At 40.0% G+C, this 288,358-nt stretch overlaps 11 protein-coding genes, 2 long non-coding RNA genes, 1 other non-coding gene and 3 pseudogenes across 28 annotated transcripts in view; 8 read left to right on the plus strand and 9 right to left on the minus strand.

Moving 5' to 3' along the window:
- The first annotated feature begins 14,885 nt into the window (after positions 1-14,885).
- si:dkey-196h17.9 (tumor necrosis factor alpha-induced protein 2) lies at positions 14,886-54,115 on the plus strand. 4 transcript variants are annotated; one of them, XR_004101718.2, is made up of 12 exons: positions 14,900-15,203; positions 17,017-17,428; positions 17,780-17,897; positions 20,257-20,343; positions 20,609-20,709; positions 20,813-20,914; positions 21,091-21,235; positions 21,348-21,461; positions 21,666-21,821; positions 21,930-22,051; positions 22,500-22,972; positions 23,320-24,221. XR_004101718.2 is itself a non-coding variant. In XM_031280450.2 (11 exons), the coding sequence occupies exons 1-11, from the start codon at positions 14,978-14,980 to the stop codon at positions 53,950-53,952; spliced, it is 1,683 nt and encodes a 560-aa protein (XP_031136310.1). In that variant the 5' UTR covers positions 14,886-14,977; the 3' UTR covers positions 53,953-54,115. The 4 variants fall into 4 exon arrangements, 3 of the variants coding, with proteins under 3 accessions (XP_031136310.1, XP_035850261.1, XP_031136308.1); XM_031280450.2 differs by lacking the exons at positions 20,257-20,343; positions 20,609-20,709; positions 20,813-20,914; ... (4 more) ...; positions 22,500-22,972; positions 23,320-24,221 and adding exons at positions 42,587-42,673; positions 43,758-43,858; positions 43,962-44,063; ... (3 more) ...; positions 53,141-53,262; positions 53,853-54,115 and having other exon boundaries at positions 14,886-15,203; XM_035994368.1 differs by lacking the exons at positions 21,930-22,051; positions 22,500-22,972; positions 23,320-24,221 and adding exons at positions 53,141-53,262; positions 53,853-54,115 and having other exon boundaries at positions 14,890-15,203.
- On the minus strand, positions 33,590-58,502 carry LOC118493689. The gene is made up of 3 exons (XR_004895642.1): positions 58,410-58,502; positions 47,713-47,716; positions 33,590-33,603 (listed from the first exon to the last, which is right to left on the minus strand). It is a non-coding gene; the product is annotated as an uncharacterized LOC118493689 (long non-coding RNA).
- A 4,996-nt stretch (positions 58,503-63,498) lies between these two features.
- LOC116036793 (tumor necrosis factor alpha-induced protein 2) lies at positions 63,499-78,163 on the minus strand. Of its 2 annotated transcripts, XM_031280446.2 has the most exons (13): positions 78,040-78,163; positions 74,328-74,516; positions 71,359-71,995; positions 69,921-70,032; positions 68,991-69,113; positions 67,914-68,008; positions 67,694-67,786; positions 67,442-67,568; positions 66,611-66,730; positions 65,435-65,590; positions 65,098-65,219; positions 63,777-64,249; positions 63,499-63,680 (listed from the first exon to the last, which is right to left on the minus strand). In XM_031280446.2, exons 1-12 carry the CDS (start codon positions 78,089-78,091, stop codon positions 64,099-64,101), a joined length of 1,977 nt encoding a protein of 658 aa, XP_031136306.1. In that variant the 5' UTR covers positions 78,092-78,163; the 3' UTR covers positions 63,499-63,680; positions 63,777-64,098. The 2 variants fall into 2 exon arrangements, with proteins under 2 accessions (XP_031136306.1, XP_031136307.1); XM_031280447.2 differs by lacking the exons at positions 63,499-63,680; positions 78,040-78,163 and adding an exon at positions 75,311-75,393 and having other exon boundaries at positions 63,922-64,249.
- A 2,858-nt stretch (positions 78,164-81,021) lies between these two features.
- On the plus strand, positions 81,022-81,218 carry LOC116036839 (annotated as a pseudogene).
- A 3,961-nt stretch (positions 81,219-85,179) lies between these two features.
- Positions 85,180-85,369, plus strand: LOC116036842 (annotated as a pseudogene).
- Positions 85,370-90,035: 4,666 nt separating this feature from the next.
- Positions 90,036-137,559, minus strand: exoc3l4 (exocyst complex component 3-like 4). 4 transcript variants are annotated; one of them, XR_004895643.1, is made up of 14 exons: positions 132,907-133,290; positions 130,217-130,342; positions 129,309-129,533; positions 127,255-127,873; positions 124,017-124,134; positions 122,569-122,694; positions 118,493-118,593; positions 115,235-115,333; positions 101,584-101,707; positions 99,949-100,071; positions 99,133-99,285; positions 96,322-96,443; positions 91,946-92,251; positions 90,036-91,913 (listed from the first exon to the last, which is right to left on the minus strand). XR_004895643.1 is itself a non-coding variant. In XM_031280443.2 (14 exons), exons 2-14 carry the CDS (start codon positions 133,130-133,132, stop codon positions 92,032-92,034), a joined length of 2,382 nt encoding a protein of 793 aa, XP_031136303.1. In that variant the 5' UTR covers positions 133,133-133,167; positions 137,330-137,559; the 3' UTR covers positions 90,036-92,031. The 4 variants fall into 4 exon arrangements, 3 of the variants coding, with proteins under 3 accessions (XP_031136303.1, XP_031136305.1, XP_035850272.1); XM_031280443.2 differs by adding an exon at positions 137,330-137,559 and having other exon boundaries at positions 90,036-92,251; positions 132,907-133,167; XM_031280445.2 differs by lacking the exon at positions 132,907-133,290 and adding an exon at positions 137,330-137,557 and having other exon boundaries at positions 90,036-92,251.
- Positions 93,342-93,542, minus strand: LOC116036840 (annotated as a pseudogene).
- On the plus strand, positions 93,933-94,139 carry LOC116036838. The gene has a single exon (XR_004101736.1). It is a non-coding gene; the product is annotated as a small nucleolar RNA U3 (small nucleolar RNA).
- Positions 133,935-145,766, plus strand: LOC116036805. Its single transcript, XR_004101720.2, has 3 exons — positions 133,935-134,062; positions 141,720-141,722; positions 145,754-145,766. It is a non-coding gene; the product is annotated as an uncharacterized LOC116036805 (long non-coding RNA).
- Positions 145,767-173,840: 28,074 nt separating this feature from the next.
- On the minus strand, positions 173,841-183,310 carry si:ch73-49p17.1 (protein LBH). Of its 2 annotated transcripts, XR_004895645.1 has the most exons (5): positions 183,065-183,310; positions 178,635-178,713; positions 176,901-177,129; positions 174,671-174,972; positions 173,841-174,553 (listed from the first exon to the last, which is right to left on the minus strand). XR_004895645.1 is itself a non-coding variant. In XM_031280467.2 (4 exons), the coding sequence occupies exons 2-4, from the start codon at positions 178,710-178,712 to the stop codon at positions 174,905-174,907; spliced, it is 375 nt and encodes a 124-aa protein (XP_031136327.1). In that variant the 5' UTR covers position 178,713; positions 183,065-183,310; the 3' UTR covers positions 173,841-174,904. The 2 variants fall into 2 exon arrangements, 1 of the variants encoding a protein (XP_031136327.1); XM_031280467.2 differs by having other exon boundaries at positions 173,841-174,972.
- On the minus strand, positions 178,905-211,843 carry LOC116036736 (neuroblast differentiation-associated protein AHNAK). Its single transcript, XM_035994932.1, has 9 exons — positions 211,466-211,843; positions 202,879-202,925; positions 201,713-201,823; positions 200,895-201,008; positions 200,626-200,779; positions 200,137-200,297; positions 185,415-200,048; positions 179,888-179,895; positions 178,905-178,915 (listed from the first exon to the last, which is right to left on the minus strand). The coding sequence occupies exons 1-7, from the start codon at positions 211,521-211,523 to the stop codon at positions 185,904-185,906; spliced, it is 14,790 nt and encodes a 4,929-aa protein (XP_035850825.1). The 5' UTR covers positions 211,524-211,843; the 3' UTR covers positions 178,905-178,915; positions 179,888-179,895; positions 185,415-185,903.
- Positions 211,844-229,498: 17,655 nt separating this feature from the next.
- On the minus strand, positions 229,499-234,670 carry si:dkey-177p2.6 (uncharacterized protein LOC568712 homolog). Its single transcript, XM_031280456.2, has 2 exons — positions 234,410-234,670; positions 229,499-233,006 (listed from the first exon to the last, which is right to left on the minus strand). Exon 2 carries the CDS (start codon positions 233,000-233,002, stop codon positions 232,247-232,249), a length of 756 nt encoding a protein of 251 aa, XP_031136316.1. The 5' UTR covers positions 233,003-233,006; positions 234,410-234,670; the 3' UTR covers positions 229,499-232,246.
- A 4,468-nt stretch (positions 234,671-239,138) lies between these two features.
- cdca4 (cell division cycle associated 4) lies at positions 239,139-245,995 on the minus strand. Of its 2 annotated transcripts, XM_031280455.2 has the most exons (3): positions 245,722-245,995; positions 242,088-242,225; positions 239,139-241,746 (listed from the first exon to the last, which is right to left on the minus strand). In XM_031280455.2, the coding sequence occupies exon 3, from the start codon at positions 241,735-241,737 to the stop codon at positions 240,811-240,813; it is 927 nt and encodes a 308-aa protein (XP_031136315.1). In that variant the 5' UTR covers positions 241,738-241,746; positions 242,088-242,225; positions 245,722-245,995; the 3' UTR covers positions 239,139-240,810. The 2 variants fall into 2 exon arrangements, with proteins under 2 accessions (XP_031136315.1, XP_031136314.1); XM_031280454.2 differs by lacking the exon at positions 242,088-242,225 and having other exon boundaries at positions 245,722-245,969.
- Positions 245,996-252,336: 6,341 nt separating this feature from the next.
- Positions 252,337-260,507, plus strand: LOC116036796 (activator of 90 kDa heat shock protein ATPase homolog 1-like). Its single transcript, XM_031280453.2, has 9 exons — positions 252,337-252,603; positions 254,223-254,413; positions 257,169-257,251; positions 257,348-257,465; positions 258,171-258,262; positions 258,446-258,574; positions 259,240-259,341; positions 259,473-259,524; positions 260,053-260,507. Exons 1-9 carry the CDS (start codon positions 252,524-252,526, stop codon positions 260,223-260,225), a joined length of 1,020 nt encoding a protein of 339 aa, XP_031136313.1. The 5' UTR covers positions 252,337-252,523; the 3' UTR covers positions 260,226-260,507.
- Positions 260,508-260,688: 181 nt separating this feature from the next.
- LOC116036801 (dr1-associated corepressor) lies at positions 260,689-266,625 on the minus strand. Of its 4 annotated transcripts, none has more exons than XM_031280464.2 (6): positions 266,601-266,625; positions 265,807-265,879; positions 264,361-264,454; positions 262,894-263,010; positions 262,312-262,408; positions 260,689-261,895 (listed from the first exon to the last, which is right to left on the minus strand). In XM_031280464.2, the coding sequence occupies exons 2-6, from the start codon at positions 265,859-265,861 to the stop codon at positions 261,869-261,871; spliced, it is 390 nt and encodes a 129-aa protein (XP_031136324.1). In that variant the 5' UTR covers positions 265,862-265,879; positions 266,601-266,625; the 3' UTR covers positions 260,689-261,868. The 4 variants fall into 4 exon arrangements, with proteins under 4 accessions (XP_031136324.1, XP_031136322.1, XP_031136325.1 ...); XM_031280462.2 differs by having other exon boundaries at positions 266,480-266,619; XM_031280465.2 differs by lacking the exon at positions 264,361-264,454 and having other exon boundaries at positions 265,844-265,879; positions 266,480-266,619.
- Positions 266,626-268,405: 1,780 nt separating this feature from the next.
- LOC118493691 (phospholipase B1, membrane-associated-like) lies at positions 268,406-273,818 on the plus strand. 2 transcript variants are annotated; one of them, XM_035994383.1, is made up of 5 exons: positions 268,406-268,479; positions 268,702-268,760; positions 272,868-272,935; positions 273,222-273,265; positions 273,623-273,818. In XM_035994383.1, exons 1-5 carry the CDS (start codon positions 268,449-268,451, stop codon positions 273,745-273,747), a joined length of 327 nt encoding a protein of 108 aa, XP_035850276.1. In that variant the 5' UTR covers positions 268,406-268,448; the 3' UTR covers positions 273,748-273,818. The 2 variants fall into 2 exon arrangements, with proteins under 2 accessions (XP_035850276.1, XP_035850277.1); XM_035994384.1 differs by lacking the exon at positions 272,868-272,935.
- A 6,082-nt stretch (positions 273,819-279,900) lies between these two features.
- LOC118493690 (phospholipase B1, membrane-associated-like) overlaps positions 279,901-288,358 on the plus strand; it is a 9,926-nt gene continuing 1,468 nt past the window's right edge. Inside the window, exons 1-6 of one of the 2 annotated variants that reach the window (XM_035994381.1) lie at positions 279,908-280,031; positions 280,126-280,206; positions 282,219-282,284; positions 284,083-284,174; positions 285,370-285,451; positions 288,079-288,180. In XM_035994381.1, the coding sequence (XP_035850274.1) occupies positions 280,005-280,031; positions 280,126-280,206; positions 282,219-282,284; positions 284,083-284,174; positions 285,370-285,451; positions 288,079-288,180 (450 nt within the window). In that variant the 5' untranslated portion in view covers positions 279,908-280,004. Of the gene's footprint in view, positions 280,032-280,125; positions 280,207-282,218; positions 282,285-284,082; positions 284,175-285,369; positions 285,452-288,078; positions 288,181-288,358 lie in introns of both variants that reach the window. The other variant, XM_035994382.1, reaches the window with a different exon arrangement.

A 288,358-nucleotide genomic window follows, 5' to 3' on the forward strand; every position in this document is an offset into this window, starting at 1 on the left:
ATGAATGTGAGAAAGTGCCATCATTCCATTCTCCTGCAGAGAGTGAACTTCACTCAGAGAATCATCCAGTCCTTCCTCCTCCTCCTCCTCCTCCTCCTCCTCTTCCTCCAACAGCTTGATCCTGGCTCCTGGCAACAAAAACAAAAACACATAACCAGCTAAACATGGATGGTTTTAAATACATTAAATACTTATATTTATTTGATTAGATGGACCCTAAAATTTCTGGTACAAAAAGATAATTATTGTAGATGTAATTAACATTTTACAGAAACTTGTCCATAAAATGACTTTAAAATGACAACAAAAAAGAAATAGACTACATATTTGAAGCAGAGATTTAAAGGAACATGCTGACTTATTGGGACTTATTCCCCGTATCCCCCAGAGTTAGATAAGATAGTCCATACATACTCTTCTCATCTCCATGCGTGTTGTAACTCTGTCTGACGCCCCCAGCGCTAGCTAAGCCTAGCACAGATCCTGGAGGTAACCGGTTCCAACTAGCCTACAGCTCCGAATAAGTGACAAAATAACGCCAACATGTTCCTGTTTCAACCCATGGGCCCACCACCTGTGGGAGGAACCGCTGGGGTCGGGTGCGCTGCCACATGGTGGCAGTGAAGGTCAGGGGCCTCGACGGACCAGACCCGGGCAGCAGACGCTGGCTCTGGGGACGTGGAACAGTCTCTGGACAGACCTGGTAAGCCCAAACGGGTAGTGCGGGTAAATTGGGAACATCTGGAGGAGGCCCCTGTCCGACAGACTTTCAACTCACACCTCCGGCGGAGCTTTTCGTGCATCCCTGTGGAGGCTGGGGGCATTGAACCCGAGTGGACAATGTTCAAAGTTTCCATTGCTGAAGCTGCGGCAGGGAGCTGTGGTGTTAGGGTCTTAGGTGCCTCAAGGGGCGGTAACCCACGAACACCGTGGTGGACACCGGTGGTCAGGGAAGCCGTCCGACTGAAGAAGGAGTCTTTCCGGGATATGTTATCCCAGAGGACTCCGGAGGCAGTTGCAAGGTACCGAAGGGCCCGAAGGGCTGCAGCCTCTGCCGTGAAAGAGGCAAAGCAGCGGGTGTGGGAAAAGTTCGGAGAAGACATGGAAAACCGTTCGCCACCTCAGGAGGGGGAAGCGGGGAACCATCCAAGCTGTGTACAGTAAGGATGGGACGCTGTTGACCTCAACTGAGGAGGTAATAGGGCGGTGGAAGGAGCACTTTGAGGAACTCCTAAATCCGACTAATACGCCCTCTATGGTAGAGGCAGAGCTGGAGGATGATGGGGGATTGTCATCAATTTCCCTGGTGGAAGTTGCTGAGGTAGTTAAACAACTCCACGGTGGCAAAGCCCCAGGGATTGATGAGATCCGTCCAGAAATGCTTAAAGCTCTGGGTGTGGAGGGGTTGTCTTGGTTGACACGCCTCTTCAACATTGCGTGGAAGTTGGGGACGGTGCCTAAGGAGTGGCAGACCGGGGTGGTGGTTCCCCTTTTCAAAAAGGGGGACCAGAGGGTGTGTGCCAATTACAGGGGTATCACACTTCTCAGCCTCCCCGGTAAAGTCTACTCCAAGGTGCTGGAAAGGAGGGTTCGGTCGATAGTCGAACCTCAGGTTGCAGAGGAACAATGCGGATTCCGTCCTGGTCGTGGAACAACGGACCAGATCTTTACTCTCGCAAGGATCCTGGAGGGAGCCTGGGAGTATGCCCAACCGGTCTACATGTGCTTTGTGGATCTGGAGAAGGCGTATGACCGGGTCCCCCGGGAGATACTGTGGGAGGTGCTGCGGGAGTATGGGGTGAGGGGGTCCCTGCTCAGGGCCATCCAATCTCTGTACGACCAAAGCGAGAGCTGTGTCCGGGTTCTCGGCAGTAAGTCGGACTCGTTTCAGGTGAGAGTTGGCCTCCGCCAGGGCTGCGCTTTGTCACCAATCATGTTTGTAGTATTTATGGACAGGATATCGAGGCGTAGTCGGGGTGGAGAGGGGTTGCAGTTTGGTGAGCTGGGGATCTCATCGCTGCTTTTTGCGGATGATGTGGTCCTGATGGCATCATCGGCCTGTGACCTTCAGCACTCACTGGATCGGTTCGCAGCCGAGTGTGAAGCGGCTGGGATGAGGATCAGCACCTCTAAATCTGAGGCCATGGTTCTCAGCAGGAAACCGATGGAGTGCCTTCTCCAGGTAGGGAATGAGTCTTTACCCCAAGTGAAGGAGTTCAAGTACCTTGGGGTATTGTTCGCGAGTGAGGGGACAGAGCGGGAGATTGGTCAGAGAATCGGCGCAGCGGGTGCGGTATTACACTCAATTTATCGCACCATTGTGACGAAAAGAGAGCTGAGCCAGAAGGCAAAGCTCTCAATCTACCGGTCAGTTTTCGTTCCTACCCTCACCTATGGTCATGAAGGCTGGGTCATGACCGAAAGAACGAGATCCAGGGTACAAGCGGCCGAAATGGGTTTCCTCAGGAGGGTGGCGGGCGTCTCCCTTAGAGATAGGGTGAGAAGCTCAGTCATCCGTGAGGAGCTCGGAGTAGAGCCGCTGCTCCTTCGCGTCGAAAGGAGCCAGTTGAGGTGGTTCGGGCATCTGGTAAGGATGCCCCCTGGGCGCCTCCCTAGGGAGGTGTTCCAGGCACGTCCAGCTGGGAGGAGGCCTCGGGGAAGACCCAGGACTAGGTGGAGGGATTATATCTCCAACCTGGCCTGGGAACGCCTCGGGATCCCCCAGTCGGAGCTGGTTAATGTGGCTCGGGAAAGGGAAGTTTGGGGTCCCCTGCTGGAGCTGCTACCCCCGCGACCCGTTACCGGATAAGCGGAAGAAGATGGATGGATGGATGGATGTTCCTGTTTACATGTTGTGATTTGTATAGTCACAGCGTGTACAAATAACAAGGTCACTATGCTTTTACTATCTAGTAATTGTTGACTCTATTACTCCAACTCTGAGTGAACTCCAGGCGAACTCTCTGCTCCTCACCACAGGGCTTCAGGTGCTGCTAGCAAATCACTCCGCCCAAGTAGCAGAAGTAGCAGTGCTTCGCCTTTCTGAGAATATAGTTCCCAGTATGTATATGGTTAGAAGATGGCTGTGTCTCATGTGACCTTGTTATTTGTACACCCTGTGACTATACAAATCACAACATGTAAACAGGAACATGTTGGCGTTATTTTGTCACTTATTCGGAGCAGTAGGCTAGTTGGAACCGGTTACCTCCAGGATCTGTGCTAGGCTTAGCTAGCGCTGGGGCGTCAGACAGAGTTACAACACGCATGGAGATGAGAAGGGTATGTATGGACTTATCTAACTCTGGGGGATACTGTGAATAAGCTAAAGTCCCAATAAGTCGGCGTGTTCCTTTAAACCTGTGATCTTCAACAGGGGGTCCAGGAGGGGGTCCTCAGAGTCACTGCAGGGGGGCCTCCAAATTATTGTTCATTTTTGAGAGTTTTTTCAAAAATTAAAATGTCTTAACATGAATCCAACATATTATTAGCAAATATAAAACCCCACTGATGATAGGCTTACTGGTCTTGGTTGGTAGTCACTAAGATAGCCATCCACAGATACAGTTAATAAGGATTCACTGTGACACATGTATGTTTAACATTAAGAGATGATTTATAAAATCATGCCAACAATTATTATTTTGATAGCTTAGTATTCTGTGCAAAAAAGGTATATGTATATGATGACCTGTATATGCTTTATATCATTTGTCATAATCTGTATATGATTTCTGGAATAAAGTGAAGTTCAAAAATATGCAACTTCATTTTATACATACATACATATATAGTAGGGGGTCCCTGCTCCATCTCACTCTCAGTTAAGGGGTCCTCTACTGAGGAACAAACTAATCCCAAACATTTCTCTGACTTACTTCTTGGACTTTTCCTTCTGAGTGGGGGTGATGTTTACATATGTTCTGCTACTTTAATGGCATAACTTTCAACTATAAATACAAGCAATTATAGAATAGTGATTAATTTATCTTTTGCTCCAAATTAATGGGTAATCGCCATGAAAACACATCTTCATAATCTTCTTTTAAATTGTGTTTTTGTGAATAAATGAAAAAAAAAGTGTGTCCCACCTGGCTCGTCTGTTTGGGATTTTTGGAAGGAAAGATTTCCCAGTATTCCTTGCACTAGTTTTGATCTTATCCTTGTGCCTCGCCCTGGTAGGAACCTCTGAGCAAGGTTCATCAGTCTTATCAGTCCCCAGTGAGATAACAGAACACACAGGGTTGTAGCCTACGAACAGAGGCACGAGTAAAATAGTGTTAAAACTTTTGTGACAACATAAAGCATATTTTTGATAAATTCCTGAAATAAAAAAACAACATATTGTGCAATTGCAAAGTAGCTTGGAACTCAGTGCATTTATCAGTAATTTCAGTAATTTATTAAAAGTGCATTCTCACACAAAAGTTTCTCAACATGTTTTACAAAAGGCAATTAAACTGAGTGGACTGGTTGCTGAGGGAGGTGCCAGTCAACCTTCTGGGTACCGAACCCCTAGTCTTGCATTGCCAGACCTTCCTCCACAGCGCTGTGGAGGAGGGTCTGGCTAGTCCCCACAGCATTCTGAGATGGGAGAAAAATGTGCTCTGGTTTATTGGCAATTCTTTAAACCAATCACAATCGTCTTGGGCGCCGCTAAGCACCGGACGCAGCCCCGGTGTCGCTGCAAAATAGCCTCAGGAAGGAACTTGTTTTGGTGGTTTGTTTTAGTCGTGCAACAGAAAACTCAGATTGGACAGATGGTCTAGCTAGCTGTCTGGATTTACCCTGCAGAGATCTGAGGAGCAGTTAACCATAGTCCTCAGAAATCCACCGGAGTTTAGAACGCCAACACAAAGAAAGAGGAAGGTGATGGACATCTGGCTGAAAAGAGGGACATGTGGCGGAATATCCGGCGGCAACGGAGCAATCCCGGAAGTGGAACGTTGTGGATATAGACTACCGAACCCCCAACTGTTCGGGGCGCCTCCATGTACATTGTGCATGTATTGGTCCTGGGTATGTGTCATGTAATTTCCCCTTGCGGGATCAATAAAATATGTCTTCTTCTTCAGTTGCACTTTCCTTTAAAGACTTGTGTTGTTAAAAAAAGGACCAATGAAGCTTGGACAAACCTGTTTGTTTTCTTTTTCCTTACCTGCCCGTGTGCACCTGTGCAGCACGTTCATGTAGTGTTGGGTGATGAGGTGACGCACGTGTGTGGTGCTGTAGGAAGCTGCCATGGTGTACAGATACTCCTTCTGAGCTGGTGTGAGTGCTGCGTGCTGAGAGATGAACACAGGTCAGGTTTCCCTTCATGGATTCACACTCACACATCCTGCTGTATTGTACTCTCACAACCTTTCACTGGTTTGGAACATAGGATGAACCACTGCTGGCTAAAACAGGTGTAGAGGTTTAACATCAAGTCAAAGGCAGTGGTGGAAGAATACTCATATCCTAAAGTAAAAGTACTAATAGCTCTGGAGAGCTTATTCCCCGGAGTCCTTTTTTTTTTGCCCAGCAGTTTTCCTTGGATTAGGGTGGCACCTAAATCATGGTTGCAGCTGTTGCCGTGGCCCTGCTCCGCACCCTGCTGTGCCCTGCTACGCTCTGCAGTGCCCTGCTACGCTCTGCTATGCTCTGCAGTGCCCTGCTACGACCCGCTACGCCCTGCTATGACCTATTACGCCATTAACTACTGCTACTACTATTTCTAGTCATAGTTCCATTATCTTTATTGTGACTATTATTGCCACTATTCATCACACCACCAACCGGCACTGTCAGACACCATCTACCAAGAGCCTGGGTCTGTCCGTGGTTTCTCCCTAAGAGGAAGTTTTCCTCACCACCCGAGGTTTCTCCCTAAAAGGGAGTTTTTCCTCGCCACTGTCGCACTAAAGTCTTGCTCTTGGGGGAATTACTGGAATTGTTGGGTCTTTGTAAATTATAGAGTGTGGTCTAGACCTACTCTATCTGTAAAGTATCTCGAGATAACTCTTGTTATGATTTGATACTATAAATAAAATTCAGTGGTGGAAGAAGTATTCAGATACTTAATTAAAAGTACTAATACCACACTGTGGAAATAATCCACTCCTACTGAAAGTCCTGTTTTCAAAACCTCATGGAAGTAAAAGTAGCCTATGTAAGTATTATCAGCAAAAAGTTCTTAAAGTAAAAGTACTCATTGTGCAGTCAAATGTTCCCAGTGTTTTCCCCTTGTATATCTGATGTTTCTGGAGTCATATTCCTGCTGCATTAATGTCTACAGTATGTTGCATTTTCCTGCTGTAGATATTTAAGTGTGTGCTCATTTTTAACTCCTTTATATACTGTTGGCTAGTTTAATCTACAGCAATGCATCATGGTCTATAAGATCATTATAAGTTTGTAGCGTCGCTGTCCGGTGAGAACCCCGTATCTTCTTATGGTGTCTGAAAAACAGCCCTGTTTTCAGCTTTGTGATGATGCATTTTCCAGCTGATCCAAGAGGCTTTTTTCTTTTTTAAGATTATTTTTTGGGCATTTTTAGGCCTTTATTGACAGGACAGCAGAAGAAATGAAAGGGGAGAGAGAGAGGGGGGGGGGAATGACATGCAGCAAAGGGCTGAGGTCGGAGTCGAACCCAGGCCCGCTGCATCGAGGAGTAAACCTCTATATATGGGCGCCTGCTCTACCAACTAAGCTATCTGGGCGCTCCCGAGAGGCTTTTTAAAGACTTTATTTAGCTTAAGAAGGAGGAGAATTTCTAAATACATAAAGGAACACTTCATCCCTCAGTTTATCACAAACATTCAACATCTGGAGATACATGGTTTTCACTGGACAGGAAGGGGAGGAAAAACTGTCATCTGAAAAGTACCTAAGGCTGTCAGACAAATGTAGTGGAGTAAAAAGTATAACGTTGCATAAAATGGGAATACAAGTAAATACAATTACCTGAAATTTGTATTTAAGGACAGTACTTGAATAAATGTACATACGTTACAGGTTAGATATTCAACAACCTTCATGAACAGACTCTTGGACACCAGTTGATCACAGACAGCATCAAAATGGACATTGAAGTGAAGGAAAATGTTTTAGATCATGATGACTAGTTATACCTTCAGGAACGGGGCTGCGGTAATGGTTTTGGGGATTTGTATGGTCGTCACGTGTTGGAGTTGTGGTTCACATCTTGCAGCTGACAGCCTGCTGAACTTTAAACCATTGTTGAAGTTCACACCGGCATCTTTTAATGCTGTTAGGGGAAGAGAAAACAGACATTTGTGACACATTTTTGCCTCAGTTGAGAGTGTTTGCTGAGAGGCAGGACACTTTGAACTGATGGTCTGCTCAACACCGGGCTCAAAGGTGGAGAGAAACGCCTGCTGTTAAAGAGAAGGGCAATACGCATACGTGCGTCAGTACACAGTAAAATTTACAGAAATAGTTGTGTCAGTACACAGGGAAATTGTCAGTGTCAGTACACAGGAAAATTTACAGAAATAAATTCAAGCCCTGCCAACTTTCACACCTCTGCACACGTGATTATTTGCCACTTGAAGTGGAAAGTTTGAAGCATACTGATCCTTTATGGCAGTGGTTCTCAAGCTTTTTTCAATAATGTTCCCCCTTTGAACAGTTTTTTTAAGCCATGTACCCCCTAACCAGCATGAATAAGTTTTGGTAAAAAAAAAACGAGTTTATATAAAGAGGAAGAATACAGCGATGTCTGCGATAGTTTTACTAAACAACAGCCTTGGACCTGGAAAACATTTAAATGCTGATGGAAAAAGGCGTCAAAAACCTAAAAAAAACCCCCGACAAAACCTTGGAAAAAGACGGTAGAAAGAAGGAAGTAAGGCAAGAATAGGTCAAAAATAGCAATAAAAACTTCGAAAAATAACACAGTAGAAAAAAGTGACAAAAACGTTGAAAAAAGCAGAAAAAAAACTTTGAAAAAAGAGACAAAAACTTTGAAGAAAAAAAGACAGTAGAAAAAAGGGCAATAATAGGTCAAAAGAAACGACAAAACCTTCAAAAAAAGGTGACAAACTTCAAAATCAACGACAAACGGAGAAAAAAAAAGACAGTAGAAGTAACTACAGCCTTGTAACTGAAAAACATTTAGCAAAAAATGTCACGTACCCCCTGCAGTCCTCCAAAAAAAAAAACAAGGGTACACGTACCCCCCTTGGAGAAATACTGCTTTATAGTATGACAGTGACGGCAACAAACCTGAATTCAAATGAACTGCTTGTCAGATTGTCTAAAAGTGTAACTTTTAAAACATATTATAACATATATAAAATGTTTTATAACTTTCCCAAATAGACAATTAGACGATTGAGCTCACTACAAACCACTTCAAAAGTTTAGGTTTAAATGTAAGTCTACTCTAAGATGTCATATTTGGCTTGTGAAGTAGTCAAAGTGTTTTGTGTATTTTGGTACATGTGGCTTGTATGTGGCTTAGTTAAACAGCTTCTAATTAGTAAACAGCACAAGTGAGCTTTCTTTCTGTTACACATCAGGCGTGACCCAGGTCGGGTGTAGGTGTAGCATTTCCTCTCTTTTCCACTGATCTCCTGATGCGCCGTGTCCCCGATAGGAAACCTGACTCTCAGGTTTCAAAGCAGACAGGATCCTGGACACGTTTTGTTTATTTAGCGAGGAAATCTGAACCAACGGAAGACAGTGAAGTAGACAGAAAAGACTGGATTTAATATGCTTAATACAAAGATGAGACATTATTTGGTTTTCCTTTTATTTTTGCTTCTTTACTGCGGCCTATTTTTAATTTAACCCTTGTGTTGTCTTGGCGTCGACCATGAACTTTTTTGTTGTTGTTGTTTTTTTGACCATTTTTGTCGCTTTTTCTATGCTTTTGATGCTTTTTAAACGTTTTTGTCACTTTTTTCAACATTTTGTTTAATTCATGGTCAATTAACCTAATTTATATCACATTATACTTAATTTTTGAGTTAAAAAAAATCAGAAATTGTGAATTATCGACTAATAGTTAAGATCAGAGGATGTTGAGTGGATCACAGACTGGTACATGTCAAAGTTTAGTCAGGATACTGTTTTGAAACCATTTAAAGTATTATTTTTGGGCAAGAAACCCATATTTCTGATATAAAAAAACCATTGAAAATGGGTCAAATTTGACCCGAGGAAAATACAAGGGTTAAAAACTTAAACTTTTAGGAGTTACACTTACCCATCTTTGATTCGTTCATCGCAGTACTCCTGCAACAGAAAGAACAACATTATAGTGTTGTCTCAGTGACATTAACACAAACTATATATATATATATATATATATATATATATATATATATATATATCTCATAAGAATAGAATATTTGTTGCAGGCATGCACTAAAAGGAAATCATTACTTTACCTTTGCATAGCCTCAGCGTGATGGAGCCTGTGGATCGTCTGATTTTCTGCAAATGTCACTTGTTTTTTCATGTTAGGAAACAAAGACACAGTCAAGTATCCTCTGGCAGCAGAAGCAGCAGCAGCAGCCAGTTCAACTGTTTAAAAATATATCCGTACACACTGAGGTCAGTCCACATAATTAAAGTAAAGAAGTTGTCTGGTCTCACTCAGGACCTTGAAGGCCAGTGGGTGGGTCCTTTCCTGCAGCTTATTTGTTGAAACAAAAGAGATATAAATAGATTGAAAAATAAGTTGAATGAAGTTATAGTGGGCCTTGCAGTAAAATGTCCTGGATTCAACACTCCAACACAAAAATGGTAGACAATGATAAACAATGATATAAAAACAGCTTAAAAGTATACAACACTGAGAAAAGGAAGCTAAACATCAATAAAAGAGAATAAGGAGCTCGCTAGTCTGATCTCCTCAGGGAGGTTGTTCCAGAGAGTGTGTGTGTGTGTGTATGTGTGTGTATGTGTGTGTGTGTGTGTGTGTGTGTGTGTGTGTATCAGGCAGGTGTCAGAAGATCTGAGATGTACTTAGGTGTCCAGAGCGGGGTTAAAAAGTTATTAAAAAAAGAGCAGGTATGAAAAATGAAAGAATAAATGTTTCTGTCTGGAAATAAACCCATTTTATTTAGTAACCTGGTTCTTTGTCAGTATTAAGGCGCTGAGACACCAAGTTGATAATCGGCTGTTGGACAGTCTGGCGAGGTCAGTGACTCGAGTCTGTTCGGTGTGTTCCGTGCCGTCGTCCGTCCAAGGGGCCGTCGGCCTTCATTTTGGCCGATTTGACATGTATAATCGGCGGGGCGGGCACTGCCGGCAGTCGGACTCAAATGACCAATCTGATTGGTAAAGTGCTAACCTGGAAACAAGGAGCGGAATAAGCGTGACTAGAGTCTCTCAAAATCTGACGAAAATCTTTTAAACTGACCTTTGTTGATCTGAAATGAAGACAGATTCAGCAACTGCACGGCCTATTTCTCGCTTCAAATGTTTTCAGAAACACGTTTCGGTGAACTATTTTAGTACAATATGAGATCGTATTCTGAACAAGCCGCCATGACAGTCTGTCATTGAATTTCTGGAGAAACCAGACCCACGTGACGCGTTCGTCCAATCAGCTGCCGGTTTTCACTTTTGGGCGACAATACAGATTAGCGCCGCCTGCTGTTATGGAGACGTATTACGTCTTGTCGCTTTTTTGACCAACTTGGGGACACTGATCAGTCCAACTGCCTTTTCTGCCGACTGGTCTGTGTGTCTGCAGCTTAAGATCTGTTTTTCAAATTCATATAGGAGCTTGCAATTGTTCAAATAGATTTGGTTTCCTGAAATAAAATTTTAACTTTAAATAAAGCTTAAATGTTGTGGCTGTGTTAAATAACGCTAATTTCTGAGGTTAGGACTAACTCTATGGTTTTATTTTATTTTTTTAAACGGTTAATTTGTCAGCATGGATTTTCAGTTTTATATATTTACGATTTACCAAGAAATTAGCACATTCATTATCCCCACAGGATGAATCGTACATAATACCTTTGGTGGTACTTTTCACTTTTCCTTCTGCACCATCATCAGCCACAGCTGTATTTTGTGCGAGTTAGCAAACGTTAGCATGCTAACACACTTAAGTAACATTACAAGTCAATTTGATTTATACAGCCCAATGTCACAAATATGCTTCAAGAGGCTTTACAATATGTACACCATATGACATCCTCCACCCTTGATTTGGATAAGGTAAAACTCATTACATCATATAAAAAAACATGCACCCCATTTTATACCTGATAAACATCATTACTGTACCATTACCATTACGAGCATGCTGTTGTTAGCATTTAGCCCAAAGCACAGCCTCACAGAAAAACTAGCATGGCTGTAGACTAGTCTTATTATATTTTAACATCACAACTCACTATGTTTATCTACAACAGTATTTTCATTTTTATATTGTGATATCAACAGGTTTATTATTAATGTGTCATTCTCTTTATTCAAGTGCTTCCTCTCTTGATTTGATATTATATATTTATGTGGTACTTTTACATTGCTTATTCTGGATGACTCAGCTCCTCATTTTAGATGCTGCTGCTGTGAAAAGGTATTTTCAAACTGGACTGTGTTGTGCATTACACCCCCCCTCCCTCCCCTCCCTCCCTAACCACATAACATTTAAATGCACCAGCCAGTGGTTAAGAAGCATTTTGGCTTCTTTTGAACTCAACCAATGAGATTCATTCTACCTCTTCCTGCATCAAACCAAAATGTGAAAACCATAGTTGGGTAATACTTTGTTGGGATTAAAGGGAATATCCAGCTCTCTTGAACATAGATAATAGATATTCCCCGTGCTCTCTGTGTGTATGAGAGGGGGAATATCCCTAATAATCTCTTAATGGCTCTCTCTCCCTTTTTCAGACACACCCACAGAAATTTGCAACTGTGCACTGATCAATACTTCAGACATGCTTTACACTGTTAATAATTAGGAACATTATCAACATGATGGATCATTCTGTGTTTAATCTTGAACATCACAGTAAATGATCTAAACACAATAAATGTTACTCAGTCATGGAGAAGGACTTAAAAAAGAAAATATGAAAATGGGAATATAATAATAAATAAATCCACAACAGTTTCACATTCATATTAGCTTTGGATGTCTTTCATTCCCCTAACAATCTGCCAGTATGAGAAAGTGTACGTACACAAGTGAAGGTTTTTCCATTTGCAAACACCTTTCCACCCATGATTCATACAGCCTGCTTGCTACTAACAATACACACATACCTGCAGGCAACATGTAAACAATGACTCCCACTTCCTTCTGCTGTTTCTTTCCTCCATTCAGGTTAAGCAAACAAGCCAAGGAATTAATATTTGCCTTCATTTTAACCTTGATATCAATCATATTTAAGGTGATTAAACGTCCCGGGAAAGGGATCTAACACCCATTGTGGGAAAAATTGAGAGATGAATGAAATTATAGAATGTGGTCTAGACCTACTCTATCTGTAAAGTGTCTTGAGATAACTCTTGTTATGAATTGATACTATAAATAAAATTTAATTGAATTAAATTGAGCGAGCCAGAGAGAGAGGAGCTCATGACACTCAAAACACACAAGCACTATTAGTTTTTTACATGGTAAATAGTTATATATTTAATCAGCAACTGTATATTCAAACTGAAAACGTGCTGTTTGCAAAATCCCATCCTTTTTGTCTGAGACAGAGACAACACTGAGTAAAAATGCGGTCGATTTTGTGATGAGACTGAGTACTACAACACTGACGGGGGCTACCAGCCTGGCTCCGCCGACCGGAAGTGCTCACAGACATTTGAGACTGTAATGGCATGTGTCAGCGTCATTTCCACGCTTCCCATTCATTTCTTCGGGAGTGTCACGGGTACTTTGGAGAAGCGCGGCGCCGAGTTGCCCGCTCCTCATTTGCATACAGTTAAATCCAGGCAACTTCATTGAAACGAGGAGCGGCCGGCTCGGCATCCTCTCAAAAGCAGACGGAAATCTTTTAAACCGACTGCACAACCTATTTCTCGCTTTAAATGTTTTCAGAAACACCAGGCGCTACTATGGTGTGTTTAGAAATCTGGGAGCATACAGCCCCACGTGACGTGTTTGTCCAATCAGGTGCAGCCATTGCGGTTGTATGAGGTTGTAGCCTATTTTCGTTGCTTGTCAGTGGTCAATGAAGAGAAACTGGTGGAAAGCCCACTAGCGTGCAATGCTGGGAAGCGGGGCGATCCCTGTCTTTAAACAACGCCTATATGGAAACGTACAATAAGCAAAGTGGGAGGAAGAGAGGAGGGCTGACGTTAGGCTAAGGCTAACTCCTTATCGGCTATCGCCACGCAGCAATTTTCCTCGCCAATGTAAGGTCTTTAGTAAACAAAATGGAAGAACTTTGGCTGCGGATCATCACTCATAAATGAATTATTTGCAACAGCATGTGCATGTTTCGCCATGGCTGACTTTTATGGACGATGAGTGCGACACCACGAGAGCGAAACAAACGAGTGTAGATGACACACAGGGGTGTCGGACTGGGGGTGGAAATGAGACTGAGTACCAAGGGCCCTCATGTGAGGAGGCCCCAAAAAGATGCTGGAATGAATAGCTGTGGATGTGGGGAGGGCCCCATAGAGAATGCCTTTCTACAAGGACCGGAATTTTGTGCTAAGCCCCTGCTCACACATGTTGGCCAACTCTGGCATACTCGCTCACTCCTGGTTATTCAACATGAAATTGAAAAAAAAAAAGTCAAATTTGCAGGTTGCACGTGTTAGAAGTTGTAAAAAATACTCGCATTGTCTCAAAAAATGCGGTCGCAGTCTGGAGCCCTGACTTTATCTACATCCACTGGGAGACGTTGTGAGAAGCAATAGAAAAAGCTAATAACTGGACTTTGAGTTAATCTAAGAATAATCATTTGAAACGTTAAAGCAGCACGTCAGATATCATATGAAAACGTATGTGTACCAATTTGTATGATATCTTACGGAATTAGGCAACCGCCGGCTGGACAGTTACGTTTAGCGGTCTTTACAGTTAAATCTAACCGACAAAAGGTTACTGGGAGCCAGCTACCGAGCACTGTGGGCTGTCGGTCTTTTCAGGGGACGTGGAAGTTGAGTTTAGCCGACAAAAAGTGAGCATCACACGGTGACGTTAGTTAAGTTTAGCCACCAACACGACTAGTTAAGATTAAAAAAAAGATCTTGGTTTGGAATAAAACACTCCCAGGACACAAACACGCATTTTCTGGGAGAAAGTCTTGTGTTTTCCCCAGGCCGCAATCTCCGCTCCCGGGCTTGAAAAAGCACTGTGTTTTATGAGCTGCCAATCCACCCCGACTTCCTCCCTGCGCAGACCAGAGCGTTCTTATACAGGGCAATACATACGTGGAATACATACGAATAACAGTGCTTTACTTTTCATAGCTATATGTACGAATGGTTTATAAGAACAACCTGTATATTATCAACAAATCGTTCTGCATTTAAACTGGGTTTTACAGGGCAGTAATAATGTAACAACATTCCCAGCAGCAGACATTTTGACTTGTCATAGTAGGAAAAGCATAGGTGTGGGCCAGCATGCATCCTGAAACTGAAAACAGCTGAATGGAATGCAGCCATCTTTTTTTGGAGGGATTATTTACATCTGTGCTTTTCCTACTGTCAGCCAAAATGTCTTCTCATGACAAAGTTTTATGCAGATTGTATGGAATGCATTTCATTTCACACAATTTGTAGTAAATGAGCTTCCAAAAACACTGGTGAGTGTCCTCTCCTCCAAGATGATCCCACATAATCAGAACGTCACATGTTCAATTCCAGTCAGGGACTTTTGTTTCAATTTCACTTATTCAATTATTATTATTATGTCATACTATCATAGTAGTAGTAGAAGTAGCAGCACCCAAAGTATTTGTATGTTATTATTGTGACTGATGCAACAGCTTTCACCAGCTTTCACAGTCCTGATGGAAAACGAAAGTACAGTATGGGTGATGTTATGGGAAACCCCTTTACTGCCGTTATAAGGGATGAAAGAGCTGCTGACTCACAAATGAAAGCAGCCCTGAGCAGAAACGTGCAGCACTCCAAAGACACAGCAGCTTGTGTGAAACCTTTCAAACTGGAGATGAAACCGTGGAAGACAAAATTTAGGAGGAGGGACAGCAGGAGACCTTTACTAGAGAATAACAACAACAACAACAACAACGATGGTAAGACTCTTTTATGATTATGAGTTGTCTTTGTTTGCATAGCTGAAAGCACGAGTGAGCTTCTTTTTACATAGACTATTATTATTATCCTATAATTACTACCGTCTCTCTTCTTAGTGTAGAGCTATACTTCAATACAGCTTGAAAAGGTTGGTTAAATATAATTGTAAATACAATGTTATGTAAATGTGTGAATTGTACAGCATACAAAACTAAGTTATGAAGTGTTAAATTAACAAAACAATTGAGAAAAAATACAGATGGCACAGAAAAACAGAAAAAACAAACAAACAGGTGCAGAAATGATGATTTAAAAAAGTAAAACTGCCACAAAAAAAAAACCCTGTAGGCTATACTTTCACTGGGACTTCTCTTCTGATTCACCCCTCTAAAAACAGGTTTATTGAAGTGTGTCTCAAGATGAGATTTAAAAGAAAAAGACAGATATAAAACGTAAAAACTGTTACCAATGGGGGAGCCAGATCAAAGGGTTGGAGCAATATTTGAGAACTGTGATAGTGCCGTTCAAACCAGACCTGTCAGGGGAATTCCTGTGTACCTGAACAAATGTGTGACCTAAATTACCCTTGAGGTGTGTCGGCATGCAGAACACACACTATTTTTGTGCTTGAAGAACAAGCAAGTCAAATATTTAACTCATACTGTAAACTTGTCATTAGTTTTATTTTATCCTCTGCTTCATGACTGAGTATAAAATCAATGCATGGCAGCCAAGACCTGGATGAACCAGAAATCAGGAGTAAACTTGAGCATAGATTAAAGGTGCTGTAGGTAGGATTGGGAAGATCCAGGACTTAGCCAAAAAATTTGAACATCAACTTCTCAGTCCCTCCCCCTTTCCGCTAAAGCCCAAAACGGTCTCCTAAGCCCCTATCCCCACAAGGGAGAATGAATGCGTGTGCATGAGCAGTGATTGACACGCAGTTAGACACCCCCCCCTGGCCCTGATTGGTGCATCTGAACAGGGAGCGGTGGGTTTTTGCAAATCGCACTACAGGCTGTAGGTGGTGCCAGAGGAGCCGGATTTTTTTTTATTACCTGCCTAATGTAGTTCTACTGGAACATAGGGTCAGTTTCAGCAAATATGACAGAAAGTTAGTTTTATAAGTCTTACCTACTGCACCTTTAATAGTGTGCATATTTTTTTAAATTCTGTGTATGCCCATACATAAAACAAGACTAGCATGTTAACATTTTTATAATTAGGACTAAACACAGGACTAAGTACAGCTGAGGCTAATAAGAATATTATTAGTTTTGCAGGTATTTGGTCATTAACCAAAGAATTTGACAAAGTGAAAGTTTAGCCTGATGATGGCGCTAGATGAAAGGTCAGAGGACCACCAAAGTTTTTACAATTAATTATCTGTGGTCAGTGTCTGTACCAAATTCCATGGCAAATATCCATTATGGATTATCGATAATCGAATGATTATTTTCTCCATCAATGGATGGATTGTTTTTTTTGTAAAAATTCTGAAAATAGTGAGAAATGTTCATCACAGTTACCTAGAGCCCAAAGTGACACCTTCATTTATGTTTTGTCCAAGCAACAGCCCAAACCTCAACATTATTACTAATACATTAACAGTATTAAAAGAATAAGCAAATCTTTTGGAACCATGATTTTTTTTTTTACATGAAAAACGATCAAATTGATTATCAAAATAGTTGACAACTAGAATTGTCCAATAATTTCCAACATACATGTATAATGTATTTGTATTTTAAAGTAATATTTACAGTGTTCTAAACTATAACAAGTCTTTTTTTTTTATTTATTTTTTTATAGAAAACCAACAGGATGGTACCTGTTGTGACAGCGTTGTGGCTCAGAACAATTCCAATAGGAACGAGGAACGACACCTGCAGAGTGAAAAACAGCTCAACGGTCAGCCGCTAGCTGAACTTCTGGGTGTGGCCCCCGATGCCGACAGCATACAAAGATATGTGTCCCTGCACTTCCCAAAGCCACCAGTAGATGTGGACCAGAACCTCCCTCAGCACCTGTTAAATGTGCAGGAAACTGTGCACAAAGAGCTTGTAAAGCTGGGTCCCCTGTTGAAACCAATGGGGTTGATGGAATGTCTGATTGAAAGCTACCATCGTCAGACATTTGAACACCTCGATGATCTACTCAACAAAATCAACTCCTCCAAGAATTGCTTTGCGCTGATGATGTGGCTCCGAGATACATATCTGAGGTATCTATCTCTGCATGTTTACCTACTGTATCTTTCTTCACCTCAACTGCAGAGGGTACTAGGCCTTTATTTTAAGCAGGCTTATAATAGAGACAAGCCTTTATATCTAATTCACCCTGTTCAGGCTGTTCTCATGAACCATTTGTACATATAGCTCAAAAAGTAAAGCGCTGTTATTCTTATATGTTCCATGTATTTATCGCTGTATGCACCACAGTAACTGCTGCTGTATAAGAACACCGTGGATATTTGTGGATAACTCTTATTATTTCTGAATAATAAAATATTTGATACAGATGTGACACATGCAGCTGCCCAGTTCTAATTGTGAAATTTGTGGTACTTTCCCAGTCAGGAGCCATGTGATCAGTCTGACCTGCATGAAATGGATCCCATTAAAATAGTTGACATGCTGCTGTTCACAGAGTGTGCAGCAAAAGCAAAGGACAAACTGCTGGAACATGTAAAGGTAAGAATACTACCTACCTCTTATAGTGTTTGGGCTGCTTATGCTTTTATTTGGTAGCGCAATTCAAACAGCTCAACTTATTTGTTTTAGCCTTCTACATAGGGCTGCACAATTAATCGCAATTGTATTGAAATCGCAATATCGACTAGTGCAATATCCAAATCGCAGGGGGGGGGGGGGGGGCGCAATATTTGTTAATGGCAAAATATGTGTCAAACCATTCTGAATGAAGTATTGTGGTGCTGCAGAGATGTCCCAGCCTACACATCCTATCCTACAGACTACTGTAAAGAAAAAAATCTTCGTTTGGTACAGATCCTCGCAAAAATCACACTATAATCATTTTAATTTCTTTCAATGTTAATAATTTTCAATGAAAATGAGAATAATGATACAAAAATGATCATTCCCTCCAATATCGTGAATCATATCGCAATATCAGTCAAAATAATCGCAATTAGATATTTTCCTCATATCGTGCAGCCCTACATCTACACCTTTTATGAGGTATTTATTACCTTTATGGTAATATTTATGTTAATTCCCAGAACACAACAAATCACTGTGGTGACAATATTGTGGTTACTTGGTAACGGGGCATCTACGTGAGGAACATGAAATTAAAAGATGAAAATAAAATAAATGAAAGCAGCTGTGACAAGGAACCCCCAGAAATCTCAGCATTTGTCCAAGTAAACACTTGGTTATAGCCACTTTGTGTTTTGAGGCTGTAAAAACCTATTAAATTAACATTTAAAGGAGCTTTCTGGTATTTCAGGAAATCTAACCTCCAAAAAAATATTTTATTAACACATTACTTCACTGAATACTGTTAGCTATCAAGCTAAAACACCAATAAGTTGAGGGGACTCATGGGCTTTTAGAATTGCTTCTATGCTAACTGCTCCAAATTCACAAAGTCACATTTTTAGCTTTGAGTCTGTATACATAAATTAAAAAGTATAAATTTGTATGAGTTTTTTTCTATTTTTGATGGAGCTAAGCAGTTTCCACCAGCTTCTAGCGCTTGTGCTAAGCTAACTTCAACTATTTTAGGTAGATAAAAATGGTGGAGCAAGAACTACTTTGGACAGATGCACAACCAGAAAATTACACAATTTGACATCATTTGCTATTTCACATTTCTAGCACTGTTAAACACAGGTGATAGCCGACTGGGCACATACCTCCACTTGCTGCTCAGTTCCTGGTTTGTGCTGTGATTTTGGGTAGCCATGTTTGCCCAATTTTGTTATGTTATCCTGCTGCTTGCATGTTTGGTAATCCTCCCAGAAAGATGCTTGATTTTCTGAAAGCCTGTTGTTGACCAGACCAGCTAGCAGTTAGCCATTTAACCACTCCACGTTAAATGTGAATATTTTTAACATATGAATGCTTTAAAAACAATATCCCGTGGAGAAAAACCAGGGATGTATTAACTGTGTCCTATAGTGAAAGACAATCCACATCGTCTATGGTGACAGCAGACTTTCTTTTTTAAAAGAGAAATGGGCCAATGACAATACCGGTACTTGACAAACAGCCAATCAAATTGCTGTTTCATAACCAACGGCTTTCATTATCAACGGCCATTAAAACACATTAAAGGTCCTGTGACTTGCTGCTTTTTGGATGCTTTTATATAGGCCTTAGTGGTCCCCTAATACTGTATCTGAAGTCTCTTTCCCGAAATTCAGCCTTGGTGCAGAATTACAGCCACTAGAGCCAGTCCCACAATGAGCTTTCCTTAGGATGTGCCATTTCTGTGTCTGTAGGTTTAAATTCTATTGAGGAGGAGAGGGGGGGGGGCAAGGTGGAGGGTGGGGGTGTGGCCTTGACCAACTGCCATACTTCGCTTTTTTGCAAGCCATGATGTCTCTCTCTTTCTCATTGGCAGGCCAAATTCTCTGGGCGGGAAAAGCAGAGAAAGGGGAGGTAACCTTTCTCCTTGTGATGTCATAAAGGGAAGATTCCAGATTGGCCCATCTGAGCTTTCATTTTCTGAAAGGCAGAGCAGGATACCCAGGGCTCGGTTTACACCTATCGCCATTTCTAGCCACTGGGGGACCATAGGCAGGCTGGGGGAACTCATATTAATGTTAAAAAACCTCATAAAGTGAAATTTTCATGCCATGGGACCTTTAAAACACATTTTAAAACTATTCTCTCAGCCACCTTAAATTGTAGAATAATGATCAAATAACATCAGCGACCGACGATTTTTGTTTATGTCATGCATTCATCCAGAATGATATTAATTTTTAAATTACTATGTACCACTAAAACCACACTTTTTTCTGCTGCTAATTTGTATTTGTACTACTTCTAATTGATTTATATGTGTCTTTTTGGTCCACAGAAGGAGGTCAGAGGGATACTCGAGGGAATCCTGCAGCATGAGAGAAGCACAGAAGCTTACGATGAACTTTATCTGGACATTATTCAGGTACTTATTAAACCAGATACACATATTATAAGGAGTGTAAGTTGTTACTGTGAGACGATAGGGAATGATTTGTATGTTTGCATATATTTGTTTATTATTACTCTATTTTCCTATAAATTGATTTGTTTGGTAGTTTTCATGTATTTCTATTTGATTTGATAATAAAGTATCTTTTTGAAATTATAATTTCTTTGCTTTTTATAATTGTTTTGTTTGTTTATTGGTTGTATAATAATGTTTCTTGTTGTTGTTGTTTCTCTTTAAGTGCATTGATGCCATGCACAGAGCAGCACAAAAAATCAGCCAAAAACTATCTGACTACGTGCAGGAGGTTTGTTTCCTAGAGCTGGGGATGTTTCTGGAGAGGTGAGAATAAGCTACAGATTTCTACAGCAGACTTAACATAACTATCACCAATTAAAGGCAGTATGTTGCATTGCTAACACTGCATATTTTCTGTGGTTTGTAGCTACACCACTGTGCACTGTGAGATTCTTGAAAAGAAAGCAAAAATGGACAAACCAGAAACAAAACACTTCTTTAAGACTTTGAACAACTGTAATAAACTCAAGTAAGTATTTGCCAAATATTAATTCAATTCAAACTTGTTTCTTAAAACATTGCAATGCAATATAGAAATGCAGTTAAAACACATGAATCAGGAATGTAGGTATATTAAAGACTTGACGTAAGAAAATAAATATGATGATGATAAGTGATGATGTTGTTTATGATATTTCTTCCCAGGCAGTATGTCCAGACCAAAGCTAAAGGCACCCTTCTCAAGGAAACCAAAGACCATAGCATCTTTGAGGAAACCGTGGCAATGCTTGAAGACATGGAGGATTCGACTTTGAAACTTCTGATGACAATCGTAGCTAACACTGCAAAGGTAGCTGTTCAACTTAGTCACAAATGTAGGCCTGTTGTTTTCTTATTTCAAAAGGGGCATATATTTCTATTGAGAAATGTCTAACTAATTTTAATGTTTTGTTAAATCATAGAGCCACCTTAACAGATACTTCAAATCAGACAACAAGGAATTCTTCCTCCTAATCGAGGAAGTAAAGAGTCTTTTCTCTGAGCTGTCATGCTGTCAGGATATAGGCCTACAAAAGGTATGTACAAATCTGAGATGGGGGGGGGGGGGGGTATCAACTATATTACAATCAGAAAATATATGATCTCTGAATAAATTGTAAAGACTTTGCATTATTTGCAGCATTCTTTCCATATCTTTTTGTCTAAATGCTTTTATGTTGCTCTGTTCTTACTAATATTTGACAAAAACTAAACAGTCTCTCTCTCTTTGTGTCTCTCAGAGAGTGATAGACGAGGCCTACAAGCTCATCGCTCACTTTTACCTGAAACATCTTATCCAAAGCAAACAGAGCAAATTGAGAAAGTGCTGGAGTCCAAATGTTGGACAAACAGTCGCTGAAGATGCAGAGATTCTTCACGACACCTTCTCTGTCCTGGTGAGATCAACAGACTGCTTGTTAATGACATTCATTCATCAGCTGCTGGATCAGATCTTCACTGGTTTCAACATAAATTCCTGACCTGTGTGTGTTGTGTTGCATCAGGCTCCTGGTGTCCGACAGTGGAACCTCATGCTGCTGAAAGTCAAAGACCTGTTGGAGTGTGAAAGCAGCGACACAACAAAGCTGGTGGTTGGAAGCATGCAGATAGACTGTTGCACATGGAGGTAAGTCATTCTTAAGAGTTTGTGTTTACTACATAGACTGTGACAAAAAATTATGGATGGAGCTTCCGGGTCTGAAAAGTGAAGCCAATACTAAAGTGCCTTAAATCTGCATTACTTTTAAATTTTAAAATAAATGGGACCATAATTTACAAAATAAACATCACGCTGTATTGAAGAAGACTTGAAACTAGCGATTAAGACCATGAACTCATTATGAAAATGTTTACAAAGGTACTAAGGAATTTTCCAAGTGTGGGATTAATAAAGTCTATCTCTTATCTTAAATCAGGTGAGAAGTAGGCTAATTTCCCCATAGACTTCTATAGAAACTGACTTCTTTTTGCAACCGCATGTGTCGCCCCATGCTGGCCATTAGAAAGAATGCAGATTTAAGGCACTTCCTTAAGTTAGTGCATCTCACTGACTCTTCCTGGTGTTTTGTCTGCAGCGAGGACCTGGAGCTCCTGCCCAAACTGCTGCAATGGAAAGGTCTCTCTGGACGGGAGGTTAGGGAGGTGCTGAAGGTCCTGGAGGACCTCCCTGGATATCAACCCACACCCAGACCCAGATCTGTTTTCTGGTTCGGTTGTCTTACTGGCTAGTAAAGGCCGAGCTGCTCTATGAAGAAGATCAACTGCAACAAGCAAAGAGGTTCGGGAGTTATGAACATTTTCAGATTATCTGAATCCTGTTCAGCCCACTCTGTTACTGGTGTCACTTCTCAAATCGAATCTGTAGATAGAGAAGCAGACTTGTTACACAAGGTTTTTATATGCTTTGACACAAAAAGGATTACGTCTGTGTACAAGTGGCAGCTCGTGTATGAGTTTGCCTAAATGTCACTGATTTCCTTTCAAGTGTTTTCGTTTCAGGAAACTAGATAATATTTTAATGCAAAACGAGAAAATCAACACATACTGTGTTCCAATGCTGTGGAAATGCTAATATGCTAACCAATGCAGTGATGTGTTTTTTTTTTTTATATTTATAAATCTATTTATTTTATAGATTGTTTAAGTTGTTTACGTTCTAAATAATAGTGCACTTACTGCCTTGAAAATGTGCCTGTTGGTAACAGCCTGGCTGTTTGGCTTATGGAATTGTTGCTTTCTGGAGAGCCGCTCATCCAAACAGCTTCACACTCGACACTGCTTCCTAGGGTCCTTAGCAATAGCTAGCATAGCTGCGTCCCTGAGCAATGCTAGAGTATAAGTGTCATATGCTAACAGCTAGCTATTTGGGACCAGGCTATTTCCGGGAAACAAAAGCATTCATTCTGAAAGTTACATTGCTGATTCTTGAAATGTTTGAGTTTGCCACAATGTAACACTCTGCTCTCTCTTTCTTCATCTGTTCTTGAATGTACTGTAGCGAGCGATGGAGAGCGGGCTGTACCCAGCATGCCGTTCAGCACTGTCACAGTTAATAGGGGTACCTTTTTAACACGCTACACAGTGTGTACATAACACACTACTAATACGTAGGTCCCGTAGATCTCAGGAGCTTGTTCTCGACACTGCACTTTCTCGGGTTCTAAGCAATTCCCTTCGCCAAGTGTGAAGCTGATCGGATAAACGCTTGTGGGGAAAAGGACAGACAGAGAGTCCTTTCGTTTTAGTTAGATAAAGGTGGATTATATTTGAAGGAAAATTTACATATTTCTGAATGTTTTCACACCGTTAACAGGGACATTTGGTTTTGTTTGCCTTTAACTTTAGGAGATAAATATTTTATAAAAGGGAAAAAATGTTAAGCTCTGAAAATCAAAAGATAAGAACAAATAATTCAAGTCAGTAAAGTGAAATGTTTTTTGGCCTGCTATGCAGTTACAAAATGACTCTTCTTTTGTTTCAAACCCTTAATGTTCTGGTACTTTCATTTGCTTTTTGTGCTGGAGGTAGGCTACTAAACGTCAAAGAAATGGAACTACACTGATAAAGATGCTCTGTCTAAACACTTATTATTTATTATATACTGAATTTGACTTGAATAACTTGTGCCGAGTACTTGTTGATCTATTTATCTTCTAAATCAAGGTATATCTGTGGGTTTTACTGCATGTTAAACTTTATAATAATGCATTCCAATGAAACTACTGTGTTGGTTTACGGGTTTTAATTCTCTCTTTATTCCTAGTGCAAAGTCGTGTTTTCTGCTTTAATGTAAACAGTTAATGCAAAGCAATCAATAAAATGATTCAACCAAAAGTCAGATTTTGGCTACATGTTCATTATACCATCACTACATGGAGACTAACATCAATTTAACAAATTGGGACTTGATGGAAAATTGTTGCTCCACAACACTAACACCACTGACTCCTACACAAAACAGATCCCAGAACAGTGGTTCTCAATCAGTCTGAAAGGGTCACAAGATTAAATGTATAAGAGTTATAAGCTTTTTAATCTGTCCAATCTACATCCAATTCCTTACAAACTTTTTTTTACTTATTTATTAAACACTAAATATTACATTTAAATAATAATATCTAATTAATAAATAAGCAGCTTTTCAAAATAACAGTTGCAATGTGCAATTTTAACAAACACCATACAAACTATACAACATTATAACAAAAATGTTTTCTTTTTTTTTCTTTTCCCCGGATAAAGAATGTTGTAGAATGTTTGGCGAACGATGATAGACAGCGCGATGACATTCAACCTACAGATGCCGCTGTTCGGACGCATCGCGCGATTCAGACTGTTGTAAAATGGTGCTGCGGCTCCTTTAAGAGAGCTCCGTGCGTGTGTGTGTGTGTGTGTGTGTGTGTGTGTGTGTGTGTGTGGGAAGTGGGCAGAAGAGGGATAGAGAAAGAGAAAGCAGACGTGTAGATGTGACTGGATTTGGAGCAGAGTTGGTGGAATAAGTTTAAGTTTTGTACACGGTGTATGCGATGTCCTAAATAAACTCCAGACTAAAAGCCAAGCTCATTCATTTGCTCACTAGAAACAGGATTTTAACCCAGACGTTATTTATTTTATAACGTGGGCCCTGGAGGTAACCCAGTAAGCACACATACGTCGCCGCGATATATTGGCGATACAATCAAAATGCGGCGGGAATACATAGGATATTGCTCGTTAGCTCACAGGGACGTCGCTGCTCGACGTTTCAGCAACATGTAGCTGCTCTCTCCGCAACATGTAGCTGCTCTCTTCCATTATCGACTGTGGCACGAATATGTTGCTGGGCAGAATTCAGATTCACTGTCCATTACATCAACAGTCTGTGTAAAGTAAAGACATCCATACGTTCAATAAACGATGCTTTGAAATAACCCGTGAACAACTGAGGAACTTGTAATACATCTAACCGACATAGTTAAGACGTTGCTGCGATGTATAGATTTCCATCATAATAAGACATCCAGACGCTCATTAAACAATGCTTCCAAATGACCCGCGGACAACTGAGGAACTTGTAATACATTTAACCGACGTAGTTAAGACGTTGCTGCGATGTATAGATTTCCATCATAATAAGATGTCCAGACGCTCAATAAACGCGTTGTGTGTGCTTACTGGGAACTTTATCAACCTCACAGGCCAACATGTCATGTCTGAGGCTGTACTCAATGTAACATTTTAGTTTAATTTATCTCGGTTTTTACAGTTTTCATGCGTTCACAGCTAAAATCTTGCCTCCCCGTCCACAATGAGTGTCAAATTGAGTTATGGCTCCATGTCAATAAACTGTTTCACCCCCTCCCATCACTGCTGGAACCAATTCAATTCAATTCACTTCAATTTTATTTATAGTATCAAATCATAACAAGAGTTATCTCAGGACACTTTACAGGTAGAGTAGGTCTAATGACAATTATAGTCACAATAAAGATAATGGAACAATAACCATAAATAGTAGTTGTAGTAGTTCAAGGCATAGCAGGGCACTGCAGGGCATTACAGGACGTAGCAGGGCACAGCAGAGCATGGCAGGGCTTAGCAGGACGCAGCAGGGCGTAGCAGGATGCAGCAGGACGTAGCAGGGCACTGCAGAGCATAGCAAGGTGTAACAGGGCATAGCAGGGTGTGGAGCAGGACCACTGGGACAGCTGCAGCCATGATTAAGGTGCCACGCTAATCCAAGGAAACATGCTGGGCGAAAAAAAAAACATAAGAACTCCGGGGAATAAGAACTCAAATTTAAAGACTGTACTGCCTAAATTCCATAAAAATGTATCATGCCCCACAAGAGGAGAACAGATTTTAGACCAAGTTTTCACTAATGTAGCTAATGCATACAAAGCAGCTCCCCTCCCCCATCTAGGACACTCAGACCACCTCTCATTGTTTCTACTGCCCAAGTACTTAGCACTCATCAAACATGTGAAACCAACAGTAAGGTTGGTCAAAGTGTGGCCAGAGGGCGCTGACTCTGCACTTCAGCAGCGTTTTGAAAACACTGACTGGAGAGTGTTCGCAACTCAGGCCACCCAGGACTCCCACACGGACATTGACTCATATGCCTCCTCCGTTCTGGACTGTATCAACTCTCACATCAATAGTATACCCTCTGTAACTGGATGCTGGACTTCCTAACCAACAGACCTCAGTCTGTTAGGTTAGATGATCACACCTCAACAATCACCGTGATTGGGATGTGTGCTGAGCCCTCTCCTCTACTCCCTCTTCACCTACGACTGCACACCTGTACATGGCTCTAACACAATTGTAAAGTTTGCAGACGACACTACGGTGATTGGTCTCATCAGCAACAACGATGAGAAAGCCTACAGAGAGGAGGTCCAGCACCTATCCTCGTGGTGCACTGATAATATCCTGGCTCTCAAGTGATGCTTGTGCAAGGCGCGCAGCATCATCAAAGACTATTCTCACCCCAACCACAGCCTGTTCACCCCACTCCCGTTCGGGAGGCGTCTCAGGTCTCTCTGCATCCGTACCAGCAGGTTCAGAGGAAGCTTCTTTCCTGCGGCTGTCACCCTACTGAACTCTAACTCTGCATCCTAGTGATAATTAACCCACTAAGCACCCCCTCACAATTTGCACTACCCTAACCCCACCCATACAGTTCTTTTTATTTATTTACAGATGTACATACTGTAATTACACCTATACATAGCCATATTCTACTGCTCTTCATACTATTCATCCTGCATATACACTTATTCTTACTATTCTTATAATGTTACCACATTGCACATAGCTGTACATACTGTACATATCTGTCTATATGGTTCATTCTGTTATTCTGTTTTTCTTATTATATATTCTGTTAATACAATGCATATATCTATATCTATATTATTCTTACTACTAGTATAATGTCACTGCAACTATATTGCACATATACGTGTTGTTCATACACTGTTCATATTACATAGCCATATTTATTCTGCTCTTATAACACTGCAATATATTTCTTGTCCTGCCTATGCACCACCTGTCTATACTTGAATATCACATTGCACTTGCACTTTTTTTTCTGCTTCTGGTTGGACGCAAACTGCATTTCACTGTCTTTGTACTTGTACACTGCACTAATCTAATCTAATTAGGCTGATCAATGAGACTGAAAGGAAGAGAGAGGAAGAAGAGGAGGAGAAGTAGAATGGAGAAGAGGGGAGGGGGCAGCTCCTATGATTACGTTAGCGTGCTGCGCTGGAGGTCTATGTTCATGGGGCAGGCGAGGGAGTTTCCTTCACTCAGCGGACAGCTCTGAGCTCAGAGAAGGCAGCAGACAGCTCTCTCACTCTCTCTTCTCTCTCTGGTTATTTCTGCAACTCATCCCTCGCTGCGCTGCGACTAGCAACCTGCACACACACACACACAGGCTGATCCAGGACGAGCCGGGGGGTGGAGCAGCAGCACCACCACCTGCATAACCCTCCACCACCACCCTCCCTCCATCTAAACGGCCCAGGACCTTATCTCTGCTGCTGTTGCTACCACCAGTTGCCATCATGTGCGACTGTTTCCACCTGGTCTTTTCCAACTGGCACGCCGCCTCCTCGGGGACGGGTGAGCATCGGTCTCTCTGCTCTCTCTGTTCTCTCTGTTCTCTCTACTCTCTCTGTTCTCTTTTCCCTCTCTATGCCTTTGTCTGTGCTGTTTTCCCCTGATAACTTTCCCTGATTCAGCAGCAGAGTTCAGTAGTGCGGTGGAAGAGATTATGTTTGTGTGTGTTTTGGTGATGATAAGCGCAAGTGAGTGAGCGTGAGGCAGGGCTGTAGTACTCAAGTCCGGTCTTGGACTCCGAGACGGTTTTTCAATGGTCTCGGACTTGTCTCGGACTCGCTGGTATTTGGACTTGGACTTGTTTCGGTCTCTGCCACTGGTCTTGCCAAATATGGCTTTTGGGTTCGACCAAGCCCAGGTGTCTTTATTAGGGCCTGAGTGCCGACAGCGGCGAAGAACTGAAAGAATTATTATTTTCTGCAAATTAATTGGCTTTTTGAGGGGCTTAACATATTCAAAAACTCACCAAAATTGGCGGGCGCATCAAGTCTGTTGAAAATGTACGTATTTTAAGGGTTTCGGGAATAGGCGCACAAAAATGGCTCGCTAGCGCCCCCTACAAAACTTAAAAAAATTGAGCCCCTGCAGTGCGTTTATCGTAGACTCACGAAACTTGGTACACATATGTAGCATGTAAAGACGTATAACAAACGTCATTAGAGCCATACCCTGAACCCAACAGGAAGTCTGCCATTTTGATTTCAAAGTTCGAAATTAGTGCGATTTTGGCCATTTCCACATGTCGTACTTTAACGAACTCCTCCTAGAGATTTCATCCGATGGACTTCAAATTTGGTCTGTGCCATCTCAACACCTTAAAGATGAAAAGTTATTAAAAGAAAAACTTTTCGTCAAACAGTGTGGGCGTGGCGTGGCGGCCATTTTGAGTGTTTAGCGATGAACAAAAAAGTTGTTGTAACTTGAGTGTACGTTGTCGTATCTGCCCGAAATTTCTCACGATAGACAGGGTCCAGGCCTGAGGACATCTACAGGCCAAAATTGACTTTTTGTCATAGCGCCCCCCGCTGGTAACAGGAAATGTGCCTTATATGACAAACATCATCCGATTTACATGAAACTTATAATGTGTGGTCTACATGTGATACTGAGCCGCCCCCCCTATACTTTAACCACGCCCCCTTTCTCAGGTCACGCCCCCTTCATAACATTTGAACCGTTTAAGGTAGAGTACTAATGTAGACCAGGGGTCTCAAACTCAATTTACCTGGGGGCCGCTCGAGGTAGAGTGTGGGTCAGGCTGGGCCGCATCAAGTATTCAACAAAAGTATTCTTTGTTTGCTTTCTTAAATAAATCTTGTTGCCTCAATAGACATTTTAAGATTGGCGACCCGGTTCTTTCTCTCATCTCCCTGGTATTTTGTATACTGCTCAGCATGTCTAGTTGAGTAATGATGTCTGATGTTATATTCCTTGTACACCACAACTTTCTCTGTTCATATGAGACATATATGGGTGCCCCTGTGCTCGATAGAAAAAAGTCTCCCACTTTCACTGAAATTGCCTGTGCTCGTCACCAACCTTTCTCTTCACGGCACGTTTTGAGAGAGACATGACTGGAACTGGGTGATGGCATATATTTTCCGTCACCCAGGAACACGTTTCAACCAAGTGACTAACGTTGATACTTCCCCAGGTACTTCACGGTTGGCTAGCTTGACAACCGTTGACAACAAATGCCACAGGAAGCTGTTACGAGACTAGCTATGGTAGCCCGTAAGTGAAAAAATAAAATAAAAGCGTGGCAAGCGCGGCACACGCAACGACTCAGCAAAAAGGTGCGTTTCAGAACAACATAAACTAAACTTTGATGTCAAGTAGGGGGGGCCACAAAATATCATCCCGCGGGCCTCAATTGGCCCCCGGGCCGCGAGTTTGAGACCCCTGATGTAGACCCTTGTGTGAGGTATCATTGAACTCAGCAAAGAGTTCCTTCTTCATTGGTGATGGTTTGACCCGCCCCCTATGCTTTAGCCACGCCCCTTTTTACTCCAGACAACAAGTAGTAAGTGCAAATACATTAGCTTTAAATAGGCAAAGCTACAAAGAGACATATGAAAGTGCAGGTTCAAGAATTGTTTTTTTTTTTAGTTTTTTTTTTTATTTATTCTTTTTTTTATCCGAGGTGTAGTCGGAAGAGATGTGTTTTTAGCCTTCGGCGGAAGATATGTAGGCTTTCGGCCATCCTGATATCGATGGGGAGCTCGTTCCACCATTTGGGAGCCAGGACAGTGAACAGTCGGGATTTCGTTGAGTGATTAGTTCTCCCTCGCTGTGAGGGGGCAGCAAGCAGTTTGGCTGATGCAGAACGAAGTGGGCGGGTTGGGGTATATGGGTTGACCATGTCCTGGATGTAAGCTGGGGCTGATCGTTCGTGGCCCTGTACGTAAGTACTAGTGTCTTGAAGCGGATGCGGGCCGCAATTGGTAACCAGCGAAGAGAGTGGAGGAGCGGTGTAGTGTGAGAGAACTTGGGGAGGTTGAAGACAAGCCGAGCTGCTGTGTTCTGAATGAGCTGCAGGGGTTGGATGGCACATGCAGGCAGGCCAATCAGGAGGGAGTTGCAGTAGTCTAGACGTGAGATGACTAGAGCCTGAACCAGAACCTGAGCCGCCTTCTGCGTTAAAAGGGGACGTATCCTTCTGATGTTATGCAGCATGTATCTACACGATCGGGTGGTTGCAGCAATGTTAGCAGTGAAGGAGAGTTGGTCATCAAGTGTTACACCCAGGTTTCTAGCAGTCTTGGTGGGGACTACCACAGAGTTGTCAATTGTTATAGTCAGGTCTTGGGTAGGAGAGCCCTTCCCTGGAAGGAAAAGGAGCTCAGTCTTGTCGAGGTTGAGTTTCAGATGGTGTGTAGACATCCAAGAAGAGATGTCAGTCAGACAGGCCGATACACGTGCTGCTACTTGAGTTTCAGACTCAGGAAAGGAGAGAATTAGTTGGGTGTCATCTGCGTAGCTGTGATAAGAAAAGCCGTGCGACTGAATGACAGACCCGAGAGAGTTGGTGTACAGAGAAAAGAGGAGGGGACCCAGGACTGATCCCTGAGGAACGCCAGTTTTGAGTGGGCAAGGTTCTGAGCTAGATCCTCTCCAGGTTACCTGGTAGGTTCGGTTGGCCAGGTAAGATGTGAACAATGAGAGCGCAGAGCCTGAGACACCCAGATTTCGGAGTGTCGAAATGAGGATCTGGTGGTTCACTGTGTCAAAGGCAGCAGAAAGATCCAGAAGGATGATGATGGAAGAGAGAGAGGTTGTTCTAGCGATGTGAAGCTGCTCAGTGACAGCAAGGAGGGCAGTTTCTGTAGAGTGACCAGCCTTGAAGCCAGACTGGTAGGGATCAAGAAGAGTGTTCTGGTGGAGATAGGTAGAGAGTTGATTATAAATGGCACGCTCAAGAGTTTTAGATAGAAATGGAAGAAGGGAGACGGGTCTATAGTTATTTACATCAGAGGAGTCGAGTGTTGGTTTTTTGAGCAGTGGGGTCACTCTTGCCTTTTTGAGGGCATCGGGGAAACAGCCAGTTGACAAGGAGATGTTAATGAGATGGGTGAGGAAAGGAAGGAGGTCAGGAGCAATGGACTGGAGAAGGTGAGAAGGGATAGGCTCCAGGGGCAGGTGGTTGGGCGGGCAGATGTAATCAAAGTAAGAATTTGGTTTGGAGATAAAGGGGTGAAAGAGGAAAGAGTACTGGATGTGATGGATGGTAAGGTGATTTTAGAAGGTGTGTTGGAGAATGAAGAGCGTCATGTCATCTATCTTTTTTACAAAATAGTTGACAAAGTGGGTTGGTAGCCTTTTCACAGCTAATGAACTGTATGACGTACAGTCTTGTGTGAGGTATCGTTTAACTCAGCAGGGAGTTCCCTTTTCATTGTTGACGATTTGCTGCGTCTGAGTGTTGCACAAATGCACGGTCGCAAGGAGCGGCGTCCACCATTAACTCCGACACACGCAGAGGCGCGAGGGCCCATCCATCGCTGCTTGCAGCTTTATAATTTTATAAATTTATAATAATGTTGGAGGAAAAGTGAAATACAGCTTGGACGGTGATGTTGTTCGGCTTTTCACAAGTTTAGACAGCTAGCTAACGCTACACTGACGTGTTAGCCTAGCCTGCTAGGTAAATATTACGACGATTTTCTGTATCTGCGTCCGCGTTGTCAACATAAGACCTGTGCCGTTAGTGCTCCTTTTGTACCATAATTTTATTGAATAAAATATTAAGCTTCGCTCCTACGAGATGGGTGGGGTTTTGTTACATTACACACAAAGCTAACTGGCTATAGTTAGCCTGTACGTATGCTAGCGGACATTAGCTAATGTTGCCGAGCCAGCCAGCAACTTCGGCAGTAGAGTTTCGGCGAGCTAACCACGACAGTATTGTCGGCCACAATCAACCTCTGCTGCTAAAAGCAGTCAACCTGCAGTGATGTTTGAAATGGAGACACACATATCGTGCCTTTTCCCGGAGATCCTGGCCATTATTTTGTTTCTGTCCTGGACTCGGTCTTGACTCGGACTCAAACCTTTTTGGACTCGTTCTTGTCTTGGACTCTAACCTCTTTGGACTTGGTTTTGACTTGGTCTCGACTAGTCCTGGTCTTGGACTTGACTTGGACTCGACAAAGGTTGTCTTGACTACAGCCCTGGCGTGAGGCGGCTGGTGCTGATGCTGTGTTGTGTCGCTGACCTGCAGTGAGCGCTGGGTGTGTCTGCAGGGTAGTGTGTGACAGGCAGCTCTGCACGCAGCTCTGTGGCTGATTATTTTCTCCATCAATGGATTTATTGTTTGTTTTGTAAAAATTCTGAAAATAGTGGGAAATGTTTGTCACAGTTACTTAGAGCCCAAAGTGACACCTTCATTTATGTTTTGTCCAACCAACAGTCCAAACCTCAACATTATTACTAATACATTAACATTATTAAAAGAATAAGCAAATCTTTTGGAAACATGATTTTTTTTAAATGAAAAACAATCTAAATGATTATCAAAATAGATAACAAGTAGAGTTGTCAAATAATTGCCATAGATAATTGCAAAGTAAAAAGTGCATGGTGCTAAATCTCGTAAGTATTTGCAACTTGTAAAACACAATTCACAAATGAAAGGCACAGACATAATTCTGCCCATTTCCATGTAGTTACATAGTCACTGATATGGTCATAACCACTACAGTGCTCAATTACCTATTTTTGAGGGGGAAATAAACTACAGTTCATCGCTGCGAAGGCATGAACGGCTTTCTGAAGGACATGCACCAGACCAGCGGGCGCTCGTTGGATTGTTGTTGGCCGCGGCAAGCGAGGAGGGCGGGGAGGAAGTAGAAGTAAGGACGCCGGCCGGGCCTGCTAGCTAGCACTGATCGCCGCTGAATAGCCTCCTACTCACCAACACCAGATGGATCACACACAAAATGGATATATGTGCTACAAATAAACACAAGGATCTCCTGCGTGACGATCATTAGCGAAGCCTGGCTGAACACACTCACTCATGCCAGATAGCAACTAAGAGCTAACAGGTTAGGTGAATTTAAACAATGTCTGAGTTGAAAACAAATCTTGTTGTCATGTAAGGGCCCTGTTCATGTTGCACAGACATTTTAATTGCATTTTGTGTCTGTTAAGAGGCACAAATGATGTCTTTATATTATGCCCCCATAACTGCAGTTTTAGCAATGTGAGCTCTGGGCATTAGCTGCAGCAGCTCCGTGATGCTAGCACCGATTTGGCTCATTTATTTTTTGCAATTGACAGTACTCACGTACGTATAGCGATCAAGATTAACGTAAAAATTGCCCGGAGTTCTCCTTTAACTTAGTATTTTTAAATGTAAATGAATGTGTAAATATCCTTCTATTTGTGTGGGTACTTTTGAGACTGTTTTTCCACGCTGTTGTTGCCACAAACAATTCGTGTCTCAAGTGACGATCCCAGCGCTCTCCAGTAGATGGCGGTAATGCAACACTAATGAATACCAACCGCTGTTAAACTACATGAAGACTACGAAGAAGCCTTGTCAAATGTTTCAGAGACGGTTGGTAGAATCTACTTGACGTTCCTCTGGGTAAGTTGATATTATTAGGACTTTGTCGTCAAATAAATTACATTTATGTTTTCAGCATCATTGTTGCAGTACATTTGCAATTTGCTATATGTTGTTATAGCAGTAGTGACAGTTTGCTACTTTTTGGAGCATGCTAACGTTCACGTTCTTGTACAGCTTGAACAGCGATGCTAACTTAGCTCGTTAAAGTCAGCCCTGTAACATGGGCTTTGCCTGGTCTTTGTATGGAATTGGCAGTCTGAAATTTTATTAAGCTCTGCTTAAACTGTTAGTGGGCCCAGTTGTAAATCTAGTGAATATATTTGGTATCATGAAACTAGATGATCTAAGGAATCAGTCGATGATGTTGCAAGTTAAACTATAAAGAATTTAAATTTAACATTTGCTCGACATATTGTAACCATGTTTATTAGTACAGTAATTGCCACGCACCAGGTTAAATACATGTTGCTCCTTTATTCAAGACTAAATGTATTTTGAAGTTGTACACTGTGATAAAAAATTATAGCCTAGTTTAATCTAACACTGAATCTGCAGTGTTTTACAGACTGATAAGGTGTACTTGGACCCACCAGACTCTCCTCACAGTATGAGAAACCATCAGGAGGAAGTTATTGCTGTCATACTTCTTAACTGCTCAGTAACCAAAGTATCAACAGCTAGTGTGATGACTGTACTGTGTACATAGACATTGATCAGGCTGTGTGAAAGGGACTCTTGTTTCACAAAGTAACTTATAGATATTCACTTTATGTTTTTATCCGTCCGATATATCTATGCTGTGAAATGTTTTTCAAGCTGCAGATTAGACTTAATACCCTTTCAAAATACTTTCGTTTTATTCATATTCTCATCTGTCAAAACAATAAAGTTTAACTGTTAAACAAATGGTTTGTGTTGCTTACTGACACTATTACCTGTCGTTAAGGATTACAGTTTCATAGTCAGGATGTTAAATGGACTCAGTGTTTACCTTAGTGACCATTCTATATGCATTAAATTAGACATATCACCTGTATAAACAGTGCAATTACAGTCTTTGTGAAAAAACATGTTATATAACACTTAAGGAGCCTTACTACTGAACTTAAAAATGACCAAACCCTGATTAGAAATAAAGCACTTTATTCATAGTCAATGAAATGGAAATATAATGTAAACTGTGTATAATGCACAGAGTAGCAGATGTTAACTGTCCAGATCATGTCCTCCACCAGTCTAAAGGGTTTCTTTTCTAATGAAGATGTGTCAGCTGGTAATGTAGGCTCTCAGGTCACAGAAGTCATCCTGTGGATACTGAATCTTTCCTGATGCTGCTGTGTTGTCTTCAGACCTTTGCTTGGCAGAAGTATGACACCTGTCCCACAATACCTTCATACTGTGAGGAGAGTCTTGTGGGTCCAGGTAAACCTCGTCAAACAGGTGTTCAGGACAGCATCGGACCAGTCAGATCTGTAAAACATGGCAGATTCAGTGATTAAACTATACTACTTTTTTTGTCAGGGTGTACAACTGCAGATACATTTTGTCTTACAGGAGAAGCATGTATTTAACCCGGTGCATGGCAATTACTGTACTAATAATAAACATGGTTACAATATGTCGAGCAAATGTTAAATTTGTATTCTTTATAGTTTAACTTGCAACATCATCTGAAATATGTAGTTATGGCATCAGCTATAGTGTAAAACATGATAAATCAATTTTTATTCTGATTTCTTGAGGTGAGAGAGACTCCTTGGCTTAACTTTGGAACCTTATTTTATATATCCCTGTTATGGACAAGCATGACATGGTTGGTATCAATGGATTCCTTAGATCGCCTAGTTTCTATGATACCAAATATATTCACTAGCTCGCCAACGGGTTTGAGCAGCGCTTAATAACATTTGAGACTGCCAATTCCAAAAAAAAAAACTGCACGTATACCAGGCACAAAGTTACCATACAAAGGTATACGTGCAGTTTAGTGTCACAAATTCCCCATACAATGTCCTACGTGCAGTTTAGTGTCCCAAATTCCCCATACAATGTCCTTAATTAATTATGAACCTGCTAAACCACCTGTGCTACCCTAACCCTACTTCTACCCCTAACCTTAACCCTAACCTTAACATGTCTCAAATAAGACCCTCATCCTTTGGGACACTCAATTTTTGGAAAATAATTTGTGACACTAATCTGCACGTAAGCCCCAGGCAAAGCCCATGTTACAGGGCTGACTTTAACGAGCTAAGTTAGCATCGCTGTTCATGCTGTACAAGAACGTGATCGTTAGCACGCTCCAAAAAGTAGCAACCTGTCACTGCCGCCATAACAACAGCAAAGCAAATTGTAAATGCACTGCAACAATGATGCTGAAAACATAAATGTAATTTATTTGACGACAAAGTCCTAATAATATCAACTTACCCAGAGGAACGTCAAGTAGATTCTACCAACCGTCTCTGAAACATTTGACAAGGCTTCTTCGTAGTCTTCATGTAGTTTAACAGCGGTTGGCATCCATAAGTGTTGCATTACCGCCATCTACTGGAGAGCGCTGGGATTGTCAGTTGAGACACAAATTGTTTGTGGCAACAACACCGCGAAAAAAAAGTCTCAAAAGTACCCACTCAAATAGAAGGATATTTACACATATATTTACGTTGAAAAATATTAAGTTAATTTACAAATGATGAAATATAAGTTACAAATTAGACACACAGACACAGATTCGCATTTGCGGATACAAATCGCTCTGCATTCATTTGTGAATTGTGTTTGCAGATACAAATTGCTCTGCATTCATTTATGCATTGTGTTTCACAAGTTGCAAATACTTATGAGACTGTTTTAGCACCATATATTTACAGTGTTCTAACCTATACCAAGTTTACATTTGACTTTTTTAATAGAAAAGCAACAGGCCGGTACCCGTTGTGACAGCGTTGTGGCTCAGAACAATTCCAACAGGAACGAGGAACAACACCTGCAGAGTGAAGAACAGATCCGTCAGCAACTAACTGAACTTCTAGGTGTGGCCCCTGATGCCGACAGCATACAAAGATATGTGTCCCTGCACTTCCCAAAGCCACCAGTAGATGTGGACCAGAACCTCCCTCAGCACCTGTTAAATGTGCAGGAAACTGTGCACAAAGAGCATGTGAAGCTGGGTCCCCTGTTGAAACCAATGGGGTTGATGGAATGTCTGATTGAAAGCTACCATCGTCAGACATTTGAACACCTCGATGATCTACTCAACAAAATCAACTCCTCCAAGAATTGCTTTACGCTGATGATGTGGCTCCGAGATACATTTCTGAGGTATCTATCTCTGCATGTTTACCTACTGTATCTTTCTTCACCTCAACTGCAGAGGGTACTAGGCCTTTATTTTAAGCAGGCTTACAATTGAGCCTTTATATCTAATTCACCCTGTTCAGGATGTTCTCATGAACTATTTGTACATATAGCTCAAACAGTAAAGCACTGTTATTCTTATATGTTCCACGTATTTATCGCTGTATGCACCACAGTAACTGCTGCTGTATAAGAACACTGTGGATATTTGTGGGTAACTCTTATTATTTCTGAATAATAAAATATTGTGAAAATTAGCATTTATGCTATAACCTGGCTCATTTACATTCTGTACAGAAATGTTAGATTGTTCATTAATGTGCACTGTCCCGAATAAATAAATAAATAAATAAATAAATAAATAAAATATTTGATACAGATGTGACACATGCAGCTGCCCAGTTCTGATTTTGGTATTTGTGGTACTTTCCCAGACAGGAGCCATGTGATCAGTCTGACCAGCATGAAATGGATCCCATGAAAATAGTTGACATGTTGCTGTTCATAGAGTGTGCAGCAAAAGCAAAGGACAAACTGCTGGAACATGTAAAGGTAAGAATACTACCTACTTCTTATAGTGTTTTGGCTGCTTATGCTTTTATTTGGTAGCACAATTCAAACAGCTCAACTTATTTGTTTTAGCCTTCTGGCATCCCATTCTTCGACCAGCATTTGTCGCAAGTCAGCAAACGTGGTTGTGTTGGTCACTCTGGCACGAACAGCACGCCCAAGCTGATCCCACAAGTGTTCAATAGGGTTGAGGTCAGGACTGCTGGTTGAAGAATGGGATGCCATCCCACAGCAGTGTGTGACCAGGCTGGTGACCAGCATGAGGAGGAGGTGCCAGGCTGTTGTGGCTGTATGTGGTTCTTCCACACACTACTGAGGCTCCTGTTTGTGAAATGAATAAATTGTTAAATTGCCAATATGCCAATAAACAATGTCTTGTTTCTTCAAACTTCAATCATCCAATCCACCAAACACTAAATGAGTCAATGGCAGAATAAGCCCTTTGGCATTGGCAAATTTTTCATGGGCGCAACCCACATACTCAGCGCTGCTGCTCATCCCACAAATGCATGTTCCTTACAAATGGGGCACCATTTGAAAGGGAACTAAACATGCTTTCCAACAGTATAAAATTTATTGCAAAAGCATTGGTACCACAGAGAAATAATCTACCAAACACAAAATTCCTTAACGTTTTGTGCTAAGTTTAGTTTCATAGTTGTCCTGGACAGCTCGCTGTAGGGATGCGTATATAGTGATGCCCAAATATGTAATTTTGCTTTGGGTTGGTATTGTAACACTAATGGTTGATGCCACATGCCTGTTGTTCAATAAAAGATTAGATTTATTCCAGTTAATTTTATAGTCGGAGATTGAGCCAAATTCGTTGAAAATCTTAAGAATTTTTGGAATAGAGTCCTCAAGATCAGCAATGTACAACAAAATATTGTCTGCAAATAATGATATTTAGCTGCTACTGGATTTAATCTGGATATTACAGATTTTATTTTGCCTTATGAGATTGAGAGATTGCAAATAGCATGGGGGAGAGTGGGCATCCCTGTCGCGAGCCCCGCTTAATGGGAAACGGCTTAGAGTGCAATCCATTGGTTGAGACTATGGCCGTGGGATTCACATATAAAGTATGCACCATGTCAATGAATTTGGCCCCCAAACCAAGCCTCTCCATTATTTGCTACAAGTAGTTCCACTCTAAGCAGTCAAAAGCCTTTTCCGCATCCACTGATAAAACTGCTGCCATTGTTGGAAGGTTTTTGGCTTCTTCTATTACATGAAATAGTCTGCGTACAATGTCTGCAGCATGATGCTTGGGTAGAAAACCTGATTGGTCGGGATGGACTAGCTTCTCGATAAAGCACTCTAAGCGGAGAGCCAGGACTTTGGAATAAAGCTTAATATCAGTCCCGATGAGGCTGATGGGCCTGAAATTTGAGCAAATCTTTGCCCGTTTTGGGCATAACGGAATTCAGCGCTGTGTTGGTTTGTTGGTGGAAAGTACCCTTCTCTATAGCTGAAGTTAAAGCTTGTAAAATGGTAGGTCCTAATATGTCAAAATACTGTAGAATAAGTTCTGATGGAATTCCATCCAACCCTGGTGTTTTCCCTTTTTTAACTGTTTTTAATGCTGATTTAAGTTCCTCTAAGGTTATCGGTTGACCTCTTGCCTCTTCTAGGTCAAGAAGAGGCAGGTTTAGTTCTTTTAGGAACTTCTGGCACTGTGTTGGATCTGGGTTGCAGGAGGACTCGTACAACTTTGAGTAAAAGGATTGAAAAGTGGCGCTGATATCCTTAGAATTTGTTGAGATACCTCGGTCTGTGCGGATGCTGTTGATAGTAGCTCTGGATTTGCTTTGTTTTAATTTCAGAGCAAGCAATTTGCTTGGTTTACAGCCGTTAAAATAGTAATTTTGCCTCACTCTGTGCATTATGAACTCAGCTCTCTTTCTTAGCAGATCATTCAGCTTTGTTCGACTTGTGACTAGAAGAGTTTGTGTAGATTTAGAAAAACAAGTCTTAAGAGATTTACAGCGTTCTTCCAATTCCACTATCCTTGCCTCTCTTTTCCTCTTCAAATTGATCGCGAAAGAGGATGTAAAATCTCTAATAAATCCTTTAGTTGCTTGCCATGTATATGCAGGGTCAGAAACTGAGTCGGTATTAATTGATATAAATTCAGCCAGTTTGGTTCTAAATTCTGTATCAGAAGCTGTGTTCTGCAGAAGGGAATTATTAAATTGCCATCTCCTAGATCTTTCTCCTAACATATCACAACGGAATGTGGTTATCAGCGCATTGTGGTCAGACAGAATTGCTGGTTCCATTGCTATCGTGTGGAACATTGTCTTAAGCTCACTGGAGCACAACATATAATCAATGCGGGAGTGGGTGAGGTGGCGTGTGGAACTAGTAGAATTGTGCATCCTCCATATATCTGTAAGATGGTGGGATTCCACAACTACTTTAAACATGTCCGATATGCGTTTTTGGGCTTTCGTGTGATTGACCCCTGATCTATCCTGATTTAAATCAAGTACTGCATTCATGTCTCCCCCTATGATTAGTGAATATTCGTTGAGAGAGAGCAATATTTTTTATCATCATTTAACATAAACAACATATGCCAAGAGTTTGTGGGGCCCAGTGATACCAGGAAAAATACATTTGGTACTTTCGTTTAGTGCCTATGTCGTCTTGTCAGACATGTATAAAGTACTAGAGACCCAGACTTGAGTAAAAGTACAAGTGCTCTAATAAAAAAGTGACTTGAGTAGAATTTGAAGTTTTCTTTAGGCACCACACTTAAAGGAGAATTCCGGCCAATTTTTACGTAAATCTTGATCGCTATAGCTATGCGAGTACTTTCGATAGAAAAAACCCCGACCCAAATCAGTGCAGCCAACACGCAGAAGGTGCAGCTACATGTACAAGCATCCCCTGAGCTAAAACGGCAGTTGTCGGGGCAAGTTTTAGAGTGCCTTTGTGCCACAAAATGCAATTAATATGTCTGTGCCACATGAACAGAGCCCTTACGTGTCAACAAGATGTGTTTTCAACTCAGACATTGTTTAAATTCACCTACACTGGTCCCTGTCTCGATCCTGCCGGTAGCTAGCTTGCCCTGCTAGCTTATAGCCGTTAGTTGTTAGGTGCTCGCTGCCGTCCGGTGAGTGTATTCAGCCAGGCTTCTGGGATAATCATCCCGATAACAATCCACAGAGCGGCGGTGGTGTTGCTATGTCCTAGTTGCCTGCACTGATTCGGGTCAGGGTTTTGCCTTTCGAAAGTACTTACGTAGCTATAGCGATCATAGATTAACGTAAAAATTGGCTGGAATTCTCCTTTAAGTAGAAGTACTAAAGTATTCAACATTTTTTGTAATTAAGTATTGCAAGTAGTTTATTGTGTTATGTAGTTATTAAAGAAAGCAGTCAAAAGTTTGAATATCATGTTGTTTATATTATTTCAAATGTTTAGCCTAAAGGACACTTACAATTCCTTTGGCTGTAGCAGCAGTACAAGGACAGGAATGTACAACACCGCAGCGTGTCATGAATGATAATGTTGGTTTGGATTGATTCGTAACATTTTTATAATTGTAACGAGTAACGATGCAGCAGATAAAAAATGTATCGGAGTAAAAGTATTAAACTCATCGAAAATATGTACTGAAGTAAAAGTGGAAGTAGGAGAAAAGAATAATACTCCAGTAGAGTACAGATACAGCTTTTTTTTATTTCTACTTCTACAACAGTGACTATAACCTAATACATTTATTTGTTACAAAAGCATTATATTTCTTTTATATGGGGACACCTTTTCAAAATAAGTAAATATGTTTTAAGGTATTTTTGTGGCTTGATTATAAACAACTTAAAAAATAAATAAATGGTTTTAAAGAAGAATATTTTGGTCAATTTAGTCATCTTTTTCATTTAATCAAGAGAAACACTGAAAAGAAGGATAACAGTACAGTCTCCATGCCACACTAATGATAGTATCAAGGCTTTCCTCTGTGTACACATATCCTCTACAAGTATAATTGTGGCTGTACTATTTGTGTCCCCTTCAAAAATTGCTCTTCAGAAATGTTGTTTATTGTCTGTTAGATAAGATTTACGCCCATGGTTGTTGACCAGACCAGCTAGCAGTTAGCCATTTAACCACTCCACGTTAAATGTGAATATTTTTAACATATGAATGCTTTAAAAACGATATCCCGACTTTATAATGTGTGCTGTAGTGAAAGACAATCCACATCCTCTATGGTGATAGCAGACTTTCTTCTTTAAAAGAGACACTATGCTGCCAGCTATGGGCCAATGACAACACCGGTACTTGACAAACAGCCAATCAAATTGCCGTTTCATAACCAACGGCTTTCATTATCAACGGTCTCTCAGCCACCTTACATTGTAGAATAATGATAAATATCATCAGCGACTGTCGATTTTTGTTTATGTCATGCATTCATCCAGAATTATATTAATCTTTAAATTACTATGTACCACTAAAACCACACTTTTTTCTGCTGCTAATGTGTATTTCTACTACTTCTAATGGATTTATATGTGTCTTTTTGGTCCACAGAAGGAGGTCAGAGGGATCCTCGAGGGAATCCTGCAGCATGAGAGAAGCACAGAAGCTTACGATGAACTTAATCTGGACACTATTCAGGTACTTATTAAACCATATACACATATTATAAGGAGTGTAAGTTGTTACTGTGAGACGATAGGGAATGATTTGTGTGTTTGTGATGGTCCTCCACGTGACAGTCTCACTAGGTTGTGTATATGGAGCTGCATCTGCACCCGGGGAAACCAGGCCGAATCGCAGACAGAGACATAAATAGCCCACAGCAGTTATCAGGAGTTCTGCTCTCTTTTACTAAACTCGTTTAACTGTGATCGTATAGTGGAAGTGATTGTTTTTAATAAAAGTATAGCAATACATGTTTTACAATGCACTGTATATTTCACAGTAAAATGTAAAATAAAATAAATAAAATAAAATCCCCAGCTTCCAATCCATACAACAGTTTATGAAACAGCACAGGGTCTTTGACACCGAAATATAGCTCCTACAGTAACACTATACATTTTTCACATAACAAAAGTCAACATAAAATTCAATAACAGTTACCTGCACACGGGGAAACCAGGCCGAATCAAGACATCGCAGACAGAGACATAACCCTACACAACGCACAGTAAGTCAGACGGAGAAATAGCATTAGAAGCAATGCAAAATAAGCTACATTTAGCATTCAGCTCTGAGCCCAGAATTAACGACTCACTCGACGCCAAACAAACGGCATTCGCCTCTAAACTACATCACAACAAAAATACAGTAAGATAAAACATTGTGTGGTGGGCTTTAAAGCATTTTGGCTAATATTATCTCTGCAGCGTTTAACATCCGACTTACCACAGCAGTTATCAGTTCTGCTGTGGATTACCCATAATACGCTACTTTTAGCGCTGCGGCACAATGTGAAAGTGACGCCAGCAGACGGCGCTGTCCCCATTTGTGCAGGAATTTAACAGAACCTATATACAACCCGTTACATTTGCATATATTTGTTTATTATTACTCTATTTTCCTATAAATTGATTTGTTTGGTAGTTTTTATGTATTTTTATTTTATTTGATAAAAAAAGTCTCTTTTTGAAATTATAATTTCTTTGCTTTTTATAATTTTTTTGTTTGTTTATTGGTTGTATAATAATGTTTCTTGTTGTTGTTGTTTCTCTTTAAGTGCATTGATGCCATGCACAGAGCAGCACGAACAATCAGCCAAAAACTCTCTGACTACGTGCAGGAGGTTTGTTTCCTAGAGCTGGGGATGTTTCTGGAGAGGTGAGAATAAGCTACAGATTTCTACAGCAGACTTAACATAACTATCACCAATTAAAGGCAGTATGTTGCATTGCTAACACTGCATATTTTCTGTGGTTTGTAGCTACACCACTGTGCACTGTGAGATTCTTGAAAAGAAAGCAAAAATGGACAAACCAGAAACAAAACACTTCTTTAAGACTTTGAACAACTGTAATAAACTCAAGTAAGTATTTGCCAAATATTAATTCAATTCAAACTTGTTTCTTAAAACATTGCAATGCAATATAGAAATGCAGTTAAAACACATGAATCAGGAATGTAGGTATATTAAAGACTTGACGTAAGAAAATAAATATGATGATGATAAGTGATGATGTTGTTTATGATATTTCTTCCCAGGCAGTATGTCCAGACCAAAGCTAAAGGCACCCTTCTCAAGGAAACCAAAGACCATAGCATCTTTGAGGAAACCGTGGCAATGCTTGAAGACATGGAGGATTCGACTTTGAAACTTCTGATGACAATCGTAGCTAACACTGCAAAGGTAGCTGTTCAACTTAGTCACAAATGTAGGCCTGTTGTTTTCTTATTTCAAAAGGGGCATATATTTCTATAGAGAAATGTCTAACTAATTTTAATGTTTTGTTAAATCATAGAGCCACCTTAAGAGATACTTCAATTCAGACAGCAAGGAATTCTTCCTCCTAATCGAGGAAGTAAAGAGTCTTTTCTCTGAGCTGTCATGCTGTCAGGATATAGGCCTACAAAAGGTATGTACAAATCTGAGATGGGGGGGGGTATCAACTATATTACAATCAGACAATATATGATCTCTGAATAAATTGTAAAGACTTTGCATTATTTTCAGCATTCTTTCCATATATTTTTTTTTTTAGATCAACCACCCCCCACCCTCTGCGGTCTCGAGGAAAGCAAAACAAACAAATAAACAAAAAAACTAAAATCACACCTCACTCTCCTCTAATTCATCTGATGCTGAGGTCATTAGGCCTGATAATTGTGCTGCTGCACTTTTCCATAGGTCTATAGTCGATGATTTGGCTTTGTTAATCCTTGCTGTAGAGAGCTCAAGCATAGATAGATAGATGATAAATAGATAGATACTTTATTTATCCCCAAGGGGAAATTCAAGGTCCCAGTAATCAAGAAAATCAGCAAACCATTTAATGACTGGGTGCGTTTCCCCATGGCACTCCATAACATTTTAGTGCTGATCTTAAGCGCAGATACAAGAAGAAGGATGTCCTGGGGACCTCAAAACTAGCTCTCAGGTCTTCAAAACTCAACACACCTTTCTCATTGAATAGCTGGTTTACAGTATAAATGCCTCTGTCACTCCACTGCTTACAAGCAAAGGGTTTGTTACCAGACATTAAGTGTGTATTGTGCCAAATTAGGGTGTTCAAATGCCACTTATTGGTGTAGTGCAGTTGCTCCTCCACCTGTTTAAAGTTGGTCAATGTGCTGGTAATAATAGGGCCATAGGCTAGCATACACTTTTTTGGATGCACACCTGCAAAGTCAAGGTCTTGCAGTCTTACTTCCAGTGAGATTTTGCTCTATTTCTCTCCATGGAACTGTAGATGAGGGGTCCATCCACACTCTGAGGGCCTGTAGCTGAAAGGCTCTGTGATACACTTTAAGGTTGGGGAGGGCCAGGCCTCCCGTGTTTGTGGTATGTTGAAGGGTAGAGTATTTTAGCCTAGGTTGTTTATTATTCCAAATATACTGCCGAATTAAGGTATCAAGTTTCTTCCTGAAATGTATCGGTGGGGGTAAGGGGATCATTGTACTTAAGAAATTCACACAAGGAACTATGTTCATTTTAACAACAGCAATCCTGGAGCGTAGCGATGCAGGCAACGCAGACCAATTAGTCAGATCCCTTTGAACACTACTTAATATAGTTTCATAGTTGTCCTGGACATTTCGCTGTAGGGATGCGTGTATGGTGATGCCCAAATATGTTATATATATATATATATATATTTTGCTTTGGGTTGGTATTGTAACACACTGAAAAAAAAAAAAACTTGGATCAACTTGAAAAAATTGAAGTAATCAATCACACGAAATAGTTGACATTGATTCAAAGTAAATAATTTAATTTAGTTTAACCTGAAAAGTTTAACTCCAAGCAACCACTTTTTAAAGGTTGGGTCAAACTAATTATTTATACATCCGAGTAAATTAATTATTTTAGGTTGTCTCAAATAAAAAACTAACAGTTGTCATTATTTCAAACGTATAGTAAATCAAATTTGAAAAAAACTGATTTTAATACATTTTGATCAATGACTAATCAGAACACTTTAGAACACATTTATATTTATTGTTTAATAAATTGATAACACTGAACATCTGTTTCAAATGTTTGAAGAGAAACAGTCTGCTCCAGCTTAACACCCAAAACGAGACTATTGATGTCATCAGAAGACAAATCATGGAGCTGTGAATAGTAGCACAACTCCTAAGACATCATGCAGTACCCATGGTGAATTTACCGGGACATACATTTTATAACTCAGGTGTGAGCCTTACGGTAAAGATCCATTTGTCCGACACGACTAAAGCGCGGTGTCGCGACGTCATACATCCATGGTTGATGCGCCACGCCCCTGACCGGCAGCTGATTGGACGAACGCGTGTCGTGGGTTTGGCTTCTCGAGAATTTCAACAGATCTAATAAAAATGCTCTGATCAAATGAATAAATTCAGTTTAATGTCCCGCTGCCAATTTATATTGTATCCATATAAAGAAAATGGATTCAACCATAAACATAAACTAGAACGTTTACTTTAAATGAAAAAACTAATAATTTTCAGCTATTTCAACGAGAAAATACACATTAAACGAACAACAGCAATGTTAGACTTTTTTCAGTGCACTAATGGCTGATGCCACATGCCTATGCCCACATTCTATTATTGTCGTTCAATAAAAGAAGATTAGATTTATTCCAGTTAATTTTATAGCCGGAGATTGAGCCAAATTCGTTGAAGATCTTAAGAATCTTTGGAATAGAGTCCTGCTATTGGATTTAATCTGGACATTACAGATTTTATTCTGCCTTATGGCTTGGGCTAACGGTTCAAGAGAGATTGCAAACAGCATGGGGGAGAGCGGGCATTCCTGTCGTGAGCCCCGCTCGATGGGAAATGGCTGAGAGTGCAAGCCATTGGTTTAGACTATGGTCGTGGGATTCACATATAAAGTACGCACCATCAATGTATTTGGCCCCCAAACCAAGCCTCTCCATTACATGCCACAAGTAGTTCCACTCTAGGCAGTCAAAAGCCTTTTCCGCGTCCACTGATAGCACTGCTGCCGTTGTTGGAAGGTTTTTGGCTTCTTCTATTACATGAAATAGTCTGCGTACATTGTCTGCAGCATGATGCTTGGGTAGAAAACCTGATTGGTCGGGGTGGACTAGCTTCTCGATAAAGTGCTCTAGGCAGAGAGCCAAGACTTTGGAATAAAGCTTAATATCAGCCCCGATGAGGTAGCCTGGTCCTACCAGACTCTCGTACATTTCATTTGTACAGAGAGTCTGGCCTCTCTCCATTGACAAGTGTTAACTTCCTTGAAGGTGGGTACTCTGTTGAAACTATTGGATCTGCCCAGAGCCACTCTGGATGTGCCATAACCAATCGCTAACGTTTGGTCGTGACGTATGTCTTGCGCATGTGCAACAAGAGGGGAGACCGACAACAACTATCGGCTTCTATTTAGCATTAGCATCGATAGCGTTAGCATTAGCCAACTCCTTCACCACTAACGGAGCGAGCTGGAAAATCAAACTTTTTCCGAACCCCGTGGGGAGGAGGGCCACAAAATCATGGCCACCAACACAACTCAGCAAAGATTGTTCTTGCTCGGGCTTTAACTTCTGGATATTCGGCAGCATTACTGCCAGAACGGCGGATGCTGTTTATAGTAGCTCTGGATTCGCTTTGTTTTAATTTCAGAGCAAGCAATTTGCTTGGTTTACAGCCATTAAAATAGTAATTTTGCCTCACTCTGTGAGTCAACTGCTCTAAACATGTCTGATATATGTTTCTGGGCTTTTGTGTGATTGACCCATGATATATCCTGATTTAAATCTAGTACTGAATTCATGTCTCTCCCTATAATTAGTGAATATTCATTGAGAGAGAGCAATTCATTGGTTAGGCGCGGGAAAAAAACTCATCATATGTAGAGGGTGCTTATACCGAAGCATTGGCTATTTTCCTACTCCTTATTGTGGTACATATATAAGATATCCTGCCTGATAAGTCTTTACAGCTTTTTAATTGAAACAGGTCTAGTGAATTCTTATGTTAAACATGAACAATGTTATAAACACCTTAGAACTAGGTCTTAACCAGCTATTAGGTTCTGAATTAGGTGTGAAAATCAATTCCTGGAATAAGCTATGTGAAAAACACACCAATCTAGTTGGAGCAACATGCAGACTATGAGCTGAACAGTCCGCATCCCTCATGTTCTTTCAGTCTGGCTAATTGTTAACAAACATAGACTGTAAACTGACCAGCCAATATTTATCAGTCTGGTTAAGTGTCCCTTTATAGCTTGGCTCCGAAACTTACATACCGTGTCCTTAGGATTTATCATGTTCTTTTCAGCCTGGTTAAATTTCCACAAAACATAGACTGTAGACTGAGTAGCCAGCATTCATCATTTCTTACAGTCTGGTTAAATGTTCCTTCAAAGGTTGGTTCCAAAACCTACGTCCTCCACTCAAATTCGGTTCAGTAGCCTAGATGCTGTTAGTACACAGGTGCTGAGTCCTCCAGTCTCGGCCCCCGCACCGAACGCGAAGTCCCACCGCCGCCCTCCGGTTCCTCTGTCGGCAACAGTCTTGCGGCGCGGGGCGGCCTGTACATGTGTCGCGTCGTCCTCCACATCCAATTCCAGACAGAAAACGCCTGGCTCTGCGGCTGCAGTGAAGGCTAACTCTCTCCCTCCGTGGATCGCTCCCAGGGCGGCCAGGAGGACAAATGAGTCCGAGTTGCGTTCAGTGTGCAGCTCGTGTTGTGTCCCTTCAAGCGCCCGAAGCCGCTGGATCGTGAATGTGACGCAGTCAGATTGCTCCAGCTCACATACCATACTTTCCTGCATCTCAGGTTCTGCCCCGATGTGTTGCTGCGAGGCATTAATTTCCGCTAACACTCCCTTCACTGCATTGTAGATCACTGATTCAAGCATACTTAGTTGCTTTTCCAAGACCTGAGCGATTAAGTCCTCCATGTTATGGATTGCGTTAACATCAGTTGCTACGTTAGCTACCGCTCCATTAGCCGCCACCATGCTAGCAGATTTCTCTGAACGAGTAGATAGTTTAGGCCAAGGTTATTATAGTTTTGCATTTTTTATTAGTTTTTATTTAGATTTCGTTTTGACTTTTTGTTTTCAAATTCAGTTTAGTTTTAATTAGTTTTTAAAGCGGGTTTGCTAGTTTAGTTTTTATTTTTTGAAAATGCTTAGTTTAAGTTTAGTTTTTATTAGTTTCAGTGTTAGTTTTAGTCTTTTTTGTAATATGGGTTATATGTCGGGGGCAGCAAGATTAAAAAAGGTCAGAAAAAAGAATTGTGTATAGCGGCCGAAATGGGTTTCCTCAGGAGAGTGGCTGGCGTCTCCCTTAGAGATAGGGTGAGAAGCTCAGTCATCTGTGAGGAACTCTGAGTAGAGCCGCTGCTCCTTCGCGTCGAAAGGAGCCAGTTGAGGTGGTTCGGACATCTGGTAAGGATGCCCCCTGGGTGCCTCCCTAGGGAGGTGTTCCAGGCACGTCCAGCTGGGAGGAGGCCTCGGTTAAGACTATTATTTAGTATTTACTAACCAGCAGCTATTGGGTCGCTGGTGACAGCCCTCCTGTAGTGTTCTCTGTCCTGCTGTTGTCTCCGTCATGCTGCTTGGCCCTGTACCCATACATCCATGCCCTGTACTAGGGTTAGCTTCTGTTTAGGGGGCTTTGCGTTCTCCTTTACCTTGTTAAGGAAAGCTAGGTTAGCGTCCTTGTGCACGCTTCTCAAATGTACTTTGAAACTCGTGGGATTTTTCCCTTTAATAAATTGTCTACATATTTTACCACGAAATATAAACAACTAATCAGCTGTCCGACTCGTGGAGGAAACGTACTGGATCATTTTTATTCTGTTCACAAAGCAGCATATCGTTCACTTCCCCGTGCCCCCCTAGGGAACTCTGATCACTGTTTAATTCAGATGGTCCCCACCTAAAACTAGCCAAACCAGTTCAGCACACATCTAAAAGATGGAGGCAATTGGGATGTTACAAGACTGTCTAAACACCACTGATTGGGAATCCATGCGTGCCGCTTGTGACTCCATGGACTCATACACAGATACTGTGTGTTCATATATTTCCTTTTGTGAGCAAACCTGTATTCCCACCAAAACAGTGGTGAAATATAATAACAACAAACCCTGGTTCACAAAATCCTTAAGGCTACTTAGGAAGATCAAAGAGCAGGCCTACAGGGAGGGGAATGGAGATGAATACAGGCTTGCCAGACAAAAGCTAAATAAAGCCATTAGGAAAGCAAAAGCTGCCTACAAAGTGAGGATGGAGGAACAATTTGGCACTAATGACTCCTCTTCAGCCTGGAGGTCATTGAAGAACTTGACAGGTTATAAAAATAAAATACAACAAGCCACCCCATCTGCTAAACTGGCCAATGATTTTAATGTATTTTATACCAGATTTGAAAGATCTCCTTGCCCTTCCCCCTCCCCTTCCCCTTCCAGGTGGGATCTGGGTGTCATTCCCACACTGCCTCATAATCATGGAGTCCCATTCAGGGAGGGGGAGAACACCACCTCTCAAAACCAAACCCCCTTTGATATTGAGGAGAAGGACGTGCACCAGCTAGAATGTAAGGAAAGCAGGTGGCCCCGATGGGATATCGCCTGCCACCCTGAAGCACTGCGCCAGTCAGCTCGCTCCAGTTTTTACAGACATTTTTAATCAGTCGATTGTCTTATGCAAGGTTCCGGCTTGTTTTAAGTCGTCAACCATTATTCCAGTACCGAAGAAGAACAGCGCTGTGGGTCTGAATGACTACAGACCGGTGGCCCTTACATCAGTGGTCATGAAATGTCTTGAGCGGTTGGTTTTGTTTCATCTTAAACCCATCACAGCTCCCCATCTTGATCCACTGCAGTTTGCTTACAGGGCAAACCGCTCAGTGGATGATGCAGTTAACTTAGACCTGCATTATGCTCTGGACCACCTAAACTCTCCTGGCTCCTATGTAAGGATGCTGTTTGTGGATTTCAGTGCCGCCTTTAACACCATCCTACCTGAGCGGCTACGGTGGAAGCTGTCACTGATGGGGGTGGAACCCTCTATCTGCCTCTGGATAATGGATTTTTTTAGCAATAGACAACAGCAGGTGCGGCTTGGCCAGCACATGTCTGATCCCCAGTATACCAACATTGGAGCACCTCAGGGGTGTGTGCTGTCACCATTTCTTTACTCACTGTACACCAATGATTGCACTTCCAACAGCAGTTCCATCAAGTTGATTAAATTTGCAGACGATACCACCTTGGTCGGCCTTATTAAGGACAATGACGAGTCTGCTTATAGGCAGGAAGTGTCTCATTTGGTTGGATGGTGTGACAATAACAATCTGGAGCTTAACCAACAAAAGACAGTGGAAATTTTGATAGACTTCTGCAGATCCCCCTCCTCTCTCTCACCCCTAACCATCAAGAGCTCTGTTGTGAAGGAGGTGGAGTCATTTAAATTCTTAGGCACTATCATCACAAACAACCTGAAATGGGAGGAAAACAGTTCCTCTATTATTAAGAGGGCTCACAGTGGAATGTTTTTCCTAAGGCAGTTAACCAAACTGAACGTTTCCAGCTCTGTTCGGTCTAGGTTTTACAGAACCACTGTGGAAAGCCTTCTGTCAACATCCATTTCTGTATGGTTTGCATCAGCATCGGCCCAGGCGAAGAACAGACTGCAGCGCATTGTGCGCACAGCAGAGAGGCTGACTGGACAGAGGCAGCTGTCAATCAGTGAACTGTATGAGGCCAGAGCCTCATGAGCCGATGAGGACAAGCACCTCACGCCACCTCAATAGCTTTTTTCCAAGAGCCATTTCCCTTTTGAATAGCTGATCAATGTGCCCCCCCCCCCCCTCCAACGTTACTATTTTATCTTTGGACTATTTTTTATTGATTGTTTTTAAGCATGTCCATGCAGCTATGCGTATATATTGTTTGTCAAGCTCTGTGTTACTGATTGCCATGTCAAATTCCTGTGTGTCTGCTGATGCATTTGGCGAATAAAGTGATTCTGATTCTGATTTCGGTACAGCCATGATGCCAGGCGAGGGGCACGGACAGACGGACTATGTTGTGTTCAATTTAACATGTCGGAATTTCTGGGTTCCTAGTCGGAAACTATACATGTCTACGACATAGACTGAATAAAACCAACAGGTCTATGGTCGGAAATGTCATGGTCGGAAAGATATATGTTATTTGCTCTATGAAAGACATTGACAAAGACGAAAACTAAGGACATTTACTCGATAATTTTATTTTATTTTAGTTAGTTTTGCAAACAGACATTACAGTTTTAGTTAGTTATCGTTTTTTTGTAATGCCTCGTTTTTATTTTTATTTCAGTTAACGACAATGTTTTTTCCCACCTAGTTTTCGTTATTTTGTTCGTTTTCGTTAACGATTATAACCTTGGTTTAGGCGACAACGAGACCTGCTTTTTCGTGCCTGCAGGCGTTCACCGTGATAACAGACAAAACGATTTGGCGTCGAAGAAAAAGTAATAGACCTGGTTATTTAATGAAATGCGGAGGTGAGTGCAGTGCAGGAGCTCTAGTCTCTTGCGACCATAGCGGTGGCTGGTCACGTGATCCCCTTCTTTCCTTATCTTTGTTTCTAAATGCTTTCATGTTGCTCTGTTATTGCTAATATTTGACAAAAACTAAACAGTCTCTCTCTCTTTGTGTCTCTCAGAGAGTGATAGACGAGGCCTACAAGCTCATCGCTCACGTTTACCTGAAATATCTTATCAAAAGCAAACAGAGCAAATTGAGAAAGTGCTGGAGTCCAAATGTTGGACAAACAGTCGCTAAGGATGCAAAGATTCTTCACGACACCTTCTCTGTCCTGGTGAGATCAACAGACTGCTTGTTAATGACATTCATTCATCAGCTGCTGGATCAGATCTTCACTGGTTTCAACATAAATTCCTAACCTGTGTGTGTTGTGTTGCATCAGGCTCCTGGTGTCCGACAGTGGAACCTCATGCTGCTGAAAGTCAAAGACCTGTTGGAGTGTGAAAGCAGTGACACGACAAAGCTGATGGTTGGAAGCATGCAGATAGACTGTTGCACATGGAGGTAAGTCATTCTGACATTTCTTACAAAAGTTTGTGTCCAATCTTCCAATGGTATTGCTTTGGCTGTCTGTATTTGTTTGGAAGAACAACCCTATAATCAATAACACCCACAGACATCTGTTTGTTTAAATCACTGAAACACAAATTGTATAAATGTAAGGGAGCATTTTAAAACTCAAGAGTTTGTGTTTACTACATAGGCTGTACATAGGTCTGAAAAGTGAAGCCAATACTAAAGTACCTTAAACCTGCATTACTTTTAAAATTTTAAAATAAATGGGACCATAATTTACAAAATAAACATCACGCTGTATTGAGAATAATTGAAACTAGCGATTAAGACCATGAACTCATTATGAAAATGTTTACAAAGGTACTAAGGAATTTTCCCACTGTGGGATTAATAAAGTCTATCTCTTATCTTAAATCAGGTGAGAAGTAGGCTAATTTCCCCATAGACTTCTATAGAAACTGACTTCTTTTTGCAACCGCATGTGTCGCCCCATGGAGGGCCATTAGAAAGAATGCAGATTTAAGGCACTTCCTTAAGTTAGTGCATCTCACTGACTCTTCCTGGTGTTTTGTCTGCAGTGAGGACCTGGAGCTCCTGCCCAAACTGCTGCAATGGAAAGGTCTCTCTCAACAGGAGGTTAAGGAGGTGCTGAAGGTCCTGGAGGACCTCCCTAGATAAGTTATGAAGTTATGAACTAATGGATCTACACTCACCTGAAGGATTATTAGGAACACCTGTAACATTTCACGTTGATGAAATTATCTAATCGACCAATCACATGGAAGCTGCTTCAATGCATTTAGGGGTGTTGTCCAGGTCTAGACAATCTTCTGAATTCCAAACTGAATGTCAGAATGGGAAAGAAAGGTGATCTAAGCAACTTTGAGCAAGACATGGTTGTTGGTGCCAGACGGGCTGGTCTGAGTTACTGGGGGTGAAAATGCCTTGTTGATGCTAGCGGTCAGAGGAGAATGGGCCGAGTGATTCAAGCTGATAGAAGATCAACTTTGACTCAAATAACCACCCGTTACAACCAAGGTATGCAGTAAAGCATTTGTGAAGCCACAACACACACAACCTTGAGGCGGATGGGCTACACCAGCAGAAGACCCCACCGGGTACCACTCATCTCCACTAAAAATAGGAAAATGAGGTTACAATTTGCACGAGCGCAACAAAATTGGACAGTTGAAGACTGGAAAATTGTTGTTGCCTGGTCTGATGAGTCTCAATTTCTGTTGAGACATTCAGATGGTAGAGTCAGAATTTGGCGTAAACAGAATGAGAACATGGATCCGTCATGCCTTGTTACCACTGTGCAGGTTGGTGGTGGTGGTGGTGGTGTAATGGTGTGGGAGATCCCTTTCACCTTCAGAACTGCCTTAATTCTTTGTGTCATTGATTCAACAAGGTGCTGGAAGCATTCTTTAGAAATGTTGGCCCATATTGATAGGATAGGGTCAAACACTGTATTAGTATGCTGTTCCTAATAATCCTTTATGTGAGTGTATGAGACTGAACGATGACCACCACGGTCACCACAGTCTTACCTTGAATGATGCAATCCTTCAACCCAGGGACGTGCACAGACATTTGGAGGGGCCCCACACACACACACACACACACACACACACACACACTCACTCACTCCATTCAACCTTCAAAGATGGAGATGTCTACAAAGGAAACATTATAATTCTGAATAAGTTCTACAGTTTTTGCTGGACGATAAATTGTCCCAGAAATGATTGCGATAAATGATAATATTGTCGTTCTGAAACCATTTTCATCTAATATAATGATAATCGCATAATAATGCAGGTACACCTTTTCAAAGATCAATAAACTTTTATTTCCTAAGAATATTTAACACTGGGACTGGAAGACATTTTAAATATCCACAATAGATGAACAAAACAACCAAAAACAATAAATAAAATGGATGAAAACAAACAAGCATGCAAATGGAAAATTATTATTAAAAATTATCGAGCTCATTTTTATTTATCATGCGATTGATTGATTTATTGCATATTGCGACAGGCCTATCTACAGTATAATGTACCTTTAAAGTTACAAATATTATTGGCCACAGCATCTATCTTTTTCCTTAACACGCTTTTACTGACATGGAACTTTTGATAAACATAAAATAATAACTAATTCACTACGGCACAGACACAATTTACTGTGCATTTATTATTTTATTTGTTTTTGTTTTAATGAGATATTAGCCTATTCCAACTTAAAGAAAACGCTTTTGATAAAATAGGCCAACTTCACATTAATTGAATAATGTAGGATGGTTGCTTGACATTATCAAATTCTTCTCTCACAGCTGGCCTGCTGGCAGTTTTAATCCAGTTCTGCAAAGTTGCAGATCTTTTAGCTGCTTCATTGTGCTTTTTTCTCTCTCTCTCGTCTTTGTTGTGAAGGCATACTTAAGCACACAAAACTAACAATAGGTTATACATTTTTTTTTCATTCATTACATTTACCAATTGGGACATTAATTTATCATCTAATCACAAAATAAGGCGACTTGCACTTTCACTAACGTCGCATCTGATTGTTGGTTACTTACGTAAACAACATATAACCTAGCATGATTCAAGAGCCCAAACCATCACATCCCTGAGCCTCTCTCTTCTCTACAGAACGCAAACTCATGTAACGGACGTAACGTAACGTAGCTATGTTAGCCTGCTGCTGCAAGGCTGTCATTAGCTTTCGTTGATAACGTAGCATTTTACCTTAATATAAGGCAATGCTGCACGACGTGATGCAAACGTTAAAAGCTGAAGCTGCGCTTTATACAAAGCTTAAGTGGATTTTTTGGTTACTATTCACAGGGCGTTTGTCATAATCTCCATAACTTTAAAAACTCACGTGAAGGCTGAAGGGCTTGGCTTTCCCTCTTTCATTTGCGGTGCTCCGTGTGTGAGAAGATGAACAAAGTCATGTGACTGGGGGCAGAGGGCATCGCTGAGGGCAAGATTGGAAGATATAGCGATTTAATTTGATTTAACTTTAGTAATAATTGGCGTATTATTGTATTAATGCAGCCACAACAGCAAAAAAATAAAAATAAATAAATAAAAAAAGAAAAGTTTAGTTAGGCAGCTAAGCCAATCAGGGCAAACGGGCAGTTGCCCTGATTGGCATTATTATGTCAACAAAGTCATGTGACTGACCTTAGGAGGCTTGGCCACCGTCCATAAGAGCATCCAGTTGGCCACGCCTCTTCCTCTTGCCTGAAACGCCTCAGCCCGTTCTGAGTGACAAGAGATGGTGACGGTCATCGTTCGGTCTCATAGACCCATAGTTATAGTTATAACTTACAATCTATTTTTGACCTCACTTGGATGACAAGTACCATCAGGGTCACGAGGAACAGAGGACTTCACCCCGTCACAACCGCTCCCCGCCCCCGAGAGAAGAACAGCGGAACGGTGCAGGGGATGCCACATTCACTCTGTGGAACCTGGAAAAGTACAGGGAGCAGTCCATGTTGCTGCTGCACAGATTTCTGAAAGAGGAACTCCTCTAAGAGCAGCCCAGGAAGCAGCCATGCCTCTGGTCGAGTGGGCCACCAGATTAGCTGGGACTGGGAGATTCTACCCAGAATAGGCTGCAGAGACAGTGTTCACAATCCAGTGGGATGAAGTGATAAAGGGAGCCCCAACGTTTTGCCATCAAAACAAACAGAGCTGGGTGTAAGAGCTTCTCAGAGCCTGAGTGCGTGCAAGATAAGCTCTTAGTGCCCTCACTGGACATAAAGTAAGCAGGCTCACATCCCCCTGCGGAAGAGCTGGATCAAGCTGAAAGGAGCTGATCTCAATCACCTGGTTAATAGTCTGAGGGTTAACCACCTTAGGCAAAAAAGAGGGATTCGGCCAGAGAGACACGCCAGTGTTTTCAGCCTTCCATCTCAAACATTCCTCACTAATGGATAAAAAATGGAGGAAAAGCCAGCCACTCTCGAGACAGTGCATCCAGACCCAGGGGACCTCCCTGACAGAGCAGAGAGAACCACATCCTGCAGTGGGTAGTCTCCGCTGATGCAAACAGATCGGTCCGTGCCATGCCGAATCGAGTCCAGAGGAGGGCTACAACTTCTGGATGGAGTCTCCACTCTCCTGGGGGAGGACCAGTCCTGGACAGGAGGTCCGCTGTCCCTGGTGATTCACGTGATACACAGTGGAGGAACTGTCTGTTCTCACCAGGACATGCCTGTCCCGAATAAAAGGGAGGAGAGGAAAGGTAAACCGCCCTCAACTCCAGAACATTGATGTGTGCTCCCCCCCCAAGGGGGTTCCCACATACCTTGCACCAACCTGCCTTCCCAGACTGCTCCCCAACCAGTCAGGGAGGCATCTGTCGTCACCATAGCCTGTCGTGAAGGAATGTTCCCGAGGGGGACTCCTTGGAGCAAAAGCACCCGGTCCTGCCACGGACGCAGAGCTCAAATGCATGTACGCGACACACGAAGCTTCACTCTCTCTGCAGCGGCCGAGCCCTGAGAAGGCCCAAGGGAACAACAGCCACTGCAGCCGAAATCATGCCCAGCAGCCTCTGAAACTGAACCAACCACACCTGTCTGCCCAGCTGGAATCGGTCCAGGATGGACAGCACCCTCTGAGCAGTGAGAGATGCCGACATTGTGACAGAATTTAGACAAAGACCCACAAAGACTGCCTGCTGCCTCGGTTCGAGGTTGCTTTTCTTGACATTCACTGTGAAACCCAGGGACTGGACGTGTGAGACAAGTGGCACAGTCGGGACATCAAGACCCAGAATTAAAAAAACGGCACGAGTGTGACGTCATCACTATCTTATTTGCAGTTTTTGCAAACAAAAACCAAACAAATATCAGAGCCCATCAGCTACGGATAGCCGTAAAAAAAGAGTAACAAATAACACGGCCGCTCCCCAAAACTGGCCTACTACTTAAAAGTAATGCAGAAAAGAAATGCAACACACTTCTCAACAGCAAAAAAGGGGGGAGGAAATCAGGTACCCAGACACTGCGAACTGTCTCGGATGAGGCGAAGAGAAAAGCAAAGAGAAAGAGGCGTGGCCATCTGGATTCTCTTATGGACGGCAGCCAAGCCTCCTAAGGTCAGTCACATGACTTTGTTGACATAATGTCTCGAGGATAGGTTGAAGGATTGCATCATTCAAGGTAAGACCGTGGTGACAGTCTGAGTGAGGTCGAAATAGATCAACCCACACCCAGACCCAGATCTGTTTTTTGGTTCTGTTGTCTTACTGGCTAGTAAAGGCCGAGCTGCTCTTCATTCTGAAAGTTACATTGCTGATTCTTGAAATGTTTGAGTTTGCCACAATGTATATCTATCGTATCTATATGTAATCTCTCTTTCTTCATCTGTTCTTGAATGTACTGTAGCGAGCGATGGAGAGCAGGCTGTACCCAGCATGCCATTCAGCTGTGTCACAGTTAACAGGGGTACCTTTTTAACACGCTACACAGTGTGTACATAACACACTACTAATACGTAGGTCCCGTCGATCTCCGGAGCTTGTTCTCGACACTGCACTTTCTTGGGTTCTAAGTAATTCACCCGCAAAGTGTGAAGCTGATCGGATAAACGCTTGTGGGTAAAATCAAAAGAAAAAAAAAAAAGAGTCCTTTCATTTTAGTTAGATAAAGGTGAATTACGGTTTAAGAAAAAATGACATATTTGAACTGCATGAACTACATGAACTGCACTGATAAAGATGCTCTGTCTAAACACTTCTGAATTTTACTTTACTTATATATATATATATATATATATATATATATATATATATATATGATTTCTGCATGCTAAGCTTCTTACCAATGCCTCGGGAATGGCAGTAGCTCAGTCCGTAGGGAGTTGGTTTAGTAGCCGGAGGGTCGCTGGTTCAAGTTTCCGTATCCCCTCCATTATTGTGTTTAGCATGTATAGGTCCTGAGCATGTTTGTAATTCAGGTGTTTAATGTGCGTGCAACTGTACTAGTGAAAATTGTGAATCACCCCGAGGGATAAATAAAGGCATTCAACAGGTTTTAATTCCCTCTTTATTCCTAGTGCAATGTCGTGTTTTCTGCTTTAATGTAAACAGTTAATGGTTTTAAATTTTATGAATGTTATAAACGGTATTCTTCTGTGGTGGGGTTTTATTTTTTGGAAGCTTATAGACCGTGTTAAGGGGACACAGCAAAGCAATCAATAAAATGATTCAACCAAAAGTCAGATTTTGGCTGCATGTTCATTATACCATCACTAGATGGAGACTAACATCAATTTAACAAATTGGGACTTGATGGGAAATTGTTGCTCCACAACACTAACACCACTGACTCCTACACAAAACAGATCCCAGAACAGTGGTTCTCAATCAGTCTGAAAGGGTCACAAGATTAAATGTATAAGAGTTATAAGCTTTTTAATCTGTCCAATCTACATCCAATTTCTTACAAACTCCAGACTGTTTTAGGCCGTTCAGGTTCTTTTTCAAGTTAGCTGTCATTTTCTTGACTAACAAGTCATTTTAATTAATTATTTAAAGTAAAAATAAAAAAATAAAAAATTTTTTATTACCTAACCAGCTAGACTTTATGCTTTTGTAACAAAACATGGTTAGATAATAGCCAGGGGCGGGGTTAGAAGGGAGACACCCTGTGCCCCCCTCCCCCCAAAATATGATTGCCAATATGATTGCCACCCCCCCTGAAGTAAAAGCATACACCCTCGCATCAAAAGATGCTTTTGCAATGTTTATATTAATATCTCCAATTCAATACAGTGTAGAGACTTATTTTTTGTTTTGTTTAGAAGCAGAGAAGTCGGCCGTTTCAACAAGGTCCTCTGACAATTGTAGCCCATCCAGAAGCTTTTTTAATCCATCATGGAATTACAGTATCTTTGTAACATAAATATGTATGAATCCAAAAATCCCATACGTACCTTCATTTTGCTTTGCAAGCTTTGAACCCATCGTCTTGCCGTAGATGTAACCCTTTAGCCGGCAGCTTTAAAAAGAGTCCTCAGGTTTTATGCACTTTGTACGAGTAATTTCAGAGTCATACATCCACGGTGTAACGGCTATTTATTCATCATTGTGTATGAAAATAAAATATTCTACCGATCCCGATGTAGGCCAGTTGCAGTACCAAGACTGACAGGTCTATTGACCAATCACATACAGTTTTGTCGGAGGAAAAAGTGTCAATAGGATAAGCCTAGCAGGAGGGACTTTCTAGTCAGTGTTGGAAGACAAATAGAGAGAGGACAGGAGGCCCCCATATCAGCGGAGCAATAACATGCACAGCAGACTATATTACAACTCTCCAAATCTCGGAGAACACAGATGGGAGGATTTATATTTTGAATGTGCACAAAGTTTTAAACATGAGCAGAAATCTGGCTGAAACACATCTGAGCTATTGAAGTCCAGGGGTTTATAAATTAATTAAAACAAATTAATGCATGATTCAGATGAATAAGTGCCACTTGCACATTTAAAGAGGTTACTTCCCCAACAAAAGATGCAAAAGAGGAGGGAAGAGTAAATTAGGCCTACATGTGTGTTGACTCAGCAGAGATCACATTAAATTAGAAAAAGTTGATCTACAAGAGAATAGTTGAAAGTAATACAGAATGGCTGAGGGCCTTATTTTTCTATATTTTCAATTGTTTCCAGCATCAATTGATGTAGAAAGGGTTGAAATAAGTGCATAAAAATTCAGTGTTTAATGCTCAAAATTATATGTCTCCTCACAAAATCTGGAAACAAAACCTATGCCATTGGGTTGCCAGGCCAGCTGTGACTGGTCCAGATGTTTGTGCCAGCTCACCAGGGGGAGCTGGCAGTTTACCATACTGGGAAACTTTGGGCCACTATTGTGCTTCTCTAACCTCTGTGCATCTCTAAATGTAACACGTAATAATTCATTAGATGTTTCATAAAATGAACAAATAGTCTTTCTTTTCCCCAAAAAATGTCTAAGTGGGGCACTGAGGATGAGGGCCAAACATTACTGGGCCTTGGCACAAAAAACGTTTGAGAAAGGCTGTGATATAACACATGCACAAAATGAGCCATGCTGTGTCTTTTGTCTTGCTCTTGGTATTTTTCAGTCTATTTTCTGCTGGACCTTGTGGTGGGAAAAGGCCTGGATTGAAAAAATAATTTCCCTCACTGCCTAATCTAATGAGGTTTGGTCTTTGGCCCTGGTGTCCAAAACTTGTTATTTCTATTTATTTAGTTTTGAAGGATTAGAATTTATTTAAATCAGTGCTTCTCATTCTTTAGAATTTCAGTGGTCCTAGTAGATCCCTTTGGTAGACCAATATTAATTTAACTTTGGGACCCTGGTCCCTACACTTAGAACCACTGGTGTGTGTGTGTGTGATGCTGAATGAGCCAAAAAAAAAAATGTTTTGTAAAATTTTGGTTGGCCCCACCAAAACTCACTCCAAGGTTTTTTGAAAAGTTGGCAGCCCTGGACCAATGTCAGGTTGGGAAATCCCAACTGTTTTGCCTAGACACTTTGGCAGCGGTCCTAATTACTGAATACTAAAACAGCAGCGTTATTTGGGTTATTGTCTAACAGCAGAATTTCCACCAAGGTCAGCCTCCTTACAACCACCAGTGGCTTCAATGAGCTTATCTTCCTTCGATCCCTCTCACCCCCTCACATCCTTCCACTTACACCAATATACAAACAGGCAGACTTTCAGGAAACTACTCACTGACAGTAATGTGCCTCAGACTTGTATCCTTCCTCTGCTTTTACTCAGAAATAATAAACTGAAACACCTCAGCTCAGTGTGTGTACAGTCTCTATTCCCACACAAGAGGCTCAATGATTTCCCGGCATTGTTCAGGTCCGATCTGGCTGCTTATGATGTTGTCGTCATTTAATGGTCTTGGCCTGGTGAAGATTACGAGCCCTGACCTCTGACCTCCCTGTGGAAATGTTTTTTCTAAAAGGTTCCTTAAGAGCTTGAAATGTGTATTTTTGAGTAAAATGTCTCAACAACTGTTGGATGGATTACATTTAGTACTAACATTCAGGCTCCCCATCAGGATGAATTGTAATAACTTTGGTGGTCTGGAAGGGTTTACGATTTTGTAGCCTTCCCCAGATCTGTGCCTTAACACAGTGCTGTATCATTGAGATCTGCAGGCAGTTCCTTCTATACGTCCTCATGGCTTGATTTTTCTTTTGGGTGCATTACAACCACCAACTGGACTACAAGTCAATTGTCTTGTCCTTCTATCTGGTCTGGCTTGGTTTTTGTCAGCTGTGAGAGCTGATAAAAACAGGTGTGTGCTTTTCTAAATCATGTCCAATCAGTTGAATTTACCTCAAGTGGACTCCAATCAAGGCGTAGAAACATCTCAAATATGATCAAGAGCAATGAGAGGCACCTGAGCTAAAATTCAAGTGTCAATTTCAGTTCTTTCTTTTTAAAGGTGCTCTAAGCGATGTCACACGTTTTTTAGACTACACCATTTTTTGTCACATACAGCAAACATCTCCTCACTATCCGCAAGCTGCCTGTCCCCTGAACACACTGTAAAAAAAACGCGGTCTCTGTAGACAGCCCAGGCTCCACAAACAGCAACAAAAACAAACTGTGCCAACCTGCACCACCAAACATAACAAACAGTGTTTCAGCGTTCCAGCCAATAACCAACAAGGATTTGGGGGTGGGGGTTGGGGGTTAGTGCGCGGAAGGGAGGGAGAGGGGACGGAATGAGGAGGAGGGAGGGGCGAGCTAGTCTCGTTTTGTTTGAAAATACTTTGAACGTCAACGAGAAGTGCCGTCACCCAACATGGCTTAGAGCACCTTTAATAACTTTGCACACAAAAATCTCTGTTTTTTCTTTCTTTGTCATCACAGGATAGTGATAGTGATAGTAATGAGGGAAATATTAATTTAAATCATTTTAGCATAAGGCTGCAACATAACAAAATGGGAAAAACGTGAAGGGGTCTAAACACTGAATATTATAGTATATTGTTTGTTCCTGCACTTAATGTTTTCAGACTGTAGTTTGTGCTCGTGAATTAAGAGTAAGTGTATGTTCACATGAATTTGCAGTAAAACCTAGAAGTCTATGTTTATATATACAAAGGTGATTTTGTCGCTGATGTAAATGAACGAAGGTAAAAATGTACTGCACTCAATGTACTCTTTTTTAAAAAAGAAATTTACATCTAATCACTTAGAGGTTTCACCAAATTTATTTTTAAACTTAAGTTACATTCAACACTTTCTCTAACAATATTCTGTACTATCAGATGAAATAAAAATGAAAAACTATAAAAATGATAGCTTGACCTCTCTCTTTATTGCACATTTTAGGAAAAATATACACACTATGAGAATAACAAACTAACACTGATTTGATATTAAAAAAGTAATCAGAGGATCTCAGAATTACACTTGCAAACACTGATCCCAATTTTCCAATTTCCCAAACACACACACACACACAACACACACACACACACACACACACACACACACACACACACACACACACACACACTTCTCAGAAGTAAAAAGCACCATATTTACCAGCACATGCACCATGTGAACTGTAGCCTATACATAACTAAAACACTCATTTCATCTTTTTAAAGTCTGCAGATAATATTCTTTCCAGCATACGTGATATTTGAAACAAACTGTGTCCAACTTCATATCATATTTTCACACACACAAACGCTATAATACACGATACTTTACAACCCGATACTATACAACCCGAATTTTAGTCAGCTTTAAAACGAGAAGAACTGAATGCAGTTTCAACTCATTTGACCTGAACTCCAGAGAAAAACGGACGAGAAAGGTCGGTGCTTCCCGTTTCCCTCAAAGTGTCTGACAGAGTCTCTTTGACGATTTTCCTGTCGGCTCTGGAGAGGTTGGTCTTGAGCTTGAGCAGAGCCGAAACATGTTTCTCACTGTGGGTGAAAGAAGGGAAGGACAGGTTAAAAAAAATAATGTTTTAATCCTGTGAATTTATGATTCCAATTAAGAGACACCTGAACCCGATTGTAGAATGAAAGATGTTGCATCAGATACGGTGATCTAATCAGGTCAGGAAATGCTACGAATATCTTTTCACTGTTTCATCTACAGTGTCTACTATGTTAGTAGTGAGTGATGAATCCGGTCCCACAGACCTTATTTTAGCCTTATTTTAGCTGACCCGAATGCTTCAACCGTTCCCATGGTAGTCAACATCCAAATCAATAATCGAATGTTTCGTTTTTTTAAGTGTTCCAATCAGAGACGTTTTACAACGAGACACCCCGACTCAGAGTAATTCCCAGTAACTGTGTCACTTGGCCCTGCCTCTTTAGGAGACTAGCGGCAGGGTTAGCCGCTAGTCTAACCCTGCCGCCTAACCCTAAACCCTAACCCTAACCCTAAACCCTAACCCTAACCCTATTTTACAGAATTTTATAAACCGACATACCACAACTAAGCTTTACCAGCTCAAACCTCCTTATTTCACTGGAGTGCCTGTGTTTCAGTGTACCACAGCACTCTCACTGACACACTGGCTACTCCAGAGGAAAATTGAGTTGTAGCATGTCTGCATTTAGCTCATAACAGCATCCTGCTGCCAGGAAACAGCTGGATACATTTCAGCTTTCCTGTTTCTCTCTCAGCTCTGTCTGAAAAGTGGTATGTTTATCCTCAACCACTAAGATCATGAGGCTATAATATCCTTATGAGGTCTGTTAACACTTGAGAGCTATATTACACCAGTGCGCTGTATATGTTTTGAGAGAGCAAAGGTTACCTGAGGTCAGGATAAGCAGTTCCCAGTGATACTACTTGCATCTGTATGGCGGGGAGGTCTTGGAGTTTCAGCACTTCTGCAATCTTGGTCAGGATTTCCTTACACCAATCCTCCTCTGATCCCTGTGAGGAAAGAGCAGTCATAGTTTAGTCTAATCTACACGCTTCTTGTTTTGGGGATTTTATCTTCTGTAATCACTGTGGATTCTCCCTGGATCACTTGTTAATCACGCTCTGTGGTCAGTTCCAGTGACGTATTACATGGAACTACAACCAAAATTGAATGTTTTGTCAAGATCTAAAACTTAGTTTCAAGCGATTTTGTGCTCGATTCTCACCATTTTGTCAAATAAATGGTGCAAACTCTCTGCGTTGTCCTTTACAATTCCGTAGGCCTTCAGCTGCCGCTCCTTGTCCTTCAATTTGACTCGTCCTTTCAGGAGCCGCTTCACATATTCTTTTGCGACTTCCTGGTGCAGCTGGCCAATCAGTTTCTGAAATGAATCCAATCATGAAATCAGAAATAAAGTTTCAGATTAAAATGCAACACATTTCAAATAGTTTGAAGAACCAACAAAGACGCTGACCTGAGAGAGTTAATTTCCATTTGATCTTTCTAAGTGAGTTTATTGAACAATGCCAGTGATTTTACATATTTTAGTCTATTTGCTATAAAAGTCACATTATTTCGGAATGTTTTACAAACCAAAACAAAAGTGTTTCAGAATTTTAAATTTCATTTTTCTCACATACAGGCAGCCATTGGTTTCCATTCATTTTTTTATGGTTTGAAAATCAGTGTGTTGACCGTAGAAACTTGCTCGAGTTGTTTTCATCCATCACAGTAATCATGATTAATTTTCATATGATATGTTAATAAATTGAAACCAATGGCTCCCTGAATGGAAAAATACGTTTAAGACATCTAAACCAGGGGTGATTTTAGCCCTTTTTAGGGGTGCTGAAGCACCCCTAAACTTGATCCCGGCACCCCTAAAAAATAATTGCTTAAAAGTCTGTGGTACTCTATTGTGAGCTAAGTTCTGCTCTAGGGATATCACAACATCGTGAAACTAAACCCAAAATCTAGCTGCCTAGATCATTCAGAAAAGCATTCTGAGCCATTTTCAGGAAATAGTGCTTGTCAGCCATTAGTCAAAATTGCATAAATCTCAAATTTTCAAAAGTTATTGATGCTGCATTTTGGAAATGTCGGCTTCTCCATGGATCTGACTCAATTTGTAAAACCACATGACCTTTGTAGTAATGGCCCTGTGGCTCAGCATTAAAGTTAAAAAGTTTTCTAAGAATTGTTGGTGTCTTTCTAGTTAAATAATTCAGTTTTTTAAAATGCACAGTTATCACAGTAGAATAATGTTTAAAAAAATGCTAAAGCTTTGATCCTAGAATCACCCCTGATCTAAAGTACAGCGTGCTTTGGATGGGATGTAACATGATTTGTAGTCAAACCCAGCAGCTCCTCCTTTAGATTGAATTGAAGAGTGTGTTTCTACCTGGTGACAGGATTCACGGGAACCATGAAGATCCTGAATCTTTTTTTCAATGCTGTCCAGCAGCTTATCAAACACGGCCTCATGCAGCCAGTTGTTGGTTCCCAGCATGCGGTACTGTGGCTGTGTGACGTACAAATATGATGCGTTAGACAGGTAACACTTTCATGCACAGTAGTAGAGAATTTGCAACAGAAAGGACATTTCAGATAATGAAAATATCCTGATTTGAAAAACTGTATGGATCTATATATGTGTTGTTCTTCAGAGCTACTGTACAATTCAACATACCATTTCCCTTGCTTTAATTAAGATTTTTCCTTTCTATTTCTGTTTCAATGAATTTTATTTTGTTGCTCTAGTGTTTCTTACTATCATGCCTTTGTTTGAAAAACATCCATATATAAAATATTCTATGTTTGGTCCAGATATACAAATTAAACAGTCTCTAAAAAAAAAAAAAAGCCTCAGTAATTCCCTAAATACTATATTTTTTATCAGACATTACTCAAACAGGAAGAAAAAAGTGCATTTGTTGGGGACTATTTCCGGCGGCGAATTAATCCACATTTGGTGCTCTAATGAGTTTTCTGTGGCAGCAGGACGGTGTACAATATGTGGGATTGGGTCAAAATAAACTACAGTGTGTGTGTTCATTCTAATGAAGGAACATTTGATCCAGTGCAGCAGTGAGGCTCAGTGATGTGTTTTTAACAACGGAGCTCTATGACACACACTCTATGAGTTGGTAGATACATTCAGTTTTGTTTTGGTCTTTTCCTGAGATTTGTTGACAAGAAAAAGAAAAAAAAGATTTGTTGTAAAAAAACTCACCTTGAGGACATCGTGCACAGGTTTTAATAAATATGCGTGGGCAGACTGTTTCATGTCAGTCAGAACATGCAGTGAACTTTCTCGCACATCCTCTGTGAACAACTCTTTATTCTTATCGAGGACGTCCCTGCAGACGGAGCACAGAAGTCACGTTAGCCCATATTTTCTTTTGTGGGATCAAGCAGAATTCAATCTTAATAACGCTAGACATCTGTCTAATCACGCCACAATGGCTAAATGTCAGAAACACACCTGAACTGCTCCATACTGCCGAGGTGCGCCTTGATAATCGGCTGGCTGTTTGGTTTGTTTTGCTTCATGACGTCATTTTGGAAGATCTTGTACCTGCAGGAGTTTGGATTTAAATGAAAACAGTTGTTTTTTCACTTCAACAGTGCTGTTCTTCTTAGATACAACACAAAAATACATTTTAAAATGACACTATTTTACAGAAAATCCTCAGTCTTCTTACCTCTGCATTAAATCTTTCAGAGGGCACGTTATGCTCTGGGCCTTGTGCAGATCTCCCACAATTTTTGCAGCCGATGTCACCGTACTATTTATAAGCTAAAGACAGATGGAGGACACAGATCAATGACAGCAAATAAAAATCACTGTAAAGCACTGAGACTGAGACACAGCCATGTACGTCCAGCATTTTCCCAAAAAGTCAAACTAGCACCAGAAACTGAAGCCATTACGTCGGCAGTGTAAGTGCCTTGTGGATTTATCAGGCTGCAGGAGCATGGCTGCTTCTGCACACTGGGACCTTGGTCTGACAATGAATGACTTTCTATCAATACATAAACACTGTCTTCCTTGTTGGTTAGGTTTGGACAGCTCGTTTTTGCTCCAGTTTTGGCTTTAGTGCTTTATGTTGGAAAAAAGCCTGACAGGCCTCAACTTACTTGTCTCCTTCCTGGTCTAAACGGCAGAGCAGAGGACACTGGTACCATTATGTTTTACATTTTGTTCTCTTATGATCACATGAAGCAAAAAAAACAACTTCATATTGGGATTGGGATCAAAAGCAAACAAGACATGAAAACATGTCGAGGCTTGATCTAAACCTGCAATAACAAGCTGTGTGAATTCCCTTTAATAAGTTTTAAGCTTACAGCAGCTGATTTCCACATCCAGCAGTTGCAGAGCAACGTGATCATTTATTAGGAGACACCTTTCACGTTGCCGTGATACATCATTATAAAGATATCGATTACAGCATCAGTTCAGTTCAGTTCAGTTCAATACTTTATTGCCATGTCAACACAGTTGATTGGAATTTGTATTGGTGCCAGTCAGTTTAAAAAAGGCAATACATACAGCACATAAAAGACAATCACATATACAATCATTCAAACCAGTAAAAAGCTGTAAAGACCTTGTGCTATTGCAACTTCCCATAAAGTCTCTTGTGCAGTCTATAAAGTGCATTTGAATAAGGTGCATTTAGTACAGGTTTACTCTGCAAGGTGCCTGAGCAGTAAGGAGCCTAATAGTGGCAGGGTAAGTACTGTTACAAAAGCGGGATGTCTTATTGAAACTGTACCTGAATGATGTCGTAGGCCACAGTACTGACGAAGCAGCCGTCCCTTCTCGTCGGCTCCACTCCATTTTTCCACTTCTGCTCCTCTCCCTCCAGGATGCGCTCGATGAACGTTGTCAGATCATCCTGAACGCACAACAACATGCCGCTGTCACTTTTAACACACAAGCTGTATGCTACAGTTTATGTTTTTGGATACAGAACATTTAATTATATATTAATCCCATCACACATTACATAGCACAAGCATATATGAGATTCATGTAATGAATTTTCCGTAACTCTAAAGTTGCAATGGCGACTACAGAGTTCTTTGAAACCCACAATAAGTGTTGAAACAATCATATTGATAATTGAGCTATGCCCAGTGGTGTAGTCTATGTGATACGCAGGTATACACAGTCTATCCACTAAGAAAGCTCCAGGATTTCCATATACCCACTTAGAAATGTGCAATGGCATGTATCAACATATAATACAATACAATAAAGGTATTTCTACCGTAAATTGGTGCATAAAAGTGTGTTAGAATGCAGAAAACGAAATAACGAACAAACTTTTCAAAACTGTTTTCTTGAAAGAATGTCATAATATAGACAAAATGAAAAGGGATTATTCTCTGGAGAGCATGAACAATCTCAGCAATCTACCCTTTAGATTTCTTATTTATAATTGAAAAATGTGGCGTGGTGCTGTTGATTGAGATTAAGTCAGGAGACCCCCCCCCACAAAAAAAAAAAAATTAGGATTCATCCACTGAATATGGAATAAACATGAATATCCACAACTTCCAAACTAGACCTAAAAACTAAATAAAGGTTAGGTAAAAGGTTAAGTAAAGCTGCCTAACCCAACAAATCGAAAATGAAAAACAGCCAAACATAACTAAGATCTAACTGAAAAAACTCAAATTAAGCAGGCAGCTTGGGTTACCTGTTGTTTCCTCAGGTATTGCTCCTCCAGATTTTTCAACAAGTCTTCAGGCAGCAGTTTTCCCAGAGCTTCAAAATCAATTTCACTGGCCAGCTCCGGCTTTTGAAGGATTCTGACACAGAAAGCAGATATCACAACTTTCATTAGAAAACTAGTACTGCTAGTACTACTACTACTAAATTAGAGAACTTTGCACACTTTTAGATGACAGAAAATCATTATAACAGATACTTGTACATTGTTTTATTGTACATCATCTGATTTCCCTCGATGCCTTATCTTCTACTTCAGTTTCAAAATTTCAAAACAAGAACTCGCAGCAACTTAATAATAAAAGATGTGTGATGAACTGGTTTGTGAACATCAGGGAGTGACTGTAAAAACGACTCAAAGCAAACTGTAAAACCCAACTCAATTTGTCTTTTTTGCTGCATTACATTCTGGGGTATTATGTAATGCACTATGCGTGCAGAGCTGCAGGATGTGTGCCACTCCTGGAATGCTTTCACTGCTACACTATTACACAACTTTAAGACAAGCTGCTTTGTTTCTCAATCAACATGAACAGTCAAGGGTGGATCTGGTGCTTCCGTCATTACACTGATCACACAATCACAAAGGACAGATTTAGATAAGAGATGATGATTAAAGAAACTATTTCAACTACACAGTGAGAAATTCATAATATTTTGAAAATGTGTGCATTTCTACATAACATCATATTGTCTCCAGCAGGCATTCAGCACAAGACAAAATGTCTAATTTAACCATGACTGTTGTGACCTCTTAAAACTAATCAATGTCTACTTGAAACCCCTCACGACCGGTTGCATACGTCTACTGGTTGTGATCGCTTTTATGATTTTCTTTCTTTAGTTTGAATATTTTTTCCTGAGAAGTAAAATTATCTAGTGATTCACAAAAAGCAAAGAGTAGAGGAAAAGTCAGTAAAAATAAGCTCTAAAGAATGAAATGTTCATTCCACTGTCTGCAAGGACAAAGAGTAAAAAGTTCAAAGTACGTATTACAGCTACGGTAGCCTTCACTTTTTTTTTTTTTTAGGGAATCGTTTGGAAAATTTGGTTCAGAATCTGATCATTGGTTCCAAATTTAACACAAATAACTAAGTTTTGGTTTCCACCATACTTCCAGACACTTGTTGTGTTGCAGCCATGGAGCACAGTAAGCGGCGCTCTTAAGTGTGGCTTTATTTTATGTTGAAAAAGACAGCTAAAACTGTAAATCACCATTGAATCAAAATAAAATGTTCCTCTTGTCATCTTATCTGTGAAATAAGCATGTGATCCGCTTCAACTCCACCTCTCAAAGAATTGGAATCGAGAATGTTAAAGAACCAGAATCAGAAAGGAAGAATCGCAGTTGGCATCACAGTATAGAAATATAAGTACTTCAAACATAAACTGAAGTCATGACTTACAGTGGGTAAAACTCATTGACCCAGTGCAGGAGGACAGTGCAGTCCTTGTCCTCCAGACCAAAGTCTGCGATCTTCCTGAGTCTGGCGCTGAAGGCTTTGTGGTACAACCTGGCATAAAAATGACTGATGTTCCACTCGGGCGGGTAGCAACTCTTGACCTCGTCCACCACAGACAGCAGGTCCTCCTTCAGTTGCCAGCCCATGCTGCAGACGTCCGCCTCGATAGCAGACATGTTCCCCTTGTCAGCAGGGGGCATCGCAGGGTTGTCTAAGCGCTCCTCCACCAGGCTGTGAAGCGTGGAGTCGTGGAGCTTCTTCCATCCACTGGGCCTCCAGTCCGGAAGGGTCCAAGCCCTCTGAGTCCACTGCTGGTCCTGGTCCTCATCCTGGTTCACGGCCTTCACCGCAGACGTCAGAGCCTCCGAACTGACCTCCCCCAGGCTGAGAGATAGAGTCTTCAGTACAAGTCCTTGCAGGACCTGGTGATCTGCAGCAAGCTTGTTTACTTCTTCCTCATGATGTGTAAGTGCCTCTGCATCGTTTATCTCCCCGAACAGACGATCCTCTCTCTCTATCAGCAGCTGGCCAGCCTCACACAACTGTTGGGCCTCAAGTCTCTGCTCAAAAGTGAGGGTCACTGAGGGAGAAAAGTTACAGATGTTGTTTAGCATAAAATAATGGATAAAAGAAATACAGATTATATTTAAGGCTGTAGCTAATGAGTATTAACGACTAATCCGCTAGGTACTATCTTGCTTAATCATTTGATCACAGTTTCACAGTTTACTACAACCCAATGTGCCATCTTCAAATAGTTTTTTATTTGTAAGACGCACAGTGCAAAACTCAAACATATGTAGTTTACCATCATGTAACAGAAGAAAGGGAGCAAATCATCACATCTGGGAGGCTTGGACTATCAAAATGTTTGGCTTTTTTTTCCTTGATAAAACACTCAAATGATGAATCCATTAACAAAATAACCATTTACGCTGTCATAAAACTCATACTTAGGTGTTAGGATTTGAGCCTTTCAGTGTTTTTCTTCCGAAAGTATTTCAATTTCTTCCTGTTTATATTTTTTTCTATAGGGAAGTGATACGATGGTCTTCAGTTTGTGTTCTGCTTTAAGTGATTTCTCTTCTTCTCTAAGTTCTGTCTAATAATAATTCATTACATTTATATAGTGCTTTATCATTGACAGTCAAAGCGTGGTAGCTTGGTAGAAAGACTATTTGTCCAAATTGTTCAGAAAATTACTTTAAAGACTATATCTATTTTTGAATCTGCAAAGTAAATATTATTGCCATATAAATGTAGTAAAGTAAAAAGTACAATATTTGGTAGTATTAAATGGAAATACTTAAGTAAAATACAAGCAGTGGTGGAATGTAACTAAGTACATTTATTCAAGTACAAATGTTGAGGTACTTGTACTTCACTTGAGTCTTTTCTTTTCATGCCACTTTCTACTTCTACTCCGCTATATTTCAGAGAGAAATATTGTACTTTTTACTCCACTACATTCATCTGACAGCTTTAGTTACTAGTTACTTTACACATTAAGATTTTTGCACACAAAACACATGTAGTTTATAAAACATGATGTTTTATTATAAATCAAACTACCCAACAATATAACGGCCTAAAGTCCAGCTGAGATGATTAGACCATTAAACACTTAGTTGATTGACAGAACTGTTTGGATCGTTTCCAGTTTTTAAAATGTGAGATTTTTTTCTGCATTGAGCACTTTAATACTTGAAGTACATTTTCCTGATGATACATACTTTTACTTTAATAACATTTTCAATGCAGGACAACTTGTTACAGAGTATTTTTACAGTGTGGTAGGCTATTAGTACTTTTACTTAAGTAAAGGATCATACTTCTTCCACCACTGAATACAAGTAGGCTAGGCCTACCTAAGAATATGTTAAACACTTAAGTAGTGTTGAGTTTTAAAAAGTTAAAACAATGCTGATCTTTGATATCAATGTACTTTTATGTTTTGATGTATTCACAATGCACACTGCAGCTGAGTCAGGCAGGACAATTGCATCCCAATCAACATGCTGCCCTCTGCAGCTTATTGTGCTAATTAGTTCATCTGTCGCTTAGCATACAGGAGGAAGTTCTTTGGCTGGGGGGGGGGCCGTCTGTTGTTTAGATTAAGGAAATAACGCCTTCTTTTGGGCAATGACAGACCAATGGAAAAAGTTTCCATCCAAGGAACAGCCCACAACTTCAAGGGACTATACTGGTGAAAGTGAGAAATGTTAGGGACTGTAAAATGTAGAACTACGAGGGGAATACATCTTGCAGTCCGCTGCAGCGTAATATCCTGTTCTGTCATGTCATTTCGTTATTAAATCTTGTTGTTAATCTTTATTGGACAAAGACTCTCCTTTCTCAAATTCAAGAAAACGCAACATTAGCTTACAGTAACCAGTGGGGATTTTAGACCCTTTTTAGGGGGGCTCAAGGTCAAATCAATTTTAGTGCTTCAAGTTAGAGTTTGCAAACGTGTCTGTTAGTGACAGAGGACAAACAATTACAGGTTCAAAGAAACATAATATCCTGTGTCGCTGTCGCCAATGCTATGCACCAGTAACCCAGTCAAGTAAACACTTTTGCAAGGCACTGTATCCATGTCACATGAGCCCCCCTAAAGGTCTGATACCTGACAGTAACGTTGCTTGAGTAGTAACGTTAACGTTAACGTTAAATTACATTCCACCACCGGGTATTCCTATAATATTCCTGCAATAATCGTATTTTCAACACCATATAAATTAGACTATAAGTGATTTGAGTTGACAGCAACAGCTTAACGTTAACTTTATCTCGGTTCCTAAAGCATTTTTGTTACTGTTATCTTTCTACAGTGGGCTGCAGTCCCATTAGACCATGCTAGCTTAATATCAAATGGTCATTATGTAACAGCCTTTTGATGGAACTTAACTGACCGATTTGGGTCTTCTCATCACCGGGTGAGCTGTGTCCATCAGTCGTGGAGGGGTTTTTGACAACGGCCTGACCTCTGGGGCTCCTCCCGAAGGTAAACCAACCATTCAGCGGCAGCCTGAGTCCGTCTGTGACTGTCTCGGTCCGCATCGTTATCCGAGAGGAGACACTGGTCCGACGGTCTGATAAATCTATGGGAGACAAAAATTTTTTTAAAGAAAGTACTTAAGTGTTTCACTTGGCTATTTTTTTTAATGTCAATTAGATGTCAATTGTCAACGTCTGTCTTTGCCTTTTAAATTATAATGGTATTTGTTTTATAGTTTATAATAGTTTAAAAGTTATCTTAACAATTCACTAACGCCTCCTAACACTTGCTTCCTGTGTTATTTCCAAAATAAAAGTATAAGGAACAGTTTTTTGAGAATGGTATCAAAGAATTTTTGCTAATTTTTTCCAATCAATCAATCAATCAATCAATCAATCAATCAATCAATCAATCAATCAATCAATCAAACAAACAAACAATCAAACAATTAAATCACAAAATACAATTACACAATTTAACAGCCTAGTGTCCAGTAGAACCATATCATCAGTATTCTCATCACAGTGTATTTATAAAAGCTAAGCATCTCCAAAAATCTGTGTATTCATGAATAATACAAAGTGAAAGAAGCCTACATACAAATAAAAAAGCAGAATAACAAATACAAATACTAACTTTCAATAATAACATTCACTTCTTGTCTTCATTAATGAATAACTTTTAAAACTGATCCTAGAGATGTTACACAACTTTTTAAATCAGACTGAACAAATAAGTAAGTGAAAAGGCTCAGCCTGTCCACACAGCACATTTAACAGTCATGGTAAAGTGATTAAAGTTGCTCACTTTCTTAAGAGTGAAATGCACTATGAACCAGTCCAGACATGCAGATGAAATCTGTAATAAAAAACGTTCAGCCCTCACTCAGTTACTCACCCTGATCTCACAGTCTCTGCTCTGTTAGGAACTGTACAGCTGCACTGAGCTGGGGGGGGGGCTTTAAACCACCAGCAGGCTCCTCCTACTGAGGATGTTGTATGTGAAAAATAACTCCCCTGAGTGGTGGAAAGTCCACACACACACACACACACACACACACACACACACACACACACACACACACACACACACACACACACACACACACACACACACACACACACACACACTCACAAACACACAGACACACAGACACACATAGCGCTGAGGTAATGTCGGCCACTCTTCTTTAGTTAAGAGGGAAATATCACTATGTAATGCACTTCTGTACAGACATTTATGGTCCACAGTGTACAGACTTTGGGGATCCCCTTACTTCTCCTCCAGCGCCACCAAAAACATAATTTGTCCAGCACCAATTGAGGACTAGATACCCCAAAAAGTAATGAGTCAGAGATTGATGTCAACATACTTGCATGCAAAAAATGGCAATTTTTTCACCCATCAAACAATGTTGTGTCCATACGTGTAGGGCTGCAACTAACGATTATTTTCAGTAATGGAATGCAACTAAGTACTTTCACTCATTCAGCCCTACTGTACTTAAGGATAGATGGGAGTAACATCATCGGCTGGATTTCAAACAATGGTGAGACTTCATAATGAGAGGAATTTCCCTATCTTGTTGACACAACTACGTGTCTACATCAATGGAGCTAGGGTGGAGAAAGTGAACAGTTTGAGGTTCCTGGGAATCTGCATCACAGAGCACCTCTGTGGAGATAGGTCTGGCAATGCGAGACTACAGAGCAGCTGAAATGGTCATCATCACGCATCTCCACCATGGTAAGGCAAGCTCTGAAACGGCTGTATTTCTTAAAGAAACTTAAGAAGAAATGTTTCCCGTGCCAAGTTCTTTGCAATTGAAAGCATGGTTTGTGCGCGGTCCAGGACAAGAGGGCTCTGCAGCGGATGACTAAAACCACCCAGAACATCATTGGTACCTAGCTATCTACAGTGCATCAGTGGTATTGGTGAGGTGAGGTGCCTGCGCACAGCCCAGAGGAAACTAAAAAAGACAATACCCATCCCAGCAACAGCCTGTTCACCCTGCTGCCGTCTGCCATACAGAAGTATCCGCTCCTACCACCAGAATACAGAGCAGATTTTCCCTCTGGCTGTGGGCCTCATCATCTCATCCTCTGTACTTTACAATAAACCAGTCACCCCTAACCGGTCGAGCCAGATGACCTTCCCCCTAGGCCAGGTTCTGCTTTTGGGGGGGAAATGTTAGGTCTCTGTAAATTATGGAGTATGGTCTAGACCTACTCTATCTATAAAGTGTCTGAGATAACTTAACTGTTATGATTTGACGTTATGAGTAACCGGGGTGGCTGTGGCTCAGAGGTAGAGCAGGATGTCCTTTAACCATAAGGTTTATGGTTCGATCCCCTGTCTGCATGTCAAAGTATCCTTGAGCAAGACACTGCACCCCAAGTTGCTCCTGATGGCAGGCCACCATCGGGGTATGAATGTGTGTGCAAATGGGTGAATGAGACGCAAATTGTCTGGTAAGGGAGAAATGCGCTATATAAATGCAGGTCATTGAGACTTAAATAAAATTGAATAATAAATTATACGTCATGCTGGTTTTGCACATTACCATTCTACACTACCCTCATTCCCAACGAACCAAAGTCTCTAGAGATATATATGTATATATAAGGATTGAGTAAGTGTACATATAGTTTTATTCTATTCTTATTTAAACATGTGTTTATATGTTCTATGTGTGTGTAGCATGAAGGGGCTACAGCTAACATTTTACTATGATAAAGAATTGAACCTTGTACAGTACCTTGTAATATGTCTATTCATTATTTTACATTTACATTACATTTTGTATTTAGGGTCTTCAGAAAGCAATTACTGTAGACCCTTGACTTTTTTTTCACATTTTGTGTTTTACCCTTTTTGCCACCAAAAGTAAATAAAACAAAACAGGACTTTAGACATGCATGTGCAGTGGTGCAAAAAGTGGGTATGCACAATATGCGGCGCATAGGGGTGCAGCACCTTGGGGGGCGCCAAAGCGATGGTAAAATTTTTTTGCTGCATAACCCTCTGACACTGGGTAGTTACGCCCCTGTGTGTGTGTGTGTGTGTGTGTGTGTGTGTTTGTGTGCGTGTGTGTGTGTGTGTGTGTGTGTGTGTGTGTGTGTGTGTGTGTGTGGTTACACAGAAACAAACACCACGACCACCACGGTATGTTTCTTTCTGTGCAGGTGTCATAAAACAAACATCAGTCAGTGATCCATTTTCACTCTGATTTTTTTCACAATCTCATTTATGTAAATCCCCAAAAACTAAATTGTTTGATTCTGAGATGGAAAATTAGAAATGTAATATCTGTTCTGGAGCTTTTGGTTGTTTCACATAATCTTCATCAGCAGATGGAGTCTGTCAAAGATAAGACTTCTCCTCAGTCAGGTCACGTTGTTTGGTCTAAGGGACTCTCTGAATGTGTTATCTGTTCCTGCTGCTGCTGATTCATCCAGATAACCCATGTTTCACTTCTTAAAAGTTATATGGTAAATGTTCCAACACCACATCAAAACCACAGCAGATCACATCAGCGTTGTGGGTAATACTAACACTTGACATGCATAAACCCTGTTGCTAACTTTACACCTGGACAATGCTATGTTGTAAGCAGTTTTTCTTACCTTCTGATCTGCAGGATCTGCAGGGGAAACAGCAGCGGAGCGTCAAACACATCCTTCCTAAATGGCAGCCCGACTCACAGGTGTGTGGCGTTCATCTGTCTCAGCAGATCGATTCAACACTGAACTGAGAATGAGGTGCAAGTCACATTTGATGTCAGGATGTTGGTTAAGTCATGCATTGAGAAAGTGCGCTTTTTCCGTTTCTGCGCCTATGCATGTTTCCTCTGAGAGCTCACACGTTTGATGTGAGGATGAACACATAAGTGGTTTTAAATGATATGTGTACAGTTTAAAATGCCCACAAAACACTGTTGATTCTTAAATACAGGAACATCATTTATCAGGGCAGAATACTCCTAGTTCTGTTTTTTCAAATCAACTTCAGCTTCAGAGTTTTATATCAAACCATGAAAACATTTATTATCCTCGTTAAATCCAGTTATAACTTCCTATATTCAACTTCCAATCACACAAAATCCGGACAAAATACACAGATCAAAAAAACTATAAAAACTACTATAAAAATATTTAAGAAAAAACGTTTACTTTTCACAGCATCTCACAATATAGTGCTTATCACAAATTGACCTCAAACAATAAAAATAAATATTAGGTAAAGTTTTCACTTCCTTAGAAAACAGCGAAGTCCAAAGCAAGTTTAGGTTTAATTAGTTTTATCTGCTCTGGCCAGAGAGAACTTTTATGTTTAATTATGTTTAGGTGAAACAACAGTAGCACACACCTCGCTGATTTATAAATAAGCAGCGTGGTTTCTAACACAGCTTAGTTAAATGTAAAGCTATCGTTACTCACTCAAACAGGTGCAATAGGATTATGCTGCACCAAATTATGATCTGATCTCATAGGTGTGTGTCAAAATATGTAACTTAAAGTAATAGTTTATTACTTTTTTTAAAATAACTTTATTATGTCCTAGAATAAGATGAGAGGATAACCCCTGGTCGGTGACTCGAGTCTGTTCGGTGTGTTCCCTGCTGTCGTCAGTCGGAAGAGCCGTCGACATCCATTTCGGATGATTTGACTTGTTGAATCGGCCAGCGGGCAGTCGGACTCAATGACCAATCTGATTGGTGGAGTGCTAGCCCTTGACTAGCGAATCAGTGCTTCTTCCACAAGAAGAAGCCCGAGAGCTGACAAAGCCAGTATCTTCTTACTACTAGCCATTGTATTTTCTTCTGTTCGGCGTCGCTTTGGTGTGTTCCGAGGCATTTTTTTGAGAGACGGGAGCCGACTGATCAGTCCGACTGCCTTTTCTGCTGACGGTCAGCCGTCGGGTTGGTGTGTCAGAGCCTTTACTGTTCAAGTACAGAGCTTAGCATAAAGTCTGGAAGTAGAAGGAAACTGGCACATGTGCGAAAAGTTTGAAAATACAGCCACCAACACCTCTAAAGCTCACTTATTAACACAACGTAACATATTGGGTTTGTTTTCTGAGATCTGAAGTTGATGCATTTGAAAGCTCAGGAAAAGCTAGCCAGTGGAGGCTGAGTTGAGATTATTTTCATACACTTTGATCCCAACTTTCATGTGGTCCAAAGGGTCCATCTAGGGATGTGCATTGCAAGTTAGCTTAGGCAACAAATGCTGTGGTGTGTGGCAAAGGTCTATGTTACATACCTGTCCCTATACAAATAAACATTAAATAAATAAATAAATGTTTAAGACAGTTTTTGTCTTTTGGAGGATTTATGAAGTGGAACTGTTTCGGGATGGACAAAAGTTTCTCCATCCACCCAGAACCTTTGTCTCAGGCTACATGCAAGTTGCCAGATATTCTGGGTGTGGGTGTGAGCAAGTTTTGGCCATGCTTACAATGATAATGCCAGCATGTTGATGTTCATGTTTCCCATGTTGGTTTTGCATGTCAGCATGTAAACACTTGCTACTTAGCACGTATGCTGCATTCATCTGGCACATTTAGTAGAAAAAGATTTGAATTATTTGACAGTTTTTTTTAAGCTGACAAAAAGAGGAAGTGTGTTTTCTGTCAAAGATAACAGTTCACTGAAACTTTTTTTTTTATCCATATTTAACATAATTTCTTTCCACAATGACACAAGGTGCGTTTTGGTCGACTTGACATGCAATGAAAGTGTTAGCACATGGAGACTTTTGCAAAACATAAGCCAAATGAAAAATGAAAGTATCCAAAATGATGCTGCTCAGACTTGCCTCAGCACCAGCCGACACCACAACTACCACAGGTAGAACAAGTGGAAACATGTATAGCTATGTACATATGGCATTTAGGGAAATAGAGCATTTATAGGAAATGTTTTTGTTTTCAGTATCACGGCGGGGAAGTTCAGCTTTACACACATGAAACATGAGACTGAAACGTCCACCGAAGAGCTGAAAACATTCAATCTGTGTGGCGCGATGAGGAGGCTGTAACCTTCCTCACATGAGGAACACATGAAACAAACAGAAATGTCATATTTACATCATGTTTTCCACCATTTTAAGTGTAGAGAATTATTACCTCTGTTTATCTCAAGGTGCAAAATCCATAATATTCGCATAACAGTGGATGGCAATGCACATCCATTTCTTTTTTTCCTGCAGATTTTCAACTTGTGCTAGTAAGATACAGTGAATCTCATAACACTTAAATTCCCTCCTCGACTCCTCCACTTGCAAACGTACATGTGCGTACAAAATTTGATTTTAACTGTGTCGGGCTCGGACATAAATATCTTAATGCCTGTCGGGCTCGGGCTTGGTTCGGTTACTGCTCCGTCGGACGCGGGCCAGGCTCGGACAGAAAAATGCATCCCGATCCGCATTCTAATCAGATAAGGGTTATGAGATGCAGCCATAGTGTTAATGCTGCTGTCAGCCTGTCTGTCTCTGATGACACTGTGAGTGTAGGAGGAGTGTCTTAGTGAGTGTCAGGAGTTGACCAGGAGTAGAAGTGCTTGTCTCCACACATAAGATCCTGAGAAACATCCAGAACAAACTAAGATGACACTTTTGGGCATCATTTCTTTAGTTGTTGACTTCAGAAATGTATTTCTGAAGAGTTTGGTCTTGCTGCTTACAATGAAGAGTTGAAATGTTTCCTTCAGAGCAGGAAACTGGTGGGAAGACTTTGTTTCTTCTCTGTTGTTGAAGACTGTTCAGAAAGACTCTGAAGAAGGACACATGGTCTGAGTGGAGCTTGTTGTGAAATTTTAGTTACAAGACTGTTTCTTAATCACAGTATTTCTGAGGTCTGACTTTGCAATGACCTTTCAAAAACAAAAAGTAAACGTGTAGGAAGTTATGAATCAGAATGAAATGAAATGGCTCTGGTTCCCAGCAGGAACTTTTCCTGTTATTTCTTTAATATTTCATGTGTCGATGTGGTTACTGTTCCAGTTGTTGTTGGTGCTGAAGTTTGAGCTTCAGAGTTACAGTGCAGTTCTGTTTTCTAATAACATCTCTAGTGTTCACATTTCTCAGAGCATTGAGGCTTTTACCACAAACTGATCTCGCCAGACTTATCTTCACGGCGCTGTAGAGTAAGGCCTGCCTACACCACAGATGGATTCTGAGATAGGAGAAAAAAACACTCTAGGTTGTTTGCATTTCTTTAAACCACTCTCAATCGTCTTGGGCAGCGAGCGTGCCTCTGCAAAATCTCCTCAGGAAGGAACTTGTTTTGGTGGAACATTTGCACCTCGCAAAAAAAACTGCAACATACAATATTAAAGGATGTTAACTGTTCACACAATACAGTAACGTGAGCTATTTAAATTAGCTGGATTCATTGTTAAATGTAATTTGTTCTTAACAGTGTATCGCCGTGTGTACTGCAGCAATCCCACCAATCGGTCCCAAAACGTCCCAGTTAGAGAGTAAATGCTATAAAGATGTTCTTTGTCAATCATTCCCTGAAAGAATCAAGCATGTCTTTCTGCATCTTTGTCTGCAGTAGTGTTCTCTGAGTAGAAATGACTGGTATGTAGCCGTCCGCTTGAGGCTGTCAGCCACTCTTTCCAGCCAGAAGCAATCTCCTCAAATCATCCCTTCTGATCTCTGCCGATCTGGGTTATCAGCATCACACAAACACGCCCCCTCATGTCAGCATTAACCCTATCAACTACCTACTCCAAAGACCTGTTGTAACACTATGCGTTGATTAGTTTGATGTTAGAAGATCATTCTTGTTTAGAGAGCCATCCTCACTTCTTAATCACCGTATTAGTATGGGAAAGACACTATTGTCTCTTAAGTTCTTGAACAGGATACGATTTGCTCTGGACTCAGTCTTGACTTGGTCTCAGTTAAGTTTATCTTGACTACAGCCCTTTCACACAGATCTCAGCTGTGATTGGTTTCTGTCTCTTCCAGGTTACAGTTCATTTATTTGAACTTTTACTCCTGGTGTCCTGAGTTTAACAAAGACGCATTTCCTCCTGATGGTGAATGAGTGCCATGGAGACTGTGACTTATTAAAGTTAAATGAAGGGGACGAATGATTCAAATGAAATGTTTTGGGAGTTTACACGTCTGTCTGGCCTCATGTGACATTAAACCTGTAGTAACAGAAAACAGATGCCAAATGCCAAAGAAACTGTTCTTTTACTTGTAATATGTTCTGACAAGCAAATAAATGAATCTGTTACTGAGTGTAGGAGGAGTGTCTTAGGCCGGTTACCAGAGGTGTGGACTCGAGTCATGTGACTTGGACTCGAGTCAGACTCGAGTCATGAATTTGATGACTTCAGACTCGACTTGACAAAATGTACAAAGACTTGCAACTCGACTTGGACTTTAACATCAATGACTCGTGACTTCACTTGGACTTGCACCTTTTGACTCGAGAAGACTTGAGAGACTCGAGAAGACTTCCCCAGTGGGAAGTATCCCACTGGGGAAGAAAATGTTCACACGGCCGCGCCGCTCTCAGTTTATCTGCATCTGTGAAAAAAATATGCACCACCTGTATGCATGCAGAGAGCACACGCGCTGCCTGCACGACATCCAATCACTGTAGCCCCACGTTGTTTTGATTCGACAGCATCTAAGCAGGCACATTGCAAGACAACCAATGAAGCACAAGCAACAACGCGCCAGTTGGCAAAATGATACCGAAGATAGTTTCGTTTGGCTATAAAAATTACGAGGTAGTCGACAAAAAAAGAGTTGCAATTTGCAAAACATGCGGGTTACAAGATTACAGACGGAGCTGCCACAACGTCCAACTTTGTTCGACACCTGAAGTTGCACAAAGAAAGGTAAGTTTTGAACGAATGCTAAGCACCTTATCGGATGTATGTACCGTAACATACTAGCTGCTGCATATTTACTGTCTCAACGAGACAGTAAACGCACGTCTCCCTTGCTGGTTCATGCTTACAAAAATAGGGATTTTTGAACCCTGATTATATGAGGTACATGAGTGTAGCACACTCAGATGGAAAACCTCGCCAACATCATGTCAACGTCCGTTTTAAAGTAACGTTACCATAACACAGTCACAGTAGATCCACCATTAGCCTTCCCTTTTCATATCAGGGGTTGTATTCGCTATAACTACCGCCTCGCTATACATTATCCCGCTTATTACATGGCTACCTACCAAATAAATACTTTGACACAAAATATTGATTTAAAAACGATTGTATTGCTTCCGCTAAACCGAACTGCGTCCATAGCAACGCTCTGTTTTTCATGGCAACGGTCTGTTATCAAGAAATAACAGACCGCATTCTACATTGGAATTCAACCAAGCCATGTAATAAAATAAAATAATAACGATTATAGTAGTAATGTTCAGAGATGCAATAGATTATTATAGTTATAGTGTATAGTACAGTTCTTAACTAATGGGAATATTGTTTAGCTTATTTTTGGTTTAATTTGGTTTACTTTAGTTATTTAATTTATTCAATTATTTTGTTTTGCTATACTTTTCATGCCAACTTGCAATGGCCCCCCTAGCACCCCCTCGCGGCACTCAGGGGTCCCTGTCCCCACTTTGAAAACCACTGCTATAAAGCATATGACTTCAGTTTCTTAAGAGAAAGGGCTTTCTTATGACTTTTGAAGCAGTGAAAATATTCTTAATATTGCATACACTGAAACTGAAATGACTTGAAATGACTCGAAACTAAAATGGTAGGACTTTGGACTCGACTTGAGACTTGTTGGCTTTGACTTGTGACTCGACTCGGGACTTGCCTCATCTTTGACTCGACTTGACTCGGGACTCGAGGGCAAAGACTTGAGACTTACTTGTGACTTGCATAACAATGACTTTGTCCCACCTCTGCCGGTTACACACTGGATGCGTCAGCGTGTCAGCCGCGTGGCGTGTCCGTTTTTATTTCGGCTCCCATGTTAACGGGTTAGAGCTTACACACTGCCTGCGTGAGACGCGCATCTAGAGCAGCGCCTGAGACACGAGCCTGCTAGAAATAGAACCGATGCCTATTTTTCACGCGAGACGCGAGCGTGTTGGAAGCGTTTCCAGGCAAAATAGAATAGGAAAATATGTTTATATGTTATTTAGACACAAATGCATATTAATAAATGACATCTTGATGTTTGAAAGTCTCGAGGTTTTGACATCAATGTAGATATAAATGTAATAAAAAAATTCAGAGAAAAGATTTTCAAATATAGCACCTGTCATACAGAACAAAATATTCTGTAACATATTTTGCAGTCAATACTGCCGACGTTGTCTTACTTTAATGAAATCAGTAGGCTATATATTTATTTTAAGTTTAACAACTCTCTCCCCATACGTCGAACAAGCCTATATATAAAGGGTAGAATAGGCTACAATAACAATGTAGTGTGTGTTCTGAGTGACAGTCCAGCTACACAAAGTTGTTATAAACAGACAGCCCACTTACCCAGTTTTCAGACTTTGAATGTGTCGGCGCTATGTCCCGAGATCAGCCCTCCCTGTACCTAGCAGCAGGAGCAGCGCCGCGTCACACACGCTTCTGGTGTGTAGGACACAGAAAAATCCACGCAGCCGCCACGCTTCTGAGACGCAACAGAAACACCACGATCGCGCGACGCATCCAGTGTGTAACCGGCCTTAGTGAGTGTCAGGAGTTGACCAGGAGTAGAAGTGCTTGTCTCCACACATAAGATCCTGAGAAACATCCAGAACAAACCAAGACTATACTTCTTCTTTAGTTGTTGAGTTGTGTTTGTAAAGAGTTTGGTTTTGCTACCCACGATGAAGAGTTGAGCTGTTTCCTTCAGAGCAAGAAACTGGTGGGAAGATTTTGTTTCTTCTCCACTGTTGAAGACTGTTGAGAGTTTTTCAGAGAGGCTCTGAAGGAGGAGACGTGATCTGAGTGGAGCTTGTTTTGTCTAAAACCAAGTTTTTATCTGTAAGGTGGCTGCTTTTTTTCCATGTGGGTAGTTTTCCTTGTTAGAACATGTGTGTTTTAACATTATAATTATAACTTTATCTCCACTGTTGAAGACTGTTCAGAGTTTCTCAGAGAGACTCTGACAGAGGAAACATGTCTGAGTGGATTATCGTGTAGCTGTAAAAACTAAATTTCAACTCATGTAATTAATAACTTTAATTAGTTTTCTAGCAACATGAATTGATAATCTACATGCTCTACAATTCTACATGTTTCTGCAAATTGTTGCAGCATGATATTTTTAAAATAGATATTAAGGAGGTGAAAGTCCACAACTGAACCACAATTTATGATTAACATGTAAACTTAATCAAATAAAAAAATTGCACCCATGAAAAATTTCCCAAATCTTCTCTGCCAATGCCAAACAACTTATTCTGCCATTGACTTGTTTGGTGTTTGGTGGACTGGAAGAGATAACTCTTGTTATGATTTGATACTATAAATAAAATTGAATTGAATTGGATTGGATGATTGAAGTTTGAAGAAACAAGACATATTGGCAATTTAACAATTTATTCATTTCACAAACAGGAGCCTCAGTAGCGTGTGGAAGAACCATACACAACCACAACAGCCTGGCACCTCCTCCTCATGCTGGTCATCAGCCTGGTCACACACTGCTGGGGGATGGCATCCCATTCTTCAACCAGCATTTGTCACAAGTCAGCCAAAGTGGTCACTCTGGCACGAACCAAGCTGATCCCACAAGTGTTCAATGGGGTTGAGGTCAGGACTGTGTGGGATGCCATTAAAGGAAGCACTGTATCTCAAAAAGCTTTCCATGACTAATACTGAAATACAGTGTGTGGTGGATGGTTGTTGTTCGACAGACACACACACCCCAAAAGTGCGTATTAAAAGGCCCGTCAGCAATTTATTGACATTCATTTAGAAAGTGATGGCATCTTCCAGGCTTGTGTTTTGATTTTAAATGTTTCTCACTTCTCACTTTGTGTCTCTTTTCACAGAAGAACAAGAAGTAGATTGTAATGTTCACATTACCTTTTAAAATGTGGCCTATATCAGATTCCAGTGTGAACTGTTTGCGGTTTCGAACTGACCCACATGCGCAAAATAACAATAAAAATGACATTAGACGCAGCACGCTGTTGAACTAAAGTTAGGGAGGTTATGGAGTAAGTCAGCATTTTCGCTTTTATTTCAAAATGTTTGTGTAATGGCAGCCGTAACATTAATGGGCAGGTGCTGAGGAGTACAATGAAGAGAAAGAGCCAAATTGGCTATTTGATAACCCTATTATAACCCTTTAACACTGCAGCCACGTTCTCCTGTGTCCCCGTTCTTCCATTTCGTTTGCTATTTTTTTTTAAACGGAGCGGTTACGGTATGATCCTTCTAGTTTTGATTGAATTGAAGTATCTCCCCATACACTAATTAGGTCTAGCACCTCACTCTCCCTTCATTGACTTGCTCCATCACTGTTCTCCATTTTGTAGGCCTAGTCAAGTTTTTCATTTTACTGTCTGCGTCTAGGGCTAACTCCCGCCGGCGCATAATTGTGACAAATGTCGATTTAGATCGACGTAAAAGTCGCATCAAATCCGCCTTGGTTGTTCACACTGCGGCCGCATTGAAAAAAATCAGACCTGAGTCTGATTCAGGACCACATATGGAAGTGGTCTAAATCTGATTTGAAAAAATCTGATCTGGGCAAGATTTTTGTGTTGTGATATTTGAGTGTTCATACTACTTCTGAAGAAGTCTGACCTGGTCACTTGACCCCAAGAAAATCAGGTTTGGGCCACTTTTGCCTGCAGTCTGAACATAGCCTGAATAGATTAATTTGGACTGCAGGGGATTTTGACACCAATGTTCCCCTCACACAATGTCACCAGAGTCGACTGATGGATTCGATTTTCACTTCCTGTCTTGTTTACAGCAGCTTTACATTTTTGTTAAAAGCCTCAATGCTCTGAGAAATGTGAACACTAGAGATGTTATTAGAAAACAGAACTGTACTGTAACTGCCAGGCTCAAACAGTAACCACATCGACACATGTCTGAATCTGACGCTTTACAGGAAACAAGCTATTTATTACTTTTTGTAATGCACTAATGTTGGCAGTGCACCATTTTGGCACTCAGAATATGAAAAATTAAAGGAATAACAGGAAACTGGATAAATGTCTGACTGATAGCCAGAGGTTAAACAGTATTTTTATTCTGATTCATGACTTTCTACACATTTACTTTTTCGTTTCTGAGTTGTCGCTGCAGCCTTCACACCACTACATTGTTTTGATACTTTTTGCAGCTGTGAGTAGCTACTTTTACTATGTTGTGCATTGCAGTGTGGGACAGCAGTGTCCAACATCACACTCAGTTTCAGAGATACTGATTTGGAGCAACAGTTCTGTTTTTACAGCTATCAGTCCACTTAGACCATGTTCCACTCAGACCATTACAACCCAGACACTCCTGAGTAGATGTCTAATTAGGCCACATAAGTGAAGACACATCTGCAGGTGCATCATGGGTGTGCATGGGGCTTTGAAGAAGCCAGTCTTTTGACCATAGGTGCATCTCACTTCCCTCTTTCGATAGCTCCTCGCTCCGCCATGGAACCGGAAGATGTTCTGGCCCTCCTTCTCAAAGCCCTTATTTCTACCCCGAGGAGTGAGGATACATCAGAGCAGCCTTCCCGGAAGCCGTGCAGCTGAACGAAGCCACCTCTGGCCATACAGCTGACGAATTAACATGACGCTTCAGAGGAAAGGAGGTCTCATCTCTCTAAAAGACTTTTCTACTTCTTCACTGTTGGAAGACATGGTCCAAGTGGACTGTGTGTATTGTTAAAAGAACAAGACTTTAACTAAGCTCCTCACATTATGGCTGATTAATTGATATCTGCTCAGGTTGAAGTTGGGCATAACTGGGAATTAACTTGTAGTCCTTCAACTCTGAGATCTAATAAAAATGATAAAAGTTGTCCTGCTTTAACAAGTGCAAAAAAACTAACAAGAGAGGGAAGGAGCAGTCTGCACATGCTCTAGACTAGAGGAGCTTTTATCTGGCAGAATTGAAAACACCTGTGTGGGTCTTTACATGTGTTTGCAGTTATTCTGGTTGAATAGACCTCTGCAGTGCAAGAAGTTGGACTCACTGGTGACGGTGGCAGAGAGGAGGACACTGGACAAACTGCTGGACATTACTGACAATGCCAGCCACCCCCTGCACACCGTCATCAGCAACCAGAGGAGCCTGTTCAGTGGAAGGCTGCTCCTTCCCAAGTGTAGGACCAACAGACTCAAGAACTCCTTTGTCCCTCATGCCATCATACAACTCCTCACTCGGGGGGAGGAGGAAATAGAATAAATAGGGTAAAGAGGACAGAACAGAACAGTAAGGAAGGGAAGGAGTGGTAGCCACTCACTCATTCACTGTGCAATAAATTAATAATCTACTCATACCTGGACACTCTAACTGCTCTTAACTGCTAATTTATGCGAAATGTCATTTATTTATTAACTGTACAATAACACAATACCATACACATACACAGTCCTATATATCTATAAATGTATCTTTATTTATCTGTAGTTTATTGTTGTTTACTGTTTGTTTACTTTTTGTAAAAAATATTTAGCTAAAGGTTTATTGTTATTGTTATTCTTATACTGTATTTTTTCTATACTGTATTTTTTATACCTTTTTATTTAAAGAGTGTTTTGTAAGCTGCTAAAATCTGCTGCTGGATATCTAATATCCTTGCGGGAGTCATCCCAAAAGGATCAATAAAGAGAAGTCTAAGTCTAAGTTGTTTTTCATGTAATGTAACCCTTTAACTGGAATGGAGAAGTTAAAATTGCCCCGTGTGGTTATTTATTAACAGACTCCCATTGTTCCTTTTCTTACTTAAAGTTGAACCTGGACAGTTTTTGAACGTTTACATCTTTGCATCACAAAATACTCAAAGCAAGAAATATTTCTTAATTTTCTGCTGCTACAAAGCTTTGCCATCGACGTGAAGCTACATTTCCCAACATTACTAAAGGCCACTCTGTTTGACTTTTGACTAACAAACTGATATCTGAGCTTTGTGAGTTGCAGTCATACAGACAGACAAAAGATCCAATTCTTGAGGGAGTAAGACTAAGATGTTAGATTCCCTGAGGAGGATTGGGAAGACATTTTTCAGTGCCCATTCACCTTTCACTGTGACAAACATGAAATCATCCAATGACCAAATATGAGATTGTTGCCTCTTTACTGTAACACTCTCTGCTTTTGTCCATTATTACACAACATCTATACCAATTTATTATCAACAGTTTTTATCAAAGGGCTTAAATATGTTGCAACACTTTCTCCCCACCGATTAGTCTTCCAACTTTTCAACATTTCTGACAGTTTGGGCCCTTTTTTTTAAAAGATATTTTTTGATATGTTATCCTTGAAGGTCTCTAACAAGAGTATGGTAGCCTTGTGGTACATGAGATAAGATGAATACGATTGTCTGTTTCTTCAGTTTTCCAGTCGATCCAATCAAGGTGAAAATGCCCCAAAATAATCTTAAAAAGGAGAAGTGAATGAGTGGATATCAAAGACTATTTTAAGGTTTTTTAAGGGTTTTTTTAAGGTCAGTGACAATATATTTAAAGTGAATCCACAGATAGCCAACATTTCAAGATTTTACATTTGACCATTGACATAAAAAATGACGTTGAAGTTTTTAATGTTACTTATGAGGGTTGAAACGCTTCCTGCTGTCTATCTGGGTTTCTAAACATGCAGATGGAGTCGTGGGAGATTCATGAGGCTAAATGTGTTTCATGTGTTTTATTAAAAAAAAAAGATTAAATAGGTTCTAGGTTATATTTTCTCTCTAATCCATTCAGCCTTCTTTTACACTGATGGGAAAATCTAACAGAAGCATTACATATTTAAATTCATAAGAACCTTGGTACCTAACCAGGTGTCACAGGTCACAAACAGTTTAAAAACCCTGATGCTGAGATACTCAACTCTTCACCCGTCTCCCAGTTGACAATCACTTACATAAACTATTTACAAACACAAAACAGATTTATGATTAAATTAATAGATAAAATGTGCAAAGAAAAATCACATTAAGCTTAGACAATAGGAGCAATAGCAACATATTTCACTAAAGAAAATCTTCATATTAAAGCCATATGGAGACAATTTGGAGTGCTCATACATGATAAATGTCCCGTACACAGTCTGGTACCATCCGCTACAGTAGCTTGCAGCACACGACACATTCACATTCAAAGAGTTTCCTACAGTTTTTATCAGTTGATCTGACTCAAACAAAGGTCCAACACAGCCGTCAAAAAAGACAACAGCACTGTATAATTGTTGAAGTTGTTGAAACCTGAGTTTTATTTGTTCCTTCTGCTCAGATATTCACATTCCTTCACTCACGAAGCTTACACAACCTTTGTGAGTGAATATTATCTGGATTAGTTGGTGAAAAGTTTTCCTCAGTTGCTCACAATGCTGGAAACACTTACTGTAATGTGAGTAACACACTACATGCGTCACATTTAATATGCTTTGTAAGTAGTAACATGTGGAATTTCTATTTGTCAGTGTGTGAGAGGAGACATCTTTTTTGCTTTTAGAAGAAAAGAAGTTCCCTCGTCATTAGTGTAAAAACAGTGGCCATGTGTTATTAGATTCATTTTTAAGTAAGTTAAGAAAGTCACAGTTTTACCACAAACTGACTTTCTTGACTAGCTAAATTATCTTTTAAATTGACGAACATCATATGTGCATTGTGCAATTCATGGCACAATTCAAACAGGATTAAAACAATGATTTGTCCCTCACTGTTTACAGCCATACATATTTTTTCCAAAAAAAAGGTCCCATGGTGGCCTAGTGGAAGGGGAGGGACTTTGCCTCTCTATATAAGGGTGCTTTCACACCTCTAGTTCAGTAGCCTCGGTACAATTTGGGGTTGAAGTTGCAACATTGTTGCATTTTTCATTTGGTTGGGTTAATGTTCACGCTGCACTTTGTCAAACACAAAACATTACAAACAAATGTCCCGCGTTGGAAACGCCCGCTGGTCTGTTTGACAGAATATCAGAGTGAAACAACATTTCTGGTCTCAGAAATAATGGAGCAACACAAAATGTATAACGTCTTGTGTTTTCTGGTTTTTAAGTGTTCCTAACATTTTAGAAGGAGGCGAACAATGTGAGCAGCTTACAGACAGCGAGTGAAAGAGAGAGAGAGATGATGATGATGTCACACAGATGACCAGCTATGTGTGCTCAGAATAAGTTACACATTTGAAAGTTATCATCCTTTAAATCATATGTAAGTCTGTGAATTATGTGCAAGGTTGAATTATATATAAATCTACTGTCAACGAGGTAGTGATGAGTAGATTGTGAAGTATTCGCCTGAGAAACATGGAATATACCTAATTCTGTGCCAAAGCTGCAGTTTGTTTGAGTTTAGATGGCTGTGTTTGAGAGCAAGGACCTTAATTTGTGTCAACCAGCTTAAAAAACTGTAACTTTTTCTGTCACAAGTCCACCTCTGGAGCTTTTGGTTTTCCTCCACTCAGCGACTCGTCCTCCACGCTGCACTAGTTGTCGGGCAGCAGGAAGCTGAGGCAGGAGAAAGGCAGATTGGAGAAGCAGTCTGTGTTGACGGTGACCTGCATGTCATAGAATAAAACTCGGTTCTTGTCGCCGCCGCCGCTGCCCAGTTTCTTTTTGAGCTCCGTGAACTGTTGGAGAATGAGCTGGTGTTCGCGGCCTCTCAGTAGACCTCTGAAGTACAGGACAGCAACCAGGTGCTTCCTGCTGCAGGGGGAGAAGAGGAAAACGCAACATATTCAGTGATTTTATTGATCAGTACAATTTTACCCAATTTGTCACTGAGTGTAGGAGGAGTTGTAAAGTTTAAATTAAAGAAGCATTCAAGACAGATTGAAATCCTATTTCTCAAGAAACAGGTTTGAGACGGTGTTGAAAAGGTGTAAATGCATCCGTCGCTCCAGTGGACATACGTAATCTTTACTCCTCCCACAGCAGAACTGTGTCGGTATGCAGTCGCTGACTGATGTTCTTAAAGTGCTCATATAAGTGCTCATATTATGCTTTTTGGCTTTTTCCCTTTCCTTTATTGTGTTATATATCTGTTTGTGCATGTTATAGATTTACAAAGTGAAAAAGCCCAAAGTCCACCCCAAAGGGACTTACCATCTCTGACAGAAAACACTGTTCACAAACTGCTCCAAACAGCTCTATTGTAGTCCAGCCTTTACTTCAGAGACAAACGTTTGTAACACACGTTATAATGCTCGCCTAGCTGCTAGCGTGGCACTCCCTTATACTCTGCAACTGACTAGCTAGCAGTACTTATTGTGCATGTGTGACTCCCAACAAAGATGGAACAGAAGTGAGATGCCTCACTCTGTAGCTAAAACAGAGAGCTCAACACACAGGGTGAAAATAGGAACTGCAGCAATGTGTAGTACAACAAAAATATGGGGTTTTCTGAAAAATAAACCACATAAACCGATTCTGGTACAACCTCTAAATACAATTATGAACCTGAAAATTAGCATAATATGAGCACTTTAAAACTTTCATGGTCTGTCTTCTGTCTTTGTGATAACGGCAGCTAAAGTAACACTGAAATTAGCCTTTCATTCTCTGTCCTATTAGAGCAGCAAGTAAAAACACATTGTTAAATATATAACTATGTAAAATAAGAGCAAACATTCTCCAACATCTGCACACAATGGGTTGTTTTAGGTGCAGAAAAGTGAGCATGTCACATCCCAAAATATTAACTCAAAGTCTAAATAATTAGCCAAAACTCTACTATACTGTTGTATACTGATATGTGGTACATTTTAATTATTGTTTTTGCAGTTACACAACAAGCTCCACTCAGACCATGTTGACTCCATCAGAGTCTCTCTGAGAAACTCTGGACAACAGTGGAGAAGAAACAAAGTCTTCCCATCAGTTTCATGCTTTGAAAGAAAGATCACAACTCTTCATCATGGGTAGCGAGACCAAACTCTTCAGAAAGACATTTCTCAAGTCAACAACTAAAAAAAATTATCCCTGAAAGTATAGTCTTGGTTTGTTCTGGATGTTTCTCAGGCTCTTATGTGTGGAGACGAGTACTTCTACTCCTGGTCAACTCCTGACACTCACTAGGACACTCCTCCTACATTCACAGCGTCATCACAGATACAGTATATTTATTTATTTTAGTAAATCATCAGTGACACTACGTCAATGTTCAGAAAAGCTTACTTGCTTTGATGTGTGACAGCAGAGGATTAATTTCTGTAGGCAATGAAAATATGTTAATGCATTCGTTCTTTTACTTGTAATATGTTCTGACAAGCAAATAAATGAATGTTACTCAGAGTAGGAGGAGTGTCTTAGTGAGTGTCAGGAGTTGACCAAGAGTAGAAGTACTCGTCTCCACACATAAGATCCTGAGAAACATCAGGAACAAACCAAGACTACACTTTCAGGGATCATTTCTTTAGTTCTTGACTTGAGAAATATCTTTCTAAAGAGTTTGGTCTCGCTGCCCGTAATGAAGAGTTGAGATGTTTCTTTCAGAGCAGGAAACTGGTGGGAAAACTTTGTTTCTTCTATTCTGTTGAAGACTGTTCAGGGTTTTTCAGAGAGACTCTGAAGGAGTAAACATGGTCTGAGTGGAGCTTGTTCTGTCTAAAACCAAGATTTTATCTATAAGGTGGCTGCTTGTTTCCCATGTGGGTCCAGGAGCATCCAAGTGTTCCTTACGTTTACTTGTTTTTAATAAGAACATGTATGTTTTAACATTATACATAACAAAGTAACTTTTAAGTCAACAATCCCAGAAGTAAAAAATCATCTGAATAAATCTCAGAGATCTCAGGTCAAACATTTCATTGTTTGGTTCATTTGCATGTTTGGTTGACTCATCCACTCACATGTTTGCAGTTTGGTTAAGTGCCACTCAGCTGATGATTTCAGAGCAGATGTCAAAATCGTCTCAATGTTAATACAGTATTCCATGTGAACTTTCTAGTTTATTGGGGTTAAAGTTTTAGCACTGGGGCCGGGTCCTTTTCCATCCGTCAGAACAAGAACGTGACGTTTCCTTTGTGTAGTGTACGTGTACGTGACAGCAGGGGTTTAATGTGAAAACTGAAGGCAGCCAAATGGTCTCTGCTCTCTGTTTTGTGGCTAATAAGTAAACATACTTTCCGCTTAATTTCATTAGCCCTTTCCCCTCTTATTTTATCATCACTTCCTCATTCTTCTATCTATTTTGAGTACATTTGGGCATGTTTCAGGTTAAAATGGAGGGATTTGGGGGCGACCTCTAGCTCACCCAGTAGAGTGTGCGCCCCTTGCAGGCTGAGTCCTTGGCAGCAGCCGCGGGTTCGAATCCGAACCATGGCCCTTTGCTGCATGTCGTCTCCCCTCTCTCTCTGTTGTCCTGTCAATAAAGGCCATAAAAGCCCCCAAAAATATCTAAAAAATAAATGAGGGGGATTTCTGCACAGCTTTAAATTGTTGACCTCTCCATCTCCTCCATGCAAAATAGAAGCACCTTGGTCAAATACTTCCTCAATTACAAGAAGGGGAAACTTTGGCGCTTTTCAAGCATTTAAAATAGAAGTTAAAATCAGGATGTTTGTTAAATTTCATCACTCTGTGCTTTTTGTGGCAACATAGCTGCTGCTTTTCAACACAGAGATTACACGCAGCCCTCTGGTAACCTCCATGCATGCTTCACTTTAACAAACCTGCCTGGGTTATAGGAAACTGACTGGTAGTGCGACAGGAAAACCCCCATCTTCAACAAACTGCTGCGTCAAAACAACCTTCTGCTGTGACGGTAAAAGCTGACGTTAGTCTCGTAAGCCTGGCTGCTCAGCGTCATGCTCACGCAACCCGTTCTCATTCCGAACTTGTAAAATAAGGACGTTTGGCCAGTGGCTGTCAGTGGCTGTCAGTGGCTGTCAGTGGCTGTCAGCGTCTGATGCGACGAAAAAGGCGTCTTTCAGCGTGTTTGTGTAACGCACCAGGGAGAGCAGCAATTAGATATTATATAATTTCTATGTAAGGAGGGTGGTGGATGGGTCAAACACAGGGCTTTCACCCAGGAGAGTGGGGGTTGCGTCCAAACCCCACACTTATTAACAAAGCCTTAATGAAGGTTTATACCATTTTATAACATCTGAGAGATCATGCCCTGAGATAAACATGTATGATCTCTTTTGTGTTTTAACCAGAGGGGGAATGTAACTTAGTAAATGTACTTAAGTAACCCGTACTTAAGTACAGTAAATTTTCCCTGTGCTTTGAGTATTTCCATTTTGTGGTATATTATACTTCTACTTCACTACATCTCAGAGGGATATACATCTCAAAAATTGTACTTTTTACTCCGCTATAGTTGATAGTTGTTTGCAGATTAATTTGACGTGATGCTATTTCACGTTTTGTCCAGTGACAATTTCAATAAAGTTTACTCAAACAAAATGGCTGCATGCTCAACAATGTTGACAAAAAGAGAGAAAGGCTGCATTACTTTGTGCAGTTCTATAATGATCAGAAGGTCAGTAGGAACAACGATAAAAATGGAGCTGCAGTTAATATGGTCTGTCCGTTGAGTCTCAGTGACGACCACAGTTTCAGCCACTACATGTACAAAAAATACCTCACTGATAATTCGGGGCTAAAGCAAGGCTTAATCCAAACGGTGTCTGCCTGGTTTGATAGGATACAGTAACTGGCTTTAGCCAATGGTAAGATTGCACTTGGATTTGTAAGGCTTTCTGCAGTGAATTCTGCTGGTGAGCCAGGTTTATTCCTACAGAAGGATTGAGCGAGTTAGAAATGCTTACCTGAAGTCGGGGTAATGCTCCACCAAAGGCTGCAGATGGAGCTTTATGTCTGCCTTGTTTTTCTGTATGATGATGTTGCTCAGGTCGTCTCCTACAGCGTAGAGCCACTCATGAGTCGACTTCTACCAGAGAAAAAAAGAACAAACCATTTACAAATATGAGTTTATTTAACCTTTATTTATCCAGGTAAGTCGATTGAGAACAACTTATCATTTGCAACAATGACCTGTCACATTCATACAGTTCCACATTCATACCTGGAAGCTGCCCGGTACAACCACAGTCTGATCTGCTGGCCACTGAGCAGCTCCACTGGAGCGGTTGGGGTTAAGGGCCTTGCTCAAGGGCAACTCAGTGGTGGTAATAAGGGAGAAACAAGCGCTGCTCTTTCACTTTCCCCAGCCAGATTTTATCCTGCCGGTCTGGGGATTGAACCGGCGACCCAAGCTCACTTCTTAAGCTCTAGGCCACCACTGCACCACTGTTTGAACTGTAAGTGTTGTGATTTTCACCCGAGCAACCTAAAACAAATTAGGATTCGGTGATGCTTATGCATTGTGTGATTTTTTGAGTTGATTCTTAGCAAAACCACCTTTGTTCTTTCACAAATATGTGCTCATTCATGTGTAATTACTTCCACCAACTAATCAAAGTATTATCGTACGCGCAGAATACATACGAGCGAGTTGCTCGAATGGCGGCAGCCATGTTGCGCCTCCATCTTTAAAATACATTAGCCCAAGAGGGACATACCTCCGCCTTTCGCACTTTTACACTCAGTGGCACCGTGACGAATGCCAGGGGGAGATTACTCGCAACTGCCGGCAGATTTGAAAGCCTGTTGAAGATGGAGGATCAAACCTATTCTCGAGGACATGTAACGGAGTCGCCAAGGAAGTTAAAAAACGTAAACGATGGAGATACTAAGAGCTAATTTCGGGTTCGGCCACCGTAGGAGTTAAAACGTGCTCGGAATAGGAGGGGCTAGAAAGTAATATTCAGTTGGTTGTCATATACAATTTCACCGCTAGATAGGAGAAATTCTTACACAATGTAGCTTTAAGCCAATTACAATTATCCACCTTTCAAGTAAATTATATATTTAACCCTCTATGATTAAACACATAATTTAAATATAATGTAAATATCTCTTGAATATACACTGCACATACACTGTTGGTAAGCAACCTGTTATATTAATAATTCTTTATTTATTACAGCACATTTGCACTTCTGCATTGCCCTATTGTCTTACTGTTTACGATCCTCATAGAGCTGTTTGTTTACGTGTGTGAATGTACATATGTGTATGAATATGTATGTGTATATATTTGTACATAGTAGTCAAATGTTTATGTTCATGTCCTTGTTTTTAGCTGTATGTCAAATTATGTATACATACTTCAAGAGCAACGAAAAGCCGGAGTCAAATTCCTTGTATGTGTTTGCTAAAAATTCATTCTGATTACCCGCAGACTTAACCACACGTCCTTCATACAAGTACGGGAAGTTACTGTCTTCCCTCCCAGGAGTTTTTCCTTCTAACTGCTCTTCAGCCTTTACATTAATGATTTGCCAGATGTATGTCCAGATATAGGTCTACAGATGTATGCAGATGACACAGTGGTGTATGCATCTGGTAATACCTGTACTTCTGTGGCTGACAAACTAAATGTCAACTTAGATAAAATATCATCTTGGCTGGCTTCATCTTGTTTAACTTTAAACACAAAAAAAACAAACTGTCAGCTTTTCCATTAAAAAACTACCTCTAACACAGCTCTTGAATGTACAAATTAATGGGGAGCTTATTGAACAAGTACCTGAAGTGAAGTATCTGGGAATAATTATAGACTAGCAGTTGAACTTTAAAAGTCATATCAAGAAAGTCTATAAAATCGTTAAGGCCAACTTTGGCTGCTTTAGGATGATAAGAAACTGCCTGACTCTTGACTGGGCTTTTATTTTTTTAAATTCTATGACTCTCTCACACATATCGTATGGCTTGACCACATGCTCCCAAGCTCACCAGACATCAGTTAAGACCATAGAGTGTCTATATAACCGTGCTTTGAAAGTCCTAGACAAGAAGAGAATAAGGTATCATCACTGCCAAATTTTAAGCAAACATAAGATTTTGCTGCATTTTGTTAAATTGGTCTTCAAATGCCTAAATAACGCTGCTCCCCTTCCCCTTTGCAGAACAATAATAAAACAGCAAAGTGGTACCAGAACCATCACCCGAGCAGCGTTAAAAGGCAATTGTAGCATCCCTTTCCGTAGAACATCATTTGCCCAAACTGCATTTTCAGTAAAAGCGGCAAAATTATTGAACTTTCTGCCAGACCACTTGAAATGTATCCCAACATTAGCCACTTTTAAAAAAAAAAAAAATACCAAATTGTGGCTAATTCGGGAACAATCTTGTGTTTTAGAGCAATTCTACATGACTTGGATACCAGCACATCTGGCTGTAGATGTTTTGAATGTTTCAAATATTTTGATATCTTATAATCTGTTCTTCTGTCTAGATTTTAGTTTGTTATTTTTGTTTCATGTCTGAAAACCGTGTTAAGTGTGCTGCTGCCAGTTTTAGCCGGGACACTCATGAAAAAGAGATTTTTAGTCTTATTCCTTGTGAAATTAAGGGTGAATAAAAAAATTATAATAATAAAAAATGACTCCAATAAGTAAGAGTGCCGGAGTATTATCAAGACCTTTTTTTCTTGAACATGACTTGAATATCTTACTATCACCAGGTAACAGAAGAGATGCTGTTGATGTTGATAAGGAAGTTAAAGAGTTTATTACCATGTCCTCAAACAGATCTCTGAGTCTTCCCCACTGCACATGGATCTTACTCGCCGCCTTCTCGTGTTTCCGGTTCTTGCACGAGTAGTTATTCTTCATCAGCTGGCCGACGTACTCCCTCACCACGTGGTAGTGCAGTCGGCTCGCTAACTCCTGTCACAGGGGAAAAAGGAGCACACACACAGAGGCAGTGATGTGGCAGAATAACAGGAAAAGGGGAAAATATAAGTGTGGTTGTCTTTATTTGTCCATCACATGACCAGCTGCCATCAGATCATCATCACCTCCACTTCCACCTATTCATTGGTGCCAGCGTTCAGGATTTATTCCTTCTTGCTTCACCACTCTGCTGTCGCAGCATCCGGCCGAAAACAATGGTGCCTAAATTAGTTCACTTGGAACTTCCAAGAGGGTCAATAAAAAAGCAAATACGGATTTCCTCTCCTGACCTCCAAAGAGATAACAAATGAGTGTAAAAAAAAAAATATATATTTTTTAGCTGATATCTGCATCTGTTGTCCTCATTAAAGCAGTTATAAAAAATGTTAGGCCCGTTGGTTCCCGGTTACATGTACATGGGGGTTTTCTAATCAAGATGGGACAAATGCCAGTAAAAGCCCTAACTGGGAACTTTATTATATCATACCCGGCACGTTGGCAGGGAAGCGATCGTTAGGTGGGAGTTGGGAGGTGGGAGTCTTTCCTGAAAGTCAAAATATTACCCTGGTACGTTAAGATAATAAAGTGGTTGGTAAATGTTGGAAATTCCCCTGATGCATTCTTCCAGCCCATCCCCCCCCCCTTCCCCCCCATTACCTGGACATGTGGAGGCCTCATCAGAGCGCAGTGTTCAGAAAGCAGCTCCGTCAGACTGTAAAGCTGCTTAAAGTCTTCGTCGTTGGTGAGCCACTTCCTCGTCATCATTCTTCTCAGGTACGGCTGGAAAGCAGGTTCAAAGTGGAGGAAATAAATGAGTTTTAGGGCCCTATCTTGCACCCGGCGCAGCGCAATGTCTTTGCTAGTTTAAGACAGACGCAGTTGTCAATTTCCCGTCCAGCGCCTGCGTCGTTTAAATAGCAAATGCACCTGCGCTCATCTGTGCGCCCATGGGCGTGCTGGTCTTACAGGGAGGTGTGTTCAGGTGCATTCTGGGCGTATTGCTATCTTGAGGCAGTGGGAAGTGATCGTGCCATTGACCAACAAAAAGCTGGTCTAAAGTCAATAGTGCAGCATTTCATTGTTATTTCATTTACTAGCAAAAGTGGATTTGGACACGCCCTAAACGCACCTGCGCCAGGCACTTCACGCCGTGCGCTTAGATCGTTGAAATAGGGCCCATCATGCTTTTACGGTTTTAATTTTCACAGGTTTGACGGATGTCATCAAGTCTTTTATCTGCTCATTCATCATCATGTGCTTATAGATAAAAATGACTCTCATATGGGCAGCAGATTAGATTTGAATAAGTCCTTCAAATTAAATGACATAATACATCATTTGCACTGTAACTGCTCTTTAGAACGACACATCTCAATATTTTCTAACCTGACGCTCAATTGGCAGGACAAAGCTATAGTTAAAGCAGCTATACTCAACATTTTTATAATAAGAATCTATCAAATGACAATGAATCTGCAGCTCGTCCAGCTTCACAGAGCTTTATAGTGAGTTCCAGCTCATTGTTTAGCTGCCCGGCTCTTTACTGTTTTGCTTCACTCTCACCGCTCTCATAGTGGCAGGCAGCTGCTTTCAGTGTAAAAACGGTCGAAACATAATGTACTCTACCTGCTCAGCAGCAAACAGCAGACAGACACAGTTAGGGACTAGCTGGTGAACAGAGTGGAGTATTTAGCAGCTAAAGAGCTGTTGTTCAAACACTTAAAATGCCCTCTTGGTTGTGTGAATAATGACTGTTGCTGCTCAGAAATACAAGTGGAAGTAGTGTAGAATTTTTATCGTGATTTTGGCTCCTAACAATCACAAAAAATGTAATCAAGAAAAACTATTATTTTGTACTATGTTTTGCATATAAACTCTTATTTTGTCTTGTGTTCTGAATGAAAAACAAAGTTCAACAGGAAAGCACATGTAAGGGAAATTTTGCAGAATTTGCAAAATATATGAAAATGAAAAAATGTCCGCTGGTCTTTTAGTAAGTCACAAATGACCTGTTGTCTTTTAGATTGGACATCTTAGATTGGGTATTTTACAATTCGTACATCCCGTTTTCACATCCCTGCACCAAATCTCTTGTGAACATTTACTGGAAGTGACCTGCTTGAATGCTTGAAAGCATCTCTGCATTGTGTGTGAGTAGAGGTTTAGGAAAGGAGTATCCCTTCTTTCGTTTCTCCTTTTAGAAACCACAACTGCTCTCAGAGTGAGGAAATTAATATATGAAAAAAAAACAGAACTGGGATTTCACCTCAAATAACTGCAGTGTGATTGTACCTTGACGTCGTCTTTGTACTGGTCCTCCAGCACCTGTATGAGCCTGATAATCAGCCACTTGGCCTCCTTCCTGAAGCCTTCCACTTCTCTATCACAGGTGTCCTGGTACCCGTCCATGTGCTGCCTGCAGGAGGACAAACAGCATCACTGTCTGAGCTTATAACACCATATTTGACTCTAGTAAAGTATTTCAGTGAGAACAAAAACTGCACTGGTGAAGTATATCTGCCTTACTGTTAGTCCAATTACACTTGTTATGCAATGCAGTATTTCCATGTTACTCCACTCTATTTTAACTAGACCACTAAATAACTTAACCACTAGATTTCACTCTGAAATATTATACTTTGAGACTGTTCTCCTCCTAAAAAAACTCAAAGGTTGTTTGTTCAAGCAGCAGTCTTGCATTGCCAGACCTTCCTCCACAGCGCTGCGGGGGAGGGTCTGGCTAGTCCACACAGCATTCTGGGATGGGAGAAAAACGTGCTCTGGTTTATTGGCATTTCTTTAAACCAATCACAATTGTCTTGGGTGGCGCTAAGCACCGGACGGAGCAACGATGTCGCTGCAAAATAGCCTGGGGAAGGAACTTGTTTTTGTGGAACGTGTACGTTCAAAAGTTGTTTTAGTCAAACTATATTAAGTGGTGTTCAAAAGGATCTGACTAATTGGTCTGCGTTGCCTGCATCGCTACGGTCCACAATTGCTGTTGTTAAAATGAACATAGTTCCTCGTGTGAATTTCTTAAGTACAATGATCTTCTTACCCCCACCAATACATTTCTGGAAGAAACTTGATGCCGTAATCCGGCAGTATATTTGGAATAATAAACAACCTAGGTTAAAATACTCTACTTTGCAATGTACCACAAACACAGGAGGCCTGGCCCTCCCCAACCTTAAAGTGTACCACAGAGCCTTTCAGCTACGGGCCCTCAGAGTGTGGATGGACCCCTCATCTACAGTTCCATGGAGAGAAATAGAGCAAAACCTCACTGGAAGTCTAAGACTGCAAGACCTCGCCTTTACAGGTGTGTGTCCAAAAAAGTATATGCTAGCCTATGGCCCTATTATCACCAACACATTGACCAACTTTAAACAGGTGAAGGAGCAACTACACTGTAAAAAAAAAAATCGTAAAAAAACGGTAAAAAGTCTGGCAGCAATGTTGCCAAACACTTACCGTCAAATTACAGTAAAAAACCTTACATTATTTTACAGAAAAATTCTTTTTTTAAATACAGAAATTTCCTGTAAATATTTTCTGTATTTTTACAGTCTAACTATTGTAGAATTAAAACAAATTCTTGTTATAAAACATTTCTAGAATGTTAAACAACTGTATAAATCTTTATCAAAACTAAGAAATATTGCAGAAATACCTTAAAATTACATAATTTAAATGAAAACTGCTGTTTTCATACGGTTTTCTTTGGTAAATTCACAAGATTATTCAATCCATCCACAAGAACTCCCTGTTAAAGTACAGATTTTTGGATGTAAAACACATAAAAATTATGTAAAATGACTTTCAAATACCCTCCTTTAGGCATTTATTTTATGATTATCCAATCTATTTACGGTAAATTCCTGTTTAATACTGTTTTTTTACTGTACAAAAAAGAGAAGATAATGGGATAATACTTTCCAGAAACATTGTAATAATAGTCATTACTTTATATAAACAATATTTGAGAGTATTTACAAGCAACTCTCCAATATATCTACATACTTTTACCATTAATGTATGTTGTTTACTTTAAATAAACATTCATTTATAGTTATAAAAGGCAACTCTCCAATATATTTACATACCTTTACCATTAATATACGAGGTTTACTTTATATATACAAGCAAATATCCGATATATACACATAGTTTTACCATTATTGTATGGGTGTTCACTTTATATAAACATTATTTGCCCGTAATAACAAGCAACTATCCAGTATATCTACAGACTGTACCTCATTATTGTATGGGGGCTTACTTTATATAAACTGTTCTTTATAGTAATTACAAACAACTATCCAATATATATATATACTTTTACCATTATTGTACGGGGTTTACTTTATATAAACATAGTTTTATAGTAATTTAGAAGCAACTCTCCAATATATCTACATACCTTTACTATTAATATATGAGGTTACTTTATATAAACATTGTTTTATAGTAACTTAAAAGCAACTGTCTGGTATATCTACAGACTTTTCCTCATTGAAGTAGGGGGTTTACTTTATATAAACATTATTTGACAGTAATAACAAGCAACTCTCCATTATATGTACATACATGTTTATTTTATATAAACTTCATTTGACAGTAATAACAAGCAACACCAATATATCTACAGACTTTTCTTATAAGTGCATGGGATTTACTTCATAAACATTATTTGACAGTAATTACTATTACTAACCAATATATGTTCACAACTCCCTCATTAGTAAATGGGGTTTTGAATGTACAAAAACCAAAAGGGCTATGTAAAAGTGCAATTGCATCAACTACTTTTACACGCAATAAATATATAATTTTTTCTGCTGACATTCTACGGCATTGTCCAATCCATTCACTGCAGATCCCTATTTGAGATGTATGAGATTTTAAGATGTATCATAACCAGAAAGTATTATAGAATGACCATTTACTGCATGCTTTACAAAGAAATGCACTATTTAAACAGTGCTATCCTTAAAGTTCACATATGAATAAACTTATGGGAGCAAAAACTGTCTGGTACATTGAATTAGAGCAAAAGGGGAACTATGGGCAATTTGGGAATTCATACATGTGTGTTAAAAATGTCAGTAAACATGAACAACTCTCTCCAAAATCTAAAAACTCAAATTTGTGATGTCATCTGATATAATGTCTGGAGCTTTTCCAAAAACAATGAATTGAGAAATATTTTAAAGATGACACTGAGATCACCCAGGGGGATGTTCAGAGGTAACGGGTAGATTTTCTGTTTCAGAAATAAAATGCTAACATAGAATAAAGCTCATTTGGGGTTTTTTTTATTCTACAAAATTAGTTTCACATTCATTGTCTATGAAGCAGCTTAGTAACCTGATGACATCATAGTTTGAGTCTTACATTTCTGGTTTGTGGCTTCGCCAGAGACAGTGACTCTTAATCAAAAATATCAGAGGTGAGATTAAAGACCATTGCACACCAGGGACGATTATTTCGCATGTCAATATATTTTTTCGAACTGTTGTTTTTGTCACAAGTAGTGTTTACTTATGAGGATCACCAAACAACAACACGGAGGCTGCTGTCCCAACTACAGACTGTACGTCAGCAAACTTTATTACTCCTTTCAACCTTTACAATGGCAGCGTAGGCCAGAAACATTCTTTCCGTTTTTACCTTTCACAATAAGCCCGAGACATATGCTACACTGTTTTGCAGAGGGAATTCAATTGAATTGTATACTCAATTAGAGTTAGAGGAAACTCAATAAATAGCTTACAGTAGCTTAGTGTTACAGCTTTTCCTGGGACGTATCCGAAGCTAACCCCCATCCCTCCACTCAGCAGCCTGGAAACCAGACAGGACACCTTTTGGTGCTTTTGAGGAGCTGCTGCATTTATTTGTTGTCAAACTGCAGAATCTAGCTGCTGTACAATCACTTCATATCTTCACCACTAAACGTTAACTCTCCTCTGCTCCGACTGCTCTCTCTTTCTCGTCCGCTCACACCACATCTTCCGTCACTTTCTCGCTCTCTTCAGCATCTGTCCTACTGACATTGTAGATGAGCTGGCGTGTATATCCAAACCTTTTATTGAAAACTGTCACAAATTTGCATCGCTGCCGGTGTGAATAGTTTTGATGTGAAATATTCACAGGCGATTATTTTGCATATTGGCGTCGCTTATTCGTCACGCCCCCAGTGTGTAACGGTCTTAAGTCACACATGTGCAAGTCACAAATCTTAACCTTCACCGTCTTGAACAAGTCCCAAGTCACTGTGTTTAGACTCAAGTAAGGCTGTACCAACAAAAAGGGGTGTAACAATGTTACAAATCCAAATCCGGTTCGTTTTATTTACAAGCACAGACCAGGTAAAGCAACCGTTAACAATGCAGGGGCCCATTTCAGGAAGGAGGTTTAACAAACTCTGAGTGTAACCCTGATATCTGAGTTGATTTACCCTGAGATGGGAAACTCTGAGTTTTCATTTTCATGCAGCATGAATGGAGCCATGATACTACGATTCACCATGGTAACAACCACAAACAAACTGGTGGGCAGAAATACTGCACATACAGCGAGTTTGAACATGTATTTAGTTAAAAAAGCAACACAGCGGCTGCTTTAAAAGAGAGAATTTGCGTGGGAGAAAATTGCTGCTAGAGTAAATGCGTTAGTTCCAATATAGTGTATATCATATTTAATCATAAGTATAATATTACTGGTGAAATGGTATTGAACCTATAATCTATAAAAGTCCTAGGCCTACTAATCCCATTCTGAGGCTGCAGCACCATCATCAACAGAACTATAATTCATAATCTTATATTTCAAAGGGTTTACATCATTCACCTGCAATACTGTGGAACTCTTTTTTAATGGCTCTTACTGGTTTGTGTCCAGGGAACACTACACAAACGTTTAAAAAACGTTTCAGAGTGAGTCACACTCTTCTGACGGCGCTTTGCTACAGTAGCTTTACCAATATGCTCCGCATCACCAATGTTGTAAAGAAAACTGTTGTTTGCAAAAAAATGTAATGTGACACAAATAATGTGCTGGGATGTAGAGCATGTCCACGATGGGTGACGTTAGTGATATGAGGATGATAAGGTTATGTAGGCTACATAACTGATAGACTGGGAAGAAAAAACGGTACCGCTCAAATAGGTATTTATCTGGAAATTAAAATGCGTCGGGGCCTCAATATCATCTCCTGACGTATGTTTAACTCCCTGCAAAGTAATACAGCTTCTACATCACCGGGATCGTCGACAAAAAGACATTGCATGTTTTGAGAAAAAAAAACGTTTTAACATGGTTAATAAACCAACCCTGTTTTTTTATTCATGCCGATAACAAACTGCACTAAAATGCGCCTGATACAGACTGCAATTATGAATGATGAAATGAAAGAGAGCTGTGTCAGAGGGAGGAGACTGAAAGAAGAAAACCTGTTCCCGACTAGGTTAGGTTCACAGAGTCCGAGGTTAGGTTACCTCTCTTTCTGAAACGGAAAACCCAGAATTACCCTCATCTCAGGGTTAACAAACTCAGAGTTTTCACTAAACCTGCTTTCTGAAATGGACCTGTCATTCGGTACCTCCATTAGCTGTATGTGTGTTTGTGAACTCCTTTGCTGCCTCCTTCTTAGCCTCTGCTGGGCTCCCTCTTGCTCTGGGCTATCCTTTTCTCAGCCATCTGATGCACGAGTCTTCAACTTCACCCAGGCTATTCAGACCGTAAAGCAGGTTCTCAGGCTGGCTGTGGGAGAGCTGTCTGGTCTGTTGATCCTTGTCAAACTGAACACAGAATGAAAGCCATAACATGGGTGAGAAAGATGTGGTAAGGTACAGATGATAACGTGTGATACTGTAGGGTGAACATCTATTTACTTTAGCTTTCTTTATCTTCTTGATCTTCTTATCTTGGTATTCTTTCTTCCATCTTGCCTAAACAAGGATTAAAGAATTAGGGTGAGATTTGAACATTACTGTAACAGTAGTATACATAGCTCCGTTAAATGTCAAGTTGTAACTTGTTGTTGTTACAACGTGTGGTTCACTGTTCATAAAGTAGAACCAACGTAAAGTTAGTCAGCTGAGATAGCTTATGTAAACTTGAGGCATAACCTAGCTAGGTGGTAACGTTAAACGGCGGGTTACCGGTTAGTTAACAGTAATGTTAACTACTAGCGTTAGGAGCAACGGAGCATTATAACGTTTCTTTAATTACTAGTATTAGCTAGTACCCAGCAAATCAAGCTGACCTGCTAAACTGTCTAACTGTCTAGTTAACTGTTATATATTTAGCTAGCTAGCTAAAATTACGATTGGTGCATGGTTCACATTCAAGGCTAACATTACATAAGGACAGTCTTAATGTAACGTTAGCTAACGCCAGACACACTTTGATAAGGCACATAAACGGCAAATGCTAACGTTATCCCTGCTGACATTTTAAAATTGTGAAACGTATGCAAGTGTTATCTTAACTCGTGTCCAGTTGATATCTCGTGAGGAAACTGCATGTACATAAAAAGAAAAGTATTACTTTACCTTAAGTGAAAGCTGAATGTGAATCATCGTGGAGAAGTCCTGACTCCTGCGTTACATTATTATCCACACTGTCTCTGCGTCGAGATGAGTTTGACGTTAGCACAGCCCCCCATGAAGTCAAACAATATCATTGGTCAAGATCGTCTCTGCCCGGCATGATTCATCCAATGATTGTGCAACATTCAATTATTTGAATCTGCGCGCACTTTCCTGAAGCACATAGCCTAGACTAAAGAGACCATTTCTGTTTTTTCAACCATTTTAAGGTCTTACATCGCTTCACGCCCTGATTATCAATGTTCACGTTGATGCTAGAAGCCTTGGTTGAACTGTTGAGCCCTAGCATCCCTTCCCAGTCTTTCACACATTGCATGTATTGCTAAATTGAAAAAAAATATATTGCACACCAATGTAAAGCTTTATTCATACTGTGTCCTCCCTGTCTTTATTCACCGTATATTACCTCAGCCCATGAAAAACTCTTTGTTCCCTTTGACCTGTAGAAAGTGGGGAGAGGTAAAATGATTTGAGGGAGCAGTAGACTGCACAATGACCTTGCATTTTGTTGAACACTGTGACTCACTTTGGGTCTTAATATTAAGAAAAATTGTTTTAACAACAATTTTAACTTCATAAGGAAAAGAACGTGTATGCTACATATACATAAGTACACCAAATACATTAAAAAGAGGTCTGTCCCGCATGCATATTAGTTTCTGACTGTGGGGAATTGGGAAAAACAGTAAAAACGTCCCCAAATTTCTGAATTGCTTATTTTCATAACATTCACTGAGCCTTGCCTAAAACAGTTTGGAGTTTGTATTGGAAGACTCCAACGTTTTTAAAGTGGATTAACAGCCTTTTATGAAAAGCCTACTCCTTCAGTTTTGAAATGAAATCACAGATAATTTCTCAAATAAGCATAATGTTGCAGATGTCATCAGCAAAGTAAGCAGTCAATGGAAAAAGATGTTGGGCCATGAATCTGAAATAGGCCCATGGCCTCCACGGAAGTGAAATGAGGCAAGAACATCAGATGCCCCCTAAAATATTAGGATGGTGAAGATGTAGGCTTACCCAGGCTGCAGGCTGCCTGGCTCTCTGTGTACTGTATCGTCATCCTGTAGGCCTATAGGGTTGTGGGCCTATGTGATGTGAACTGTGGCTGCACGATTCTTTTGTCAACTAATTTGCCAGACCAAAACATGATTATATAGTGATGAGCATATCACAGACTTGGACTAAAATAGACATCATGTACATCCAAGGCCTGTAGTTTAGGTTGACTCTTGTCTCTTATGCATTCCCATAACTGAAGCTATGGCTTTGTTTCCACAAATATTTAGGTGAAAGAATGTTTATTTTTACAAAGACAGATCTAAATACAGCATCTTTGTCACCAGTGGTGATTTGGTGCAGTAGTCCTATAGCTTTTTAAGCTTGTGTGCTGCCAAGTTGTTTTACTGTTTGTATTACCATAAATATGCTTGCAAAATATTACAGTAGTGTAGTTTCTAATATAATTACATTGATCCAACTATAATTGAGAACAATTGCTTGTGGGTTTTTGCTGTGGAGTTGTTGAGGCCATGCAGTGAGGGTTCATGTCAGCCTCATTCAATGCATTAAACGGGTATGGCTGGTCCTACCTGTCTCAGTACCTCTGTTAACCCCTCTTCAAATAACTGCAAAGCTAAATACAAGTCCTACTCTATTGCTAGAATTTAGTAGACTTGCATTAAGAGACACTGGCCAGGATGAAGTTTGACAGCGATTAAAAAACACTAACACACAGTATTAGACCACATTGAATAAGCTAAAATGGACCCCTATACAGTATACCAATATTTACCCTCTGAAGAGTCTCTGATGCATATATTGGATAGTTAATTGTAAATATTGTCAAATATTTTTACAAAGTAAACACACAGTACATTAATGGGATAAGTCTGTAGATATATTGAATAGTTGCTTTTAATCACTATAAAGTATTGTTTGTATGAAGTAAACCTGATATATTAATGATTAAAGTACAGTATATTAGTTTCTTTTTAACACTATACAATACTGTTTATATAAAGTAAACCCTTATACATTTATGGGGAAAAGCCTGTAGACATAATGAAGAGTTGATTGTAACGTTTATATAAGGTAATGACTATAAAATAATGGTTCTGCAAGTTATTATCACATATTGTTTTTTGTACAGTAGAAAACCAGTATTAAACAGGAATTTACTGTAAATTGATTGGATAATCATGTAAAATAAATGCCTAAAGCTTTTAAGATACTATTAATGGGCTGTCAAATAGGGTAATTTTACATTAATTTGACATGTAAATAACTATAAATGAATGTTTATTTAAAGTAAACAACATACATTAATGGTAAAAGTATGTAGATATATTGGAGAGTTGCTTGTAAATACTCTCAAATATTGTTTATATAAAGTAATGACTATTATTACAATGTTTCTGGAAGGTATTATCCCATTATCTTCTCTTTTTTGTACAGTAAAAACACAGTATTAAACAGGAATTTACCGTAAATAGATTGGATAATCATAAAATAAACGCCTAAAGGAGGGTATTTGAAAGTCATTTTACATAATTTTTATGTGTTTTACATCCAGGAATCTGTACTTTAACAGGGAGTTCTTGTGGATGGATTGAATAATCTTGTGAATTTACCAAAGAAAACCGTATGAAAACAGCAGTTTTCATTTAAATTATGTAATTTTAAGGTATTTTGCAATATTTTTCAGTGTTTGTACAGATTTATACATTTGTTTAACATTCTAAATATGTTTTTTGATTACAATTCTTTTTAAATCTACAGTAGTTGGACTGTGAAAATACAGAAAATGTACAGTAGATATCTGTATTTTAAAAATAAATTCTTTGTAGAAAAACATAAGGTTTTTTACTGTCATTTCACGGTAAGTGTTTGGCAACTTTTGCTGCCAGACTTTTTACCGTTTTTTCACGGTTGTTTTTTAACGTTTCTTTACATTAAATTTAAGGTTTAACAGTAAAAAACCAGAAAGAGGCCTCAATTTTACACACCGTAAAATTATGGGTTTTTTTTTGTCTTTTTACATAAAATTCAATGTAATTTGACTTTCAAGACCGTTCAGCAATGGAATTATCCTGTTAAACAACTATATTATCTCATTATATCAATTTACAGACTAAAACCTTAATTTAATGGGTTTTTTTTAAAATAAAAGTATTTTTCTGTATTTTTCTGGCATTAACACTTAATGTAGAAAAAACGGAAAAAATCCGTAAAATTATACAGTGAATTCCAGTGAAATAACTTTTTTTTTTACAGTGTACGCTACACCAAAAAGTGGCATTTGAGCACCCCAATTTGGCACAACATGCACTTAATGTCTGGTAACGAACCCTTTGTTTATAACCAATGGAGTGACAGAGGTATTTATACTACTATGTTACAACCCCAAATCAGAAAAAGTTGGGACAGTATGGAAAACACAAATAAAAAAAGAAAGTAGTGATTTCTAAATGTACTTTGACTTGTATTTCATTGCAGACAATATGAACACAAAATATTTCATGTTTTGTCTGGTCAACTTAATTTCATTTGTAAATATACATCCTTTCCTGTCATTCAGACCTGCAACACATTCCAAAAAAGGTTGGGACAGGAGCAATTTAGGGCTAGTAATCAGGTAAATTGGTTAAATAATGATGTGATTTGAAACAGGTGATGTCAACAGGTGATTGTAATTATGATTTGGTACAAAAGCAGCATCCAAGAAAGGTCTAGTCCTTTAGGAGCAAAGATGGGCCGAGGATCGCCAGTTTGCCAACAAATACGTGAGAAAATTATTGAAATGTTTAAAAACAATGTTCCTCAAAGAAAGATAGGAAGACATTTGCTTATTTCACCTTCAACAGTGCATAACATAATTTCAGTGTGTAAAGGACAAAGGCGCTAGCCTAAGCTGAACAACCGTGATCTCCGATCCCTCAGGCGTCACTGCATCAAGAATCGTCATTCATCTATAAGCAATATCACCACATGGGCTCAGGACTACTTTGGCTAACCTTTGTCAAGTACCACAATACGTAGTTACATCCACAAATGCCAGTGAAAACTGTACTGTGCCAAAAGGAAGCCCTATGTTAACAGTGTCCAGAAGCGCCGTCAACTTCTCTGGGCTCGGAGGCATCTGGGATGGACCATCACACAGTGGAAACGTGTACTGTGGTCAGATGAATCAGTATTTCAGGTATTTTTTGGGAGAAATGGACGCCGTGTGCTCCGGACCAAAGAAGAAAAGGATCATCCAGACTGTTACCAGCAACAAGTCCAAAAGCCAGGTTCTGTCATGGTATGGGGTTGTGTCAGTGCCCTTGGCAAAGGTAACTTGCACTTCTGTGATGGCACCATTAATGCTGAAAAGTACATAGAGATTTTGGAGCACAGTATGCTGCCTTCAAGAAGACATCTTTTCCAGGGACGTCCATGCATATTTCAACAAGATAATGCAAAACCACATTCTGCACACATTACAAAGTCCTTGCTGCGGAGGAAGAGGATACGGGTACTTGACTGGCCTGCCTGCAGTCCCGACCTGTCTCCAATAGAGAATGTGTGGCGCATTTTGAAGCGCAAAATGCGACAACGAAGACCCCGTACTGTTGCCCACCTTAAGACTTGTTTGCAAAATTACACCTGAAACACTTCATCACTTGGTGTCTTCAGTCCCTAAACGTCTTTTAAGTGTTGTGAAAAGGAATGGCAACATTACAAAGTGGTAAATGCTTTACTGTTCCAACTTTTTTTGAAATGTGTTGCAAGAACCAAAATAGGAATTTTGTTTTTTTGAAAAAAAAACCCCAATAGAAATCATGAGGAACACATTAAATTATGTGCTGTTGTATTGTCTGCAATGAAATACAAGTCAAAGTACATTTAGAAATCACTACTTTCTTTTTTTATTTGTGTTTTCCATACGTCCCAACTTTTTCTGATTTGGGGTTGTACGTTTTGAAGACCTGAGAGCTAGCTTTGAGGTCCCTAGGACATCCTTCTTCCTTTATCTTCGCTTAAGGTCAGCCCTAAAAGGTTATGGAGTAACATGGGGAAACAGTCTTGAGACCCACACAATCATTAAATGGCTTGTTGATTTTCCTGCTAGATGATTAGTGTCCGGGATTTATGCTAAACTGTTGCAAGTATCCGTAGGAGAACTCCCAATAGTAAAGAAATGGGAGCGGGAGCTGAGCCCGGAGGGGAACGTAATTAATTGGGAGACAGTTTGGGACAACATTTCCCACTGTTCCAAGAACAGCAGATCCACTTCAACATATGTCATAGGACATATTGGACTCCTCAGAAGAGATACGTCTCTAAAGGCATTCCTACTCCCTATTGCACGTTCTGTCAACCTGAACAAACTGGAACTTTCCTGCACATGGTCTGGGAGTGTGAACAGGTGCATGAGTTGGCTGGAATAAAACAACATCAATAATATCTGATGTGATAGGATGTCGAATTCCTGCTGACCCAATTGTTTTGTTACTTAATGATGACTCTAAATTACACCTGCTTGGGAGACAGAAGAAAATTTGGTTAGCCGGCTCAACCGCGACCAAGAAAATGATAGCTCAACGCTGGCTACCCCCCCCCAGATCTAGACAGATAGTCTAGCTAGCTGTCTGGATTTACCCTGCAGAGATCTGAGGAGCAGTTAACCATAGTCATTCAAACACAAAGAAAGAGTAAGGTAACGGACATCCGGCCGAAATGAAGGACATCCGGCGGAATTTTCAGCGGCACCTCAACAATCCCGGAAGTGGAACGTTGTGGATAAAGACTACTCAGGCAGCGATTACGACCTATATTTAAGTTTATAGTGGTGATGCCCTCTAGTGGCAGTTGTAATCATGACGGGAGCAAAGCTGGAAATAAGGTGAGGAAGTATACGTGCCCAATATCCTCGTAAGGAGGCAGGTTGGGGTAGTGGATGGGTCAAACAACACAGGACTTCCCCCTGGTACAGTGAGGTTCGAGTCCCTTTTGAAAAGAAACATTGGGCGCCCAGATAGCTCAGTTGGTAGACTGGGCGCCCATATATAGAGCTTTACTCCTCGAAGCAGCGGGCCTGGGTTCGACTCCGACCTGTGGCCCTTTGCTGCATGTCATTCCTCCCTCTCTCCCCCCTTTCATGTCTTCAGCTGTCCTGTCAAATAAAGGCCTAAAATGGCCAAAAAATTATCTTTTAAAAAAAGAAGAAAAGAAACATTTGAATCTTTACCGAACAAACGGAGCTACATCACGTTCAGCGTCATGTGCGTAACCTTCGGCAAGTGAAGTAATCTCTGATTTTAACCCAAACCGCCATCTTTTTCTAAACTTAACTAAGTAGTTTTAAACCTAACCAAACTGCGACCATTTCAGGTTATACACAGGTTTAAAACCATGACCGTTACAGTCTCTGGTATAGAGATAAGGACAGAAAGCACTCCTGTGGGTCGTAAACCTCAGAGACATGCAGCTACGCCTGTAGCTAGACCTGCATGAATGTCCTTAAACAACCCGCAGCAAAGCCACATCTGCTTCTGTTGTGAGTGGAAGAAGCAGCTGGGGTGGTTTAGAGGTTCAGCAGGCTGTATTCTGAGTGCTTTCTCTTTCCCCCCACTTAACACAGCAGAGTTTCTCACTCGCAGCCCTGATTCCCCGAAATCACGTGGGGCAGCACTCTCTCCAAGACTGGCACATTTCCCTTGGCAGCCACACTGAGCCTCTGCTTTGCATGTTAAAGAGACAGTCTCCTAAACAACTCAGAGCCTATCAACAGAATGTGGTCTGTCGCTCTAAGAAAAGACTCATGCTTGAATCTCATAAATAGCGTGAGCACAGTTGCTGGGAATCTCCCAGAAAAGCCTAAAATAGTTCAGAGATGAATCATCCACAGAACGCCTTTCTAACTCTCAGAACCTGAACCAGAATCTTCCCGAATCTGTGTGCTTTTAACTGCTTGTTTCTGCATTAGAGTTTGTTTATGAGGATACAGAAACAATAATACAATGAATTAATTATATTACATTAATTATACAATGGTTAAAATCATTAGTTTAAAGACATGGAAACCAAAATATAAAAGCAGTTTTTTCTTTTATTCTGGTAGTTTAGCATGCTTCTAAACCAGCTGCACTTCAGATTGTACTCTCTAAATTCTCTTTACATTTAAACAGCTGTGCTTCTGTCCTTCTAAAACTGGAAGTCCTCACTGAATGAATCTGGTGACAGATTCCCCCCTGGGGGCGTGCTGCCCCATGTCTGGTTTTGTCAGAGGATGCTAGTTCAATCGCAGTGCCTCATGGGTAATTTCAGGAAGTCATGTGCCTTACTGTAAAGCAGAGAAGCTGTTGATGTATGTAATGTGGTACTCGGTCCAAAGAGGCTGCGGTCTGAGAGCGCCGCAGTGACGACTGAACTCCACCTCAAATCTGTCAAGAGAAGAGAGGAGAGATGGAGAGATGGATAGGACAAGTCAACTTTACAGAGGACAAGCCTTCAGAGGGTGGACAAAATAACAAGACACATAGTGTTTTTTTTATATATATATATATATATATATATATATACACATTTCACATGTTTTGTAGTCTGTATTTAATTACATCTGTAACAATAAATCCATACATGTCATCAATACTTTCTCACTTTGACTTGTACTTGATATGCTGAGAGAGTCTGCACTCAGCGGTGGAATGTAACTAACGAGTATTTCCACTCTTATTTAGATTTGACAGCTTAAATTTCATTACAGATTTTGATTATTAAAACAAAATACAAAGCAACAAACAAAAAAAGATGCTGTAATATAGATTAAACTAATGTGATGTGAGCGGATCGTGGGTATTTTCGCTCCTCGAGCGATCTCCGAGGAGCTATGAGCGAGAATACATGAGAGCAGCCTTTCTGGAAGCCATGCAGCTGAAAGCTAACTCAGCTCAAACAGCTGACGGATTCATGTGACACTTCAGAGGAAAGGACGTCTCATCTCTCTAACACACATTTATCTCGTTTCCGCTCTCCTCCCATTACTTCTTCCATCTCTCCCATGCTTCCTGGGACAGACTTGGGTGGGACAGACTTAGACGTGAGAAAGGAAAGCAAGTGGCAGAGCCAGGGATGCAATTTAAGGGAAGTGAGATACAGCCTGAGTGGCAGAGGTGTGGCACGCCTCCTGATTGGCCTGCTGGTTGTTGCTCTCTCTGTCCTCACAGCCAGCACGTTTTTTTTTGTTTTTGTTTTAGGTTTTGTTGTCTTTTAAGTTTTGTTAGCTTTGTTTTCCACACCCTACACCCATGCACTCACTACACCACTGATAATGCTGAAATACACATTTCGTCAAGTATTGTTTTGAATGGGGTAAAAACTTGGTTTCAATGTAATCCTTAATTATGTGGGGTCTCCCTTTTTGTCTGAACTTTGAGCTGGTTCATGCTACGAACCAGCAGTGTATAAAGTTATTAAAATGAGCTCCACCTTTACGAGCTGCAACATTGAAGGGACGAACACATGAATGCATCAATAATTAAAATCCAATAATATACTGTTACAATCTGAAATGGGACATTCTGCATAATGAGTATTTTTACATTTCATACTTTAGGTATATTTTGATGCTAATACTTTTGTACTTGTATATAGATTGAATGCAGGGCTTCTTCCATGACTTTACTTAACAGCTCTTCTTCATTACCTTGCAGTTTCTGGTGTTTTATGGAGTTTCTATTTCTACAGTATCTTTATGTTTCTGTTTACTTCGTTTCCTGCCACATTTGCTGCTGTAAAGATACAACAGACGCAATCTTTCTGTGTTTTTAAGACAAAGGATAAACTGTATCACAGTAAACAGTTAAAAACAGTATTAGTCATAAATCAGGCAGAGTAAATATTCTCACATTGCTCAATAGAGTAGTTATTGCACAGTACCGAGGGCAGGATCCTGTTTTTGGGTTTGTTTTTGGTTTGTTTCGTTATAGGGTGGCTTCACTGTTGCATGTGCATTGTTCAAAAACAATGCACATTCATGTAGTTAATGGTGCAGGACAAAAAAGTAAATGTTCAAAGAAGGTAAAGTCCACACAGCAGCTTAATGCTCCAGAAAAATACTTTAATAGTTCAAATAAGGCACACAACGTTTCGGCCCACAATTTGGCCTTCCTCAGGTGTGTTTGATTGCAGTGACCCATGACCCTTATCGGTTTTTATCACATCACATGGTCACTTATGTTATGGGAATGTGTTACTGTTCAAATGTTTTGGGTTGAAGTTTTCTGAAAATTTGTGATGTTACAAAAAATGTATTTAACCTGACCATGTCCTCTGTATAATAGGGGTTCTATCAAGATTGCCTAATCAACAACATAATAAGTGGATGTCTGTAGCCTTTGCTGTTGCTAAAAACAGTTTTTTTGTAAATGGAGAGAAAGCAGTGCCCCACACATTCAAGATTGGATAGATGTGATGTTGAAAATAGCTAAATTTAAAGAGTAATCTTCATGAATGTACTGTAGACTCTAGATGAATATAATTTAACATGGTCACATTCCTTAGCAGCCATGTCCTAAAGAAAACAGACGATATAGTTAACAAATCAAAGTTTTGTTTCTCAATGAAAAATTTAGTTTTTACTAATGTGCATCACCACTTTCTACAGCATAGCAAGCTTAAGACCAGAATAGACTAAACCAACCCCCTATTTATTTTTCTATAAAAAAAAAAAAGTCTCTCTCCCTAACTGATGTCATTGTCATTTTATTTATTTATATATGTGTATATGTATTGAAATTAATCTTTGGGTCGATGCATCGCGATGCGGACCTAGGTGATTCTGCATCGATGCAGTGACAGACCATAATCGATTATTGCCTAATGATGTTACTTGTGCTTTTTTTGTTTTTAACGTTTTGCCGTCTTCTGTGTTCAGAATCCGCTACATTCAGGAAGTGTCTTTTTTAAGAGCAGATTCAATAAAAAGGGGAGTTCATATATATCTGACTGCTTAAATGTGTTGATGGAAACTATGTGTAGCGATATATAATAATATTGAGTAGGCGACACATGGGATGCATCGTAATATCGAATCGAAGACAGGATCATCGTAATTTATTTGAATCGTGAGACCAGTGAAGATTCACACATCCTAATATGTATGTGTATATATGTATATGTATGTATATTGGTATATTTTTTTCTTTCTTTCTCATTGTTATATGTTTTTTTTTTAGCATTGTTGCTTGCATCTTGGTTTGTTTGATTGGTTCTTTGGAATTGCCTGATAAGTTGCCTGTATAACATGCAAACTATTGCTGCTCTGTCTGATTTTTGTTTGAAAAGAAAAAAAGAATAATAAAAACTAAAAGAAAAGATGACAAAAACACTGGCCTCACTGCTGCACTACAGACAACTGAAGTGTCAAAGATGAAGAATAGTTACAATTAAAATCAAATACACCAGAGGAAGGCCAAATTGTGGGCCGAAACGTTGTGTGCCTTATTTGCACTATTAAAGTATGTTTTTCCGGCGCATTAAGCTGTTTTGGGGACTTTACCTTCTTTGGGTTCACACTTGTACCTCCATCTTTACCATCATACCTCTTGGGGAACTCTTTCAACGCTTGGAGGCAGGAGGAGATCACTTCCTGTTCTAGCTGAGCATCAATCCGTCGAGAGTTTATAGCATTCCCCTTCACATTCTGCAGAGAGAAAACATACCAGCACACTGTATAATAAGGATACATATACAGAATAAGACAGAAGTTAATATGAAGCTCTCTGCTGCCCCCACATGGTCGAATTACTGCGTCCCATCATGGATGGATGATGGGAGAAAATTCCACTACTGTCAGTTAGACTTTTAGATATTTCCATTGTTTGTTTTTTTAGACAAAAGTACAAAAGAAAAAACAAAGTAATGAAAACACAAAAACAACACAATTAATTGAATAAAATTGAACACAGAAAACAAACAAAATCACACAAAACTAGACAAAAACATAAACTCGAGTCTATTGAGCCACATACTTTGAAACAAATATTACATTTATTAATATGTAAATAATTCCTTTATTTGTTTTTAATCATTAAAAAAAAAGTCGAAAGTGTCAAGGGTTAGTTCAGTTGGTAGAGCAGGCGCACATATATAGAGGTGTGTGCTTCGACGCAGAAGGTCCAGGGTTCGAGTCCGACCTGTGACCAGGCTTCCAGCTCTACAGAGCGGACAGAGACACGGAACTCTCCGGCAAAACTAAAGGTGGAGGAATCTGTTTCTACATCAACAGCGGTTGGTGCAACGACGTGACAGTGACCCAGCAGCACTGTTCTCCTGACCTGGCCTTTTTATTCACCCCGTGAGTTTGCTTCATTCATTCTGGTCAGTGTTTACATCCCGCCGCAGGCCAACGTGCAGGTCGCACAGCTCATGCTTGCCAACCAGATACTGTGTGTGGAGCGGTCCAACCCGGACTCCCTAGTTATTGTCCTTGGTGACTTTAACAAGGGAAACCTCTAGAGGTCTGAATCTTCACTGATCTCCCGATTCGATTCGATTACGATTATCATGTCAGCGATTCCATTCGATATCTCGATGCATCACGATGCTTCACGATGCGTCAAATACATTTTTCTATTAAAGCTTTTCAAGCTTCAAAAACAAAACATTCTGCAGTGCTCTAATACTAAATAAATTGGATACATAAAACTACAGCACTGAGCACATGGCACTTCCTGAATGTGCAAAACATAACAGAATATGTAAACAGAAATGTGGTTAGGCATACATTAAATTATAAACAGAAATAATCAATTATGGCCCGGCCGATTATCAATGCAGCATCGTCCACGATTCGATGCATTGATTATTTGATTAATTTCAACACCTCTAGAAACCTCACTCACGTACTCCCTCAATACAGACAGCATATTAAATGCCCGACCAGAGAAGAGAACATTCTGGATCACTGTTACACCACAGTCAGGGATGCTTATCACGGCGTCCCCCGTGCTGCACTGGGACACTCTGACCATGTCATGGTCCACCTGATCCCCGTGTACAGGCAGAAACTTAAGCTCTGCAAACCTGTAGTGAGGACATCAAGGGAGTGGACCAGTGAGGCTGTGGAGGATCTCCAGATGTGTTTGGACTCTACTGACTGGGACATGTTCAGGACTGCTACCAACAGTGTGGATGAGTACACAGAGGCTGTGATGTAATACATCAGCTTCTGTGAGGACTGCTGTGTTCCATCATGCACCAGGGTGAGTTACAACAATGACAAACCCTGGTTCACAGCCAAACTCAGAAAGTTAAGGTTGGATAAGGAATAGGCCTTCAGGAGTGGGGACAAAGACAGACTTAAAGAGGCGAAGTACAAGTTTAGCAAGTCGGTGAAAAAGGCTAAACGGCGGTACTCTGAGAAACTCCAACACCAGTTCTCAGCCAACGACTCTGCGTCTGTCTGGAAAGGACTCAGGCAGATCACCAACTACAAGCCCAAAGCCCCCCACTCCATCAACGACCAACACCTAGCCAACGACCTGAACGAGTTCTACAGCCGCTTTGAAAGACAAAGGGACAGTCCTGTAACCATCCCCCACAACACCTCCCAACAGCTCCAGCTACAGTGCATCACCTCCACCTCAGCAGGGGCCTGGGCCCCTCCACCACAGCCCACCTTAAAGGTCCCACCCTCCAACACCACCCCCCCACCCACCTCGGTAACGACTCTTTCCATCCACGAAAGAGACGTCAACAAACTCAGGAGACAGAACCCTGGGAAAGCTGCTGGACCAGATGCTGTCTCCCCATCCAGCTTGAAGCACTGCGCTGACCAGCTGTCTCCAGTGTTCACAGACATTTTCAACACCTCACTGAAGACATGTCACGTGCCAGCCTGTTTCAAGTCCTCTACAATCATCCCTGTTCCCAAGAAGCCAAGGACCACAGGACTTAACGACTTCAGACCCATCGCCCTGACCTCTGTAGTTATGAAGTCCTTTGAGTGCCTTGTGCTTTCACACCTCAAAGCCATCACCGACCCCCTCCTGGACCCCCTGCAGTTTGCCTACAGAGCCAATAGGTCTATAGACGATGCAATCAACCTGGCCCTCCACTACATCCTCCGGCACCTGGACTCTGCAGGAACCTACGCCAGGATCCTGTTTGTGGATTTCAGCTCTGCCTTTAACACCATCATCCCGGCTCTGCTCCCGGAGAAGCTCTCCCAGCTAGGTGTGCCTGACTCCACCTGCAGGTGGATCACTGACTTCCTGTCTGACAGGAAGCAGCATGTGAAGCTGGGGAAACACGTCTCCGACTCAAAGACCATCAGCACCGGATCCCCCCAGGGCTGTGTTCTTTCTCCTCTGCTCTTCTCCCTGTACACCAACAGCTGCACCTCCAGTCACCAGTCTGTCAAGCTTCTGAAGTTCGCAGACGACACCTCCCTCATCGGACTCGTCTCCGATGGAGACGAGCTCAATGCTCTAAAGACAGTGGAGATGGTTGTGGACTTCAGGAGGAACTCAGCCTCACCAGCCCCCATCACCCTCTGTGACTCCACAATTGACACTGTGGAGTCTTTCCGCTTCCTGGGAACTATCATCTCCCAAGATCTCAAATGGGAGCTGAACATCAACTCCCTCATCAAGAAGGCACAACAGAGGATGTACTTCCTGCAGCAGCTGAAGAAATTCAACCTGCCAAAGACAACGATGGTGCAGTTCTACACAGCCATCATCGAGTCCATCCTCACATCCTCCATCACCATCTGGTACGCTGCTATCATTGCCAAGGACAAGGGCAGACTGCAGCGTGTCATTCGGGCAGCTGAGAAGGTGATTGGCTGCAATCTGCCGCCGCTCCAGGACCTATACGTCACCAGGACTGAGGAGGAGGAGCGTGCTGGAAAGATTGCGGCTGATCCCTCCCACCCCGGCCACAAACTCTTTGAGTCACTCCCCTCTGGCAGGAGGCTTAGGTCCATCAGGACCAAAACCTCACGCCACAAGAACAGTTTTTCCCCTCCGCCGCTAGCCTTATCAACAAGGCCCGGAACCCACCCTGACGCTCTCCACACCCCACCTCTGGCTCTACAGGCCACTGTACTTACTCTGCTGTACTGCTCTTTCTAGTTTTATTTTTAATACATACTGTGTATATATATTTATACTTATATTGTTTATATTCTAATACTTGATTTTCTTAACCTTCTTTATTTAGAGAATGTGTGACATGCACCTACAACACCAAAACAAATTCCTTGTATGTGTAAAAAACGTACTTGGCAATAAAGCTTCTCTGATTCCCATTCTGATTTCCTGCATATTTTCCCCCTCTCTCTTCCTGCTCTCTTCCCCTTTCATATCTATCTGTCCTATCCATTAAAGGCCGAAATGCCCCAAAAAATAATCTTAAAAAAAAGAAGATATAGTGGTATATTTTTCTATGTTTAAATGGGTTCGGGTTAGTATGACTTTCTTCTGATATGAGACTATATCTGCTGTGTGTTTTAGGTATTTATGTGATTGACGGTTTTGGTGGTAAAACACTTCTTTTTAGCATACAAGTTTTCCGAGATTGACAATACACTAAAGCATGCCTATGATATTTAAAGAAACATTCAGTTTTATTTTGACATGAAAGGTGAATAAAACATCTCATTGTGCCGTACCGTCCAGATGTCCATGTGAAATGGAGAATTGAGGAAGTCCTCCTCCTTCTTGGGGGACCTTCTGTCCTTCCAAACTTCCTCATTTTCAAGTTCAATGACTCTGTCCAGGGAAGACTTCATGTCCTCCTGCAGTCACAAACACAGACAGGCGGAAGGTGGAAGAGTTTGTAAAAAAAACTCCATCACATCTTGGTAAGATCCCATCTTGAATTTGCTAGCTCAGTCTCCATATAAATTAAAACACATAGAAACGATTGAAAAGGTCCAGAGAAGAGCTACAAAATTAATCCCAGTAATGAAACATATTTCATATGAAGAAAGAGAAAATGAAGTTTACAGACTCTTGTATAATGGATACGATTCAGGTGTATAAGCTTGTACAGGGAATGTGTGATGCAACCGTTGAGCCTATCTTTCAGTTTTGGAGCAATAGGTATGAGATACGAGGGAATTCTTTAAAACTTTACCCTAGAACATGCCTGTCTGAAAAAAGAAAGAATTTCTTCACACTTGGTGCGGTGAAAGCATGGAACGAGCTTCCAGAAGAAGTGGTGCGTTTCAGTCAACTCTCTCAAGAATAGGTTGGATACACATATGTCTGTCAAAAGATGTAATGTACAAAGCTGCAAAGCTGGTGTGTAATTTATGTAACTAATTTATGAAATGGAAGTCATTTTTAATTATGAATGTGATTTATGAAATTAATCTGCTTTCAAATTTGTTTATATCATTTTTGTTTTTGTGTTGTTTGAGTCTGGAATAGAGGATTTTATATCCTGTACCAGAAAATGGTCAATACATTTCAATAAAAGGAATTATTTTAACTTATCTTCTCTCGGCGACTGTAAACATGTAATAACTGGTAATAATATACATTTAGTGATCCAGTTCTTATAATCAATGGCAAAATATATATATATATATATATATATATATATATATATATATATATTGCCATGTCCATTGATTCAGCCATAATAGGAGACATTGGTTTATATTGTCTTACAGAATTCACTTCAATCAGAGGCATTGTGCTTTTATTTTGTAGGTCAAATGCATGATATTGGTTTTACATCTTTGTTTACCAACGTTCTTGCACACCAGAACGTTTCTTATAGGCAAGTGTGAAAACTTACAAAAATCCTTCATCAGGTAAAATAAAATAAAAAAAATAAATCCATCTTGAATTTAACCTGATGAAGGTCTGAGGCCAAGGGATCGATAGTGTGCAGGATTTTTTTGTTCTCTTACCTATAAAATAAACATTTTATTTCCCAATATGAAGGACTAAAGGGCCTGTTTACTTTAACTCTTGTGGCGAAATTCTGAATCCTGATAAAAAAAAAACTGGATCTAGAGAACCAAAGTATTTATTAACCCTGCAAGGTATGCCCAGATTCCCAGACAAATGACAATATGCCTTGAGTAACCTGAGTGGTGCTCCTCACCTTCACTTTGCAGCAGTACTTGACTTTCAGCTGCTTCAGCAGGCCGTCCTGCAGCTGCAGATCAGCGCTCTCATCCTTCATGTCCGGCTGTAGGGAGGGACTTCCCATGATCCTCTCGCTGTCGGGGTGAAACAAGATACATTCAACAATTTGCTGCGATCTGTATGCACTAAAGAATGCTGAAGACATGTTGCTTCATGTCGAGGGAAAGCAGAAAATCCGGTTAAAAGATCTGCAGATTTCAATAAAAAGCTTTGTGATGATGGGAAATATAATCTTTGAATAGGTAAGTACAGTGCAGTATACCATTCCCCAGAAATGCTGCAGCTGAGTAACAGGATGCATTATTCTTATAATTATTATCTATAATATCTTATAATGATTTCATTTTCATAGGAGATTTGTACTAATTTGTATGAAGAGTTGTGTTGCAGTATATGTGTTATATACTGTATGAAGTCTTTTTTAGGATGCTACTTTACATAATCTGGGGGAAAACATGACCTGATTTAAGTTTTTCCATTTTAGCCTCCAGAGAGTGTTGTGCCTCAGTTTATTTTTGGTCTGCCAAATGTGTCGAGCACAGCACAGTTTTTGGCGTGGCCTGATTCAACAAATAATGTCAGCAGTGCTATCTGCTTCCCTGACTCAGCTCACCCTGGTGTTGTGCTGGGGTGTTAGGGATCCTTTCAACAACATATCTGTCTGCACCATCTGTGAAGCCATCTCCGCTGTCTGTAGGCAGTCGAGATGTGTTTTCAGATCAGTGAATGGAGGCAAAAATGCATGCACTGATTCTGTGGACGTTGTTTAGCCTAAGCAAACGGCTGTATGTGCAGATGCCTAAATAAGCAACCACTACATCACAGTGTAGTTTACAACCTGTTTGATTGTCTGGCCACTTGTGTTTTCGTCCTACAAGGCGTTATCCACGTAGGTAGTGTATACACAGAAAAGGTCGATTTCCAACTAGGCCTCAAAAGCCGCAGGTTCACAGCATGTTAATTGGTTAGTATTTTAATTAATTGCACATTTGTTTGGGATTTTGCATCACTAATGCAAGTACAGTATCAACTAAGGTGGGTCCTGTGTTATTACGGTAGATTATTTTAAAGGTCCAATGTGGAATTTCTCCCATCTAGCGTTGAGATCATATATCGCAATCAACTCTCTCGCGCCACGCTGTTCAAAGTACGTATTACAGCTACGGTAGCCTTCACGCTGTTTTCTGATGACGCCGGTCTCTTGCTCTTTTCAATATCCTTTTTCTTTTTCTGGGCGAAGAAGAAGACTCCTGTTTCTGAAATTTGAATTTTGAATACGTGTGGTCCTCCATGTTTCCTTCTTCAAACTTGCCGACGATACCCATTAGCAGCATTAGCAGCACATGTGAGTTTATCATGTGACAGAGAAAACGCGAAAGGCGGAGCAGTATGTCCTGTATGTCCCTTACCGGCTAACATATTTCAAGATGGCACATGAATATGGAGCGTCTACCCCAGTTCATGCAAACACAAATGTAAAATTTCAAGCTAATAGGAATACTGGGAATTGATGGTGGTGGTAAATATTCATGAAAAAGGACAAGTTTGTGAACGAGCAACACAGATTTTGATAATGAACAACTAAACACATTACACACTGGACCTTTAAGGGCATGTCTTGTGTGTTAAAATTGAGTCTTAAGAGCTTTTTTTACCACAAAGAAAGTATTATTCCAGCATAGAAGTACTGGCTGCATTGAATATTATGTGAACTTGGAGTTGACAGGGTACACACATTGGCCCTCATTTATGAAACGTGCGTACGGCCTAAAACAGGCGTAGGATGGGCGTACCACGATTCCTACGCAGAGCAAGGCATTTATCAATTTGAACGTGAGCGTAGGCTGCGATAAAATCTCACGTCTGGTCTGAACTTGTGTACGCAAGTTTTCGAGTCAGTGTGGACTTGCTGTGCAGTTTAACATGAGATGGAGAAGTCATCAGTTTATCACTTATCAGCAATGGCAGATCTGGCTCTTATAGAGGACCTCTATATGCGCCGGTAACAGTACACGCCACAGGCCACGGTGGAGCGCTCCATCAGATTGATTAAGGGCAGATGGCTCTGTCTTGCATCAGCGATATCACCCATACACGGCAGAAAAAGTCTGCAACATTGTTTTAGCCTGTGGGGTTCTGGAGCCAGATGCCCCGATGCCCAGAGAGCAGTGTCCAGCACAGCCCCAACTGGGGCTATACCAAGGGGACAGGATATTATTCCTCGCTTTTAAAAGGTATAGTGTTATGTTTGGCAATGATACTCAATACAGAAAACATGACGATGCACAACATTTTTATTTATTCTTCAGGTTTTTGTTTCTCTTTTAAAGTGTCGTTAATGGCCACAAGTGAACGATTTATTTCTGCCATTGACCGAGTTATTTCGGCTTGTTTTTCCAGCCCCTCTGCTGTCAGGAGACGGGGTCGGGGTGGTGGTCCAGCACGGGGGGCGGAGGACACGCGCTCTCCCTCACAGCTGTTGCCTGGCTCTGACTCATGAAAAAAACACGAGTAAAATAAAAGACACTGCATAAACTCCGGTACTGTGTGTTTATTTAAATATACGTATACCATGTAGGCCTAAGGGATTGCAATATAAGCCTGTATATTACTATTAGGACTATACTGTACATATGTCAAGGATGTATAAATTAAATAAACTTCAGCTGGAGTCCGATTTACTACGGCAACACTGTTGACTGCATAAGTGATCTCTTTCCATTCCGCATTCTTTCTACAGCCTTAAATACCAGTTTTCAGGCTGCCAAATAGTACACACATTAGTGCAAATGAACCTGAGATATCAGGGATTCAATCTCCACCTCTGAAAAGTGACGCTTCTCAGCCGGATTACGTCTCGCCATGTCGTAAATTGTAGGGGCGAGGCCTCAAAACCCAGAATATATTGGGGCGTGATATTTAAATTACGATCGTTTCCAGCCGCTGCATTTATCAATGTACGACCATTCTTACGCTCCGATTGGTGTGATACGAACGTTTCATGAATCACACGTGAAGCCTGTCGTAAGATGATTTCTGCACTCATATTTGCGCTATGTTAGGTTGATAAATCAGGGCCAGGAAAAGAAGATTGCAATACTTGTTAATAGATACATGAATTGTTGGTTTTGGTATTTTAATAGGGTTTGTTGTGAAGAAAACAGATTTTATTCACAGATTTTACGTCCACTGACCTCTTGTAGTGGTTGATGATCCAGTCCAGCAGAGCGTACAGGTCCTTCAGCTCCGTCACCTGCGGCTCCAGCTTCTTCAGGTGCTGCCCGACCACTCGGTGATAACTCCTCACGTAGGTGCTGAAGACTTGAAAGCTGGGTGGGTACGACCATCGCAGCTCTTTCTTCACCTTCTCCAAATCCTCCACGATGCTCTTACCCAGCAGGGCCAGATGGACTGCCAGCCAGGAAGGGTTCTGCTCCCTGGTCTCCAGGTGAGCGCTCTGCACCTTCAACTGCACTCCCTCCCCCACCGCCTCCCTCCAGGCCTCCAGCCAGCCGCCCTGCAGCCCGCCGGGTTCCCCCGCTCGCCTGTCCTCCTCTTGGATGATGCGTGCCACGGGTACCAGCAGCCCCTTGTTCCTGGAGGGAAGGGAGTTGGAGTCGCGCACAATGTTGTTTACTTTGTCCCTCAGGTTTCCGTAAAGGAGGTTGAGGTCTTTTTCCTTCTTGGCCAGCTCCAAAGGGGAGTCCTCGCCACACCGCTCCCGTTCCTGCTGGAACTCCTGGCGCAGGGCGAGCAGGTTCAGGTGAGCCTCCTCCAGCACCTCCGTCTCTATCAGGTTATTGATCTGCATCACTGGAAGAGAACAAAAGAGAAGATGGCCAGTCACATCAACTGCAGAGCTTACATGTTACAGAAACAAAGAAGTGAGAGCGAGGCAAGGGAGCGCACACACTGTTACTCTTTCTTTGTGCATTTGTCCTGTAAAACAATGTTACTCTCAGCAGACACATTCTCAATAAATCAGGAAGAAAGAACAGCACGGAAAGTCTTAAAACCGGAAGAGAAATCATTTGGGATTGTCAATACAACAGAGATGAATCCTTTTTGAGGCAGGATTTAGACAGTGATTGTCCACAGACAAACTGAACCCCTGTGTATTGACACCAGAAATAAGATGCCTATCACTGGCTGCTTTTGTGGCCAAAACAAAGAAAGATAAGTTGAATGTACAGACAGAGGAAGAGACAGGAAAGGTGTTTGGGAACATTATGAGAAAAGGTTGCAATCATGACTAGCAGCAACGAATGTCTTTAAACACTTACTAGGTTGACAGCCCATTTCATTTGATGTTAACTGAAGAACACTCATGCAAATATAAGCAAATGGAAATCAAATCACAATATACCTAAAATGGTCAATGGTTCCTCTAAGTTAAAAGCTTCAACCAGGAAAAATGTGCAAAACAATTGTGTAATTTGTGGACTTATTTTGCCAGAACTAGTGTTCTCAAAATTTGAAATTAAATCATTAAAGCGGCTATAATTTATATGCTTTGAATAAAATGTGAATACAATATGGCAATGCTCCATAATGTCTGTGTAAGTAGGTCAGGAGGTGGGGCCCATCAATCACCTGAGAGTTGCCACTCTTCTCACGCAGCTGCTCATCATCTACTCATCCACTGTTTCTACACTTCACCGTTGCCAGATCGTCTCCCATTGTTTAGCTGTCTGACTGTAACTTTACTGTTCTGGTTCACTCTCACCACTCTTATAGCGTCGTTTTCAGAGAAAAAGCTGTATAAAGCCACTGTAGACTACCTGCTCAGCAGCAAACAGCAGACAGACATAGTTAAAGACTAGCTCCTTTCTTTTATATATTTTTATAGTGAATTTTAGAGGCTCTTTTATATTTATTTATTCACCTGTTTTGCACTTTTTCAGATGTTTTGCACTGACAGGACTGCATCCAATTTGGTTGTACATGTACAGTGACAATAAAGACTATTCGTCTTCTAAAAAGACAGATATTTCCCTCAGGAGTTGTTGGAGACCAAAAACAGCTAAAAGAGAGATAATATAGCTTACATTCATCAGGTGGACATAAACTACCTGCTGGATGTGTAACTAAGCAACCGCTTGCTTACATGTTTACCATATCAACTTAAAGGTGACGATATGTCAGTGTTGTGTTCCCAGCTTGTTTCTGCTGCCCCCAAGTGGCCATAAAAAATAATGGAATGCTGAAACATTACTAAATGGGGTTATAAAAACATGTTAGACTGTACCTGACAGTGGTGTGTGGGGTATTTCTGGCAGCGTGTACGACTCCTCTAACTCTTCCCACACCTCCTCCTCCTCCTCCTCCTCTTGCTCCTCCTTCCTCTCCTCCAGCGAGCCTTCAGAGACGAGCACGGCTGCCTCCAGTTTGCTGGGTTTCTTGAATTTCAGGCTTCGGCGAAATGACACTCCTTTTTTCATGAGAGAGTCCCCGAACCCGGCCATGTTTGGATCTGATTGGATGGAAAACACAGTTTACATGTATGATGACCAGTTTACTGACCCATATGAATGTCTTCTCAATGTCAACGTGTTGACAGGTTGAAAAGCTATGTTTCCACGGGAATTTTGGCAAATGGCGACAGTAATACCAGTACTAGGGTTTTTACTTTCAGTATCTTATCTTCATGTGTCCATTTCTTGACAGATGACAGGTGTTGTGGGGAAATCAGAGTGGAGGTCACCACTGCTTCAAGGGAGAAAAGCTGCATACGGTACCTTTAAAATACGTGATATGGCCAAAAGTATGTGCACACCTTTCTCCATTAAATTTGTTGTACTTTTGGTCTGGGGCTGTTTTTTTTTTGTTTTTTTTTACATGGTTTATTCCAAATTAAGGGAAATCTCAGTGCTACAGCGTACAATTATTTTGAGATTGAACGTTTATTCTTGGCTCTGCAGTGAAAACAATCTCAAAGTCTATTAGTTGTCAACTTTTAAACTGACCTGAATAAGAAGCCTGCGTAACTTTTGTGTCTACATACTTTATTTGGGTATCTGCATGCTTTTGGCAATTATGTATGTACAGTAATGGTGAACCAAAAAAACAAAACAAAAAAAGATCTAATATCAGCAGCCAGCCCAGGAGACCTATTGATATGAAAAAAGTGGTTTCAGTATTAAATGATTGCTTTACCTGTCTTTGAGCGTGTCAGACCTTTGCCTTTTTGTGCAGCGCCGTCACTGTCGTCTTCCTCTTTTTTGTAGAAAAGGCCTCCGATGTTCTTCAGAGGAGACGTGACCGGAGAGACAGCACTTAGACCTGACAGAGAGGAACGTTTCTCAGCAAACCGACTCCAAAGTTTGTTTTGTTTCACTATCTGATCTCTGTCGCGTTAGTAAGAAAAGAAATCAAACTTGGTGTTGTATTTTGATTTCAGTTCACTTGTTTACATTTATATGTGGGTGCATGATTTGCAGTGTTTTGTCCTCGCAGTGACCTACAACTAAACCAACTGAGGAATGCACAGATTAAGTCTTGATGAAAAGTGACAGGTCAGTTTGGCTCAGCTCCACCGGCTCCAACTTTTAAAAGCGAAAGTCACTGGAGAGTTTGTTCTTATTTCTGCTGACAGAGATACAGATTTTTTTCAAAAGCCACAGGACTTACTATAACACATACAACTAAAATGGACTAATGTAACCTTGCTGAATGCTGCAGAAATTTTCAAAATGTAAGGACTTGCAAATAAAAACACTTCTCATTTTGCTGAAGCGTTGTGTCGCTGCATTAAAGGGGAAACAAAACCTAAAACACTTTAAAACAGTTATTAAAAAACTGCTCATGGTGCTTTCTAGCCACCATCTGTTTTTCTTTTTACTGCAAGACTCCAGTCTAGAAAACATGTGCTTTAAAATAAATTGGTCCAATCAGGCAAGATTAAGACGATGATGTGACTCTCTCTCTCTGTATCTGGGGTCACTTCTAGCCATTGCCTCATTTTAAAGTGTAACAAGCCCACAGGGACTGAACAAACCAAACATAATGGCTTCTTCCACCAACTTGCACATATTTTTTTTGTCTTGAAAGCCAGAAAGGAGCACACGCTAAAAAATAACACACAATGGTCGATAGGAGCGCCTCTGCTAACACAGGAGTAAATTATTACATTTTTATGACATATCATGTTTTTATAATGGAAAAACAAGCAGTGGTGCTTCATCACACATTAAAGGCCACATATTTAATGAGTGAGGTGATTGTTTAAATGTTTTTTTTTTTTTTTTGTTCTGGGGAAATCCAGGCATGAGCTTCCTGATGAGGTGGATTACAAAATCCTAACCCCTGTGTTCCTCGCAGCCCATCACACTAGTTTGCTGTTTATTATTATCTTGGGGATTTTTGATGTTTTTGGTACTTTATCTCCCCGCTGTTTACACCAACTGAAGCAGAACATAGAGATTGGCATGGGGTACTTTCCATAAAATCATCTCTCAATGCAAATCAAACCAGCTATTAGGCTAACTGAAATAAAACCATGCCAATCTCTAGGTATGGTGAAGGGTATGTGATGATGTGGGGCTATTCTAATTCCAAAGGCCAAGGGAACTTTATCAGGATGCATAGTATCCTGGATCCATGAAATAACTGGCCTTTAAAAATAAACATCTGCCTGCCTCTATGGGAATTTAACATAGGGGTGTGTATACTTATGCCAACTGTATTTTAAGGAAGAACATTTATTTATTTACGATACATTATTCAATCACAAAGAAAATTGGTGTCCTTAAAGGTTGGATTTTTCCTAATGTTTTTAATTAAGGTATTAAGATCAATTTCCAAAAGATTTTTTTTTTTTTTTATTCCTTTTTTTAGTCAACTTTAGCATGGGTTATAAACTTATGAGTGCCACTGTATGTATGTATGTCCCAAATAAAACGCAGCGAGACAGGTTTTGTTTTTAGTGAAGATTAATATTGCTCGTCTTTTTTTTCTCCTTAACTAGAAAAACTTGCTTTCTTGCTCTTTCTGCACTATATTCCCACACTGTTGCTCTTTCCACCTGCACATGCAGTATCACCCACACCTAAATGGAAAGAGGTCACGCAGGTGTTAAAGGAAATTCTGGGAAATGAAGGCAATCACTAATTTAAAGAAAATCACAGAAGAGGTTGAGGAAAAAAAATAGGTAATTCAGTACAAAACCCTACGTATCTTACATTAACGTATATTTCCAGTACGAACTTATCTCCTGCTCAGTGGATAAGAAGGCTGAAACATGTCATTACATCCTGGAACTGTGCTTCACAAACAAGCTGCAAACATACAGCTACAACTAAATTTTTAGGCCAGATAAGCCGGCACGCACAAAAACCAAATGCTTCTGACCCTGAGAGGACATAGGACTGTGCCTGCTAGGGCTGCACAATATATCAGGGTTTTTTTTATCGTCATCGCGACTGGCGCAATAAACACATTGCGAAAGGCTGCGATATACCGCAAAAGACATAGTCAGACATTGTTTTTTTTGAGTTGGTTGAAAGAAAATATCCGTAGGAAACTGCACTTTAAAATGTAACAGTCATTCTTTTTTTTAGTGGGGCCTTTTATATCCAATTCAATGTTCAGTTTGTTCAATGAAAGAATGTGGGAAATTATTTCCTTTCGTTTGTTTTAAATCCAACAAACAAAATGTTGTCTTTTGGCAGAATACTGAAAGCAGCTGAAAGGCAGAACTGAGTAGACATTAATATCTGTTTATTTACCCCAAGTAATATCGTTATCGCGATATTCAACAACGTTATCTCGTATTTTCCTCAGATCGTGCAGCCCTAGTACCTGCCTGCCTGCCAGAAGATTTCATGACAGCCAAAGACGGTACTCACTGGGAGACGGAGGTGGTTGTGACCCTGACTCGGTGCCAGTGGTGATCTTTGCCCACTTTCCTCCGGACGACAGCGGGCTCTTCTCGGCCGCCCGCCGGATGCTCCTCCTGAACGACTGAAGCCTGCCCAGCGTCTCCTTTGTGCCCCCATTGCTCGCCGTGTTCCCGTTGCTCTTGAGGGACACTCTGTCCTCCTCGTCTGGGTTTTCAGTAGACTTGTCCATCATTTGTGACTTCTCGTACCGTTAAATATGACATCCACCTGTGAGGAAACACCATCAAATGGAAGCTTACAGTCGGCCTGCACTCAGCTGTACGGAGGAGTGTGAAACAGCAGTTTAAGGTGTGTTGCGGGTTATTGTGGTTTTGAGTCAGCTGGGACAGGCGGAGTGGTTTTGTTTACAGATAACATCCCCACCTAGCAGGGCAGTTCAGTTCAACACGGAGAGTGAATGACATGGACTATGTTGTAACAGCAGTTACATGCTGTAGGCTACTCAAGGACTCAAGGGCATAATGTCCCAGAATGCTTTTTTGTCGCCCTCACTTTTATAGTTTCAGGTTGATTTTCTTTAATGAAATCTCCCGACACAGTGTCCTCATCGTCTCATCTAATAGAGGAGTTTATTCAAATGTTGATACATTTGTCTTAAAGTCCCCTTCTCTTTTAACAGTGCGCTCAGACCTGTGAACTTAAGCAAACTTCAACTTACAGTAAACTTAAAGGGCCAGTTCAGATCTTTTGCAGTGTGGTTGTATGCAGACTAATCTCATGAAGTGGCGTATGTATGACACGCCAAATCGTATGCCATTTTGGCGTGTTATCAAGACGCATAATCACTTTTTAGTGTGTTTATGTTACGTGCGAAAATCCGCGTAGGGAGGTTGGTCGGATGGGTGGGTCAATCACCCAGGAGACCGGGGATCGTCCCGCGTGTCACATTTCCATCATGTCCCGCGTGTCACATTTCCTAAACCCAACAGTTGCTTTCTTCTTTTACTAAAGCCAACCCCGTTCTTCTTTTCCTAAACTCAACCCCGTTCTTCTTTTCCTAAACCCAACCATGCCGTTGTTGTTACGCGTCCCGTTATTGTTTTCCTAAATCCAACCGTCCCGTTCTTCTTTTGATAAACCCAACCCGAGCTCCAAATGCAACGTCCCGTTCTGGCGTAAACATACACGTGGATAGCTCCAAATGCAACGTCCCGTTCTGGCATAAACATACACGTGGATAGCTCCAAATGCAACATCCTATTCTTCTGCGTAGACGCTGATAGCTCATAATGCGTACAGATAACACGCGCCACTTGGCTTTAGAAAGTGGCGTGTATGTTTACGCCAAGTCATGATATCACGTTGTTGTATGAGCTTCTTCTCTATAGTCAGTGCGTTAAGTTACAGTAGATGGCAGTCGGCACGGCAACAGTTTGGAGAAGCAGGCAGGCGTACCAACACGGAAGATAAGCAATGTCCTGCTGTGGACACAGGAGTTGCTGCTCTACCGCTGCCTCCATTGGTCAGTTAGTTTGTGTTATTGTGTGACTTTAGTGAATCCCAACTAACCCCTTAAAACACAAATACTACAGTAATAGGTTTAATTTATTTTAAAGGAAAGTCCACTAACTTCTGTAGTTATTATTATTAGCCCAATAACATCCACGTCTTTTTATTTCCACTTATACAGAACTAAAGTCTGAAAAATCATTATTTTCCACACAGAATCAGATAGATTATGTACTAACTTGTTCTAGATCTTCATGAAATATGATGAACAAACTTTTTGCTACTTTGTTTTTGTTTCAATTTATAACTACTTACTGTACTTGCCATATTCAACATTTGTATATCTGTGTAAATATTTAGTTTCTCCTGTATAAATAAAGGTTTTATTCAGTCGGTCAGTATTTTCCAATTCCCCCGGTCTGCTGGTATCCAGTCACGTAGATACTTTTCAGTTTTATTTTATTTTGGAGATATCAAGCAAAAACTATATCTGTGTTGACCATCTTATCAGTCAAAGTTTCTTTGTTTGGTCGATACGCTGTGCTGTAAAAGTAAACAAGGATAAGCAATCCAACAAAAGTGAAAGTGAAAAAGCATCTCTTTACTGTCAGTATCCTCCACCACAGTCATTACAGTGCAGCTACAATTGACATGTAAGTCATTCATTAATTTGACTAGGGCTGCATCTAGCCATTACTTTCACAGTTGATTAATCTGTTGATTATCAATGAGTTGTTTGCTCTATAAAATGGGGAAAAATGTGTCAGTGTTTCCCAAAGCCCAATATGACGTCTTCAAATGTCTTGTTTTGTCCACAAACTCAAAGATATTCAGTTTACTGTCACAGATATGTGAAGAAACTAGAAAATATTCACATTTAACAAGCTGGAATCAGAGAAGATTCAGTTTTTTTGCAATAGAAAATTACTTTAGCCGATTCATCGATTAATCTTTGCACCGCTAAATTTAAACCTTTAAGCAAAGACGGAAAGAAGTACAGCAGTATTTTGCACAGAAGTGTCTGTTAAATGGGGCCAGCCCTATGTTCCCATGCACAGCCCAATGGTCCCACAGCCCTATGTTCCCACAGCCCAATGGTCCCACAGCCCTATGTTCCCACAGCCCAATGGTCCCACAGCCCTATGTTCCCACAGCCCAATGGTCCCACAGCCCTATGTTCCCACACCCAATGGTCCCACAGCCCTATGTTCCCACAGCCCAATGGTCCCACAGCCCTATGTTCCCACACCCAATGGTCCCACAGCCCGATGGTCCCACAACCCTATGTTCCCACAGCACAATGGTCCCACAGCCCTATGTTCCCACAGCACAATGGTCCCACAGCCCTATGTTCCCACAGCCGTATGGTCCCACAGCCCAATGGTCCCACAGCACTATGTTCCCACAGCACAATGGTCCCACAGCCCTATGTTCCCACAGCCCGATGGTCCCACAGCCCAATGGTCCCACAGCACTATTTTCCCACAGCCCAATGGTCCCACAGCCCTATGTTCCCACAGCCCAATGGTCCCACAGCCCTATGTTCCCACAGCCCAATGGTCCCACAGCCCTATGTTCCCACAGCCCAATGGTCCCACAGCCCTATGTTCCCACAGCACAATGGTCCCACAGCACAGCACAATGGTCCCACAGCCCTATGTTCCCACAGACCTATGTTCCTATATTTCGAGGACATTTTCAAAATTAGGTCTTGTGTTCCTACATTTCCCTTCAAGGGTTAGGGTTAGGGTGGGTTAGGGGTTAGGCGAACATAGGGCCTAATTTTGAAAAAAATCTTTGAAATGTGGTAACATAGGGCTGTGGGAACATAGGCACACTCCCTGTTAAATATCAATAGTAAGCCTTATGAAAAAATAAAGCAAACGAGGACATCATTAAATAACTTAGTCAGCTGTAGGGGAGACTGGGATAGTTGTAACATTTTTTGACATTTCGGTCTGTATTTTGGGAATCTTTAAGCCAGCACATTCAAAATGTGATACAAACTAGTTACATGTGTCTGCTATTAAATGGTGTAGCTGTTATCTCTGCAACCTCTGTCCCTCTTTCTTTTCCAAAACCTAAATTTAAAGAACATAAATACAACCAAAATTTTGCTTGGGGTAGGTTGTATCATTTTGTAACCCAGACTCTTGTTACAACTAACCCAGACTATGGTCGCCATGAACTAGCGTAATTTACAGCTAACGGCTAAAACATTAGCACCAACAACCTGCATGAAAGATATCCATATAAACACACAATAAGCATGATTTAAGTTTGTTGAGTTTAGCTACAAAGTCGGTAATGCTATCACAAAAAGAAATGAGGTAAACAAAAAAAAAAAAGAAATACTTTTTTACCTAAATATTGTTTATGTTTTTTTCTTTCTAAAATGTGCAGTGTCTGTCACAGGGGGCTGATTCTTCACACGTGTATTAAGGACTTAACAGAGCATGCACATGTTTAGAGTGAATCAGGTGATTTGGACGTGTAACAACTATCTCCCCTACTCCTTAGCTAAACATTTTAGGAACATTTTACTGTTGATTTAAAGTTATAAACATTTAAAAAAAAAAAAAAAAAAAAGATACAGATTTCTTAATTTTTTTGTAAGAGAATTGAAAATAAAAGATGGAGATTAACCATTATTAGCCAAGCCATATGATTTTATAGGTATAATAATATGATTCACATTAAACGTCTTATTCATTTCTGAGAAATGACTAACATAATGGACTCTGGTCATTATGCAACACACAACAACGGTGTAAATATCTGCAGATATGTCATTATTAAATGACATGTCACTTTAAACTCTGAAAGATGTGAATGATGCATACAAACTGTGCACTAAATGAAAAAGTTACAGGCTCATACTGTATGTTGAGAGAGAGCGAGGGAAAGTAAAGCTGCTTACCTGCGTAGCTCAGGACTCTGGCAGCTCTCAGCTTCCGCTCTTTTATGTCCTTCACTCTGAAACTTTATGCTTTCACTTTCTCTACCTTTACTGTAAAGCCGGTTTGGGAATTTACCTGGAGGAGCCTGTCCTGGGTTTGAAAAGAAAGCTTTAAAAGAAGGGCTGCCAGTTTCAAGAAAAGCAAGCAAATCACATGACAAGAGCTCCCTGCCTCTGCTGTGATTAGCTAGTGTTTGGGAAAAAAACAAAGGATGAGTTAATGATTAAACAGATATCAACTGAAGAAGGAGTGTCGCTCACAGCAGTCATCTGCTGCCTACAAGTTGTTTTACTGACAGGATTTGTGTTCGTAGTAAACATTGTTGTACTTAAAATACAAAAAAGATTACAGTTTATAGGTACTTCACAGTGTGTGTGTGTGTGTGTGTGGGGGGGGGGGGGGGGGTAGGTCAGGTGATGCGAGGCTTATTTACAGGTAGATTCGATTTCTTACCTGGAATGTGGCATTAAAGCATGCGCCATGCTGCATTTAAGAGCCCCCGTAAATTCCTGTTTCCAGGTCGTGAGTCATAAATTAGGCCTAATAATTACTTAAGTAAAAGTACCAGTACAACAATGTAAAAGTACTCCATTGCAAGTTCAAGTTATCCATTAAAATTGTTCCTAAGAATCAGAAATCAGAATCAGAAAATGATTTATTGCCAAGGAAGTAACACTTACAAGGAATCTGCCTTGGTGGTTGGTATACATACATAAATGTATCAAGAGGAAATAAACAATACATGTAAATGAAACGATAACATAGATAAACAAATACGTACAATATAGCTGTTTTAACAATAAGAAATGAAGGCTGGTGCAGGATGTGCAAAATGTTTTTATCAGAAAATTAGGTATCAAAATGACCCATTCTGCAGAATATATGACTGTATAATATTAGATGGTCAGTGGTGGAAAGCAAGTAAATACATTTACTTATTTACCGTACAATTTCGAGGTACTTGTATCAGTGTCTAGTTGAGGTCCCTTGTCAAGTTTCAGATGTAGAATAATCTAATGATATCTGATACTCGGACTCACAGGGGCCATTTTTTATGCAGAATGAGTACTTTAACTTTCCATATTTTAAGTACATGTTGCTGATATTAAGTCTGAAATTTTAAAAGGGGTTTTAAATGCAGGACTTCTACTTGTAATAGAGTATTATTACATTGTTGTAATGTTACATAAGCAAAGGACCTGAGCACTTCTTCCACCATTGTAGATCATTAATACCGGTGCATTAATATGTTGCTGCTCTAGGTGGAGCGAGTTATAACTACTTTATTTACAGCTAGCTAGTTTAGTCCTGTGGTTCCCAACCTAGGGGTCGGGCCCCTCCAAAGGATCACCCGATAATTCTAAGGGGCCGTGAGATGATTAATGGGAAGAGAGAAAATAGTTCTGATAGGCTACACAAATCAGTTTTCATTGTTTTGGACACAAATACATAATGTGTTAATATTGAAGTCTTGAACTGTTATTTCTATATCTGAGAAGTTTAGATACATACTCTGCTAACAACTCATAGACATCTGAAACATGACATGGGGCCCCAGTTAGACATTGTGTTTTTTGTAAGGGGCCACAAGCCATGACTATTTAGAACCGCTGGTTTAATCTTTAACAATGTGTTGTATGTTATAAGCTTATTTTTCATGTAAAGTATCTCCTTGTCAGATGAATGTAATGAGTAAAAAGTACAATATTTCCATTCATGAAATGTAGTGAAGTAGAAGTATAAAGTAGCAGAAAATGGAAATACTAAAGTGAAGTACAAGTAGCCTTCATTCAAATTAACTACAGTAATTGAGGAAATGTACTTTCCACCACTGCAATTTACATTTTGGTAACAAGGTTGTAAAGACGGGGACAGAAAACACCTAGCAGAAAGCTCATCGAAAAATACAAAAAGAACCAAATTAACAAAAATACAAATTTGATGAAATATTCAAAAACAAATAATTGTGGTGCATTCGGGATCTCTTGAGTGGTGATAACAACTAAATGAACCGGTGTCATAAAACTCGATTGGTCATCGACTGCAGTTGTTCCCAACTTTCACAATCAAAACAAAGCAAATCAGATTCTATACTCAGATTGCTCCATTATCAGGATTTGAGAGGTAAAAGTATTCCAAAATTCTCAAGAAAAAAAGCTCAAATTAGAATTATAAACATGATTTTGCTTAACAGGATTCTTGACTTTCATATTCATTTAAGCATCACTAGATCACAGATCTGTATACAAACCTAAAAAAAACCTTCAGTTGTTGATAATGCCTCCCTGCTTTCACTTGCACTTTGCCAGGTCATGTCAAAGTGTGCCAAAGTTGTAATGACACAAAATACAACATGATGAATGTCATGCAGTTTACCTCCACTGGAGGGTGATATGTGACATGTTTATTTCTGGGGATGAGCCAGAAAATTTTTTTTGCGCAGTCGTGGAGGAGCCACTGTCCTCATCTTCATTTTTTTTTATTGCAGGAGATAGAAGTTAAATGAAGTATGTGGACAGAAACATTGATATTTGTATTTAGCTGCTGTTTAAAACAAGGTCAGACATCTGCTGCAGCTCCATGGCCCAGAAAAGGTCAGCAGTGAACATTTCCGGGCACAGATGAGTGGCATCGTGACCAACTGCTCCATCTTGTGTGTGTGTGTGTGTGTGTGTGTGTGTGTGTGTGTGTGTGTGTGTGTGTGTGTGTGTGTGTGTGTGTGTGTGTGTGTGTGTGTGACATACAGTACAGTGACAGATTTATAGAGACACAGGAGTGAAACGGTTACTGAGCTGCTATCTAAAGTGTCAGCTACAGCTTAACACAACACATCTATCCATATATCCATCATGCCGTATTTTCTTTGTCTTCTTTTTCTCCAGACCTAAATCAGTCCCAAAAGTCTTTAGTGAAAATTGTAGGTGAAACCTTACAGTACAAAAGGATAACACATTAGATTGGAAATTCTTGTTTTCACAATTGCAATACAATTTTTACATGTATATGTAATCATTTAGAACAATCTATCACTTCAATAAGACTAAAGGCGTTTTTACATACCAAGTCCATATTTTTTTGTCTGAAATTGTTAAAAAATAAATATGACCTCATGTTGTGTCAATCACATATAGACACCGACTTCAAAGCTTTCGCATGTCATTAAAGTTTGTCAGAACAGGTTCGATTTTCTGTCTTTTTTTCCGCAGCCTGAAGAGTTGTTTGACCACCACATCATTATCCAAAATGGCATCTGATAAGCTGACTCACTTCGCCACCTAGCACAAAGCTCTTTATGACAAACAAAGTAAAGAATACAGAGATGTGGACTTTAAAGACAGATTGTGGCAGGTGATCGCACAACAGCTTGAAATCAGAGATGGTACTGATCGCAAAACAAAGGATGTACGAAAGATTGGACAGCAGCGATTGTGCTCTAATGCTCCTATGCTAACATGCGGATGTTTAGCAGGTATAATGGTTGCCATGTTTGCCATCTTAGCTTTGCCTGTTAACATGCTAATATTAGCCAATTAACACGAAACACAAAGTACAGCTGAGGCTGATGGGAATGAACCAAAGTACTGGATAAATTAGAATGTTTTAGCCTAGAAATCTAGACGCACCCTAGCGGCAGCAAATGTAATTTGCAGCCAGGGTTAACTCTCCGTTGGCTTGCGAGCTGGAAAAACCAAACTCTAGTCAGGCCAACCACAATGTGTATAGAGTCGGTGGGCGGGCTTAACATAATGACGGCAGAGTTGTGACGGTTCCACGTGAATTCCCTGCTACTTGAAAACAAAGAAGATGGCTGCTGCTGCTGGCGAACAGCGGTCTTTCGAATCGGCTTTGGCTGCGACTCTGGAAGACTTGGAGTTAAGCTTTTCTTTGAGAAAAGAACAAAGAACGACACTGAAGTCATTGTTAAAAAAGGAAGATGTCACCTTCTTCGTTGCTCTGGTTGGTTGTAGCGCTATCCTATTGCGTGCAGTTTATCCTGCCCCTCGGATTGAGCCGTGCCAATGGTGAGTTCCCAGACCCAACATCTTGATGTGGGTCTGGCTTGTCAGGCTAAGAATGTTTACCTCATGGTAGCACTAGATGAAAAGTCAACATATCACCAAAGTTACAATTCATCCTGAGGGGAACATGGATGTGTCTAGTAAATTGCATGCCAATCCATCCAACAGTTGTCGAGACATTTTACCAAAAACAAATGTGTCAACCTGATGGTAGCGCTAGAGAAAAAGTCAGGGGATCATCAAAGCCATTAGGATTTATTAGTTTATTTATTATTTATTAGTCACTGTTGAGATATTTTCAATCATCTGTTGTTCTAAATGTCTTTAACAGACTGTAGCACATGGTTAGCTGGACCTGCACTTACTAGATTTTACCATCCTGTGCGTTAGTTAAAATCCATTCATCTATTTATCCTTTCATTTCTATTGTTCTATTATTCTTCATTATAGCTGTGTCAGTATCATTATTCTCTTTAACCATCTACTTCCTTCTTTTGGATGATGGTACAGCATGACTGGTTTTGCCAAGATTCCAGGGCTTTCCACCGTGCTGCTTAACTCAGCAGCAGCTCCGCCACACAACGGCTGCTTTCGAGCCCAGGCTTTCAGATTTGTGTTGCATAATGAAAAGGAAAACTGTGGCGTGTGAATGGTGTGTGTGCACCCAGATGTCCATGAGCTTAGACCATGTTGAATGTCCAATTATCCTGCAGTGTTATAAAACCCTTTTTTGTTAAGCTGAGGAAATGAACTGAGATTATCTGATAGTGTCCATTGTGTTGTTGTATTGTGTGGAGAAGAAGCAAATTAATGTTATCCCCAACCTCAGTCAGATATTTACTCCGTTTTTTTTTTTTAATTATTTCATTCAGACAGCAGTGTAAAAATGTACTAATGTTATTTATTCAATACATTTACCCCCCTGAACACACTGTGAAAAATTCCAGTCTCGGGAGACAACACAGGGGTCATAAACGTCCAACAAGCACTAGAGGCACAGGCTAGGCACCAAAATACAACAAACACGTTCCAGCCAATCACCGACAAGACGGTTGGGGGAGGGGGTGGGGGTTAGTGACAGTTAGTCAGTTAGTCATGACAGTCAAACATGGGGGGAGGGGAGAGCTTGCTCTGTTTTGTTTTGAATTTACTTGGAACGTCAACAGAAGTGACGTCATGCAGGAACTCATGGTGCACCTTTAAGCTAGGTATACTATCACTTAGGCTATCATTTGCTCTACTGTGTTATGCTCACACACACACACACACACACACACAGACACACCACCACCACGTCATTGCAGTGTCACCTTGTACCCATAGCCCTGGAGTAAAGAGGAATCGTGGTGCTGGTATTTCTCATTTAAATGCACAGACACTGACCAGGGCCGATTATCTGTCTATCCCTACATTTATATTTTTGTAACCTTTTTTTATTTACATTTATATTTTCGTATACAAATTTGACCACTATACGATCACAATATGAGAGAAAACGTAGTACTGTGGTTCGAGAGAGAGCGGACGTCTGACCAACTTTCCATTAAAGTGCTCATTTTATGCTCATTGTATTTAGAGGTTGTACCAGAATAGATTTACATGGTTTAATTTTCAAAAAACACCATATTTTTGTTGTACTGCACATTGCTGCAGCTCCTCTTTTCACCCTGTGTGTTGAGCTCTCTGTTTTAGCTACAGAGTGAGACATCTCACTTCTGTTCCATCTTTGTTGGGAGTCGCACATGTACAGTAGTTAGGTAATGACTACTAGCCAGTCAGAAGCAGAGTATGAGGGCGTGCCCTGACAGTACCTAGGTAAGGACTACTAGCCAGTCAGAAGCAGAGTATGAAGGCGTGGCACGCTAGCAGCTAGGCGAGCATTATAACGTGTGTTACGAAGTGACCCACGTTTGTCTCTGAAGTAAAGGCTGGACTGTAGTCCAAATCTCATGCCCTCCCCGCAGTGTGCATTCGTTCCTAGAGTATCTTGACAAATGTTTGCCACAATACGTTCAATACGCTCGCTGTATGATAGGAAGAGGCGTAAGTGTCACTTTCCTTTCTTTTCTCCCTCGTCTGCATCCCCTATGTCTTCATAGATTGTGTTTAAATTCACACTGGGTGTTCTCTGGCTGTCTACCACCAGTATTATAGTATAGTATTATATTCTTTTCCCTAGAATGCTCTGAGAAAAAAATACCCCACCACCTTCTCACTAACTTGTCCAGGGTGAATTTCCATTCTGTTTGAGCTGTCAGTCTGTCTGTCAGGGTTTCTGCTGTTTATCCTTTCATTATCTGTCACAGCGACTGAGTCTAGGTTGTTATGCAGCATGCTAGCCAAAATGTTGTCTAGGGTTGAGGGGTTATTTTCGTGGAAACAAAAAAATATATATAAAACACAAAACTAACTCACCGGCTCAATTTAATGAATTTATAAACACAGGTTTGGGGGATTAGGAACATTTCAGTTCTTGCTCCCAAAACAAATGAGTAAGTTTCAAAAAACAGAAACTCTTAAAGCTATATCGTGCAACAATTTTATATTAATGTCCGTTACATTTGAGCCACTGCCAAATGAGTTGATACAAAGCTAATAGAGTCGATCAGCTCCACAAAACTCTCTCTGTATTTCTCAGTATGGCTATGTTCACAAACTGGTGTCGCACGGGAAGTATGGGTGCTGGAGGTGCTGCAGCACTCCCTCTTTGCAAAGTGCGATGACAATAAAATGATCGCTTAGTCCACACAGCAATCCGGGATGGGAGAAACTTGGAAGGAACTTGTTTTTGTGGAACATGTGTACGTTCAAAAGTAGTTTTAGTCGTGCAACAGAAAACTCAGATTGGACAGATAGTCTAGCTAGCTGTCTGGATTTACCCTGCAGAGATCTGAGGAGCAGTTAACCATAGTCCTCAGAAATCCACCGGAGTTTAGAACGCCAACACAAAGAAAGAGGAAGGTAACGGACATCCGGCCGAAAAAAAGGACATCAGGCGGAATTTCCAGCGGCATCGGAACAATCCCGGAAGTGGAATGTTGTGGATATAGACTAGACAGAGGTAAACAGTAAACAGAGACAAAATCTCATTTTTACCTGGTGACCATCAATTTTGTCGACTATGACAACTGTGGCTAGCAGATTTCATCAGCTGGCTAGCTATTTACTGTAAGTTACCTATATAAATTGGTGAAAAACGTTGCCTCCAGTTGACTTTTTTAATGCCCATATACATTATATTGTGCTACAAGACTAGAGCTAACGCTAAGAAGTTCCAGGCAAAAAGTGCATTCTTACCAGTTACTGTACATAGAAGACTTGTATTGCAGTATCTATACTACAAAAGGACTAACTAGCTCTAGCTAGTTAGTCCTTTTGTATTATAAGTTTGAAAAATGTAAGATCAGACATTATTTCGTTCTTTTCTTCTTAGCTTATTATTTGAGTTTACACCATTTGCTACCACTTCTTCACTTTGTAATGTACTATGTTATTCAACTGGAAGTTAATATGACACAGTCTCATCTCAGATCATGTTTAAAAAAAAATGTTAAGTGTTGAAGTGGGATTTTTGACATTAAAAGCATTTGGGAAGCACTAGCTGTGTCAAACGATAAAATATGGAAGAACAAAAAGAAAGTCAACAGGCAGATGGCAGGAAAGTGTCAGCTACACAAGCAAAGTAGACGCTGAGTGACTTTTCTTTGTCTTTATCTTTCTGGTTAGATTTCTGCTCCGTGACTCATTCTCTTTTTTAAGTTTTCTCTGCTCAGGGGAGAGCAGAGAAGAAGAAAAAATAACAGGTGAGGTGAGTTTTTAAACTTGTGCTGTCAGAGACGGGTTCATGAAAATGGATTTTGGGGAGGAAGTAGGAAAAGAAGAGACAAAAGATGAAGACAGACAGATAGAGAAGATGAGCTTCAGAGGAAGAGAGGCTGACAGAGAAAAAGAGAGGGGGAGTAAAAAAAATGAAGGCATGAGATGAGGAGAGAGAGGAAAGTTTAGTAGAGGAACATGTAGAGGAGATATGGTTATATTTATGAAAATTGGGTTATAGGGAGAGTTGGGAGAGAGCAAACTTCTTTTTTTCGTGCAAATGTGTCATTCACACCTGAATCTGACACCATTTTGTTCCAGTTCCCTAATGTCCTACACACAGTGAATATATAATATAGAGTCATGTATAATATAATAAGTAAAAACGTACCACTGCTTTTGGGAACTAGACAAATGTGTGTAATCAGGAAAATCAGAAGTCAGGATTTAGTCGAACGCGGGCAATGCTAAAGAATCAAAAAATGTTGAAGGGGCTTGCAAACAAATAAAAATCCTTAATTAGGAGAACAGATCACAGGTATGACATAGTCATAGTTCAACTTGTGCTCGACCCAAATAGATTCAATTAGTGAGAGAACATCACCGTTGGCAGCAGCATGATATGTCAACTATTAAAGGCTGAAACATGCTTCACCAGGCTGCACGTAGGCAAATGTGCAAGTGGCTCTACGTTTTTACATCAACTTAGGGCGCTTTCACACCTGCCTTCTCTAGTTCAGTTGATTCACCCTAGAGTTGGTTTGCCCCGCTGGTGTGGTTCGTTTGGGCAGGTGACAACGCGGCAATCGCACTCGGGAGCGCACCAAAAGCGGACCAAACAAGCGATTTGCAATTACATTGATCCTAAGCAAGAGCCAAATAAGACGATAAGTCATATACATTTGTTTAATCAGTCAAGCATTGGAGTCACAATACACAGATCTGTGGGATCACAAAGCACGCAGAGACTAAGTTTCCCTAGCAACAGACAAAAATCCAGAGCCGGTCCACGTATCTCTACACTGTCAGACCCTTGTGAGCCCCGATCTATTCTTCCCCTCATCTCTTATATTTTCTTTCTTGGGCCCACTCATTTTTCCAGCACAGGGATTGTTATCTTCACACAACACACGCCAGGGTGGGGCCACTGTGCTGTGTCTCGTCCTCATTTGCTCTAACGCGAAGCGTTACATTCTGCTCCTGTTTCACTTATTATTACTCAATGTACTTTGCTCGAGGCCACTGTGACCCTAACTATCTTATAGTTATGGCTTACAATAAGCATATACCAAAACACACTTGGTCTCTTATTGAAACCTTTTACATTCTTATTATATTTATCTGCAAATAGTAAGAACATTATTCTACAGAGGCTAGGAACAACCTAAATGGTTTTGTGGTTTGGAGGACTTGTTGGTGTGAAAGCGCCATTAGCTAGGTTTGTTGCAAGGGAAAGGGAAGGGAAAGATAGAGTGAAAGGAACTGGAGGGACAGTTTGTGGCGATAAACAGTTCCTGTGCTGCTCACCATGTTGTCAAAAGAGTTTTCACACATACACACACACACACACACACACACACACACACACACACACACACACACAATAACGCCCACAGAATCCCGAGCTGTGGGCTACTAATGCCCCGATCACAAAAACATCAACCTCTAGCTTCATCGCCACAATTACATCCTCCCTCAACACACAAACACACACACACACAAAAACATGCACGCACACGGACATGCACACACACGCACACACACAGCATCAGCTGCCTTATTCAGAGAATAAATCAACCTTAAGGAGCTTTGTCGTGTTGTTCCCGAGTTGCAGCATAAAGTGTTGTCAGTAAAACAGACTTACATGGAAGCACGAGGCAAATGAATAAGGGTTAGGGTTACATAATGTAATACATTAGCAAGTTGTCAGTCACTCGTTTGTTTAATAATGTCCGATGTGTGTTTATCAGATGTGAGGCAAAAGAAAAGTTAAGATAAACTGTTACTTGTTATGAGTGTATTAAAGTACATTTACTCAAGTACTGTACTTAAGCACAATTACAACATACTTTACTTGAGCATTTCCATTCTATACTAATTTCTTTTCTAATCCACTACATTTCAGAGAGAAATATTGTATGTTTTACTCCACTACATTTATTTGACACTTATAATTACTAGTTACTTTTTACATACATATACTGTACATATTACATATGCTTACCGGTATATGATGTGATGCAGATTACTGGCTTGTACAGTAGGAGGCAGTGAAATACACTGATGTATAAAGGTGCTTTGCTAATATTTACCAAACAGTTCCCTACTTTCACACTGCTTATTGACATTATTTAGAGTCAGTCCCACACCGTACTGCTGCCAGTAACTCAATAGAGCACCAGCATGTATTAATCCATCGCTGAAAATAGTCCCCATCAAATCAATTATTTGCTGAGCAACGTTTGCTTAAAACTAAAGAGACCAGCTGTTGTAGGAAATTACTGAGCCTTTTAAAAAAAAATTGTGAGATGTTTTAAAAGATTTAGGCTCTAGGCAGTAACAAATCAGCTTTAGAAAGTCTTAAAAGACTCATGGGATTTGTTGACAAAACAGAATATTGCCAGCTTTGTCCTTTAAGAATTCTGTTATGCCTAAAGGACTACCAAAATATCCACGTATGACAGACTAAAAATAACACCAAGTGTCACATTTAGACACCTTTATCCATCAGAAATGAAACCTCTGGGACCTGCCGGGCTCAGTAGGAGAGAGACGTCTAAGCTAAGATCCAGAACGGCTCAGGAATACAGGAAATCTGACATCATGTTTATGTCGTGGCTCAACCCAATTTGCACAACCTATATAATGTCACAGCTGTGATAATGAAAACCTTTAATAGGTGAAATCACCAAGGGACTTTGGCTTTTCCACCTGTTAAATCTATTAGATTGAAAAAGCGTCTTGTCTGCGAGCAATAAGTAGGCCTACTCTGGCCTGTATGAATATATATCCTGCTTCTATGTTTCATGTATTCAATGAGAATGGCGTTTGACATCACAGGTCCAATTTCAAAGATTCCTAGTTTAGAGGTTGAACTGGCTCGCTGCTGCGTGGTGCAAACATCAAACACACCTTCAGTCTCAGATGTGTTTTTATCCCCCCCCACCCACCCACACACACACACACACACACACACACACACACACACACACACATACACTCCCCTTATCTGCAGTGAATAGACCCTTTTAAAGGATTTTGTCTGACCACTTCCTTTTTTCTCCCCGCTAAAGGCTAATTGAGGTTGTGCAAATTAACAGAGGGAGCTGTCAGACGGCGGGAGGCTGGGGGAGGAGGGGGGTTGTTGGGTTTGTATGGCGGTGAAAATAAGCGCTTCCTCCTCTGTGGTTCCCAAAATAACCTGCGCCCTGTGGCTTGATCGCCCCACTCCTGAGGACCCGGTATCCCAGCTGTGAGACAGGCTGTCAGAGTCACTCTCTCTCTGACACACACACACACACACACACACACACACACACACACACACACACACGCACACACACACACACACATGTTATTATCTTTTTATCTTTGGTATCTTATTATGCTGCTGACAACCGTATCTGTTATCAATTTAAAAGATATGGATAAGTAACATTATGGCAAACTTTCTGGTTTTAAAATAAACTGGCAGAAATCAGCTTTGCTACCTTTAAATCAGGTGATGTGTAATGCTCCCATCCCTGCAGCTATTCCAGTCACTAAAAGCTTCACTTATCTGGGGATAGATATCTCTTCCTCCATACAGACAATCATTAAAAACAATTTTTGTAACACACTTAACAAAGTTGTGGCGGATCTGGACAGTTGGACTAACCTGCCAAATTCACTTTGTGGCAGGGTAGCCATAATTAAAATGAATATTCTGCCCAGAGTCAATTTCATTAGCCCGATGCTTCCCCTTCCCTCGCCCCCTCAATATTGGAGCAAATTACAGTCAGCAATAAATACATTTCTGTGGCATGGCAAACGATCTCGCATTAAGCTCACTACTATGCAGCGAGAAAGGCAAGCTGGTGGCTTGTCCCTCCCAAACTTCAAGTTCTATGAGTGGGCCTTCACACTTAGACCTCTCCTATCCTGGTTTCAATCTGATGCTCAAGTGTCTTGGCGAGCTTTGGAGGAGCGGATGATAGCTCCATACTCGTTTACTAACATTCTGCATTCCAAAATCTCACCCCATCACTGCCGTTTGAGATTTGGTCCTATTTGGTCACATTTGCTACTGATATGGAGGAGGGTGGGCAAATTGGCTGGTTGCTCTTCTGTTTGGGACCCACACTCTCCAATATTTAACAATGAGATATTGTTAATTGGCGGTCGTCCTATTCGATTTCCTGATTGGGAAAAAAAAAACATTTGCACACTCGTGATATTTATGGGGAGGTGGGGTTACTCACTTTTCAGAACATATGCATTAAACATGGTATACCACGTACCTCCTTTTTCTTTTATTTGCAGCTGAGATTGACTTTAAAAAGCAATGGTGCCCCTTTACAGGCCCCTCTTACACCACACCCATTTCGAAAATTGTTCCACTCTGCTAGGAGTACAAGGGGTTTTGTGTCGAGACTCTACTGGTTCTTCCTGCGGTATGCTTACAGACCTCTGGCGTTGGACACGGTGTGGAGGAGAGATGTTCCAGATTTGGAACCTACATTTGACTGGGATAAAGTGTGGATCAGTGTGGGCTTAGCATCCAGAAACCCTGATCATCAGCAAATACATTACAATTATATACACAGGGTATATTTAACTCCTAGGAAGCTTCATTTGATGAAGGTTATTGACGATCCTACGTGTACTTTCTGTTCCTCCAAAGTGATAGGCATTATTTTCACATGTTTTGGGAGTGTACCTCAGTGGCCGACTTTTGGAAGATGGTTGCCTTTAACCTCTCTAGGTTGTTTAAGATTAGATTGCCCTGCTCGCCTGCTACACTTATTTTGAATGATTTGTCAAGGTTGGGTTTGACACTGAATAAGAGAAAAGCATTGCTGGCTGGATGTACGGCTGCAAAAAAACTAGTTGCCACACGTTGGAAACCTCCACATTCACTCTCTTTTCGAGCTTGGGTTTTAACATATTTGGATATTGTTTACTTGGAGTTGTTGACAGCTAGAGTCCACGGAGCAAAAGAGTCAGCAATAGAGGCTTGGCATTCACTTTTAACTACCCTCCGCGGGCTTCAGGTTTAATATGTAACCGAGATTTGGAGTTCTGGATCCAGGGGGTGGATGGGTTATGTCTGGGATTTTATTTAGTTATTTATTTATTTTTTTATCTTAGTTGTTAATCATACGTTTCTGTGTATATGTATAGGTAGGTATGTGAATATATGTTTTGTGCTCTATTTTTGAGGCTTATACATACCTGTACGTACTGTCTCTTTAAAATAAAATAAAAATTTGATCACAAAAAAAAAAGATATGGATAAGTGGATATGAGTACTCCAGACGCAGAGACGGTGGCTCTGCAAAATAGTCTTGTTTTAGTGGAACATTTGCACCCCCCAAAAGAAAACGGCACATACAATATTAAAGGAAGTTACAGTTTTTCTTGATTGCTTTGACCTGCTTAAAGAAACTGGGATCCACTCAGTTTTCATCATCACTGTCTCAGCAGAGCAGAAGACACCTCTTGCAAATGTGTTAACCCTTTCTCATTGGATTGACACATTTTCCACACCCTTTTGCAGAACAGTTAACACGGATGTCATTCAAGCAGTCCAAACTCCATTGTTTTAGCTATGGTAACCAAACAGAAACCATCTGTTCCTAACTATTAGAAACTACCTACATCAGTATGACATCACTGAAGCACCTGTTTGACACTCCTTCACACAAATCTTCAATTAGCAATCAGTCTGCAGGCCTTAAAGGTGCAGCGTCTGTGTTGTTCTTTGCCAACATGGATGGAAGAGGTCAAAGGCAGATGAGAGTGAGAGTGAGAGTGAGAGTGAGAGTGAGAGTGAGAGTGAGAGTGAGAGGAAGAGGAAGAGGAAGAGGTAGAGGTAGAGGAGTCCAAGTCCGAGTCCGAGTGCGAGGTGGAGGTATAGTTGGAAGGGCTCAGGTTGCTGATGAAATTCGGTCAACTATTATTGATCACGTTATCAATCATGGCCATGTGGCCCCATCATCAAGACAGAAGAGGCTGAGTATCAATAGTAGCTATTTCTTATACTCTACAGTAATAGATGTTTATACTTTACTGTAATAGATTTTATTGTTATTTTCTTAATTTCTTATACTCTAATATATTTTATTTTGGTTTACATGTATTTTGTGTAATATTTACAGTATTTCAGTTTTCAGCCACAGTTTGAAAATAAGAATCAATGTAATCAATGTAATCAATGTAATGGTTGATTGGAAGAGCTCATACACTTGTTTGCAAGTTGTGTTGTTTGAAGGCAAAATTAGCTTTTGTTGCACATTTTAAATGTTTTGGTACAGTTAGAGCCTTTTGCAAACAAAATGTGTCATTTAGACCATGACCATTAACTGTTGACACAATACAGTAACGTGAGCTATTTAAATTAGCTGGATACATGGTTAAACCTCATTGGCTCTTACAAGTGTATCGCAGTGTGTACTTCGTCCACAGCAATCCCACCAATCGCTCCCAAAACGTCTCAGTTAGAGAGTACATGCCGTAAACATATTCTTTTAAATCTTTACAATCATTCCCGGAAAGAACCAAGGGACCGTTCGGTATTTATAGAATAGACCACCGGAGGAAAATAGGGGAGGGTCATCCAATTTTTTTTAGTCTAGGGGGGAGGGTCACCCAACTTTTGTATTCATAAGAACAGCAACATTTCAAAGTGGCTTGTTTGGTGCATATTTATCCATGTAGCTCCATGTAGCTCTCTTAGTCTCGGCCCCTATCGCTAGCAGATGGGTCCCTCCCTGTTTAGTCAGCCAGACAATTTGAGCTGTAGCTTAAGAGACCGTGGGATTTCCCAAACTGAATAAATCCCGCTCGCACATATAAACACAAAACTGCTTTGCTAGCTCCATCGTGTTGTAACTAAGACATCTGATGAAAAAATAATTGTATTCATTAGCATGATTGCCGTACTGTTTAGTTCAAAAACATCCAAAACACTGTACGAAAACATATCAGATGCAAGCTTTTCATCTATTTTGAAAAGTCGAAGCTCGCAGGCTGCACCAGCCGGGATGGCATGAGACGGGAGGTCTCCAGGCTGCAGCCATACCCGACTCAAATATCCTTTCGGTCCCGGTGATTATTTGTGAAATTGTGCAAACGACAGCCTTTTCAAGGCATTTAAGAAGGAAGGAGTGGTAGCATGCAAGCCCCCAAATTGACGCTCGTCTGAGAAATGGAGTTTTGGATAATGTTCAGCTTCGGCAAGCTTACCTATGCTAAAATATACAATGACTGAGGAAGCCTAGTGACGAGTCCATAGCAACCAGTGTTGAATTACCCAGTGTGCTTTGCTGAATGGTCTCAATGTTTTATTGTTTTATTTCATGTGAATACTAGTTTACTAGATGAGTAACTTAGTATTTGAAGTAATGCAGTAATGCAGGGAGTGTGCATTTAGTTTCCATGCTTATTGTGTTTCCACAACAATGTTTGGTTTGGTTTTATTTATGGATATAGAAAAACAACAAGGTATCAGGGTATCCAAGGGACAACATGTAAAAGTGAAAAACACTCAGTTCCAACATGGTCCCTGATGTAAGAGAACAGGACATACAACACATACAAACACATACAGTCCTTCTGAGGTTAAAACAAATAAAAAACAAATAAAAAACTACACATCAAAATACCAGATAAAAACACCATGAACTACAATGCAATAAATTACCCTGTCCCCAGTCTAGATTTTATTTTCCCCTAATTATCTATTTTATTCCACAAGTAGACCCTAACTTTATATCTAAAATCCCTTTTCGTTGCTGCCATTTTGATATGAAGTGGAAGACTATTCCATAAAATAATTCCTGTATAAAAAAAGGATTTTCTTGCTTCACTATTCACACCTGGCACCTTAAATGAACAGACACTAGCCCTAGTCTCATGGGCATGTTGAGTGTGCACCATCAAAATCTGAAATCCCAAATACTTTGGAGCTACACCATTAATAATACTGTACATATGATTGAGTTTAAGTTGTTCAACCCTAAGCTTAACAGGCAAGAACTCAACCCTCTTAAACTCATTTGTTCCCACATGATACCTAGAAGGTTTAGACAGTATGAAGCGGATCATATTATTTTGCATAATCTGCATCTTGTTTTTCATTTTCATCGTCAGACCACTGTACATGAGCATGCATAGTCAAAATGACATTGAATGAGTGCTGAGACGAGGATTTTTTTTATTTTGGAGTCAAACTGCATTGTATTACGGTATAAGAATTTCAATTTGCAGGCACTCTTGTTCAGTAATTTCTCTGCAATGGAATATCCTGACAGTGTCTGATCCAGTGTAATATCTAGATATGTAACAGAATTCTTTGCTTCAATTTAATTTTCGTTACATGTGACTTTTAGTGCAGGTGCCTTTTGTAGCTTACGTTTGGTGCCAAATAGGATGCACTCAGATTTCCCTAGGTGCAATGACTGTCTGTTGTCGATCAGCCATTCTCTTACATTTTTCAGCTCTCCACTAAGAGTGTCTTCAATTCGGTAGATATCTTTTCCAGACACTAGTAGTGAGGAGTCATCGGCATACAATAACAACTTACAGTTGACTGCACCAGGCATAAGGAATAACAAAGAGCCTAATATCGAGCCTTGGGGTACACCACAAGTTATTTTCATGGGTTCAGACAGGATCACAAGTTTGATTTCTTTCTGATAAATATGAGTTCAACCATTTTAAAGAAGCCTTCCCAAAACCTATGCATTTCAATTTAGATAAAAGAATAGAGTGGTCCACTGTGTCAAATGCTTTTTGTAAGTCCAGTAACACCATGCCAGTATAGTTACCTTTTCACTTTCTTGTCTGATGTAATCACAAAGATAAGTGAGGCATGTGTCAGTGGAGTAAGCAGATATGAATCCAGATTGGAGGTCATATAACAGATTATTCTGTATCAAATACCTCTCCACTTGATCAAAAACCACTCTCTCCAGTATTTTGGATACGCTTGGTAGTATTGACACTGGTCTATAGTTTTTCATATCTGTCCTACTGTTCTTCTTAAACAAGGGGAGTACCCTGGCCCTTTTCATCTCAATTGGAACCTTACCTAGTTGTATGGACAAATTTGTAGTAGTGTTAGTGTTAGTGAGTAAATCTACTGAAATGGCCACCGTACCATAACAGAGGAGTGTGATGCGTAAGATGAGAATGAAGAGGTTTAATCACATAAGTCATGGCTGTAAAAAACAATGGGTATCTGTATATCTTTGTCAAGCGCTAACCAGTACAGAATGCATCAATAAATTGTTGGGGGGGGGTCATCCCTTTTTTCCATATCATTTTGGAGGGTCATCCAAAATGTATTGCTGGTAAAGGAAGGGTCAGGTCTTTCAAAATTAAAGACTCCAAAACTCCTCCGGTGGCCACTGAAATAAATAACGAACAGTCCCCAAGCAGAACTTTTTTTCAAAACTTGCCATTTTCAGCATGTAGCTTGCTGGCTCGAACTTTGTTGTTGTTTCCCGAAGACTATCTTGAGCATAACAGATGTCCATGATTAGGACATTTCTTTGGTATATTTTAAATGAATTTTAATTCAAATGTAAGAATCTTTGTTATTCAAACTTCATCCCACTTCAGCACCTTCACCTTCATGTATGTGATCAAAGTGACGTTTCATGTCACAGATCCTCTTTCACAGACCTGTTTTCTGTTCAATGGTTGAACCAACTTTATTTTTTATTCTAGGGACTTTTTGTCAATGTGTCAGGCTTAATTTTAGTGAAATAACATTATTAAAATCTAGAATATCTAATTATATTTGTAAAATGGTGCAGCCGTACTCCTCTACGATCTATCTTTCTGTCTGTCTGAAACACAGCATACTCCCCCTGAGTCATGTTGTTGAGATGAAAATGGCAGGATGATTGCATGCAGCATACAGAATGAGGAGCTGAGCTTCTGTGAGAGCTTTAGTGGCTCTTTGTTTAGTCACAACAAACTCTTCAACTGAGAGAAGAAATACGAGGCAGAAAATGAAAGCTTTAAATCACCTCAATTTCATGTCTGGGTGAAGACTGTTACTTTCAAGTTTGCAGACAAAGCTTGATTTCTTATGACACTAAAGTCAAATCCAGGATGAGCAAAGTGTTAGCCTGTTTTTTTTTTTTTGCTGCACAGTATCTGATGCAATGAGCACTAATGTAAAAACCTGGCTTTGATGTTAGAGAACAGGGCGGTTGGTGAGATTTTAGGAGCTCCAGTCGTAGATATTTGGATGAATTATCTGCACAAGAGCTGAAATATTGAAGAAAATCAAAATGGAGGGAGCACGAGTTCAAACAGGAAGATCTGACGGTAGAGTCTTCGGCAAGGTAAACGGAAAGAGTGTCTGGATTGTAGGAGAAGATGTGGGAAAACCTGAGACAGAATAATACTTTTTCTTCCTTTAGCTGGGGTTGAGATGCCCTCAAATGGAGCGGGTGCTGCAGTTGCACTGTGGCACAATTAAACATGAACCTTGTATAAGAACAAGGAGAGATGCATTGCATCAGGTTGTAGCACAATTGCTATTTTCCCGCCCAAAATTCAAAAATCCAAAATTTGAGATGCTGATGCTGCGGGCTTGATAACACACCTGGCTGGCTCTGCCGCCATATGGATGCCACCAGGGGAGGAACCATAAGCTGCCGCTGGGGGGAGGTTATTACAGGATACACATGATCTATGTGTTCTTTCCCGCTCTACTGTATGTTTACAAGGAATTATGCTAATGGGCCTAATTTAAATAACAAGATTTAAGAGTATTTTCTGTTTATCTCACAGAGCCTGATTAATGACCCATCCACGTTAGGATGTGAAATTATTATTAGATGATCAGGTTACAATCAGTTTTTCAACTTTAAATACTGTCTCTAGATGTTGTATTGCACATTTTAAAATTAAGTGGACAAAAACTGTATTTGGTCAAATCAGGCTGGTCTTTTTACCATTCAAGACCAGATGGTTCTCATAATGCTACAGATCTTTGTATTTCCAAATAATACACTGACATATTGCTGTCTTTCTTCATTACAGTTTGCTAAAACAAAATTTTGCAAACTAGGCTGGTTTTATCAAAATACTTAACACAATTCACAAAACCACACACCCAAACTGCAAAATACCTCATATATCCTGCAAAAGGAAGCACTGCTACCAAAACTACATATAACATTATCAAAATCAAACGTCTGCACCAAATGGCACACACTTATATTACCAGATTTTTGTCTAACCAACTACACACTGTTGGGCATAATGAAAAGCACTCTCATCTTCAGTATGCTTTGCCATAATACTAAAATAGTTCAAATTGTAGAAAATTCTTCAGATTGTTCACATGCACAGAAATATTTGCAGATACACACACACATGCTGTTGAATGCTGTCATCTGGGGGGTGTTCATCTGCGTTCTGAAAGAGAGTACCATTAACACTGACCTAGTGGCACCATCTAATAAGGATAAGGTGAACATTCAGCTCATCCAGCTTCCTAACTAGTAGCTGTGGCTCAGCTCATTATGTAAATGTTGAGGGGAAGTAGTAGTCCCTACTGCTCTGGATTAATACTGTAGGAATGTCATGCGTAACTGCTTCCCTATAAGCCGCCTAAAGGCAAGTGAAGGCATACCTGCAGCCTACTGTATAATTTCAGGGATATTATGTGTTTTCAATGTGTCATCCTATATGGAGAAATAACAGGTATTGCTGATCCATTTAGTTGTATTTGTTTTATTGGTGTTTTTAAAGGAGACAACAATGACATCACGTCAAGATATTTTTGTAAATATGTCAAGTTGAAAGCGATGTCAGCATCAGTGCTAAATGTCACATTTTGTTGTCAGTGCAGCAGAGAGAAAGGAATCTTTTACAGAGCAGGAAAAGAGATAAATGGTGAAGCATTGGAAGCAGCAGGTCACACAGCTCCAAAATATATCATCAAACTCCCTCAGGAGCGCCCCTTCTCTCTCCACTCACTACTTCCAAAAAGAGACATCGGTTGCGTTGTTGCCGCGTTGCTTGGGGAAGAATCGGTTGCAAGAGTTGTGTCCTCTCTGTTGGGTTTACCAAAAAACAAGCATGACATACACACAGTATGAAACAGGAAGACAGTTATGGTTAAATACCCTAAAAGCTTTTCTAAAAATCCCCTGATTATAGTAATAATAATAATGACTAGAAGGGCACTCGGAGAGCGCAGATCACATCTCACAATGTTAATGAAAGTGACCTGTCAATTTCACACTAGTCTATGTCCACGACGTTTCACTTCCGGGATTACTCCGGGATTTCATTCTTTGCTGCCAGATGTCCGTTACCTTTCACTTTCTTTGTGTTGGAATTCTAAACTCTGGTGGATTTATGAGGACTATGGTTAACTGCTCCTCAGATCTCTGCAGGGTAAATCCAGACAGCTAGCTAGACTATCTGTCCAATCGGAGTTTTCTGTTGCACGACTAAAACAACCTTTGAACGTTCACATGTTCCACCAAAACAAGTTCCTTTCCGAGGCTGTTTAGCAGGGGCACCGCAGCTCTGCCCCGGTGCTTAGCGCCACCCAAGACCATTGTGATTGGTTTAAAGAAATGCCAATAAACCAGAGCACATTTTTCTCCCACCCCAAATTGTTGTGTGGACTTGCCAGACCATCCTCCTCAGCGCTGTGGAGGAAGGGAACTAATTGCACAGAAACTTAACATGGGTTTTCCAAATCTTCTTAAGTATCTTGTCTTGAATGTTTTTTTGGAACACAATATATATATATATATATATATATATATTTATAAGATAGTGTTGGCTGCACAGACAACACTTGTTAGTAGCATAAATGTATTATTGTTAGGGAATTTATTGATATAAATAAAAATGATGAAATCAACACCAGAGTTAACTTTTAAAAGAAACATCTCCGTCTCTCTGTCAGTATGACCGGGGGGGGAGGAACAGTAAAATAAGGCCTGCAGAGGGGGTTATGAGAGGCTGCAGATTAAAATGCTAGGATCCTGGGAGTTGGCTGGACTTTAAATAATGCATGCAGCTCTCATCAGCTCTCTGTCGTGATGTGGACGAGCCCGAGATGCAGAGACTCAGTTCAGCCTAAAGAAGCCCCGAGGCTCTCCGTGGCCTGCTGGATCTCCAAGGCTCTGAGCAGGTCAACAAGCAAAAAATGAGGAGCAGTTCAGAATCCGGAAAATTTTTATAGAAACTTTTGTCGGTACGGGCCAACGCCGACATTTTCAGACTAATGAATGCTAATGCTAATGAATTTTAAATGAACGGCAAGAGACTTGGTTGTTTCTGACCAAATTACAAACACGTCTGACACAGACAATCTTATCACATTGCAGCTTTACTGTAATATTAATTGTATACAACAAATCCTCCAAATTAGACGACAAAAACATAATTTATACATTATGCCCTCAAGCAAATGTTGAAAGATAAAATGGAAGATCATGGTTATGGGGGTTAAGATTATTACTTTGCCATGGTTACAGTAATAAACACATGGCTAAGGCTATATGAAACCACCATTAGTTATTTATATTTGTAATACACAGGCCTTAACCTTAACGGTAAGTCTGCACTTTATATTATATGTATTCTGCTATATTATTTGCATGCTATATTACCGAATATGAAAAGGAGTTAGATGGCTCGGGTCTTAGTCTTTACTTTGTCCCACCCCTTTGCTTTTAACTGATCTGATCTGACTTAGCCGGAAACACAGACATCATCAGTCAATAAATATTATTATTATTATTATTAATAATAATAATAATACGTTTATTTAATAAAGCAACATTTACAGAACAAAGCCATAAAGTGCTTTACAAATCAAACCAAAAAACAGTAAAAAGATGCAAAATGATAAGGCCAGTTTTATATAGGTAAGTTTTCAGCTGCTGTTTCGAAGTGTTTTCAGAGATCATATAAACTGGGGCATCATCGTGCACAACAGCGACAGAAGCTCTGTCTGCAGGAGTTTGTTTTGTTTCTCTGCTACTCCCAAAAGACAAAAATAACACTGCTGCTCGATGATTACGCTCCCTCCTGTTGTCCCTGCCTTTTTGTGTTCGTTGTCCAGGTGAAATTGCTGCTGTATTAGACCGTATAATGCAGCAGACACAGACAGAAAAACAAAGTGAATGAATAGAGGAGAAAACATTTTTGCGTGAGCGGAATTTTTCACTCCTCATCCCAGGCATTTGCCAACACCCTCCACTGAGCCAACATTTGAATTTAAGTGTATTTGTTCCCAGAGGGAGAATCCGGACCGCTGAGCAAAATTATATTAAATCAAAACCCAACATTTACTTACTATAGAAATTCCTCACCACATCAAACTATACCCAGTATTCAGAGATGTGGACTTGAGGCTTGGTGACTTGGACTGGAGTCGACTCGAGTCACCGTTTTGATAGTCTCGCATTGCCAGACCTACCTCCACAGCGCTGCGGAGGAGGGTCTGGCTAGTCCACACAGCATTCCGGGATGGGAGAAAAACGTGCTCTGGTTTATTGGCATTTCTTTAAACCAATCACAATTGTCTTGGGCTGATGTAATTGCGGAGCGCTGCCACGGTGCCGCTGCAAAATAGCCTCGGGAAGGAACTTGTTTTGGTGGAACATGTGAACGTTCAAAAGTAGTTTTAGTCGTGCAACAGAAAACTCAGATTGGACAGATAGTCTAGCTAGCTGTCTGGATTTACCCTGCAGAGATCTGAGGAGCAGTTAACCACAGTCCTCATAAATCCACCGGAGTTTAGAACGCCAACACAAAGAAAGAGGAAGGTAACGGACATCCGGCCGAAAAGAAGGACATCAGGCGGAATTTGCGGCGGCACCGGAGCAATCCCGGAAGTGGAACATCGTGGATATAGACTACCACTTTGATGACTTGCGATTTGACTTGACATCAAATGAATGACTTGAGACTCGACTTGGACTTGTGAGCAGTGTTGGTCATCTTACTTTAAAAAGTAATTAGTTACAGTTACAAATTACTTCTCCCAAAAAAGTAATTGAGTTAGTAACTCAGTTACCACATTGTAAAAGTAATTAGTTACTCAGCAAAGTAACTGTGACGTTATTTTTTATGTTCTATTACGCTATTACGTTCTATAACATCTTTAACGTTAAAGATGTTTATATTAACTGAAAAATAAAAAACACTATATGCAGTATTTTAGAACATTTGGTATTTATTTGAACTCAATAGATTGCAGCCTGCCATATGATATGCATAGAAATAAAAATATAAATATATACATATAAAAAACAAATATTGAAAATAAAATTCAAGTGCAAGCAGCAGCAACAAGTGTGGTGTTAGCATGTGTTGATGTGAGGTGCTTCATAAGATTCGAGTAGCTTGAGGCAGACGTGGATAAAGTCTTTTTTCCTGGGCATAGCGTGCATGTTACATAAACACTCTTGCCTTTAATTTCAATGAGCGAGAAGTAGTGCCAGTACTTCCAGTTCGAGAACGCTACCTTTGAATTTCCCTGGCTCGTCGCCATTGTCGCTGTCTTGTGTTTAGTGGTAGCAAAGAATTTCTAATATGGGAAGAAGTTCCACTCTCTCGTTACTTCCGGCTTCTGAACTGGTTGCAGTTCCACCAGAGTTCCAAATAGGGGGCGCTCACAGGCCAGTGCAGAATGAATGGGACTCTATGGAGCTATACCCCTCAAAATCCACTTTTCTCAGAATATAATTTTTTGTCTAGTAATTTGAATGTTGCATTTGAAAGGGGAGGCTAAGAAAATACACACTGCTGGGTGTTAGATTTTTTTAAAGTGGCTTTTTTGTTCTAAAAAGCCTTTTAAAATGTCAATGACGTCATACACATATACGGCCAGAGATACTGCTTCACGGCCAGCTCTGAGTCACTTCCTTTTTTCTCTCGAGGCATCGACAACACAGCTGACAGATTAGGCTCTCTCTGTCAATACACGTGCTAGAAAGAGGTTTGCTAATGTTTTAAAGACCACGCCGAAATATTCACTCTGACATTCTGGTTCTGCTTCGGATGCCGTCAAGCGGGATCTCCGATCGTAATCAGTCCTTCACTGACCAATCAGCATTCATTAGCAGAATGCTAGTGTGTTATGGGCAACAACGACTCAACCTGTAACAAATCGAAAGGGCATAAGTACTCGTTCATTCAACTTTTGACCTATAATCCATGTTGAACTTGCAAAAACTACAATCAAATCTGAGATTTCTCAACGACAATCAGGCGAAAGAGACAAATTTAGCCGTCTAGCTCCATAGGGTCCCATTCATTTTGCACTGGACCGTGATCACCCCCAGTGGAACTCTGGTGGAACTGCAACCAAAGTAGGTACAATGGGGCTTAATAGGGAGTGGAACGGCTTTCCGTAGACGGGCTTTGGTGGTAGTCAGAGCGTGCAGTGAGACAACGTGAGCAGGGCATCCGCCCACCCAGCCAATCATCATCGCATTTGCAACGGTGTCATCATCCCCACCCATGCTCTCTCCAGGCAGCTGATGTGTAGCCAAAGCCTGACACCTCACGCTTCATTCAACCAAATTGTAGTAACGCACCACTTTCATTCTCAGTAACAATAACGGCGTTGCAACGATGGGAAAAGTAATTAATTAGATTACTCCGTTACTGAAAAAATAACGCCGTTAGTAACGCCATTATACTTAAACGCCGTTACTCCCAACACTGCTTGTGAGTTAATGACTCAAGACTTGACTTGAGGCATGACGTCTCAGATGACACAGTGTTCATAAGTTTGAATGTTAGCTGTTAAATACAAAATTATATAATTGAATGTTTTCACATTTCTGTCTAAATATTAAGCACGCTATGCAGCGCAAAGTGTGAGTCGTGATTGGACGGCTCAAAAAGCTCCTTGGTATGCGATTGTCATGATTGGAAGACGCTATGGCAACACGTGACATCAAAAACCCCTAAAGAAGCCTCATTGGTCGGACCAGGCCGCCACGACGGCTGCGTCTGTGCCACGAGTAATCACTTTTGGATTTCAAAAAGTCACGCAAGAAGGAATAAAGCAAACTGCTAGACTACAACCTCAAATATGACATATGAGACCCAATACTACAGGTAAGAGTGCTTTATCTTGGGTGTAAAAGTGACTTGATTTGGCACTTGACTTGCTTTAAAGGTCCCATGGCATGAAAATGTCACTTTATGAGGTTTTTTAACATTAATATGAGTTCCCCCAGCCTGCCTATGGTCTCCCAGTGGCTAGAAATGGTGATAGGTGTAAACCGAGCCCTGGGTATCCTGCTCTGCCTTTGAGAAAATGAAAGCTCAGATTGGCCGATCTGGAATCTGCCCCTTATGAGGTCATAAGGAGAAAGGTTACCTCCCCTTTCTCTGCTTTGCCCGCCCAGAGAATTTGGAGAGAGTGAAAGAGAGAGACATCATGGCTTGCAATCAAGTAAAGTGGTAGTTGGTCAAGGCCACACCCCCACCCTCCACCTTGCCCCCCGTCCGTCTGCTGAGCGTGTAGGGCTTTTGTTAGCAGTACACTGACTGAAAGGCACTTTATCGGGTTTTCAGCCATGCCTTCACCTGTTGCAGCAGTCCTCTTCCTCTCCAAAGCTGAACGCTGCTGTTGTCCTTTCTCAGCGGTGACGTAGAACACAGTGTTGTGGAATTTCCAGCTTATGAACTCTGTGTCTCCATAGATGATGGGAGACGTAGCAGCAGTATGAAAAAACTGCAGGGTGTTGCTCACCCTGCCAAAGTCATAGAAAAAGTAAAAACATAACACATTTTGTCTGTGCTGAGTAATTTGGGCGCCCGCAACATCTTTGTTTATATTGAAGGTTCAGCTAAACGTAACGCCTCCAGCAGGAGTTTAAATATACCATCAGGAAGACAGGAACTTCAGAGAGTTGGGACGGCACGACACGATAACACATTGTGTTATCGTGTCGTGCCGTCCCAAACCTTCCTCAAGTATGTGAAATGAGTGGTGCTGCTCCTGAGTTTTTTCCTTAACACGCATCACTCGGGCTTCTGCGGGCGAAAGTCGCCGGACTACATTTAGTAAACATAGCCAAACTGAGAAATACAGAGAGAGTTGTGTGGAGCTGATAGGCTTAATTAGCTTTGTATCAACGTTTTTGGCGATGGCTTGAATGTAACGTACGTTCATTAATATAAAAAAATTGCGCACTATAGCTTTAAGAACATTTTAAATGCAAGACTTCTACTTGTATTTCTATACAAATTTTACTTACTGTAAGTAAAAGACCTAAGGAACTTGTTCCACCACTGGACAACATTGATAAAATACAGACACATTGCACTCTGGTGTCTGACATACAAACTGTGTTGCTCACAGCTCTTCTCAGCAGAGATTTGGGCTCTTTAAGCCTCAGGGCTGTTTACCTCAGCGAGACTTTATGAAACCATCAACAGTAGGCGGAAGCACTCGCATCAGCAGCAGCTCACATGAACCTCCTTTCCCCCTCCCAACCGGCTCCAGGCTCCACCTGCAGAGCCGCCCCATCTAAAATTGATTAAGGTGACATTTACTATTCATAGAAAAGGTTACTAGAGTAACCCTGTGCTGTGCTGCATGTTTGAGTGGAACATTATTCCCACAACAAATGAAGAGGCGCTCTTCACTGAACTGTGTACCAAAGCTGAATGACAAACTGGTTGCGTAATAATGAATAATATGCATATCTGCTGGCTCTCTGGATGGGATCGTGGTTTTATACCCCACTCTGAAAGGAAACAGAGATACAGATGGTGATTAAATTATTATTGTGAGATCAATATTATAGTAGTTTGATGGAGCTCTGTTTATATTTTCATTCAGTTGATGGAGATCAAAACTTTTTCATACACCCATGACCTCGTTTCTGAAGGATTTTAAAACTGTTGTTTAAAATGCAGTTAAAGTGACGTACCGCTGCTTTGTAACATGGCCTCTGAGAATCTGATTGGCTGGCAACTGTCAGTGAAAACTGCATATCAGAGTTTTGGTCTAACAGTTGAACCAGCGCTCTTAATCGGTAACAAAATGGGTGATATTAACCTGCAGCCGGGTAACCATGGCAACAGTACTTCTGATTTCATCCTACGTTGCTGTACCTGAACTCTCAGTGGAGAAACCAACCGAACCAAACTGACTACAAACCATTGTGTTCTTCTTGTCAAAAATGCAGTACAATTTTGAGGGACTTGTACTTTGCCTGAGTATTTCCATTTTCTGCTACTTTATCCTTTTGTTGCATGACATCTCAGAGTCAAACATTATACTCCACTACATTTATGTGATACCTTTACTTAGCAGATTCAGATCAATTATACAAAGTATAGTCAACAAATAAATTGTGATATTATTATATCAGTAAGACTTAATTGATCCCCAGGAGGAAATTCACAAGCTACCCAGCAGTATATAAAGTATATATATATATATATATATATATATATATATAAAGCTGCTGTCAGTCTAACATCTAAGCTGTTGTACCACAGTGTATGAACAAGCAAACATTTAATTTACTTTTCATTTCTTTTTATTTTATATTTTAAGTTGTTCTTTGATTTAATTTCAAGGTTTGGATATTTGTGAATACTTATTTGCAAAGAAAATAGATTCTGATATTGTTGAACATTACATCGTGTTGTTGTAACGAATAATATTGTTAACTGTTAATTGTTATGCACACTAAAACATATGCTATCATACGTAAACTAGGAGACCACCGGCTGGTCACGTGACATCAGCTACAGAGCTCTGTGCCACAGAGCGGCAGTTGCTAGCAGTATAGCATTAAGCCGCTACAGAGCTCTGTGATGCCGAGCGGCAGTAGCTAGATGTTTTAAACCACTACAGAGCTCCGTGACGCCGAGCGGCAGTAGCTAGATGTTTTAAGCCACTACAGAGCTCCGTGACGCCGAGCGGCAGTAGCTAGATGTTTTAAGCCACTACAGAGCTCCGTGACGCTGAGCGGCAGTAGCTAGATGTGTTAAGCCACTACAGAGCTCCGTGACGCCGAGTGGCAGTAGCTAGATGTTTTAAGCCACTACAGAGCTCTGTGACGCCGAGTGGCAGTAGCTAGATGTTTTAAGCCACTACAGAGCTCCGTGACGCCGAGCGGCAGTAGCTAGATGTTTTAAGCCACTACAGAGCTCCGTGACGCCGAGTGGCAGTAGCTAGACGTGTTTAGCCACTACAGAGCTCCGTGATGCCGAGCAGCAGTAGCTAGATGTGTTTAGCCACTACAGAGCTCCGTGACGCCGAGCGGCAGTAGCTAGATGTGTTTAGCCACTACAGAGCTCCGTGATGCCGAGCAGCAGTAGCTAGATGTGTTTAGCCACTACAGAGCTCCGTGACGCCGAGCGGCAGTAGCTAGATGTTTTAAGACACTACAGAGATTCCTGCCGCCAGCTACAGACCTCCGTCACAGCTCGTCGTATCGGCGGCAGTTAGTAGATGTGTTTAGCCGCTACACAGTAAAAGAGTAAAAGTGAGCGTTAAGTTTAGGAAAAAGATTGTGATTTGTATTGAAACACTCCCAAGGAACACGCATTTCCTGGGTGAAAGTCTTGTTGTTTTCCAGGGAAGCGAACTCCGCTCACTGGCCTGAAAGTCCTGTGTGTTATACAGCAGCAGTCAATGTGGTGCGCACAGCAAAAAAAAAACGTGGAAATCATACGAATTATAGTGCTTATCTTTTCGTAGCTTTTCAACATATGGTTCATGGGAACAGGCTGAGTGCTCCATCTCTCTTTCAGCTGAGGGGTCCTTGGCCTAAAAAACGTTGAAGACCCCTGAATTAGAAGATGCCACTTCAACATAATAAAAGACAAAGGCTGTGTCTCATTCCGCATACTACCGTCAGTACACTGCTAATGTGCACTGACCACTTACTGCCGGAGTGCCACTTTCGATGGTTAGTATTGTCCCAAAAGGAACACTTATATTAAAACACTTACCGGAAATGACGAGCGGGATGAGCGTGACGAACGCGTCGAACGCAACATATGGCAGTTGATTGGACGAACGCGTTACATAGGTCTGGCTCCCGAATTTCAAAACCGACCATAATGGCAGCTCGTTCGGAATACGATCTCGTATTTTACAAAAATAGTTCACCGAAACGTGTTTCTGAAAACATTTTCACAGAAATAGGCCATACAGTTGCTGAATCTGTTTTCTTGATTGACAAAGGTCAATTTAAAAGAGCAGCGCCGTCCGCTCCTCATTTGCATAAAGCAGCCTGGATTCAACTGATTAAAAACTTGACGACGTCCCTTGTCCCTCCCCTTCCGCTTTGTAGTCAAGATGGCACCCGTTTAGTGCAAGTAGGGCCCATCGTTCCACACTGAACTTTTTGATAATTTTTTTGCGTCATCTACACTATATACTTAAAACTAAGTGTTTGAAGTGTGCAAGTAGGCGGTTTGAGACACAGCCAAAGATACTGTTTCACTACTGTGAGTTAACAACACAAGTGGCTCTAATTGTGCTTCCACACACAGCTGCATGTTAGCTGAGCTGTTCGAACATACTTTCCACTCAAAGTCACCCAGACGTTTACAACACCGGCGGCTACAAGCTGGCGTCTGAATGTTTACGTCGGCTTCCTGCTCAACATTGCCAGTGGCAGCGCCGTGCTCGGCGGCCATGATGAGTCCAATGCGGTGGTGTTTTTTCACACTAGGGTCCAACTGAAAGGCTGAGAGGCCTCAGAGGAGACGGAGCTCCTCGCTGGCTGCCGTTCACACAGTAAGGGCTCTTCAGACAATCAAACACGCTTTGTAACTCGCTGCTTTCTCATTAAGCCAATGCACATTCAAGTGTCTCATCAGATTCAGGCTGGGTTTCAGCACATCGGCCTCTCAAGGAGTCTCCTTTCTGCAACGTGTTGTGCGGCACACTGTCAGCATCGGTTCTATGTAATGACACCTTTGATCTGTTTTGAAACATTTCACTTGATTCACTTGATTTCAAGGATGTAACTTTGGGTTCAACATTGGTGGGGGGAGGGGGGGGGGTTGAGATCTCCACCTGTCTAGTAAGAAAGTTTTGAGCCGTTGAATATCTGACTAGCCCCGTTTGACATGCTAGCTAACGTTAGCTAAAATTTACTCGTGGTAGCTTAGACTGCGGTTAGATTTTTGTAGTATGCAGTTCGGGACTACAAATACAAAAATCGATCTGCTTGTTTAGGTACACATTCAGCCAGTTGGAACAGAAGAACACACCAGAATAGGCCTGTTTAGTAAGCTGTATGTGATGGCCGCATTCAGAATATGTTACTCAATCTGAGTAATACGTTACAAATTACATTTCTGGGCATGTATTCTGTATTCTGTAACGGAATACGTTTTGAAAGTATCCTTCCCAACACTGATTATGACCGGGTTGTCTGGTGGTCGTTCCCCAGGAAATTTTAAGCATCACGCGCTTCATTTCCTGCATTCTGGTGAATTTCTCTGCAACAATTTGTGCCTTTTCTGCATGCAAATGTCTTTATTCATGTAAATATTTGTTTAATTAATTAATTGTTCAAAACTTTCTGCACATTCAAAACATTAACCGTGTTTCGGGATTTTTTTTTTTTTAGGAATTATGCACATTAACAACAAATATTTGCTTGCCACAGCATTTAAACTCTTTGACTTCATTACCCCGGCCAGTTTTGATTATTGGGGGGGTAGCCCATGCCATAAATTATGCCTATGCTTGATTCAACACTTGAAGTCTCAACATACACACAGACGTGCATTATTCAACCAGAAGAATAGAAGAAGAACGTCAAGATTAATTTCGAAGAATAACATGCTTGATTACAGTTGAACCCAGAGATGTCAACCCATTTTAGTTTATGGGCCACATAGAGCCCAATTTGATCTCAAGTGGTAAAACCAAAGCATAATAACCGATTGATAATTAAATGATAATAAAATGTGTCTCTTTATTTTAGTGTAAAGGGGGACAAGTACATAATGAGCAATCTATTTACATAACCAACCCGTTCTCACTCCCAACTCATAAAATACAGGACGCACTTTTAGCGTCAATAAAAACGCCAAAGGCACATGACCAAGTGTCCGTATTTTTTGCGATGCGAGAGTGAGAATGTGTTGCAACAAAACACATGATGAACAGCAGCCTAATATATGTTAAGAAAAATAAGTGCAATGTCTCAGTTTTCAATTGTATTCTTGTCTCATATCCATCGTAGGCCCTCGAATCATGGCAGACTTTGTGATATCAGCATATATTGTATCGTTGTGCAAAGAATCAATATAATATCGTATCGCGATAAAACTTGGGATTTCCAGCCCTAATTTGTTGCATCTTGTTTTGTCTACGATATGTTTGACATGACAGTCAGATTATGATTCGTGGGGGACAGCGGCTGGCTGCATGCGGAGGGCGGCGGGCTGCTTTAGCCTATCACGGACACATCTGAAAGCCCCGTTTGAAGCCAGCAGAAGTGGGAGATGAAAGTCCTGGCACAGCACACACTTTGACATCATCAAAACACAACTCCCTCACAACACTCAGCGGCTCTAATGGCTGTGTTAAAAGGTACTTTTAAATACACCGATTTACAAGTGGCTGCTGGCATGGTCCCTGTGGTCTTTGTTCTCAATCCAACATTAATGAATTCTACATAATAAACAGGAGAGCAGCCAGAGGAGATACAGCCGAGCACAATAATGCTTATTTATTTGAGATTGGGTTAGTTAACATCCAGGGGAAATGTAGCGTTTGTTTTAGAGATTTAAAGCAGTAAAATACATACAAAGAAAGAATATATATATTCTAAAGAATATATATATATATATATATATATATATATATATATATATATATATATATAGATAGATAGATAGATAGATAGATAGATAGATAGATAGATGGAGGAAGGGAGGAAGGAAGGGATGCAAAACAAGGAGGGAAAAGGTAAAAGGGAAGAAATAAAAGCAAGGAATGAATCAAAGGAAAAAAGAAGGAAAGGAGAAAGGGAATACAGAATAAGATTAAATAAAGAAAAAGCAATAAAGGTAGAAGAGGGGAAGAAGGAAAAAGGGAGGAAAAACAACTGTTTAGAAAGGGATAGAAGAATGGATGGAGTGCAGGAGATATAGAAAGGAATATAAGAAAGGAATGTGAGGGAATAAAAGGAAGTGCACAAGAAGATGAAACGAAAGGAAGAGAGAAAATAACTTAATGACAGAAGGAAGGAATAATATAAGTAGGCAACGAAGAGGAAAGGAAGAAATAGAAGAAGGAGGAAGGAAAAAAGAAATAAAAGGACGACAGTGTGAAGTATAAACGGAATCAATGAAAGAGGGAGAAAATAAGAGGAAAAGAAGAGGGGAAAAAAGAACTGTGGAAGAAGGGTAAAAGGGACTGACAACAGGAAGAAAAGAGAAGTGCGTAAAAAGGAAAGAAGAGAGAAGGTAAAAGGAAAAGAAGAAGGGAAGAAATGGAAATGATAGAAGGGAAGATAATGTCAAAAAAGCAAAGGAAGTCAACAAAGAGAAGAATTCAAGAGGAAGTATGTTGCTGTGACGATGTTTTACTGATTGCAGCGCTGCTTAAAGCTTCCACCTCTGTGAGAACTATGTGTAAACACGAGCGAGATAGCGAGCCGTGCTTAAGACGAGACATGAGTGCAAAGTCCTTCCTTCCTCTGAAGAACAGCTTGTGACATTTGAGACATAATTGACACTGCATCCCCCCCACACACACACCCTCCCTCGCAGCCTCGCTCCCCGCAGCCCTTCATTTTCCCAGGGGTGACCCCGCTTGCTCCGATGAAGTGCTCTTCACAAGGTTGTCACTCGAAAAAAGGTCAGATCCAGAGAGACATACGAGGCATGAAAGAAATAAGATGGAGATTCACGCCATCCATCTCGCAGTCTGGATCAAGACACCGAGCTGACCTTTAACAGTGTATCAGCCTCAACACGCTAACAAAGTGTAGGCTACGTGGGAGAGTGCCGCATGTTACTGTTGGTCTGAGTGTGTTTATACAAGGCAAAAGGAAGGACGAGACACTGAGATGAGATGCCTTGAAACTGCAAAACATCAGCTCATATTTATCATCTTTACATGCAACTTCTTCTTTTCTTAGTTGCATTTGTTAAATGCATGTTCAAAGCTATTTCAATTGCCTCAGCGGTTAAAGTTATTGCATTTTCAGAAAGTCAACTCAACGCATTCTCATAAACGGGTTCGTATGACACTGTACGAAAAGTTATGCACACTAACGCCGCCTTCACATTGGCACAGTAGATACGGCTGCGAAACGACCGGAAGTCATTCATTCCGATGCGAGTGCGGTGTGGAAAAAATCGTTTCCGACAATCCCAGCAAAAAGCGTTGCTATGGTACTGATAAACAAATCTGAATTCTTAACTTTTAATAAAATAAACAATGATTTCATAACGATATGCTGTCATGTAATCGATTCATTTTGGAGTATGAGAAAAGTTCTTCCGTGCAGAAACAATGCATAGGATACCTGCTATGGCTAAGTTGGTTAGCAACAGACATCGAACTATTGACATTATACCGCTATATCACATTTAACTGACCTGACATATCAACATCCTGGGCAACTTTTCTCCACGCAGCAGACTTTCTGTTTGTATCACTAAGGCCTCAGATGAGAGGTCATAGAGAATTGGACATTCGGACACTGACAGAATGAGTCGTTCTAGTCTCTCCGCCATTTTTTTTCTACTCGCTTCCGACGCTTTCAACGGTGTAGTACAATGTCCACTGGGGGTGCATTGCGTATTACAGAGCTGATTTCAAGTGCCAGTGTGAAGACATGACATCGGCTACAGAGCTCCGTGACGCCGAGCGCCAGTTGCTAGTTCTTTAAGCCAATACAGAGCTTCCTGCCGCCGGCTACAGACCTCCGTCACAGCTCGTTGGTTAATAGATGTTTTTAGCCGCTACGGAGCTCTGCGACAACGGCTACGGTGCTCCGCGTGGTGCTCTGCGTGGTGCTCTGCGTGGTGCTCTGCGTGGTGCTCTGCGTGGTGCTCTGCGTGGTGCTCCGCGTGGTGCTCTGTCAGGTCAGCGGTAGTTGGTGGTTCAGTTACCTGGATAAGATAAGTAGTAAGTAAGCTAAGTTTAGGAAAAAGATTGTGGTTTGGATTAAAACACTCCCAAGGAACACGCATTTCCTGAGCGAAATTCTTTTGTTTACCCCGAGAAGCGAACTCCCAAACGCTCCCTGGCTTGAAAGTCCTGTGTTTTTAACACCCAACCATCCACCTCTCTGCCAGCCATGTTCTTATACAGCAGCAGTCAATGTGGTACATACAGCAAAAGAAAACGTAGAAATAATACGAATTACAGTGCTTAACTTTTCGTAGCTTTTCGAATGCATGGTTTGCCTTGAAATTGAATGTTGTCAACCTGTGGGGCAAAAATTAAACAATTCAAAACATTCTTAACTGCAGCTGGAACTAACAGTTATTTTCACTAATGATTAATCTGTTGATTATTTTTTTGATTTAGTCTTTAAAATGTCATAAAACAGTAAAAACTGTGCATCACAATTTCCCCAAAAAACCAAGGCAATGTCTTAAAATTGCATGTTTTATCTGACCAAAACAGTCTGAAAACACCAAAATATTCAGATATAAATCAGCCTCTATAGAGTGATGAGAGCATGAAGGATTTTTTTGTGATGAAATTATTATCAAAATGAATAACATGTTGCCATGTGTCCATGTTTGATTTGTGACTAAAGTGATGATTTTGATTGAGGTCATCCAACAAGCATCCGTTGAATGTTTCCTTCCATGACGTGACATGCAGCAGTGGGAACAGCAGATGTTGGGGTTTACTTCCCTTGAATAATAACTGTGAGGCAGGAAACAGAAATCAGAAACTAAAATAAGAACAGAGTTTGGATTCATGGTGCAGCCTCCAGCTCAGAGGGGGAGAAACACACCTGAGCTTCCTTCACTGAAAAGGTAGAGGAAGAAAAATAATGTAGGGCTGTATCTTGCTTTTTACAAGGGAAAATACTTTCAGTGAAATAGTACAATAAATAATATCTACATCTATCTAGTTAGTTCTTCTTTATATCAATCTAAATCAATCATTGTCGGTCATTTATTTGGTGGATGTTTTTATCCTTACGGTGCATTAAAGCAGAGGTTTCCAGTGGTGGAAAGTAACTAAGTACATTTACTCAGGTACTGTACTTTTACTTCTATTCTACTTATACTCTACTCTAATAATCATTTTCATCTCACTTTGACTTCAACACTTGATCAGCAGATGTTGTACCAGTGTGCTTAGTTTTTCTTTCCCCTAGTTATCAAAAGTCACTTCATTTATAGATAACATGGTTGGATCCAGATGTGTCTCAGCATCAGTATAAAGCAGCAGCTCCTCTCCCTTTAGTATGGTGGTCCTGGTATTGTTGTTGTCCCACCAAAAAAAAAAAAATTGCAATTTAACTAATTTTCCAACCCCACTTACTGTACAGACAGCCGTCTTTAATAACTTCACAAACCATGGCAACAACTAGCTTGTTCTAGCCGTGTGCATCACTATTAAGTGTCCTCTGAAAACAGTTTCCGTTGTCGTATGTGCTACATGCAGTGTGTATCTGTATTTGGATGTATTTTCTTATCTAATTTTTGCAGGATGTTTTTTTAAGTATGCTAGGCCAGGCTTGGTCGGTTTCCGGTTTTGGAAAGCGAAAGTAAGCAATTGCACGGCTTGTTGTGACCGTTCCAGCGCTTTGCATTGTGGGACATAGTCCGCGTGGTAGACTGGTCCTAGGGCTAATCACAATTATTGTGGTCAATAATGAAATTACGATTATTTAACACGATTACTTGTTGACTTCAAATCCGAACCTTTCCCAGACAATAGAATTGGTTGTCCCCTTCTTGCTCACCAAACGCTGCATCTTTCCCTCCGCCATCTTCACTCGCGCAGATTTTGAAATGATAACAGATACCACAAGCAGGACCTCGCTGACTATTGGCTGAGTGAGTTTAGCCTTTGGGAGGGGCGAAAGTGAACGCGCTCTTCAGAACACAAGATAATTAAGAGTTTATTTGAAAAACTGTAATGTGCAAAATCATTGTTTTTCTAGATTACATTGTTTTTGTGATCGTTAGGAGCCAAATCGAAATCACGATTAAAATTCAATTAACTGCACAACTGGTCTGATGCATACATACTTGAGAATTTTCCGAATCAGTATGACATCCGAGTAATATTGGCATACTGCAGATTTTGCTTTTGTTTGCATACTACATTTCGGCCAAATCAGTATCTACTGCTAGTATAGTAGGCGGTTTTTGAATACAGGAATCCCAACCAATCAGAGTAAACCTTACCTTCCCTTTGACCATCACAAACCACAGGGACAGTAAATGAAAGAGCGTTTTAAGAAAGGTTTATTACTTGTGCAATAATTTAGGCTTCCAATAATTTAAAAAATATCATGTCTGTGACAAGCGACACACGTCTAAAATATACTGGTTATTTTTAACTTCTGTAACAAAATGGACTGACTTTAAAATTTCTGTGAACATATTGCTCCTATAAGTAAAACAGAATACGATTACATTCTCTTTAACACCAACTGTATGAAGACGACATATTATAATTTATTAAAGAATGTGTCGTAATAACATTGAATAAAGCGATGAAGGCGTTCTTCATCAAACACTGTTCTTTAAAACATCCTAGCTATTATTACAAAGTGACTAGTGAGACCAATCATCACCAAAACTACAGCAGTCAGCACTTACCATACAGTGATGTCATTTACATCTAGAGTTAATGTAAAAACTGTGCACAAAATACAGTAGCTACCATAAGTATTAGTAGTAATATGGCACACATGAGCTAAATACTTAAGACAGCATTTAGAAACATCTGTCCAGACCAGATGATATCGTGGACGACGAGGGCTTGGAGCCAGAGAGAGAACATTTCGTTTATTAAAATTAAAAACATCAAAATCACAAAGCTGGAAATATGACAACAGTCGTATTAGACGACAAAACCCTCAAATATTTAAACTGGAGAATAGGTGCTTGAATTCTGACATTAAAAACTCATCTTCTGCCAAGAGTATATTTTCTTCATTTCAAGGCAGCTTCTCGTGAAAAGAAAGTAGCCAAAAGGCAAATGTGTGGAATGTGATCCCTTCAATCATCTTTATAATTTTACATGTGTCAGAATAACCTCCTCCGTCAGAAGAAGAAGTGTGCACGAAAAAACCTAAACACCTTCTGTAAATGTATTTAACACGACTCTGGATCCGTGCCTGTGAGCTGGGGTTTGGAAATCTGTTTCTCTACCCTCTCTAAAATGTCTCCGTGATCTTTCTATCAATGCAACGTGCTCTTCTATTGGACTCTTTTTCATCCATCCGAGTCTGGACACACTCACAGTAACACACTCACAGTGGATTACGCAGGAGGAGAGTTTGTTCAGTTGGAGTCCTGAATCTCCGCCTCTGAAGCCTCTTGGTCCGCGTCGACATTCGACTGGTCCTCATCTGGAGAAAAAAAAACATGCAGATGCTGGATCACTCCCCAATCTTTCAACGAGATAAGAGAGGAAATAATGTAATGTTGCAACTTTAATTAAAAAGGGAACTTTAATTAAAAAGGTCCCAGATCCTTAATAATCTCAAACTGAATAGAATTCTTTTTTAGCCCAGTGGCAAGTATCTTAGCCAAATAGTTTCGGTGATAACAGAATCATGGACTTTTAAAAAGCTATAAGACAGATTCCATAGGGACCAACATTAAGTCAGTGCTAAAAGCTAACTGGAGATTTGAAAATATGACTCGTCTAAGTTTCCAATCAAACCACCTCACTGTAACTGTACTTTAAAAAATGTCTTAAAAATACATTAAACAACAATTCCCAGTGGCTTAGGCCTGGTGCAGGGGCAACTTAGGCCCGGTTGGCCACCAGGCTTGCAGTACACTGGGGGAAACCCTGGACAAATAAAAAAAACTATATAGATAGGATGTCCCTTTTAAAATGAGTTTGAATTAAACTGATATTCTCTTACAGCTTTGTTGGCAACAAACCCCAAATCTATATATCAAATGTGGTGAATGATGCTCTTCAGCTGCATTTCACAGCATCACGTGGTCCTCAGAAGCAGCATGAATGCTGATAAAGTCAAAGAAAAGATGCTGATCCACACTGGATGGCATGGACTGAGCTAAAAAGTGTGTTCCCTCTAATGATTCCCCCTGAGTGGAGAATTGCATTAATCCCGAGCTGTATGACTCCAGCAGCGACTGACTCAATGTTATAATTTTTTATCTCAGTCATGGATATCATCAGATTTCTGTGCCCCAGTATATCACTTTACTTTCGTCCTTCATTCAGGTGAGAATGAAGTGCGTCGCTAGCGACTTCACAAAGAAGTCATTACAGGAAATAACCTTTTATGGGTTTAAAGGGACGGATGTGTGTTCTTGTTATTTCTGACGGTGACGAAGCTCCTCATGTTTGAAGAGACACTCAACAGCTGCTTGCATGACTGTATGAACCCAGTCGGTGGGGAAAGTAACTAAATACATTTATTCAAGTACTCTACTTAAATATAATTTTGACTACTCACTACATTTCAGAGGAAAATATTGTACTTTTTCACTGCACTACAATTATTTGATGGCTATATTTAATAGTTACTGTATTGTGATTTTAAATAAAAAACAATTATGATAAGCTTATATTAAATAAAATACAGTGTTCAAAATTAAACCAGTGACTCACAACTGTTCTGGCTTGTGAGTGGCTTTTTTTTTTTTTTTAAATCAGTGTGTAGTTGGGGCTCCTTGTCATATTTCAGATGACTATCAGTTGTTATCAGTTCCACCAAAGAATCATTTTACCTCTAAACCTGTCAGATGGATTCATTTAAATAAAGTTGTGTGGAGCTGAGTCTTAATTAGCTTTGTATCAACTCATTTGGCAATGACTTGAATGTAACGGGTGTTCATTATTATGAAAAAGTTACACACTAAAGTTTTAAGAACTGTGAAATCACCACAATGTAAAGTCTACGGGCCGAGCGGGAACTCGCGGACGGGGCCATTGGGAGAAACACTACTGCGCATATTCAGTGGGCTGCATATCACGGAACTGAACCCGGAAGCTTAGAAACTTTTTTGGGCAACTCTCACAGGAATGAACTGGGCTCCGCCATGAACGTAGGATCCAGGTCTTATAATACATCCATGGCATGGGTGATGCAGGACGCAGAGGGGCCAACTTTGAACGCTGTGTGTTTACAATCATGAAGTGATACTCACTACAGTAGGCTATATATTACACCATTAAGTAAAGGATCTGAGTACTTCTGCCCTGGGTCAATTATAAATGAATAACAGAAAGGAACCTTTCCACTGTGGCATCACACCAGTTAAAACAACCTCTCAGTGACCTCCCCTTCCTCCTCACCTGCAGTTTGTTCGTCTGCACTCTGCCTCTCCGTTTGTTCGTCCGCACTCGGCCTCTCCGTTTGTTCGTCTGCACTCGGTCTCTCCGTTTGGCCGTCCGGAGAGCTCGGCTCGTCCGGCGGCCAGCGGAGCTCGCCGCTCTCCACCTCGGCTCCATCCATCGGCTCGACCACGATGGAGGGAAGCCTCTTGGACAGCTTTGGATACCTTTCATGGGTATCCGGGAAGAGCTGTTGAAAGCTTATGTAAGGTTTAACTGGAGGGTTACCTTATTTGAAGGGGATATGAACATCATTATTCATAACATGGAAGAACAACAATGTGGTAAAAATCGGATTAGGAAAACTGTGTATCAGATGAAAGATTTGCAGCTGGACTTCACTGACTTATTACTTTGATCTCCAACTTGAAATGTGCATAAGCTTTTCTATTTTCTAATCAGATATTAAAATATCAAAATATTTCAACACATTGTTGGTCTAATTAGGTCAGGATGTATAAAACTGGGACTTTATATAAAGAAGCTGAAAGAAACATTTAGCAAAGCGTGATTCATCGGTGCTACATCTTCTAAAACTACAATTAGGTCTTCCCAAAATGCCTTTCATCAAGCTCCAAATCAGCCAATAGCAGGCCTCCAAAGGTGACATGTCAGAGCTGCATTACTTCATGCACATCGTGTCATAATTAAGACTACCCGACATTCATTGTATCTAACACTATCATGCTGAAACAAACAAAAAATGTATATACTATATACCTATGTTATGTTAGCAATATCAATATGTGATATTAAGGATAGTATTCATAAAAATCTTAAATAAGTAAAAAAAGAATATAGTTACTGTTTTAAGTGAAAGTGAAAATGCTCGAATGTGAACAAACTGCATGTTTCATTTCTTCTGTTATTCCAAAAGAGAGATTTCCATGAAAAGTGCACTGGCAGGTTTATATTTTTTATGTTTTGTTATTCACTTTGTTTCAAATTTAACAGAATTCCTATATATTATATTACACTCTTAGTTGATATAATACATATTGACAACTGATATTGACATGGTTAATATGAGCATGAACATTTTGATCAATTATGTTACTCTCAGCAGCTTTATACATACCAACCCTGGTTATTTACAAGAGACGTAAAGAGGTCTACTCGATTTAAAAATGTAGTGGAAAACTGTACATTATTTAGCTGTCTAAGTTACCTATAAACATTGTTTTAACTGCATTTGAATTACTATATTTGAATGGGAAACAGGTCCTGACTCTAATGGTTATATGTTACATACATATAACTAATCTATATCTCTATCTAAAAAAAAAAAAAAAAGTCAGTCCATTTTGTTGTAGTTATCTTGAGCTGTTTTTACCAAAGAAATTCAATTCCAGCAGATATCAGACTGAATTTATCAAACAAAACAATCTCACCGGCACCATAAATGAAAGCATGACTGATCACTCTTTAAACTTAATGACAGTACATTATGTTTCTAAAAATAAATCGTACGGTAGTAGATGATAAATCACTCAGCTGGATAAGACACATACCATTTACTCCCAGCAGGACTGAGTCCACATAATCACCGTCGTCACGTCAACCCACATTCTACTCCTGCGACTCACCACTGTGTACTGTCTACTCCAATAAAACAGGACTGCAGCCAACACACACACACACACACACACACACACACACACACACACACACACACACACACACCTGGAAGGATACTGCGCCCTGATCTGCTCCTGCTCCACCGACGCTGAAGTCCTCTGTACCGGGCTCCAGAGAGTTCATCACCTCAGTCATCCTGGAAGGAAAACACATGCTGATGATCACCAATCAATCAACTGTCTATACTCTGTATGTCTGCTCTGTTTCCTTTGGCTTCTTTTTGTCTTGAGTTGGCTGATGTGACGGGGTATCATTCCTTACAGTAATACTTTCTAATTACTGTTCCAATATCAGGAACGAAACTACCAAGAACTATGACTACTTCTTAGTCTTGTTCACTACTACATTTGTGCGATATTTCCTAATTTAAACATCATACATCACACATTAAAACACTGATGACATTTTTATGAAAGTATTGTTTTGGATTCTATCTCTCATGTATCGTTTTGGCACATTTTAGCAACCCAAATCATTTTTTTCTGAAAGGTGCCCTGTGGACAAACGTTTCTGTTTACATTCAGTGTTTCTCACTTAAACTCACTGTGTGGATCCTTGAGGTCTGAAAATTGTGTTGCATGCACATCCGTCCTCATATAACATTTGCACAGGTGATGTTTTGAACATCTGAACATAAAACCTGCATTGTTTCCAATAATCTTTACAAGCTCGCGATCTACTTCTTCACTGCCTTTGCTGGTGTATTTATAAGATAATATAGGATAGTACTTTGTGGGTCAGACAGCTAAACAATGAGCTGAAACTCACTATAAAGCTCCTTAAATCCAAGAGGAGCTGCATATTCAGCTGATAATTCTCTGTAGCTTCAACACTACAAAGTGAACATTTTAAAATAAAGATTATAGCTGCTTTGACTAATGTTATGACCAGAGTCTCAACGGAGGAGACGCCATGCCACAATGTGCCATCATGGCGTCCTTCACCTCCACCTCATCCATTATTTTCTTATATCGGGACCAATATTACAACAAACAATATTACTTTAAAAACCAGCCAACAGGACCAGCTCACTAGACTTCACACGTGACAAGTTATCAGAAACACTTTTAATACAATCAGACCAGCAGTTGCTGTTGCCATGGGTACGAGCGTTTGAGATAGTATGCCTCTGATTGTCTGAGTAGTGGACTTTGCCTGGATGCACAAGCGAGGCCGAGTGCTGATTTGGGGGGTATTCATGTGTGTCGCTACGCAGCAATTACTGCCGTCATGACTGGTTGTTGTTGTGAGATTTTCTCTGTGAAACCTGGGATTACTTCTGCTCCCTTTATCGTGAGCAGCGCGGAGACAATACAGCCTTTATTTCCTCATCAGAGGCTGGTATTGTTCCTCTGGAGGGAATGTGTGCGGTCAGTCCGGCCGGTCTCACGAAGGTAGCAACTGGAGAAGAGGAGCTCGGCACATGATCCCCGTCTGATCTCTGAGGAGTGCATTCACCGATGCAGAACAGACACAAGAATTTAAATGTTGATGCCAGACGTGAAGCTTCTCTCGTGCTTTTTCTTTCTTTCTTTTCTCTCCAGCTGAATAGTAATACGGTCTTATTTGAGCCATTAGGCCTGAACAAGGTTATCCATGTGGTAACGTCTGCCTGTTTAGTCTGCGGGAAGCCGCTTCACTTCTGCCTCAACAGAGGAATGAAATGTCAGGACTCTTTACATTTTTAGCTGCATAACTGGTGGTTCCAAACATGATATCTTGCATTGTGCATTTGCAATGTAATATATCCACGATAGGCCTTGAGTTGAATTGAGCACAGGGTAAAATTCTTCATTCTTTAAACTAATTATTTTACGCTGGAGCCCTGTTTTATTTGGGATTTTACTTGTGTTAAAGTAAATCCCACCTAAAGCCCTATTCACACTGGACTAGTATTACCTGGGGACCTCTAGTACTTTGTAATAATTACGGAGGTTGTCTGTGATCTTAATCCATGTGCGAATCTGCCATGTCAGTAATTACCTACCATATTTCGCCAAACAGAGGTTGTATGTTAATATTAGTCCTGTGTGAATCTGCATCTTTGTGATTTAGGGTCATGTTGGCTGCGTTGGCAATTATAAATTAAAGTTTCTACAGAGCCTTGGCATCATATGCGTGGGATAATGTCAGTAAATTCAAGTAAAATACAGACTGTGTTTAGCCCGTGGGAATGCGGCGCACTAAACACAGACAGTCATTTCTAAATCCCATGAGCTCCCCTGGTAATACTGGTCCCGTGGGACTATGGCAGTGAAGATTCCTTGGTCCTTGATGTATTAGATGTTCCTCGATTGAAGCAGTGAATCAATCGTTTTTTCAACAAGACAACTGAAAACCTCTACAGGGTACCTTTAAGGTTACCTGACGAGCCGATGGTTTCAGAACCTGTTCGCCACCATTATAGTTTTGAATAAGTGTTCGTCACACACACCTTAGTCTATATCCACGACGTTCCACTTCCGGGATTGCTCCGGTGCCGCTGGAAATTCCGCCGAATTTCACTCTTTCCGGCCGGATATCCATTACCTTCTTCTTTCTTTGTGTTGGCAGCTAGACTATCTGTCCAATCTGAGTTTTCTGTTGCACAACTAAAAAAACTTTTGAATGTACACGTTCCACCAAAACAAGTTCCTTCCCGAGGCTATTTTGCAGAGGAATCGTGGCTCCACTCGGTGCTTAGCATCACCCAAGACGATTGTGATTGTTTTTTTCTCCCATCCCGGATTGCTGTGTGGACTAGCCAGACCCTCCTCCACAGCACTGTGGAGGAAGGTCTGGCGATGCCAGACTACACACACCTAAACCACGACACCGATTGGTTCGGTCCGCTCCTGTTCGGACACAAACACATTAACTTGAAGCCTGACAAGATGGATTTTCGTGTGATATGTGATCCCGCGTTTCTCGTGTTATCTCGTGATTTCGCAAGAATCCAGCTGGCGTCCGTTCAAGGTAACCTTTCAGGTTCCATCCTTCAACAACTGTTTTCATCACTGTTGGAAGAACTATTCAGATATTTTACTCAAGTGAAAGTAATAGAAAAATGTAAAATGCATTAAAAACCATAAGTATCAGCAGAATGTAAGCTACTTAAAGAATATCAAGTAAAAGTACTGCAGCAGCAGGATGACCATATGCTGGTCATATGTTTGTTTGTTAAATCTTAATGTGCAAAGTAACTAAAGCTGGCAGATAAATGTAGTGAAGTAAAAAAGTACCATATTTCGCGCTGAAAGGTAGTGGAGTAAAAGGTACCTCAAAATTCTACAGTACAGTAAGTGCAGTCCTTTGGGGGAACGAAACGAAACACAGCATTTGAAGACATCCTGTTGGGTTTTAGGACATTTTACTGTGCATGTTTCACTGTTTTCTGATTGTATAGACTAATAAATAACAGAAGCACCTCGATGTACTGCAGCATCACAGACTTTGAGTTTGAAGCCAGATACTTGCACCTAAAAAAGAAAAACCTGATTTCCTCACGAAGCACGCCAAAATCTCCAAAAAAAAAGAATTCTTCTTGCAGTCTCATTTCCATTTTAATGTTTGTTTTTTCAGATAAAAGATGTGCATCTGGTGTGACCTCACAGATTAAAATGCCTCCTCTTCTTCTGTCCATCATGAGATTCATCATGGTGGAGACGGTCCAGTTAAAGGAGCAGCAGGTTTCCAAAATGTGCATCCTCCAGGGCTGTTAACAATCAGTTCAATTCCCATATTTCATTTATTTGCAGATAAAGGATATTGATAGTTCTCTCAATATCCTTTATCTGCAAATATGTTTCATTAGAACGACCACTCTACTCTCTCTCTCTCTCTCTCTCTCCTCTTATCGCCCCAGCTGCACTTCAAACATTTTTATTTTCCAATTCGGCTGCTGAATCAGAGCCAGCCAGCAGCAACACCACCTCCTCAATTGCAGCTTCCTCAGATAAACCCAGTAAGTTTTTAAAGCCCAAAGACATGGAATAAAAATTAAATCCATGTCCAAATATAGTGATACCCTCACTTGTGAAATGTTCCACTGCTCTGTTTTGCCCAAATTCACATTTCCTATTCTATCTTTTTACTCCAATGGCGCAAAACCCTTAGTTTTATGCATTTATATATGACAACATGATTAATAAATGTCCACACTGTGCAGTGAGCGCGGTTTACCTGCACGGCACACACAACAGGTAGCCAGTTTACTGCAGGTAGCAGATTCTATAAATAGATTTAAATAGCAGTGTGTAGCTATAAAACACAGCTGTTCTTTTACAGACTGGTCTGTGCTTTTTACCCACAAACCCCACACACTGAGCATCACCAGAAAACGGTTCGATGAATTTTCCTAAACCTCTAAGGTGCAGTTTAAATGAAAGTCATCAGTCAGTCATTCAGTTAGTTTTATAAAAACCGAACAAAAGCAGATTTTAGTTGAGTGTTTGAAATGAATGATTGTTTTCCAGAGTGGTTATAGAATAAAAGGTCCGTAGCCTTACCTGTCTGCGGGCTGATCCAGTGTCTCAGAGCAGGAAGGTCTCCGTCCTCCGCTGCTTCATCACACTGATGCTGATGAGGATGATGATGAGGATAGTGATGATGCTGGTGATGATGATGCGGGCTGTTGTGGGCGACAGGCGGAGGCTCCCGGTGAAGTTGCCGCTCGTGTTGAAGTGTTCAGAGACTGCGCAATGGAGCGGGGCCGGTGCTGCGTTCAAGGACTGTCGGAAACGTTGGAATTTACGAGGGGGAGCGTGCGTCCGATGTGTGTGTAGTCACAGGTGGAATTGCCTATAGGCTACTACTCAGATATATTACTCAAGTAAAAGAAGCAATACCACGCTACAGAAGTACTCTGTTACAAGTCAAAGTACTCCATTCAAAAGTTACTTAGGCCTAAGTAAAAGTAGCCTACAAGATATAGCCTAGCCTACTTTAAGAAGGATGTAAAAGTAGCCTAGGCCTACTCATTTTGTAAAATGGCCCATTATATTATATTATTGGATCATAATTATTATATCAATTGGTAGGCTAAATGTGGGCCTAGATGGTATATAATATGCAAGTACAACTTCTGCATTCATAAAGTTACTTAGTGAGTCTAAGTCTAAATTTACGAAGAGCACTTTAAGGCAGCACATAATCAGAGGTGAACGAGCAGCCGTTGATGATTTTAATTTTGCCAATGTTTCGCACTTATCGTTAGCTGAATTTGTCAGGTAAACTCTTATATACTGTCTATGGGTAACCCACCACATTTTATACGCTGGAACTTGAACTTAGAGACACACGAATATGTCGTCTCTTTTTATAAGCCTGTTGTATTTTATAACATTTAAGTAAAGTTAGTGTTTCTATAACGCTAACGGCAACAAACTAATAGCAATGAAATGTTTCTTTGCTGCCATTAAGCTAGCTAGCTAGCTAACACACAACGGTTTCACTGTGTTGTACAGATAATTTGCCTTTTTCTAATGTTTATTTTGTATCCCAAGAGAACACAGACATAGTACAAATATAGCTATAACACTAGTGAGCTGTGTCTCCCTCTAGTGTGCAAATACTGTAACGTTATGTGTATTAATACTTTCTATGACCATTCTGTGTAACTTAACGTTAACTTAGTCATGAGATGATAACCTAACGTTGAGAAATGTAACGTTACTTTTAATTAATCATCACCATTTATTCATATCTTCCTCTAATTTTTGCATCTTTTATGGTAAAACAGAATCATTTTCAACCTCTTAGCATTTTATATTTAAGAGAGTTTCCCACTGTCAGCAGTGGTGGAAGAAGTACTCATATCTTTACTCTGTTACAAGTAGCTAGGCTAAAAGTCCTGCATTCAAAATCTTACAGAAGTACAAAACTATAAGCATCAAAATATACTTAAAGTACCAAAAGTAAAAGTACTCATTATGCAGAATGACCCATTTCAGAATAATACACATATTATTGGATTAGGCTATAATTATTGATTCATAAATGTGTTCATTTTATTATTGTAGCTGGTAAAGGTGGGGCTAATTTAATTAATTGTATACTACTGGGTATCTTAATCTATAATGTATTTTAAGTCATCAGTTGATTTGTATTTTGTATTAATTTAAATCTGCAAAGTAACTAGTAATTAAAGCATTTAAAAATAAATTAAGTGGAGTAAAAAAGTACAATATCTGTCTCTAAAATGTAGCTAGTGGACTAGAAGTATAAAGTAGCATTCAATGGAGATACTCAAGTTAAGTACAAATACCCCATACTTGTACCTATACAGAACTTAGTAATGTAAAATGTAGTTACCTTCCACCACCTTTTGGTGAACTGACATTTGACCTGTTTCCGTAAATCAAATGGAACAGAATAAACAGTAAAACGCATGAATTGCTGCCAGAACATAACTTCACAGCTTCAGCCACAGGTTTACATATAATAATATTTATTTATTGTGTATAGATTTGCAAACACATTGCATCATAATTCAAAGAGGAGCAGTAATCAAATGAAACTCCAGAGATCATTAAAAGCTATTTACACAGCCAGTTTGTACACTGATATTGAAACATACTGTTGATATAGTTTTACTGTAGCAAATTAGGTTCTAAGCAAAAAATATTAATACAAAATATAGTTGCAGCATTACACTTGCTTTGTTTGGTGATAAGCATTTCATTTCAGCTTTGCATTGTTATTGTTTCTTTACATTTTATGTTGCAGCAACAAGAATATTCTGGTGATACATGTACATATTCATTTTTCTGTCATATACTGCCCAGTTGTATTGTAAGTGCTCTCTAATGTCAACTTAATAGTGAAATTATTGTAAACATATTTTGGAATGTCAGTAACATTGATTGATTTAAAATCAAATGCACTTCTGATTATCATCCGATAAATAAGAACACAAGTAAGTTGGATCACTGTTGTACATTAAAAACTATGAAACAAGAAATATAAGTTTTGATAAGCAAAATACATGGCTTACTTTAGTTCTGTACCACAATAAGCAAGGATATTTGGTGAAGTCCTGTCAGGATTTGCAGTAAGGGCACAGAGTTACACAGTGTATTACCAAGTGAATCACATTGTCAGTGAACTAGCCTACATTAATCCATCTCTTCATAGGTCAACAACATGCAACCAGAGATTGAAGTTAACACCTGAACACTAACTGATTGTTTCCTGTGATTGGTAAGTTAAACTTGCAAACAATCTTTTCTAGTTGCCAACCTGTTTTCTGTCTCACCTCTCTGTCACAGTGCTATTCAGAAACCCACCAGCCACTAAGGCTGGATAATAAGGAGTTGTAATCTTAGACATAATTCACATCAAGTTATTTCACTTGTCGGCTCCATCAAAGAACCTCATTTTCTCAGAATGCACAGACTCTTTCAGTCGTTGAATGGATGAAGCTGTCTCACTTAAGATGGGCTCAGAAGAGTCAAACATACTTGTGATTTGTTTTGTTATTACAATTGTTTCTTTGCTTTCACTTCTTTCAGTTGATGTTTCCCTAACTAAATGCCTCTCGGAGACCGTTTTCTTGCTGCTTTGTGAATCCTCGACAGTCCACGATGCAGCTTCGTTAGCCTCTGATTCTAGAGGAATGCCTTCAGCTGATTGGATTTGGACAGCGGTTAGTAGCTTGGCACGCTGTGCCTCTGGGGTGGCTTGTATATTTGATGTAATGACATGTATTTTTCCTGATTCCAGTCTGAGCGTGTCTTCTGATGAAGATGAAACTCCAGATGACAGAATGGTGATTTTCTCAGGCAAGTTGGGCTCAACCGAGATGAGCTCAGTTCTTGTGGTGGAAGTAATAATGTTACTGTGCATCTCTCCAAGCCCTGTAGCAGCATTAGGTTCAGAGTATTTGACAGTTACCTTGGTTGGAGAAGATAAGGACAGGCCAACATGCTCACTTGTCATCGCAGAGCTAATATCAGCAAAGGCATCTGATGACTGGACTGAAAAGGTGGGGCTTATTTCCTCAGCTGTTCCCCCTACTGGGGTCTTTTCATCCTTATGTGTGTCTTTTTCAGAAATTTTGGCAGGTTCTGATGGGGAGGACAGTCCAAACTTGGGGAATTTAAACCAACCTGTCCTCTCAGGACTTTTGGTAGTATTTTGCTTTGTTTCCTTTTCTTTTCCCTCTAAATGCTTTCCACTGGTTTTATCTGTTTCATGAACTTCCTTTGAGGTTTCAAGATTTTCTTCTGTTTTTGGAACATCAAATTCAACATCAATATTCTTGAGGAGCTCACCAAATGATATCAAAGTCACTTTTGCTGATTTACTCTCTCCTTTTGGCTCTACTTCCATTTCCACCTGATCTTTGCATTCTGTGTCAACAGGGACATGTTCATCTTCAGGGTTGGGTCTTGAGAAACTCAGCTTTGGCATTTTGAATGAAGGTAGTTTGAATTTACTTGGAGACCCAATATCCACACTGTCAGTCTCAGTCTTTGGCGTTTCAGAACCTGTTATTGCTTCTTTAGACACGTCCGTTTTAATGTCAACACTTGGACCTTTGATATTGACAATAACATCCTCCTTTAGTTTAGCTCCATCTGTTTCAGCAACTTTGTCTGCATCGGGTGCTCCTACTGTGACATCATAGGTTGCAACTCCAAATTTGGGCATTTTCAATGTTGGCATTTTAAATTTCAATGGTGACCCTCCAACACCTTTTGACTTAGCTTCAGTCTCAGAAACTTTCATTTCCACACTAGCTGAAGATTCTTTGACTTCAATTTCAGGGAGTTTGACCTCTGCTTTAACTTCTGGCAGTGTGATGCCTACATCTTTCTGTGATGCATTTAAGTCTTTTTCAGGTCCTTTTGCTTTTGGTAGTGCGAACTTTGGCAATTTAAACTTGCTTTCGTGTACATCATGTTCAGCTTCAAGCTCAGGAGCTTTCATTTTAAGTTCAGGTTGCTTCACTATCACTTCTCTTTCTGGAAGAGGAACATCAGCATCTGGAAGCTCAGCACTGACTTCAGGTTCTTGAACACTTGACTTTGAAAAAGAAAATCTAAATTTAATTTTTTTCAAGTTTTCATCAAGTTCTGCAGCAGGTGGCTCTTCTGTTAAAATAGCCCCTGAAAGCCCTTGGACTTCTGCTTTGGCCTCTGGTGATGTAACATCAACTTTGGGTGTTTCAAGGTTTACATCAGCATCAGGGGCTTTCCCACCTGTCCTTGAAAATGAAAATTTTGGAAATGACCAATTTGGTCGTTTCACCTTGTTTTCAACATCAACTGTTGGTGCATCTGGTATTAAAATGGCACCTTCAGATTCTTTGACTTCAACATTGGGCAGTTTGATTTCAGCTTTAGCTTCTGGGAGTGTGACATCTACATCTTTCTTTGTTAAACTTAAATCAAGTTCAGTTCCTTTAACTTTGGGCATTGAGATGCCAAACTTTGACATTTTAAACTTGCTTTGTGACCCTTCAAGCTCACTTCCTTCAGCTTTCACATCTACAGATAGGCCTTTCGTGTCAATGCTGGGTGCAGTGACATCCACTGTAGCTCCATCAATTTTAATGTCTTTGTCCACATCAGGTACTTCCACACTGACCTTTGGAGTAGCAGCTCCAAATTTGGGTAATGTGAATGTTGGCATTTTAAGTTTTGACGGTGATCCTTCAACATTACCCGTTTGAGCTTCAATCCCAGGCGCTTTAATTTCCACTGTAGGTTGTTTTATTTTGACATCTGGAAGTTGAACTTGAGCTTTGGCTTCTGGGAGTGTGACATCTACATCTTTCTTGGATAAGCTCAAATCGATTTCAGGCCCTTTTACTTTTGGCATGGAGATGCCAAACTTTGGCATTTTAAACTTGCTTCCTGATCCTTCAATTTCACTTCCTTTAGCTTTCACATCTACAGATAGGCCTTCAGTGTCAATCCTGGGTGCAGTGACGTCCACTGTAGCTCCTTCAATTTTAATGTCTCTGTCCACATCAGGTACTTCCACACTGACCTTTGGAGTAGCAGCTCCAAACTTGGGTAATGTGAATGTTGGCATTTTAAGTTTTGATGGTGATCCTTCAACATTACCTGTTTGAGCTTCAATCCCAGGAGCTTTAATTTCCACTGTAGCAGACGGTTGTTTTATTTTGACATCCGGAAGTTGGACTTCAGCTTTGGCTTTTGGGAGTGTGACATCTACATCTTTCTTTGATAAGCTCAAATCGATTTCAGGCCCTTTTACTTTGGGCATTGAGAAGCCAAACATTGGCATTTTAAACTTGCTTTCCTGCCCCTCTAATTCTACATCACCTTCTGGTGGCTTAAGCTCCACTTCAGGTTGTTTGACTTCCACATTTCCTTCTGGAAGAGAAACATCATCTGGGAGACTGACATCATCTTTAGACTCTTTTGAACTTTGCTTTGAAAATGAAAATTTGGGTAATGAAAACCTTGGCTTTTTCAATTTGGCATCAAGGTCTGTAGCGGGTGCCCCCTCTATGGAAGTACCTGAGGATTCTTTGGTATCAATATCTGGAAGTTGTACGTCTGTTTTGGCCTCTAGTGATGCAATGTCTACTTTTGGGACATCAAGGTTGACATCAGCCTCAGGGGCTTTAACATTTGTTTTTGAAAATGAAAATCTTGGCAATGTCCAGCTTGTCTTTCTCAATTTGCCATCACCCTCTATCATTGGTGCCTGTGAGACTGAAATTGAACCATCTGACTCTTTGGGTAATGTTAATGTTGGCATTTTTAATTTGGATGGTGATCCTTCAACATTACTTGTCTGAACATCAATTCCAGGAGCTTTGATTTCTACTTTGGCAGAAGATTCTTTTAGTTCAACATGAGGGAGTTTGACTCCAGCTTTGGCTTCTGGTAGATTCACATCTACATCTATCTTTGATAAGCCTAAATCAGTGTCAGGCCGTTTGATTTGAGGCCCAGAAAAACCAAGACTTGGAAGTTTAAACTTGCTTCCTTTTCCTTCATTTTCAGTTCCTGTAGTTTTAATATCTATTGATGGGCCTTCAGTGTCAATGCTGGGTGCTGCAATGTGAACTGCAAGAACCTCTTCAGGAATTTTAATGTCATCTCCATCAATTTTGACGTCTCTGTCGGGCACCTCTACAGTGGCACTTGGAGTACCAACTCCAAATTTTGGTAATTTAAATGTCGGCATCTTATATTTTGATGGTGACCCTTCTGTAACTTTTGTCGCAGTCTTGATCTCAGGAGCTTTGATTTCCACTTTGGCAGATGATTCTTTTAGTTCAAGATCAGGGAGTTTGACTTCAGCTTTGGCTTCTGGCAGTGTCACATCTACATCTTTCTTTGATAAGCTTAGATTAATGTCAGACCGTTTGATTTGAGGCCCAGAAAAACCGAGACTTGGCATTTTAAACTTGCTTCCTGATCCTTCAAGTTCACTTCCTTTAACTTTCACATCTACAGATAGGCCTTCAGTGTCAATGCTGGGTGCAGTGACATCCACTGTAGCTCCTTCAATTTTAATGTCTTTGTCCACATCAGGTACTTCCACACTGACCTTTGGAGTAGCAGCTCCAAATTTGGGTAATGTGAATGTTGGCATTTTAAGTTTTGATGGTGATCCTTCAACATTACCCGTTTGAGCTTCAATCCCAGGCGCTTTAATTTCCACTGTAGGTTGTTTTATTTTGACATCTGGAAGTTGAACTTGAGCTTTGGCTTCTGGGAGTGTGACATCTACATCTTTCTTGGATAAGCTCAAATCAATTTCAGGCCCTTTTACTTTTGGCATGGAGATGCCAAACTTTGGCATTTTAAACTTGCTTCCTGATCCTTCAATTTCACTTCCTTTAGCTTTCACATCTACAGATAGGCCTTCAGTGTCAATCCTGGGTGCAGTGACGTCCACTGTAGCTCCTTCAATTTTAATGTCTCTGTCCACATCAGGTACTTCCACACTGACCTTTGGAGTAGCAGCTCCAAACTTGGGTAATGTGAATGTTGGCATTTTAAGTTTTGATGGTGATCCTTCAACATTACCTGTTTGAGCTTCAATCCCAGGAGCTTTAATTTCCACTGTAGCAGATGGTTGTTTTATTTTGACATCCGGAAGTTGGACTTCAGCTTTGGCTTTTGGGAGTGTGACATCTACATCTTTCTTTGATAAGCTCAAATCGATTTCAGGCCCTTTTACTTTGGGCATTGAGAAGCCAAACATTGGCATTTTAAACTTGCTTTCCTGCCCCTCTAATTCTACATCACCTTCTGGTGGCTTAAGCTCCACTTCAGGTTGTTTGACTTCCACATTTCCTTCTGGAAGAGAAACATCATCTGGGAGACTGACATCATCTTTAGACTCTTTTGAACTTTGCTTTGAAAATGAAAATTTGGGTAATGAAAACCTTGGCTTTTTCAATTTGGCATCAAGGTCTGTAGCGGGTGCCCCCTCTATGGAAGTACCTGAGGATTCTTTGGTATCAATATCTGGAAGTTGTACGTCTGTTTTGGCCTCTAGTGATGCAATGTCTACTTTTGGGACATCAAGGTTGACATCAGCCTCAGGGGCTTTAACATTTGTTTTTGAAAATGAAAATCTTGGCAATGTCCAGCTTGTCTTTCTCAATTTGCCATCACCCTCTATCATTGGTGCCTGTGAGACTGAAATTGAACCATCTGACTCTTTGGGTAATGTTAATGTTGGCATTTTTAATTTGGATGGTGATCCTTCAACATTACTTGTCTGAACATCAATTCCAGGAGCTTTGATTTCTACTTTGGCAGAAGATTCTTTTAGTTCAACATGAGGGAGTTTGACTCCAGCTTTGGCTTCTGGTAGATTCACATCTACATCTATCTTTGATAAGCCTAAATCAGTGTCAGGCCGTTTGATTTGAGGCCCAGAAAAACCAAGACTTGGAAGTTTAAACTTGCTTCCTTTTCCTTCATTTTCAGTTCCTGTAGTTTTAATATCTATTGATGGGCCTTCAGTGTCAATGCTGGGTGCTGCAATGTGAACTGCAAGAACCTCTTCAGGAATTTTAATGTCATCTCCATCAATTTTGACGTCTCTGTCGGGCACCTCTACAGTGGCACTTGGAGTACCAACTCCAAATTTTGGTAATTTAAATGTCGGCATCTTATATTTTGATGGTGACCCTTCTGTAACTTTTGTCGCAGTCTTGATCTCAGGAGCTTTGATTTCCACTTTGGCAGATGATTCTTTTAGTTCAAGATCAGGGAGTTTGACTTCAGCTTTGGCTTCTGGCAGTGTCACATCTACATCTTTCTTTGATAAGCTTAGATTAATGTCAGACCGTTTGATTTGAGGCCCAGAAAAACCGAGACTTGGCATTTTAAACTTGCTTCCTGATCCTTCAAGTTCACTTCCTTTAACTTTCACATCTACAGATAGGCCTTCAGTGTCAATGCTGGGTGCAGTGACATCCACTGTAGCTCCATCAATTTTAATGTCTTTGTCCACATCAGGTACTTCCACACTGACCTTTGGAGTAGCAGCTCCAAATTTAGGTAATGTGAATGTTGGCATTTTAAGTTTTGACGGTGATCCTTCAACATTACCCGTTTGAGCTTCAATCCCAGGAGCTTTAATTTCCACTGTAGCAGATGGTTGTTTTATTTTGACATCTGGAAGTTGAATTTCAGCATGGGTTTCTGGGAGTGTGACATTTACATCTTTCTTTGATAAGCTCAAATCAATTTCAGGCCCTTTAATCTTTGGCATTGAGATGCCAAACTTTGGCATTTTGAACCTACTTCCTTGCCCGTCAACTTCTGCTTCATACTCTGGTGGTTTCATATCCACTTCCCCTCCTTTCACGTCCACCTTTCCCTCTGGAATTGCAACTTTTGCATCCTGAAGACTGGCATCAACTTCTGGGGACTTAACACTTGGTTTTGAAAAAGAAAATCTGGGCAGTGAAAACCTTGGCTTTTTCAGTTTGGCATCAACCTCAATACCTGGCTGTTGCTCTATCACAACACTGCCTGACGGCTTTTTGACTTCAACCTCTGGCAGATGGACCTCTGCTTTAACTTCTGGTACATCAACATCTGTGTGTGGCACAGATATGAGCATTTCAGCTCCATCAATTTTGATTTCTGTGTCTATATCAGGTAGTTCAGTGCTGACATTTGGAGTAGCAGCTCCAAATTTGGGAAATTTGAATGTTGGCAATTGAAATTTTGATGGTGATCCTTTTACACTGCTTAATTGAGCTTCAATCTCAGGAGCTTTAATTTCCACTTTAGCAGAAGGTTCTTTGAGTTCAACATCAGGGAGATTGACTTCAGCTTTGGCCTCTGGGAGTGTGAAGTCTACATCTTTCTTTGATAAGCTGAAATCAATTTCAGGTCCTTTCACTTTTGGCATTGAGATTCCAAACTTTGGCATTTTGAACTTGCCTCCTTGCCCATCAATTTCTGCTTCACACTCTGATGGTTTCATATCCACAGCAATTTTAGAAGCTTCTGGGAGTTCAACCTCAGCTTTAGCCTCTGGTAGTGTTACATCTACATCTTTCTTGGGGAAGCTTAAATCAATTTCAGGTCCTTTTACTTTTGGCATTTTGATTCCAAACTTTGGCATTTGAAACTTGCCTCTGTGTCCTTCAAGTTCAACGTCAGTGGGCAAAGGTTTGATTTCAACTTCAGGTTTTTTAACCTCCACCCTTTCCTCTTGAATCAAAACCTCTGCTTTTCCAAGACTGGCATCAATTTTAGGGGCCTCTGGGAGTTTGATCTCAGCTTTAGTCCCTGGTAGTGTGATATCTGTGTCTTTCTTTGATAAACTTACATCTACATCAGGCCCTTTTACTTTAGGCATAGAGAAATTGAAATTTGGCATTTTGAATTTTGAAGGTGATCCTTCTGTATCTTTAGCTAAAACCTCAATCACAGGAGCTTTAATTTCTACTTCGGCAGAAGGTTGTTTTAGTTCAACATCAGGGAGGTTGACATCTGCTTTTGCTTCTGGTATTCTGACATCTATATCTTTCTTTGATAAGCCAAGATGAAATTCAGGTCCTTTTACCTTTGGCATGGACATTCCAAACTTTGGCATTTTGAACTCGCTTCCTTGTCCTTTAACTTCTGTCTGCAAAGGTTTAACCTCCAGCTCAGCTTCTTCAACTTTGGCCTTAGCCTCTGGAATGAAAACATTCACGTCCACCTTTCCCTCTGGAATTGCAACTTTTGCATCCTGAAGACTGGCATCAACTTCTGGGGACTTAACACTTGGTTTTGAAAAAGAAAATCTGGGCAGTGAAAACCTTGGCTTTTTCAGTTTGGCATCAACCTCAATACCTGGCTGTTGCTCTATCACAACACTGCCTGACGGCTTTTTGACTTCAACCTCTGGCAGATGGACCTCTGCTTTAACTTCTGGTACATCAACATCTGTGTGTGGCACAGATATGTGCATTTCAGCTCCATCAATTTTGATTTCTGTGTCTATATCAGGTAGTTTAGCGCTGACATTTGGAGTGGCAGCTCCAAATTTAGGGAATTTGAATGTTGGCAATTTAAATTTTGATGGTGATCCTTTTACACTGCTTAATTGAGCTTCAATCTCAGGAGCTTTAATTTCCACTTTAGCAGAAGGTTCTTTGAGTTCAACATCAGGGAGATTGACTTCAGCTTTGGCCTCTGGGAGTGTGAAGTCTACATCTTTCTTTGATAAGCTGAAATCAATTTCAGGTCCTTTCACTTTTGGCATTGAGATTCCAAACTTTGGCATTTTGAACTTGCCTCCTTGCCCATCAATTTCTGCTTCACACTCTGATGGTTTCATATCCACAGCAATTTTAGAAGCTTCTGGGAGTTCAACCTCAGCTTTAGCCTCTGGTAGTGTTACATCTACATCTTTCTTGGGGAAGCTTAAATCAATTTCAGGTCCTTTTACTTTTGGCATTTTGATTCCAAACTTTGGCATTTGAAACTTGCCTCCATGTCCTTCAGTGTCAATGCCAGTCTGCAAAGGTTTGATTTCAACTTCAGGTTTTTTAACCTCCACCCTTTCCTCTTGAATCAAAACCTCTGCTTTTCCAAGACTGGCATCAATTTTAGGGGCCTCTGGGAGTTTGATCTCAGCTTTAGTCCCTGGTAGTGTGATATCTGTGTCTTTCTTTGATAAGCTTACATCTACATCAGGCCCTTTTACTTTAGGCATAGAGAAACTGAAATTTGGTTTTTTGAATTTTGAAGGTGATCCTTCTGTATCTTTAGCTAAAACCTCAATCACAGGAGCTTTAATTTCTACTTCGGCAGAAGGTTGTTTTAGTTCAACATCAGGGAGGTTGACATTTGCTTGGGCTTCTGGTAGTGCGATATCTACATCTTTCTTTGATAAGCCAAGATGAAATGCAGGTCCTTTTACCTTTGGCATGGACATTCCAAACGTTGGCATTTTGAACTCGCTTCTTTGTCCTTCAACTTCAGTCTGCAAAGGTTTAATTACCAGCTCACCTTTTTTAACTTTGGCCTTTGCCTCTGAAATCAAAACTTCTGCTTTTCCAAGACTGACATCAATTTTAGGGGCATCTGGGTGTTTGACCTCAACCTTTGTCTGTGGTAGTGGGATATCAACATCTCTCTTTGATAAGCTCATGTCAAATTCTGGCTCTTTTAATTTTGGCATTTTGATTCCAAACTTTGGCATTTTGAACTTTTCTCCTTTTCCATCAAGCTCACCTTTAGTCTGCATCAACTGCATTTCCACTTCAGGTTTTTTAACCTCCATCTTAGCCTCTGGAATTGAAACATCCACTTTTCCAAGATCAACCTCTGGAAGTTTGACATCAGGTTTTGTCTCTGGTAATTTGACATCTACGTCTTTGTTTGAAAGGCTTAAATCCATTTTAGGTCCCTTCATTTTTGGCATGGAGAAACTAAGATGTGGCATTTTAAAGCTTCCTTTCCCATCCTCTTCAATTCCTGTAGTTTTCATATCTATTGATAGGCCCTCAATGTCAATGCTGGGTGCTTCAGTGTGAACGTTAGGGAGTTTGACATCAGCTTTGGCTTCTGGTAAAGTCCCATCTACATCTTTCTTTGATAGGCTTAAATCAATGTCAGGCCGTTTGATTTGAGGTCCAGAAAAACCGAGACTTGGCAGTTTGAACTTGCTTCTCTTTCCTTCGTGTTCAGTTCCTGTAGCTTTGATATCTATTGATGGGCCTTCAATGTCAATGCTGGGTGCTGCAATGTCAACTGCAAGAACCTCTTCAGGAATTTTAATATCAGCTCCATCGGTTTTGACATCTTTGTCCATATCAGATACTTCTACAGAAATATCTGAAGTACCAACTCCAAATTTAGGTAGTTTGAATGTCGGCATCTTAAATTTCGATGGTGATCCTTCTGTATCTTTTTCTGTAACTTTTATTTCAGGAGCTTTAATTTGCACATTAGCAGAGGGTTCTTTCAGTTCAACTTCAGGAACTTTTACTTCAGCTTTGGCTTCTGGCAGTGTCACATCTCCCTCTATCTTTGATAAGCCAAAGTGAATTTCAGGTCCTTTAACTTTTGGCATCGACTTTCCCAACTTGGGCATTTTAAACTTGCTTCCTTGCCCATCAATTTCAACTTCACTTTGCAGAGGTTTCATTTCTAATTTAGCCCTTTGAACTTCCATTTTTTCCTTTGGAAGCGATACATCTGCTTTTCTAAGACTGACTTCAATTTTAGGAGTATCAGGAACTTTTACTTCAGCTTTGGCTTCTGGTAGTGTCGCATCTACATCTTTCTTTGATAAGCTAAAGTGAATTTCAGGTCCTTTTACCTTTGGCATTGTGATTCCAAACTTTGGCATTTGAAATGTGTCTCCTTGTCCTTCAAGTTCAACATCAGTCTGCAATCTCTTGAATTTCACTTCAGGTTTTTTAACTTCCATCTTTGCCTCTTGAATCAAAACTTCTGCTTTTCCAAGACTGGCATCAATTTTAGGGGTTTCTGGGAGTTTGACTTCAGCACCGGCCTCTGGTATTGTGACATCTACATCTTTCCTTGATGAACTTATATTAAGTTGAGGTCCTTTGACTTTAGGCATAGAGAATCCGAGATGTGGCATTTTAAACTTGCTTCCTTGTCCCTCATGATCAGTTCCTATTGCCTTCATATCGGTTGAAGGGCCCTTAACGTCAATGCTGGGTGCTTCAATATTAACCACATGCTTATTAATGTCAGCTACATCAATTTTGACGTCTTTGTCCATATCATGTGCTTCCACAGAGATGTTTGGAGTACCGACTCCAAATGCTGGTAGTTTAAATGTCGGCATCTTAAATTTTGATGATGATCCTTCAACATCCTGTTGGTAAACTGCAATCTCGGGAGCTTTGACCTCTATTTTAATTCCATGTTCTGTATGTTTGACCTCTGCTTTAGCTTCAGGCAATGGGACATCTACATCTTTCTTTGGTAAGCTTAAATCAAATTCAGGCGCTTTCATTTTTGGCATTTTTACACCAAGTTTTGGCATTTTAAACTTGCCTCCTTGTCCATCAAGTTCCCCTTCAGTCCTCAGAGGTTTGATTTCCAATTCAGGTTTTTCAACTTCCATCTTTTGCTTTGGAATGGAAACATTTATCTTTCCAAGAGTCACATCAGTCTCTGGGGTTTCTGGGAGTTTGACTTCATCTTTAGCCTCTGGTAGTGTGACATCTACACCTTTCTTTGATAAGCTCAAATCAAATTTAGGTCCTTTTATTTTTGGCATTGTGATTCCAAACTTTGGCATTTGGAACTTGTCTCCATGTCCTTCAAGTTCAACGTCAGTGTGCAAAGGTTTGATTTTCACTTCAGGTTTTTTAACTTCCATCTTTGCCTCTGGAATCAAAACTTCTGCTTTTCCAAGACTGACATCAATTTTAGGGGCTTCTGGGAGTTTGACTTCAGATTTAACCTCTGGTAGTCTGACATCTACATCTTTCTTTGATAAGCTTAAATCAAATTCAGGTCCTTTTAATTTGGCCATTTTAATTCCAAACTTGGGTTTCTTGAACTTGCTTCCTTGTCCGTCAAGTTCATCTTCAGCCTGCCAAGGTTTGACATCCAGTTCAGGCTTTTTGACCTCCATCTTTTTCTCTGGAATAGAAACATCTACATTTCCAAGAGTAACCTCAACCTCAGGAATGTCTGGGAGTTCAACCTCAGCTTTTTCTTCTGGTAGTGTGAGAGCTACATCTTTTTCTGATAGGCTTAAATCAATTTCAGGTCCTTTAACCCTTGGCATAGAGATGCTGAGATTTGGCATTTTAAACTTGCCACCTTTTCCCTCTCGTATATCTGCCCCATCAATCTTTATATTCTTTTCTGCATCAGGCACATTTATACTGATGTTCTCAGTCACTGCTCCAAATTCGGGCAGTTTGAATGTGTGCACTTTGTATTCAACAAATTGTACTTCACCTCTGATCTCTGGAAAGGAGATGTCAGACTTTGGGCTCGCAGCATCAAGATTAACACCAAAACCTGTCAAACCAACGCCACCATCCTTTTTGTCTGGTGAACGATCTACTGAATCAATGTATTCAATGCTTTCAATTTCTGGTATTTTGACATCTGATATGACTTCTCCAATCTTGTTCCTTGTTTCAGTCTTTGACATTTCTTCATCTTGGAGAAATATAGTCCTTTCTCCCTTTTCATTGTCACCTTTTTGCTTTTGTTTTGGCAAGGCAATTCCAATGTCAGGGATTCTTATGTCTGGTTTTGCAATCCCAAAGCTTGTCATTGTTATCTTTGCCTTCTTTGATTTGAGTGTAGCTGCAGATTCATATTCAGATTTAATGCCCCCTGTGCCTTGTTTTTCTTGTGTCTGAAAAATGCCAGCTACTTGTTCACTTTCTTTTCCAGGTATTATAATATGTTCTTTGTCGCTTTGTTTTGGCTCAGTTTTGTATTCCTTTTCAGTTTTTTTTAAATCTACTTTGCTCTCCATTAAAAGCTCCTCTGAGGTTAAATCAGCAGATGTGATCTTTGGTAGTTTGACTGTTGTCTTGGAGATTTCTGGAGAGGCAGCCATGTCAGACTTACTGAAGTGTGCATCATGTTTTGTTTTAGTGGGTGTTTTCACTGATATTCTTTGTGCATTTGCGTCTATTACAGTAATTTCTTCAGGAATAGGCACTCCACTCGTGTCAACCTTAGGCAGCTTGAATCCAGGCAATTTTGAAACCGCCTCTTTCACACTGTCAACATCAAATGACAGTTGTACAGTTTCAGCTTGAATGTCTTCATAATGTCCTGTAAAAACAGCTTTAGGTTCTTTAATTCCTTTGGCTGTGGTCCTCATAGACATGTCCTCCATACCTGGAATCACAATGTCTTCACGTTTGGGAAGCTCTGTTTTGGAAAGACTGCTTTTTGACAGTCGCTCATAAGGATCTTCTTTCACTTCTGTACCCTCAGTTGTAAACTGCTCAATTTTAGGTGTATATTCTTCAAAATTTACATTCATTTTTGGGATTGTTTCCTCAGTGGCAATGTCACTAAAGCCTATTTTAGGCAGTTTGAATGTTGGACCTGTCTTTGTTTCTTGTTTTTGTTTAACATCCTTGCCTTTCTTTGTTTTTTCTTCACCCTTCTGTGGAGATTTCCGTATCAATGCAACATCAGATATTTCAAGTTCCACCTTTGGTACACTCATTTCCATCTGGGTTGTCCCTGATTTGGCTGAGATTACCCTTGAACTCTCACTGCTGATTATTTGGGTATTGGCATTAAGTGCAGGTTGATCCCCCTGCAGTTTTGTTTGTGACTTAGAACTTGGGATGACATCTGATCTTTCATTTCCAGGTTGGTCTGCTATTTCAATACTTGCCCCCAGAGTTTTCAGCCTTTTTGGTGACGATTTTGCTTTTGCATCTTTCTTGTGCGATTTATCCTTTCCCAAAATTTTCATTTTTAATTCAGACCGCTCTTTCTTCTTTTTCTTCCCATCAGGGGACTTGATACCAGAGGGGCTACCTTGACCTGCCAGAGCCACAGTTAGATCTTCTGTTTTCAAAGTGCTATCTATAGTGATGAGTTCCACCTTGTGTTGAACAGTTTGAGGTTCAGTCAGTTTTTGATAATTTTGCTCACGTCTTAAGTCTTCCACTGCTTTCAGATCTTCTGTCACATAGATTTGAGGTGTTTCTCCTGAGGGGCTTTCAAGGCACTCAGGTGAAACCAACTGCGCGGATGTTGGTGCGTCTGTGTCCTGGTCTTCAGATGAACTTATGCGGCCTCTCTTTGTTAGAAGAGAGAGCTTTATTTTATGTTTCTTCTTGCCTTTGAGAGCATCCTGAGATTTTATAGGTGACTCCGTGTCACTTGTGGTGGGGCTAAGCTCAAGCTTTCTTTGCTCATCAGCCTCTGAGGAGCTGTGAGACCTTGCAAAGCGTGACTTCTTTCCTTTTCCAAAGGAGGGAAACTTAGGCCATGAAAAGCGGGCATCACCACGCCTTTTGGTTTTTCCTTCCTCCCTCATTTCTGGAGCATAGACGTCTTCCTCCTGTTGAGCAACAGAAATATGAAATGTCAGTTTTATCTTCAGTACTTTTTTTAAATCACAAAGAGTCTGACAACTTGAAAATAGTTACAGGGATGACATCAGATTCAGTGGCTGTTTCAGTCTCTGTGATGTCTGGTTTGCGTTTCAAGCAGAGCTTCACTCTGTAAGCCTGAGCGTGCTCCAGAATCTGAATGGCATCCTCATATGACACATTGTCAAAATATACAGTGGCGCTCAGAATCTGATCACCTGTGTAAACAAGAGCAAAATATTTCAGAAGCACACAGATAAGAAGGCTGTCAGGGTCTGTCTGATAAAGGGTAATTATATCAATAAACATGAAAATAACACATACAGTATGATTAGTCATTAGACTTTGCAACTTGTGTGTGTGTGTTAGTAGTATACATTTGTAATGGGATTTGAAATTCTAAACAAAATACAACACAAGATGTAAAAGTACAAATGTATCAATTAGTAGCTTCATCAACCTAATTTTTCCAAATCAATCTACTTTTCATTGTAATTGGAAAGAAATGTCACTATAATTGTTAATCATTTCCAGCTGCTAGTTTACCTTCTTTTAGTTTCAGACTTTTTGAGGCAGGTGACTCTGGTACCACTTGCTTAATGAATATTCCCTCTTTCCCCCCTCCACCATAAACGAGACCCTCTGCACATCCATCTTTGGCTGTTTTCACTATCAGTCCAGACTCAGGGCTGTGAACCTCCTGCCAATACATTAAAATAGACAGGATAAAATAATTTGACCTTTAGCTGTGCTGCAACAAAGCCTAAAGGGATTCACATATATAGTACAGAGAGGAGAAGGTGGGAATGTCTCACCTTCAGTTTACTCATCTTTGGAGTTGAGCGCTTTTCAAACATGGATCCAAGCCCAGACTTTTTAGTTTTCTTTCCACTCCCACTTTTGTGGTGTGGGTCATGCTCTGCTTCACACTAAAAAAAAAAAAAAAATAGTTTCCACCTTATTCAAACAGAAAAGGTGACGGAAATTTCATCAACAGGCTTGAAAAGTTTTTGCACAGAGTGGGAAGGTTTATACTACGGTGGCCGACAGGGGCAAACATCCTGCAACTAAAAAAAACACACGCAAATAGACGTTTTTTCTTTTTTTAGCAAATTAAGAAAACATCTTCATAAATTTGATATTGATATCGATAATATATCGATATCGTGATATGAGACTAGATATCGTCTTAGATTTTGGATATCGTAGTATCATAATATGGCATAAGTGTTGTCTTTTCCTGCTTTTAAAGGCTACATTACAGTAAAGTGATGTCATTTTCTGAACTTACCAGACTGTTGTAGCTGTTCTATTATTTGCCTTTACCCACTTAGTCATTATATCCACATTACTGATGATTATTTATCTAAAATCCAATTGTGTAAATATTTTGTGAAAACACCAATAGTCAACACTACAATATCGTTTCCCCAGTTGACGTGAGAGATTAAGAGAAAGCCAGTGATATTTGTTGGAGAAACCTGGTTTCTTAATCATGTTTATATTTTAGTGCATATCCAGGTTATTGAAGAGCATGTAAACAAGTTCTCTGATTTATTGCCTTGACCTGATTTCTCCCTGTAAGCTGGTTTGTTGGGTCTGTGTAACATAGCGGTATGTTGATGCTCTGTACCTCTTTGTCACTGTCGGTGTATTTTTCAGTTTCAGGATACTCCTCGACGGGAGACGATCCTTGAGGGCGCGGTCTCTCTCTCTCTGTGAACTGAGATGGCTCGTCACATGTCTGCGTGGACAAAAGGTCAGTCAGCATCAAAACAGTCACATGGTCTTTTTACCCAAACAGTTATATCATTTCTAAGAGCTATCATGACATTTGAGTCACTTTTAGTCAGACAACTTTTCATCTTATTCTCTTCTTTAGCCACCTGAAAAACAGTCATGTAGCTGCGCCTGCAGAACACATGGATCACAAATCGTGTGATAACAATTTGTTATGCCAAAGCTGCATTAACTGGGTGTTTGGCATTTCATTTAATTCAATTGTCACATTCAATAGTGTTCCTGCGATGGCAATGTTGGCCGGTCCTTCAGTCCAACACTTTGGTCCAGAGCAACATATCTAAAAATGAATTGTTTTTATTCTCATATAATTTGGTACAGAGATTATTGTATTGGATTAATACCAATGACTTTGGTGATCCTGATTTTCACCTAGCACCACCACCACGTCAAACAGTTCATGTCAGTATATTTCTAAAGCTGACTGAAATCCTGTTAGCCTCAGCTGTACTTTGTGATAAATGCTAAAATGGCATTCTAACATGAAAACATTAGAATGATAACACGCTAAACGTTAGCATGTTTTACTAACATGCTAAATCATATTATTTATATTAATGTAACTTTAGTCCTCGGTTTTGAATGGTTTAATTCCAAAAAAGCACAGGCAATACATGGCACCTTTTTTCATTAGCTACATACCAGTAGCGAATATGGAAGTCGACTTTTATTCATATCGTATCAGTATAAATTTAAACGTATCAACTTAATAGTTTTGAACCTTCAGATCAAGTAGCTCAAGGAAAGTAAGCTGTGCCAAATTTAGAAGGCTACAGCTGTTATTTGAATGTGTCAGACACATCTAAGTGTTGTATCAGACTAGGTAAAGACAATTGATCGGGACATCCCTAGTGTATGTGTATAACATGTTTTCAGTTTTAACATACTGTTTTTCTGTTGATTGAAGCCGAGACTGAAACCTTTAGTGACTGATGAATAAATCAAACAGACAGACATAATGTAAAATATAAATTTTACTGTCACAGTGAAGTCACTCACTGAATCGTCCTCTGTACCAGGCTCTGGTGCTCTCAGCCTTCGACCAGCTGTTCACAAGAAAATACAGAAATAGACAAAACATAAATACCAAAATAACATCTGATTTGACAACTGCTTTTTATAATAGTATTTTAGTAGTATATAATAGTAGAGCTTCATTAAACAATATTAAGTATGTAATTACTTGATTTATTGTAGTAAATTATATACTGTAAGTATGAAGAGAACACTGTAACAATTATCAAGCGGAATGCAACACAGAATTTGCAGAAAATGTAAATACACCAAAAACAAAAGTTCAGCACTTGTGTTTATCAGCATTTCTATATTTTAGGCAGTAAACTGAAACTTTCACCCAGTCTGACTCCTGAAAGTTGTTTTGAGGCTCAGAGAGACACTGGAGCCGATGAGGATCCTATTTAGAGTTCTTCCTGGCAATAATTCCCCCAGGGACACGCTGCCTCCTTTGTCTGTTAAGTGATCCACTGTATTGATCCACAGATAAGACTCCCAGCACAGCCCCTCAAGGCTGCCAAAAGGGAAAGTCTGACTCCAAATGAATATGGTTACTCACATTATTATTATTACCTGCTCTGATACCTAACCTCTACTTGATTTGAATCCATTTTAAACGTTCCCCCCCTTCACGCCATTGTATCAGGATTCCTACCAAGGGATGTAGTCCATTTGTTAGTAGATTACTTGTTTCAGATAGAAAATAGCAAATTCCCAAATATAAAAGTTTGCATAAATCAAGGCTTGATGATTGTGGAGAAATAGTGTTGCTGTGTCCTAAACATTTTCTGAGGTTTATAAACCTCATTGGCTAATAAATTCATATCATCAAAAGGCCATAAATCAGCAGATGTTATGCTGTCGGAATAAATATTGAATAAATGTGGTTACATTCCACATGGAGAATCAAATTATTTACAGATAAAATGTTTTCAGTCTTTAAGCATCTGATTAATCTTTTTGTATCGAGGGACAGCTGATAAGGTGTAGGACTAAGACTGATGTCTTTGTAAGTCGCACTGAAGTACTAAACTCCTCAACTCAAATCAATTACAACAAAAACAATATAAAAAAAATAAAAATTCTAAATACTTATGCAGCGTTACTAACAGCTCGGATATTCACGTGTATGCTCAGCATGTCAATGATAAGAAGCCATTGAGTGAGGGTTACACAAAAAGTAATTTACTAGAGGAAAATAACATGTTTGCGATGTAATCAGCATTTTGCTCCACAAGTATTTTAAGAGGTTTTTATATTTATTGCTGTCAAAACTGTCTGTATCAAAACTGTCTGTATTAAAATAGCAAACATTCTGTGAATTAATTTGAAAACAAACTTTTCAAACTCTTCTAGTAAGTATTTGATGCAGAACTTTGGGTTAAATATTTATTTTAAACCCTGAAAAAGTGTTGCATTTTTTTTACTGCAGCACCATAGTTTCTCAACAAACCACCACATAGACACCCCACCCACTGCTCTAATGTATGTCATGTGAAGAGCTCTGACTGCCTGTGTAAGTGTGTTAGAAGACAGTTAAGGCAAAAGACTAATGGTATAACAACCTCCTACTGTATCAGGGTGTGTTACTGCCTCAAGGTTGATCATTCAAGAGAGTTCAAGGAGCTATCAGATGTCATTATAGCTCTGAAAATATGCCTGAAACACAACCTGCACTGTCATTGTAGACATACATTGGCCTGACACCACAGGATCAGAAATAACATCAGAGAACATGTATCTGACAGAAAAGTAGATTCACACTGAACTCCGAACGCACCACAGTCTAGACGTGTTGTGAAATACAATAATGAAGTCTCTACAGCTGCCTGTACCATCCTTCTCATCACAATCCATCTCTTTCAGACCAGATATGACTAACAAAAACAAAAGCCTCTCATTATGTGGAACCAAAGAACTCACCTACCTGCTGCTGTTATTTTCTTTAACTCGTGAAAACAAACTGCCCTTAAACATTCCTGGTGCGAGTGTGACTGCCAAAGTGGCAAAAGTGATTTGTTCAGTCTCAGATGGATAAAAGAGGCGGGACACTTTTAGGTTGCAGTCATACCTTGCCTGAACTTCTTTCAATCCCAAACTGAATTAAGTCCTCATGTTGACTTTGGTTTACAGACTTTGCACCATATATCCCTTAAAATAACCGTATATTTACATTCATTTCTCATTAATTGATATCTCTTCCTGCTAAGTTTTCTTGATTTATTAATGAGGAGGAAGACCATCTTAAACAACTCCTCCATTTTTTACTGTTTACTTACTTTACTAAAATAACAAAAAAACTAGAAATGGAACAATTAAAACTACCTTAATCTCAAAACCTTGTAACTTTTGGTTTACATTTATATAAATAGGATTTTGACATCACAGCAAAAATTTTGTTTACAAAAAGAAGTTTAATACATTTAATTAACTAGAATCGAAGGCAATGAATCAAGGGACATTTAATGGAACCTGGAGAAACTTAATGCGCCTTTTCACAAAAGCAACCCATTTACACACCCATGCACAAAGCACATTAAAAAGGCCTAAATCATCATTTTATCATTGTCACTATGAGCATGTTAGCCAGCTGATGTTAGCATTCAGCCCAAAGCAAAGTACTTGCAGAACTGCTACCATGGCTGTAGACTGTAGCCTGAAGGACAGAGATGGGAAGTTATACTTTGTTACTGTACTCGAGTAGATTTTTCAGATATTTTTACTTTACTATTTATTTTTGTGCCGACTTTTTACTTTTACTCCTTACATTTTAACACGAATATCGGTACTTTCTACTCCTTACATTTTACAAAATTGGTTCATTACTTTAGTTTCAAATAATTTCAGTGGAGTTACCGTTATTATTTTTCGCGTCATCAATACCGAATTCAATCTAATTGGATGGGAATATTTGACGCACCACTACAAGATGACTCGACAGATTTGGCGGCATTCATTCGCTGCAAATCATAGCAGCTTGATGGCGGTAACGTTAGCACATAGTAGTATGGACGGCAACATGATTGAAAATGAAGAAAACAGAGATCCCAGAGATTCGGCAGACAAGCAGCAAGACATTCCCAATCATCCTTGGCCTTATCTGAGAGAGATGTTTGAGATAGTAGGCATCAAGAATGACTGTTAGTTGTAACTCTAAAAGTATGGGGAACTTCTTAATTAATGTCTGTTTAGTAATTCATATTTTTTCCGTTATTTTCTTTCCAGAAGCCATATTTGAGCACACACACAGTGGCTGTGTCTCAAACCGCCTACTTGCACACTTCAAACACTTAGTTTGTGTAGATGACACAAAAAGTCAGTGCACTGAAAGTACCCGGATGACCCCCTAAAAATGGTCAAAAAGTTCAGTGTGGAACGATGGACCCTACTCGCACTAAACGGGCACCAACTTGACTACAAAGCGGAAGGGAGCCCTTGACCGGCAGCTGATTGGGCGAACGCGTCACGTGGGTCTGGCTGCTCGAGAATTTCAAACGACTGTCATGGCGGCTCGGATGGAATATGATCTTGTATTTTATGAAAATAGTTCACCGAAACGTGTTTCTGAAAACATTTTAAGCAAGAAATAGGCCATACAGTTGCTGAATCTGTCTTCATTTTAGATCGACAAAGGTCAGTTTAAAAGATTTTCGTCAGATTTTGAGAGGCAGCGAGCCGAGCTGGCCGCTCCTCATTTGCATACAGGAAAGCGGGCTGGGAAATCGCGTTCACATGTGTTGCGTTCGTCACGTTCATCCTGCTCGTCATTTCCGGTAATTGTTTTAACATAAGTGTTCCTTGTTGGACAATACTAACCATCGAAAGTGGGCACTATGGCAGTAAGTGGTCAGTGCACATTAGCAGTGTACTGACGGAAGTATGCGGAATGAGACACAGCCATACAGTACATGTAGATTCCTTTAAATGTTACGGGGAAGATTAAAAAAGAGAAACTGGATCTGTGAATTCTCACAGAATCACAATTGAATTCATATCTTGCTACTCAGTCGGAATCTTATTAACCTGGAGTCCCAGTCTCTGTCACAATATTCATATATGTGATGTTTTAGGCCTATTGCCAGACATTTAGTGTAGACATTTAAAGTGTAGGCAATGGCATCTAAAGAGCCTTTTTTCCATGTCCACTGAAGTTTCTCAGCTTGCACTCCAAGTAACATTTGTGTGGTGCAGGTAACTTTGCATAAAAAATGGTTGTCATTCGCAAGGCTACTTTTACTTTTATACTTTAAGTAAATTTCCAAGCCTGTACTTTGTTAATTTTTCTTGAGTAGAGAAGTTAAATCAGTACTTCTACTTTTACCAGAGTATTTTTTAACACAAGTATCTGTATTTCTACTTGAGTACGGGAAGTGAGTACTTTTGCCATCTCTGCTGAAGGATAGTTGAAATAGTAAAGTGGAAAAGAAAGGAAAGATGTGGAGGTATTTCTGAAGACATTGACATTCAACTGTACAACCATGTCATAAGAAAGTTTTCCACGAGTTTCGGAGGAAATATTCTTGTTTTACACAACCTGGTATAAAGGTGTGTTTACAGCTACAGAATTAGATTCATTCAGTTTCATTACTATAAATTAACCCGAGCGGCTGAAAACTGTCATGTGCCATGTCTCAGTTACAGCACACAGCTGCTGTAGAAGTGAATCATGGTGTCAATGTGTGCAGTGAGATTTATGAAGGATTCAGGCCCTGCTTGGACTGGATGATGTATTTCTTATGTTATTTACCAGTTAATTCAGGCGGATGTCCATTATTCCTGCCAACTAGTGGCACCGCACATGTAGAAACTCCTTTCTCAAATATTTGTCATGTGGGTGCTGCAGAGGGCCTGATAGCACCTCTCACTGCTGACTAATATTGTCAAAAATAAAATCACATAGTAGATCTATTAACTTGTTTGACTTATCATAGATTAGATATCGTAAATATTCAAAAAGCCGCTGCCTGATGTTCTAATTTGACTTAAATGATGATATTTTGCTTATTTATAGTATAAGCACAATCAGTATGCTGATGTCTTTTGTGGTGCAGATCCTGCATGATTCATATTTAGGTGCAACTGCAGCCCTGGATTAGGGTGTGGCTCCTCCCTCAGTGCTGATGGGACAAAGAATGAGGCTTATAAACTACTGCGACTGCAAACAATACTGATGTGGACACTTAAACTCATCTGTCCTAACACAGTGCTGTGACAGTGAACCTCTCATAGAAGCTTGTGTTGGCATTGATTCAAATCACAAGATCTTACAAATAAAAAAATGACATATGTAGAAATATAAATCAGTTTGTAGATTTACTCTTGACAGAAAAGCCTAACTGTATTGTGTTGATTTTCCTCCGCTCATCTCTTACGTAACCACCTTCTGCTCCAGTTTGTTTTCTGTTGAAAAGCACCTGGAAGGCTCCCTGAAGCTCCCCTCTTCACTAAACTAATATAAAGTAATGCTGTTCATTATTTGTGCTCTGAGATTTGGATTCTGCTCATTTTTTTGTGTAACAGACAGACACAGGATCCTTTTACTGGAAGACAGTTTGTTTGTATCCAAATTCTAATAAGATTTGAGTGAAGAAAAAAAAAAGAAAAAAAAGAATTAGATTCTCTGCATGGATTATATGAACATGAGACTGCAAAAGCACATGCCTTCAATTTGTCAATCTGCTGCAATTTACAGCGAGTTTCCTCACAGAGTTAATCACAGCTCTGGAATTCGTATCCTAATCTGCCGGTATTGCTACAACATGCAATTACCACCAAAAATTGTTTGCAAACCCTCCTTGATGTTTGTTTTGCCTCGCATGCCTGGCGCACCAAGTGACTCAGATTTAATCGTGATTATATGGTTGATTGAAGGTTCTGACAGATTACTGCCAAGGTTGGTAACTGACAACAACCACAGCCATGTAAAGAGAGTCCGGATAACCCACAGTTTCATTTAATACACTTATGTTTTTGACAACTGATGCCAAGTAACTCACAGTCCCCCTAGTATGCCTTTAGTCTAGGCCTTAGTGTCTTATAATAGTCTAAAAGACGTTTCTTGTCCTCCCTTACAAGAATATAAATCAAGATGGAAATTGATTAAATATGAGTTCCTAGAACCCAAGCTGGTCAACCATTGTCAGAAATGTAAATAAATAAATAAAAGCCATGTCCACCTGAGGCTCCAAGCAGGTTAAAAACAATACCAAATGCTCAGATCTTTTTACTGAAGCCGGTCTGCACTGAGTGACATCAGCTACACATACAAACTATTCAAGTGGTGTGATATTGATTTAAGAGCAGGATCTGTGTGACTGAGGCTGATGGTTCGTAATGGATCAGGATCAGCTGATTTAAGGCTCCACTGCCGAGCAGCCTCTGTCGGGCTCACTTCCTAGCAGTAAACTAAGCTTTCTCTCTCTCTCTCTCTCTCTCTCTCTCTCTCTCTCTCTCTCTCTTTCTCATCTGTGTCTCTCTGTTTTTTTTTTCTCTCTCTCATCTCTGTCTTTCTCTCACTTTCTCTTTCGTTCTCCCTCTCTCTCTCTGACCTTGAGCGTTGCCTGGAGCCTCCCACAGCAACACAAACCTCTCCATCTTCAAGCAGATTTAATTAAAAGTAGCTGCAGAGGTAAATAAGGAGAACAGTGGGAAATGGAAAGGAGCAACATAGAAACAGACAAAGAATTATAAAACAAATAATTTACTACATTACAGCAGATTCACCTCCTTTTTACAGCAAACATCAACCTGAGCCCTTTCCTCAACATCAGCCAACACAATATACAACAATATGTCTTTGATATGACATATAATACAATGATATCCACTTATAAAACTGTATTTTTTTCCAGGTACTTCTAGGTACAGTTCAATGAGAAACATTATAAATTCCATTAAGAGTCTCCTGTCATTATATAATCTACTTGTCATGTTGGTGATGCAGTGATTTTCTTTGGCTCGTTTTACTGTTTGATTTATTCATCCCCGGTAAGAACTCCTACCCTGCAGAAACCTTTGAGGTTAATTTGTACATAAAGTTGTTGCACGTGTTATCGGAAAACATCCACTGAAAGCAAACAACTGAATAAATCATTGGACAACATCAACATATACATTACCCAGCAATCATCATTGCCTATCTATATGCTAATTGACAAAAATACCAAAAGAATAAGGAATTATTTATTTAATAAAGTGTTTACACATAAACTATAAAGGTTTATGTAGAATAAGCATATATTTTTGTTATAGATTTCTACTGACTATTTTACCCCCCCAAAAAATAAAACCATGACAGAGATGGGTTTGTCTTTTCGAGGGCGTATATAGCAAATGGCACCAGTTTTAGTTTAACGTGAGTTCTTCTTTAAACACAGGCGAAGTGGCAATCTGAATCACTCTCAAGGGACCGTTCTCCACCCAACACACTTTTGGGGGGCCTGCCCCCTCTACGGGCCTTAACCGCACTTCCTGCACCGTCTATATTTACCCCCCTATACAGCAACCTTTTCCAGAAAATATGTTTTGAAACAAGTCTGCAAAAGTGTAATAAAATCATATCTTTTTACAGATTTGCAGTTCAAACTTTCATCGTGATAAATAGTAACACATCCATTTTTTTCCATCAGAACTTCAAGATGACAAGCATCATTACTAATATAGCATGTAATCAGTTTCACACAAACTACCTAACTATGTTCTATACACACATACGTGATTATATGGTTTATTTACATTGCGTCGTAGAGATGTTAAATCATGTCAGCAGATAATCAACATCCATTTGATGTAATTAAAAAATATAGAATACATTTCCCAAACTACTTTCTATCTGATTCCCTTCAACCTGGCGTTTATAATAAAAAATTCAAAATGGGATGTACCAAGAGAGACTGAGCAGTGTAAGCAGTAAGATATGCATTGCGTAGATTTTAGCTCTTTCAGCATCCTAAACTTTCAAAAATGTTTTTTTAGGTTACTACAATAAAAGTGATGCAAGGTTACAGATAGTAGCTTGTCCCTCTTTCACATAAAGACTGCAGCTTTACACCTTATATCTGTTTTTTTTTTAGGTGGGGAGTGGTTATGTTCCCACATTTCAGTAGCCTTTTTCATGTTTACCCCTAGGAAGTTATCCTCTATCACTATTTCTGCTTTGCTGAACTGCCTCAGTAACCGAGTCTGTTTGCCTTTCAGCCTCTGCTTCAAACACACAGCGGGAGGGAAACAGGAGAAGAGCAGAGCTGCCTGACGTCGTCGATGATGACATCTTCAGACACTACCCTGCACTCTGCAGACACACCCAGCGCTCACTGCAGGTCAGCGACACAACTCAGCATCAGCACCAGCCGCCTCACGCTCACTCACTGTCGCTCATCGTCACCAAAACACACACAAACATAATCTCTTCCACCGCACTACTGAACTCTGCTGCTGAATCAGGGAAAGTTATCAGGGGAAAACAGCACAGACAAAGTCATAGAGAGAGGGAAAAGAGAACAGAGAGAACAGAGAGAACAGAGAGAGTAGAGAGAACAGAGAGAACAGAGAGAGCAGAGAGCGCGATGCTCACCCGTCCCCGAGGAGGCGGCGTGCCAGTTGGGGAAGGCCAGGTGGAAACAGTCGCACATGATGGCAACGGTGGTAGCGACAGCAGCAGAGATAAGGTCCTGGGCCGTTTAGATGGAGGGAGGGTGGTGGTGGAGGGTTATGCAGGTGGTGGTGCTGCTGCTGTTGCTCCCTCCCCCCCCCCGGCTCGTCCTGGATCAGCCTGTGTGTGTGTGTGCAGGTTGCTAGTCGCAGCGCAGCGAGGGATGAGTTGCAGAAATAACCAGAGAGAGAAGAGAGAGTGAGAGAGCTGTCTGCTGCCTTCTCTGAGCTCAGAGCTGTCCGCTGAGTGAAGGAAACTCCCTCGCCTGCCCCGTAAACATAGACCTCCAGCGCAGCACACTAACTTAATTATGGGAGGAGCTGCCCCCCCCCTCTTCTCCTTCTACTTCTCCTCCTCCTCTTCTTCCTCTCTCTTCTGTTCAGTCTCATTGATCGGCCTAATCGGACAAGGACAATCACAATCACAGCTTCTGGTTCCAGCAGTGACGGGAGGGGGTGAAACAGTTTCTTGAAATGGAGCCATAACTTAATTTGACGCTCATTGTGGACGGGGAGGCAAGATTTTAGCTGGGAACGCATGGAAACCGTAAAACCGAGAGAAATCAAACTAAAACAGCATGTTACATTGAGTACAGCCTCAGACATGACATGTTGACCTGTGAGGTTGATAAAGTTTGGTGTTGAGGTCAGGACAAGCAGGTGTTTGTCAAGTCAAAGTACAGCAATTCATCCTGGCCTCTAGAAAGAGTCAATCCAGTCACAAAGATAAGCATGTTCATAGCTCAGTAACATACAGTATGAGGCATCCAGTTTGCACTGTGACCACATGTAAAATAAATAAATAAATAAACAGTGGAACCTGTAAATACATGTAGATGCCAATGTGGTAATACCGAAAGAATCGACCTGAAAGCAATGAAACTGCTGAGGTTGTGAGTTACCTCTCAGTGAAAAAAGAATGCTACGTTAGTCTGTCTTACATTGTTACCTTGTGATTAGATATTGTAATTTATGTCTGCACAAATGTCAACTTCAATTCATATAGTGCTGAAATGTCGATCAACAGAAAACTAACGGACAACAATATCTATAACCATTCAATTGAAATTATTCTCTGGCTCCATCTTCTAAAATATGAGGATGCGCTTGCTGATTTTCTCTTATATCATTGTACATGAGACTAACAAGCTAAACAAGCTATTCAAAGACATTACTTTGGGTTCTGAAAACTTATTAACAGCATTTTTCACCATTTTCTTTCTATAAACTAAAGGATTCAGTTAATGGACTTAAGAAGCAAGTTAGTGAGTTACAGCCCTAAATTAGTGATCTACATGATGATTTACGTGATCTACGTGAGGATTTGCGGCCTGACTTATGTGATAGTAAACTAAAAATAAATTGTGATGAACGTTTCACCATTTTATGACTTTTTCTTAGACCCAGCTGAAAATAATCAGCAGATTTCTCAATAATCAATAAAATAATGGTTATTTTCAGCCCTATAATAACAACATGAAGTGAGAAAATGCAGTAGTAGTTTTTATAGTAAAAAATAATTAAAAAGTAAAAGTAATAATTTTAGGGTGTATTAACCCTTTAACAAAGGCCTGCTAGTCCTGAAAGACAGACTTATTAGGTCTTTCCCTGAAACAGACAGAACATTTGACTTTAAGTGTTTCAGCCATTACAGCCATCAGCAGTGTCATTAAGAATAGATAGACATGAAGGAAAAGACACAGGTTAAGAGATTTTTTTAACTGATCAATTAGGACATGGCTGCTGAGCCAAAAAAACAGGCTGTAATTCCTTCAGGAGGAGGTTACTAATGTTGACCGTATATTTACCCAGGTGGTGGATGCAGGATGACATCCTGTATGTCAGCATCAGATTTTAATAGGAAAATCTATTAGGATGTTTTACCTGCGGCTGGCCAATATCCCAAAGATCTGAACAAATCATCGCTGCACTCACATCTGTGTGTGCTCTTGTGTTTGGTCGTCAGTGCTAAGTGATGTTTGGACCTGAGAGTGAAGCTAGCAGTGCATTAGCCAGGTTGGAACGAGCACTCAGATCAATACAGCAGCAGAAATGCAAGGCAGCATTATGGTGTGACAGGCAGCACAGGTATCAGTGGAGGCTTGTATTATCAAAGCCTCATCTCTAATATGTTTCTTCCTGTACAATGTGTTACATATAACAAAGCAAGTATGAAAACAGAAGTGCAACAATATTTCCAAATCATACTTCCAGTAAGTGCTCCGGATGGGTGTGTCTACCACAGCAAAGCAAAAATTATATTAGCAGGTATCAGGGCAGATATTTTAGTTACAAACGCATTTACTTTCCAGTGATGCAGAATATCACAAACAAAACGAGCAATTATTCAAATGTTAGGAATTAATTTCAGGTATTTTATCTGATTATACACTGAACCAGACATCACTTAAACTGATTTAATGATCAAATGTCTGTTCCAGCTCCATTTTCTGCTCATAACAATTGTACATTTGTGATTTTACAAATGTTCTTTTTCCAAATCTGCATTCAAGGCAGGGCAAATCCAGGCAGATAAGATACTCTCTTTACATCTTCTTCTTCTTCTTCTTCTTGGCTAGGATCACACAAAATGACACAGCATTTAGATTTGGCTCAAGTTCAAAAAACATTTCCAAACCTAAATCAATTTCTGGCTGGAGGGAAAAATACTCACAACAAGCATTTTTCTTTAACTATACTGATGTGCCACCATATTCAGGATTTTTGTTAATTTTCTGATCATATGTGCATTAAATTACATTTTTGAAGCATTTATCAAAAAGCATGTTACGTGAGAATGCTTGAGGACAAAAAGACACGAGTTAGAACAATGTGGACATCAATACCAGAGTCCGAAAAGGCAGATTGTGCTGTTCTGTGGCTTGTTGTTTATCCTTCTCAGGTAACATGTCTCTGTCTCCTTCCTATAACAAAAATCCTATTTACTATGTAAATTTATGACTATATTTTGTACCATATGGCAAAAGAAAGCAGTCATTTTAAGTGTTGCGTAAGATTTGTACGCAAGAATCCACTTTCATTGCATATGCACATAAGTCAGACAAAAACATTTTAAGTCTAAGCCAGATGTTATCTGCGTCCTGATCAGGCAGTGACCTCTTTTCATCTGTGCGTGGCACTGGGAACTGCTCCTCTGTGCTGTGTTGTTATGTACAGAAATATTTGTGTAATATTCAACTTAGTCACGTTGATTAGTAGCATCCTTTTACTTTAAGTCAGTGTGGGTGTTTACATACACATCCAACCAACTGTATAGAGTTTTTTAGCCCTTTGAGTAGACACCTCTAGAGGGTAAAAAGGGCTACGATTCCCACACTGGTCTCCCAGTATGGATGTGAACACCGTCACACACCCTTAAAGCTGAGGGTCAGCACTTTAAAGCTCCACTGTGTAATGTTTTGAGTTGATTCTTAGCAAAAAACCCTTTGGTCTTTCACAAATATGTGCTCATTCATGTGTAATTACTTCCACCAACTAATCAATAAGTATTCTTGTACGCGTAGAATCTGCCATTCAGAATACATACGAGCAGGTCGCTCGAATGGCGGCAGCCATGTTGCGCCTCCATCTTTAAAATACATTAGCCCAAAAGGGACATACCTCCACCTTTCGCACTTTTACAGTGGCACCGTAACGAATGCCAGGGGGAGATTACTCGCGACTGCCGGAGAAAAATATGTAGCCTACGCTGTAAACATCGCCTATTAATCTCGTACAATATACAGAATAACGATAGTACTGATACTCGTACTGGAAGCCATGTTAATCTTGGCATACGGCCACCGTAGGAGTTAAAACGCGCTCGGAATGGGAGGGGCTAGAAAGTAATATTCAGTTGGTTGTCATATACAATTTCACTGCTAGATGGGAGAAATTCTTACACAATGTAGCTAACATTTGAAATCCCTTCACCAGAACAAACAACTGGAACTAACATTACTCGCTGCTCTGAAGGTTTGTAATATCAGAAGCTTAGGTTTATGACTGGTAAATGGACAACACATGCAGCTTAATGTTTATAATTTGTCACACCTTATCATCCGTTAGTGCTGTTTTTCGCGATAAAACATTTATTTAGACCAGTAAGAAACATATTGATTTTGCAGCTGCTTTCTTCTGCCTCCACAAAACTCCCAAAAATGATGGACAGACATCAACATTAGGCGTTGCAGATATAAAGTGAAACATGATTCTGGAATTGCATGGCCTATTTGTAGCCTATTTTTAAAGATCAACCATTGTGTCTTTACACAGTTTTGCCAGGCTAATGACGTATTGCTAAAAGAAGAAGAAACATCTCATTTTAAAACACAAATGGATGGATAATAAACTTGGCAGGACAAATCATGGAGCTACAACAGGTTCATAAAAGCTGCATTAATTGATTTTGGACACTTTGGTCCAGTGAAACAAGCTATGAACACAACACTGACATACTGTCTGATCACCTTTTGAATTAATCGAACAGACAAGGAGCAGCAAATGTGACATATTGTCTCCTTATGGAGTTACAGTTGCTTAAACCAAAACAAAAGGCTGAAAGATGGTAAACCGCTGGTGAGTCTGTAGAGTGACTCCTTTCACATACAAGTTGTTTGATCAATTGTTACAATAAAAATACTCATTGCAGCTGCTGTAAGTCCATGATGTTACTAAGTTCCGGAACAAGGACTTTCTAATAAAAGTTAAAAAAAAAAAAAAAAAAAAAGGTAAAGAAACTGGAGTAATTATTTACTATTTGGATTCAAAAGTAACATTCCCCATTATATGTGCAATAAACAAGCAAAAAACAATAACATCAAGCTGACTTCAGCATCAGAAACAACAAAACTGTTTCCTATATGGCTTGTAACAGTTTTCTATGCTTGTTTTGAAGCCGTGCTGATGGATTTGTTGCTGTTAAGCAGCTGTGAAAATGTCAGGCTAAGGTGTGCGACCTTGTGAGAAGTCTTAGTACACTTCAGTTCCCAGAGAAATGCAACCGTATGAGCGTTCAGTTCCACAAAACACACTGTGAAAAGCGAAACCTGACGGCCCCAAGGATGAGCCAGCATCAAACACATACCACAGACTTCATACTGTATGTTCTTAGGCAGATATTTGTTCTCTGTTGGAATGTGCATGGATGAGACTCATGAGATCCATATGCTCTGCTGGAGTCACACCAATTTTTAATTCAGACTCTAGGACATTCAAGCACTTCATGTTCAGTAGCAGAGGACTGATGAGGGTGACTTCAGGGCATATATATATATATATATATATATTAGGGCTGTCAATCGATTAAAAAATGTAATCTAATTAATTACATACTCTGTGATTAATTAATTGAAATTAATCACATACATAATTAACGGTGCCAGAACCAATACTTTTTAAGAAAGTAAAAAAAGAAAAGAAAAAAAAAGGGTACTAAACAACAGTTGGCAACATTAAAGAACTGCTTGTTTATTGCTAAGGCCATATTGTCAAAATTAAATGATTTAATAATAATGTATAACAATAACAATAACTTATTTCACTAGCAAATTGCTGTTGAATGACAAAAACAACCACCAGATGGGAAAAGGACATTTACAATAACTTCAAATGCACCACGAGGCTGTAGTTTACCAGTTTCATTGAACGCACCGTCTGTGTTGTTTTTCCGACGGCAGTTACAGATTGTTAGCCTGACGTGGTCATACTCAGATTCTAGTCAGAATGTCGAATGTTGTGGGCGGGGCTAAGTTCGGCTGGCATCCAGGCTAACAGATTGTTACATACCGGTGTTGAATCCTCTACAGTAAAACACAGTCAAACTTTACACCGTTTAGCGTTAGCTGTCAGCATTGTAACCGTGTTTCATCCAGCTACTAGCTAGCGGTAGGCTAACGTTAGCTGCTGTCGAGTATAGTGTTACCTAGCTAGCGGTAGGCTAACGTTAGCTGCTGTCGAGTATAGTGTTAACTAGCTAGCGGTAGGCTAACATTAGCTGCTGTCGAGTATAGTGTTACCTAGCTAGCGGTAGGCTAACGTTAGCTGCTGTCGAGTATAGTGCTAACTAGCGTCACGTGCAGCGGTGTTTGTGTTGCCTGTATTGTCTGTTTCAGAGCATCAGAGAGAAGAGCAGACATATCAGTGGCACCAGATTTCGGTAGCCAGGGTTGGCAGGAAGAAGATTTTTACAAGTAAATGTTCCAGTTAATGATCCAGGCAGAACATTCTCGTCTCCCTCCTTCATTTTACAGTCCAGTGGTGGCTAGAACGGCTCCGGGTCAAACGTCAATATGGAATGGATTAATCTTATTTTTTTTTACGCGTTATTTTTTCTCAGATTAATTAATCGAAATGAACGCGTTATTTTGATAGCCCTAATATATATATAATTTTTATTTTTTTCACTTTATCCGATAGGAAAGCTTAGATATGAAAGGGGAGAGGGAGGGGGAATGATATGCAGCAAAGGGCCGCAGGTTGGTACCAAACCTGCGGCCGCTGCGGCGAGAACTGAGCCTCTGTATATGGCCACATAATCTACAAGGTGAGCTGCCCAGGCGCCCGGCAATCTGCATATTTGTGCAAATACAGAATGTACTCCACAGTGTGATAACTTTTTATCATAAAGCCCTTTTTACAATTTAAGAGCTGTCCGATCTTTTGTTGTAGCCAGGCTAGCATTGTGGCTCAAAGGGAAGGTCTGCTGGTCGCCCCACCACTTTAGACCAGACTGAAATATTTCAACAACTATTGGATGGATTGCTTTGACTTTTTCTCTATCGCCACCAGTAGGTCAAAGGTTTATTTATCTAGTCAAATATCTTGTCATCTACAAGATGGATTGGCACAAAATTTGGAAAATACATGTATGGTTTTCCAACACACTCTGATGACTTGGTGGTCCCTTGACTTTTCCTCTAGTGCCACCATGAGATTGACACTGGATGGATTGCCATGCAATCTGGTTCATGTTCCCCTCATAATGAATTGTAATAATTTTAATGATCATCTGACTTTTCCTCTAGCGCCATCATCAGGTCAAACAATTTAATGTATCCAATACTTTGGTTTCTGTCCAAATACCTGCAAAACTAATGACATTCCCATCAGCCTCAGCTGTACTTTGTGTTAGGTGCTAACATTCTCAACTAGGATAGTGAACGTAGTAAACATTCCTCCTACTAAACTAAATCAGCATTTAGCATTTAGCTCAAAGCACTGCTGGGCCAAAGTTCAGGCCTCACATAGCTGCTAATGTGGTGGTAGACTCTTTGCCATGTATATTCAACTTTAACTGACACAACTGAGCAGAATAATAGAAAGACAAAAAATACAATAAAGGAAATCTCATTTGTTTAGATTCCTTGCAGATGCAGATATTGTGTCTAACAGCAGTCCTGAAAAGGCACATCTTACAGCAAAGCTCTTCAATCAACCTTCCTAAAGATCTTCAGAGGATCAGTGCTAGTGAACTCAGTGCAGTCTATATTTGTGTGGCCTGATCTGTAAAGCAATACAATAACAGCAAAGTGTATGTTTTCATTCACATCTTTAGATTCAGTGATGTATAAGGCTTTAATTAGGTCATCATGGTGATAAATTGTGATAGTTTTTAGGGTTATTTAAGGGAATTTTTGTTGCTTTAATTAGATAGTTGACAGTGGAGATGTGACAAGAAATGAGAGGAGAGAGAGGGTCCTCAGCCAGACTTTAACTGGGGCCTTTGTGAATATATGGTCAGCATCTTAAACTCCTAGACCACCAGGACACCCCATGATGCCGTTAGTTAAACTGTCACCAATGTACTCTGTTTTTTCATTGTTCTCCAGCTAGCTCCCCCCTTTGAGCTAAGTGTTGCCGAGTGGGGAAATAGTGGCATCCAAATCAATACCACAGTTCAAATCAAGCATGTTGGGGTTTTAAAGTGAATTTTATTGTAATTTCTCCATTGTGAGCATACAACTCACTAGAGATGTAGGCTGAATTCAATACAAGGTAAAAGAAATATTGTGAAAAAAGACTTTTGCAACTGGGCTTATTTTGAAAACCACCACTACAACTAACCTTAAAATGTGAAATGCCACTGATCTCATTTGTTTATGGTAGTTATACCCAGATATTATAATTTATTTGAGATATGTTGCTATGTTCTGAGGTCTTGTTTTTAGTTTTGTGTGATTTCAAGAAAATTGCCGTCAGCGGTGTTGAAATAGTGACAGTAGTCATAAGAGGGATACAGTAAACACCTCAGCCGGTGATTTTGATCAACAACATGTTTTCCACTCAGCAGTGTTGGAAATGAATTATATCTTCATGGTTCCAGCGTGATTTCATTCTCCACAGACATGAAATCTTACAAAAGCTGGACAGAAGAGGCATGTTCAAAATGCTGCAGTGACATGCTTTGACTTTATATAATTTGAAATGCATTTTTTTATGGATGGGTGAATTTATTACTCACTTTGTCAACAATGTGACAATGTGAAATCAATCATGATGCAATTATGTTGAATGTAACAATTTGTACTTAACTCTCTAGTTTACTTCCATATTTGACAGTTTTTCCTCATTATTTTTAGCTTCCAACATCTGACATGTGGCGGACAAGAGGTGGATTTGAGGCTGGAAGGTTGCTGATTCAAACCCCCACACTGACAGGTAAAGAAAAAGTTATTCTGCCGGTATCTCGGCTCTTTCAAGAGCTATTGTTTAAGGATTGTTAAGCAAAGCAGCATGGATGGGTGTGATTGTGAAACAGGGCGTTTCTGGAAGAAAGAAAAACCTCAAAGGGTTGGATAAATAAAATACCTAGAAATGTTTTTATAGTTGAGGTTGGTGCACCATCTTCACTGGTGTTCTGTGTAATTCATTAGGTAGATTACAACAGTGTGTTTGGCATTTAGAGGATAAGAGTTAATGCTTGTGTTGCATCAGACACCTTCGTGCAAAGACCCACAGATGTCATCTGTTTCAAAACCTGATAATAAAGAATGATTGGAATATTTAACTGCGCCTAAACACATGATTTCCTGAACTTCATCTGACCGTTACCATTTTTATGATTTCCTGAACTTCATCTGACCATTTTTATCTCTTCATAAAACATGAGCTGTCCAGAAGTGTTAAAACTGAGGAAGGGTGACAGCACACATCATCTGCTCTGTAGGAGAAACTTGCAAAATTCAAACTCCCTGATGGTCATTGAGACCTTTTTTTCATGTTAATTATCTGTACAACGGATTTAAGAAAAGTAGACTTTTCAATAATATGTTTTAACTAGAAAGGACCCTGGGAGAGCACAGACCTCTGTCAAGGCATGCCCTATCTGACAATGTTAATGCAGTGTGTCGGGAACAAATTTTTCAGATTATTCCGACACCACATGAATGCAACACAAACGCCCTATCTCGCAATTGTAACGAAGGTGAAAAGTATTTTGTGAATCTGCCTTGCGATTCCAATCAGCTCCAAAATGTAATGGGTTCTTCCTTGGCCCATGCTACACCCCTTCACCAAGTGACAATTGGGCCTGTAGTTTTTCCGTAATCCTGCTGACAGGCAAACAAACAAATGGACAAACCAAACCAAAAATATAACCTCCTTGTTACAATTTACAATTTTGTGCATTCAATTATGACTGAAATTCATTTTTTTTCTGCCTCTAACAAAATCCAGAGAAAAAACGTAAAACTTGAGACATCGGATTTCTCCTCTTAATGTTTTTTTTAGGACTGCATGTTCACTGATGTCAGATGAAAATTAACATTTACATAGAAAGGCTTTCAAACTCCTGGAGCCGTTCTGAAGGAAAAGTCTGCGATCCACGAGGAAGTTGCCTATATTTACCACAGTATTATTTGGTCCAGAAAGAAAATATCTTTAGAGCTTCTGGTTGTATTGCAATGACATTTAATACATTCAAGTTCCCCTGACTTTTCATCTAGTGCCATTATCAGGGCACAATTTAAATTTGTCCAATACCTTCAAATCTGCTTATTGGTGCCAATTTATTAAAATATTAATTATAGCATGGTGGTGTGAGCATTTAGCTCAAAACAGTGCTGTACCTAAAGGCCTTTGTAAACCAAGTCTGTATTTTTCGTCTGATAATTCAACTTCACGTTGGGTCAATCACGTTTACACCCTGACTTCGAAATCATTGAAGTTTTAAGAACTGGTTTGATTTTCTGCATTTTTCGCATCCGTCATCAGAACCACCGTACATGCAAAACGCCATCATCCAAAATAGCATCTAATAAGCTGATTCACTTTGTCTCCCAGCACAAAGTACTTACGACAAACTAAGTAAAGAATGTTCGGAATTCAAAGATAACTTGTGGCAGGTGATTCCAGAACAGCTTGAAATTGGGGATGGTGTTCTGATCACAAAACAAAGGATGTACAAAAGATTAGACTGATTGTGCACTATAGGCAGCTAAACAATAACTTCTTGCTAATGTCTTTCATTCATTAGCCCCGTTTGGGACTAGAGCTATCCATTGCAGCTACATAATCAATTTAGTTGCTAGCATGCTTTGGGACCTATTTTAACGATCTAAGCGCACAGCGTGAAGCGCCTGGTGCAGGTGCGTTCAGGGCGTGTCCAAATCCACTTTTGCTAGTTTGACAGTGGAAAAAAGGGTCCGGGCGCATGGTTCAAAGGGGTTGTACTTGTTAACATACAATAAACCAATCAGAGATCATCTCCCATTCCCTTTAAAAGCCAGGCGCGTTTGGACCTTGGCGCATTGCTGTTATGATGGCGGATTTGCTTTTGTTTGTGTGCTGCTGTGCGTCCCTGTGTGTGTAACAAGCATAGTGTGCGTGCACTGCGCACGAGCCTAGGCGCATTTTACTAATGTGCTGTTAAAATAATGAAATTCTGCGTTATTGACTTTAGACCAGGTTTTTGTTGGTCAATGGCGCGATCACTTCCCGCTGCCTCAAGATAACAATACGCCAAGAATTCACCCGAACACACCTCCCTGTAAGACCAGCACGCCCATGGGCGCAAAGATGGGCGCAGGTGCATTTTCTATTTAAACGACGCAGGCGCTGGATGGGAAATTGACAATTGACAATTGACTGCGTCGGTCTTAAACTAGCAAAGAAACTTGCGTCGGGCTTTGCGTCGGGCTTTGCGCTGCGCCGGGTGCAAGATAGGACCCTTTGACTTTTATTAGAATGCAACCACAAAGTCATCCTCCCTGCTTGATGACCCCATTTTGTCTCATATTGCAAAATGTTCGCAATGAAAAGAATAATAAAACGCATGGGAGTCAGTGTGCAAGCTTTCTGTGAGTTTTATCGGATGACTGATTAAAACAAAACTGAGTACTATGAAAATATTTGGGGTTTGACTACATTTTATCCAGTTAATTAATTGCTCATTTTCCTTTATTGTCATCAAACACACCCATACATTCTCACAATTTCACAGTTTGATTGCTGACATTAAAGATAAAATGGATTTAATCCAAATATTACATAAAGATCTGTGACATGATTAAAGACAAATGAAAGGTTTTATACTTTAACAATATTATGCTTGGCTGAAAGGTCTAACTAATATCTGTAATCAATGTAATTACAGCCCGTCTCATGTGATTACCACATGAAGGGCCTCTATGTATGTTGGTGAAAACACATCTGCCACATGCATATGTCCATCTGCATGCGACGGGGTGGCTAATGGCTGTGACTAATAGCTTCTACGCCGCCTTTAATTACCCACATTATAATTAATTTGGAGAAAATTAGATTGAACCGTGCTGGCAGCGCAGCCATATGGTACAGTGTCACTCTTGTTCAAGGACTTTAGGTGGTTTCCAGACTTAACATCAACCTTCAGCATCATCATGTCATCATGTCAAAATAACATAAATCACATAACTTAATATTTGTTCATTTTCATGTTACAAGTTGAAGAAATCCTGCTTGGCAACAATTTTGATTATAGATGAATTGTTAGTCATTTATTAAAGAAAAATGCCAATTCTTCTTTAGTTCCAGCTTCACAAATGTGAATATTAGCTGGTCTACTCTTGTTTATATCATTAAAAACTTTAATTAAAAAAAAAGGTTTTGGACTCTCGGTCGGACAAACAAGCAATTTGAAGATGTCACCTTAGGCTTTGGGAAATTGTGATGGGCATTTTTCTTTACTACTTTCAGACATTTTCTAAACTAAATAATAAAAAAAAAAACATTTCAGTTCCTGAAATGTTTTGGAAACATGTTAGAGAATGATGTTTTTCACCTAACAACATCAATATTAATCAGGGTTTATACTAGGTTATATTTTATATGGTTTATACTCACTTAATAATCACTTAATTAATTATTATAGATTAATATAGGGCATTTCATGAATCCCGAGGACACTTTGCACAGGTACAGGGGGACAAGGGAAAAGAAAATAGTAGGCCAACACAAACACGGACTAAAAGGAATAAAATGTCTGCGCTTAATTGAAGGAGGCTTAATTTAACGTTAATGATGACGTACAACCACATCATTCATAAAAGTTATTTTATGAATGAAATAGACATGTTACATACCTGAGGGCCAATCCTGGGTGGGTTTGAATCATATACAATCCCATAATTGTCTCCATCTGTTGAAAGCCCGACCGAAGTTGACTCACGTTATCGCCCGTCGTCTTTGACTTTCCCTTTTAGCTTTTAGTTGTTCTTCGTTTAATTTCCTTCTTTCCTGTGATGCTCCTGCCCCAGTATCAGCCATAACTACAACAGATAACTTTTAAAATAAAATTAAAATACAATAAGGCCTATATAAAGAAATCTCCTGCTACCTTTTACCTGGCTGGATACTTTAATATCAGTATGTACTAATTAGTGGTGGAGAGCGTATTCAGTACTTTTATTTTTAAGTAAAAATAACAATAACTCAAGGTAAAATTCCTACATTCAAAATTCTGATTAAGTAAATGGACGTAAGTATTAGCTGCAAAATGTACTTTAAATATCAAAATAAAAGTACTTATGCAAAATTAGCCCTTTGAATGTTACCGTAGGTCTGTATGCATCATTTTATTTTGTAGCTGGTAAAAGTAAAACTAACTTTAGCAACTCTATCTGATTACTTTTTAAAAACATGCATTATATTAAACAACCCAACAGTATATAGTTTGTATGTAAAATCCTAATCTGCAAAGTAACCAATAACTATAGCTGTCAATTAAATCTTGTGGAGTAAAAAGTACAATATCTCCCTCTGAAGTGTATGGCGTGTAAACTAGCATAAAATAGAAACACTCAAGTAAAGTACAAGTGCCTCAAATCTTCAAAGTAAAGTACTTGAGTACCACTGGTACTAATACATACATTTGGTCTGAAGCAGATGAAGCAAGGACATTTTCAGGGTGAGTGTTTATATTTTTCATCAAGTTCTTTAAAAATGTCAGTAGTGCCAAAATAGTAATTTTAAAATCATGTTCAACAAAATGCAATTACTTTAACAAGTCTGAAGTTTTTTAAAAAGCACCGTGTCCGATCCAGTGACCGATAACGTTTTGACAGTGGCTGTTTGGAAATGACCTGGTCGCTAACTTCCCCTTATTTTCCCTCTCAATTAGCGAGTCCATTTGGTCTGGGGTCACAGACAAATCACCACGGCCTGTGCTCTGTCTCTGTCTTACAGCTAGTCAAGAAAAACAACATACCAGCAGTTAATTTGTTTCCAATTTGAAAATGAATGGGAGCCTCTTAGTCTGAAGATGCCGGTTCAAATCCATTTCTACATGAACGCATGTCTTCAGGTCACATCTCGGACCTGCCTGAATCTCCACGGTGTCCGGAGGACCTTAAATCACTTACACATAATCAGACCAACAGGAATTTGTTCCTCAGGGTCACGTACCCTGTCTCACACATTCCTATGTCTTCATCAGGAAAGAAGCCAAAGTTGAGACATTACTCAGAGAGTCACAAGATTTCAGTCATTTTTTTATTCCTCCGTGACGGTGACATCACGTTTTTGTGAACGCAATATTTTAAGAATCTTTGAGGGAATTTTTTCAAAGTTTGGCACAAAGGTCAAGGTCACCTTGACCTCACAACACACGTTTTAGGCCATAACTCAAGATTTCATATGCTAGTCTCGCATTGCCAGACCTATCTCCACAGTGCTGTGGTGTAAGGTCTCCAGGGTAGGAGAAAAAACGCTCTAGGTTGTTTTCATTTCTTTAAACCAATCACAATCGTCTTGGGCGGCGCTAACCTTCAGACGCAGCGGCGGTGTCTCTGTTAAACAGTCTCGGGAAGGAACTTGTCTTGGTAACATTTTCTCCCCACAAAAGAAAATGCCACATACAATATTAAATGGAGTAAACTGTTCACACAATACAGTAACGAAATTCTTCAAAACTTGACTTTTTCAGCGTGGACTGTCGCTCAGAGGTTCTGGTTTATAGTCCTCGATGCGACCAGAGTTTAAAGTAAATGCAAAGAAAGCGGAACGTGAGGGACATCCGGGGGAACTTCCAGTAGCGCCACAACTATCTGGTAAATGAACCGTCGTCGATCCAGACTATTCATACGCTAATTATGACAACATTTCATACAAATGGCTAATATATATAAAATGAAGTGATGACATATTATATCCAAACGGTTAAAGGTCGACTTCACCGTGACATCATAATGTTCTGCAAAACCATTTTTCTGGCCACTATTCAACGCCATAACTCAGGAACAGAAGGGGAGACATTTGGTCGGATACTGAATTGGTGACACTAATTTTAAAGCTGTGGATTGTTTAGATCTTCTGTGCTGTTGGGTTGAAGATGTGTGTGACGCAGCTACGTTTTAGAATGTGTATCTTCTTTGCAGCAACAACCATGTCTAACGCGTTGTCTACTGTCATGGCTACAACTTTGTGTTCTATCCTGTCCTCTGGTAGTCCACCACAGGCTCAACGGTTTTGCTGACATTGAACTTCAGGTGGAATTCACTGGAAATGACATAAATAGTGATAACTTCCATTTCACAAAAACTATCTTTTATTAAATTCCTTCAAAGTCTTCACTACATATATTATATGAGTCTTGGTTGCTGGAGGCATACAACCGTGAGGCGGTAATTCTAGTTTATTCTTGTCACACAGATACATGTTTTGTTTGCTTGTTGTAATCATTCCTCCTATATATATTATACTGGGTGTTAAAAGATCCCTTCCTGATGCACTTTGAATGTAAGTGATGGGGTACAAAATCCACAGTCCTTGTTCTGTCCAAAAATGTATTGAAGTTTATAAGACGTTTCAGCCGTCTGAGTTAATCAAATCAAGTCAGTATCTTGCAAAGTTAGTCGTTTTATTAAAACATTTCCTCTTCTTGTTGCTATCCTTCCACTGCAGCCCAGCACAAAAAAAAACACAAAATACTGTACATTGTAACTCTGGAAGATATCCACTTGATTTGACTAACTCAGACTGCTGAAGCTTGTTAGGAAGGGATCTTTTTAGCCAGTGTGAACCAGAGGAATCATTACAGCAAGCAAACCCTGATTTAATGTTCATTTGAGCCTATTGTTTGAGGACTTAAATAGTGAAGCTGTCCTTTTCACTTCCTATGAGCAAGTACTGTTACAATCTATAAAGTCTCAAATGCAGCCCCACTCACACACTATTAACACTGATAAAACATGTTTTTCTTTTACATAAACAACTCGCCAAGTTTTGTTGGATCTACAATATCTTATCCATCAACCCAGTTGGTCCATCGCATTGTTTTACAGCAGCAGCAGCAGCAGCAGCAGAGGTTGTTTGTTCTGCGAGTGTGTGCTGAGTCAGCCAAAGCCCGGCTTTACTCTGCCACATCCGACTGATGTCTGCCTGCAGAGAAACATTAAACCCAGGGCTGATACACCGCAGCACTCAGCAGGGCCGCACACTTTTAGACATTTATACAGCTATATACACCTTCAGTTTCACTCTGACTTATGTACAGCGTCATCATAAATAGATATGATAGATAGATAGATTGATAGACCAACAACATCTACTGCAACTGTTACTTCTGTCTTATTCTCTGGACTGAAATCAGAGTGTGAAATACAGTAAAATACGCTGCAAAAGAGTGAGATACACATCAAGCACATCAGCTTTATTGGCCAAGGAGCTATTAACATACAAGGAATTTTATTTTTTATTGCTCTGAATGTACATACACAAAATAGACAAAACAGGTAAGAACAAGGACAACGAGGCTGAACCTAGAGGTTTGTTTAGCTGTTTTATCATGATCCAAGCCCAGCCAGTGCCCTGGCTGCAACTAACGATTATTTTCATAGTATATTAGTCTGTTGATTATTTTCTCAATCGATCGATTAGTTGTTCTATAAAATATCAGAAAATGGTGAATCATTGTTTCTCAAAGCCCAAGATGACGTCCTCAAATGTCTTGTTTTGTCCACAATTATACACTTTACTGTCATAGAGGAGTAAAGAAACCACATAATCAATATTCACATTTTTAATGATCAAATCAATCAATTATCAAAATAGTTGGCGATTGATTAATCTTTGCAGCTCTTCCCTCTACGCTGTACATCATATCTGTTTTATTTATTTCCCTATGCAGCAATAGTTATCGTTACAACCCCTTTTTTTTTAAATCAGATAATTATGAACAGATGCATAACAAAAAATAAACAAACTACAAAAAAGAGGAGCCACGTTTAAGTAGATTTGATCCCAGGCGCCCATGTGGGAAGCTTTTTGTTCTTGTTTAGCTAGAATTGACGGATGAAGGAGCTAACTAAGGACGCGTATTAGAATGTCATGCACTCAAGTCCAAGTTTGTGGAAATTGAACTTTATTTGATTATTCCCATTTTGTGGGACTTATTTGCCCTTATTACTCCGCTGAATTGATTAGACAGCACAGATTACTGTTTACTCTCAAGATTAACATTTTACACTGTACGTTGTTTAAATAAATTGCTTGAGTTAAAATTACCAAACATAATATGACCTCCTAAATACTGCTGTTAACACATCAATAATTTAATGATGACTATTTTTAATACTCAAGTAATAATAATGATAAGATTGATAATTCCACTTTTTCTGCAAAGCAGTATTTTTCATTGTGAAGTAAATGATTTGTAGTTGCATTGCCCTGCAGTGCTGCAGATGTGTCTGCAGCATATGGGAAGGTGAAACATGAGATTAGGCTTCTCACTCAATACATGACTGGGATAGTTCCCAGTGATATTCCTTAGCAACCCTGTTAACCCCACTGTAAGAACGGCTGGCACTTATTTTACTGAAGCGCACAAACGCTGGCTTTGTGCAAGAATCAGGTTTGTGATGAAGCTGCAAAAACACCAACACTACTGACCATACGAATTTGCACTGTCATGCTTACCATTAGCACACAGCTGCTTTTCAGTCAAATGGCCACCAGGGGGCAGTCTTGGCTTCCTTTTGACTCGTGGAAAAACATTAAAGGCATACTATGCAACTTTTCCAGCTCGCGAGTTGCAGTTCCAATGAGACAACATGTACAGGTTGACTCAAAAAGATGGAAAAGTTGCATAGTATGCCTTTAAGGGAGATTTTGCCCTGATTCTAGCTTCCCAGGGTGTGTGCTGCATGTAACAAGCTCTAATGCCATAGGTTGGATACGTTTGGGCTAACCAGTCACAGTAAACACGGCAGGATTTTGGTGAAGTCTGAGAGAAAGGTTTCCATGGGAGGGAATCAGGGTTAATCCATAAACCACATGCAGTCATATGTTGACCAATATCTCATTGTTTATGCACTGTTGTCGTTCAGTAAGGCACGTTTTTGGAGAGGTTGGCAGTATATCTGTGTAATATTTTGTTTCATGATCAGTTTTTTGTAATCTGGATGTGATGTTGTGTCTCTGACCCCAAAAAACAACACAGGTCTGTTGCATAATGAGACATAATGAATAAAGACTCACATGAGGCAGTTTGGGTATTTTTTACTGTATTATTGAATAAAATCTATAAAATATTCCACAAAAAATACAATACATTATTTTCATCGTATTACCATCCTTCAGTTGCATTTTTCTCATTATCAGCAACCACAACATACAGCTTGTGCTTTACAGACCCTACTGACACTCTCATACAATTATAAATAACTGCAGCTTTCTGCTTTTTGTATTCAGTCCGGTCAGATAAATTATGCAAATAAAAAAAAAATAAAAACAACAACAACAGAGAAGTGGTTTTATTTCAGAGGCTGAAATCCAACAGCTTCACACTGTATTTCTGTGCAGAGCCATTAGGAGCAAAAACAAGTTGTTGTTGGAGCAGCAGCAGTGTGCTCCTCGTACATCTCATGTGATTGGTCGGTGGTCTGAGTCTGGGCAAAATAAGCTCTAAACCCCTCCTACTGAACAAGTGACGCAAGCTGCTTCCTCCCACCCCTCCTCTTATTTTTCCCTCCTGGCCTTCGCTGCCACCTCCTCCCTCAGCTAGTTTTCTGTCATCCTGTCAGGATATATTAAGCTCATATGCCACTAGTGAGCACCGAGCACAGAAAAAAGAGAAGAGGGAAGAAACGATGGCGGTTTTGGCTTTTAGTGCTTCCCCACAGTTCTTAGGTTTTTATCAATGACGCTGGAGCTCAGAGAAGCACATAAACCTTGATGCGAACAAAAAATTAGGTTCAGTAGTAAGGCACATTGTCGACATGAGATGAGGACGGATTGCTTTGGTGTGACAGGAAAGCACTGGATTCCATTGGATTGGATTTTCAGCCGAGTTAAAATGGTGAAAAAAAACTGTAAATGATACTATCAGTGACAGAAAGGAGTGTTCAGGTAAACCAACAACAGACATCAGGAGGTAGTACAGGAGTAAATCACAGATAGTGAAGGTCCAACATCTGCTTCATTGCAGCCCATTGCAGCAACCCGTCACTCACTGTATCTCTTCTAATAGACAGGTGATTGGAGTTTCAGGTAGAAACACATATAAAATAGTTTTTGAAAACTCCCAACATTGCAATAAAACTCCATACGATCATGGCCATAATAATACATAGGCTTCTGTTGTCATTTACAACAGACATGGCAAAGTAGTCCTGATGGTGGACTTGAGGCGATGAGCTCCTCAGTCAGAACCAGACTGTGATTACATTACTATTTAAAATACAGGTTTTATGCGGCGTTCATGACATGTTGGATTTACTGTAAATACAAGCTGGCGAGAAGGATAAAACTGTTCAGATCAACCTTGTGGTGAAAGGATGATTATATTTCTCATACAGGCTCTGATAGTTTGCCCCATTTGATGTCACAAATGGTTCGAAAGCAGTAGACGTGGCAGCCAATACACCGGTCATAAAGAATCTAAATTATAAGTTACACTCACACCCAAACAATAGACTCTGTAGAGTCTATTGTATGTATACAAATAGTATCTGCTCCAGCTTGTGGTGGTTGTTGTTGTTTTTCATTCATAAATAAGAATATTAGATAAACAGATTTACATTTCATTACATTTCACCGTTTCTCTAATGGATCAACCAGATGTAATCTTTTTCCCGCTTTTAATGAAACGATGTGAACGTGGCATTCTTCTCTAGGGATTGGAAACTTACTTCTTTGGCTGGTAAATCCCCAAATTCAGTGGCCACATTCTCCTTTTCATAAGCCAAATATAAAGACTCTCCACCCTCTGACTGCTGCATGAACACAGCCACAAAGGCTTTTGGCTGATGTCTAATTTAAAGATCCTACATGGAGCGATAAAAAAAATTTAGTCTCAATACTGAAAGGAAACCCCGGCCTTTGCCCTCCTGGCTGGCTGAAGCCCACACAATTTTGAGTGATTGAAGGGATTTCAATTAATAATCAACCTGGATCTGATCTGAACAGCCTGAGGGTGTGCGTCCCAAACCATGGCAGCTCAGGTTCCTTCTTTCTCAGCTGTGGATTCACTCAGAGATGTGGCTTTTACTCAAACCTAATAAAACATATGAGAAAAGCGGCATACACACTGTGAGACTGGACATTTAAGGCTCCATCTGCATTTACAGTTTAACCAAATTAAGAAAAAAATCCACCTTAGACGCTCTTCCGCTGTTACCTTACAAGTGTTGTGATATACTTTTGGTGTACCGACTTTGTCTAGACGTGCCTCATCTACTTTTACTACAGATTATCGACCCACTACTCAAAACACAACCTGTGCTGAAGCGACAGAGCTATCTGATCTCTGTCCTGCTATTGTGACTGCAGGAATTGGTCTCTCTGTCTATTCAAAAAAGCATTTCTCCTTGTTGAATGTCAACAATAATACAATATAATAATATAACATATAACTTCACGTCACTTAAAGTGTGTTTGGCCAGTTATCCACCTGAGTTATAACAACCTAAAACAGTATAAAAGTGTTTAAGAGTGGATGTTTCCTTCATGTTTCCTAATCTCATGAGACCTTTTAAACTGGATTATTCATCTGCTATAATACATATTTGTGTCTAATTTGAAGCACAAATTCATGAATTTAAGTCAAGATGTTGGATGGTTCCTTATGAATAAGTTAACCCTAAAACACATTTTCAACTAAAATATCAGATGGAGCCTTAAAAATCCAAGGACCCTCAAATCAGTCGTTGTTCCCAGCCTCCACTGTGAGCTGGAGCGGCTGTGATCAGACTCTGATCCTTGATCCATGTGCAGTAGTTTGTATTGGTGATCAGGACTTTACCAGAATCTCCATGATGTGGTCCAGCTCATTCAGGTCCATCAGACAGGACTGCAGACTCCCAGCCGAGGCGTGGCTAGGAGAGCGCATTTTCACGTCCTCGTCAGTCCAAAGCGACACGCTGATTGGCCACAAGGAGCCTGCCACCCAGGCAGAAGGCAGTTCTGAAGTCTCGTACATTGATGTGTCAATGTCCTCAAAGATGTCGTCCAGGGCGAGGTCGCTGAGGTAGCCCATGGCGTTTACGGCATCACTAAAAGTATGGATCGCTGCAGCAGGTAGCGATTTCTGCTGGTCGGACGTGCTGTTTGCCTCCTGAGAGGGGAATTCTGGGGAAAGTGGCGGTGACAGAGACAGGTCCCCATCATCACTCTCTGTACACCCGGGGCACGTAACAGGCATGGAGTCAGGGTGGACGCCGTTCAGGAGTACCTGGGATGTGCAGGTTCCCACCCCGTCGCTCTGCATATCCTCCTGGATCTGCCTGAGCGTATTGATGAGCAGCACGGAGCGACGCAGGCTGAGCTCCATCCCGGCCTGGTAGCCCTGGAGCTTCTCCATGCACAGGGCGAGCACCAGCTGACGCTGCTGCAAGTGGCTCATGTCGGATTTGGACGGACCCACGAGGAACCCATCCTCATCTCCCCCTTCCTCCCCATTCCTCTCCTTCTCTGCAGCAGCAGGGAGGTTCTCGGCCTCCAGCTCCTCCAGGCAGCTCCACTTCCGCTTCACACCGCGACCCAACATCGACCTACATTAACACATATATAGATTACCAGTTATACGTGACGTACAGTGCATTCGACCAATATGCATTTTAAAGAACGATATATACACGTTACTGTAGTAATGCAGCCGATATTAATGTCTTTATATTTTTTACATTTCCAGGAAAAACACCACCATTATTCAGTAGGGGTGTAAATCACAAGTTGTATCACAATAGTATATTAATTCTTAATTAACATTTCCAGACATTTAAACCAAAAACAATTCTTTTTTAACTAAAAGAAAAAAGTGGGAATTTCAAAATAAAGGCACAGCTTAGAGATGTATCGATATTTTTACTGTGCATTGATATGTCCTATGACTGTATGTGTGCATGTATTTGTATTCATGTGTACATATTAAGTGTATGTGTGCGCGTATGAATGCTATATAGCGCGCATATATATATATATATATATATATATATATATATATATATAGTATTTCGGAAGATGTTTTTGTAATCATTTTAACATGGACTCTTGGGCAACCTGCCTTGAGCTAAAAATGGTATAAATAAACAAATCAAAGGAGAAAACCTAAGAAAAGAATGGTTGCCAATTCATTTTCTGTACATTGATGAGAGACACAAGCCCCTGTGATATGTAAAGCTATTGATAGAGACTTTCTGTCTGCTCAACTGACAGCAATTAGGAAACCAACTTTACAAACAGTAGCTTAAACCAGGTGATTCTTTTTGGGAACACTAAGACACATTCAGAATCACATCAGGCTGCTTTGCTATGTAATGGACCTTGTATCCAGCTTATGTAACAGCACCCAGCCTAGCAAACATGGCTAGTTTCCCATTCACTTTCAATTGATCAGCTCCATCATGAACATCAGAAACAGCCTTACAGGCAAATGCAGCTCAAACGGTACACGGTGTACGGGGTGGACGAGTTTTTTCATTTAAGACATTTGTAAAGTGAACATTATAACTCTTATGACTCACTGTGAGACACCCATGCAGGCTGATAGACTTTACTCATCCATACAGACATGGATTAGTTAGTTAGTTAGTTAGTTGTAGATCACTGTCTCTCAATTGTTTTCCAAATAACAATTTGACTCACATCTAGCCCCTTTTGATGAGATTTTAACCCCCCTCATCGGAAGAGATTAAAAGCTGCTTGGTCTTATTTAATAGAGGGATGAACAACTGAATAAAGTAAATATATATATATATGAAAATACAATTGCCACTCTTTATAGTAGTAAAATAAGAGAATAATTTCACTCAATCGTCCTTAATTTTGCCCCGGACCCCCAAGTGCACCCCCTACCCCCTTAACGGACTTCAGTTGGGGAAACACTATCTTCGTTTAAAGACAAAACTTGAGGATATTTTAAGTGAATAATAAAAAAACGAGGTTAATAAACTACCTTAGGAGCTCATGGGAAGTCTCATGAGGTGTGTGAATCCGTCGTGTTTTCGGCTCGTTTCGTCGCCGCGTTCCTCTGCTATCGTGCCCAGGAAGATGAGGAATGTTCAGTCCGTCCACACACAGCAGCGGGGGGAGGAGGCCGAGCCGCGGAGTAGAGAGAGAGAAGGGGGGAGCGCCGGAGCTCCCGGGCGGCTGTGATTGGTCAGCTCCCCAGCTGATCAAGCATCCACCTCCGCCACTCACGGGGCATCGAATGTGCGTCCGTTTGTTCCAACTGCGAGCTGCCGCTGCGTTCAGGTGCGGCTGAAATATATCGGAGCACACGTGAGCGACGAATTTGGTCAATGTGACCGGAGAAATGTAGATTTAATTAAGAAAGAGGGTCTGTTTTGACCAATATGTGAAGAAGTATGAATAAAAATACTGATCATAGTGTTACATACACATAAATATAGACACTAAAACTGAACTGGACAAATTAATAGTGTAACCGGCATCACCACAAGAACCACTATGGTTGACAGTGGTGGAAGCTGTATTTACGTTGTTAACTTAAGTAAAAGTACCACAGTGTAAAAACACTCCGTTACTAAAAGACCAGTATAATCTGCAAGTGCCATATGTACAAGTACGCATTACGCCGTAAAATGGCCCTTGTCAGTGTTGTTACTAATGCGATAACATGTAAGAAACATTTTCATGTAGTAGCTGGGCAAGGTGGAGCTGATTTTAACTACTTTACTTTGTACCTAAATGTAGAAGAATACGTCATTTTTCACAAACTAATCACGTGTACTATGTAATATTTTGTATCTATAAAGTAAATAGTAACTACAGCTGTTAAATGAAGAGGAGTAAAAAGTACAATAGTTCCGTCTGAAATATAGGCCTAGTGGAGTAAACGTATAAAGTAACATCAAATAGTCTGGTAAAGTACACCTGTGTGTGTGTGTGTGTGTGTGTGTGTGTGTGTGTGTGTGTGTGTGTGTGTGTGTGTGTGTGTGTGTGTCATGTGAGTTTTATATATTCTGTAAAACTCACATGACACACACACACATATATATATACATATATATATATATATATATATATATATATATATATATATATATAAATAAATGATAATGTATTTCAAAAGTATGTATCAAAATATAAACAAACATCTATCAATTTATCAGTTAGAAATATCTAGAATGCACAGAGTTGCAGTGAGCACCTGAATGCAACATTTTAAAGAGACAGATGACTCAGAAGAGAGGGGGAAGGACGTGACCGGAAAGACGGGGGAGGGCAAACACCAAAAAAGGAAACTCTTCATTCACGTTTTTCAATCTCTTCCTCCTGAAGCTCTCACGGCTACACTTCTACTACTTCTTCTTCTTCAGAACAGAAAGTTAATATTCAATATTTTGAAACTATAACATTCATTGTTTGCTGACCTACATTTTGGGGTGGACAGGGCAATTGCATGCACATTAAAATCCACCTTAAAATGCTGCTGATTTGTGCCAAAAGATGTTTGAAAAATACAGAAAAATAACGAGCCTTTTAAGTAAATTAAAAGTCTTATGCATGCAGGATGAAGTTAATAACAGGTTTGTTGGTTTACATTTTTTGGTTGTAAGTCGTTTTTATGGTAGTTAATTTGAATTAGTTTAATTGTCGGTTAAACGGGGGCCATTTTGTTATGTCCAGCCAAAATTTTTTCTTTGTGAGAAATGGTTGTCTTGATTTATGAGACGCACCTGAAAGCAGCATGAGACCTGTGACCTGTTAGCACTTTTTAACTTAATATGAACCCATTCATGTTTTTAAAGGAGGCGCAGTCGTCTGATAGCACACACTTAGTAACTACTTCCGGACTTTCAAGTGCATCACTGAAACACTGCATGGATTTCCTGCATTGTATTTACTGTTTTCTCTGTTGCTGCTTTTTAAGACACAATAGTCTCTTTCTCTAAGGACTCCTTTTTTTTTCTCGGGCTGCCTTTTTGCTGAGTCACCGAGAGGCCATTAATCTTTAACTATGGGCAAACGAAGACTAGGCGGCAGGCCAACATGCAGAGTAAGCTAGAATTTTATGAACAAATACCTTTTGACAGTTTCAGACAAGACTTTGTGCATGTTTAAGAATAGGAAAAGTCTCTCTTCAGTAGACTAAAAGTAGCATTCATTATTAATAGAAAATTGCCGCTATGAACAGGTTCCTTGTATGCATGTCCTGAGCTGCAAACAGACAGAAGTCCTGTTTTGTTGAATCCAACTCTCTGCATATCTAATGCAGAATTTCACGGTCCAAAGTCATGTGAACGCACGTGAGGATAAAGGTCCTGCTGCAGCCAAGTGGCAGCCGAGTCACATCTAATTCACTTTTTAATGTTCACGTTTTTACAAAATAAATCTACCCACAAAAACACACTCAACACATGGGCGCCTGGGTAGCTCACCTGGTAGCGAGCGCGCCCATATATAGAGGTTTACTCCTTGACGCAGCGGCCATGGGTTCGACCTGCAGCCCTTTGCTGCATGTCATTCCCCTCTCTCTCCCCTTTCATGTCTCCAGCTGTCCTATAAAAAATAAAGGCCTAAATGCCCAAAATAATCTTAAAAAACAACAACACACTCAACAGTTACTGTAGCAGTGGCCTTGAGCAAGGCCCGTAACACCTTCAGGATTTACCTGATCTGTCCAGCAGTGAAAAAATGCACTCTGAGAACAAATATTTGTGTGTAAAGACAACAAAATACTGATGTAGTTTACTGCTGCAGGCATGTTTGGCCTGTTTAGTGTCTTGGTATGGTACAGACACTTTGGTGTTGCATTGGTGCAAGTACTGAACAGTTTTGTACAATTTCCAGCCATACAACTGCCCATTTACTCAGTTCCAAATAATTGCCTGTCAGTAATCTGTTGCTCTGAATGAGAAGTAACAATCGTGCTTCTGCATCTTAACTGTCTTCAGTAGAAACTAGAATTTAGAAAGAGCACATTAAAAGGATAAGGCTGGTGATATTCTATATTGTTTGCCTCCGTGACATTCATTTCTATGAGTTGCTCAGTTACACATGAAGCCATCACGGAACCAAAAATGACCCTGACGATCGGCACTAATCTACCCTAGACTTTCCAAATGTTTTCAGACCGAATAGATCAAATTCTAATAGTAAAACGAGTCATTTCACGGGGATTTGTGACACTCCAAAAAATGTACCCCCTGATTTACAGTCGTCTCTTTCGCCATGTAAGTCTATGAGGAAGTCTTTTTGGACCAGAGGGCATCACATGACACGCTAGGAGTTGTAATTCCACCGTTTTGTTCACTTTGCTTCAAAGCCAGGCACACTTCCTGGGAGGCTGACAAACGTCCACTTGGACTCAAGGATGAACTGATTAGATTTTGGCGGTCAAAGGTCAAGATCACTGTGACCTCACAAAATGTGTTATTTGCCATAACTCAGGAATTCACATTTTAGACAAAGATGTAATAGAATAAAATGATGTAATTTTATATCCAAAGGGTCAAAGCTCAACTTCACTGTGACATCATAATGTTCTGCAAAAACGCTTTTCGGGCCATTATTCAATTCATTTGGATGTGGGTGGTGTGTTTAGGCTAGGAACTGCAGAGAATGTGAAAAAATAAAAATAAAACCCGCAGTAGCCCTGTGGCTTAAAGTTGACGTCATGCTGCATGTGGTGCCAATTACGTTTCCGAGTATCAGACAAAACACGATGTGTTATGTTATGTTTAACGTGTATTCACTCAGTTTGGCCTTGAGCACCAGTTTAAAACCAACCGTAATGAGTGTTTTTTTAGTCTGTCGATGCAGACAGACTTGTAGGACCTGGCATACTAGCGGTTTGGGGAACGTGATAGAGACAAAAATGGGCCATTCAGGTGACACACCAACACCGCCGCACAACTATGCGCTATTGTCGACAAATCCAGTGAAAAGACCAAAACGAAACCATGACTTAATCCTGCTAATAAGTATTGTGTATCAAAGCCTGATATATCTTATTCCTCTGTACCGTAGAGCTCCATTGTTTTCCAAAAAACTATTAAAAACATATCATTGAGCCATGCTGTTGCACTGAGTGACACGTTCCTTCGATATGATAAACATCGGCACAGTTAATCTGTGGCTGAAAATAGTCGGCAACAAATGCACCATTTTCTCCTGTTTGAGTAACATCTGTTAAAAAACTCGACCAGGTGTTTCAGAAAATAAACTTTGAAAAAAGCCTCAGGAAAGTATATATTTATGACCCAAAGATTTCTTCACTAGAAATGAATGGGCTTTGGGCCAAAAGCCAGAGACCATATAGTGAAGTCAGCAAGTATTAAGAACTACCACATTGATGGTTTTGGTCTTCTGTGGTCATTGCTGACAAGAACAATATATACTGTATATTACCAGCTTTGTCCTTCACACTCACCCAAATCAGTTCAAAACGGGCGCCCAGATAGCTGGTAGAGTGTGCGCCCATATATAGAGGTTTACTCCTCGACGCAGCAGGCCCAGGTTCGACTCCGACCCTTTGCTGCATGTCATTCCCCCCTCTCTCTCCCCCCTTTCATCTCTTCAGCTGTCCTGTCAAAAATAAAGGCCGAAAATGCCCAAAAAATAATCTAAGTCTATGAAAAAAGCAGTAAAGAAAACAAGGAAATAATAAACCTCTAGAAAATCAAGCCTAATACTAAAATGATCCAACCCACACAATCAATAGTTGCACCTTTTATTATAAAAAATATTTACAAAGATGCTACAGTTTTTTCCTTGATATAAAAAATGCATACATTTTACAACGGTAATTAGTCTTTGAAGTTCTAGCTCCCATTCAGACCAGAGGGACATCCTTCAGGAGTGTTGTGGTAAGGTATTAAGCGTGTCGTAATACTGTATTTTTGTCAATACATTTTGTTTGCCTGAGTTAAATCTCTTCATCATGATGACAAGGAACAATTTTGAAAAATGCATTTGATTTTCCACATCTTTAGGAGAAAGGCAACTGTTTGCATAAAGGAATTAAAGGACATTTGAGTCGTATACAATCATTTTGAAACGCGTATGACAGAGCTGCATAGTGATCTGAATAGTAACCCGGTTATTATTATTACTAATAATAAGTGTGAGGAATAAATAGGTACTGCATTCAAAACAGAGGGCAAAATTTGGATAAATATAATTTCATCGGGCCTCGTGGTTGCTTTGATACGTCAATATGGCATATCTGTACCTAGATATAATAAATACAATAAATAAAACAATAAATTAGATTGGGTTAACACACAGAACTCTTCATTTGTAGATGTAACAAATGAGAGAAAGAAATATGGCTTCTTGATGCAGTTATCACCCCGGGGTTTCTCCAAATACTTCAGGAAAAAGCTGTTATTGTTATTAGATCTGTATGTAAAGCAGGGCAGGAAACGTACTTACATTTGTCCATTGGCTACTGTAAACTTACCAGAAACAGTCAAATCTTAACCAGCACTTGGTGGCTGGCAGTAGTTCCCCTGCCCTGCGTAAAGCTTTTGAGAAAATGAAAGAACAGCGCCTTTAAAGTGTGACGATGCCAGTCCTGACACCTGTTACAGTCGACTTGTTATACCAAAACCATGGGAAGACACTGTCTCGAGTCTGGCTACATTAAAATCTTAAAAACCGCTTGGGAGGGAAAAAAATAAAAAATATCAAATGATACTTGCAAAATCCCCCAGCTGTATAATGCAAAAAATATATTTCTATATACACATACGTACATATACATATATTCCATTCATAATTGCTCAAATCTTTAGGAAAATATGCATTGATTCATAGATTTGGATTTACAATTTGTTCTGGATTCTGATGCATGTAGTGTGATGAATTGTTCCTCAGTCCATGTTACAATAAATAGAAATGGACAAAATGGCAGAGAATATGACCAGAAGGGGCTAGTATGACAGAATGTATGACAGACGTAAACATGGAAAGTACGTAAATAAGAATGCATCATGGTATAGGTAATTATCTTTGCCCTCTCACAGATATTGCCAAGTTTTGGATTTCATCAACAAAGTAGGAAACTAACTGCTTCGCCCACAGTGAATCCCAAAATTCATTAATTTCATCGTCACTACTTTAACTGTGAATTAGTTGTTTTTTTTAAATAAAAGATGAAAGACCCAACAGCAGCTGCCGACTTGCCTAAGAGGCCGTTAGAGCAGACTAACTACACCTCTAACAGCCTATCCCATAATCTACTAGGCTTGCTGTTAATTTCCCACCTTGTCCCAAAACCTCCAACAATCTCCATGTGTAACAATACCACATACAGAACATGCACATGTGTACTGTGCATAGTCTGGAAAGAGTCTAAGGGATCAGTACAGAGGAATGTTCTGAGTTTCAAGACCCCACTATGATCTCCATGATGTGGTCCAGTTCGTTGAGGTCTGACCTGCAGCTCGAGCTGGAGCTGAGGGCCGTTGGCCCGTGAGAGGAAAGGCTCTCCAGCAGATCGTAAGGCCCCATTTTTGGGGCACTCTGCATGCCTGTCAGCACCGTATCGAGGTCATAGTAGGACGGATCCACGTCTGAAAACAGTTCCTCGAGGGCAGGGTCAGGGGGCGGGGCCGGGTGCTTGATCTCAAAAGTCCCAAAAACCTGCTCCCCTGTCCTGGAGTCTGCGCTCAGGTGGTCCCGGTCTCCCTCCTCTCCCTCCGACACACACTCTTCGCTGTCCTCCTCTTCATCCTCCTCGCACTCACCGTCTTCCTCCTCCTCCTCCTCCTCCCAGCAGGGTCCCATGCCAAAGGGACCTGCCAGGTAAGAGGCAGAGGACAGCTGGGGGGAGACGGGCGACAGAGTGGACATGGTGACCTCCGTTTCCACGTCTCCCTCCATCACCACCTCCTCCGCGTGGTATCCTTCCTCAAGACCCACTACTGAGAAAGGCTTTGGGCTCTGGCCGGCCTGAGCTGCTGGGTCCGTCTGCCGGCACAGCACCTCGGTGGCCACCAGGCGGTCTGCAGGACACTGGGCGGCGGCCAGGGCCTGGGTCATTATCTGCCAGGTGCCGTCCTGGGTCATCTCCTCCTGGATCTGCCGCACTGTGTTGGCGATGAGCACCGAACGGCACAGGTTGGGCTCCACCAGCATGTGGCACAGCTGCAGCTTGATCAGCGACATGTCAAGCAGCGACTGCCGCTGCAGGCTGTAAGAGGACGTCAGCGTCCGAGCCGCCACAGATGGAGCCACCGGGACCTGGTCACCACTGGAGACCGGCTCCTCTCCGGAATCTGAGAACTTGCGCTTGGTGCCCTTCGGGAACATGTTGTCTCTCTGTGGTGATGGCGAGGAGAAAGAAACAGTCAGATATCCAACACTTATCAGAGCATTAACTAATTTATCACACTGACAAACACACAAAATGCCTACTGTTCTGAATTTCACTAGCTAAGATCATAGTTAAAAAAAACAAATGCTATGTAATTAATTATGTAAATGTGTGATGTAATGAGGCTATGTGGTGTAGTATTTGTGTATGAACATAAGGGAGCTAGGGCTACAATCTGCTCAACAGCAGCTGTGACTTTATAAATAAACTACAGGTTTAAACTCTTTATGGACTACAGTAAACAGTAAATTGTTTGTTGTAGTTTTTTTCTGAAAGTTTGCTATACCTTTCCTGTTGAGAGGCACAGGCAATAGCAATGCAGCTTGGTCCCGGCTGCAACGCTTCAAGTACTTTTGTACGAGCGACAAGCAGCTTTTGTTCAGCACCATTTCTGCCCATTTTAGGCCAGTCTGAGGCAAGACTCCTGCTGGGCGGAACAACCACACTTTTAACAGACCACTGAGCCACCGAAAATAGCATGGTTACCAACTAAATGCAAACGCTGCATCAAAGTAAGCACAGACTAGAGAGACCTTTGTCAGAAAACAAACAGCACTCAAGTTACATGAACAGTGCACGTATTCCTTCCCACTGCCACCTGTGATCAAGAAAATATCCTAATCAATAAAGTGCTTTTAAGGGGTAAAAGTGATAAGAATATGACAAATAGCATTTAAAATATCACAATACAATATACCACCATGAACCACTAATATTTACAAGGGGTTTCTGGGTCTACACACACCACGCTTCAAAAACTAGTAGAACAAGATTTACACTTTCTCTTCACTGAGGGAGGGGAAGAAAAGTAGAGTCAACTTCCTTATTACACACCGTTTGGCACACACAGATGTCTTACAGTAACAAAACAACACTCCTGCCAACGTTAAAAACCCTTTGACTCCCCAAAATTAGCAGGCTGCATGTAAATAGGAGACTGAACTCTGAACAGCAGCCTGTGGCATTTAATTTTCCTTACAGAAAAACAGTGTGCAGTATCCGGCTGTCTCCTTTGTGTAAAAATCTGTTGGCAGGGCGTTTGGGTGAATGATTCCCCTTGCTTCAAATTTCTATTTGTGATACATTCCTTTAAACATAATCACAAAAAGTAAAACCATATTGAATACAATGAAAATAGTATCAATACATGTTGGACTGTAAAAGCATAGCATTAGGGTTTTACAGAGTAGAAAGCAAAACAGCAAAGAGTTAACAATTTTACACTTTCCTGTGGAAACCAAAATTTAACTAAATGCATGAAACACTTCTTATTGTCACAATGCATTTCCAACAAAGCAGTTTTTTTTTTTTTAAATGCCAAGCAAACTAAGGCCCTATGATCTGTGCAAATGACATACCATCTTAAAATGAACACACTGTAGCACTCCGGAGTGTTGCAACATTTTATAGCCAAAAACTGGGATTAAAAACATCTTAACATTTTGCATTTAACCAACATTATCAAACAAATTAGTGATTTCTAATTGGTTGGAATTGATTGTGAACCCTCATTTACTTCAACCTTCAATAGGGGGAGTTACTGTGCTTTTTTTATTTTTATTTTTTTATTTTTTTTTACACATGAAAAACTGACATAAAATGAGAAATACAGATTAAATTACTGCTACTGTCTTCACCTTATTGATCAGATGAATTATAAAAACCCATGGATCTAATGTACGCTGAATAGCTTGGGAGCCTTTGCTTTCTTTGAGTCTTCACTTGCATAGGAAAACAACAATTCTAAACAGACACAATAGGAAAAAAAGTCATTTATGAAAGTGCCCGAAGATCTAAAATACAAAAGAGTGAGAAAACAATTATGGACATATGTTGTCTTCTTGTGTAGTGCATTTGTGGCTGGCCCCTGTTAAACAAGACACTAGAAAGCACTATCTCCCTAAAGGAAAAACAACAATGTGTAAAAATAGAAAAAGAAATACAACCAGGAAGACCTACAACCTGAGAGAAAGCACACTGCACAGTGAAGAGAAAACAGTTTGGGACATGACAGATTTTTTTTTACAGGTATAGTGATTGGTTTTTGAACACCCTATAGTCAAGCACTTTGGGGTTAAATCCAAAGCATTCTCCTTAGAGATGAATTGTTAATAACAACAACAAAGCTAATTGTGTGTGTGTGTGTATGTATGTGTGTGTGTATGTATGTATGTATGTATGTATATATATATATATTTTCTCTTTGTGATAAAGACTCCAATCAGACTGGAAATGGCTTTTATATGGATCACTCTGATGTTAAACCTGTAGCAGACAAACATCATACAACTGATGCAAAAATATCTTGCATTACTGCACATCTTTCGGACTACTATTTCTGTACATTGTACACATTCTCTATACGTCATACTGTGTACTTTTGAACATTCCCTGGTCAATATTTTTGCACATCCCTACACACACACTATACAGAGCATTCATTTATTTTATTTTATATACATATTTACACATTTATATGGTATTTTTCATATTTCATTGTAAAATTTTCTATTCTATATTTATGTTTCTTGACTTTTGCAGTAGTTGCTTTTATTTTTATTTAAGTTATCGTTATGCACCAAAACACCAAGTTTTTCACATCCTTGTATGTGAAAACCTACTTCACAATAAAGCCGATTCACTTACAAGCTAAGTTTAAGATTAATATATATATGCTTTGAAGACATTTTGTCTCTAGATGCTTAATTGTAATGATTGAGATCAAGACCATTTCCAATACACAATCAAGCATTTAAACCTACACATCCCTGTAATGTTCCAATCAAAAGGGCCTTAATAGTAAAGTTAGTCACAATGTTTCAACAAGATTTAACAGGAAAATGCTGACACAATGTTGTTCAAAAACTTGCAGATGTCAGGAAATGAGTAATCTAGTGTAAAAAAAAAATGCACTATTAAAATTCCGAATGCTATTGAAGACTGTGGAAGCCCATTTCCACCAATGCGGGAAAAAAAAGATCCTTTAAGTCATAATGAGTTAGTATCTCAAAATAATCAGAAACCTTCTCAAAATAATGGACTAAATACTCTTATTATTTTGAGAAACCAAATCATCATAGTGACATGATTTTTTTTTCATCACATTGGCGGAAATGGGCTTCCATAGCAGTCCGATACTAGTATTACACACTTATATACATAAATATGCCAGACAGCGATACTACATACAGTGGTAGGTAAAAATATGACTACTAAACTGAGCCCTTGTATTATGCTAGGAGCCTGAAGCCAAACAAAATGCAGGCTCGCTTTACGTCAATGGCTCCTAGCATGACCCATCCCCCACTGCACACTGAATAACCACCACTTTCACAGCTCAGCGTACAAAATGAATAAATAAACTTACAGCACGGGGGCATTATTTTATAACATTTCCCCATCAGTAATATTATATTACCACTATCAGCCGCCAGTTTGGAGACATAAGAGCCGCTGTACAGAGCGGCTCGGAACTGTTGGCCGTGACTGCCGCATGCTTTGTCTTTTCAGCATCAGAGCTACCGAGCGACAATGAGGCCATTTTGCGCTAGTAGCTAACAGCTAGCCGGCTAGCTATACTACGGGTCTGACTTTACGCTTATGAGCTGCCGCTAAGCTAACTGTGCTAAGATGTTCCTTGAAACGGAAAAAACGATACCTCCGTGGAGGTACAAACTCTTGGCATTCGTCTCAGTTTGGCCTTCTTTGGACATTAATCACACAAAAAATGAATGCTAGCAAGCGTAAAGCTAATTAGCCAAAAGCGCCCACCCACACATCCTCCGCGGTCCTTCCTCCTTTCTAGTCAAAAACAAGAGTTTTCGCCGCGGCTGGGCTGCTAAGTTCCTAAAAACAACAAACGGTCACCCGGGCAGCTGGTTAAAACGACTATCGCCGGGTGGTTGGGTAACCGTACTCACCTCGTGTTTGTGTTATTTTATTCCCGTCTCGGTCATAGGATCGACGGCAGGGAAGCGGAGATCAGGTTCAGATGAGATCATTCATGCCACGGCTTCAAAAACTGAACTACCTCTGTCCTGCTGCTGCTGCTGCTGCTGCTTCTGCGGAGCGGACGGCAGGAGGAAAAGAAGGGAGGGGGAGGGGAGCCGACAAAAGCCAGCCATATGCCTGGGATTCCTCTCTAATGATTCCTCTCTAATGATTTCTCCCTGCTTTTCTCTCCTCCAAATGCTTTAATTTGACAAACAAGTGAACAAGCCTGTGGTTGGCATCAAGTCCTACACTAAAGCACATTTCTGAGTATTTCTTTTATATGCTACTTTATACTTGTACTCTATCTTTATCTTATAACGTTATACTTTTACTTAGGTACTGTTTACATTTCTGTACACATACTATACTACACCTACTTTTTACATTAATTTGCAATACTGTCTACACAATTTATATTATTTATTTTAAATATAAATTAAGTAATATAATTATACATATTATATATACTTATATTACTTATTTATATTTTATATGTTTTACCCTGTCTTAACTTTAGATTTAGATTTTGCTTTTACTTGTTATTGTTGTGCACATAACCAATGAGGAGCTTCAACCTATTCCACTCCCACTGATATATTGTACTTTATACTTCACTAGTAAGTAAGTAAGTAAGTAAAGTTTATTTCTATAGCACATTTAAAAACAGCTCGCGCTGACCAAAGTGCTGTACATAGCGCATTAGCCATAGGGTCATAAAATAAAAATAAAATACACTTACAAATCAGTGATTTAGGCTAAAACGACATCAAAAGACAAACACTTATTTACAAACATAGCAGGATAAGACAATTAAGATGCTGGGAAGGCCAATGTAAAAAGGTGAGTTTTGAACCTGGCTTTGAATATCACAGTTGAAGGGGCACTTCTGATGTCTGGTGGCAGTTGGTTCCACAGATGAGGACCAGCAACAGAAAAGGCTCTGTCACCTTTTTGCTTAAGCCGGGACCGTGGGACATGGAGGAGGCCTTGGCTGGAGGATCTGAGGGACCTGTGAGCTACATGGGGATGAATGATATCTGCTATGTAGCTGGGGGCCAGGGCGTGAAGAGATTTAAAAACCATCAACAGTATTTTAAATTGTATCCTAGACTGGACTGGAAGCCAGTCCAAGGAGGCTAGCTTTTTTGTTGTCGTGAGCAGCCTAGCTGCTGCATTTTGAACCATCTGAAGCCGTGCCACCAGAGTCAGAGGGAGACCAAAGTAGAGAGAGTTACAGTAGTCTAGGCGGGAGGTTATGAAAGCATGGATGTCTTTTTCCAGATCATTGTATGACAGAACAGACTTGAGTTTGGAAATTATTCTTAATTGGTAAAAACTAGTCTTTACAACAGATGAAATTTGTTTCTCCTACACTCCTATACTCAGATACACTACATGTATCTGTCAGATATAGTTCTTTTTTTTCAGACTAAGATGTTTCATGTATGAAACATATGATAATCTAATACAATACAATGCATTATTAAAGATTAATCCAGTGGTTCCAAAAAGAAAAATATAGGTTTACGTTACATAAAATTATTCCAAGGGACATGGGGGTCCCTGGCACATTCTCTATCTTGCAAATGCTCCTTGGCTGAAAAAAGATTGTGAACCTATGGTCTAGGGCTGGGCGATAAATCGATTTTATCGATTAACTCGAATGTGTAGTTAACGTCGATTTGTTAAAATGAAAATCGATTTTCTCCTTAACATCCGCCGACGCTCCCCTCTGGGCTCCCATAGCTCCGAACGGGCTCAGCCCTCCCCCCGCGCGTTTGCCATAGAGATACACAAACAACATGGCAGCGACAGGGACTAACATTAATTCTTTTCTTAACTAGTAGTTTCATTACTTACTTATCCGTAATCTCCGATATCCGAAATGACCGGCAGCTCGCGGTGCTCTGTCCCCGGCTGAGAGTCACCTATTCTCGGATAACTGAACCACCAGCTACCGCTGACCTAAAGGACCACCATGCGGGGCACCAGAGGCGGTGTTGAGGAACTCTTTTGCGGCTCACCACATCTACTAAATGCCGCTGATACGACCGAGCTGTGATGGAGGTCTGTAGCGGCTTAAACAACTAGCAATCGCCGCTCTGTAGCACGGAGCTCCTCTTCGACGTTTGTTTCTACCGCTAGTTACTACGAAGGAGCTTGCTACAGGTATACATTCAAGAGACCATGGGATGTTAATGTACGTTACTCAGCAACAGGTGAAAATAGGGGCAAGGTTTCCCAATAACGTTAAAATGATTTGAACTTTTAGCGAGGAACGAGAAGTGAATTACCTGTATAGTGAAAAGCTTTATCTCACGCATCCGTTTGTTTGTTGTTGAATATATAGCACCCCCCATCCAAAAAAAGGGAAAACACTCAAACCAATTTATATTTCCACAAAATTGGCATGAATAATCATAATGGTATACATGCCCCATGTGTGTGCGTGTGTGAATCAAAACAAAATAAAGTTAAAACTTGTTTTGAACAATTTCTTTGTCATCTGCAGATTGATTTTAAGTAGGGGGAGAAAAAAATCGATTTAAATCTTAAATCGGATTTTTTTTTGAAAAAATCGGGGATTTTATTTTTAGGTCATATCGCCCAGCCCTAGTTGGGTCCCTTGTTTGAGTTGTTCGCAGTTTCAGCAGAGACCCAAATTTGTTTAGCAGAACTGCTTTTTTCTTCTTCCCTCTCTCATTAATCATCTCATGACCCTTCAGATTTATCTTGTAACCCGTTGGAGGGACCCAGATCACCAGGTTTGGAACCACTGCACTAAATGGTGTGTATATATATATATATGAACTGTATATAAAGAAGTTAAAACTAAGCTCCACCTGGAGCAGCTACAACAGTAAAAATGTGGCTTACACATTAATGCATCAGTAACAATCTAATGTCATATATAAATAATGTCAGTCACACAGGCCATTTTCTTTTACTTTAGCTTTAATACATGAAGTGTATCAAAGGACAGAGGTTGACATATGCTGTACAGATTATAAAGCCCCTTTAGGCAAATTTGTGATTTTGTGATATTGGGCTATATAAATACAATTGACCTGACTTGATTTGACTCAACAGATTTGTAAATTTGGTGTAATTTGTCTTATTTCCACCTTCTTCTGTCTTATTTATACTAACAGACATTTCGACAAATGTTTTGGCTAATGATTTGTATTGATTACAGGGTGAATAATGTGACCATGCAACTTTTTATACTATTCTAAGGAGTCAATAACAGTGAATCATGGATCTTGACAGATTACAAATAGCAGAAAATGAGGATACACCAAAACACCAAGTGTAAATACAATTGGATATCATTGTGTATATTAATGCAGATGATGTTTTCAAAGCCAGATGTTAACAGGGTCTTAAAATGATGTGTGTTCTCTATGTTTAGGTGTCAAAGTTGATAAATTTCAAGTTGAATTAAGTGTCAAAATACACAATGTAAATTATACCCTTGTCACTGACATATTTAGAAGCTACCTTTAGAGTCATTAAGTTGTGTTTTTTCTCTCTCTAATGCCGAGACTACGACACGTAACACCCTTTGAGTCAAATTAGTGTAATTATCAGTAATTATCTATGCTGGTGATGCTGCCATGAAGGTTTTAGTTTTCACTTTTGGAAATTAGTTTAATCTGCCTTAATGATGTATTTCAGAAACCTAACAACAGATATTTTTTTTTAATTCTTCGGTAGACTTGTTTGAACCAAAAAACAGCTGATTAGATTTCTTCACTAATCTGGGATCTAAAAGATACAGTAATTATTCTCCACACCAAACATGGAAGGAGTGTTGTTTAATTAATTAATGTAACGTATTACATTTAACCTAACAGCAAAAGGCTTTCAGCAGCAGGTGCAAATACAAACTGAGGTTAATGCTACCCCCCTAAATCCCACCACCATTCCACACAGGAACCCTGACCAATAGACCCAAAAGCACAGGTGTGATTGAAAACATTAAAAACTACTGCATACCATTTAGTTGATGAAGCAACACAGTCATGGTCCCTCACGGACTTCCCATTTGTAAACACTGTCAATAAAATAGACATGTCCAATACAATGTTTCCTCTGTGATACGTACCGCAGTACAGAAGGAATAGGTTTGAAACTGGAGAGAATCAAACAGCACCGTCCCCTTCATTTGCCTGCCTACTGTCTAATATGTAAATGATGTGGAATGTGTTTACTGTGAGCCATGTAAATGCTCTAGGCATGTCATTAGGGATGCAACTGACAATCATTTTCATAATCGATCAATTGTTTTGTCTATAAACATTTGTGAAGCTGGAACCAGGATTTTTTTGTTTGTCCTAGTTGCTGATTCTTTTTCTATTTATCGACTAATTGATTAAAAGATGAATCGTTTGCATGACTATACATGATTTACAAAGCAGCCCTTTGGATCACCCAGTAAATCTATTTGATCAAAGCCTAGATTAGAACTAGCTTCATAGAATAAAAAAATTGGGGGGATAAGATAGAACTTTATTTAACCCCAGGGAAATTGTTGTGCAGCAGTTGCAGTAAAAAGTATGATAAAGTACAAGAATATTACAGAAATCCAAAATATACACATGCCAAAAATATAAACAAGGTTAACGGTAAGGAGCTAGTGGTGGAAAGTAACTAAGTACATTTACTCAAGTACTGTACTTAAGTACAATTTTTGAAGTGCTTGTACTTTACTTGAGTATTTCCACTTTATGCTATACTTCTAATTCACTACATTTGCAGGCAAATATAGTACTTTTTACTTCTCTACATTCATTTGACAACTGTAGTTGCTTAGGATTATTAATACAAAATAGACGTCAACTAATACAATACAAAACACCAATAGTTAGTTAGTTAGTTAAATTGTATTTCTGTGTCATGCTAAACATTTGGCCCATCCCACATGGGATTACAAGACACCACAAACTTATTTAGCAAACGTCTTCCGGTCGCGTATACAAATAATTCGGAGAAATACATGAATACAAATATATACATACACACATATATATATACACACACACACAGCATATACAAACAAATCCTCATCTACAGATCATCTCAATAAAGAGCTTTTTTCCTCTTCTCCCAGGCTTTCTCAAGATAATTGGCTAATTTATATGTTTCACATGTGAACAGCCATCTCAGTCTTTGAGCATCATCCATATTTACCAAATCAATCTCTGCTTTTATCTTACGAAAAAAAATACCTATACATTGTTATAGGTTAAGCTAATCAGCAGTATATAAAGTAATTGAAATCAGCCCCACCTTGACCAGCTGCAACATTAAGGGCAGGGTTGGTAACATTTATTTAACACCAATACGCACTTTTTTATATATTGTTTGAAATGGTCTTTACACCCTGACAGCAATAAATAACGTATGGGCTCTGAAAAAGGAGTATAAAGGTCTGTCATCTGTAGCTGCTGTAATCCTGTAAAAACTCCCACCAATCAAACCACACAGACCACTTTTTATGAACCAATTAATTTTACCTTATACCTTACCCCTCCGGTGTATGAGCCTGAGCTCAGTACGCGTCAATGCCACCAGAGTTGCTGCAAGTCTGCATTTTAATTTTTTCAAAAAACTTTTAATTTTAACTTTTAACAATAATTTGGGCCATTCTGCATAATGAGTACTTTTACTTCTGGTACTTCAAAAAGATTTTGGTGCTAATACTATATTTCTTTTACCTAAATATGATTTTAAATGCAGGACTCCAACTTGTAATAGAGTTGTTCTACATTGTAGTATTGCTACTACTTTTACTTTAAGCTGCAGTAGGTATTTTGCAAAAAACAATTAGCCAGTTTTCTTGTTCGGATGGCAGCAGTAGGCAGTGCCGCAGCTTCGTCCTCTGGTCTGTGTAGCAGGCTGCTGCCATCCAAACAAAGAGATGCCGAAGACTGTGCGTGAGAAAACATAAACTTCATGGACATTAAACTGGACAACCTTTTTACACAATGTCATTACTGTACTGTATGTACTGTATTTAGATGGATGACAATAAATTCTCTAATCTAATAGTTTTGCCTTGAATTAGCTGCAGCCCTGAGCCTTTGACTATATTGTTTTGACAGCCAATAGGAACGCTCTCTCTGAAATGACCTGTGATTGGTCAAAGTCTGTGTGCGTGCTAGATTTTCTGAAGCCTGAAACAGAGCCAAAAGGAGGTGCTGAAGTGTAGTTTTCTCTAAAACCATTCGAATTACAATATTCTGAAAGCTTATTATGATTTTTTTTAGCAATGATGCCAACAATAAACGACATACTGCAGCTTTAAGTAAAATATTTGAAGGGCCTATTTTTCCACCTCTGTAAGGAACATGCATATGTTGTAATTTTGTCTGAAATTAAAATGCATACTGTATTTCAACGCGCGAGAAAAAACGAGGGTATTTTACTGATAAAAGTCATAAAACACTTCTCATCTGTTTTTTGTTTTTTTTGTCTTTTTTTTAAGTTTTCTTTCTTTCCAGAAGTCGGAACTATTCTTCAGAAAATACTTCCGGCAGGGGGAACTTTTTTTACCTCGCGTTTCCAGCGGTTTCCAGCAATTTCTGTGCACGGCGGATAAACGCAGGAGCACCGCGAGATACAGCAGCAGTCCAGAGTCTTCTAGAAACAACGTGCACCGGGACAGTCACCAGCAAACAAACCCGCTGTCTGCCCAACCTTACACATTAAAACTCTGGGCTCAACATGGCTAAATGGGGAGAAGGGGACCCTCGTTGGATTGTGGAGGAGAGAGCCGATGCGACTAATGTCAACAACTGGCATTGGTGAGATATAAAGAAAGGACACTGATTGCTAGCTAACCTGCTAATGCTAACACAGTGAGCTCCTATTAATGTCAAGCTACAGCTGCTATTTTTGGATTTTTGTCCCATATGCAGATAGATTAGTGTCATTCAATTATCCATAGACAGCCCTGACTGTATAATGTAGAGTATTATTAAAGTAAATATTCACACTTGACGGATTTAACCGAGCTAACGTTACCCTTACCGTTTTCAAGTTAGCCTCGCTTGTAGCTAGCTACTGTAGCTTCTAATTCATGTATGGAGCCGTCGGTGGTGGTTGACAACATGTCGGTTTGTTATACAACGCACTGTATAGTGTAAGTATATGGTTAAACATATTCTGACAGTGGTTTCTATCACGTTGTGAACGAAGTAGTAGTATTTAGGTGGCCATACATATTCGGATAACAGCACATGGTGAATACATAATTAACTGTATGCTGCTATAATTAGTAACATTCAGTTTCATCTGACAAATCTAAATAGTTGTTCCAGAACCCAAAAGGACTCCAGATGGTATTGTCATGATTACATTTCTATACAGTGTATGTACTCAAGTGATCTCTTCTTTTGTCTTTATATCAAGTGAGTGTTTCTTTTAAGAGTTAAAAAAATGTCTTCGTTTCCCAAAATGCAGCTTTGGTGACTTCAGACACATGCTAGCTGGCTGTGGAAGTGAGGGATGAAAGTTCGGAGCCCCAAAGGCCTCCTGCCACTCATAAATTAAATTTGCTACTGGACTCTAAAATGGCACTTCTGAGATAAAGCTGTCTGTAGTCCCTTTGGGGTTTGAACATACCACTAAATGTTTCAAACCATTTGAGTTACTGTGTGCATATTACTGCAGTTTTCCCACACTTTATCATACAATGTTAGACTGTTGTATGAGTTGTTCTGACTTCCAGACAGCTGTAAGTAATAAGTTAAGTCAGCTCAGTATAAAAAGCCAGCTAGAGATGGGTAATTCATCACGTATGACGTCATGTCTGCATGTATGTTTTGTCAGAATTATGTTGTCATTGGTAGTAATACAGTAAAGCCTCCCTGTAACAAACTACACTTCGCTGTAATAATGTAACTCTGACGTATAGGACTGTAATAGTGAACCATCTTCTCAGGCAAGTTTGAAGCTGATTATATTATACAACAATAATTAATTGGTCAGTAGTATACTGATGTCTGTTAGAAGCTTTGTCTCTTCAGAAAAGTAGCACAGTATACAAACTAGGGCTGCAGCTAACGATTATTTTCATAGACGATTAATCTGACAATTACTTTCTGGGTTAATTGATTAGTTTGGTCTATAAAATGTCAGAAAAAAAAAAAAAAAATGTATATCAGTGTTTCCCAAAGCCCAAGATGACGTCCTCAAATGTCTTGTTTTGTCCACAACTCAAATATATTCAGTTTACTGTCACAGAGGAGAGAAGAAACTAGAACATATTCATATTTAAGAAGCTGGATTCAGAGAATTTTGCATCGATTAACAAAATAGTTGGCGATTAATTTACTAAACGATTAATCTTAGCAGCTCTAATACAGACAAAGGAGATGCATATTTGTGTTGTTCACTCATTTTGGATGTGCTCACTTTGCAGGACTGAGCGCGATGCAACAAGCTGGTCGTCGGACAAATTAAAATTCCTGCTCCTCGGGCTGAGCGTGGAGAACGAAGAGGGGAGTTGTGAGGTGACCGAAGTCAGCAAGGTGGAAGGAGAGGCCTCCATTAACAACCGCAAGGGGAAACTTATTTTCTTTTATGAATGGAGCCTGAAAGCTACCTGGACCGGTGAGTAAAAGACTGAGGCTACTGTTGGTTTTGTTTTGGGGGGAATTAAGTTAAATATGTATGCATGGAATTGGGCATAGGTCTGCTAACAGTGGTGGTGACTGTTTGCTGCTTTCGCTGCAGGATGAATACATAGGAAACTATCATAACCTGCATACTGCAGTTCATGTTTCCTGTAATGGCCATTCTTTTATTTTCACAGTCAAATACTTCTTAAAATAAAAAAAGGTAGTAGAGGACTCAACAGCTGATTAAAAGAAGTTTTCTTATCTGTGCTTCAAGCCCCCCCCACACGTCTTTCAACATTACTACTGGGCCTGTAACGCCAGAGCGTGGGTTTTCTGGAATCAATCTTTGGCTGGGGGTGGAGGGGATTTCGGGCTAGTCCCCAGGTGGCCTGTGATTGAACATTGTAATGCTGCATCACTTACTGGTGCCTCGTTTTCAGCCAATTTTTTCTTAAAACCTAATATTAAAATAAAATCACTATGCAACTAAAAAATTGCTCAACCCGCTAGGCTTCGGCCGGTGTAAAAACTTTCAAACCGATTTGATATCCAGTCAAATATCGGACCGGACCGGTTCACCACATTGTACCACTAGGTGTTGCACTTGTCTTAGCCGCTCTCGAGTGAGACTGATGACAGAGCCCATAATAAGAATTTAGCGACTCTAGTCCATGTGGTGGCGGTAATGTGCCTCTAAGCCATGACTTTTACCTGCACTGACAAAGTCTCTTTGGTTTAGATACTTTTGAAAAATATATTCTTTTTTTTTTTTTTTTCAAAGAAGAGCATAAAACAACAGTCAGCGACATTAAAAAACAGCTTGTTCATTACCTAGGCCATATGGTCAAATTTAAATAACTTAATAAAAATGTAATAACAGTAACTTCCCTCAACTTCCATCAATTGCTGTTAAACAACAAAAACAAATGAGAAAAGGGTATTTTACAATAGCTTTGATGCACCACGAGAATTACCAGTTTTAAGTAAACGCACCATTTAGTCGAACCTGTGTTGTTTTTTTGACTCTGGCAGTGGCCATAGTGCAGCCACTCTGTGTCTAGCTGCAGACTGTTGTACGTCCCCGTGTTTATTAACATTAGTTTATTTTGTAATGTGTCGGTATATGTCGATCTTTTAAAAGACATGTTTATGCTGAAATAAAAACACCTACACAAGTAGTTATGTATATGTATCTTGTTGTATACATTTGCCATCTTATGGGCATAATGTGCAAAAACTCCAATATATATACTCCAAAATATTCCAATCGATTGATCAGATGAGAGAAAAAATGAGAAAAGCCTTCTGTGTGCGCTCTCACAGTCGTTTCCTCACTACCGTTTTCAAGCTTAACAGCCAATCAGATGGATTGGCTAGTCAGCCCTCGCAGATTGAATCATCCAAATAAAGGCCATTGAAGGCCGTTGCATAGTGACAGCGCGGGACACACCACAAAAACTAGGGCGACGGCCCAGCTTGGAGCAACGGTTGCCTTGGTGTCGTTCACTTTAAAGTCATTCACCAGTTACACTTTTCCAAGATTAAACTGAATAGAATCTTCCCCCTGTTTCTGCCACCTGTGATAAATATAGGTCAGCTGACGGAACTCTTGGGTGACTTTTCTGGTCCTGCTCTAAACTCACAGGTTTTTGGGTCGACATTTTAATTTGTACAGTGTCGTATGTAACAGACAACTGGCTCCTGACTGTCTCTTGGTGATACTGGGCTGCTCCGACTCCTCTCTGGCTCCTCCCTCCGCTACAAACCCTCATGTTTGGTATGGTCATTGCAAAACGGGTAATTTTAAGAGAATGGCAGTCAACTTCACCTCCCTGCATCAAAAAGTTGCTAAATTATATGGTTTCTTGTTTGCACCTTGAAGAAATTTGGTTTTCTTTGTCTAACTCTCATGCTAAGTTTAAGAAGATCTGGGGCCCTTTCATAGAACGCATCAGGAGGGAAAGACCACAAACTGGGACCTGTTGTTGTTTTTTTGTTTTTTTTGTATCCACACCCTGGGACATTGTAGAGCTGTAACAATTCAAAATTTGAATATACAGTTAATTGTCTCGGAATTAATTGCGATTAACAATATAATTGTCTCTTTCAGTCAAATTTAAAAATAGGTTATTACTTTTTCTAACAAATTCAAGTTTTAAATGAATACCAGGATACATCTTATATTACTATTATGATCAACCATTTGTCCTCATCAATAAAAAACAAAGCATTAATCATTAACCAAAAAGCAGAGCGTGTGTTGAATTTCTCTGGCTTGAGGCAGCTACACCCCAGGATGTTTGGAGTTGCTAAGACAACAAGTGACAGCTGCCACTCGCATAGCTTTAGCTCAACGGTCCGACCAATAATCACTTTATATAATTACAATTTGGCACATCTAAACAAAATCAACAATTACCATCAACAGTGATACTCCTTAGGACCTTAGCAAGTGTTAGCTAACAAGTTGTTCTTTACAGATGACAAAAAATTCTACAACATTCTGGGGCATCTCATCTAATGAATTGACATTAATCATTTCTCGTCTTTGTACCAGCGAGTGCTGGCTGTTTTTGTTTTGATTTTTGTTCTTTGTTGGTTTATTGTCTAACTTTGTCCTTTTCTATGTGCTTGCCTCTATATTGTTATATTGAAAAATGTGCATAAATAAACTTTACAAATAGAAAAGAGAAGATGAAAGAAGAGACGTTGAATCGCTGACATCTGCATTCTCTCTATTTTCCCAGGGGAGTCAAAAGCAGGAGTCAAATATACAGGAACAATTGAGGTTCCAAACCTTTCTGACGAGAACGACATGGAGGATCTTGATGTAAGTTTCACCAAAGAACGTGTGTGTGTGATGTCTCAAACGTACCGAGTGGTGTAGGAACGGTGTGGTGATGCCCGTCCTGTGATCTTTGGCCAGATTGCTGTATCGTTGAATAAGGATGAACCCGAAACGCCACTGAGCAACCTGATGAAGACAAAAGGAGCCGAGAAAATCCGCGAGGCCCTGGGAAGCTACGTTGGGTTCTTAAAAACAGGCGAGTAAAACCAGTCTCCATCTCGCAAGCAACAATCAGCCATAATAACTGCAACAAAAGCATCAGTTATCGGTCTCAAATTGACGGCCACATCTTTTCACCTGTAATTTAAATGATCGGGAAACGCAACGTGACCTTTAACAGAGTCTTGATGGGTCATTTTTAAGATTTAGGGTTTACAAAGATAAGCCTGTAAAGTATATTTAGTGAGGTTAAAAAGTGCTCTGTGGCAAATAACGGATAAAAAAAAAAAACATTTCAAATGCATATTGCCATGCAAAATATAGACATTTTTAATTTTGCTCAAACCCTACACTGTGCCTTGGATTGTTATAAAAATGTGCCTTGCATATTAGTTAAGACCATATGCCACCCATGCAATAAGCCCTTCACAAAATGGAATAAGCCGTGAAATTTAAGTTTGCTAGATATGAAACTGTTCATTTTGACAGAACTGTCGTTTTCTTCTTGGGAACTGACACGACAATTACAATGGGTATTGTTGTTGAACATGTGTAACCTTTCTAACAATGTTGTCTCTTTTTGAATCCTTAATATTTATCCAATGAAGAGTTTTAGAATTCAATTATTTTGTATATGTTTAGAGTGGAATTCCTTTGTATTTGGCTGTTTATTAGAGTACTTCAAATTCAGTGATGAAGAAGAGTTTGTTTTCAGCTCATTGGTTTTAATTTTCTATTGCAGAGTTCACACAGGGAATGATCCTGCCTACAGCCAACGGTGTGGCCAAGGTGCAGTCCACATCACAGTCCAAAGCCACGCAGGATAGAACTCGGGTTCGTCACTCAGTACAAATCACCACCAGCTACATTTGACATTTTCAAACAAAGTCCTTGTCCCTAAATTATTACCTTATTAACTGTAACCGAATCGTCCGTTATGAACCATCAGTGTTTTCCTGGCGGCAGTGCAGCAGTGATCTTCTCTCAGTAGACTTGTGTTCTTGTTGTGTGGAACAGATTTCCTCCTCAGGCAGCACAACTGCTCCAGTCAACACCGGCGTAAAGATCCCCACCTGTAAGTTCAGCATGAAGGAAAAGTTCCTCACCTCGCCGCCGGATCTCTACAGGGTCTTCCTCAACCAGGAGGTGAGCATCACTTGTCTGTCCTATGGGTCTGCAGCCGAAAGAACACGCAAACAAATGCGCCTAAAATTCCTCTATGCAGGAAAAACCCTGACGTTTTTTAGGTTACAAAGGTGTAAGACTTCATCCAATCAATAGACCCGTTCGAGATGAACTGGGCCTTGCCTGTAAAGTGGATGAGAGCAGGTGACAACAATCCGCTGTCAAGTTGGACAGTTTCCAGCCGATTCCAGCAGCCTTCAGGCCGAACAGGAAGTCACAGAAACACCGACCCATATATCAGCTTGTACACAGTCTCCAGTTGTTTTAATCATGAGAGTAGCTCTCAAAATGCTCTACATGCGAGCTGTTGCTGATTTTAATTAACAACACACTGTAGATGATCCGTAACCCTAACGGATTTAGTCTCTCTGACTTCTAAACGTAACTACCAGCCACACGTGGTTTGTACAGAATAAGCCTTTAAATCAGACAAATAACAGTTAAAATCTCTTGATCTCGTGAAGTTATTGTTGCCCATGTGTGCATGACGTCAGAGCAAGTCGGGATCAAGTCGGACACAAATCTAACCGGCATGCAGTGGGCAGCGATTGCCGGTGATCGATTCTGTGCAGACTCATCTCGAACGAGCCATTATCTGATTTGAAGTGTTTTCTGTCAATCTGCAGATGGTCCAGGCATTCACGCACGCTCCAGCTTTAGTGGAAGGAGAGCGGGGCGGAAAGTTTCGCCTGCTAGAAGGAAATGTTTTCGGCGAATTCACAGAGCTGGTAAGATGGACATGGAACCCTTTTAAACCATAACATAATATGGAATATGAAGATTTTTGTACATGATCATTTTGTTGTGCTCTATGCTTCCACATGACCGTCAAATGAAAAATGAGTCCTCTCTCCAACAGGTACCTGATGAGAAAATAGTTATGAAGTGGAGGTATAACAACTGGCCCTGTGGTATGTTTATTTATATATTTTTTTATATTTAAAGTCACACAAATGTATGTGGCTGGCTGCCATAAGAAATACATTTTACTTAAATAAGTCCAGCCATTCAAACACACTTCACTATATATGTGTATATCTATCTATCTATCTATCACACACACGTGTATATATAACAATCTATTTAGTAAAATGTGGCTGTTCCCTTTCCTCGAGTTCTGTTCATTTGATATGCAATTTCATCATACCTTTGTTATACAAGTATATAATTTATGAGAAAAGTAATGGATATATTAATCAACCGTCCATAAGACAACGTACTGTAACTGGGCAGATTGGTGAATAAGGAATGTCTTAGACTGCAGTCATATTAATCAGTGGTCTATTAATGGGAAATTGTAGAACAAAATGTAGAATGAATTGTGACCTGTCTGGGTTTATTATATATTTGCAGTGTTTATTTACCAATGAAGTTTATGGCCTAACTTTGTGTGCAGCGTCAGCTTGCGACGCTAACGTGTGAGTGTTTGTGCTCCACAGAGCATTACGCGACAATCACCATGACGTTCCTGGACCGGAGCAGCGAGACGGAGCTGAAGGTGGAGTGTCGAGGCGTCCCGGACAACGAGGAGGAGCGGACGAAAGAGGGCTGGAAGAGATACTACTTTGAAGCTATTAAACAGACATTTGGCTATGGAGCGCGACTCTACTGAAGATGGTTCACTGTAGTTTTCATCTGTTTTGACATTTTAAAACTTCTTGTTCTTCGATCTCTCTGGCACAAGATGTCCCGTAAAGTCTAGCACGAGTTAATGATAGAGACAATGAGTGGGGCCATTTGTCACCTGTTAATTTTTCAACATATTTAAATCTAGATTTCTCCCCGTCAGTGTTTGGGTCAGTTGTTCACAGGAGTGTAAATGGACTGCCTTTGGGACTCTGGATGGAAAAGGTATCTAATAAAGCAAAGAAGTCTATTGGACCACTAATGCAAATTAGCCTCCACTTCTATAAATATGTAATTAATGCAAGAGTTAAAGCAACACCAAAGCACTTTTCCTCTTCGAATAGAGGATAGAGGGCCGCAAAGGTACAAAAGAATCTTTGGTGTTGCTTTAAAATACATGTTGGCTTGTCTTTTATTTTAAAATTGTTGCTTTGAAAAGGATTTTTTTGTTTTTTACCTATTTTACTCTTCAAGTGTAACTGTAGTGAAGATGCATGTTTTATTTCAAACTGCCAGACCGAGGAATGACTACTGGATATGAACTGTACTCGTAACGTCTGTCACTTAGAGCTAAGCAGTTCTGTACTCTCCGTTGTTTGTTTGAGACTTGATGCTCATTACGAGCCCGCCGTCTGTCAGGGAGATGAGATCCGCTCGGACCATCAGCAGCAACCTCAGCGCAAATGTTTCAGTGTTTTCAACGATAATGAAAATGGATGTTTCAATTCCTTATGCAGCCAGCTAGTGTAGTAACTCGAGAGACATTTTGCTAGATTTGGCTTCAAAATGTAAATTTTCAGTAAAGGTTTTCAGAACAAAATTCATCTATTTATTCTTCATTTTCATCCCTTCACCATGTAAAAAGATTAGTTTCTTGGAATAAACCAATCCCTGTATGTGCTTGATTTGTTTTTATTTATGTGGGCACATCTTTGAACATTAAATCACAGAAGTTGAAATTAACTTATTTACAATTTGATTTCATATGCAAAGGGTTTACTGTCTTTAAAACATTAATTTACAAGTGCTTTAAAAATTAAACTATCCAAACAAACTATTTGGGCCACTATTCAGCAAAATAAGCACTTAATTTAGTTTTAATGGCTGGTGCATAAAATGGTATGGAAACCTGGGATTCAAACTAGAGACCTATTGACTATTACTATCGAAATTGTAACAATTTGACCAGAGCCTAACATATTTTCTTTTCAACTAAAACAAAGGTTTAAGGCAAATTTCTGAACAAAAAAAAATGTAAAAGTCTGAAGCAATTTATATTGCATAATTTAAGTTCATTATACTTTAGTGCAAACTTACACAGAGCATTCAAGTTCTTCTTGTCCTCCTAACACACATCTACAAACAAAGGACACAGGCTTCTCCACAACATGTCTTCTTTTTTTCAAAATGAAATAAAAAAAAAACTGGCAGCCAAAGGTCTAACATATAACTTAAATGTTTTTTTTCCCCCCCAACACACGAACAAAATGTTTGTTTTTTTTATAGTTGATATCCCCACATTAATTGTGACCTGGCCCAGCAAAGTTGAAATGAAGATAAACATTTAAACAAAAGTGACATGATGAAATGATTTGCTGCAGTAAGTGCACAGCACTTTCCTCTGTTCACTCAAAGGCAGATGAAGAGCTCCGACTCCTGGAAGAAAGACAGGACGCGAGTCACTTCAAACTCTCGTGAAGCTTAATAAACTCATAATAACCTGCATCTTTTAGAATTGCTTGTCGTCTACTCAACAACACTACAACAACATGGCCTTTCCTCTGATTGCAAAGAACAAACATCTCTTTTTTTTTAACCCTAGTTTAGGTGAGAATCTAAGAATAGTCTTTGTTATCTGGAGTGTAATGAACATTACAGCCTCATGGGGTCGCTATGATAACATATCCTTTAAGCCTTGTTGAGCGAGAGTCATCGTTACAAACTATCTACAGCTGCAAAAGTGCCACTGAGCAAGAGCATCTAACTTTTTATATATAACCTGCTCTACTGATGGGTGCTAAAAACCACAACCTGAATGTGAGTTGAAGTGTTGTCAGACGTAGAATACGTACCCCGGAGCTGGAGTCGTTGTCCAGCGAGTCGAGGCTCCGTCGTGGCGCCACGTCTACCACGTCAGCCTTCTTAACAGAAATGTCATGCCAGTTGGTCCTGAAAGATCATGTCAAATTGACATCAGAGCTGACAGACTAGTCAATTAACTGGATAGTCAATCAACACTAAATGAGTAATTAAACATTCTCTGATTCCAGCTTCTAAAATGTGAGGATTGGCTGCTTTTTCGTTGCATGAATGGTAATTTAACCTTTTTAAGTCTTTGACTGTTGGTCGAACAAAAACAAGCAATTCATAGACCAAGCGTTTATTCGACATTGTGAAATAAATCTATAGATTAAATCAATAATGAAAATAAACATTGCAGCCTTAATATAGATATACTGTAGCCACAAGACAAAGACCTTTTTCAGTTTCCCATTTAAGTGAACTTGTGTAATTTACAACAAGTACAACAAGAACAAATAGTTTCAATATACAAAACTAAGGCAATTTTTACCACACTTGAACAATATTTTATTGGAACTGTACTATTCTTTAATGCTTCTAAAAGTGCTGATGAGAAATCTTTGGGTCTCTACCTGTACATCGGCCACATGCTCATCCCTCTTTTGTCCTTCTGGCTTGCCTTAGATGTGGCTCGTTCCGCCCGGTCTCTGAGGAAGTGGAAGTGCTCCTCTGACTCTATGCACTGCTTCCTACACAGCAACATAACAGAATACATTCATTGTCCACAATTCATATACAGTGCTTAGCATAAGTTTATGAACCTCTGCTAAAGTTAACTAAAAAGAGGTATAAAAAAAATCATCTTTTGGAAATTGATCTTAATTCCTTAATTAAAAAAATTTGGAAAAATCCAATCTTTAAGGACACCAATTTTCTTTGTGAATGAATAATGTATCGTAAATAAATAAATGTTCTTCCTTAAAATACAGGGGGCATAAGTAAGTACACCCCTATGTTAAATTCCCATAGAGGCAGGCAGATGTTTATTTTTAAAGGCCAGTTATTTCATGGATCCAGGATACTATGCATCCTGATAAAGTTCCCTTGGCCTTTGGAATTAGAATAGCCCCACATCATCACATACCCTTCACCATACCTAGAGATTGGTATGGTTTTATTTCAGTTAGCCTAATAGCTGGTTTGATTTGCATTGAGAGATGATTTTATGAAAAGTACCCCATGCCAATCTCTAGGTATGGTGAAGGGTATGTGATGATGTGGGGCTATTTTAATTCCAAAGGCCATTACATTTGGGGTTTGTAGTGTGTTCACGCTAAGTTAAGGATATGCAGTCTTAATTTGTTTCATTTTTGAGTGTTTTCAAATTAACGGTGGAAGATGTAAGAAAATACCCAAACAAGTGTTACATGTTGAGAAAGTTATTGGTTTCTGTGAGTTGAATTTGCAGCAGCCCACCAAAGTCGCAGTTTGATCGACATCCATCAGTATAATTTCTTCCATTTCTTGAATACGAATTGCCAAAATCACTATACTATGACGATAAGTATGTAGTGCGTACTGTGAACTATTAGTTTGGCATACAGGCAGTGAATGCATTGCAGCTGATTTAGTCCTGGTTTGTTCTTCACTACAGATATACTGCCATATATATCCAATCTAGGCCTGCACAAATAACTGCAACTTCATCGAAAGTGCAATATGGACTAGTGCAAATCGTGGGGGTGGGGAGGTGCAATATTTGTTAAAGGCAAAATATGTGTCAAACCATTCTGAATGAAGTTTTGTGGTGCTGCAGAGACGTCCCGGCCTACAGATCCTCCAGACCCATTTTCATCCTCCAATGAAAATGACAATGATACAAAAAGTACCTTTCCCTCCAATATCGTGAATTATATCTCAGTCACAATATCAGTCAACATAATCGCAACTAGACATTTTCCTCACATGGCGAGGCCCTACTCCAGTCCTGTACAAACCAAACAGACAGAAGCTGTTGAACAGAAATACGTCCCGATTAAGTGGGCAGCTTCATTCGGACTTCTACGCCTTTGTGAAGGTGGAACAACGGGCGTACTCACATGTGAGCGACGGACACGACGGTGCTGAGCTCCGCCTGAGTTATCAGACAGATTTTGGTGAGCAGAGACTTGAGGAATATTTCCAGCGCTCGAGCTGATCTCTGCAGTTCAGGACTTTACAGACATCGACATCTCTACACGAGACAAAGCCAAAATACAGTCACCGTTGTCTATATATATATATATATATAAATAAATATATATATTTGACAGTTCCCTGCAGAAAGCCGATTGCATCACCTGCAGGGATATTGTTTTGGTACATTTTATTGAATTATTTACTGCTGCAGCACTTTGTTTTGTTCATTAGTGGCTCTTTTAAAAGTAGCAGTGTATTAAACTGCAAAACCTGGAAGACATCCATCCGTTCAGGTTTCAGTGGAGAGTTCTGTGTCCCATGATGCTCTCAATGCAGTTCTTAAAAGGCTTTTTTCTACACTGATGAAAAATAATACACTGTAATAGGGCTGAACGATTAATTGCATTTGCGATAATATCGCGATGTGTTAAAACGCGATTTCCTAATCGCAAAGGCTGCGATTTGGTCACATGACTCGTGAGAGCAAATCAGTCTGCACTCCGCAGAGAAAGCATCAACTAGCACGCTAACGCTACACTGTACCTTGAGCTGATTTCTGTCATTCAAACAACTCTGAGTTGTAGTTTAAAACTTTTACAGCCATTTTAATAAAATGAAGGGTTTTATTCTGGTTCGAGTCCATACGTGCAGTTAATGGATACAGACAGACCTGAAGGCTCGGTTGGCAACTATTAGCTAGCTCTGATTAGCGGTTAGCTCCGTTATAAAGATATGAGTGGAGGAGCTGCCACTGAGAGGGGTAACAACCAGACTCTGATAAATGACGTTCGGGGAGCTTTCACAGCAGCGTGGCCGCGGTGTTTCAACAGTTTTATTAGTACAGTTAATCCCACGGCAAGAACACCAGCAACTAGCTAACTAGCCTCTCTGAACAAGTGTACTCGGCAGCACGCAACTTCACGAGGGGGAGGGGCTGGAGGCAGTTCCTCTCTGTGCACTGTAAAAAAATACACGTGTGTGTGTGTGTGTGTATATATACTATATTTTTACTTTTTTAACTGTCTAGTGTGTAATTGTGTGTTGTTCATACTATAAAATGATTTATTGTTTCTCTTTGTTGAATAATACAGAAGACAAAGAGCTTAAAAAATAATCGATATCCCAATCCCAATATTTGGGGAAAAAATCGCAATTAGATTATTTTCAAAAATCATTCAGCCCTACACTGTAATTGTGAGGAGAAACAATGCATACTTTGAGATCTTGGAGGGTATTAACAAATGTTTAAATACATCTCGCAACAGTGGTGGAAGAAGCATTACTGCTGCAACACCTCCACACACACACACACACACACACACACACACACACACACACACATACATACACAGGTTTAAAAAGGATACAGATGATCACAGGAACCGCCATCGCAATCCTCCCCACCTCTGTGTCCTTCTGCATGATCTTTTTGATGCGACCCTGGGAGCAAAAAAACAAAGACTGTCCACCACGTTCAGAGACAGCCGGAGAAATGACATATTAAGTCAAGGTAAAATGCTGCATTCATGTGCTCCTCGTTAATCTCTGCTCCCTAGAAATGAGTTGAAGTTTAAACGGCTGCTGTTTTATTAAATGCTTCATTTTGGTAGCATGTGACAACCTGTGATTGTACCCATCTGTATTTACATCACACAAAATGAGTTATTCACAATCATAATGTATACCTTAATCTGTTTATTATGCTGCGGGTCTATGTGTTTCCTTAATAATGTCTTTCTTTTTCAGCTGCTTTTTTTAAAGTTCTTTCTTTTTCTTATTTTGTTTTTTTAGAGGTTATATTGCACTCTGTGTCTTCTACTAGCCTACTTCTATCCCGAGTTTAACCCGGGTATCATGAAAAATGACGGTTGACAGTCTCAGTGTTAATCATAACCCAGGTTTCCGACGGTCCCTAAAGCAGCAGGTGTTCCCGAAGCTCCATGCTACATGAGCGCAGCTAACCGTTAGCTTATATATATATTTTTTTTTTATCTTTACCTTTTATCAGCTTTAATACACTAAAACAAAGTGTCTACTTACAGGAGGGAACCGTACATTATATTTTCGTTTCTGTCCGGGCATTTCACTCGCTTTAATCCGCGCTGTTCGTTCACATTTTTCATATTTTCACCGCAAACCGCCGCTGAGCCCATTTGTTTACCTTCAGCAGGAACTAACGTGAAAAAACTGATGAGGAAAAAAACCCCACACACACCTGACGTCAACCCTGCGTGACCCCAATAATGACGTCATGAACCCGCATTTTCCCTTAAAAATAATAATAATCATTTTAAAATCCAAATCACATTAAAAGTTTGGAGAAAGGCCATTTTCTCTTCTATTTTAAATGTAATTTTAAATGAAATTTAAATTTAAATTAATTTAAGGTCCACTTATAAGCTTTTTTACGTAGGCTATGTTTTAATAATTATTACAGTCTTTATCAGCAGATGAGATGCAGTAAACAAAGCTGTTTTTTAGAGGTGGTATCTTATTTCATTTCTTATTAAATTAAAAAACCAAATGATTCAGATAATAAGAAAGTTTAGCTCTTTTAAAATAAGACATGAACATGATTGACACTTGACCTGGTGTTTTTTTCTTCTCTTTTTAGACTTAACTGACTCAAGCAATGCTAACTTTTACCTATCGTATTCGTCCAGGGATTTACAAAGTCATGTTTAAAATCAGACAATTTACTGAGTCGAAGAATTAAAGACCATCTAGACAACATGGGCATTTTAATTTGGACCTGCTGGCGATTACAAATGGATGATCCCCAGTCGGACTGTGCCTGGGTGGCTTTGGTTGCATTAATGACTACAAAGGTCAAAGATAAGGTTCATCAGCACTCATTACAAAGGTTATTTTAACACCAAGAAAGCTTCCAACCAGCACGACAATTCTTTATTTTTAATTCCATTTTTGGAACGACAACATGTTGACAGCATGTGTGCTGTTTGCAGTCTGTGTATTTGTTACATGTCATGCAGACGGTAAGTGTTAGAATATATCAGCGTGGAGGGATGTGAGGAGTTTCTCACATTAGTAAAAGCAGCTCTTCTCATGAGTTGTGTTACAGCGTGTCAGCTCTTCCACACAGTGGATTTGAACCAGGGTGCAGTATCTGGAACAGACTTTTATATATACTTTTTCTTTTCTCTTGCAGGCTACACTTTAAAGGAAGAAGATTTCAACCAAGTATTGTCTCCTAAAAAACATTTAACACTGTATTACCTGCATGACATTACAACAAAACCAGTTTCTTTCTGGTCTACATTTTCACTCTTAGTACCAATTATATATATATATATATATATATATATATATATATATATATGGTTTCAAAGCAGTTATTTTGCTGTTGTTGTTACCGTCCGTCACTCTAAATAAGTTAAATAAAAGTCTAAACGCTTTAAAACTGACTGTAATATAGTCCTAGTGTATATCAATCATTACTGCAACTGAAATGTATCAGGCCAATATTGGATTTTTTGTTTTTTAGATTCTTTTTTGGGCATTTTTAGGCCTTTATTTGACAGGACAGCTGAAGACATGAAAGGGGAGAGAGAGGGGGGAATGACATGCAGCAAAGGGCCGCAGGTCGGAGCCGAACCCGAGCCCACTGCGCAGAGGAGCAAACCTCCATATATGGGCGCCTGCTCCACCAACTGAGCTATCCGGGCGCCCCAGTATTGGATTTTATATTGAATATCAGACGTATTCACTGACCTCAGCTACAGAAAACGAGTCGGAAAAAGGATGCAGCAGCATTTCATTTACTTTGTAACTCACTCATTTGAAGGCCCTATGCAGAGGTTTCATACCGTTTTATGCAAGATGTGTGGCCAGTCGGCTGCTTTAGATAGTACACTAGAGATACACAATATATTGCTTACAGTATGTGATTATTGAGCAGCGGTGATAGATTGCTCTTCTTTTAATAGCTGCTCACCCTAAAAAAGATTCCCCCCAGCGTCGGTTACATCCCCTGTTCCACTGCCCTGATATGAGTCCATCTCCCACTGTCCCAACCTCAGGTGAGTGTCACCTAACCAACACGTTTGTCCATATTTGGAACGTTTTGGTCCCCTTTTACCTTTAATGTGAGAGACATACAGATTGTATAGGCTTTTATTTTGTAAGACACATGAACATTTCCATTCCTGCATGAGAAAATGCATGGAGACTTTTTAAAGGACTAAAGAAAAAGGTTATCAGAGCTCCTCTTCATGTGTTTTCTTGTTTGTCTTCTGTTCCAGTGGATTATGTCAGAGCTGCAGACGTCAAAGTCATCACTGCACTGGGAGACTCTTTAACTGTGAGAGAAGTGATGTTTCTTTCTGCGGAAAAATAGTAGAAAAAGTGAAATATAAATAGTTACCAATTTATTTATCTTTAATCATCTTACAGGGAACTGTTCATGTTTGTATTGGCAGTGAAATCCTTACAGAAACCACTAGAAACCATCACAGTGTATAGTAGAAACCATTAGAAACCATCACAGATTATAGTAGAAACCACTAGAAACCATCACAGCTTATAGTAGAAACCATTAGAAACTATTACAGCTTATAGTAGAAACCATTAGAAACCAGTACAGCTTATAGTAGAAACCATTAGAAACTATTACAGCTTATAATGGAAACCATTAGAAACTATTACAGCTTATAGTAGAAACCATTAGAAACTATTACAGCTTATAGTGGAAACCATTAGAAACTATTACAGCTTATAGTGGAAACCATTAGAAACTATTACAGCTTATAGTAGAAACCATTAGAAACTATTACAGCTTATAGTAGAAACCATTAGAAACCATCACAGCTTATAGTAGAAACCATTAGAAACCATTACAGCTTATAGTAGAAACCACTAGAAACTATTACAGCTTATAGTAGAAACCATTAGAAACCAGTACAGCTTATAGTAGAAACCATTAGAAACCATCACAGCTTATAGTAGAAACCATTAGAAACTATTACAGCTTATAGTAGAAACCATTAGAAACCATCACAGCTTATAGTAGAAACCATTAGAAACTATTACAGCTTATAGTAGAAACCATTAGAAACTATTACAGCTTATAGTAGAAACCATTAGAAACCAGTACAGCTTATAGTAGAAACCACTAGAAACTATTACAGCTTATAGTAGAAACCATTAGAAACTATTACAGCTTATAGTAGAAACCATTAGAAACCATCACAGCTTATAGTAGAAACCATTAGAAACCATTACAGCTTATAGTAGAAACCACTAGAAACTATTACAGCTTATAGTAGAAACCATTAGAAACCAGTACAGCTTATAGTAGAAACCATTAGAAACCATCACAGCTTATAGTAGAAACCATTAGAAACCATTACAGCTTATAGTAGAAACCACTAGAAACTATTACAGCTTATAGTAGAAACCATTAGAAACCAGTACAGCTTATAGTAGAAACCATTAGAAACCATCACAGCTTATAGTAGAAACCATTAGAAACTATTACAGCTTATAGTAGAAACCATTAGAAACCAGTACAGCTTATAGTAGAAACCATTAGAAACCATCACAGCTTATAGAAGAAACCATTAGAAACTATTACAGCTTATAGTAGAAACCATTAGAAACTATTACAGCTTATAGTAGAAACCATTAGAAACCAGTACAGCTTATAGTAGAAACCACTAGAAACTATTACAGCTTATAGTAGAAACCATTAGAAACCAGTACAGCTTATAGTAGAAACCATTAGAAACCACCACAGCTTATAGTAGAAACCATTAGAAACTATTACAGCTTATAGTAGAAACCATTAGAAACCAGTACAGCTTATAGTAGAAACCATTAGAAACTATTACAGCTTATAGTAGAAACCACTAGAAACTATTACAGCTTATAGTAGAAACCATTAGAAACCAGTACAGCTTATAGTAGAAACCATTAGAAACCAGTACAGCTTATAGTAGAAACCATTAGAAACTATTACAGCTTATAGTAGAAACCATTAGAAACCAGTACAGCTTATAGTAGAAACCATTAGAAACTATTACAGCTTATAGTAGAAACCATTAGAAACTATTACAGCTTATAGTAGAAACCATTAGAAACCATTAGAAACTATTACTGCTTATAGTAGAAACCATTAGAAACTATTACAGCTTATAGTAGAAACCATTAGAAACTATTACAGCTTATAGTAGAAACCATTAGAAACCAGTACAGCTTATAGTAGAAACCATTAGAAACTATTACAGCTTATAGTAGAAACCATTAGAAACTATTACAGCTTATAGTGGAAACCATTAGAAACCATTACAGCTTATAGTAGAAACCATTAGAAACCAGTACAGCTTATAGTAGAAACCATTAGAAACTATTACAGCTTATAGTAGAAACCACTAGAAACTATTACAGCTTATAGTAGAAACCATTAGAAACCAGTACAGCTTATAGTAGAAACCATTAGAAACCAGTACAGCTTATAGTAGAAACCATTAGAAACTATTACAGCTTATAGTAGAAACCATTAGAAACCAGTACAGCTTATAGTAGAAACCATTAGAAACTATTACAGCTTATAGTAGAAACCATTAGAAACTATTACAGCTTATAGTAGAAACCATTAGAAACCATCACAGCTTATAGTAGAAACCATTAGAAACTATTACAGCTTATAGTAGAAACCATTAGAAACTATTACAGCTTATAGTAGAAACCATTAGAAACTATTACAGCTTATAGTAGAAACCATTAGAAACCAGTACAGCTTATAGTAGAAACCATTAGAAACTATTACAGCTTATAGTAGAAACCATTAGAAACTATTACAGCTTATAGTGGAAACCATTAGAAACCATTACAGCTTATAGTAGAAACCATTAGAAACCAGTACAGCTTATAGTAGAAACCATTAGAAACTATTACAGCTTATAGTGGAAACCATTAGAAACCATTACAGCTTATAGTGGAAACCATTAGAAACTATTACAGCTTATAGTAGAAACCATTAGAAACTATTACAGCTTATAGTGGAAACCATTAGAAACTATTACAGCTTATAGTAGAAACCATTAGAAACTATTACAGCTTATAGTGGAAACCATTAGAAACTATTACAGCTTATAGTAGAAACCATTAGAAACCAGTACAGCTTATAGTAGAAACCATTAGAAACTATTACAGCTTATAGTGGAAAGGGGTGATTCTAGGATCAGAGAATGTGACACGGATACAGTGCTTTGCGAAAGTGTTAACCCCCTCTGCTAAATCAGTAATTTAATTTGCCGATAATCTGAGCCAGCTACTGAACAACAACGTCAGCCAACGTTTTTTGACACTATTAACACTATGATGGAACTAAACCTGACACTTTTTAAGTCACAGTAATAACGACCAATTTGATACAATGTTCTAAAATTCAGCAATTGTAGTTGCAATTTGGGTTGTAATTTGCACCATGAAATGACCAACTTCTTCTCTGGGGACTACCAACGTTAAACTTCACAACCACACTCCTACTCTTCCTCTGACAGATCAGTTAGAGACTCAGCCAAAGGTTGTCTGGCACAAACACCTTCGATTGGCCAACACTAGGTTTCTGTTGTTAACCCTTTCTTTGACTGGGTTACAGGGTCATAGCATCTGCGACAGCGACACAGGATATTAAACCTGTTTCAAGCCCTTTCAACCTGTAACTGTTTGTCTTCTGTCACTAACAGACACGTTCGCAAACTCTAACTTGAAGCACTAAAATTGATTTTATTATTATAATTTTTAGGGGGGCTGAGATGAAATTAAAAAGTACAATACTTCCCTCTGAAATGTAGTGGAGTAGAAGTAGAAAGTTGCAGATAATTAAAATACTCAAGTAAAGTACAAGTACCTTCAAAACTGTACTTAAGTACCATATTTAAGTAAAAGTACTTAATTATATTCCACCACTGTTATTAATATTATTATTAGCCTAGTATCTGGAAAACATAACAATACTGGCAGGGTTTCCCCCAGAAAGTTGTTTAGCCCGGAAGCAACTAAGTGTCTTTTTTTGACGAGGGCCCGGGTGGGGCCAGTCACAGACTGATAGCAGCATTAATGTAGAGCCCAATAGTTTCTGTGATAATAACAGAATCATGGACGGAATCACAAAAATGAGAATTTAAAAAAGCTAAACACAGATCCCATAGGGCCCTACATTAAGTCAGTGCTAAAAGCTAACTGGAGATTTAAAAATATTACTACATCTAAGTTTCCAACCGAGCTGCCCCACTGAAACTGTAGTTTAAAAAAACATCTTAAAAATATACGTTTAAGAAGAGACTTAGGCCTGGTGGGGGGCAACTTAGGCTCGGTGGGCCACCAGGCTTGCAGTACACTGGGGAAACACTTATTATTAGCATGTTTCTCTTCATTAAGAATATTGTATGTGTCTTTGTTGCAGACAGCTATCGGGGCCAATGGTTCTACGATCTTATCAATACCTTTTGAATTTCGCCAAGTGTCTTGGAGGTAAATCAGCACCACAGCTCCAGTCAAATGCTCCATGGGAGATAATCAACAAACCAATCAAGAATCCCAACTCTGCTTTGAATATCAGTTTCCTGTCAAAGTTTATCATTAGGGGATATATACTAATCTGTCACCAGCTCTAAAAGCTGCTAATTGTTTTTTGCCACATTCAGTTACTTCATTTAACTTTATCTTATCTTGCCAGTCACATTATACCTGTTGTTTTATGTTATTATTGGTGGAACTTTCATTACAGACTATCTCTTCTCCCTTCTTCTGCTTACAGCATTGGAGGATATGGAACTTATCACAATGTCATCACACTGGCAAGTAAGTTAGTTTATAGCAAGAAGATTAGCAGGAATAATCTCATTACAATTTAAATTTGTAAAGCCAAAAGAACTACGATATCTAGGTCAGCAAGTTAGATTAGCCGACCTAGGATAGTTAGATAACTATCTATGGATAAGTTATCTATTTTTAAATGATGCAACATCTGTGATTCTTTGGCTGAGATTGAGATTGTTTCTGACTCCATGAAGATGTTTGCAAAACTACAACTAAAGGCCCTGTATTCCAGGATGACTTGGCTTGTTGTACCATAACAATCAATGTCTTTATAAAAAAAATTGGTTTGGTAAATGTTGGAAGGTATCATTTGAGAAAATCACATCTCGTCTGGTCCAGATATTTTCAAACTCTACAATCCCAAACTGCTGGGTCCATCCCCGGTGAGGACCTTCCACGGTCAGCCAACCACGGTCAACGAGACCGGCTTCAACTTCGCCGTCACCGGCCACAACACGCTGTAAGACTCCGCTGGACACTCACTCACAACAGTTTAGATTAGATGTTCTGACTCAATTTGGTATTTATTTCTTCTTTTTCCCCCTCTCTCTGTGAGCTAGACATTTGGGGGAATTTTGAGGGTCTATAAAAAAAAAAAAAAAAATAAAATAAAAAAGGAGTGTAACTTTATGGCTGTATTATCAAAAATAAGAATAACCGAGAGGGGAAATTCAGGACAGAAGTAAGTACAGACAAATAGGGAAAGTAAAAAAAAAAATAATAAGAGGTATAGGCTATATAAACTAAAATAAGAATAGAAGTTAAAAAATAAAAACTATACGGGGGCGCGCTTGAGCATGAGTAGTGAGTAGACGTGTCTTCGACAGCTTCCGCAGAAATCTATCAAATTTATACATTTTGGACCTCGTAACCATTCAAACTCCATTGGAAACACACACTAAGTGACTTTACTACCTTATGAGTGGATGAATGCCTCCCAAACCGGCCAAACAACGAAGTGGGAAACCCACAACACGGGGCGATTCGAACTCCTCGGCTAGCGTTAGCGCAGAAACAGGTGCTAATGCTAACAACATGGACGCGCTGGCAAATGCAGTTACTGCTGTGCAAGCCTCTATCAACTCGTTTCGGGAGGAGAACCGGGCGTCTATTGCCTCTCTACATTCGATCCTGAGTGTGTATGGCCAACGAATTACTGATGTGGAGGACGGGCTGACTGAGTTCGACAAAAGACTTAGCGGTGTGGAAGCTTCCCAAACTTCGCTGGCTAAAGAGAACGATGCTCTGAGGGAAAAGGTGGCGTACTTGGAAAACTACACTAGACGGTAGAATATACGCATTGTGGGGATATCAGAAAATGTTGAGGGTCCACGACCAACAGAATTCATCACCAAACTACTCATCGATGTGCTTGGGGAAGACAGTTTTGAGAAGCCGCCGTCGGTGGATAGAGCCCACAGGAGTTTGGCCCCAAAACCAACAGATGGCGACAATAGACCACGGCCATTCATTATCAAAGCTCCATCACTTTCAAACTAAAGAATTGATCCTACGCCTCGCCAGACAGAAGGGCCCGTTCTCCTTCAACGGATCAAGATTTCACATCTTTTATGACTACAGCCCGGATGTCAACAAACGACGCGCAGCCTTCTCCGAGTCCAAAAAGAAGCTCCACGCCACAAAGATCCAGTTCGGCCTCTACTACCCAGCCACACTGCAGTTCACACACAACGGGAAACGTATGAAGTTCACCGACCCTGCGGAGGCGCTGGCCTACATTAATAGCAATGTCATTGATGATAACGGACGCCCCGCCTCACATGTTGCGGAGAATGGTGATTGAGGTAATGTTAATGAGTGGGTCAATGACGCCAATAATCGTTTAAAAGAGACGGTGGTATCATTAAATATGGTTATTCTGTCATATTTTCTGACAGTATTTTCTATTTTTATAGTATTATTTTGCTAGCATATTGTTCATAGTGGCAATGAACGTTTTCTGTGTGAAGGTGTGTAAACACACGTAACGCTATATGTACGCCCTCCCAAATGCTTAATTCTTTTTTTTCTTTTTTTTTCTAGGATCACCACCGGTCTCCCTACAGTGACTTTCTACGATCTAAGGATATCATGGTTTCAATATATATATATATATATATATATATATATATATATATATATATATATATACATACATACATACATACATACATACATACATACACATATATATATATATATATATATATATATAAATGATGTCACAGGTCATTTAATATACTGTTTAAGAGGTTCATTAATGGTTGAAAAAGTATCCATCATTGCGGGTAGCATGCAAATGCAGGTTTGCAGTAGTTTGAAGTTTTCTGGGGGGGGTAGCCTTCTTAAGGCTTGTTTATGTGTTATATGTAGTAGTTTTGATGTAGCATTTGTTCTATATACAGTTTGTGCACCTATCCGGCTTTTTCATCATCTAAATGGGGTAGACGTAGGTATTTTTGAATTGAGTGGTTCTAATGACACAGAGTAATTCACATCTTGTCCCAGGTAAAGATGACATGAAAATTATAAGCTGGAACGTGAAAGGTCTGAATCAGGCAATCAAGAGAAAAAGGGTTCTCTCTCACTTACAATATCTTGGGGTTGGTATTGCTTTCTTACAGGAAACCCACCTTCAAAATCGAGACCAGTCTAAAATTCACAAAGAATGGGTGGGGCAAATGTTTCATTCACAATTTAACTGTAAAGGTAGAGGAGTAGCTATACTCATTCATAAAAAGATTCCTTTCATCGTATCAGACACTATCTCGGACCCGAATGGCAGATATGTGATGGTTGTGGGAGAGCTGTTTCAACTTCGCTTAGTATTGGTCAATATTTACGGCCCAAACTTTGATGATAATTTTTTTAAAAAGATGCTAAGCTCCATCCCTAATCTGGATAGTTATCACTTGATTATGACTGGTGATTACAACCTGGTGATGGACTCTGTCTGGGATCGCTCTTCTCAGTCTGTACCAAGACCGTCTAAATCTGTGCAAACAATCCAGTCGTTCATAGATATATATATATATATAAACTTATAGACCCATGGAGATTTAAACATCCCACAAAAAGGGAGTATTCATATTATTCTAATGTACACAAGTCGTTTTCCAGGATAGATTTTTTTTTTGGTTGACCCCTATTTGCTTAATGTTATTACAGATTGTAAATATGATCCAATCATTATTTCTGATCACGCCCCGGTTAGTATTAAGGTAACTCTTCCGACTCAGAGGACAAAACGGACATGGCAGCTTGACACACTCCTCCTGGCTGATTCAGATTTTGTGAAGTTCATTACAGAACAAATAGATTTCTTCCTGCAGGTAAATGGGACTGATGGCGTCTCAGCCTCAACCCTCTGGGAGACACTTAAAGCGTATCTCAGGGGACAGATTATTTCTCGCTCTGCTTATATTAGGAAAATGAAGTATAAGAATATTGAGGAGCTATCTTCAGAAATTAAGGCTCTGGACGGACTCATATCTGGTTCTCCGACCCCTGATTTGATTAGGAGGAGAGTAGGCTTACAAACTGAAATTGATCTCTTAACTACCACCCAAGCGGAGAGGCTCATCTTTAAGTCCCGTTGTAGATTTTATGAAGAGGGGGATAAACCTTCCAAACTATTAGCTAGTCAACTCCACCAAAAAGCGGCATCCCGTATTATTTCGCAAATTATGTTACCTGATAGCTCCTTAACGGAGGACCATCAGGCTATTAACAATTGCTTTAAAGAGTTCTATTCCAAATTATATTCTTCAGATTCAACACCTGATCACAACCGATTTGACGCTTTTTTTTCTAATCTAAACAGAACGATTGGAACAAAATCTGACGCTGGAGGAAATCAACAACGCAATAATGTCCCTTCAGAGTGGAAAAGCCCCTGGCCCGGACGGGTTTCCAACTGATTTTTATAAAAAATTTAAAGATAAACTTGCCCCTCTTCTATTATTACACTGTCTATTACACTGTTATTAAAGTAGAATAAGGACCCTCAAGATTGCTCATCTTATAGACCAATCAGCTTGACAAACTGTGACGGTAAAGTGTTCTCAAAGGCCATTGCACTCCGGCTTGAGACAATTCTTCCTCATGTCATTTCGGAGGACCAGACTGGGTTTATCCAGGGTAGACAATCCTATTTTAACCTGAGACGATTGTTTAATATCATCTATACTGAATCTAGCACTCCATCCCCAGAAGCAGTAATATCACTTCATGCCCTAACTTCACTCACCTTATCAAGCTCATTTCCACTGATCCAACTGCCTCAATTTATACCAACGGTATCTCATCTGAGTATTTTCCTCTTCACAGAGGGACAAAACAAGGGGATCCAGTGAGTCCGTTGCTTTTTGTTTTAGCTATAGAGCCACTTGCCATAGCTCTTAGATGCAATAATAGTATACAAGGTATCTCACGTGGTGGCCTAACTCACACTGTCTCGCTTTATGCAGACGACTTGTTACTATATGTCACCAACTACCCCTGAAATCCTTAAAATCTTACGTGAATTTGGTACCATATCTGGATATAAACTAAATTTGAACAAAAGTGAATATTTCCCCATTAGGAGTAACGCCAGAGAATATCCCGATCTGCCATTTAAGTTGTCCGCTGAGTCCTTTACATATCTGGGTGTAGAAGTCACCAAATCCTATTACAGTCTATTTAAAAGTAACATCACTCCTCTGTTTGAACAGTGTAAACAAGATATTAAAAGATGGTCTATTTTGCCACTATCTATCTCTTATCGGGAGAACAAATTCTGTAAAGATGAATATTGTACCAAAGTTTTTATATTTATTTCAGGCACTGCCTGTTTATATACCACAATCTTTTTTCAAGGCATTCAATCAAATGATTTCCTCCTTTATATGGAATAATAAATCAGCTCGCATAAGAAAAGAATTTATGGAAAGACCAAAAGGTGTAGGTGGGCTTTCACTTCCAAATTTGCATACGTATTATTGGGCTGCGAATTTTAATGCGATCTCTCTATGGTTAAGAGTTTGGAATGATAGGATCCCTGCATGGCTCCAGATTGAAAAGGTTACAAGCAGCCCACACTCCCTGCTTTACTCTGCGCACCCCTACCATCACTAGTTAATAATATTAAGGATAATATAATTGTAACTCAATCACTACGCATCGTAAATCAGTTCAAAAGATGTCTGGGTATTCAGAGTATTTCTATTCACTCACCAATAATATATAATCATCTTTTCCAACCATCCCTAATGGACAATGGCTTCAAAATTTGGTATGACAAGGGCATTCATAGTATTGAGGACTTGAGTATATTAATAATACTTTTGCTAGCTTTGAACAACTATCCAGAAAATTCGGTCTGACCAATAATAATTTTTTGCGATACTTGCAAATTAGAGATTTTACTCGTAAAAAGTTTGCTAATTTTCCTACTCTCCCCTCTCCTTCCTGTTTAGATTCCCTATTAAGGGTTAATATGCTGAATAAGAGCAGAATATCATTTATTTATTCCCATATCATGGATAGCTGCAACCTCTCTATTTAACATATTCGAGAACAGTGGGAAAATGACTTGGGGGCGCAGCTGTCTGATGAAGAATGGGATATGGCTCTTACTAGAGTCCACTCCTCTTCCATATGCTCCAGACATTCTTTAATACAATTTAAAGTGTTACACAGGTTGCACTTCTCAAAAGCCAAATTAGCAAGAATATTTCCGAATGTAGACCCATTATGTGATAGATGTAAACAGACGCCAGCTACTTCCTATCATATGTTCTGGTCTGGTCCAAAGCTTGTTCCTTTCTGGTCATCCTTTTTTGAAGTCATCTCTAATGCTTATGCTTATAACATCTCACCTTCTCCCTTGGTTGCTGTTTTTGGTTGGTTTTCTGATACAACGGGATCTGTTCCACCTGTTCATCTACAGAGGGTCGTTGCCTTTTCCTCCTTATTAGCTAGACACTTGATTTTATTTAAATGGAAGGCTGCTACTCCTCCATCACACCACCACTGGATTAGGGACATTATGCAGAATGTTAAGCTGGAAAAAATCAGATGTACCATCAACGGTTCCATTAACAGATTCTACAAAACCTGGGACCCTCTGATAACTTATGTGAACAATTTACCTGGTCTGGAACTGGAACTATAAATGTTTACACCTGCCCTTGGTCAGTCCTGTAATAAGGAAGGTGCACGTTTTTTTTTTTTTTTTTGTCCCTCGGTTGTCTGTGACAAGTCTGTCAGGTTGATTTTGGGTTTGGGCTGTCTTTGTCTTTCTCTTGTTGGGATTGTTTTTCTATGGTTATTTGTAAAATAGAGAATACGATTGTTTTATGTGATAATTGGAAAAGTACAAATAAAGTGTTTAAAAAAAATTAAAAAAAATAAATAAAAACTATACAAGAGCAATTAAAGACTAAATTACAGTCTATGTAGACAGCGTAAACCAGACTAATATATAATATGATTAAGTAAATCATTAAATAGGGTATATAATAAAAATAATAATTCATGCAACTGTAATTTAGTAAGTCCTCAAAATCTTTTCCTTGAAATTCAAAGATGAAAATAACTACGATTGTAAAGGATTTGATAATGTTTTATTGATGTTGATGTAACTTCACACTGTGTGTGTGTGTGTGTCTGTGTCTGTGTGTGTGTGTGTGTGTGTGTGTGTGTGTGTTCTTGAAACATCCTAGATCAGATCAGACACATGATAGACACATTCAAGTCTTATCCAGTAAGTCTCAGCGTTCATCACTCTGCCTATCAGATGATTAATAATCTTGATTTTCTTCTATGTGTGACATTCACCACCAAAACCTTTTCTTCAGGGTCTCAACTTCGAAGAGGACTGGAAGGTGGTGACGATGCTGATCGGCATGAACGACATCTGCAATTACTGCAAAGACAAAGTAAGACATTTGTTTTCTGAGAAGTCTGGATTTGTTGTGCCCAGTTCTGATATAAAGGGATAGTTCTGAAATGTTGAAGTGTGGTTGTATGAGCTACTTCTCCATATGCCATATATATAGTCAGTGTGTTAGCTCCATTAGAGGGCAGTCGGCCCGCCCCTAGTCCACATCCACGACGTTCCACTTCTGGGATTGGTCCGTTGCAACTGAAAATGGCAGACAACAACTCTTCAACTATTCGGTAGCGGTGAAAAGTATAGATTAGATTAGATTAGATTGACTTTTGATCCCATTTTGGGAAATTTCAGTGCTACAGCAGCAAAATATAAGACACACAGCACACATACAGAATATACAAGAAATAATAAATAGGATAGAATACAAGAACAACTATTCAAAAGTGAGCGAATAAAAATGTACAAGCTACTTAAATAGTATTTATAAAGATGTAAGTCAAACCTATGTTTGTGCAAGTTGCACTTAGTGCAGTATTTGTTTGTGATGTATATGAGTCTTATTTAACACTCAGTGATGAATTGTCAACGTCTATAACCGGAAAACTAAAGTAATTAAACACTGAACATTTAGATGAATGAGTTAAGTGTACAAAAATAATAAAAAGAGACTAGAAATAATTAGATCTGTCCTCTCCAGGGCATGAAGTTAACTTTTTTGACCACCAGCCACTGTGGCAGGTGGATTTTTAAATCCACCTGCCACAGTGACTTTTTACTTTTTTTTTTTTGCGTCATAAAGGTGAAAAACAGGAATTGCTGTGTCTCTATGATCCTATCCTGTCCTATTGATGGTAGCCTACTGGTGGACATTGCGCCGTCATCACGTGCTGTGGTAGGGGGGCCCGCCTTGATAATCCTGCATAGGGGCCCGGTGTTGGCTCGTTATGCCACTGATATAAGAGATGAGATGACGCGCACCACAACAACAACAAAACACTGGTGAATGCGCACCATAACACATGAATGTTTTTTGTATAGTTCTTAAAAATAAAAAAATAAATAAAAAGGAAACTTGTTTTGGGGAGAATAATACTTATTACTATTAATTAATTACTCTGGGCTGATATTTTCTAGTAACCTTACCAAAAAGGCTCAGGATGCTGCAAATGTTGGTAAAATATGAAAAAGGCTGGTGGATTTAAGACACAAAATAATGTATTGAATGAATCAAATATGAACATATCTGTCACTGTCAGTGGCTTGTTGATCTTTACATTGTTAGTTAATTTCCTATCCTGGCCTGGGACACACATTCATACGGTTTGATAAAGTACTTATTGGACTTTAATGCATCATTGCACTTACAATAACGAGCGTAGCTGTCCTCAATTTAGGTCATCCTGTACGTCTCATCTGCGTTTTTTCCTGCATCCACCGTGTGCGTTTGTGTGTGTGTCTGTGCGTGCGTGTGTCTGTGTGTGTGATTGTGTGTGCGCGTCAGTCGCGGGGGAAACGGAGCAGCCCCGCCCGCTGCAGAGAGCCGACAATTTGAAACAGCAGCCGCTGACTTTAGAGTGAAAAAAACGTTACAGCGTACATTGATGTTAAAATGTCTACAGGTTGGCAGGACGGTCTGAAATGTTTTGCACGGTCTTTCGCTGTACGTTTTGTTGGTAAATGTGAGATGTTCGAGTCACACACACGTCTCGTCTTCATATCAGAAACTAGGAAATTAACTTTACCCATTCTCACTCCCGATTGGTCAGTGGCTGCACATGGGACTGCTGGGATTGTGTGAGTATTGAAAATGCGATAGGGGGCCTCGGCTGTCAATCAGTGTCTTCCAGTGATGCGGGCCCCTGATTGGACCAGGCCCGTAAGCAACGGCGTACCCTGCTTACCGATAGTTACGAGTCTGAATCACTCAATTCTCATTGGCTACCCGCCAATGTGGCAGGTAGATTGACAGTTTCACCCGCCAATCACCAAAGTTACACGCATTTGGCGGGTGGGTGGGTGCCAATTTCATGCCCTGGTCCTCTCTACTCTCCACAGACTCTGTTCTCCCCTGATAGCTTCATTCACTACATGACAGAAGCTCTGGACATGATGATGAAGGAGGTAAGATTTTAGAACTCCAAACCAGATCAGCCTCATCACACACCAGGAAACAAAGTGGGTCAACCTAAATCAAAAGGTTTTTTAAAATATATTTCTATTAATATATTGGACTCTGGTGAGTTGATCTCTTTGTCAGGTTTTAGAGAAATGGCGGAGCCAGAAATGCAGAGAATGACAAGGCAGTGCTGAGTTTGAAGATTTAATACATCAAAAGGGTACAACAAAAAGAGTCCTGAAGTAAGCAGGCAAAAATAGCTCCAAAAAACGTTGAGGAAGCCAAATGACCAGGAATCACAAAAAACTGGAACACCGAGACAAACGGGGTAGACTACACACAGAGACAATACAATACAATGATCTGACGACAGACAAAGACAACACAGAGACTAGATACACAAGGTAACAAGGGCTCAGGAACAGGTGAAACACATCAGGGTGGGGCCGACAATCACAAAGGCGGGAAAACACAAGGCAGGAAGTAAAACAAGACATGACACAGGAGAAAACAGACTACGAAACAGGAAAAAAACTACAACAGAAACGCACAATCGTGACACTCTTTGGGATTCTTAAATAAAACCATGTGAAAAGTTTAAAATGGAAAAATGTCAAATCAACAACTTATAGACATCTGAGACAATGGCGCCGAACTAGATTTCATTTGAAAAGTAACAAAAGGTGTCAAATAAATGCAGTAAAAATATTTCCCTCAGATATGGAGCTGAGAAGAAGTATCAAGTAGCATAAAATGAAAATACTTACATAAATATATATATAACTGAGTATACATTGATAAAGAACCGTTATTATATGGGCAAGTGTGGGTATGTACAGGATATGTGCAAATATATTTTTATTTATTTTATTTCCTTCTTTTTTACCTATTTAAATATTTATTTACCTATGTATGTAGGAATTCGTGCTTTCTTATTTTACAAATCGTAAAAAAAAAGTTAAAAAAAAAAAAGTCGATAAGCAAAAAAGTCAAAAACGTAAAAAAAACAACCTAAAAACTATTATTATTATTACATATTATTAAAAACTAAAACATTGAAACCGTCAAAAGCATCAAAAGTGTAAAAAATGTCCAACTCAGTTTTTGATTGGCAGGCGGCACAATCAAATCATCGACAAACATTGTCCGACGGGGGCAAGAGAACTTGCATTGTCTATATTGTCATTTTATTATACTAGTGCAGTGCCCGTTCCAAACAGGCTGATTGCTTGGCCTGTGGTATTGCTTCTTGTAGCTTTCTCCAGAACCATTGTACCCGAAAAAGTACTCACAGAAGGACCCCAAAGCACTTAATATGCAACCCCACCGTATAGCCTACTACTGACTTACTGTTTACTTCTACTTCAGAGGAAAACATTGTACTGCATTTACCTAAAAGAGAATGTTGCAGATTTAGTTGTATTCACAGTGTATTAATATCCAATCAATCCAATATCCAACGCTGTCCAAACTGCTCCAAATTACAAACGCCAAGTTCATAGGGTACCCAGAAAACCAAGTGTGAAGTAGATCGGGTGAATGGTTTATGAGATATAGACACACACACACACACAGATTTATAGTTAGATGTTGGTCTATTGTGTACACACAACATCTATTGTGCGTCTGTCCTGGGAGAGGGATCCCTCGTCTGTTGCTCTGTCTGAGGTTTCTTCCATTTTTTCCCCTGCTCAAGGTGGGAAAGGACAGAGGTTGTCATATGCTGTACAGTTTGTAAAGCCCTCTGAGGCAGATTTGTGATTTGTGGATAAGACTGACTTGTCTTGACTGCTCTGGTTTCAGATCCCCAGGACGATCGTGAACGTGGTGCAGATTCTTCCCATGAAACCTCTGAGAGAAGTTCAGAGACCGACTCTGGGCTGTCAGCTTCAAAAGTGACATGCCCTTTTTATTGACCTGTTATTTCAAGATCAGTCAGCGGTGGAATGTAACTAAGTACATTTACTCAAGTACAAGAGAACGAGAGAAAACTTTTCATTTTGTGCCACTTTATACTGCTACTCCACTAAATCTCAGAGGCAAGTATTAGAGTTGAGCCGGATACTTGGCTGAAACAAGAAAGCACTTTTGCCGAGTACGAGTATTATACGAGTAATACGAGTCAATATCTGTGCTCGGATTGAATAAAAATCCTCATTGGGTAGTTGACTGTGTCTGCGTTCTGTGATAGGCTAGTCGTCCCAGCGCCCCTCCCCTACACACATACAGATTTATTGTGTTGCTGTGTCCCGCTCTGCTCACTCACACAGAACAACTCTCTCTGTCTCTGTCTCTCCCTCAGTCACTCAGGTTCGCGGGTCTTTTCCGTTAACGTTGAGGGTTTCTTCAGCTTCAGGTTTGTTTTTTACTTCGGTTTGTAGTACTTACTTATTAACCAGTAGAGTTCTGGTAAACGTGGGGTTTGTTCAGACGTGGTGCTTGGTAGAATGCGACTCGCGTTGCGTCTCTGCCTGTCGGAGATTTTTTTTCTTTTTTAAACCGTCAGCTGGCTCTAAACAGATCTGAAAAACAGCGTTGGACTATTTGATCCGTAGAACACAGTCTGTCAGCTGTCACTGTTAATCATATTTTCACCATTGTGCTGAACAAGTCTCGGATTCGGAGATTGCTAGATTTCCATTTTTAGAAAGTTAATACATTTTATCAATATATGTATCACAAAAAAAGCTATAATGCTGATAAGACAAAGATTTAATCAAAGACTCATTACTAAAATGTGAAAAATGGGTTTAGATGTATACCAAACTTGTATTCTACTTGAGAATACTTAATGTTCCAATACTTATTATTTATTGAGTTAAACATGTATTTATGTACCTTGATTTGATCAGAATAAACCAAAAGTATCAGGAAATTTGAATTACCCTTTAAAGAGAATTTGCATTAAAACATGATAAGATTTATATAATCTGATCATTTTCTAAAATCCCCAAATCTCCAGACTAAATCCCACTGATACACTGATGTAAAGCAGTGACTAAACAGGGGTTTCAGATTAGGACTACAAATCATAATTGATCTGATAATCTGATAATCCAGTAGTGTGATAATCTGATCATCTGCTCCCAGGAGTTTCTGCTCGTGCCTCGTCCAGCCTGAAGAAAACTCCACCGAGCTGAAGGAGCTGGTTGAGATTAACACTCAGTTCCAGGTGAGTGAATGTGTTCTTGAACAAGATGATTCAACTGTCTACACTGACATTCCTAAAAATGCCATTTACAGTATGTGTAAAAAATGCTGTGTTAACTCTCCATTCTATCCACTGTTCTACCCACAACAAACATAATGGTGATGTGCAGTATAGCAGTCTTTGATCAGGGGTGTGATTCTTCCGGATAATTCCGGAAATCCGGCTTTTCTGACCTGAAAATGAAGCTCTGGTAAATCATGCAAATCCGCTTTGAGGGTGTCGCAAGGCACAGGTCGGGGGTATTGGTAAACATACTCTGACTCATGTCTTCATATCACTCCGTAAGTGGTCCATTAATTTGTCACGATGTAACTTCATTCAAAGCAGAGCTCCACCAAAGAGCCTGCAATCGTTGCGGAAGGTTATTTGAATAAGAATTTTGGACGTGTGGGGGCGAACTATCTTCTTAGCTGAAGCCGACAACGGGACAATATTGTTGCATGTTGGCAATGCAAGCTGAAGCGATGTAGCAGATGACGTTGAGAAGTTGCAGTGAGGAATATTTTAGGAGCACCATTTTCGGCAGTGCAGAAAGGTAGTGGCCCACACTAACTTAGTGTTGAGCCGGGAAACATTGCTAAAAGAGCTCTACAGCGAAAAGATGTGCTGGGCGAGCCGTCAGTCGGTCGAAGCTAACAGAAGCTAGCTGGCGTAAGCTGACAGCTGACCAACGCTACCAAGTGATCGGCGGAGACAGGGAGTACATGTATTTGAAAGAGTCCGGCAGTTGTGGTAGACGAAGTCGGGATATTGGATGGAGAGTCCACTGAAGTCCACTGCGGTCTGAAGGGCTAATCCTCGCTAGATCACTAGCTAGTCGGGAGGTTGACAGCTAACGTTAGCCAGCTGAAGCTAACAGTCGATCGATGGTGAGTAACGTACGTTACACAGGCTGGCAGCAGCACAGAGTCCAGAGTTGATAAGTGTGTGTGTGGGGGGGGGTAGAAAGGTGTTGAGAATGACCAACACCAAATCTTAAACTTAGTGTAGCTACTTAATTTGCTACGACCCGATCAGAGGTTACTTAAATTGAGACGTTCAGTCAAAATCAATCATGTCACCTTCAAACGGGATCTCTGTTTGCAGGGTTCATGCTGGACCCTCCCGGTGATCATGCTGCTCTGGGGGACTGGCTGTACAGTGAGAAGCCGCTGCTGACCGGCGCAGAGCTCTGCCAGAACTCCGACTGCGGTCTGTCCGCGCGGCCGTCTGACGGCATCAGTATTAAATTGAGACAGTTTCATTAGCGGTTAAAAACATCTCGCGTTAAATAGTAGTCTAATTCGGTACAGTTGGTTTTAACGCCTGATGCAAAGTGTAGGCCTATTAGGAGTACACATGAAAACCCTGAACAAGCAGCGTCGCTCTGCTCTGTCTTTCTGCTGTGCCCCATTCACGTAGTAGTTTTACACTATGTAGATTAAACTCTGCAATTAATCCGCGGTTCACATGTATGTATGAACTGTGTTGGTCCGTTACACTCAAGGCTATATTCAACATCACTGATTAAGTAGCCTAAGTCAATCCAACAAACAACTGGACTTTAGGGTCAAGTGTTGTTGTATCCGGCCCATGTCCTGGATGTGAAAGCCTCCTTACTGGACTACTGAATATAATAATATTCCATTATATTTTGTATTTTGAATTGTTACCTGCCACCAGAATTTTGTGATTTCCTTGCAATAAATATTGACATTTTTACCATAAATTGGTGCCTAAAAATGTATCAGAATGCAGGAATTGAAGTCATTTACCCTCAGAATTTCCTGGGGGAGGACACCCAGACCCCCTCCTCCCCCTGCTTTGTGTGTTCCCGCAAAGATAAATTCTGAGCAAGGAAAAACCCTGAAGTATAATCACAGACAGCCATAAAAAACATTTAAATTGCAGAGTTAGAGTTATAACTTAATATGTACAGTGTCAACAGAGAAACACGGACAATTGAACAGACAGTGACAACATACATACTACATACCTACATACTGTAGAGAATGACAGTAACAGCATACAAACGGCATAAATAAAAATTTGTTATAAATGTGTGCTCTTTAAAAAGTAGAAAGCATTGTTTGCCAGTTACATTAAATGTTTAAAAATCCGTAAATGTCCGTGGGTGGGGCTGCATGGGCGTGGTAATGTGGGCTGGGGTGTGGGTGTGGGTGTGGGTGTGGGTGGGTGTGGGTGTGGTAGTAAGGAGAGAGAATAGGAGAAGGAAGTTTGTGTGAGGTGGACCTGGTCACAACAGACCCAAATCTTCTCAGCTGTTGCTACTGTCTCTTCATGTGGCACTATTATTTATATTATAACAAGGTAATGCAATGTGTGATCAAGTGATGACTGATTAACAGTAATGTAAATGCTAAATGCCCTAATACCTACATATCATGTAAGACTCAATTTCTCCATTTCTTTGCACAAAACTCTCCAGAAAGTGCCATTTAATGGTTTATTTTTTTTTTTTAAATGAGGGGGGGAGGGGGCTGTCGCAGCGTCATGGGTGCGCCGTATATTTTCCTGCTTTTTTGTCCTTTGCCAATCACACCTATGTTTGATGTGCTCGCGGGGGTTTATACTTCCCTTGTTTATAGAGGAGACTAGAGAAGCTTCTGCACAGCGAGCGTTTCTTCAAAAAGGACTTTGCTGTTGTTCTGCAACCTTATTTAGAGAACACAGGAGCTCCAAGACTTCCTGTAAGTCTCTCTCTCACACACACACACACACACACACAGACAGAGAGAGAGAGAGACACGCACACACACACACACACACACATACACACACACACACACACACACACACACACAGACAGAGAGAGAGGGAGTCACGCACACACACACACACAGACAGAGAGAGAGAGAGACACGCACA

The sequence above is a fragment of the Sander lucioperca genome, chromosome 18 (genome assembly GCF_008315115.2).
Source record: "Sander lucioperca isolate FBNREF2018 chromosome 18, SLUC_FBN_1.2, whole genome shotgun sequence".
NCBI lineage: Eukaryota > Metazoa > Chordata > Actinopteri > Perciformes > Percidae > Sander > Sander lucioperca.

Bases quoted from the DNA above. Each gene is read 5' to 3' on its own strand.
- LOC118493691 (XM_035994383.1), top strand. From the start codon at position 268,449: ATGAGTCCATCTCCCACTGTCCCAACCTCAG. The intron at 272,936-273,221 runs GTAAATCAGCAC...TTCTGCTTACAG, and splicing joins TTTCGCCAAGTGTCTTGGAG to CATTGGAGGATATGGAACTT. The intron at 273,266-273,622 runs GTAAGTTAGTTT...CGTCTGGTCCAG, and splicing joins CAATGTCATCACACTGGCAA to ATATTTTCAAACTCTACAAT.
- LOC116036736 (XM_035994932.1), bottom strand. From the start codon at position 211,523: ATGTGCGACTGTTTCCACCTGGCCTTCCCCAACTGGCACGCCGCCTCC. The intron at 200,780-200,894 runs GTGAGACATTCC...ATGTATTGGCAG, and splicing joins CAAAGATGAGTAAACTGAAG to GAGGTTCACAGCCCTGAGTC. The intron at 200,298-200,625 runs GTAAACTAGCAG...TTGTTTACACAG, and splicing joins AAGTCTGAAACTAAAAGAAG to GTGATCAGATTCTGAGCGCC.
- cdca4 (XM_031280455.2), bottom strand. From the start codon at position 241,737: ATGTTCCCGAAGGGCACCAAGCGCAAGTTCTCAGATTCCGGAGAGGAG.
- si:dkey-196h17.9 (XM_031280448.2), top strand. From the start codon at position 14,978: ATGGGTGATGTTATGGGAAACCCCTTTACTGCCGTTATAAGGGATGAA. The intron at 20,915-21,090 runs GTAAGTATTTGC...ATTTCTTCCCAG, and splicing joins AACAACTGTAATAAACTCAA to GCAGTATGTCCAGACCAAAG. The intron at 21,236-21,347 runs GTAGCTGTTCAA...GTTAAATCATAG, and splicing joins TCGTAGCTAACACTGCAAAG to AGCCACCTTAACAGATACTT.
- LOC116036796 (XM_031280453.2), top strand. From the start codon at position 252,524: ATGGCTAAATGGGGAGAAGGGGACCCTCGTTGGATTGTGGAGGAGAGA. The intron at 257,466-258,170 runs GCGAGTAAAACC...TTTCTATTGCAG, and splicing joins CGTTGGGTTCTTAAAAACAG to AGTTCACACAGGGAATGATC. The intron at 259,342-259,472 runs GTAAGATGGACA...TCTCTCCAACAG, and splicing joins TCGGCGAATTCACAGAGCTG to GTACCTGATGAGAAAATAGT.
- LOC116036801 (XM_031280462.2), bottom strand. From the start codon at position 266,521: ATGCCCGGACAGAAACGAAAATATAATGTACGGTTCCCTCCT. The intron at 264,455-265,806 runs GTATCCTTTTTA...TGCAGAGATCAG, and splicing joins GGCGGTTCCTGTGATCATCT to CTCGAGCGCTGGAAATATTC. The intron at 262,409-262,893 runs GTAGAGACCCAA...ATGATCTTTCAG, and splicing joins AGCATGTGGCCGATGTACAG to GACCAACTGGCATGACATTT.
- exoc3l4 (XM_031280443.2), bottom strand. From the start codon at position 133,132: ATGATGGACAAGTCTACTGAAAACCCAGACGAGGAGGACAGAGTGTCC. The intron at 129,534-130,216 runs GTAAAGCAATCA...CCATCCAATCAG, and splicing joins TCTGACACGCTCAAAGACAG to ATCCAAACATGGCCGGGTTC. The intron at 118,594-122,568 runs GTACGGCACAAT...TTCTCTCTGCAG, and splicing joins TTCACATGGACATCTGGACG to AATGTGAAGGGGAATGCTAT.
- si:dkey-177p2.6 (XM_031280456.2), bottom strand. From the start codon at position 233,002: ATGTTGGGTCGCGGTGTGAAGCGGAAGTGGAGCTGCCTGGAGGAGCTG.
- LOC116036793 (XM_031280446.2), bottom strand. From the start codon at position 78,091: ATGTGTTTGACGCTCCGCTGCTGTTTCCCCTGCAGATCCTGCAGATCA. The intron at 74,517-78,039 runs GTAAGAAAAACT...TGTCTCCCATAG, and splicing joins CAGATCCTGCAGATCAGAAG to ATTTATCAGACCGTCGGACC. The intron at 67,787-67,913 runs GTAAGAAGACTG...AAACTCCTGCAG, and splicing joins CTGAAAGATTTAATGCAGAG to GTACAAGATCTTCCAAAATG.
- si:ch73-49p17.1 (XM_031280467.2), bottom strand. From the start codon at position 178,712: ATGACTGAGGTGATGAACTCTCTGGAGCCCGGTACAGAGGACTTCAGC. The intron at 177,130-178,634 runs GTATCCTTCCAG...AGCTTTCAACAG, and splicing joins CAGGAGCAGATCAGGGCGCA to CTCTTCCCGGATACCCATGA. The intron at 174,973-176,900 runs GTGAGGAGGAAG...TTTTTTCTCCAG, and splicing joins TGCAGACGAACAAACTGCAG to ATGAGGACCAGTCGAATGTC.